The 266,564-nt window shown below is 45.3% G+C and overlaps 1 protein-coding gene across 3 annotated transcripts; it reads right to left on the reverse strand.

Moving 5' to 3' along the window:
* Positions 1–262: 262 nt before the first annotated feature.
* Positions 263–235,876, reverse strand: CAMK1D (calcium/calmodulin dependent protein kinase ID). 3 transcript variants are annotated; one of them, XM_054197734.1, is made up of 11 exons: positions 235,512–235,876; positions 134,074–134,205; positions 94,254–94,328; positions 49,682–49,820; positions 45,229–45,355; positions 36,144–36,219; positions 26,038–26,150; positions 24,177–24,255; positions 12,792–12,879; positions 12,018–12,156; positions 263–8,159 (listed from the first exon to the last, which is right to left on the reverse strand). In XM_054197734.1, the coding sequence occupies exons 1-11, from the start codon at positions 235,601–235,603 to the stop codon at positions 8,038–8,040; spliced, it is 1,182 nt and encodes a 393-aa protein (XP_054053709.1). In that variant the 5' UTR covers positions 235,604–235,876; the 3' UTR covers positions 263–8,037. The 3 variants fall into 3 exon arrangements, with proteins under 3 accessions (XP_054053709.1, XP_054053725.1, XP_054053715.1); XM_054197750.1 differs by lacking the exon at positions 235,512–235,876 and adding an exon at positions 211,510–212,139; XM_054197740.1 differs by lacking the exon at positions 235,512–235,876 and adding an exon at positions 134,616–134,782.
* Between the last annotated feature and the right edge of the window lie 30,688 nt (positions 235,877–266,564).

Below are 266,564 nucleotides of genomic sequence, written 5' to 3' on the forward strand. Positions count from 1 at the left end.
GACAGCCATGTCTCTCTATGCTGACATGGCATCTCTTCCAACAGCAGCTTTAGGAAACACCTGAAAGACAAATCGTCCCTTTAATCTGTTTCCCTATGGAGTGAATCGGGGAGGAAAAAAATCTCACTGTCCTTTGCGACATAAAAGGACATCTTTGCATAAAACACAACGGAGCAGTGAAGCAGCCATAGAAATGACTCACTCCCTTTCTTGCACGTGGGTGGGGGCTCATGCGCTCAAAAACATCAGACTTCACATCAGGGTGATTTAATTGGATTTATTGGAGGAAAACAATTAGTCATCCCTTTAAATTGTCATTATGATAGAAATCTCGATATGTATACATGATTGTCAAGGCAGAGAACCACTTGCGACGTAGCCCCATTAACAATTTGCAGTATTGCAAACTCATTATGCAGATAAAACTTTTGCAATGCCTTAATACATGCATGGAGTAAATACACATTCTCCCTTCTGTTTTGGACATGGATGCTGTTATGAATTAATTCGTATCAATCACAAGACCTGCAATATTAGGCACACTGACATTCCTTGACTAAGGTTTAAGCCTTTATAGAAAACATGCTTGCATTTTCATTAAAAGTCAACTGAGAGATGTTTTGCAGTTGGGGATATTTGGGGAGTCACTAGTCTGGGCAGACTGGGCTTTTTTTCACTGTTTGCTGACCTGAATCAAACATCTACCTAAAAAAAGGCCCAAACTGACCAAAATGCTGTTTCTCAACTAGAGGCCAATGTGCAACAGGACGCTGACGCGTTGACCAGAAAAAAGAGTCACACCGTGTCTCCCTCTGAGCTACAGCCTTCCATGCTCTTCACTTTGAGGGTCATACTACAGCTTGATCTAGCAAGACATAGTACGTGTGATGCCATGCTGGGCTCAGGGGATGCAGACGAGAGATGGAAAAGCTCGGAGTTACCCTGCACGTTCCCCTAGGAGCTCCCACACACCAGGAACCACAGCACACATCCACCTCCTCCTGGAGCCTTGCGCCACGTGCCCCCTCAGCAATCTGAATTCAGGCTGGTTTACAACCATTATTAATGATGATTTTCTATGCTGCCACGTAGTGTTTTGGCAATGACACAGCATCCTGGCTGAGCACCAGCCTTGAAGGTGGGTCAAGACTTCTTGGTGCTTTCAGCCACCACGGAGCACTCCCTTGCAGGATTTCCAAGGACCAATACTTGCACCCTACGCCACCGGCATGGTGCTTTGCCTCCAGACCCGTTGCTTGGCATGTCCTTGCCAGGAACCCAGAGCAGTTTCCCAGCCCTTTCAGATGGCTCTGCTTTGAGTACTACTTGCAACATCATCCACACTAGCACAGCAACCACTCAGGAGCTGAGACCAATGCCCTGCTGATGCCCACAAGAGGATTGGGCTGAAGCTACTACAAGTACCATGTGGCCATCCTGCATCCTGCCTCAGAAAGACCAGCACAAAGGAAAATGGGTCAATGGTTAAGGGAAGAGAAGGCAAGGGCATGATTTCCACGTGAAAGAAGGAGAAGCATCACAACAAACTCTTCCACGGATAAATGGTGGTACTACATGGAGGTTCAAGGATTAAATGCTAGTATTTAGGTGGTGGTGCTTCAGAAAGGATGGGATAATTAGCTCAGCTCTCTGCCCTATTTTGTGCAGGCAAATAATCACAGCATCTTGGTCCCCAAAATGCAGTTCATTCTGCAAGAGGTGAGAAAGAAATATCATGTAGGAAGAGAAAAATACGAAGAACTGCATGAACCAGTCTAAGATCTGACTAAGAAAAACGAACCAAAAGAAAAAAGAAAAAAACAGAGACACACCAACATGCTTCTTACTAGTCCTGAGCATTAGCAACCCAGGGAAGGAACTTTTGATGCAGATCAAATTTTTAAGCATTGTATTCAAAAAGGGATCCTCCCCTCCCCGACTCCCTGTTTCTAGACGTGTGTACGTGACCGCTGCATAGTTTTAAGCTGCTCTGGATGGTGACTCTTCCTGTACATGCTGCAGAGCATTCAACAGAAAGACAAAATACATTACCAGGCTTTGCAGTATCTTGTTTACAAAACATCAGCTTTTGCATTTACTCAAATTCAACGATGGATTTAGAGTTACAGATACATCGAGTCATTTAAAAGCAAAACGTAGAAGTAAACCCCTTCAAGAAAAGGTTGGGTTGAATGTGCATAAAGAAAAGGCTTGGGAAATACAGAAACAGTGAACAGCAGTTTAATACATGCAGTGCAGTATCATGCATTTATTGGACATTTGATGTCGTCATTAGTTCAGCAGTGTTTTTTTCACAACGCTTGCGAACGTACATGCCCTGATTCCACTCTGGAGTATGAAAAAAATGTAAGAGCCGCTCTTCTGACCTTATCATTTATGAAGAGGAGGGAAAAAATAGCTACCTGGACAGATCAGTGGCACGGTTCATGGTGGGGACGGGGTCTTGAGAACCAGAGTCTGGGCTAAAGAGCCTTTATCCTCCGTTACAAACACTATTTACACAGCTTTGACCCAACCGTGCAAAGTCGGACCAAAAAACCTGAACCAACTCCTGACCTCCCACTGGTGGGATCTGTGATCCCTGGGGACACAACATGCGCGCGCACACACACACACGCACATGTGTGTCATGGAGATGGGATCATCCCAGCAGAGAGGATGGGAAGGCAGGACCCAGCTGCAGTCATGCGGGGAAAAAAACAAAAGGAAGGGACTGCGTAAAACTTGCTGCTGGGCAAGACATCTGGAATGACGAATTTACCAGGGGAAACTCTGTTTGTGCAACGTTTGTGAGCAGGTCGCCGTTTCCTCACCCAGCCATTGCTCACAGTGATCTGCCAACTAATCCTCCACGCTTGGTTTCCATACTGTTTTCCTTGGATACCGTAGTCTTTGTGTGTGTTTCCTCTTTTTGCTTGAATGAGTGTAATTCTTAGCATCAAGTTTCTGGTGCAAACAAGCGTGATAACAAAGCTCTGGGATGCATTCAGGCCCCACTTCAGACGGATAAATACGCATGGGAGCAAGAACACAACTAATCCCATTAAATGGGAATTCACGTACACTGAACGGATGATACTCCTGTACCTCAGGGCTCAGTCTCAAAACTGTTATTTTGCCAGTAGATGAATCCCCTGACTCTTTTGAAAGAGCAGAAGCACCAGGCTACAGTCTGCATGAACTTGATGGCAAAAACAACCTGGTGTTCTTGTGCAGTGCTCACCTAGTGCTGTTCTCCTCTGGAGCTGTTGTCACGGGGGGAAATAATAGCACAGGTTCTCTATATCCAATCCAGTTAATGCCAAGTTCACATCAAAGGACAATATTCTGACTGTTCCCCAAAGGCTAAAAGGTTTCTGGCTTTCCCTGGGGACTTGTTTCCCTAAAAATAGGGTCACACTTAAGGAAGGGGCAGCCTTGGGGCCAGCTGCCACTGCATTTCTTGGGCACCCTGGAGGTCCATGTTCTGGTTTCCAGAGGGTTTGGGGAGAAAAGCCAGAGGTCAGGGGCTGTGTTGGCTCCCGGCACTGGGAAAAGCTTTGGAGAAGCCCTGAAGTCCCTCAGGGCTGGGCAGGAGCCCAGAAGAAGGAGAACTGGTTATAGAAAAAAATACTGTCAATAGCCATGGAGGAACGCAGGACACGTGCATGGTGGAAACCCCTATCTAATGCTTACTGCAGAACTACATGGAGATGCCTAACGGTGGGCTGACACCCATTTCTGTGGTTTGATTCATATCAAGAACGAACCTCTATCATTGCTTGGTTTTATTTCAGCACCACAACCGTAACAGACACACAAGGCATAGGTAAAATCCTACTTTTTTTTCTGCACCTACTGCTCTAATGGCACCTGTACAATAGCAACCAGGACAGAAGGGACATCACCAACAGAGTGACACAGTCTCCGGAAAGCATTGCTGCCAGGTTTTCCCCATACTCCTACTTCCCCACTAGCAGTGCCGCGGGGCCAATATCCACTTCGTGCTGCAGAAGGGATGATCCAGCAGAAAGTTAGGATGCACTGGGAATGAAGTCACATGCAAGGTCAGCAGCGGAAGCCCCTGCCACTGCAACACTGACTTTCAGCTCGCAGAGTTCACGGGCAGCCTGTCCTCACAACTTCTTCTGCAGGCTAAGGGGCCAGCTGGAGGTTTTCTGGATTTATTTTTTTTTTGTTTGTTTTCCCAGCAAGAGCACTGCTGTTGGCATCAGAGGTGGCCTCTGTGACTCTGGAGGTAAAAATCAACAATCAAAGCTGCAAGCAAAGAAAAAGAAGGGGAAGGAGCTGAGGAAAACAAGTTACAAAGGAAAAACACATCGGTGCCAGTAAAGTAAAGCAGAAAAGGGTAACAGACAGGTGAGTCCAGGCTGAAGTCCTCACGTGAGGAGCAAATCACCCATGGTTTAGTAGGACAGTCCATTGGGAAAGAACCCAGAGGGATTTTTCTACCTGCTCCTTCATGGCAAGGCCAGCTGGGGATTTGTTTTGAATCTTCTACTTCTGGGCTATTAGCCCTTTCCCCCCCACACACGTTATTTACTCCTGTTTTTGCATTCATTCGTGAGGGTGGCTGAGCAGAGGTGGATTGAGGCAGGGGGAGGACACGCAACGGCACTGGAGCCTCCCTGGCAAGCGATGCCCGAGTGTTTGCCGTACCAGGCTGTGCCGCCTAGGGGCAAACGGCTCCAGCCCCCTCCGTAAATTTGGCCTGGGTGCTGCTAAGTCATCCTAATTAACAGATTTATCCCGATTTAAACTGAGACATTTTAATCAAGAGATACTTCGGGTCTCAATGCCAAGAGAGAGATCTGTAAGCATGTGGTGAACCCCCGGTCAGGTCTCCAGCTGTGTTTCACTGATACAACTTCCCAGCACCCAAAATTGCAGCAGAAAGAAACAATTTTGCTTTTAAGTGCCTCTGTTTCTTGTCTGAAGATCCCAGCAGTTGATAGCAAGCCAAAGAGAATGATGACAAATTACACAACCATGGCAGAATATTACTTGCAGGAAGGAAAACAAATCACCCTAATTCGAAGCGTGGAAGGAAAGAATACCCCTCCCAACAAAAAACACAGAAAGCATCCAGCAAGGAGGAGCACACAGCATATGGGAAACCGCCCACCCCCCCAGCTGCAGGACAGTCATTGTCTGCCTTTGCTCCCATCACTGCGCTTTGTTTTGCAGATGGAAATCCGTTTGATTTATTTATTTCGGCAAGATACGTTTGGACGCTGTGTTTTGATTAGTGGCCTCAGCAACTACATCAGATTCAACCCAGACCTCAGATTTCAGAAGAGAAGGCAAAGGAGGGAACGCTTGAGCCCTAACCTTTAAAACCACTCTGCAAAGACAAAAATATTCCCTAACCAAACCCTGCACGTCTGTAAACGTGGGGAGCCCCGCTGACGCCAAGCTGGGAGACTGCCTACTCACATCCCTGAAACTGGAGCGGAATAGGGCCAGCTGGGCTTACAAAATCATGGGTGTCCAAAATAACTTCAATTTCTTGAGAAAGGAGCCTCTCCTAAACTAAACCTTCCTTGCTCAGGTTGGCAAAATAAAGTGGCCTCAGAATGAGTTTAAATTGTGTTATGCTCCTTTTCAGACACCTTTGCAGCAGGACATAAAGAGCCCCGAGGGAAAAAGCTGATAAAGCTCTTTCTACTCTTCGTCAGTGGGGCAGGATCACGCTGTGGCAGCTGCCTGGGGATGGGGGCTTGCAGCGAGGAGATCCCCCGCCCTTCGGTCTGCCCAAATTTCACAGAATCACAGAATCACAGAATGGTAGGGTTGGAAGGGACCTCTGGAGACCATCTAGTCCAACCCCCATTTCAGTCAGAAGTCCTCACCAGGGAAATTATAAGGAGTTTTGCCACCAGCCCCAAAGAGACCAATATCTGGCATCTTTCCTAAAGTGAGAAGTTGAAGTTGCAGCCTTTCTGTGTGAGCATCCATGCCGGCTACACCACCATCAGGGTAACCAGAGGCGCCCGGGGGCTCGCTCAGATGTGCCACAGCCCTCCGAAAACGGGGAGCAGCTTAATACCGAGGAAACTAGACATCTTTCAGGTGAAACAGGTTTAAGTGCCACCAAAGGAGTCGCCTCTTCAAAGAGAGCCAGCGTTCACTGCCACCTGCTTTTCCAGCTTTTAGCGCTCAAAATACGATGGATGAAATCCCAGCTCTGCTGGTCAAAGCCAGCCAACTGAAGCTGAAGCAGAATTTTGAAGTCTTAACGAAAAGTATGTACCTTATGGCTTTTCCCAGCATGGTTACTATTGCCTGATTGATACGTTCAGCTGCGTCTGCGACTGGCTTTCACAATTTCTCGTGTAGGATAAATGAGGTGAGCGTGGCAATAAGAGCACGCTGCGGGGACTGGCCTGTGCCTCTGGCTGGGGATGGACCCGTCTTGGGTGTGAGAGGCTCACAGCGGCCGGGGAAGGGTGCCTGCCTCTGCTGCCCGCCTCCCTTCTCGCCTCCTCGAAGGGAAATCACAGCTGGGAATGGCGTAGACGTAACCTGGAGCCCTTCGGCAAATCTGGGCAGATCTCCTCTCCTCTCTATTTCAAGCTGCTTTGATGCACGGCTGCACAACACTCACGGTGGCTGTTCCTAAACGGTGCACCAGCACACGGAGCCTGGGAAGTGCATGTATTTAGTAATTAAATAAAAATGGGGAAACTGAGTTTCTTTTGTGTATGAGCTTCTGGGGAGGAGGGGGAGGCAGTGCCACCACTGTCCTTGCATGTGCCCCTGCCTTTCGGCGAGGTCCTGCTTTCCCAGCTCAATGCTCCTCACCAGGCAGAGCTGAGCGTGGTAGACAAACGCTACACCTGACCCTGCAATTTTGCACCCAGGAACCTGCCAGTGCTTCGCGGAGCGATGCAAGCATCGCCCTTCTCCCCGGGGGTGAAACCCAGGCACACAGAGGTTAAGGTCCAAACTTTGCTATTTGGTTTCTGATACTTGGTTTTGGCCACTCTGGGAGATGCTGAGCATCGGCAACACAAGGCAAAAGTGCCCGGTGGAGCTGCAGGTGCTCAGCACCTCTGGCACGGAGCCCTCTGGCTGGACGGGAGGAGGCTGGTGAATTAAATGTCTTGCTCGAGGGCAGCCCAGCGAGTCAGTGGCAGAGGATGACTACGACTCCCAGCCCAACATCTTCCTTTTCTTTTGCTCTGCTCATTCGGAGGAGATAGGAGCTGCAGGATGAGACCGTGTGCTCTGCCATTTCGTTTGCTGAGCTCTGGTGGGCTCCTGACCGGCACTGTAAATCTGCCTCTCCTCTGAAAGAAGGGTGCTGCAGATCCCCAGCGCCACAGGAATGAGGTCAAGGATGAGCTGACTCCCAGCTGGGGGCAATTTAACTCTCGCCATGGCTTTCAAGGAGGAGGAGGGGAGGGAAAGCAGCAGTTTCTTAATCTGAGCAGTATCAGCTCTGCTAAAGCCAGACAGACTTGCAGTCCAATTTGAGGAGCGAGAAACGGCATGCCATTGAAATCCTCCCGTGTTGCAAAGTTAATGTCAATTCCTACCTACAGAAACAGCCTATCCTCCAGCAAACTGGAAGGAGGGACATTACTGGAAGTACTTTTTAAAAGAAAAAAAAAATAATGCTCAGAAAAGTATCTCTATTTAAATAATCCAGTTGAGATGTTTGTAGTTAATGGAAAAAAAATACAACATATACTGTTACCTACACTGAGAAAAGAGTAAATCACTGGGGAAAAGAATGAGTGTTCATTAGTTAGAACATTGCTAGACTCACATATATATATATATATTTATATATATGTATATATATGTACAGCACCAGAGACTGTTAGATCCGTTCCCCCTGGAGTCATTGCAGTTTGTGATAAATGAAACATTTCAGAATTGCAGTATAAAATATGGCCATAAAAAAATCTTCTTTCTTCTAGTCCTTCGCTGAGCGTGCACCGCAGGGTGGGATGGCGCAGAGGAGCCCTGCCAGCCCGGCCGCCTGCCCGCTCCTCGCCGCCCCGGCGCTCACTTGCTCCCTGTGTGCACTGTGGTCACTGTGGTGGGTCTGGGTCTCCGGTCCCCTCCTACCGCAGAAACGCCTGAAGAAGCAGATGAAACAAAACTACAGAGAGTGGATGGAGACATACCTAAAAGGAAAGCCAGAAACACAGTTAGAAATGTTATTTTTGGAGGCGGCAATGTGGGCAAAGCTGCGTTGCTTTCGTAGCACGCTACAGAGCAGAGGGGACCACAGACGGAGACGGTGCTCCTGCTCTTCCTGCAGTGGTGGGTTGGCTGGGTACCTCCATGGGGCATCTTCTGCCCTCCTGGCCCACCGCCGTTCGCCTACTGCCACCACCGGCAGTTGCATACGCATGTCGCAGTGAATAAATGTCCAGCTTTGGTATGTGTTCAACCAGACCGGTTCCACATTTCTGGGGCTGAAGACCAAGAGTTGCGGGATTCAAAAATCCCTCCAGCATTGCGCTCGCTCAGAATAATTTTCCTTGTGGGCACGTTAAAGATGATTAAACTTCTCATCATGGCCATCTAGCTAAACGAACAGACTGTGCACCTGGACTAAAAAAAATCCCCCAGGCATTCCGCAAAGATGCTGATAAAAAAGTATAGCGGGTCAAATTCGTTGCTGAGTTCCAGCAAACCTAGAGGGAATGTAAATTTGTGTGACTTGGACATCATTCTAGCGACAGCTTATGTCTCTCCAGGTTTCGCTGGTTTATCTCCAGGACTTCCAGCTAAGAGATGTAGGTTGACGTAGGCTGAGTATCCGGACTCAAAATTTACCCAGGTAGTTCCTTTTGAACTAATAAAAGACTTCTGACAGATATTTTGCACAAAAAAAAAAAAAAAATTAGCTAAACTGTTTATAGAAAGAGCCTGCTTCCAGTGAACCCTCCGCCACAGCTTTAAAAAACAAAACCCTCCAAAGCATAACCCCTGAAAACCCAATGCAGGCTGGGTTTTGAATGACAGATTCAAGATTTTGCTATTCCAGGACCATGTCAGCAGTTTCTATGGAAAGCATTAATGAAGAGAAATAAAATATATCCTTGCCAGAGCTTTCCGCGGATGAACTACCCATCTCCCAGCAGCTGCTGAGACCCCACAGGGGCGATCCTTAGACTTTGCTGGTACGTGCAGCTCTCCATGCGGTTCGGTAGCCTTGTAGGCACTGATGTGCAATGGCAGCTCTGGTACGGGAAAAGCTGCCGACCAGGGACCTGTCATGGTCACCTTGCCCTGACAAGATGCAGGCTCAGAGTGATTAGAAATACAGTCCATTTTTCCAGCCTGGTGAATAAAGGATGGATAAAATCTATATTAATACATTCTCAGACTGGAGTTTGATTCGGCCCCTTGACTACTTAGGATCTTTTCGATGCTTGTTAACAACTTTTACCTACTTTTCCGTCCTTCACGGTGGTATTTCAACCTCAGGGATGCCGATGCTGTACCTACACTCGGCCACATTACATTTCCCAGCAGTATCGACATTTGACATCTTGGCTTACACGCTGCAATTTATCTGTTACCTTAAAAACACAGAGACCTAGGTGCTGTACTTATCTAGGCAGTCCAATCATGTCTAAACAGAATAAACCAGGCATGGACTGAGAGTCAAGCCAACACACTTGAGAAATCCCGACTGATTCGCTTAGACTTTTCTGACAGGTCGCATAATCCAGCCTAATGCATCATCTCGGCTCTGCGCTAATAGAGGGAAGAGAATTAGGATGCAAGCCCGACATAACCTACTCTCAGGCGAAAGCTGTATTTAATTGTCTTCAATGGTGTGAAATTGCTGCATTTGAAACTATTTGGAGAGCTCATTAAATGTCCATTAATAGCATCAGGCAGTATTATATTTTGTAATGGTGGCACAGCTGTTTCGTGTAACTTGCTGCATGGGATCTTCCTTGTGCAAGAAATCTGTCCCCAGAGAAAACCGCGAGAAAGAAAGAAGCAGGAGAGAGACCTCAGAGGTTTCCCTTTTCCCAACAGGAGGTATTTGGTAGGCTGCATGTGATACGTCAGCTCCCTCTTAATATCACCCCTTGGATTTGCTTCTGGCTCTCCTCGCTGGTTCTCTGAGGCGCCAGCATCTCCTGACTCTAATTTCTTTGAGGAAGGGAAGCCCTTCTGTATTGTCTGGCAAGCTGGACTTAACCTGGGATGCTTGGAAATCTTTCGATACTTTTCTGTCTCATATTTCTGACATGAAAAAAACTTCACCTGTCTGAACACATCTGGTTCTACCCTTCGTATGCTGACTTCTCCATCACTGCAAACTATGGTTGGATTCTGTACAGGGACCTGCTGGATTCTGTCGCGGTTAGACGAACTTCGTTCTCTTCCCACCCTTCTTGATCACAGATGTTTTTCCATTACTATTCAGACTACTCAATGCTATTAATTAACACCATTTGAGATTAATCAAATGGATGGATGGAGATTAATCGCCCACCAGTTTAACAGCAAAACATGCCACCAGATGCTCCAGACCTAACTGGGGTCCAGCTTAGCCATACTGTGGCAGGAACCAAAATAAAGGCACGTTTCTGCCCTCTAAGGGGTTTTCTACGTCTTGCTGCCTTGCCAGCGCATGGTTGGAAGCGCTTTGCTGCCGGTCAGCACTGCATCACTCCTTTGCAGGTGCCAGGTGGGTGCCAGGGGCACAGAGATGCTTTTTTCAGCAGCGGCCCTGGGATTTGGCACTGGGCATTGCAGACTGGGCACAGGGCATGAATCCCCATGGGGCCTGGGATGCAGAGGGCTCTGCTCTGGCTTGGCCGCGGCACAGGCTGGGAAAAACATCTCACGCAGCGCCCAGAGGGCAGATCCCACCCCAGCCATGGGGGAAACGATGCCCAGGGCATCAGGAGAAACCACAGCTTCCACCCAGAGCCGTGGGGACTGTGGCTGGTGGCATGTCCTCATCAAGGAGCAGAGGCTGGCAGGCAGGGCTGGCAGGGCCAGATAGCAGCACCATCCAAAATCCATCCTGAATAGTAGGTGCTTTTGGTTCCAGAATAGTGCAGGGAATAGTCTAGAAATGACCACTTCAGTCCCCAGTGAAGTAAGCACTGACTTGCAATACCATAAGCTATTATGGCATTCCTTTTTGGTGCCGTACCTTAAAATAATCTCCTCTAATTATGAAGTCCACATCCCTCCATTTCGTGATATACAAATCTCTATGGATGGACAGAAGGGAATAAAAGAAATGCTCAGAAGCCAGAGATTAAATAGGCTTCATTGCAAAGGAGGCATTTCTCTCTTCCAAAGATCCCTTCACTGCCACGTCTCCTTCCCTGGCATTCGGAAAAAATATATATTCCAAGCCTCTGACTCCATTGGGCAGCTTGGAAATCTCAATTATAGCATGTACAAACAAGGCAGCGGGCCAAGTCCCGTTGTGGTGTATGAAGCCCGAGTCCTGCTCAGACAAATGAGCCTCTTCTTACAGGAGCTTAATTTGGCCCAGGGAGAGGGAAGCTGGGTCAGACTGGCAGGATCAGTCTCCCCCATGGAAAATGGAAATGGAAAGTAAGCCAATTGTTACAGAAAAATGTCTTATCATAATACTGGAAACTCAAACGTAAACAGTTTGAGTAAACTTTTTCAGCTTTCAACCAAATACAGAACTTTTCTGTTGTGGGGGTCTGGGTCTTTTTCCCAAGCGAAAGCCCTTTTTCTCCACCAGAAACAGTGTTTTTCTCTCAAAAATGCACCGAGCTGAAAACTTTTTTTTTTTTTTTTTTTTAGTGCATAAACTTTTCCAATTGAATCATTATTTTTTGGCCAGCTAAAACTGAAGGCCTCAGTCCCTTTTCAGTCCTTATTTTAAACACCTGCTCGCACAAAGCCAAACCTACTGGCAGCGAGGACTGCAGCCTGGGAGGGGGGGTCAAGGAGAAAATGGGGATCCCGCGAATTCGCCCGGTTGCTGCGGGGGGAGCTTTGCCGGGCTGTCGGCTACTCACAATCTTTCCGTGTGGCTGTGTCGGGAAGCGGCGTGGCGAGGCTGAGGGTGCTCGACACGCTGGCGCTCGCGCTGTCCAGGCTGCTGCCGAGGTGTAACCGTCTCATGTGCCGCACGACCGCTGTGGCGTTAAACGCTTGCTGGAGAAAAAAAAGAAACCCAAAAAAAAAAAACCAAACCCCAAAAGAAAGGAAGAATTAAAAAATCGGAGGTGGAAGGGTTAGTTCTGCTCCTCTCCTGGTTGCTCAGAGTTGCCAGAACTCCATGAGTCCATCATCTTTCAAACTTTTCGCAATTTCTAGTTTATAAGCTAGAAACTGCAATAACAAACAATCTGCATTGATTCCCTGGTCCTGCTCCCCATCGTTCCTTCTAGCACCCAGTTGGGATGCGGCAGCCTACAAGGAAAGTCGTATTTGACACATCCTACCCTGCACCAACACACAGGGTGTCCACATTGCTTCTTGTCACAGAATCACAGAATGACAGGGGTTGGAAGGGACCTCTGGAGATCATCTAGTCCAACCCCTCTTCTTGTTCATGTCCCCCTGCAATGGTGACCCAACTCCACATATAACCATGGGTGCTTCAGCTATGAGAAGCCCCAGCCCCATCTCTCTTTAAAAGGCCCTGCGGGGCCTGAATAGCCTGGACCAACTATTTTGACCCAAATTTCAGGCCACAAAAACACTAACACACTGAAAGGGTGGCCATATGGTTGCCACATTAGCAAAGGTACGTGTCTAAGTGTCATCCCTCAGGACAGGTCACTTACTCTCCATTTGCTTTTTGCAAAGTTCTTCCGGATCTGAGCACTGACGGACTCGTGGATGTTTTTGTTGAGCGCTGTATCACCAGCGATCCTGTAACGGACAGACAAGACAAGTTTTAAGAGATCTTTTGCTCTCCTTGAATACTTTTTCTTCTCCTGGCTGGTCCAAGGTGTGATTGCTCCGGCAGTGATCATGATTTCATTCACACGAGGGCTCAAACTTCCCACCGCTGTCTCTGCTGGCAACAGCGGTGGAAAATCTGGGGCAATAAAAGCAAGCGTAGATAAGGCTTGTAGGTCTGGCAGCTACAAAGAGGTACGACGTTATTTTGTTGGTGCACGGCTGCTTTCTGTCACCATTACAGCCCTAGATGAAAACATTCTACCTTTTTTTTTTTTTCTTTACATCTAAAGATTTAACATCAACAGCCTGAGACTACTTTTAGCCTCAACCATGCAGCAGCTTCCAGAGCCACTCCAACCTGTCTGATTTCTGTTTGCCCTGGAGATTTTCCTGCCACCCTGAAACGTACATAGCCATTCATCATGATTAATGTAGAGTTACAGTAAAGTAGATACACGGACACTCACTAAAGCAGCAAAGGCTGCACAAATAGCTTAAGCTGAACAACCTAAAAACACAACCTTAAAACTTAACTGATCTTGTTTCACAAACAGATAAAGACACATTCAAATCTCCGGTAAACACAATCATTTCAAGGGAATTTAATTGATTCTTTTAACTCCTCGAGGCATGTGATTTGTTGGAAGAGTGGGCACCATAGCGAACTGATGTTGGGCCACATGCTGGGGTAATTAGTGCTATCTGACCTAGGTGAAGCCAGGAAGCAAAGATTTCCTCTTATGTTGTATGTGATGCGTACAGAAATCAATTTTTTAGTCACAGTGTAGAAACCCAATGCCCACTAGCAATAAAAAATTATAAGAAACTGAAGAATCCATCAGGGCCAGAGCCTCACAGTCTGGGGACCTCCAATAAAATAATCAGAGGGTCTGGGGGACTCAGCGGTCATCTAGTCCTTTCCCCCACCCCAGCTCTGTCAAAGTAATTTTGACAGATAATTGGCTAACCAGTCCTTAAAGATCTCCAAAAGATGGAGACTCCTCAGGCAACCTATTCCAGTGCCCCATTATCTCCCAGAAGACATGGAAAATCATTTATTCCCTTCGTCTTTGAAGCATCCTTTCACATATTTGAAGACTGTTATCATGTCTTCTCTCCGTCTTCTCTTCTCTAGACTAAACAAACTGATTCTTTCACTGTTTCTTCATAACTCATATTTTCTAATCCTCTGATCTAGTGAGCTTCTCTGGACTTTCTCCAGCGAGTCCACATCTTCCTTAAAGGGCGGTACCCAAAGTGTTCACTGTTTTCCAACTAAGGCAGCAGAATGGCAATGTTGCTTTGTGTTTCTTAAAAGATGAAGCTCTGCTAACATACTCTAGCCTGCTGTTTCCATTTATGTGTCCCAGGAATTGGAGACATTCCTTTCATTTTGCCCAGGTTCCAAACTGTAACCCTGTTCTTCAAAGGACATGCAGCTTTTTCTACCTTCATGCCAATGGCACATCTGGAACCAGTCTCCTCCAAATCATTCCCCTCCTTCCTGCTGGCAACACTGACCCAAGATGTAAGAGAAATGAGATGAACTACTTGCTCTTGGGAGTAAGGTGAGAGACTAAACCCCCATCTCCCAAGAGTGGAGAGCCACCAATCCCATTCTGTTGCCAATGAACCAATCTATACTGAGTTATTCAAAAGTACTGGAGCCAGCAGGATTGTGGGCAGGAAGGAGCAGGGTTCCCACTCAGGGTAGCCTACCTCCAACTGGGAAGGACACTCGGGTGACTGCCACTGCCACACAACCTCTAACTCAAGTAGACGGGTACCATGAACAAAGCATGGTTCCCAAATGACACCTGACATCCTCTCTTGGGGCCCTGTGCCCTTGATGGAGAATGGGAGGTGTTTGACTGAGAACTGGAAGATCTTCAAATCTTCCTCTGAAGAGGATTCCTTCTGATCACCTCTCCCACCGACAGGAAGGCAAGTTGGTCTGGATTTCCCACTGGGGCCAGGTGGCTAAAAGTTTGGTGAGGCAGCATCTAGGTTAAGCACAATGTTCACTGCTCCATCCTCCGTCCCTCGCAGGGAATACTGCCAGGCCCAGCACAAATCCTGGTGGATCCAGTGCAGTATATGCTCCCAGATGGACACAGGACCCATCCGGCCTTGCACTCATCATAAAGTGCATTTTCTGTACTTCTCTAGTATGAAACCATCACGTGAAGTAGATCCTACAGCTTTATTATAGATGCACCTATGTGACCCAAATGACATGACCCAGAGTGTCCCTGACTGCCTCTGGGTCACTTCTATGAAGAGATGACCCAGCAGTCTGAGAAGACTCTGGTCGTATTGCCTGCCCTGCACAGACCTTTAGCTTAGGTGTACAGCTGTCTGCAGATCTGCGCACACTCTCCTTGCACCCACTCAGCCTTTTGGTGCAGACAGACGCTACAGTCACCCCAATATGTCATGAGCACTCTGCTCTGCTCAAGAACACCTCTTCGGTGAAGGCAGGTGTCTTCAACATGAGCCAGCTGGGAGCACTGACCATCATACTACAAATCTGCAGAAGAAAACTAAGCCGAACACTTAACGTGTAGACAGCTATAAGTCAAAGTATCCGTTCAGTAACGGATCGAAAAGACCAAGCTGCAAAGAGGAAATTTACTTACATTTGCAAAGAACATTTTTCCTCCAAAGCATTTTGCTTTATGAACAAGTTTGTTAACAAGCTGCATAAACGCAGATCATGTTTCCCTCTTGACAAATTTTATTTTGGAAACATGGGCAGACTAAGTTCTTGGGGTATGATACCCTTGCCACCTCTTCCAGAAGGTCTTTCCTGCCAGCCTCCACAAGGACTTGCAAATGCATTTTTGCTATATGAAACTTTTAATCGGGCATGTAACTCAAATACGAGCTATATATTTTTTTGAGTTCAGGGATCATTTTCTGAAATGTTGATGGTTTCAATAAGAAACCACTGGTTCCAATAGTTCACAAACTATCTTCTACCACTGCTAACTCTGTGTTCATTATGCAATTCCTGTAATTCTGGAAAAGTAGTCTCGGTATTTGGGTGTTTCCCAAAGAGGGAGAATAGTAGGTGTTTACTTTAGAAGGGGATAGACCCTGTGAAGCCCTCATATGCTACAGTGATGGGGATCATCCTACATCTAAGGTCTCTTCAGCAGCATTAGAACCTTGCAGATGCTAGTTTTTAATCAGAGCAAAATAAGAGGAGTGCTGGGGCTAACTTAGCGCAGCAGGATCTGTTCAAACACGTGCTGGTATGCCAAATGGTGTGGCCCAAAAAGCAGCCCTGGCTGCCAAAGCTGGGTGTGGGATCGTTCTCCAAGATGCCTCTGAAGAACTGTCCTGTTAACCATGCAATGCTGTAACATCAGGACTCTGCTTTTATACTGTATTTTGCCTTGGAGGATCTTCAAACTTTTATACAATACTCATGGCATTATGGTGTTTATAGTATAGTTTTACTTCTAGGAAAACAAAAGAAATGTTACCATCCATTTGCTGTTGGTGTTTTGCTGGAGATGTCGAGGTTTAAGAACACAGGCAAAAGAGGCGGAGATGAGCAGGTAGAAGTCATATCCTTTATATGATCAACTGTCTGAAAAATGAGATAAGCTTCTGGGCACACAAACCCACCCATGGGTATCATAAGCATCATCTATACTGAATGTATTTCATCATGAACTTTAGTTCCCGTGCTGAGAAGAAAATGCATGAAATTTAATAGAGATACTGGTTTTAGAGCATGTTATAATCACCCTTCCACCTTTCTGTATCTCTCACGGTCCACAGGCTATACACCATCTTGCTTTTCCTTTTAGGGCAAAAATAACTTACATCTTTCTTTCTTCTTCCATCCCCTGCACAACATATCCTTCTCCTACAGGAATCAACTCCATTTTCCCTGAGAAACAGCCATCGTTTGTTTCAGAGGTGATCAAACTGATGCATATCTACTCAAACCCTGAGCAATAGTTCTTGGCTTTGGAGTTAACTTTGAAGCTGACTGTGTCAGCACTGAAGCTTGTTTTTACCAACTATACCAGCTGGCCCAGTAAAAGATATTACTTCTATCCACCACACAGGTATACAAAAAGAAAATGAAACAAATCAGAATAATGCATGATCCGTTATCATGCTAAGCATCACCCAGAACCGAGCAAGGACTGATTAGCCTAACTGGAACCTGGCTTTTCTCTCAGGGTCCCTGTTTTGCAGCACCTGGAAGCAGTTACAAACTGACAATGGTCTGGGGAACTTTGTGTTGAAGCTGGTCTTACATCCAATTGTAAATATGTAAGTGTCTCAACACGCAGAATTGGATACCAAGGTCCACAATGTGACGACTCTCCACCACAAATACTTCCACCGAAGCCAAGGAGGATATTTCTCATGAATAACCATAACAAATCTGGCCCTGCACATGCGAGGAATCTAATCTAATGATCAAATATGAGTTCCTAGTATCTAATTTATTTTAGCTCTCTATCTGCGTTCAAAGCTATCACAGCAATTTATCTGGCCATACCACTTCTGAGCTTTGAGAGAAACCTCCAACAAAGACAAACCCAGTAAATTTCCTTTTGGCCGGTGCCTTGTTAGCATGCTGCAAACACATGTCTCTCACATCCTCCCTGCCCACGATGGCAGGCAGAGTCTTTAATCTACCATTATTTTCTGAACCTTCGTGCTGAAGGCAGCCAACTCAAACGCTGTGCTGGCCAAACGCTGCTTGGAAATCCTCTCGAGTACGATGACAGGGAACATGGAGTTAGCTGTAATGGATAACGCTGAAGGATCATAACTCTTCCATACATACACACACACATATATATATACGCACACATACACACATGCATGCATATAAATATACACACACTGTATCAGCGATGCTCCAAAATAAATAGAGTGAAAGGACAAACTCGATAAGAGTTTGATTTAATGTTGTAAACATCAGCAGTTCCCTTCAGGGAGCCCTTTTCACACTTCAAACAACATTGTCTGAGAACTGAGCTCTTTGTAAACCGTGTCTTTTCCCTGGGTGGAAATTATTATCTGGCTCATGCTCTCTGGCACATAATAAACACGCAGGGTCATGGTCACAATTTGCAGAGGCTCAATCCTTGCCAAAGCTTTGCGATTCTTCGGCGTAGGCAGGGATGGACGTCAGTACGTCCCAAGTATCCGCTCTCCCTCTGCACGAGCAGCGGGGAAAGGCGGGGGCCACTCTTGTACCCGTGGACACAGGTGTCTAATTTAGGTGCCACAACCTCCTTCTCCCCTATACAGTCTATACAGGGAGGTGATACATACGTTTAATTTAGATGTCCCAAGTTGCCTTCGATGCCATAACTGGCTTCAGCACACAGCTCTAAATCCCATTTAGGGTCACTTGGGAAATGTCTGACAGAGCAAATAAATTCACGGCGTGCCTTCCAGTTCCTAGACTAGCTTCCTAACCGTTGGACCTTCTCTTCGCTCTCTGAGGACTGTTTTCTTTCCCTCTGACCCAAGCCTGGAGGCTGAATTTGGGGCTGCAGGACGCGGCTTGACCTGACGGGGAGCGCTGTGTGAAGCTGTAGCTGGAAAAAACAGGTCCTCTTATTTCTGCTGCTCGCCCTCAATCACTGCAGCCCGAGCAACTGCCCTAAACAGGATGTGGGTTCTGACATGGCAATACATTTAATAAACTTAATTGCTGTCATTAATATGAGCTAGGGAAACATTAAAATGTATGAAGCTGCAGCAAAATTACCCCGCTCTTTTGTTACCTTCATTTTCCACGTCCTTTTCAAAAAGTCACAGTGGAACAACTAAGCAGAACATTGCGCCTTGGCAACACACCATAAACTTTGCAAGGCTGCAAGCCTCAGTGAAAGATAAGCTATAAAATAAATAACTTTTCCAATGGAAAGCATAACTCACCTGTATATTAAACTGGAGAAATCTGTATAAATGGACAGATTGTACAGGCTGGGGTGTAATCATTATACCAACAAGTCTTACATATTGTACTGTTTCAACTACCATACTTCACCGCAATTATTAGCCTCCTTTACTGCCAACTCCAAGTTTAACATACCGTCCCGCTGCCAAGGCCATTTGATTATAAATAGCAAAACATCACGTAAATGCAGGCATGTGGGGAGCAGATACAGCCCAGAAAAGTGGGCCATTGGGAAGAAGTATTTACTTTTTTTAGGGTCTGATCCTGTACAAACATTTAGTCATGTGAATAGCTGGCTATTCTTAAGCAGTTTCCCGAAATTCAGAGAGATTATTAACCTTAAAGGCATGAGTGTAATATCTTGCAAGATCCAGTTCTTGCAAGCCTTGTTTGGAAGTTTTTAGTAAAATCACGGTAATTAAAATAAGAGGTATATTTTGGAATCATTTTGTTCTTCAGAAATGTTATATATTGAAACAACAAAAATCTCATGGCCAGGTAGCCATCTCGTGCATGGGTAACTATTTTTATCAGAATCAGATTATAGTGTATGTGCTAAGTATTCACGAATTGATAGATTTCTTCCTAATTTGTGGCTGATCCCAATGATCTGATACTGCAGGAAAAGATTTCACAGGAGGAAGAAAAAGGGAAAACTAGAAAATGTCACTACATGGAGCCACCTCATCATGTATACTAATTCTCTACCATTTGCACAGCCCCAGGGGGTAGATGCTCTGTGTTCAGCTGTGGAGACAAGGAGCCAAATCCCGACCCTCACCGAAGTCAGTGGCAAAACTCCCATTAACTTCAGGGGCCCCAGGATTTCACTTCATGTGAACTACAGGGTTCAAAAATGGTTCTCCAGTTACATTGCTCTACAGAACCAATCACACAGACAAAAAAATACCTTTTATGGGATGCCATTAAGGCCTACTTGAAGTGTAAGCACTCTGTGAGAGCGTATCATTTATGGGACCACTTGAAATCTGCTCTGACCATCTCTTCCCACTAAGCCAGTAGTCTTATGTACCTCATTACCTTTGACCACACACAGAGAAGACAACGCTCTGCAGACACTATGGAAGGTGAGGCTGCTAACGGATGCATGCTGAAAAATACATGCTCATATGAAAAGGTGGTACAGGATGACCCTATTATAAAGGTCATGATAGCTAAACACTTGCACACTTATCTCTGACTGGTGCAACACTGAATGCAACCACAGAGTCATAGAATCACAGAATGGTTCGGGTTGGAAGGGACCTTAAAGATCATTCAGTTCCATCCCCCTGCCATGGGCAGGGACACCTCCCACTAGACCAGGCTGCTCAAAGCCCCATCCAGCCTGGCCTTGAACACCTCCAGGGATGGGGCAGCCACAGCTTCTCTGGGCAACCTGGGCCAGTGTCTCACCACCCTCACAGTAAAGAATTTCTTCCTAATATCTCATCTAAATCTCCCCTCTTTCAGTTTAAAACCTTTACCCCTCATCCTATCACTCCGCTCCCTGATCAAGAGTCCCTCCCCATCTCTCCTGGAGCCCCTTTAAGCACTGAAAGGGGCTCTAAGATCTCCCTGGAGCCTTCTCTTCTCCAGGCTAAACAACCCCAACTCTCTCAGCCTGTCCTCACAGCGGAGGCTCTCCAGCCCTCTGAGCATCTTTGTGGCCTCTTCTGGACCCGCTCCAACAGGTCCATGTCCTTCTTGTGCTGAGGACTCCAAAGCTGGACACAGTACTCCAGGTGGGGTCTCACCAGAGTGGAGCAGAGGGGCAGAATCCCCTCCCTGGCCCTCCTGGACACACTTCGTTTAATCATCATAGCCTAACTTCTTTACCTCAAAGCCCCATCCAGCCTGACCTTGAACACCTCCAGGGATGGGGCATCCACAGCTTTGCTGGGCAACCTGTTCTAATGTCTCATTACCCTCACAGTAAAGAATTTATTCCTCATATCTATCTAAATCTACGCTCTTTCATGAGAGAGAAGAACTCAAGCCTGGACTTGTTGGAAACCTAAATGTGTCCAGGCTGGGGGAAGGACACAGCTGACCATTGAGAGGAAGCACAGAGCTCTCCTCCTCCTCCACTGAAAAGGCCTTCCCCTCCTGCAAAGAGGAGGAGGGGATGCCATTGCAACAGATCTAATGGCTAGAATGAGAAAAGAAGCGGTAAAAACCTCATTATTTCCTGGCATAAGCCATCTGGGTGGAAAATGCTTCTTGAGCAATGGCTTGGCGAAAGGAGAGCCTAGCACTAACTCTGAAATAACAGATAATATCCCGGTGAGTAGCCTTGATTATCTGAAAAGGCATTTTAGTAGCATTTATCACTACAGGATCCAAACTCTCCAAAAAATCACTGCACCACTCTCCATAGAGGTCCGTAACTGCAACATTTATGTTAGAGGAAGCTTTTCAGAGCCAGGAGGAATGAGATAACGAGTTTTGCTTAGAGCTCACTGGGAAGGACAGAGGCAGATCTGAAGCCATATCTTTGGAAACCTCCATGCTTTGCTTTCACTGTCGAACTCTCCTTCTGCTCTTCAGTCCACTGGCAAATATTGTGTCTATGTCGAGGCGAGGTGGATTTGGGATGGGGTATGGAAACTTGGTGAATATTTTAACCCGCCCTACTGCGGCGCCATTTGCATGTCTGACATCTCAAAGGCTGACCCCCAGCCATGCTTTACGTGCTTGGGGGGTACCCCTGCAAATGAACCACTGCCTTGCAAAGTCAGCCTGGCAGAAGAAGACCCCCCTGTCACAGAAATGGGGGAAACCCTTTCTGGGGGGTTGTTTTTAAATGGAAGATTGGATTCTGTAGAAAATGTAAAAAATTATGGAGCAGTCTGTGAATTTCCATTGGCCCCTGGCCATGATACACAAAAGAAAAAAAAGAAAAAGAAAAAAAGAATGAAAACATTTTTTATCATTTTGTTCCTTTAGGAGGGCCCAGAAGCTGTGTGTCTTACAAGTGCCACGTTTCTTTGTTGCTCTCCAGCAACCAACACAGATGTAGCTGGGCCAAGAGCTGGATGCTTATGTTTTGTGTATCTTGGATGTAAGGCTTTGGAAAATCTGCCTCTGCGTTATACAAATGATCACCTCATTCTCTGCTGGGAGTTGCATTCCCATTGTTTGTTCCGTATTTCTAATATTGACTTCTGTAACTTGTTTAATTTCCTTAGGCTCAGGTCAGTATCATTTAGAAATGGGTGTTGGTTTTTTTCTTTTATCTCACAAAGGCTATATTTCATTTCCCAAATTTCCTTTTTTGTTACACAGACAACACAGTTATTGATGGGACATTGGAAAAAGGGCAGCTCTGGGTCTTGACTTCTCCTCACCTCTGTGTTGATGCCAGCCACTGATGCAGCTAAAAACCATCTGTAAAATGTGTCTAATTGTCATTGCCATGGAGGATGAAAAGCAAGACCATTGCTTTTCTCAATGATTTACATTGCCTTCTGCAACCCAAACCTCTCCTAAAACTTTTTAATTGTAAAGGCTGATCCTCAGTCTTATCTTCGGCCTGATTTGTAACTGCAGCGACTGACAATCTGCAGTCAGACATCAGTACTTCATTCCCACTATGAAGAAATCAATGCCATTTCACTGTATTTCTACCACTTTTGTCGTCATAACTTACTGAGTGCCTTCAGGAGTGTCAAATCATTAATTAATGATGGTGGTAATTCAGCAGCCTGCGTATTGGTAAAACTTTATCAGCAAGTAAGGCAGAATGGTAAAAGGCTCTGAAAGGATTTACTTCCCATCTAGTCCCAGGTCTGAGAGCAGCAGTGAGATGAGACAAACCAGTGAGTGTCAGAGAAAGGAGCATAAACCCCTTGAAGCCAAACTGACGAATTTCTTCTAAAGCTTTAGTTGTAAATTTTACTCTGCTTTGAAATTTAACAGGATTATAATCTGGGTACTAAGTTTTGTCCCTTCAGAGCTAGAAAGGTCAAGGAGCGGGTCCAAAACCCATGTCTGCTGAGGAAGCAGAGCTGACCAGAGCCCCACTGATAAAGCTCCCCAGCCTCAGGGGGATGCAGACTCCATCCTCGGAATGAATGTCTCCAAGTCCCGGCAGAAAGCAGTGCTACCTTAAAACTCACTGACGACTTCCATGCCTGTGCTTTTCTTACCATGCGTTTTATACTTAACTGCGCTACTCGAGGCTGATTCCTGGGCTCAAATTGCATCACCAGGATGGTTTTGCTGTCCATCAAGCTGTTGAGCTAGTTAGGACATTGGCTAAGTGGCTTTTCTGAGGGGCTGTGTTCGCTAAGGAAAACCTTCTGTTCCCCTGCAAATGCCCAGCCTAATGCTATTATCCAGCCAGTGCTCCAGAAACTGCAAACGGAAATGACATTTGTGGTAATTGTGATAGCATAAAAACACAGTCTAATGCACACCTGGGGTGAAAATGTCATGCCATTGACTCCTTTCTGTTGCAGCTATTATAATAACCAAAATAATACCTCGCTTCGTCTATAATGGTCCTTGCCCTAAAAGACTCGCATCTAAGGTCCATTTTTGGCTGCAGCTGGTAGTGCGGGGTGCTGCTCAGCCACTCAGGGTTGGCCAAAAGTCCATGAGCCACTCTTCCTTTCAGCTACATAATCCTTGGGTGACGTTGGTGAAGTCATCCGTGTGCAAAGGCATTATCTAATTTAAACCACTTAACAGAGGGCTAAATTACGAAAACAGTCAGACCAGGTAATTTTCTGTAGTCACAGCAGAGAGAGAGCGTTTCATATGCCATAGCATATAGCCAACTCAGACTCAGCTTATCCCTCTCTAGGGTTTCCTGTCTCTTCCATTCAACAAGAGAGGGCAAACCAGCTCCTTACTGCAAGCAGGAGGTGGACCATCATCAGTAAAGCACAGGTGAGGACCTCCTACTTCATGGGATGCTCTTAAGTGCTCTCATATTACTTTGGCAAGGTTCTCATGAGCAGGTTGATATCCATCTTTCTACACACCTGCAGAATTTGACCTTTTGCCCCAAAATATGATTTCTGGGTTCAGTCATTTTGACATATCCTACTGCTGCACTACAGTCAACATACGTAATTCAGCATCTCACTGAATCCTTATACAGATACTCAACAGGTTGGTGCAGGAGATTAAAGTCCATCATGGTTTTCCACGAAAATCTGGAGGACAACGGTGGGGGTTATAAGAACAAGGGCACAGAGTTACTTAGTAGAGGTTTGTATACCACGTCACGGAAAAAACACTTCCATCCATGAATGTAAAACGATGCTCTCTGTCCTAAGGGTTTCACACAGCAGTGACTGTCACTTACCAAGGGTGCCGCGCTGCTTGCTCACAGGTGTATCTTTTATTAGGGTCCTTCTCCATCAAATTCCGAATGAAGTCTTTAGCTGTAAAAAAAAAAAAAAAAAAGAGAGAGAATAATTTAGAGCAATAGGGTTGATGCCCAGTTCTGCTGTAGGATGATCAGCCAACAGCATTGATCAAGCTACCAGGCGCCATCTGACCACAGCACCAGAAAATGGCCCTGGCTCATTTGTCATTTATTGGTATAGATATAACCGAAGTGACTTGGGACTAAATCCAAGCTATTCAGTATAGCAGATAAAAGTGGAATGTGTCTACTCCTGCAGGTATATTTAGGAGTGAGACAGATAATTCAGAGTCAGCGGAGTTCAAGCCTGCCAGGTCTCAGCTCCCTGATCAGCCAAGTGCCTCCGATCATCTTAGCGGTCTGAATATGGCCCCATCTGTTGGAGATGATGGTGAACTGAGTGGGAAAGGCAAGGAGGAGGTCAGATGCCAAAGTAAGAGGAGCTTCTCATTGCTTCTCACTCCAAGCAATCGCACACATGGGCAGCTGTAAGGACATGTTGCGTATTTAAAAACAAGTTACCAAGGAAAAGGGACTCTCTTGGGCATGAGGTAGTGTGTTTTTAATCGACACTATAATGGAGGGAAGGCAGATCACAGCATGGCGTGCATCCAGTAGTTTCAGGAGGAAGTAGCTGAAGGAGCTACAGCAAAGCAAAATATGGCAGGAAAATCTTTGTGCTGATTTAGGTGATGTACTTTCCCCCCAAAATGCAAAGGGGTCTGCCAGCAGACCTTCATATTTTCTCAGAAAACCCTTATGGGCTTAAAAAAACTTCTCATCACATATATTTTTAAGCAATCCATCACAATGATATCTGGGCTGCAGATGTAAGCAGCGTGAAATGTTGTTCTATGGGGAGATAACAGGATATATAATCATCTTTAAAATAAAACACTTCTTTTTATATCTCCCCTGCCTTAATCAGTAGTACTAATGAATCAGAAAACTTCACTTCTGTCTGGCAAAATGTTCCTAGAATTCATTTCTTCTCCTGCGTGAAACAGCAGACATTCCCCTGGGCTAGACGGAGCAAGAACACCAAGCTTGCATGACCTCTTGGAGACCACACAGCACATCAGTGGCACACGCAGGGTGCAATGCTGAACATGTCCCTGCCGTCACCTGTAGGCGCTGATGCTGGCAGACCACGAGTCGTGCTGCAGCCAGAAGCCTTTAGGCACATTTACCTCCCACAACAGGGTAGTGTATCTGCCTCTCTGCCAGAATGACTAGAGCTACGGATTAAATGGCTTCGGCACTTTGGCGGGGAACTGGGTGAGCGCATGGGCAGCTACCTGGATCCAACCACGTGGACAGCACTCTCAGTTTCTCAATCTGCTTACCCGCCTTGTTTAGAAGCCATTAACTTCTTGGGTTTGTCTTTGTTGTATACACTGCAGACTTGCTTCGGACCTGCAGTACCGTTTCAGTAATGGAGCTCAACCAGTTTACCTTCTTATTAGCAATGACACAAGAAAAATCTGCATTTTATTTGGATATGATGAAGTTAAACTGATTTGTCTTCCCGGGACAGTCTTCTGCTACCTTCACCTTCTGTCGCAGCTATGTTTTCGCACTTTGCGTGTGACCAGATAAATTGGTACTTAATTTGCTCTCCTGCAGAAATAACCTCCTGTAATCATTTGAGCTGAAAAAAATGCACATTCCCAATGGTTTTCAGTTAAAGGGAGCCCCACACATGATGGAGGTGCATTCTCATGCCCATGGAAGGCTATCTGCAACAGGCATGCATGCACAAATGGCTGTTGCAATTAAATGAGCAGTAGATTCTTACCAGACTCGGAGATGTCATCCCAGTATGGAGAGTCAAACTCATACTCCGCCTTAAGGATCTGCTCGAAGAGTTTGGAGTCATTTTCGTCATAGAAAGGGGGATATCCACAGAGCCTAACAGAGAACAAGAAAAGACACACATGACCCTCGGATCCATCTCGGCCAAGAAGGTGAGAAAGAGGGAGGGAGAAGGAGAAACTCTTGTTTAAGACTCGCCCCAATAAGTTTTCAAGCAGGCAAGCACTACCATGAGAGAAGTTTGTTCAGGGACACGTAAACCCACTTCTGGAGATTTGCACCATCCTGGACAAAGAGGAATTCTGCATGGAAAGCTGGTGCTGTTGACCCTACACTGACATATGCAGAAATCCTGGCCTCCCTCTGCATGCTTTTGGGTGTTTAGCCAATAGTTTTATTACACAGCCATGAGAGTTTCCATCCTTTTCTGTACATGTGGTAAGAGGAGCTTTCATGGGCTACACCCTACATCCACAGAGCTTCAGTCCCTTTCACCCCTCCGAATAACCATTCCCCATCCATGGGTCTTCCCCATACTGGCTTCACTGCTCTGGTTGTCCTTCTGGACTGTTCTCACCCAACACCTTACAGAAGCCACCTACACCGGCTTCACTCTCTCACAGATGGCGGAGAGGCAGTGCAGTGGTTCTGCAGACACAGGGGAGCTGCAGAGCCCTGGGAACTGAGGACACACAAGAGGTGACAACACCTACCCAGCCACCTGCCTGGCATCAGGATGGGCTTTGAGCACAACTTGTGGTCTCTGTATTGTGTAAGAAATCATAGCCATATAGGAAGGTTTGCTGTACATCTGGAGAGCCATTGGCCACCTGCATGGACCTCTTCTCCAACACAATGGAGAGGAAGAGCTGGTGCAAAGCAGGACAAGGAGGCCCATGGAGCTATCAGGCAGAGGGCAGGACGCATCTGCAGGTTGTGCTGCGCTCTGCGTCCCCAGGCACAACAAGGAGGACATCTGGGAGTCACTCCACCTCTGCAGCAGGGCCTGCATGGGCTGCACATGGACCTGCCGCTGTTGGGGAGACACATGGAGAGCCTCTCCTTTTGTCACTTCTGCAAGCAATTTTGCTGCCCACATCAAATTGCCTACCTTGCCTAAGGCTAACAACAGTCCTGACCTGCTTTTCAGTATTTATAATCAGACTTCCCAGAAAACCTAGCCCCGGAACAAGCAGGACATTGGATGTTATTTGCCTAATTTGAGCTAAAACACTGAGGATGCACCCTCCCAGTGCTGCAGACAGCTGGATAGTCACTCCGCCAAGGAAGGGCTCCTCCAGCCCTGCAGACGCCGAGCAGGGGAAAAGCCGCATCTGGCCCTGTGTTACGCAAATGCAGTGATAAAACGCGTGTGTCAGAGATCTCTCGCGTCCAGCCGATGCTGCATGCAGTCCGTGGACTGTCTGTCCATCTCTGGGCAGACATGCCTGCAAAGATACCCCTTCCTCAAGGTTTCATACCAAGGTTGCAAAATGTCAGATTTACCGCTGAGGATGGTCCAAGGTTTTAGCAAACCCATCCTGCTCGCAGTTAAACAGGCCTTTCTGCCTGTATTGTCCCTCTACAAAGATGTCCCGGTTTTTAGCTCTTATCTCTAGTCTATGGTGTAAATTATTCTGTCACATACAATGCTGGTATTGAAATGATCCTTTTCCTACAGTTTTCCTAAACGCTGTGTCAGTCAACCTCAATAAAGTGTTTAAATGCAGAGAGACAGCCATTATAAAGAGGCTGAAGATCCAGCTGAAACATTACGCTGTAGCAACAACGGAGCAAGGGTGAGGGGAACTGTAAGAAATTAAGTACTCGAGTTATTTATAACCCAAAGCCAGCCGTCTGCCCTGGAGGTTATTTGAACCAACTCAACACGTGAGGGTGAAAGGAGCAATGTTTTGTTAGCTCTGAAGAGCCAGTGAGCTTAATAAATAATTTAAATGCTGAGTGAGGTGTTGATCTGTGTCCGATCCATGTTAACCTGGAAGAACTCTACTGAGACTTGCAGCATTATCATGAATCCACTGTGGTTCGACTCAACCAGAAATCTCTCTCTTTATCTTGCAAAAGCAGATGAGCCAGTCCTCATTTGTGTCCCACTGGATGACTGCCATTATCAAAAGCAAGTAAGATAACTTCATGCCAGACAAGCCTTTGCGTTGGGAGCAGAACTGCCTGCCTACTTAACGGGCACGTGCTTATGTATGGGTCTCCATGCAGCAACTCCTATGTGAAACCCAGTGGTGGAAGTGGTGTATGAGAAGGGCCACTAAAAGCAATTAAAAGCAATTTAAGCAAACACCAAAAAGCCGCTATCCACCTGGATAACGAGGGAAAAACATCTGGCAACCTAATGCAGAAACTGGATCCACAACCGGCATCCAGGTCTACAGGTATCTATGAGGAACGCTTATACAACTTGCTTTAATGTAATAAATGTCAATGCTCAGGTCCCACTGTCTTGGGGGAGGAAGCACACAAACTGATTTTCACCTTCCTCCTCTTTTGTCACAGCCCTCAAGATTTCGGGTGCTTTACTGAGGGGCTTGGCAAGGCTGGGGTTGCCAGCACCAGCACTGCAGCGGCTGGGATGGCCGCTGGCGTAGAGATGCCCAGGCTGGAGGAAAACAGCTCCTCCAAAGCCACTCGGAACCATCGCTCTGTCCCTCTTCCCTGGGGGAAGAAGGGGGCTCCGTATAAGAAGCCTGACAGCCCTTCATTAATTTCTTGCCTTCCTCAGCACTTTCCTTAAACAAAACCAAACCGCTCCGATAAAGCATTTTCAGGCAAGCAGAGGAGCTCTGCGCATGCCGAGGCGCTGGCAGGCTGCTCCGGAGAGAGAAATAACTCTCTTAAAATGTGCACTGTACTAATTACCTTGGCAAAGGTACAAGAGCACAAGTTAGGGCTGATGTGATTTATACACGCTCGCGGCAGCAAAAGGCAGGGGCGAACTGCTGAGCAGCGCAGAGCTGGAGGGCAACAACCCCACGAGGGGCAGGAGCAGAGAGACACAAACCCCAGCAAGAGCCCCAGCCTCTCCAGATCCTTTCAATCCCTTTCCTAAACACATCCAGCTCTTCCCCTGCTCCTCTGCATGGCTTGAGTATCTACACATGTTTGGGGTATCCACCTCTGTGTCTGGGAGGTCATGGCAGGAGCAGGTGGTGGGAGGGCTGATGCACAAGGAGAGCCAAAGTCATATCAGGACTGCTGGGAGCTGGGAAGAGGGCAGAAAACAGTCTTTTTTAGCACTGATTTTCCCTTGCTAGTGAGAGCTTGAGAAGTGTTAGTCGCTATTACACATCATGGGCAGGGACATCTCTCCAAACCATCCCTTTCCCTGAGAGCAGACTGAGTGCAGGGCACTGGTCCTGGCTTGGCCAGGGCTGGGGATGAACCTCCTGCAAAGGAGGACCCAAGGATGCTCCTCCAGGAGGCAAATCATTGAGGATTATAACAGAAAGCACGGGAGAAGGGAGCAAGCTCCTTAAGTCAGAGGAGGTGGCATGTGGGAGGGGAACACCAGGACATCCTGGCACAGAGAGGGGGTGGGACCCAAAATATAGGCTGTCTTGCTGTCCTTCCCCTTAAAATCAGAGCTTAGGAAGACACAGAAGTTTTAACGTTACTTACTTTAATGTTTTAAGGTTACTTACTTCAATGTTTTAAGGTTACTGGCTTTGCAGTAAGGGATGGGAAAGCCCCAGTCAATTAGCCCAACGTGCAATTTATGGCTGGAGGAAATCTTGCTGGACTTCCAGTAACTGGGCCATCATCCAAAGTCCGTAATAAGTTTTTATTTAATTCCTACAGAATCAAAATCCCACCGACTTAATTTCCATCTGCTGGGACATTTCTGTGTGAAAAAAATGACCTCACTATCAGGGGTTCTGCTGCTTTTCTTTAGATATGCAGAAATACAAAAATAACCCCTCTGTCTTCAATGTGAAAAAATCCTGCATTGTCCTGGGGGAGCTTCAGGCAGCTATTAGTTGTCATCATTTTCTTTCAGTTTCACCAAATAAAAGCTTTTTGGAATTATTTAGCAATCTTATCACATCAACAACAGGTTTTCCCTTAACGTCCTATTCCCAGTCTTGCCTTAAAAAGAATGGGAGGCAGGTAAGAAAAACACAGGTGGGTATACAAAAGAAAGATCTTGCCAGAAGTCATTTCTAGAAGCCATCGGGAGAGCACAAGAGGAATAGCAGGAACATCTTCTCCTCACCAGACAGAGAAACAAACCCCATGCAAGCTCTCATGACATATTGAGAATGATATTAAAGACTAAATAACCCATTCGCATGGTCAGTGTACAACCCGCGACACGAGGGGCACTGGGGTTAGTTTTACAAACAATTCTATAGTGAGATTAGAGCAAAGAATTCAGGAAGTGCTCAACGACTTGAGATGTATGGTGTGGGAAGTAATCCAAGTGCTATTTATAGGAAGAAACACATGTATTTCTTCTTATTTTGGGAATGGACCCTCATATTGGCTGACACTGGTGCCCTCACACAACTGTGGACAAGGACATATTAGCATGGGGAATAAAAAATAAATTAAGAAGCAAGCAATGAGGAACAATCATTTGGGGTTGTTTTCCCAGTGTTTAACTGTGTTATCCTGAGCAATCCAACACGTCCATGTACATTTTGCCTCCACTAATTCTCCTTCTAGTACCAAACAGGAACATTATTCCTCTTTTTCTGGCTTAGACTTGTGTGTGACGCAGGCAAGATGCCTGACCAGCTTTTCCTAATGCATGGCTCCAGGACGATGGTGGAAACTTCTTCGGGAATATTATACTTTGTACCGTCCCGGGTTAATCCTTCCATAAAAACGTCACGGACGAGTTCATGCACATCTAGCTGAAAATCAAAAGCAACTCAGCAGCAAAGTAGTAGATTTATCTCCAGACAATCACTGTTTATAAAGAATGGTAACAAACCAGTAGTTCTCTTGTCCTACCAACGAACAGAATCAGAAGAAAACTCAGGGCAAAATGTGTTCAGCCCAGCGCCGAAGAGACAGGAGGCGTCGCGTATGAATAACCAGGGGCTGAGGCAGAGCATTCTGTGGCCCCGGGCAGCTTTGCAGCTTTGGAACATGATTTTGTATTTTTTGCATAAATAAACTTAATCTTCTCTGTATCAGGTATGCATGCAATCAGTATTTTAGCTCCCCAAGCTGTTGTAACCCCCTCATGTGACCCAGACAGGTCCAAAATCCAGCTGCTGGGAACTCAGTCGCCTCTTGCTCTTCTTACACTTTATGTTTTTAGGCTGAACACGTATCAAAACTACCGTGTGATAAATAGAAAGCCGAGCTCAACAGCGAGGCTGTTTCAAATTGAGAAATGTTGCAACTGGAATATCAGGAAATTTCAGGCTGCTAAAATTAGTTGGTGTGAATAATGACTTCTCATGCAAAACAGGTTTTGATAAAAACTCCGCTGGTGCAGCCTCTGCAATCTGGCTGTCATTAACGAGAAACATTAGAGACTGGCACTGAAACAAAGGTATTCTTTCCTAAGACATCCTTCACCTTGCATATCACAGAAACAAATATTAGTCCAGAGCGTTGGTGCCGCCGAAACAGTTTGTTCTTCCAGTGTCATAAACTGAAGGCTCTCATGTGGGACCAAGCTTGTGTCTGGAGGCACTCAAACCACTTATAGTAATAACAGCTCAAAGCATCTTTAATTTATGCCTGGCTTCTGTGTTGGAGTCCCCAGAGTTTCCATCTTCTTAAATGACAACAGCCTGGTTCAGAGGGGCTGCGAGGATTCGTGGGAGAGGTGGGGAGGTGACGCAGGATGATGTGCTTGGATTGCCCTATGCATAAATATGTCTCCAACTGGTTTGGGCACAGGCAAGTAGCTCCAGCTGTGCTGACTGGGGAGCTGGAAATGGCATATCTAGACAGATGTGGTGATATATTGGAATTAATAACTCCTGCTCAGGGCAGGATTGACTACCAGCATCGCACTAGGGTGGCTATGCTGCTGGTGCTTGTGGCGTCTCAGCGCCATGCCGCGCAGTGAGCTCTGCCACCTCCAGTGGTGTGGCACCAGAGACAGCAAACTTAGATGTTAAACCTGTGCCCATCGTTGGTGGTATCAGACGCTCCAGCAGAGCTGCTTTCTTCCAGCTTAGGGAAGGACCCCTCCTCCTCTCCGTCTTACTGTACCCCGACATCCATCTTACGAGGCCATGTCTGCAGTTTCTGGCTATTCCTGGCAGCCAGGATGAGATCCAGTTCAAGATTAGGACACGTAAGATGTGGGCTGGGCTAGCAAGTTCCTATCACAGTCAACAGAGGTGGAGTCAGCGGAGACTGGAGATCGGCACAAATGTACCATAAAGCAAAGGGAACCGTACTGTGAAGGCAGGGGCCAAGTATGGAGCAGGGTGTGATCCAGTAGCCTCAGCGGGGGCATCTGGTGCTATTTGACACAGTCCATGGTGTCCCACTTGGCTTCCATCTGCCACTCCAGCAGGAAGGTCTTCACAGTGATTTAAACTTGCCAAATCCACGTGGCTGTCCTGGACACCCCAGCGTGGCACTAAACATGTATGTTTAGGCAACTGAACGGCACATCCTGGTGAAATGAGTGCTTGCATCGACCCATCTGGGGGTGAGGTGCCCACAAGTAGAGCCCAGTGCCACTGCAGAAGCTGTCAAGTGCTTAGGACCCTTGTCCCCAGCTGGCAGGTATGCCAGGAGGGGCTGGACCATCCTGCAGCCACAGCTTGAGGCTAGGTGGGACACTGTAGGTCACTGAACCAGCACTAAGCACCTAAGTTAGGGCAACCAGAGTGAGCCCTGGAGCGCTGCTGACTGTAACAGGAGCTGAAGGATGTAGCTCACATGCAAAAATATTCACGGAGGTGGTTTGATCTCAGACCCAATCCCACCCAAGATGTAGCAGTCTGGCAAACACATTTCTACGCTCCTTCTACAGCAACACATTATTGCTGTTCATTTTAACTGTACATAATACAAACCGTATCCTTATTACATGAAGCACAGAAACACTGGAAAGGTTTTCTTGTCCTACAACCATGAATTCCAAGGGACTTGTTCTTACTAAACTAATTGAAGACTTCAGGGTTGGGAATTCCCTATCCAACGAATGGGGAATTTAGATTTGAGGAGTGTGTACACCTTTCTTGGCAAGCCCAGCACATGTCGATTTGGAAAACAGAGCAGGAGACGACTGAGCTGAACCTTGCAGAAAGAGCACCATTGCTTGGGAATGGGTGGGGGAAGTTTATGGATGCGATTGAAACCTTCCACCTATCGAAGATATGTTCATTAACTGAGTGGTGGAGGACATATTGCTTAGCACCGCGTCATCCATATTCCTCAGCAAGACACATAAAAGCAACAAGTGAAATAACAAGTCTGCCAGCAAAAAGACCTTTGGTGCATGAGCCATGGCTGAATGGGACTGAAAACTTGGAGGAAAGCAGAGCCAAGTTTATCTCCAGGCAACCAGGATGCAGCAGTTCACCCCTCCTTTGGGCTGCCAGATGGACGCATATTTTCATAGTGGATATTTGACAATAAACTGAACCTGGGCAGTTGTCAAGTGTGGAAGCAAGGCAGCATACTGCTGTCTTCCACCTGCATCCTCCTTCCTCCTGTTCTCTGAAGCTAGTACTCAGAAAAGTACTACGAAAGCAACAGAAAAGACTCTGATTGTCCTGCCATGGCTGGCAAGGACCAAAAACATCAAAAAACTCCAACCTCTTGGCCTTCCATGCTCAGGTTTGCTTGTAGAAGATGGAAAGTTTGGGTCAGCACACACCATCCTCTTCTAAAAGAGCAGGAGGGAATGGTGTGTGATGCAGCCTCCAAGGTATTTTGGCATGTCTGCTGTCTTCCTCACTGCCGTAGCATGTCCTGCTGGGCTTTGCCACAAAGTCAGAATCAGCACTGTTAATTTTTGTTTTGTTTTGCAAAAGTTTTTTCATCCTGCTATTGATGGTTGCTCCAAGATAAATCCATCCCCCTGCAAAGTTTTGTACTCAACAAGTTTTCAAATATTCATGTAGATTGGAAAGCCAGTCATACAGCTGATGTTTTTAGGCAGGACTTTGTTTTAAATAAACAAACATACATGCAAACAAATAAAGCCTTCCTATACTATCTTAGTATAAAAAAGCTATTTTGGGTAGCATATAACATGCTCAAGACTAAATGAAAATGTAAAGAACGAACATTGCACAGAATGGATAATGCAGCGATGAGGTGTGTCCTGGTAAAAATAGTTCTATTACACCATCAAAAAGTTATTCATGTTGACAAGCCATGAAATGTTTGCATAAGGAGAATGGGAACAAAGTAGGAAAGCTTTAATGCTGCGCCCCCTTGGAGCTGCTTTTTCCTTCAGCCTTGTATAACTTTGACAGTTGTGCAAAGGGGAAAAACAAAACAAAAAAAAAGACAAATCACTGGTAATGCTGGCATGAAAAGACATTTGTTTCTGCAGCAGTCACCAGCTACACAGCAGCTCTGTGCCCTCTTGCACAAAAGCAACAGGCTTGTGCTCCGCGTGGTCACCCTGAGTCAGCCCACGGTGACAGCCTGACCTCCTCTCGGAGGCCCGCGTGAATAGCTCCTGCTTCAAAGTTTGCTGCATTCTGCAGAAGCAACCAACACGATTGTTACCTGAATGACATACATGGACTTACAAACTCGAGCCCTGAGCACAGACCACCCCATCAAGACAGGTCCCTAAGCTAGAGGGAGTCTTCCTACAGGTTCACAGACAACAAATTCTGCATTTTACTTTCAACCCAAATATTAGCAGTGATTTCGTATGCTCACACACACAGAACTGGGTACAGATGATAGTTCCCAGAAATGTTATGGATGCCCTTTTCTGGACAGCACTAATGACCCCTGGTGACCTCAGTGGCCAGGACACCTCTCCAATCCTTCCAAGTGCTGTCACTGGGACGGGAGTTGGCTTACCTACTTCCATGGCTCAAGCACTGAAGGTGTACCCACATCTAGAGTACTGGCTACCTCTTTCATGGAGACAAGCCTGGACATAAGGAACAACCTTTTCGCCATAAGGACAGTCAAGCAGTCGAACAGGTTGCCCAGAGATCTTGCGCAGTCTCCATCTTCAGAGGATTTCTAAACCCAACTGGATAAAGCCCTAGGCAACCTTGTATGACCTCAAGGACGGGACATCCTGAGGTCCCCTCTAATCTAAATTATCTTAGTAAGCCTTTGTGAAGAAGGGTAGCAAGTATTGTATGAGGACAGGCATTGAATCTGCATAAACATATGGGTTCTAAGACCTATCCACCACTTTGAAGAATGCACAGAAGTCCTGGTTCCATAGCTTTCTCAAGCAACCAACACTCACTCCTTTGAGGACCAATTAGCCTCATTAAAGGAGCAAATCTCAGCCATGAATGCAGAGGCATAATGGCTTGATGGAAGAGTGACAGAATTGACAGGGCAGAAATCAGCTCACCCTCTCCTATGGGACCTGATGGTTGGATGTATTTAGAAAAACAATCCCTCATTTTCAGTGAATTCTCAATACTTTGTATTATGTTTTGATGAGAATAATTCACTGCAGTACATGAAAAGCTCTTCCTCCTTATTTTCCTCTGTGCCCTCCTCAGGGAACAAAAAGCCATCATGGTGACATCTTGAGAGAGATGTCACTTCAGGATACACCTGTGGGCATGATGCTGAGCTCTGTGGACACGGTGAAATTTGTTTCTGGTCAAAGCTAACCTCAGCAGGGGAGGGAACAGGTTCACTAGCGTCACAACCTGAACAAGCCCATACTATTGCATACCCTGTAGCTGAGGCGGGAGCAAGGATTTTTGCTTTTAAAGGGTCCTGGTTCATTTCCTATCACTTCTGCTCAAATTTCAGCCTTTACACAACTGGGAGGTGTCCAGGGTTCACATTATCCTGGGTCCCACGTGTCAGAGATTGACTTTTTTGGCCCAGAGTAAGTGGGTAATTACATGGTGGGAGAGCATGTTGCAGGTCCCAAAGCTGCCTGTGATTGAAAACCCAACAGATACTCACAGGATGTATGCGATGACCCCGATGGACCAGCAGTCCACGGCTTTGCTGTAGGGTTTCTGGGCCAGCACTTCAGGAGCTGAAAATGAAAAAGCCGAACAAGCACATGTTACAAGACCAAATATTTACATGTGGCCAAGAGGTAGAACCCTGAAACTTGAAGCTCTCTGAGACCTTGTGTTGTTGCCCTCCACACACAGCCCTTGCATTTGGAAATATCCTGATGTTTTTGAAGCTTATATTCTCACAAAGAAGGATGACTCCTAAAGTGGGACAAATTCCCTATTTTCCGACTTCAAGGACAGAAAACAAAAGCAAGGCCTGAAATATGCATGAGAGGCAGAAGACCACCCCCTCGCTGTCAGAGGAACTTTAGGAGACTTGAAGGAAAACAAGGATGAGCTTTGCACTGGTGCTGAGATGCACATTCACCCTGACACCCTCACAGCTCCACCACGTCGTGCTGCCAAACAGGGGATTCCAAGAGGCAACTTGGAAAGTGCAGGGTGTCAGGGAGGCGATGAGTTAGGTCTGCAGGAGAGGAAGGAGAGCTGCTACCATTCCTCCCAACAGCTGCCTTCTGAATCCTGCTGGAGGTCAGGGGGAGCCATTTGTCCTTCTGCCTCTGGGAACACAGACACCTCAGAGGGAGAAACGAAACGTAGCAGGAATTGGACACACACACAAAGGAGCTGAGCCTTCTGCCTCTACAGCCTTCAGCCACCAAAGTCTGAATTTTGCTAAAAGTGAGAGCCTGGGCATTTATTGAAACTCTTTGTGGGTCTGCTTTCCTGTCTTACACCAGTGAGAGTTAAAAAGGTGCATTCTTTTGTTTGGGAGCCTGAAGTATTTTGTTTTCCCTATTGGGACCTTTCAGTGCAAATGCTTAAACCTAAATTTTAAAACCCTGTGACTCTAATCTTTTTCACATAAAGAAGCTTTTGCTTTTTTTCCAAGCAAAATGTCCATAACAATGCCAGAAATCACTGCTTGTGGCATTCCTAAAGCAGACTTGCCACACTGGGTTTTAAAAAGCACAGTATTTCCTCTGAGTACTTCGGAGTTCAAATGCTACCAAAAAATTCATGAAGGAGCAAGTTCCAGGAAAAATATTTCTTTGGGGTTGCACCTTCCTCTGCTAGGAGCCTTACCAGCATCAAAGCAGTTAGTTACTTGAAGAACAGTGAAAAAAACTGGGAAGCACATAAATGTATTAGAACTTGAGCCTCACATTTGGTTGCTACATATGCTTTGGTGTACTGATAAGGACTCTTCAAAGAGTTATCTTGTTAAGCTAGACAAGTCAACAAAACTAAGGTCAAAACTGCAAGCAAGGAAGGGAACAGGAAGCAATAATTAGAAACAGAAAAGATTTTCTGGTGCTTGGGCATGAGAGCTTATAGAAGGGACTGAAGGGAAGACAGTGCACAGGACAGATGAGGGCATCCACGTTGCATCTCCACGAGCAGCGGAATGATGGAAAGGCTCAGGTCACACTGGGAACACATTGTAAAAAGAAACAAAATCCAGGGGAATGTGGGTAAAAATATAGCTGGCAGCCAGATTATGAAGACTTCTGAATAATGGGATATGACCCAGTCTGCAGTACAGGCTAAATAGTACCCCAGTCTCCAAGTTATCCATCAAACTGGGACCACTGCATGTATAAGAAATTAAAATGATGGTTCTGTTCATATATTGTTAATCCTAATACACTGTTGTAATGTCTGAATGTTCCTATCCACTTCACGCCACAGGAAGTTTCTTCCCACCGTACCTAGCATGAACGGCTCTTAACCTGGCCCTAGGTGCTTGTCAGAAACCTGCACCCCAATTCCTGAGAAGCCGCTGGCTCTTTCCAGGACACGGGCATGCTGCTGTATCAAGATAAAGGTTAAAATGTTCTTACTACAAGAGGGGACAGAACTATGGAAATATAAAAGGCGTCTACAGCTGGCACCCAAAGGTAACTCCTTTCCCAGCGGCCGGGGCGGGGTCTGTGTCAGCTTGGTGCTAGTCACTCTGGTGGGGTCAATTTGAAGATGAACTTGGGATAAAAGAATGAAGCACTGGAGAGTCATCGTATTTGGCCTGCCACTGCCTCCCAGATAGCCTGGCAAGCTGAGACAGTCTGGCAAATTTACATTTCTCTTGTATAAAACAGCTGTTCCTCAAAGTCGCTCAAGACAACCTTCCCAGACAGCTCTTGTGTCCCTAAATCTGACTCTTTCCTTCCCAATTCATCAAAACTTGCCTCCAAGTTTTCCTCTAAAAAGAATCTTTTTTTCATAATGTGCGTCAAATAAGGTCTGTGAGACTCAATGTCCTTTTTTGTTCCACCCCTTGTGACTCAATTTTGTGACAAAATATGCAGAAGAAGGGAGTTTATTTTCCCCTGTCCTTAGGTGATTAGATGTCTTCCAACTCTCCAATCCTTCCAAATTCCCAGTATTTTCTTCGCATATCTCTTCTACCTTTGACTGTCTGCTCCCGTTTGCATCATTTTCAAGACCGGTAAACATTATACATCTTATATCCCCCAAAGAAAACATTATGCAAATGGCTCCTGAGCACTATGGATCCTAGTGAGCTCCTGACATTATACAGATATGCCGCATTAACGTAACAGAAAACAAACCTGAGAGGAGGGGATGTGAGCTATATAAAGATTCTCCCTCTTAAAACATCAAAGCTGTGCTGGGGCATCTCTCTGTTTTAAAGGAGTGAAGAGCGCTGATAACAGACAGTTGCTGCTGCGGATGGTGGGTGTGAAGCAGGTAAGAACACCACAGGATCAAGCCCAAAGCAAATGTGCGGCTACACCTCCCCCTTTGATAAACTTTAACGAAGGAATACAGGAGGTTTAAGTAATTATTTTAAGGCTCAATGACTGCTTTTGATTTTTGTTACAAATAGCAGGCATGGAACAGGAACAGGAGAACACAGCTAAGCATCATCTGTCTCTGATATATGGAAAAGACGGAAATATTTAATGAGCAGAAAAACAAGTCAGAGGAGCTCTTAGAAATTATGGTAGATCAGTGCCAAGAGGCAAAAGCAGGAGACGCAATGAAAAAAAATCCAAGAGCTGGCGGCATTAAAGGATCAACACAGATGACTGAGGAGACAAAACAGCAGTATGGAGAATGGGAAAGTCAAAGCTCCCATTTGTGGCGCTGGGGAAATGCCAGCTGAGTTGCCAGTACGGCACCTCCCCAGGGAATCACTGTGGGCTCAAATGCCACACAACAGTCGGCCAGAGACGGGGAAGTCAATGAAGCAAACCCAGACCCTTCCTCTACATCCAGGAGCTGTGTTTCAGGCCAGATCAGCACTGCTGCTGGCAATACGTGGCAGGGAAAATGTTGGGTAGTGGTCCCAGGGCCTCGTCCCACCTGCAGATACATGAAGATGCGCTTCCCAGGGCACTCCACTTTCAGGCCAGATGATCTGCTGTTTTACAGTTAGGGTTGTCTTTGTTTATTTAGGTTTTATTTTTAATAGGAGAAAAAATTAAAAGGCTTGTTTCAAATGGAGGTTTTAAGACAAGGTAGAAAACAGGAACGTTTGGAAACCTTTCAGAGCCGTATGCCATTACCCCTGGTGAGCGCAGCTATGCTAATAAGCTCCCTAAAAATGTGGCTGCTGGATGCCAAAACCAGCAAGCCATGTTCTTGCAAAGAGCTCAAGTGATGGGGATTGCTGTGATACTTTAAGCCTGTTGAACAAACTGTACAAGTCATGAGGGTGCCTGTTCTTCATACCAGCCTCGTACTTAAAAGCCGTTTTCCTTCGCTCCCATGATGGTGCTACTCCCAGCAGATTTTGCTGTCTCACAAGAACTCAGTCTAATGCTATTTTCTGTGGTTTGTATGGCTTCACACAAGCTGCACGCCAGAAGGAATGAGGCATTTGAACAAAGGGCGGTGGTTTTGAAGATTCCCACAGGACTGGCAAACCAGCAGGCTGCCGTAAATGTGGGAGGAATAAAAAGATCTAAACAGGGTTAAAATAACCAGGGACCTGCTTAAGCTGGGCAGGGACATAGCTCAACTGGCCAAGCAAATTGGCCTGGTGCAAGCCAGGACTAGTAGTTCAGCTGGTAACTATTCTGATGCCAGTTTCTATCATGTAGGCAGGTCCTGCAAGTAAAGAAGGGGAAACCTGGGCTGCACAGGTAGAAGATGGCCATGAAATCTGAGGGGGAAGGTGAGTTACGGGCAACATTTGTAAGGGACACCAAAGGGAGATGGTGCCAGCCCTGTTGCTTAGGACTTGAAGGTACCATCTCAAGAAGATGGACAGAGAGGAACGACCTTGCACCACGGAGAAGATGGTGGAATGCAGAAAGGGCCAACCCAGCCCCTCTCCTGAAGACAAAGACAGTGCAAAAGCAGCATGAGGTGCCCTGCCACCATAGAAAGCGTCTTCCTCATAGTGCAAATGGGCTGAAAGGCATATGAAGCAGCTTCACCACCAGACCGGAGTCCCTCTTCCACTGACTCCTCAGATGAAAACAACTTCTTTCCCTCTCGCACAGTCCTCCAGTGTTCATCTTGTTCCGGTTGGCCAAGACTTTGCAGTTTGGTGCTGTTTCTGAAGGACAGCAGGGTTTTGGTGCAGCTCTGCTGGCTTCTTATGTTCTTATGTTCCTATTGTCCCTATTTCATGTTGCTGGGTCAGATTTACGTAGCCGTCATGGAACATAATGCAGCCAGAACCACACGCAAGTAAACCCTGTTTCAGGATACAGCAATGGAGCTGAGCAATTGCACTGTCACGAGCTCGTGCCTGTGCAAACCCTGGTGAGAGCAGTTCCCATGCTTTATTTTTACTTTATTACTCATGTTACTGCCTAAACAACTCCTGGGGTGGCTTTTTGCTAATAAGGATATCCCAAAGGCTTATTGAATATTTTCAAACTTCTGACTCAAAAGATACTGAATAAGTCAAAATTCAGCATGGAAATCTATGGCTTACTTAAATGGTTTGGTCTTGCACAGGGCTGAGAGAATGATATGATCTGAAATTGCTGCTGGGTTTCTGATCTGAAAGATGTGAAATGACCTTTCATAAAAGCACTACGGAGAATAAAAAGTGACTGAGGTAGGGTGTACAGGGACCAACCACACATCCAGGGTCCAGTCCAATCCCTACGACAGGGGAATACAAGAAAATTTTACTTGAAGTTGGGTTGGGACTCAGAGCAAGAATTTTAAATCTCGGTAGGATTAAGATATTAGCAGCCACAAACACAGTTCGTAATTCAGCATTTCTGCAAAAGGAGATCAGATTGCCAGAGACAGGCTTTCTAACATTTTTTCCCAAACTTTTCAATGTCCATAAGTGTCTTGTGAGTATAAGTTCCATCTGCAGAAGTAACCGAAGCTTTTGAGAGATGAGCTCTCATGGAAAGTAAGTCAGTGAGACCTAGTTCCCAAACAGCCAAAATCTCTTTAGAAGAATCTGCTGAATGACTGGAGTCACCTCCTCATGGGTGCCCAACTTGACATACCTCAAGGGTAACTCATTTTCGGGCAGTTTTGAACACCTTCTTCATCAAAATCAAGTTCTTTTAAACAGTCTCAAGCCGAGCAGCCCATGACAGATCACTGATGATTTATACAGATCTTGCCCATAATCACAGAGATCATGCAGGGTTTTGAAAACACTGCTTCTTCTCCAGTCTAGAAGATGGAATGGGATCCATGCAAGCTAGTCCACCCACCTAACCTACAATGAAATGAGGCGCACAAGCTCCCTCATGTTACCCAATTTAGATGCTACCAAAAAGTTGGCCACCTAGTCCCAACTAGACTCCCTCTGTAAGAAATGGAGAGAGAGATAAGAGTCTTAAGCAGATAAGAAAATGGAAGACCTTTTCATTAGAAGAGGTGGCATTATCCGACCCCCTCTTCAGTAAGTAAATATTTAGATTTACATCTTAACAAAAGTGCCCCAACTAAGCCTAATTGTGTTAAATTATCCCAATTGTTACCTTTTCGCCATAGGACCAAAATCTCTGACAAAACTGAAAGGATGAGCTCTCTCAGCTCTTGCCAGTAATTGAATCTGTAAGGCAGAGCCTTAAAAGCTAACGTGCTAATGCACTACCGGTTATGCACACTTTAGATAGAACCTAATTTGATAAGTAATGCTCCGATTTTCAGAAAGAAAAGTGATATTTTTTAAAAGTTCAATTATAATTACACCCTCCCTTATTCGACGAATTTCTGAACCACATAAACAGGAATTTAGTGTCTTGGGTACCACTGTCCTTGGAGCTGAAACTAAGAAAATCTGAGATAAAAATTGAAGCACATGGAGTTGAAAGTATATCCTGATCAGGGAAATTAGGTAGAAATGACAGGGGCCTTGCATACTTGCAAATACTCGCAAAGGGCAGCAGATATGAGTTAAGATCAGGTCTGCTACCACGTCAGAAGCTTGTCCAGCACCTTGCACAGTGGGCTCCGACTTGGTCCGCTTCCGGAGATAAGGAAGAATAAATAGTAGCAGATTTCAATGACTTCTTAACCGCACCCTGGGTGCCTTTGGCATGTGATGCATGCCTAACTTTTTTCTAGGAATTTAAAAGGAAAGTGCTATTTTGGAGAGGAAGGTCTCGGAGCATGTGACATGAATTGTAGTGCTTCGAGCTGATGGCTGATGGCTTCACCGTGGGGAAACCAAAGAAATCTGTTCCTTTTCCTGATGTTATCAGGATAGAGGGTGCCTTTGCAGCGTGAAGATAATGCCCAGAAAAAAATGGTATTCCTGGGACAAATCTGGATCACTGTGTCATAACAACATAACTGACAAAAGTCATGAATTCCTCATAAAGTCTTGGAAAATGGGATGTTCCACATATCTTTAAAGAAAAGTGCCATGAATTACGTTGTAAGTGATGGATTCCCGAGTGTTACTTAAACGCTAGGTAAAACGGCTTGAAAAAACCCCAAAAAGAGTTGGCAGAGAGGACACTTCATGAGCCAGCACTGTGGCCTGTGTCTGCCCCAGTCGAGACGAGGACACGTATTCATGTGGTGCTGTTAAGAGGACGGACTCTTACGTTTATTTGAGGGCATTTTAAGCAGGTGCTGCAAATTGAGAGTGACGCTGGCAGGCATGAAAGCTTTTGGACGCAGAAAAAAATTGCAGATCAGGTATGCAGAAGCCATGTCATCAGGTGTAACACTCACGGAGGCCCATTTGCGGGCATCGCCACAGTGACTGACAACAACAATCTTCTGCACTTGGAAAATGTTGTCTGGGCAACCAATTATACTTAAAAAAAAAAAAAAAGAAAAAGGCTGCACTAAAGAGGAGCCGTCTCCCATGCAAAAAAGAAATAGAACAAATATTTAAAGAGGTTTTCTTTGTGAGAGAGGGGAAAAACTCCTGTCAGCACTTCAGAAATAAGCGGCCGTGACCTCTTGAACCGCGATGAGTAAATCCCGCGCTCAGCAAGGTAACAACGGGGCCTGGAGGCACTTGTGTAGCTATCAGTGCCCAGACCATGAGTAATGAGAGCTCTCAAACATCTCTCAAAGCACTACAATTCATGTCACATGCTCCGAGACCTTCCTCTCCAAAATAGCAAGTTTTCTTATGTAAATGGCACGCTGAGAGGCCGTATGAGATCACTCAGTGCCCCAGCACCATCGCGCTCCCTCATTTTCATCAACGCTTGGGCAAACATCATCTGAGCTTCCCTGCCTCTCGCAGACATATTCTAGTCAGCGCCCATTTCAGAACAAAATAAAACATGTTAATTAAGGACAGAAGAGCTGACAGCAAAAATGATGAAAATTGCTGTCTCAGCTCAATTCCTGCTAGTGCTTTGGAAGAAGATTTCCAGTCTGGTGTGATTACACAAGACAGCTATTCAGGCTGCACAGAGGGCATCCTGACTCATATGTCTTAAAATAAAAAAATGATGGGCTGATGGCTTCACTGTGGGCAAACCAAAGAAATCTGTTCCTTTTCCTGATGTTATCAGGATAGAGGGTGCCTTTGCAGCGTGAAGATAATGCCCAGAAAAAAAGGTATTCCTGGGACAAATCTGGATCACTGTGTCATAACAACGTCATCTCTGTGAGTTCTTGTACCGTGGTATCATCGGAGCTGTGAAAACACAGGTGAGGTCGCAGCTGCAAAGCAAAAGCAGCCTCTGTGTCTGACTGCTGGAAAACATCAGGTGTTTCCTACTGGAAAGAAGTGAGACAAATCTACCCCTGGGGAAGCCACTGTCATTTTAGTTTCACGGATTTCATGGGTACCCCAGAGATTAATTTTAGTGCCTCAGCTGACTAGCTTGGTATCGTAGGAGGCACAGCCTTGCTGGATGTCTCATGCATGAATCGAGCTTTTTAAACAGTGTTTGCTCAAACAGACCCTGTCATCACCTGCCATATAATTCTCTTATTCAGTTACTTTAACTTTTTTAAAAGGATGCTGGTAAACACAACGGTAATCAGTGGCCGGGTGCAATCACTCCCGAATGGACAAAATACCAAGGAATAAATGATAGTAAGCAATTTGATACTGTCCAGGAAGGCTTGGGGATCTAAAGAGCTTCTGGATACTGACATCTAGGAGTCAGTAACTTAACGTGGTTGTAACAGAGGATGACTGAACATGTCTGAATAAATGTAGCTCTTTCGTTCTACTGTCTTCTATCAGGGGAATCTGGCAAGTACTGTCCTTTATGATTAAAATAACGTTACATTAGGTAAAGCTTCTTGGTTTTATAGGTGCTTGAAGAAGCGATGCATTTGAGGATATTCTTCACATGCTCCTAATTTAGCTTTAGGCAGTGTCTTTGAGAAGACGTATTTTGCAAAAGATTAAAATGATGAAAGTGAAACCCACGGTCCCTGAGCTGGCTGGCAGCATGCGGACCCAACGTAGAAGAGCACACAAGACAGAGCACCAGCAACTTCTGAAATGTCTAGTTCTAACGAACACCTGTAAAATCTCACGTGTTCTATGAAATGGCGCTGGAAAATAAGTATTATTCCCTTTTCACTATGTGTCCGTATTGCGGATGGGAAGAGTGGACAGACAGCATAATCAAATCTCTTACCAACATAGCCAGGAGTCCCGCAGGCTGTGGACATCACATCTCCTTTACCCTCCATCTTTGACAATCCAAAGTCACTGATCATGATTTTTGATTCTTCATCCTGGCTGTAGTAAAGCAGGTTCTCGGGCTAGAAAGGAGAATAAGCGTTTTGAATATGTAAATCCGGTAACAAGGTCTGTTGGCTGATGCTTTGCATTTAATACAATCCTTAGTTACATCATATGCCAATATAGTTTGGTTCCCCTAAATCCTAACGAGTTGCTCTTAAAACCTGTCTGGAGATGCTCTCCAGACTCCTGTATGCCAACTAACAGAAGAGGCTGACACCTTGAGCTTTGAGTAACTTTCCTGGGATAATGAACCTCTCCTTTGGCAAGCCAAATAAGAATGAAGGCTCGTCCCTTACTTGTGAGATGTGTCTGACATATTATCACCTCAGAGTGATAAAACAGGAGGATTAATTTGAAGGCAGGTAAATTTAGTAAATCCAGGTAGTGTAATGAAAAAAAATTATACAGCACTTACTTAAAAAAAGAAAAAGGAAAACAGTAGGTATTAGAGAATTTTTGTACCTTCTGCACTGGAAATAAACTATTATGAGACAGGAAATGCCTTTTCAGTTAACAGAGTTACAGTAAGGATGTTTTAGCTAGAGCTGATTAGGAAAAAATGCTACCGCACTAAGTGCAGAGACTTGTTTCTGCTGAGAGGAAACAAGAGTCACTCCACAAAGCCCTGTGACATCAGGCGGGTTGGAGGGCCCAACCAAACTCCATCTGCTACAGGGCAGTCCTCCATCCATGTGTTTTGAATGTGCCACTGCTACACAGCAAAGCTCTCACCACGTGCTGTGAGAGCAAACTTCTTCCCCTACTTAATATCTGCGCTCACGACAAAGGTCCAGCATCTGCTGGCACTCTGACAGCCTGGTGGTAACAGGGTACCATTGCACCACCTGGACCTTGGGGTCTTCATGGATAAAAGTGGTGGCTACCCAACATTGTGACATAACTCCGGTGTAGACTTTTGCCCAGAAGCTGGTACAAACGCCCACCCGCATGCGACACATTTTGTCTCTCAGCCCGCTGTGTGCTCCAGGAAACGGGGAGAAGCAGCTGGGGCCACACAACATCATCAGACTCCCTGGGACACATCCAAGCTTGGATTTGTAAGGAGGAGCAATTGCACTGCAGCAGCACCTCCTGGCTTCCCTCCTCCATTGCCATAACCTCCTGCCCTGGGGAAAGGGGGGGACAAAGATGCGCTGAGGGGTGATGTTGCCTCCGCTCTACTCTGAGGTTCCTGTTCAGCTTCAAGAGGAAGTTAAAGCACTTTTTGGCCCCCCAGCTCCACTATGAAGCCACGCAGTGATGGCTTTATCCATGGGACGTGATGGCCGTGAGAGAATCCACAAGCTGCATCCCCAGCCGTGAGCAGCTGGGACTGAGGCAAAAAGGGAAACGATTCTATTTGTAAAAATCATTATGAAGTACCGTTTATGTTTTTTCTCATGATATCTTGTAAGTCCAGTGCTTTAACTGGCCTTTACAATGCTGACGCTGCTTTCAGGGACCACAGGGGTCAGTTCTATGCCATGGTCTGCCTTTTGTTGGAGTTACTCCTGATTTTCACTGGTGCGCTTCTGGTCTGCTGAGGGGTTATTAGAGCTGGTACTCAGGGAAAGACAATTATTTCTCAAAGATTTCTGCAAACTCACCTCAGGCCCTCACTGAAGGCCAAGAGTCCCATTCATTTAAAACTTAAACTCATTTAAAACCTAAACTCATTTAAAACCTGTCTAAAAGGAAGAACTCTGTACAAAGTGGAGCTGCTCGAGCCTTTCAGTCCTTTTGACTTCCTTGGACTTCATCTGCTGCCATCTCTTGTTATCTGCTGCTGCGTTATTTAGATTAGAGACTTGGAGCACAGATCTGCTTTTCCCAACTACGGCATGTGCTATTTTGGAAACTGAATAACACATAATTACAATAAATAATTGTTATAGATGTTTCAAGGGTTGTATTTTTGTAGAGTGGATTCTTTCCCAGAGTTTCATTTTGGGGATCACAATTCAAAACTTGCACTTATCATGATATTTTGGGATCATAAAAAGCCTTATTATATCCGTATTTTTGCCATCATGGTATGTTTGTGCTAACAGAAATTCACAGTAGGTGTTCCTCATACACCATATTTTATGAGTCATTTTAACAACTGATACGGTACTGACGAAGACTTTCAAACAAAAAGAAAGAAAGAGAAAAAGAGCCAGTCTTTGCCCCAAAATACCACTGGAAAAGGTTGGTAAATTCAGTGTGTTGTTACATAAACTCTGAAAGTAATTTGTAGATGAATCCACTTCCCAATTACCAGATCTCACATTTTATTATAGGAACTTTTAAATAAGATTAATCTGCTTTAAAGTGAGAGCTACAGCCTTCCTTTAAATTATAAAGGCAGGAATATTAAGAGCTCATACAATGGAGTATCTGAATTAAGAGGACTCAGACCTCCCTCCAAAACCTCGGGTTGCAGAAAGAAGCCTGAAATTATTTCCTACAAACTGAACTTGAGAGAAAGCTGGTCATGTTAAAATACTAAACAATGCTTCCATACGGAAGTGCAACGGAACTCTAATAAATATGAGAATATTTTTATGTACTTCAGGAAATGAGTGGGAACTGAGGGCAGCACATGAAGACCACGGGAGACAGAAGACTAACCCATGCCTTGTTACAAAAAAACCCATTATTTAGGACTGTTAGGGCTAAATTGCATAACGATGAGGAGGAAATACTGTTTGTGGACATTGGTATATATTTTCCTTCAGCATATTCAAGGTTTTGCCTTAAAAATGTGCCAAACGAACACTTTAAAAAATATATTTCTACTTTCTATTCTTCTACTGTATATTTCGAAGTGAAGCTCATAGGATGACCACTTCTGGCAGAAGTGTCCAGGGCTGAGGCAAGTCCCTTGCAGCAGTAAGGTGTGAAAAAGCTCGCAATCCTGCAGGATCCGCCCCTGCACAGCAAAAAGATTCACATCTGGAGTCAAAGAGTGGCAGAAGGAAATGACTGTGTTGAGGTTTTCACAAAACGAGGCCATGACTGCCTGTCCTGGGCACAGCTCCACCTTGGAGAACTGTGCTGCTGGTGGTTACGTGGGTAACAGGCTCTGTTTTGGCCCCCCCCCACCATCACATCTTGGAATAATCCTTTTACTCCATGCAGCATTTCACATCAGCACTACTTTTGGAGGAGATAAAAAGCAAATAAATAGTATCTCTCATCACTACAATTTTTCATCCATCTTAAGGCAAAGCAGTGAAGTCATGTTCTCAGCACTACGACCTTCGCTAAGAGGACTTGCCAAGAATTGCAAACATGCAGTTTAATATTAGACCATATTAAAAATACAATTGATCTAAAAATACATTTAATTAAAAATTGTATTTAAGAAGTAAAAACAAAAATAAGTAATAGGACTTCTTTGTGGCTTTTGTGGTTCTTGACTCTATTAATGATCATTAAGCCTTTACATAATTTGACCTGTTTTGTCAAGTGCTATTATCTTTACATGGGTACAATTCAAGGCCACAGCATCAACATCCGAGGCAACTCCTGTTTAGAGCATCCCTCCAAAACACAACAAGTGGTGTTATTTCATTTGCGGAATTCCTAATTTCTGGCAGTACGTTTTGGTAGAATTAACTAGCTCAGGAACTGACCCCACACTTTTCTTTTGACATTTGTATCTTTTTGTAATGCCTTCTGCTGATTTAAGATACTAAAAATGGGGAGGTTTGGCTGTGTGTTATGAAATACAAGCCTTTCTGCTTATCTTAATGATAGTTTAAGATACAGGAAGGAAACAATGCAGAAATAATGTTTTGCATTTTATTTTTGCCAGAAAAGCTGAGAGTTTTTGATGTGATAACACAGTAGAGCTGAAAGGAAAATTATCTAAAAATCACATTGGCACACAATGTTCCTTAGAAGAACCTTTGCTTTTAAAAGTGTCTCCAAAAACACTGGTCAAAATAGCACGATAGGAAACCATTCAACTTTCCAACACTATTTATTGTTAAGTAAAAAGTAAGTATAGCATTTACTGCAAGATACTTTACAGCAGTAAACACTTACATCCCAGCTGACATGAGTTTCATGCCTTAATGTAATATTTCGGGTCTTAATGAATGACTTTTGTGCCACATGATATGTGCAAAACTGCCATTGTAACAGCATTGATTGCAAAGTCCTCATTAAAACCAGTTACAATGGGAGGATACGGAGCCTTCAGAGCATCTCTTTTACAGTAAAACCTCACTGAAACAGCCAGCCCCAGAGGAGGCTGGACTAAACATTAACTAACACATGTAAATGTGTTAGACTCATAATTATGCAACCTTCATCAACACTGCCTGGAGGACCAAGTCACGCTGCGGTCGTACCTTGAGGTCCCTGTGCACGATGCCCATTCGGTGCAGGTAGTAGACAGCATCCAGGACCTGCCGGATCAGGGTGCTGGCATCCTTCTCGGTGTAGAACCCTTTCTCGACAATGCGGTCGAAAAGTTCTCCCCCAGACACTCTGGAAAATACAACAGGACACAAAGGTGTGAGGACATACTTTGTAATGTGCTTTCTACCTCACTAAAGGATGGCCAGGGCCAGGCACTAGCCATGGGCAGTCCAAGCACACGTCCCTCTGGAGCTCTGGGGGCTCTCCCACTGTTCCAACAAGCATTTGGGTTTGGTTTCTTCATACTCCAAGGACTGGTCTCTGCCGCAGACACCAGAAGAGTAGCAAGGGGCAAAGAAAAGAAATAACAGAACTAAACCAGAAACAGCCATGGACAATAAAATCCATTACACATCAGAGAGTCGTCAAAGTACCTGGAGTACTGTGTCCAGCTCTGGAGCCCTCAGCACAAGAAGGACACGGACCTGTTGGAGGGGGTCCAGAGGAGGGCCACGAAGATGATCAAAGGGCTGGAGCACTTCTCTTGTGAGGACAGGCTGAGGGAGTTGGGGTTGTTCAGCCTGGAGAAGAAAAGACTGCGGGGAGACCTTATCGCAGCCTTCCAGTTCCTGAAGTGGGGCTACAAGAAAGGTGGGGAGGGGCTGTTTGCAAGGGCATGTAGTGATAGGACGAGGGGCAATGGTTTCAAACTAGAGCAGGGCAGGTTTAGATTAGACATTAGGAAGAAGTTCTTTACAATGAGGGTGGTGAGACACTGGCACAGGTCGCCCAGAGGTGGTGGAGGCCCCAACCCTGGAGACATTCAAGGCCAGGCTTGATGAGGCTCCGAGCAACCTGATCTAGCTAAAGATGTCCCTGCTCACTGCAGGGGGGTTGGACTAGATGACCTTTAAAGGTCCCTTCCAACCCAACACATTCTATAATTCTATGATTCTACGATTCTATGATTCTATGAAAGGCTCATTAGAACTTGCAGATGGAAGAGACAAATCTACCCCAGCAAGAGACAGGGGAGCAGACACCAGTTTCCGCACTGTCCCACCCTAGTGAACTTCCTATAGGTGAATTCGGTCTGCCCTTCCCGCTGGTGCTGGCCCATCGGGACTGTAAGGCCCCCTACTTGTATGAGTTCCTGGGGTTCACTTTTCACTCCACCAACCAAAGCTTGGGTTTCACCCTGGAGGAATGGTCCCATTCTCCCTTCCCCCCCAGCAAGTGAAATGCATACAGTAGTTACTGCCAGTGCCTATAGAGTGTTAGTTCATTAAAGGATTCTGGGTCTCTGGCAATTTTAAAAGCTCTCAGGGGTCATCCCCTTCCTTTAGTCGTACATGTATGTTCATTTATCAGCAGCCACAAACCCTTTAGGCAGAGCATGGCCTCTGCCCGGCACTGGCAGCAGACAGTTATTGATGAAGGTGTGCAGATTATCAGCGCAATTAATCACTGGATGACACAGATGGGGAAAGGATTCCACAATTCAAAGAGGAAAGAAAATAAAACCTTGACATCCCGCCATTTAATGTCTGCTATATTATGCTTTTCCTCTGCCCTGCTAGAAATAACGCATTCTGAACCCAATCTTAAATAAAGAATGGACACATTAAAACTCCCTGGAGGAATATCTAGGGAAACAAAAGAGGAAAGAAACATCTGAGTAATTGAAATAATAAAACTGTCAGCAAAAAACTACCCTACTAGGGTAAATAAAAGATTTCCATTTTAACAAGCAAAACCTATTAAAAAATAAAATGTACGCGATATGTTTTTTCAGCAAGTTGCACCACTTAGCATATCATAAATAGTGCAGTAAAACTTTCTTTAAAAACAAAACCTAATAAAGGGAAAATAATAAATGATTACAGTCATTAAATACATATGGACGGGGAGCTTGCCATTATATGAACACTAGGTAATTCAGCCGCAGCCACTCCAAGCAATAATCTGCTTGAATAATGCCATGAAGTCACTTCCTTGGGAATTTTGGAGCCTGAATGGAAGAGAAGGCTACTGCTAAAAATGAACACATTCAACTTCAAAACTGAAAAGCGATCTGGTAAGAAAAAAAAATAAACCGGATAATCCCCCCATTAAGTGCTAGGCAAACAAACCAAACAGCTTGCTAAAATATTGGCATTAAACTGAAACTCTGCAGTAAAGGTGAAGTTCACCCAGCGTCTGAAGTCCACCCAGGAGACCCCTGGCCACACCAGCAGCTCTGGGGCTCGGTGCTGGCTGCTGGCAGAGAGCGACCGGAGCAGCAGTGCCTGCGTGACAGAGGAAGATGCCCTGGTATCGTACCGAATCGGAGCGCCCGTGACTCAGGGCACAGCGGGGACGGAGGGATGGCAGGCAGAGGCTGCACTGGCAGAAGTGCCATCACACGACAACCTGCTCTGAGATGTCACCCTGAGCACCGCACAGAAAAACTTGAATTAAAACCCTTCCTTTCCTAGTTTCTCACAATAGGAGCTGCATTCCTCATATATGTATAAGTATATATACATAAGTATACACACACCGGGTGTTGCTCCAAGCCCCTCTCAGCCCTACACCCTTTGCCCGATCCGTCGTGTGCCTTGCCAAGGGAGAATGGACGCAGCTCTGCCTCGCCGTTCACTGAAGGCAGATATAGTTTTATTGAATCTGGCTCCTATTAGCTGACTGTCTTTTTCTATTTCCCCTGCAGCCCTTTTATTTCCTGTGGATTGATTGCACTGAAAATTGAGCCCACGCAGTAATTAATATGACTGAATAGGGCACATTTCCCCATGAAAATGCAATGCATGCTGTTTTGCTATTTCATACAGTCACTTTTGTTGTGTTCAAGAGATGGACTGCTTTAGTGGATACTAATTTACATCACGTGCTTTCCTGCACAAGGACTCTCTCCTTCGATGTTTGCAGAGAGTGTACTTCCACAACTATTTTTTCATTAAAATGACAAAATTTCCCTCCATGCCAGCTCACTCCCCATCCCCCTTAAGCCTCATTCTTTAATCGAAAGCTTTTCTTTGTCAAATTTAGTCCAGTGGATCTACTGTACTCAGGCTCAATCTGTTTATAATTTGCTTTCAACACACGGAAAATATCTGCAACCTCTTAAGTGATGCATTGCAAACCAGAGCTTAAACCAAGGACTCAGGAGCCACAGCTGGTAAGTTTGCAGCCACTGGCTTATCTGGAGCATCAACTGCAACACAGGTACACGCAGAGAGTCGAGGGACCTATGCTGCTATTCATTCATGCGGTGACTCCGTGTCGTGGTACATGGGATTTGCATTACGTGCTTACACTCACCTATAGCGTGTCCCTGCTGTGGGGAAGTGTCACAGCTGGGGTTGACCTCCCAGGGATGCTCTGCAACTCAGCACCCAAGGCCATGGCTACTTTCCATATGGACCTTATGTCCACATGGCTTTTCTCCTCTGAAATAGGGTTAACTCAACCGTAACGTCATTGGGAATGCTGCTCCCTGTATGACAGAAGTCGATGCTGTTCCAGGAGCAAACCAGCAAGGGCAGCTGTGGGAGAGCATTTGAGCGCTAAGCTCATGGTGGAGACGTTGCTTGTTTGTCTAAAGCTGGTCTTGATCCCAACCCCCTCCACCCTGCTGAGACAGGACTTGGCATCCTGCTCTGAACAGACCTGGGCACTCACAAAGCGCTGCTGCAATTTGTTCCAGCCTTCATTATTCTGAGATACTTTTTTTTTTTTTTTTTTAATTTAATGGCAGCACCAGCTTTGCCCTCTCTACGGCAATTTTGAGCAGGGCGCAGGAGGCAGAGTTGAAACTGCAGGCAGTAAGAGCAGAATTAGGTCTTTGTCTAAAAAAAATTTAAGACAAAAATTTTCTGACCGGAAAGAAAAGGTAAGAGGAATTTCTTATTAGTGGAAGAGGAGTGCTCCTGTCTTGCAGCTGGCACTGGCTCGTGGGGCTGGATGCACTGTCCCGAACATCAGCACAAGGAACCTTTTTCCCCTGCTGATTTCGATCTTGGTTCCCTCCAAAGAAAAGCTGAAAGGAGGAGTAGCCAAGCGCAGCTACCTGAAGAGCATTTAACCCTGGGAACAGCTCAAGCGTCATCCTGTGATCCAGAGTAGCGTTAGCCCCGCCCAGGGTCTCAGAGCTGGGCAAAAACCAGCAGAGCAGCTGCATCTTCTGCGTGGATGCCTGCTGGGACCGCCTGCAAAGTATGTGTAGGTCCACCCCTTGGTCCTTCCTCAGCCACCAAAGGGTGACTCTCTCCTGGTTCACCAAGGGGTGTGGGGAAAGCCCAGTGCTTGGAGAAGGAGCCACATCACACATGGACGCCTCCAGCACGAGCCCTGCCTGGCTCCAGGAATACGGGAATCACTTTCAAAACAATGCCCGGAAGATTAAATTAGTTTAAAATGAAAAAAAAATAAAGCCACCCAACCATAAATACAAACACTTTTCACTTCAACTACATCTTTTACCTGAGGCTATGCACCTTTAGCTCATATCGCTGACTACCAAAATGAGCAAGGCCAGAACAAACATTATTTCCATTTTCTCATTGAAGGAAAGAGAGAACCAGACTTGCCCCAGCGAAACAACCGGGACATACAGCAATGTCCTGTTCCACAAGCCCTACCCGTGTGGGAAAGCTGCATTGCCATCAAACCCCAGTTTGAAGAGGTGCAGCAGGACACAGCTTGACCATATGAAAAAAAGAGGCATTATCTGCAGTTCCAATGGGGAGACACAGATTTCACTCTGGTTCCAGGGTTTCCTGAGATAGAACCTTATGGATCTAGTGTTTCACTATGGAGAATTAGTGTATCAACCATGCAGAACATCTTTCAAAGGATCTAACTTGGTACTGGAGTTTGCAATAAACTCCTATAGTCCTCTGGTCTGGGGTCAGCTATAGAAAGTTGGCCCAGAGACAGATTTTAAAAACAGAATCAGTGCCCATTGTTATATTTTTAATCTTTTTTTTTCTTTTTTTTTCTTTTTGGCCAGATGGATTTGGGGATTTCGTCTCTCATTTCTTCCCAATTGGGCATTTAAATGTAGATACAAACCTCCAGCACAGGCTGCCACACTCAGTGTCTCAGTTTAGGACTGATTTAAAAAAAAAACTTTGAAAATGCCAGTGGTTTTGTGCATACGGACGAGCTACCTTGTTATTTGGGCTGTGTGTGCACACTGTTGACTGAACACCCTGCACAGATGGTGAAAAAAGGTTGTTGAAAAACCTCACGATCCTCATTAGAGGCAAAGGAGAAGTCACTCTAACAGTGTCCTAATAATTGTAAAGACTCTGTTCGAGGGTTGGTGTCGGTCCTTGTCACTACACAGTGTCTATATTTTTGCATTTTCTAATTTACAGACGTAACTTGGGAGAGATGAGGAAAACATTTCAGAAATCAGTATCACACCTTTATATTAACCCGTTTCACCAAGTTCATCAGGAAAGAGCCAAACTGACAAACTGCAGGGAAGAAGAAAGGATGGGATCAACCTTTATCCGAAGCAACCGATCCCTTTGCAGTACCAGCAGGAAAGCAGAATGTGCCAAGTTTCAAAGAAATGCTTTTCATCAAAGATGAGCACCAAACAAAAACTCGCTCGTAATTTAAGACTCCTCAACTCATAAACAAAGAGCCAGTCTCTCTGGATTGCTGATGTCTTTGCCAGCAGTGTGAAACCTGCACTCATGCGTTGCAGGTCACTCTATCAGGTACCTGCCAGACCAACACGGCAGCGGGGGACATCCCTACGTATATTTGCCTTCAGGTAAAAAAAAACATGAACAAAAGAACAAATAAATGCTGGAATTAAAAAGATGTTAGCCTTTTATTGATATTAATGTATTCAACTTACCTTTTCTTTCTCTTGCTGGTACCATCTGCGTGTACAGATAAATCCTCTCATTTATTCACCCCTGCATTCCCTACCGTTATCAAGTGTAGGAACCTTTCTGCTCTATTTTAGGAGCTTGAAAAATAACACCCTTTGAAATATCACTTTGACTTCTTTGCCATTTGGCAAAAAAATTGATGGTTTTTTTTTTCCATCTCTTTTGGAGTACTGGCTGGAATTGCTCTGGATTGTTTACTGCTTGATACTTTAATTGTTTTTTATCAAAAGTCTTATTGATAAAAGTCAGCAGCGGTGGATTTACGCAAAGAATCCCATCAAAGCTATTCAGAGCTGGTAGGCTTTTCCCCCCAGAAGCGCATGAAGTTCACCTGATTCTTCACTGCAGTTTAAGCCATGATCTGGCCTCCGTTGGAGAAGTCATCAAAGCACCACCACGCTGGGTAAGAAGAATCCGTGCAGAAAGGCAGAGACGTCCCTAGGGACTCACTAACCTTCAGCCTAGGGATGCCTAACTGAAAGAGGGCTGATTTCAGAAATTTGGAGCAGGAAGCATCCCAGGCCAATATGAAAAATGGTAAAATATGAGCATCACCCTACAACTGTGAACAGCTCACCGATCAGAAGTTACGCATTCATGATTTCCTACAATATAAATCAGAAAAAGCACATAAGTCAGCCCCCCAGGCATGAAGCTGGAAGTGTGAGGTGAGATAAGAAAGACCAAAGGGACCATGCCTGGGAAGTTCTGGCTTTGAGTATTACTTCTCTCTAATCAAGGAATTCTTATTAATACAAATATTTCCATTTTTAAAATTTGTTTTGGTTTTAACAGAGGACTTTTCTGTTTGGTTTTAAACTTCCTCTGCATTGTGAAAACGCTTGAGAACCAGAAAGCAAACCTGGCCAGCTCGCTGTTCGAAAGGAAAGAAAAATTGGCTGCCCTCGTCTCATTGTTCAAACAACATAACACATAAAAAGAAACCTAGTAAACAGATTAATAGATTTTAGACCCAGAATGGAACATTATGATTATTCAGTCTGACCTTTTGTAAATATAAGTATGTGATTAAAATTCTCCTTGTGCCAATAATGCAAGGTGTTAATCAGGCAGGGACAGATATTGCTATAGAAATACTGTACGTCCTGCAGAGACTTGCCTTGTGCAGTACACACCTCAGAAAGCTACACTGGCTTTCTCATTTGCAGCACATCATAAAATATTCAGCCTGAACAAGGCAAGGACTTTCCTCGTTATTGTAGCTTTAAATCACTCACCTTAAAATCTGATGGTAACATAAATATATGCTCCAAGGCCACCAAGGAAAGGACATGGGATTAATTTTGGCTTATTTTTCCAGAACACAGGTGTGTGCATGTGGTAGAGAAGGATGGATGGGTGTCAGCACCCTCTCCTTTGACAGTGCTGTTCAAAGCAACGTTGCTGCGAGATTTATTCTGGAGGGCTGATTGTTCCTTCAGCTCTTCATCACCACTGCGATGGTGGCTGCACCAGAGGGCTGCCCCCCATCCTGAGGGGTTGTTTTGGAACAGTTTGGGCAAAAATGATGCGGTCACCTCGCAGAACCAAACTGAGCAAACTAAACCACTTTTTTTCCCTGCATTAAAAGTTTCAAAAGACATTTGCCAAGCAGTTGTAATGAGGTTGTGCTTTGGAGAACAGACTTCTGTTTCCACTGGGACAAGACCGTTAAGTCTCTAGAAAGCTCAGTTTGTAGTTTGGCAGTTAAAATCTTTGGAGACAACATTTTCCTTCACTGAATCCCTACTGTGGAGCTCTTTTGAGGTCCGTGATTTTTCAAGGTCGATGCCGTCCTGTTTTATTCCAAATTTTATTCCATATTCAAATATTCAACATCGTATTCAAAATTTCCCCTGGTTCCATCAGCGGTAAAAACTGTGACAGCACTGGTAGCAACCAAATGACAAAGGACCTCAGGTTTTTAAGTCTCTTATGACTAAACCTTACTGACTGACAGCTTATGACAGCCCTTCAAATGCCAGCAGCCCACTTGGCTCCATCTATGCTTGTCCCCCCAGGCAGCGGTGCGTGGAGGAGACCCAGGGCCTTCCAGCTACAGCAACACTCCCCCAGTGCTGCTATCACTATTTATGAGGCACGTATCTGCAGTAAAGCAACCTGCGCTGATAACCCCACCGTGCAAGCAAATCAAACATTGTCGCAAACTTTCACGTCTCCAGCACTCCGCTGAGGTCTACAAACACCATGATGGGCAGAAGGTGGGCACACCTTTTTTTCAGCTTGATTGGCACCTCCACAGGAGCCAAGGAATCATCTAGTGTTACCAGACTGATCACACAAGTGTGTTCCTTGCCGTTTTAAAAAAGGCCTATGGATACATAAGTTGGCCATTCAGCCTGTTTTTCTTCACGGCTTTGCATTAAATGAAAATGCAAAGCCGAAGCTCAGCAACGCTGACTTTCACCTGTGACCACCATGTCAGTCAACGGTTTGATGTCGCCGCATATGAATCCATACACACAATGGATTCACCACAGGTTTCACTGAGAAAAAAACCCCAGCATTTTAGAAAATGTCATTAAAGTACAGACGGTATGCATTAAATAACTCAAACACTCAATTTTAAAGAAGCAATTACTTCCTGATTTATTCATTTTCTCATATGAGTTGTCAGTAAATCAACCCAAGCGCAATCACTCTTGCTCGTTGTATGTATATATGATTTTGTTGCCTGAACCTTTCTCACTTTGCTTCTAGAAAACAGAAAAGTCGAGTTCTGTAGACAAACCACCACACAAAATATGTTTTCCAGCGTCTGAGGGCTGGAACAATGTATTTCCTAACTGCTGTCATATTCCTCCAGCTCTCCATAAAATAAGCGGATAGTTAAAATCTGGAGGAGATTCCTCACCTGACAGCAATTTAAAAGTAGGTCATGTTTCAGCACTAATAGGTTTGGGTTGTTTTCCTTTTGACTTGTTTTCCAATGGAAACCAACCTCGATGTCCTGCCAGCATTAACTAGGAAGAACAGACCTAAAAATAATGAGAACTGATGTAACTGAAAACGGATACTGTAAATTACGCAATGTATAGTAAACAATTAGGAAATATAAGATGAATGCGGCACTAGCAATTGTCATAAATATCAAAAAGGACCACAGAAAAGTACAGTAAAGTCACTCTCAGTTAAAGCTTAAACAGCCAAGCTTTTCTGTGAATAACACTTAATAGAAATTCACTTTCATGTGTATGCTTCTTTTTCTGAGTCTGATTTCCACACACTTTCTTACAAGAAAGTTTGCAGGCAGACGTCGTTGTGGAAAGAGCTGACTTTAAGATAACATCGGGTGATACACGTCTCGGTGCAGAAAGAACTCTGGGGCTCCTTGTATCACCTGTATCTCACATAAATTCTGCTCTTTTTTTGTAGCTTTTCTATAGGATGTATAATACCTACAGACTTTGAGTTGTCCCTCTGTCCTGAACAAACACAACCAAGGAAAACTTAGCTTGAACCAAAAGAAAAAAGAAATGCAGTCAACTGGTCAAGACATGTTGTTGCAAAAATCGACTTGTCCAAACAGTAGTTAGAAATAATACCTCAGGAGCTAAATATTAAGACCAAACAAACCAACTGTAAATGATATAGGTATCTTGTTTTATCGAACTGTTACAGCAACTATATACATTTAAAAAGTCATTAATGTGCTCTTCAACTTTTGAGAAAGTGTGAAGAAACTTGCAGAGAATTGATAAACACAGAATTCTGCTCGCTTATAATGAAGTATTTCTTAAGAAATCTGCAAGTAACTAAAGTAAATACAAGGAAAAACCCATTCTGTGGTACATGCACAATTTTACAACATACAAAATCTATAAAAATCAGGAAATAAATGTTGGACTTACACGGGACAGTTTGCTGAAATGCTCTGTGGCCATGCAAAAGCAAGCAGAAGGTTTGGGACAAAAGCGAGTGCAAAGGAAAAAATAATTTATCCCCCTAAACGTCCATGGTACACTCGCAGCTTCATCATTTTGACAAAGTTCATCTCACCCAATCTCATCTCTTTCAGCCAACATGAGGAAAGAGGCATTTCCAGGGTGTGATGCTGCTAAGGGCACACTTCAGGGTGTGAGGAACAGAAATGTCCATTTCTGTGTTCATTCGCACAAATCGCACCATGATGACCTTTATGGAAAAGGGTCATGAAAACTCTGGCCAAAAGTATAGTCAAGCTTGGGAAAGGGTAGAGAAGAAAAACAAGCAGGACCAGAGAGTTTCTCCATGAAAAGTGAGATCAAATTTGCAAAGGAAAGAGATGACAGAGATAGCACTCTACTAAATCATGAAAAGGATGGAGCATGGAAAAGGGAAATACAAGGAATTATTTCACACCATAGATGAGAAATGGGGAATCCAATGGACTTAGCAGGTGGTGGATTTAAGACAAAAGCCTTTGTCATCTGAGGAGCAATCCTGGAACAGATGAATCTTTGGTATGACCCAATAAAACGGCGCTCATGTTCTTATGTTTGTGCTCATCAAATTAATTATTGAATTATTCACTCAACTCTGGGCTGAATGTGCATACCTACATTAAAGGAGTCTTTTGATTCACTCACTTAAAATCAATATGACAGATTCATAGATTTTAAAGCCATTATGATAATCTAATCTGACCCCAGACAAAACAAAGACTGTACAATTTTTGCCTCAGATCCATAGCTCCTGGCTGGACAAAAGACTAACGTTTAGCAGTGTAGCCAGGCTTGACTTAGAAGATACCACTAATCCCTTGTCTGCTTTGTCGAGTGGTTAATTACACACACTGACTAATTACATTGAGTTTTTTTCTGATGGTAATTTCTGATGTTCTGTCATTGGATCCCTTTTTACACAGACTGCAGACTCTCTAGCAATATTAAAGCAACCTTACTCTTTTTAGGCTTTGGTAATTTAATTTTTCCTGCTTCTATCTGATGTTTCATTCAGAAAAAACAATGCTATTCAACAGCTACTTTCACAGCCTTTGTGAAGAGCTAACTAGAAGCTGAGTGCATATACAGGGATGCACGCATTTCCAGTCCTCCATTTGGAAACTTAAATTACCATGTTGGGTATCTTCACTTACATCTGCATCAATAAAGATCTAGCCATTCCTGGACAGGATATGGACCAGTACTTAGCATCTGTATTTCAATATTGAATCAATTGTAATCTAAGTAGAATATAGAGTTTCCAATTACCACTCTCTTCTGAACACCATTTGTTGACTCTACGACATCTCATGATGTTTATCTCGCCACTGTTCAATCAGAATATCCCCGTTTTCCAAGTGGAGAGTGAATTTCTCCAAATTTGAGCCGTGTAGAGAGACATCAAACTGAATTCTTACTGCTTGGATGCAGTCTCAGCTAAATAAAACTTATGTGAGTGTTTAGAGCAATATTATATCTTAAGCCAGAAAATTCAGTTTCAACTGGAGCTGCAAGGGCACTTGTAATGTCATTGAAAGAACCAGGAGGAACAGGAATTGAATTTGGAGGCCTCAGGATTGTATGCAAGTTGATGAATCTCTTGCCCAGTCACCTCTGAAGAGGGGACAGTGGACGCAGGCCATGGTGAGAGAGGAGGAATGGCGCACACAACCAGATTAAAGCTGTTAAAAGCAGTTTATGGCAAGCACACTGGTGTAAATCCCACTGCCCCAACCCCACTGCAATCCATGATGCCAAGCATACCCTGCTGTGTCCCACCTGAGACTTTCACCTACCCTATTAGTTGCAATTTTTCACATTACCCATTCTTTTCCAGCTTCGTGCAGGACGTCTGTGAGTGGACGTGATTTGTGATGCTGCTCGCGAATTGCTGACGGGCCAGGAACAGCACTCGCGACTAAAGCTTCATGTTTATTTGCAGATTGCCAGCTGCCTTCTCCCATTAGCAACAACTAATTACAACTAATTTCCAAGCTGCGCCCTTTGCACAGATAAGGCACGGCAGGGGCCGGGAAGACCGACTGATTTATTGTGGTTTGGCTGGAGGGTGGGCAGCACAGATATTCTCTCACGGCCTCAAGGGAAGATTTATGATGTACAAAAGAGGCACTTTCTTAAAAAAAAAAGAAAAAAGGGGGGAAAAAAAAAGCATCTGGTCCTAATTCCTGATACACTCAAACAAAACCCAAAAGTCAGGCATGTGAACCACAAACACTCATGTGATTTCTGCTCTTTAACTACTGTGGGATGAGCTCCTCAAGGAGATGCTGCCTATGGAATCCCTGTGAGAGATGGAAAGAATGAGGTGCCACCAGCAGCCTGTGAAGCAACGAAGCAAAGCCGGCCAGCAGAAAGGACAGCCTCCAAAAATGCTGGGAAACCGCGAGTGAAACCAGCTGGGCACGGAGAGGACAGAAAGGATGATCCTGCCAACACCCTGTGCTTGCTCAGTCCCTGTTGGCTGCCCGGCACTACAACCAGGCGCCACAGCCACAGATTTACTGGGTTTATCCTGTGCAACAGCAAATTTACTGCCTTTTGAAAGAAAAAAAGCCAACCCACCCTTGCTGGAGGGAAAGTATTTGTTGAAAGATATAGCAGGAGCATAGTACACAAAAGAGAAAGTTTCCAGAATGTCCTACCTAAAACAAATGTTCCCCAGGGCTTATTTTAATAATTCTTCAATTATTGCCTTACTGGTAGCTGATTTAGTCCAGGCCATTGAGATGTTTCTAATGGAAATCATCAATTCATCATGGAGACGACTTCCAAGAGTCTAATCACCCAGATGAAAACAGACACATGTTCATGCTAATAATGAGGACTCCAGCGAAAGAGGGAAGGTTTTATGTATCTGTTATTTTTAAAGGTTTATTTGCTCCTGTGTCTTAACAAACCAGGCTGGCTGACTGCCAGACATTCTGTTTTCACTGGGACTGTCCCATGGCCTTGGGAGAGATTTTAAATATCCACTTATACATTATTGCTCCAAGGCTGCTGTCTATTCTGACACTTTACACAGTTCCCCTGACACAGAAAATGAAAGTCTCCAGCTAATTCTTCATTAATCAACACGAGTAGCTCCACAGTAATTTTATTTTCAAGACAGAAGAGCAAATCAATGGCAACAAGCAAATCCTTATAGTTCATGCTCAGTGTTTTAGGAGTTTGTGTTACCATCGCTCTCTTTTTCTGTACTATTTTTCAACAGGTGAGTTTGCGATAAACTGCAAATACTGATGTTTGAAAAAAGCAAAGCCATAACTGATGCAACAAATGATCAAACTCATCTGGAAAAAATGAGAAAAGCTCAACCAGATCCTCTCCAATGCAGTAATCTGTGGGAGCTACGTTCACCAACAGAAGCCCAATACAGCACAGTTCGAAGACTCTTCTCTATCTCACAGCAAACACCTGGGTCATCTTCTCCAGGTCAGACCATCAGTGTGAGGATGGCACCGATGCTGGGGCAGAGCACAGTGACACTCCGGTCCCTCCCACACAACAGCACCGTAAAAATCCCCCTCCCAGGAGCAGCACCCCAAAGGCAGCTCCTGGGAAGCAGCACCCCGAAGCAGAGTGGGCAAAGAGTAAGGACACGGTCCTCATTTCTCCCCAGGCCCCTCAGCCTCCAAAGCATCTAAAAGGGCTACCCCAAAGCCTCAAAGAGAACTTGCTGCCTCCTACTATTTGCCAGGCACTGCGCACAGCTCATCTTCGAGCTCTACCTCCTGGGGACCGTAAAGGGTATAATTCCCCCATGTTTCGCATTTCATATTTAATCTGCCCTATAAAATCCCATTCATGAGCAAGCCAGCAAAAAAATACAAGCTGTAAAACTGCACCAGCTTCAGGTTACAGCCATGGAACTGCCTCTCCCAGCTCAGCCTTGCTGCTCCCGGGGAGGCCCACGGCAGGAGATGACCCCAAGAGCATGCTTTCTGCCAGGCACGCTGGCCACAGGTGAGGTATAAGGCAACACACATGATTCGGGACCTTATCCCACTTCGGGGGGATGCAAAGGGTTGTGCTGATGGGCAGGATGCTGAGCTGGTCTGAGCTGCCACCGTAACAGCCCACCACACCCCTTAGGGAATCCTTGGCATTACCACTTAATTGCTATTAACTTAATTTGGACAGTATAGGATCTGGTAAAATCCTGGGCATTCCCGCTGACAAAACAACATGACTTCATAATTTCACAGATTCAGCTGTGACTTAAAAAATTAAGTTTTTTATCTTCCTTTCACGTTTTATAAGGATACTCCTAAGTGCCAATCTTGGCTCCGTAGCATCTGTTGCCTATGTTACAGTCAGGTAAAAATTAAAATCAAAAGCTCCTCTTCCAGCCCAAATCAAAACTAACGATTACATCAAACCCAAACAATGATCTAGCAAATACAGCCCTCACCGTGTTCCTGGGCTGTGTGATTTATACACCAACTAAGAACGCCGGCGAGTTTAGAAAACAGATGGATACTTAGGGTATTTTTGCTAGTCAGAGCACATTGCAAAAACTCATGGACAAAAATGAAATACAGACTTTGGCTGCAGGGCTCACAAGCCCAGCACCATGATCCCGAGTGTCCTGCATTTGGTGACAGCATCTGGCAAGCGATGGGCAAACCCTGAGTGGGACAGACCCAGGCGTGCCAGTGGGGTTGCACTGATTACAGCAGTGGAGGATTTCACCCAAATGAAGTTAATCTGGGGCTTCACAAGGAAGCAAGTCCACAGCCAGTACAACCAGCAATCAGCCTAAGATTATGAAGAAGGACATGGCCAGGCAGTGATGCTCTTTATATAGCAGAGCAATTAGTTTGAAGTGAGTTTTATTCTGGCACAAACCATATCTATAGGAAACTTATCTATGGTAGCTACTCCAGTCACTGTCCAAGTACAGACGAGATCTGAGCATCACGGAACCTGCCCAACACACTCAGCTGAAGAATGCCGCTATTTTAGCTTTTAAAAAGTCTGTGCCTGGTATGTGCACATAACGCAAGAGAGCTTTTGCAGGATACCTGCTTTTGTCAAGCAGTCGCCTCCCAGCCCCTCAGAGCCTGCACACTGATGCACAAGTATTAGGGCAAAAATATCTGTGCAACTGGTTGCCTTGCAGGAGAGTGATTCGGAGGTTGAAAACAGAGGAAACAGTATTAAAAATCAGTGCACTCAGTCCAGGCGCTGCCAGGGAGGCACTGACTCTCCCTAAGCCAATGCGTGCAAATTAGCAAACTGCTGTTATGCTGGTCCTAAGGAAGAGATCAAAGAAAAGTGCTAAGAGTTTAAATACCCACAGCTAGATGGTCTGACCTCTCTGCTGATCAGGCAATTTTTTGTTGCCTGCATGCCAAGCAGGGTCTCACTAACACCAGATATGGCAAATAAATAAATCTTACTGCAGTAATTACAGCTGATACTCACAATTTGAGTGCTGCACCACAGCCCCACAATTCTTCTCCCCAGGTCCCTTGTGCCAGTGGGCAAGGAGGTGAGACCTGTGGGACCATTGCACTCCCCTGCAAAGATGAAAGCATGACCAAGGCAAGAGCTTCAAGTCAGGGCAGCGGCATTTAACCTTTGCTCTGCCACCAATTTCCTCTGCAACCTTGGGCAAGTCACCAAAGGATGAACCTAAAAAGGCACTTAGGTGCCTTCAGGGGAAATGAGGCATCTGTGATCAAATGCATGCTTTGGATAACTTGGGTACCACCACTGCCAACAGCTCAAGACCCACCATGCAGCCAACTGTGAGCAGCAAAGCTCTCAGGAACATGGAGCACAAACTCCACTCCCCACTCCAGCTGGAAGAGAGGAGAGGGACATTCAAGCCAACAGCTCCAACTCTTGGAAAGTGCCCTAAACCACAGGGTGTTCTCCATACCTCCTTCTGAAAATGTTCCACCTCGCAGAAAATAACTCAAGACTCCCTCAGCACCGTAACACTTACTCAGCACCATGACTGCCTTATTGATGCTAATGTCACGGAGCAATAACGGTGTCCATTAAAATGAATGTCAATTGTTCCCTTAACCTTTGCAGGGAGCCAAATTCATCCCTGTAAGAAATATGTTCATCCTGTCCCGCTTTTAGTAGATGGTAATCTAAGCCCATGTCTTTCATAACTAACTGAAAAATCGCCAAGCCAAGTTTGGTCTTGCAGATGGAGAGCACGTCCGTCTCTCCGGCAGGCAAACCAGGTGTATTTACGCAGTGGAAGAAGCCCATTCACTTTAGCCATTTGTTACAGACCAGTATGGAAAACAGATTTCACGCTGATGATGATTTATAAAGTGCTTTCAGACAGCCCTTAAATAATAAGTTATAACCAGGTACGAACATCCAAAGCCACCGCTCTCCTGCCCTTGCCGTGTGTTATTTATGCTGCTCTGGTTGCAAGAACTCAGCTCCCTGGTCCGGCTCCTCGGCCCAGCACCAGGATTGACCCATCTCAGCGCCACAGATGTCTGTTTTCTATTTGGCTGCGGTATTCCCTGTGCAATATTAAAATGTCATCAATTCAGTTTAACAGGCCAAGTAAAGGCCTTAGTCAACCATTTAACAGCTAAGTAAAACATATGGCAAATGCATATCAGTCCAGGGACTGCATTAAAAGTTTAAGGGTTCAATTAAGAGGAATCTTGCTGGTGTGTTCTCAGGGGGTTAGGAAAACAGAAATGCCAAATGTTTCCCCCACTTGTAGCTGTTAAGCACCAGGCTGAAACCCCCTTGTTAAAGTGCTTTTTGTTACAGTGCTATTCCAGTACGTTAAAAGCACCTCTGTATAACACTCAGTTAAAATAAGCTATTTATGGGGGAAAATGGAGCTGATATTTTTATGATTTTCTGGGTTTTTATAGTTGTTGTGCTGTAACGTCCTACCTCAAGCACCTACGTTCAGCGTCGCCACCTGAATGCTGAGGCTGGAAGTGCCCAACCCTCCCGCAAGGCAATGCCAGAAATCCCAGTGCTCCCGAGGCTGAAGGCTTAGCCCCAAACCCAGCCAAACTTGACTTTCAGAGCTGAGCGAAGCCCTGTTTGAAGCTGCAAAAACAAGCTGCATTATTACAATTTTTTTTTATGGTTCGGCTTCCTTAAGGACATGGTCACCTAGCAGAAAGAACATGTTAATTAAGTAACACATCTCCCCCAGAGCAGCGTCTCCAGATTCAAGCAGGTATTGACAATATAGCAGACTGACAATATTGTTGTAGAATAATAAACATATCCCAAAACTCCCCTGCTTGCAAAAACAGACCTCCCAGCTCCCTAGGGTCTAGTCAAGAGGCTCCAGGTGTTGGGTCTCAGTCTGACGTGTCCATCGCACAACCATGGTGTGCATGTCCCATATAGACAATGCGGACACCACCACAAACCAGGCCCAGTGATGTGGACAGGGCAATGGCATTGCAGCTGCAATCGGGTTGTCCCTGCAGTGTAGGACCCCCCCAGGACCCACAACTTTCTGCAGCATCCCCCTTGGTCACCTTGACACCAAGACCCCCTGGCAGCACAGGCAGGAGATCAGGTTGAGGTGCAATATATAGAGAGCGTGCAAAAATGCTGAGGACAGGCTGAGAGTTGGGGTTGTTCAGCCTGGAGAAGAGAAGGCTCCGGGGAGACCTCATAGCAGCTTTCCAGTATCTAAAGGGGCTACAGGAAGGATGGGGAGGGACTCTTCATCAGGGAGTGTAATGATAGGACACGGGGTAAACGCTTCAAACTGAAGGAGATTTAGATTTAGATTCGATATTAGGAAGAAATTCTTTACTCTGAGGGTGGTGAGGCGCTGGCACAGCTGGCCCAAGGAGGTTGTGGCTGCCCCATTCCTGGAGGTGTTCATGGGGCTGGATGGGGCTTTGCGCAGCCTGGTCTAGTGGGAGGTGTCCCTGCCCATGGCAGGGGGGTGGAACTAGATATCTTTAGGGTCCCTTCCAACCTGAACCATTCTATGATTTTATAAAAAAAGCAGTAGCTCCTTGGTGGAACAGTTAGATCGCAAGACTGGGCTTGCTCCAGAGACAGACGGCGCAACAATAGTCACGATTTTTGCTGCCGTCGTTATTTATAGGCACAAAAATGTAGATCATTTAGAAACTCAGAGTGAGCTGCCAAACCAGATATGGCAGCTGAACCCACTGCCTAGCAGTGTTTTAGGATATTCTCTCCTGCAGCAGCAGATGCAAACCCTGCAGGGCAGCAGCTCTGGAGCGGGAGGATGCAGCTCTGCTGGCACCTGGTCCACACCGGCACAGGAGCCACCAGCCCAAGGCAAGATGGCACATTTCAATATTCGTACTGAAAAGAGCGGTGAGACGCTGAGGTCTGAATCACTGCAGTCAATGGGCATTTCCGCCCCTGACTACAAAGAGGTTTTGAATTTGGCCCTAAGGTCTTCAAGCAACAGATGGGACATGGGAGGAAGATGTGATCCCACATCTTCCATCCCATCCTCTGTGAAGGACTCCAGCTACAGGGAAAGACAACTGCAGCTACCTAGAAAAAAATACACACAAGTGATTTCAGCAGGTCTCAATACAGTGAGTCAGGTATTACAGGCTCCCCAGGTCTCCTCTCTGCCGTGTTGCTCTCCCCTTTCACTCTCACGAAGGTTTCCTCCTTCTGGTCTCTCCTGGTTGAAGGTACTGATGATGCTCTGAGTTTATCTCACGACCCTGCTTCTGTACCATGCTCACTGGTTTTGGGAGATCACTGTCCCCCTGCCCTCATCACCCCACCTGGGAAATATCCATCCCACCTCCACCAGCGCTGGGGGGGGGTCAGACCACAAATGGCCCCCGCTCCCATAGGGGCACAACACTGAAACTGAGGATTGTGAAGAATTAATTTATGTTTTGTTTATTTTCTGTAATCTGGTACAACTAAACCCAACATTAAAAATATTTTTAAACAAAAGCCATACTGAGAACAGATCACGGGGCACACTGCTAAAGCAACCAGTGATTCAGACGTTAATGCTTTTTATTAAACAAATAAAACACTCCGACGAATGCCTCAGAGTCTACAAATTATTCTCACAACTATGCAAAACTACTTTATGTTTCAGCTTTGGGGCGTTGTTTAAAATTTACTCTAGCACTGTTTTCAAGAAAAGTCAATTTATTTCACCCAAGTGGAGATTTAAGACATCAGGGAGCCATCTGGTGGTTTGATTGCCTTCTAATTAAAATTCGTCTCTTGGGCTCTTGACTTCCTCTGATGCTGAGCTAAATTGGCTGGCCCAGAGCATAAATGCAGAGAAATTAAGTATCGTAAGATGTGTGAAAGTAAAATGCAAGTATATGGAATTTCAGACAAGATTCTGCCATTGCTTTGTAAATGTGAGTTGTCCACAAAGCACAGATGATGCACTTTTACTCTCGGATTTTTTATATCTTTTTTACAAGTTTAGAAGTGGAATAAAGTTTCACAAAAATGCCCCCTATGACAGAAGAAGAAAAGTAAAGTATTAAGTAATTTTATGTTGCATTTCTATGGTATTAACATTTTGTTTCTTAGAAAGCTTAACCATTTCCCCCCATGACTTTCATATGTTTTGAAAGAGAAATGTATCTGTGGCTTTGGAAATACAGAAAACAAAAAGAAAAAAAGGAAGAAAAAAGCAGATACGGAAACCAAGCATTACTGCTGGTTCAGGCATTCCCCTGGCATTTTTTCCAGCAGGGAATCAAGGCCCCATCACCAGTTTCTAGAAGGGTACCCAGCCTTGAAGCCGCTATGGAAAAGGGTGGAGGTCACAGCCTGGCACCATCTCCTGGGGCAGGGGGCTGAGGAGAGCAGAGGCTGCAGCTCCATTTGCTGTTGGACCTCGCCATGTTGGTGCATGTTAAATGTGTTGGAGTCTGGCTGCCAAACCGAGCTCCTCCAGGGCTCGGCAGAGGAAGGACTTGATAATTTGGCTAATTGAATTAGTGCCGAATTGCTCATTACTGTTTGGAGACTGGAGCAAATAACAACAGGCAAATTAGGAAGCTCTTCCCACCCTCAAGGGTGGCAGCAGCTGGGTGAAAGTCTTCATGATGACAGCTTTGGATGTCAATATTTATATTCCAGTTGTCATTTGGGATGCCCAAGTCCCTCTTAGCATTTGGCCCTTATCTCTCCATCCCTGCACAGTTATGCCTCTGCAAGTTTTATTCCTGGCTCTGAACCTCCTAAACAGAAGCTCAGGCAGGGCCAGATCAGATGTGCCTGCTCAGGCCCACCTCCAGCACATCACATCACCGTCACCACAGGGTCCCCAGCGGGGCTGACATTGGCCTGAAGCAGAAAAGCCCCCCGAAACATTTTGTTGGGCTATAGCGGACATTTAATTCCACTCTCATGACAAATCCCAATCTGGAACAGGGTCACCACTGTCATTACCGGGTTTATCTGAAAAACAAACCCATGTGCTTTGGTTTTTTGAGCGTACCGAGAAGAGACAACTCTGCAGAGCTTCATTGCACGCGTCTCATTGGTAACTGTGCAAACCTCCCCTTGGACTATGGAGAGGTGTTAACTAAGAGTGGGGAAAGATGGTTACAAGGCTGTATATCCTCTCCAGGAGGACAGAGCGGGTGTCATTCCCAGAAAAGGTGGCAGGAGTTACATACAAGCCTCAGCAGAACGATGCCGTGCTGCTCTCCGGAAAGGAGCGATGCCTGAACCCTGGGATGCCAGGGCTTTCCTAGAGCTCCAACGCCATCATGAACCTGCCTGGGTTTCCCTGAAAAAAAAACCCAAATCCTGATTTCAGCCTGAATTGGTGCCACCACGTCAAAAAAAAAAATAAATACAGAGGAGGAAAGTTACTCAGAAACAAACCAGCAATTTCTGAGCTTTGTAGCAAGGGGAGGCCAGACACTGGTTCTGTTTGATGCATTTGGCAGGGATGTCGCATGATTCATCGCTAAGACTTTCATCCTTCGCTGGTCGGTTGGTGTTCCTCCTCCTGCTCCTCAGCCACTTTTTCTACTCGCTTCCAGTATTTTCATCATTTGTATTTCTCTGCGATCCCCACAGGAGGAGCCTCAGCACCACTCTAGCAGGCAGAATCCCAGACTGCCAACGAGCTTTTGCACTTTCCCCCTATACACACGGCTGTCCTTTCAGTCATTAGCCAGGAAATATTTTTTCTTAAATTACTCTGAAAGAACATATTGATCAACCTGGAAAGAGTTCCTGGGGATATTTTCCACAGTCTGAGATCTCTTTAGTCAGCGGCACTTGGTGCATCAGGAACTGTAATTTGAGAAGGTGATTCTCAATTCCCTGTGTAGGGGATTATTTATGGGGGGAAAGTTACATCCAAAAGCGTTTGCAGGATCATGAGATGAAATATACTGTTATGTTAACAACTTCTCTGCCAGCAAACCCCAGGAGATTTCTGAAGTGTTGGAGTGTGGCTGGTAAAACGGCTTCATCTTAGAAACAGGCAAAACTAGGTTTGGAAAATAGTGCGTTTCTTTTTTGACACTACCACAGGCTCCTTCTGTGCCCTAAAGCACATTTCCCCCCTCCGGATGCCTTCATGTCCCCTTCTGCTGTTTGTCTCACCTATGAGTTCCAGGGCTTGTGAGATCTCCAAGGCTAGAGCAATTTATCCATGCCATCACTAACCCCCTGGCACAGAGCATCGCAGCATCCCCCATAGCCAGGCCGGGAGCACAGACGGATCCCTCCCTGTCCATGCTCTCAGGTTTTCCAGCCAGCAGAGGATGGGATGCATCGCCCCACAAACCAGGATCCACTCAGAGCACATACCTGGGCCCAGGATGCTGGGAGATGCTCCCACCTTAGATGTGCCCTTAGATGTGTGCTAAGAAAAAATCTCAGTCGGCCTCTGGTCTCCATTCTGGCACAGAAAAACAGTCAAACTACATTTCTGTGACTAAAATTTGCTGGTAGTAGCAACAGTTGCTGGAGGAACTGCCTCTCCATGCTCTAAGGCTGGTTAATTAGAAATCTATAGATTGACGTTACATAAGAAATAACAGATCTTTTATTTTTCAGGTGTTTAATTATTAATAAATTAATGAGATGGAAACTGAAGTGCAAGGAAAAATGGTTCTCAGTCTGAAGGCAGTTAATATAAAATCTAAAATGCATTTTCTTCCAGCTTATTAACTTTGAGATTGATGTAATAACCTCAAGAGGTTTTTTTTACTTTGTCTCTTAAGTTTATATTCAGATTTGCACAAAAGTAGTTTCTATATTCAGACTAGATCTTGAAAGAATTTTCTTTTACAGGGTGAATTTTCCTATTTGGCAAAACAGAACAAAGCCATTTATAAAATGTGGTAAAACCTGAAGATAAATGTTACTCAAAAAATTCTTACTCTCCAGAGAAGAATCAACCTGAGCCCAGTTTTCCATCACTAAAATACAAAATGTACTCTGCAAAATTGCAGGAGGAAATTCATTATATGGCCTGTTATTGCTCATGCATCACCATACCCAATGCACCTGCAATATTGGCCAGTTTCTGTCCTAATTTTCTTGGCTTTGGAGGCAATTTCAAATTGCAGAAGGCACAAGTGGGGGGAAAAACTCCTGCACCGTTTTTTCCAGCAATGTTTTGATTGTTTCCTCCGAAGTTGCAGGATCGCTCCCTACTTCTCTGTCTTGTTCAGCCTTGAGTGACAGATCTGTTCACACTTCATTGGTAGGATACTTCAACTATTAGGAAAGAGAGTCCCAATACCCATCATAAGAATTTCCTTTTCTTTCATTCTTTTCTCACTTTCTCACCGTTGCCACCCTCTCTGAGGCAGATGTCTCAAAACAAATACCATCATGGAAACCTCCGCTTCGATGTCCTTTTGGTGAGTGGCTGTTTCCCAAGGTCTTGCAGCCAATGGGACCCTTCCCAAATTCTCCTGCACTTCCTCTGTGAGCTACCATGGGAGTCACCACTGCTGCTATAACATAAACCCCATCAGGATCTCCTCCTCCTCCTTCTGCAGGTGTATGGAAACCCCATCACTCGTACCAAAACCACCACAAACTCCTCTCTTCTCTGACACCGAGAAACGCTGAGCTGTTTATGGAGCACGTTACTCTCTTCTAAAATTCAAAGGAATATGTTAAAATTACCATAACTGAATGTCACAGGAGAGATGAGCTCCAAAGTTTTCTTTGGATTTTCTTGCTCAACAGAAGTTTTCTGCAGACGGTATTTGCTTTTCCCTGAAAAAATGGACACGTCCTTCTCCCTACCTCAGCAAGAGCCTGAATCACAGCTCACCCAGCATATGGAAAAACTCACGGTGACTTCAATGGTTTTGAGCAACGTCCCACATGCACACGTAAGCTGTTAACCTAAGTGCCCTTCCAGACCATAGTTTATCCTAGCCTGGGTGCTTGCTGATGTTCCTTCTCCAGAGTGAGAGAGGCTTACAGAGCCGCACTTGCCGCAGCAGGTTACCAGAGCTGCAGAAACTGTTCTCCTGGCTTTTTTAACACCTGCAGTTAGAGCGAGTAATCAGAAAAGGTCTGTCACAGTTTTCCAACAGCAGCCAATTTCTCTTCCCCTAGCAGTCCGCATCCACCAGATACCGTGCATAACATAGCCCGTATTAATCATCGCTTGGTCAAACTAACCTCTTGAGCTCTTTTAAACTCTTCCCAGGTATTTCTGCCAGGCTCTTCTATCATTTCTGGACTTCTTGTCACGGATAGTCTCAATATCCTAATGCTTTTTCAAACATTGTGGGTGATGCATGAAACGCTACATTCCCCTGTCAAGCCCTCAAAATAACCGCTCTATACTTAGAAAAGGAAACACCTCTCTGTTTCAGCCACTGGGAAACGCTGAGCTGTTTGTAGGGCACATGATACAGCTTTCAAAACTCACGAGAATATGTATTTCCTTCTGCTGCGGGCACTTGTAGGCTCCCTCTTTATCAGGGAGATATCTTCACAAAACTCACAGGGATGCATTTACATCCGAGCACTTTGCTCCTCCATCAAATACCTCACAAATTACCGAATGTTTCAAAAATTATTAGGAAAGATGTAAGGAAGGAACAAAAAGACCCATGTTTCTCTCTGGGAAATCAGCTTGAAATGGATGCTGTAAGTAACATATGCAAATATCTGTTTTTGCCCGTGACAATTCAGTTTAGACCTTAATTGCTTAACTGAATCACTTTCAAAGTGCATAGTAAAATAAATGACTGCAGAAGCCTAAATGTACGAGTATAAATACCTTTTTAAACATCTTGAATTTTTAGACAGTGAATCAAAGAGAAACAGAAGGATGCAGTCTTATTTTTAATCACTTTCCTACCACTCAAATTATAAGAAACAATGAAATACATCATAAGAGACATCTTGAGATATTTTGGCATGCTGCTAAACTGAAATTCAATGGCTTGACATGCTATCTTGGGTAGTTTAACTTTGAAGTCTCTGCTAATTCTTCTCTGGATTATTGCCGAACATAAGCTTGATTTCAAAGCTCACCCTGTTTGGCTTTGCACATCTGAACTGAGAACGACATAAAACATTGTAAGTAGCTCCTGGGGAACTTTTTAAAAGTGTTATTGACGAGAACAGTGTTTGTGCACCGGGACGGCCATGTGAGCACTGGAGAGCCCACGACACGCCGGCAGAAGGGCAGCAACGAAGGGAAGCCCGTTGGGTGCTGCGGTGGAGATTACGCCATCTTGCCTCTTTGGTCTCAGCAGCTCAAACGCCGTGGCTTGGCCCATGCTGAAGGCTGAGCCTCCTGACAGCCAGCCATGCTGACAAATTCACAGTTCCTGGGGGTGTGAGACAGCACACCGACACCTGCCCACCACAGCCTTCCAGCACAGTCTTCCTCACCCTCGTCCACTCTGTAACAGCGGGCACAGCCCGTTGGGTTTGCAGCCCTTAGAGCGGGAGTCCTGTTGGTTCTCTCTTCCTCACAAACCTGTTTTTGAGTGTGGACTTTCCCCAGAGACCACCTGCGTGTCTCGCCTTTCCCGCCAGCTCTGACTCAGCCAGCGTAGGACTGCGAGCAGCAATGAGAGGCAGATCCGTGACAGCTTCCTCCCAACGTACTCCCTCCTCCCCTCCCTCGCCGCCAAGCAGCTCTTCACACCGCCAGGGAAGCACAGGATGCTGCTTTAGCACCAACTCCTACCTACCAGCTGCTACGTTTAACTTGGGACCAGCAATGGTCTCTCCGCCCCGGTAGGGTAGCAACCAGCACAGCCTCCAGGACCAGAGACAGCAAGACCAGCCCTAAGACTCCCCCTCTCCGATCCTGAAATTGTCCAGGATGGAAGACACGCCGGTCATCTCAAAGAGGTTCTGGATTTGCTGAAGGATCTGACCACGCAGATCCAGTTTCAGGATTTGGGGGTCTCCTGCTGCTGGGAGGAAGATGTAGGACACATCTACCAATGCCAACTAAATGAAGGCCAGGAAATGAGCTTAAGCCCTCACTTAAGCACCTAATGCCTATAGTCCATGGATCCTCTCCTAGCTCACACCCTGGCTCGGTTTTGGGTCACTACAATGATATCTCTCTCCAACACTTCCTAGCTTCCCACACTGGTCACCAAGTCACGCAATTCACGCCCTCAGTGTAATGCTATAAAAGTGCTGTTGTGGTGGACTGCAACGTGGTCCTTCACGTCCTGTGAGACACTCCAAACTGAGAAATGCCAAGTAGCATATTGATCATGTGTGAGGGTCATCATGGCACTATCTGGGGTCTTGAGGAGACCAAGGGCCAAATGTTCCATGGTGTGGATGTACCTGAGATGCAGAGCGGACTGGTCATAAGCAGGGTAGGTGCAAGTCCGTCCTAGACGCTTGACCTAGGGATCATGAACGAGCCCTTCACCCTGTTTATTTATCAGACCCGATTCAGCCAGGACTGGGAAGAATTCTTTGTTGTGAAAATCAGGTTTGGTTCGTTCCTGCCCTTTCTCTAGATATTTTACCTGGGAATTTTGTTTGCCAAACTATTTTTTACTTCCCTGGTTTACCCCAAGCACTCCACCATCCCATGCAATGCAGAAATAGTTCCAATAATTACAGTCCTACCCAGAGGCAAAACCTAATCTTTCACCTATGGGACTGATCCTATCAAAGTTATCAGAAAAATTCTAGCCAAATTCAGGAAAAGCATGTTGTGCCCCTAGATGTGAGCACGGACACCCAGGGAGTGATAGAGCCAACACCTACTCCCCGGTGGGCACAGAAGGCAGATCACTGCTGCTTGCCCCTATCCTCATCCCGCTAGTCCTGTTTGTTCCCCGTCTTGCTTCCAGTCTCCCCACGCAGTCCTTGAAGATCCCTTTGAGGCATTTGGTTTGTATAGTAAAAGGAGCAGGGCATTCCTTATTCATGTGAAATAAGATTATATAACGGTCCCAGATGGTTTGATGGTTGTTAATTTTCATCAGTCCATTGCTTAACGCAGTCTTGACAGGAGAGGAAAACCTTGCTCGATGCAGTTGAGCGCAGGAGACAGATCAGGGCAGAAATCACTGGTCCAATAGGGTTTCTAGACACATCTGTAACCCCTTCGCAAACTGGTGGTAAGCACTGGATCACTATAGCCACAGAATTGCCATAAAAAACAACCATTCCCTAGTTTTTGAGGGCAAAATTTGTCATTATGCAGACATGGTGCTTCCTCTGCATCGCACAACACGTGTGGTCGCTTGTGCTGGTCATTTGAGAGACGATCTTCCTAGGTGTACTACAGCCTTTAAACCTTTAAGCAATTAGTATCAGTCTGAAGTTATCTACCTAGGGCTTTCAGCCAACCTATCTGACCACACGTAATTCATTCACCAAATTGCTTGTAACCCAACTGAGAAGGAGCAGATTTCAGGGGAAATAAAGCAAGTGCAGCTCAAAATAGTAATCAAACCAGCCAAAGCTGGAATTCACCGTCCTCCAGATCAGTTTTTGGGCATAATTGTTAGGTCTGGTGGGTCTGTAGTCTCTGTCCTGTATGTACTCTACAACTGCACCAATGTGAGGTAGCACCAATGTGCAGTACCACTTCTCAATGTCACCTGAATTTATTTTCGTTCCTATGACAACTTCCTATAAACAACTTCCCTGCAAAAAACATATCCAGGGTATTACAAACCTTGATAATCTAGGATTAATGAGATTGTGGGAGTGGGTCTTTTTTTCCTGGACAGTTACATTTTTACACGTTCCTTTGACTTAATAACGCACACAGTAGAAAACGAGTCTATTCACTATGCCTCAGATTCGTAAAGGACTCATTGAAATGATAAGTGAAATGTTTAGAAAACTGCTGAAAAAACCAAAGCCATCAAAATCTCAGTTAATTAACATTAGCTAAGTAACTGCAGGGATAACTGAATTAGCTTATTTTCTTGCTGTAGGTAAAGATTAAAAAGTATTCAATTTATAGCAGTTTTCAATTTGGTAAGGATTATGAGAACAATGCACACTATTTTCAGCTCGCCAAGGAGAGTGAATCAAATGCAAGGGTCCAATCTTTCAAAAACAGACCTTCAGATGATTCATCGGCAGAAGCCTGGCTGAAACGCCCTGCGTGGCTTGACACCATCGCATCGCCTCTCTGTGGGAGCCAAGGCAAAGTCCCCACCACACACCCAGACAAGTAATTAAGAGACTGGGCTTAAAAGGGAAATCTTGTATATGTCATGTATGTCAGAGGAATTCCGAGAACAGGCAGATCCCGTGGCCCAGCCAGGGTGCAAAGGTTTTGCTCCAGTAAAGGAAATAACTGGTGAAGGAACCTTGGACAAGTCTCATTATGTTAAATTTAGCTGCTGATGCTGGTTAAACTTTGGTTCTTTGTGTCTGAAGTGGGATCTTTCTGTTACAAACTTTATAATCCACCATTTATATAGGTAGACAGGCAAGGAAGGAGAGGTAGTGGGGTTGCCCTCTATGTAAAAAAAAATAATGGAGCGATTGCGCAGAGCCGTCTTTGAAAAACAGTGATGGACAGGCCAAGCCAACAAAGGAAACCTGTTGGCTTGGTTTGTTTACTGCAGACAGCCTGATCAAGAGGAGGATGTTGATGAAGGGTCCTTACTTCAACTACAGGATGCACCACGCTCGCAGGCTCTGATCCTGCTGGGGGACTTCAACCACCCTGACATCCGCTGCAAAGGCAGCCAGAAAGCTGTAAGCAGTCCAGAAGACTCTTGGAGCGCATTGAGGATAATTTTTTAATCCAGGTCCAACCAGAGGAGAAGTATTGCTCACCAACACAGATGGACTTGGGAATACTGGTGGATGAAAAGCCGGACATGAGCCAGCAATGTGCGCTCACAGCCCAGAAAGCCAACCGTAACCTGGGCTACATCAAAAGAAGCGTGGCCAGCAGATCGAGGGAGGTGATTCTGCCCTTCTATTCTGCTGTGGTGAGACCTCACCTGGAGTACTGCATCCAGCTCTGGGGACCCCAACATAGGAAAGACACGGACCTGTTAGAGTGGTTCCAGAGGAGGGTCACAAAAGTGATCAGAGGGCTGGAGCAGCTCTCCTGTGAGGACAGGCTGAGAGAGTTGGGGTTGTTCAGCCTGGAGAAGAGAAGGCTCTGGGGAGACCTTATTGAGGCCTTTCAATATATAAAGAGGGCTTATAAGAAAGATAGAGAGAGACTTTTTACCAGAGCCTGTGGTGACAGGACAGTGGCCAACAGTTTTAAGCTGAAAGAGGGGAGACTTAGATTGGATATCAGGAAGAAATTCTTTACTGTGAGGGTGGTGAGACACTGGCCCAGGTTGCCCAGAGAAGCTGTGGCTGCCCCATCCCTGGAGGTGTTCAAGGCCAGGCTGGATGGGGCTTTGAGCAGCCTGGTCTAGTGGGAGGTGTCCCTGCCCAGGGCAGGGGGTTGGAACTAGATGAGCTTTAAAAGGTTCCTTCTGACCCAAACCCTTCTGTGATTCTATGATTTATCAGAAAATAAAGTTTTGGAATTTTTAGAAGAAATTTAGAATGTATCACTAGCAGCAAAACCTTACAAGCAATTGTGTTTGCTTTCCACCTCTCTGGACCAACGAGTTTTACAAAGCAAAGGCTGCACGGGTTAATTGTACAAGACAGAGCTGCCCTGGAATCTGATGCTATCTACTAAGTCCAAATTCAACATGAAGGAAAGTAGGATACCTTTTGTTTTAGGAATTTCTCTGAAAAACATAAATAACACTGAATTCTCCAAAATGGGTCATTACACAAGAAGGAACGCATTGGAAAGAAAATATGTTTTCTGAAAGCAATGTTAACATTCACATTCTAAAGGGCACTTACGTGTTCAGACTGAAAAAGGACTAATTTATGCATTCAAAGTCCAAACAGAATAAAAACAGTACGTGTTTCCTTGGCCTTGCAAATAACTATTCAACAGGCCCAGGACCCAGAGGCCATGAACATAATTTACTACCAGGAGGCTATAGATTAAGTAAACAGCAAGAAAGTAAATCATGTGCTAACAGCCACGTGGCAGGGTATGTGCATGACCGAGGGTACACAAGAGAGTGCCTTGAAGACAGAGTGAATTCTCCTGCCGTAGAGTCAATTCTCCTGCTGCTAGTTTAGGTTCCCTCTTCCGTTTCTTCTTTTCCTCGTCCCGCATTTGGGACAGACTTAATCACCTGTGGCCAAATAAGGGCTGACATCCCCAGGCGGGAATTAGGTTGCAGGATATAACTCTGCAAACCACTTTTAAAACCCTCGTGTTCATGCCAGTGGTGGGACTGTGGACAGACTGAAGTTTGAATTGTGTCAGAAAGCTCTGGAAAAAAGAGTGGCAGGGAGCAGCTCTTGCCGCAGTGATTTGTGCTGCAGGGCGATGGGCAGCGGTACCAGCGCCAGAACAACGATTCTTAATGGATGAACTGACACGTCCCGCTCTGAAACCTAAAAAGCCAAACCAGGAGAAATCTTTTAGCTGCTTTGCTTTTCTATTTTAATGGCTTTTTGGTGACAATGCGCAGGGGTTTTTTTTGCACAGAGGGAGCAGGATTCAGACTAGTTATTTTGAGAAACCCTTTTAAATCAAACTAAACTGGCCTTTAAGCAACAGCAGTGTGCCAAAAGTTGTACTTTAAACCACTTGGCATTTGCACAATGTATTTGTCTGAGGCACTGACATGCCCAAACTGATATTATTATCTCAAAACTTCATAGAGTTTAACACGTTTATCCTCACAACATTCACATATGGCAGAAAGGGCTGTTGTTTCCACTTCCACTTCCCAAAGGAGGAGCAGAGGCACGGAGGCACGTTCTGTCCCTGAACAGGAACAAGGCACTGCCCCGCAATCGCCCACACTGTCGGGGCTGCTGGCACACTCCCTCGGGCCGGTTCACCCAGAGCCAGCCATCCTCCTGGCCAGTGCCAGCTCAAGGGACAGCACCGATACAGAGTTTTTTATGTAGTAATAGAGATGCAGTCAAAAAGGTCATTCATAGCCACCTCCCAGAGCGGGAGTAAGATGCCCAAGCACATCCAGACAACGTTTCCAGCAGGGTCAGTGGGTCTGAAGGCTTGCATAGGAAGTCTAAGGCTCTCATGCCCCCAAAAATCCTTCTCCAAAGGCTCTTTTTTGGTGTTTCTTACTCAGGACAATAAGTATTTCAAACACAGAGACGATTACTAGTTATCTTGTTATTGCAATGCATCCTGGGGCATCCATCACTTTGAGCTCACTTCTTTGAGACATGGGGAAGACCCAGCCCGTCTGTCTTTCTGACCTGGAAGGAGCCTGGTCCCACTGGGGGCTCCCGCATCACCCACCCCACCTCGACCCCCTGGAGATCCAGGCACACTGCACTCTCGCTGGGCAGGGGGAGCATGAGTCGTGGTCCCCAAAATCGAGGGAGGCGATGGGGCCAGCCCACTGTGTCGTGCGCTTGGGCAGAGTGCTCCTTCATCCCCTTATTTGCAAAAACCGTTTCTAGCTACCTGCAGCATAAAGAAACAGATATGCAAATTCTGGATACTGCTGCTCAGTTTCTATCCAGCCTGGGTTCAAACCGCTGCTTTATAGTTCTCCCTTATCAAGTTTTAATTGCTGCCTTTTTGTTCCCCTCCATCATTGGTATGATGCATTTGGCTGCATCCTCTTCTGCGCACAGTAGGTGAAAGCCTGGCTCTACGCAAGTGGGTTTTTAACTTTGGATGTTATACCTCTGCTGCTTTAGGTTTCCGCACATCTGCGCCATAAGGATAAATAAGTCTATTAAATGATGATGCCTATCACTGGCCGTGCTGTTACAGCGGGTCACCAGGCAGCCTGGGCTATGTTCTGTGTAGGTCTCTGCACAGGCGTGCATAGGGTGGAGGGATAAAGCCACTGCACAGAGACTGTACAGCATGGAGTACCTAGGGAGACATCGGAGGGGATCAAGGCATACCTGAATATGTTTTTCAAACTAGTCAATAGGTTCCAGCAAATCAACCCGTTCACTTCTGCTCATTCCCAGATGAACCACAGTGCTCCCTGGTAGACAACGCCAGAGGCCAGATTCCAGTACTCTCTCTTTTTTTTTTTTTTTAACAACTTACTGCATGAAGCATTGACTCGAGGAAAAAAAAAAAACAACCAAACAATTAATCGTACCCAGAATTAATTAGGAAAGTATTCCCTTTCCGTGGGCAGGGAAATTACAAGACACCACAGTGTAAATCAATGACAGAGTAAGTCAAGAGCTCAAGACTTTTAGACCTGTGTGCTCTAACCACAAAACCACCTTTGCAGGACTCTGGAGGGCAGCAGCCTCTGGTCCCTGTTACACATTGCTGGTAAACAGGCTAGAATATTTTTCCACAGATAAAGAGACCTGTCCCTTACTCATTCTGCACCGCTACATTTTTGAGCTTCTGAGAAAGGCATCGCAATTCCTCCAGCAGAATACACTCTGTCTTCCCGGCACATCAGAGACAGTCTAATGAGCACCTACCACTGAGATACTGTGTCTGCTTCTACTTTTTCCACCATATGGCTCAGCTTCTGCTTTTCCCTCCTCCTCTTTCGAGCCGTGAGCTGTCTCCTCTGCCACTGTCCCTGCGGTGGCAGCAGGAGCCCCTGCTCCAGGGGCTGTGCCGGCAGCGCACACAGACAGGGACTGAAATTTAAGGCCAGACTGACTCATTAACAGCCAGCAGGTATTTGCAGTGATCCTTCATGACATTAGAGGCACGCCATTATGTCATTTCATAGAATCATAGAATCACAGAATGGTTTGGATTGGAAGACACCCTAAAGTCCACCTAGTTCCAACCCCCCTGCCATGGGCAGGGACACCTCCCACTAGACCAGGCTGCTCAAAGCCCCATCCAGAGGCTTTTTTGCCTTGCCAGAGGCTGTCACACAACAGGAAAAGCAACCAAGCAATAAAATATACCTGTCTCTGCCTCCCACAGCATCCAAGGGGTTGTGACCTACAGACCAGCTTTAGGTGACCTACAGGAGTATCACGTACAGTCCCCTCTGGGATGTCTCTGGCACATCTCCGGCACAACATCCTGCTGCAGTTCTGGAGAGCGGTACACCCACCTGTGTGACAAGGGAAATCTGCAGCAAAACTCCTTGTGCAGGAGAACACTTTGGATGAAGATACGCGCAAGGGGAGTGGGCTGAGAGCAGACGCGAGGTCAGGAAAGAAGCTCTGCCTCACGTCGTAACCTATTAAGTGACTGTCACCTGGTCACATTTAACAGCATACTCCAAGGAAAAGGATACTCAGGCCAGAAAGCAGCTCTAGACCTTCAGCTAAATGCCCAGACAGCAGCTACGACAGTTATTTTATTTTTTTTTCCTTTTCCTCCCGCTTTGCTTTTTGCCTGTGCTGTTGTGCAAACAGTTGCCTTTCTACGCCGAACTTCTGAACATGTACAGCCATAAATGCACCAGCAAATTTCTCGAGTTAATTCAGCTCAGGTAGGGGCAGCATTAAAGGAGAGACTGTTCGGCAGCGTCTCTCTCCAGCTCAGTGGGAAGCGCTGCCGGCAGCAGCCCTGCCTGCTCCTGCCTGCTCCTGCCTGTAGGCAGCACTACTCGCTCCCACTCCAGGATAAAGTAAATCCCCCCACACAGCAGAAAAATGATCTCTCCCCAAAATGTCCCCATATGCTCTTTCTAGGAGCTGCCGTGGCTCTCTTGAAAGTGGCCACATCTCAATGGCAAGGGAAGGGACTCCAACTACAACCACGTTGAGTTCCTGGGGGAAAGAGGGTGCAACATGAAATGCCTTTCCCTAGGGAACTTGCTTTTTAAAATATATTTTATCTGGTGTAGAGTATGACCCCATCTTCAATGACAGAAATCTCACCTGCATTTCCCTCACCACCCTTCAAACTAGGCAAGACAGCACCAAAGTGAAGCAAAGCCTTTATACAGCAAATCCAGCCGTGAAACCATCTGAAAAGAGCAGATTTAAAAGCTCCTGGCAGAGCGTTTGCAGCATTTTCAGAAGCACTTTCTGCAAACGGTCCTGCCCCGTGCTTACAGGGATACAAGCCTTAATCAATGGAAAAGACTCTGGGCTGCGATGAGATAAATATCCCTGCAGATAAGCCTGGTGAGCATTCGAAGCCAGGTAATTTCCCTCTTCTCTGCTCAGTATCGCTTAATTATGTTTACACATCTCCTGTCCAGTGGCGCTGGGTAGTATTTTGCAACAGGGTGACCGTGAACTTTAGGGCTGAGCATATGAAACACCACCATCATGAGCAGAGGCTTCATAACGATGGCAGGATGGACGCTTGGCTCTGTTTTCTCCTGAAGGAATAACCCTTTTCTGGAGCTGTAAGAGACTCAAGGCAGAGTTTTAATGGTAAAATCCCTAAGGCAGAGATGAACAGTTGGATGAGTTGTATTTTGCTAACTGGCTTTTAACGTTAAGAACGCAAACCCCAGTTTTTAGTAATGCTGTCTCTTTGTATGCTTACGTAGGTCTTAAAATCTCAGCTCTCTTTCAGTGGATTTCAAATGGCCTTTCTGACTTCCTTTTTTATTACAATGCATTTTGGGGAGGGGTATCTTCTTCCCTCGGGGATACACGGACATTTAAAGGCTCCAATTCCTCTCACCCAAGGATGTCAGTGCTCCTTAGAGTGCCATCAATGAGGGGTGAAGAAAATAGAATTACAGAGTGGTTAAATGCTACGAACGAACAGAATAACCAGACAGAATAAACACCAAACTCCTCCAAAGCATTTTCAGGACTTTAGCACAGAAAGTTTTTCACGGCTAAGCCAGGATCACACAGCCCCAAATGGGAATTTGGACTTGGAGAAGAAGGGAAAAGACGACATAAGTATTTGGGTCTTTGAACACACTTTTCCTCCAATTTAAGGGAAAAAATGGCCTTTACAGGCAAAGACATAACCATGTGGCATGAATCAGAATAAAATGAGCACATGTTCTATAAATGCATCAAAGAAAGGCTTCACCAGCAGCAGTATTTTCTTTTTCTATAAAATGCTTAAAAAAGTAAAAGTTTGGCTAGAGCAGACCTAACCACTGTTTCAGAAAAAAGAAAAACCCCAAACTGTCTAGATTTATTTTCCATTGAATAATTTTCCAGGGAGAATGTTTAAAGCAGAAAACTATGGCAAGAACTTCTGCAGTCCTATGAAAATAGTGTCTGTAAGAAGAGGTAACCACAGCACTACAAAAGGAAGTCAAAACAGGATTTCAAACAGCGACTTGTATTTCGATTAAAAATTCTAGGTTTTACATAATCCTTTTCAGAGCCTTGGCCCCCAGACCAGTCACAGATATCTATATGAATCTCCCTGGCTTTAAAAATATGCCCTATGTAGAGTTTTTGGGGCAAGTACCAGCCAAAATGCAAAGTAAGAGATCTTTTCTTTCAGCATGGATATGAATGGGCTGATAATGCTTCATCATCACCTTGATTAATGGGTTCTTCTTCTAGAAGTTGTACACAGAGTCTCTTGATAATACAATAAAAATACAACTGCAAGTTAGTGTAACACTGACTCTGGAATCGCATGCAGACTCTTGAGCAGAGTAACCTACCTGTCTATGCTACCTCGAAGACAGGTCGGAGCTGAGATATGAGCATGGTTGGGAAATTGAGCCTATTTTTTTCCCCGCAAAATCATTAAATGTCTTCTGGGATGCACTGATCTGCATCCCACAACACTTCTGATCCTACTACTGTCCCCTTCGCCACAGTCTGTACAACTTTCCTCCAGAAGAAAACTCAAGAGGGAAATCCAACTTTTAATAATGGTTTCAGCATGTAAAAGAACGGACTTGTGAACACCAACGTTAATTTTGCCTGTTGCTTCAATGCTGTGTTATTTCACTTCGAAGCTTTCCAGGTTGTTATGAAAGTCCTTTTCTGTTTGAATGAGTGTAACCATTTAATCAGAGTGCCTCCACGTCATGTTTGAGAGGGATCCGACTGTATCATAATGAATTCTCATACTGTGGCATATATGGATTTAACATTTATTACCCACCTTGCTGCAAAGCCCCTTCCTCCTGAAGCAAACACCAGCTATTTAATTGATTTTAGTGCACCACGGCGTAAATTACTAGGTACTGAGAGATGCAGAACTAAATGTAAAAGACTCATTCAGTGACTACGCGAACATCAAGTAAGCGGCAATGAAACTTCTGGGCAAGGCATGAAAGGAAGGAGATGGTTATCCAAAGCCAACAAAATGGGGAGAAAATTGCTAGAGCTCTAAATAGCCACCTGCCTGCTGTTTGGAGAGAAAGGCCCCGCTCCTGCTCTCGGGGAAGCAGTGATATTATACAGGATTACGGGCAGATATATATTGCTGCCCTGTGAATTGCCTACACCAGACCAAGCTACTCAACATGGGCACATACGCCCCCGTGCCCACCTGCAACAGGGAGCCTTAACTGGGGATTTAGCGAGGGAACTGCTGGTGGGCTGAAGGAAGAAACTCAAGCTGATGATGCCAAAATTTGCTGTAAAAAACCAATCAAGGCACCTACTCTCATCCCAAGGATTTGGTACTGGCCCTTGCTGGGGAACAGACGTTACAGCAAATAACCCTCAGAAAGTCCTTGTTTACTGCACTCACCAGTATAGGAAAATAATCAGATACTCTTGTCTGATTTATGAGCCCTTCGAATCTTTCTGTAACTTCAAAGAATAATAACATTAGAAGAAGGTTTATTTGGAATTTTGGCCAAACCTCTTGTTTCCCTTATTGACAATAGCAGCTTTGCAACAATCAATATCTTAAAGAAAAAAATCCATTTTCATCTGAACTGTTCACATCTCTGTAAAAACAAACAACATTATAATGCTGTCTATTCATTGAAAATGTGGAAATGTTTCTCAATTATCTCTTTATTCCCAAGGCTACAGGGGGGAAAAAAACCACTTTCCATCACACGTAGCACAGCACTTTGATTAAAAAAAAACAACCCTCAGTGCTCCCTTGCTAATGAGTCCATTATGGGACAATTCAGACTAAGCTAACAACAAGTGCAAACTTAGGAGCAAAGATGTTCACAATCGTCTACACCTGTTGAAGGTTACTGCCTATAAGTGCTTTTAGAAATCTTCATGAGAAAGTCTTTTATACTTCCCAGGATGCAGAAGATTCTCACCATTCCTGTGCTGCTGTAGGAAGGGTAGACTGATGCCCGCAGGCTGTAAAATGCCTGCTCCTAGCCATGGCTGAAGCCTTTACCCAGAAAACAGCACAAGGAAACAACAGGGCTGCTGTTCAGGGCCGTTCCTAGGAGAAGGTGCTGTGTTTGGAGGGGGCATGGGGATAGGAGCTACTGGAAGTCCTTCCATGGCCAGAAAAAAAAAGCAGAAGAAAACCCAAGGTGCTAAGGGCAGCTAGTACCATCCAACGAGCACATATCAACACTTTGGGGGTCATACACAATCCTCACAATTACAGGTATCTAAAAATCATCCTGAAGAATCACTCTGTGGTCTATTAATCTGTTACCAACAAATGTGCCCATGCCCTGATCTCTACCCTGACATTAATAATTTCTAGTCTACTTATAACCTGTCAGCCACTGGAAAAGGGGAGATACTCCTTCCTATTGAACACTCACCGGCACAACCCAACTGATGCAATAACCTTTTTTCTCCAAAGAAAAAGATGTGAAATTGATGCTAGATTAATAGCTACTACCCAGTTCCCAGGGGCATGATGCCAGGGGTCAGTTTATTATGTGGTCAGCAGCTTGCAAAGCTTTAGTGGGAAAGTACCAAAGTACAGTGAGATTAACTCCTTTAGTCTTTAACAGGGTGACCTGCATTGTTCAGTCAATACACTTTCGAAGATTTTGATAAGGCATGATTTTTTCTTAAGATATCTTTTTTTTTGAGCTATACTGATAAACCATGCCCTGACTGCGTTAAGCACTGGAAACAGGCTGGAACCAAAACCTGTATCGCACATGCCCAAATGATAAGGGTGATTTCAAAATCTAACATGCCAGCTCTGCAGTTTGGGCCCACGTCTGCAATATGTCCATACTGAAGGCTGTGATAGGCCCAGGATTCATTTTCCTGAGCGCTTCTCCCACGATCGCGGTCTGATGCTCCCAGTCGTGTCGCACATACTCAACCCTGTTGCTGCTGTCCCACTTTGCTTTCCACGTTCACCAGCTGGATCCAACCCTGGAGAGCTGTGCATTCTACGGCACCCTCCCCCCAGTTCAAAAAACTCTTGTCCATAGAAGCAGAAAAAGGCTTTTTTCAACCACAAGGCGCAGTTACTGCTGTTTCTTGTTCCGCTGCAGACTCCTGAAGGCTGCTTTGCCCACATCACTGATGCTTCAACCCACAAATTGTGAGGAAATTAAGTCCTGCCTAACTACAGCCCCTAGGTCTCTGCTCAGCTGCGCCAAAGTTGAAGCGAAGCTCCCTTGGCACCTCGCAGGCTCCTTCCTGGCATGCCTAGATATGTATCAGCCTTCCTGGCGCTGTAATTCTTAAGTAGCATTTGCGCCAAAAAACCCCACAAAACAACAAACAAATGAACACTTTATCCAATAACTGATTAATCTAAAATTCATGTATATTTGCTTGACCAGGAACTGGGAACAGGTCTTTCCCTGGCCCATCCATTAAGTATCCTATCCAATAAACCCCATGAGATCCATCTGCCACACACATCTGCCACACACATCTACCACACATCTTATTCCTGTGCAGCACGAGGAGGTGCTGGAAGGATGGGATCCAAGGCTTTCGACATAGAGCCAGGGTATTTTCAAAGGGTGCCGGGCGCTACTTTGGGCTGGCCCTTTTGAGATCCCTCATCCAAGCCATGAGTATTGGAAATAAAGAAGAGCAGAGTTATGGGCGCGATCTCCCATCCCGTACCATGAACCAAACTGAATCCCCCGTCCCGCAGTCATCAGTTCCAGTGCTCTTCATTACTGGTGTTGTTTCTCCTGTTACCATTACTGTTATTACTAATAATGATAAACAACACCATCCGTAGAAAAAGGTGATGCTGAGGGGCTTCTCTCAGGTGCTTGGACATTTTCCACTTCTGAAGAATGCATCTTGCTTTTATCATTCGTATAAATCCCATTGTGAATGCAGAGATATTTCCTTCTGTCTTCGGCACAATGCTTTACAGGCATAAAAAAACAAGTATGGGAATAAATCTCATCGAAGGAATGCGGTGCGGCAGATCTATGTTTTGCTTTAATTAGCATCCTGATGTGATAGCGGCTTGGCGTGCGTATCGCTGTTTTGTAACACAGCGCGTCCTTGCTAGGCTCCTTAAGGAACCTGGCAAACACGGCACTTCCCTCCATTGTCTGTTGTTTTTCTTGGAGCCTGAATATTTTCATTGAAATGTCACTTGCGCACCCCGTCCATGCTCGGCTGCTCTCAGAGTGCGCTCAGGCATTGGGCTTTGAAAAAACAACGGGAATTCAGCACTTAATCACGACTTGGCGCTTTGCTTACTTATTTGCAAAACATACAGGTGAAAGGCAAAATCACAATTAAATAATAATAAAAACTTCTGCAGATTTTACGGCAGGTAGGTACCTGCCTGTTGGAGCTGCCCACCAAGCCATCACAGGGCTATAAGGCGCTTGCGTGTGGCAAGGGAGAGGTGATATCAAGTGCAGAGGAGGGCAACGAAGCTGGTGAAGGGCCTGGAGAATAAATCTTATGAGGAGCGATTGAAGGAGCTGGGACTGTTTAGTTTGAGGAAGAGGAGGCTGAGGGGAGACCTCATCACTCTCTACAACTACTTGAAAGGACGTTGTAGAGAGGTTGGTGCTGGTCTCTTCTCACAGGTAATTAGAGATAGAACAAGAGGGAATGGGTTCAAGATGCAGCAGGGTAGGTTTAGGCTGGACATTAGGAAAAAATTCTTCACAGAAAGAGTGGTTAGACACTGGAATAGGCTGCCCAGGGAGGTGGTGGAGTCACCATCCCTGGATGTGTTTAAGACTCGTTTAGATGTGGTGTTGGGGGATATGGTGTAAGGGAGAACTTTGTAGAGTGGGGTTGGTGGTTGGACTTGATGATCCCAAGGGTCTTTTCCAACCTAAATGATTCTGTGATTCTATGATTCTATGATGAACAGCAGGGATGGGGACATGGGGACTCTGAGCCTCTAAACTTCTGGGCAGAGCTCTCCTTGGTGGGTGACTTGCACGCAGCAGGAATGAGCGCCTGTCATCTTGGCTTTTCTGTGATGGAAATCATCTGAATAATTCAGCAGAGTTAAGATGCCAAGATGGAAAAACCACAAAGTCAGGGGTTTTAGGCTCAGTTTGGACTGACCTTTTTGCAAAGGTAGGGAGAAGATTTTCGGGGTTGGCCAAACCGGGCTGCTCACCCTAAAAGCTTGTTCTCAGCAGAGATGTCAAAGCCTCGAAAGACCTCACACAGAGGGAATACTCCAGTTTCTGTGGAGAATCAGTAACACCAGCTGATGGGATGCGGGTAAAGCAGCCCTCCTACTGAGAGGATCAGACCTGCTCTTCAGGAGCACAGCCCCCCAAGGAGGTGGAAAGCTATATCAGCCTGGAAGTAGGGTTTTCACTCTCTCTAACTAGATCCTGGTATTAATAGGAATTCCTCTGGATTTGGCACTACTCTTGACCGCGAAAAAAAAATGCAGAGAAACTCAGAGGTGGGTATTCATGTTCGATCATTACGTACCTAGCTACATGCTTTCCACAGCCTGCTTCTGAAACCTTTCCCCATCTGAACAGTCTCGTTACCTTCAGGAGGAATTAGAGGTATAAAACTTCCAGCATAGCAGGTTAAAATTGCAGCCTGGAAGACTTAGTTATTAGGACATAGTCCATACCCGTAAGGACGTTAAGCAATGGTGTTGATTCCCTGGGGAGCATGTGACTGGGGATTTTTAAGAACAGGTTAGAAAAATATCTGCTAAAGCTGATCAGACAGTACAGGCAGCATATCCTGCCCTGGGACAGAGAGATGAATTCCATAAGTTTTGGAGGTGCCTTTTAGACCTATTTTTAGCCTGTTTTCCAAAGGCAGTGAGGCAATGGCTCTCCATCCCAGTTTGCCAGCCCTTGGTAATTTCTGACCCACCAGGTGGACTTCAACCAACTTTGGCAGAAGAGTAGAGATATCAAAAATATTAAGTTCCTATATATTTTAAGCAAATATGGATGAATAAAGGAGAACGTGAAAATTAATGTCTTCATTGATTTTCAACATGGCCCCATATCCTTTCAGAGAGGCAATGGCCCCAGCTCCTGTGGCTGTGAGTAGTGCGTGGTGCACACAAATCTTCAGGGAATCAAACTTTGCTGCTTCACGCTTCAGTGCAGGAGAACAATATAGATGAAGCTGGAGCTGAGCTTTGGGAATCTGCTCTGACCGGCCCAGGCAGCACATTCAGAAACAGCGTTTGCCAACGGCCCCGTAACACTCAGACGGCAAAGACTTGTTTATGTAAATCCATTTTTACGCATGATTTTCCAGCATGCAGAAAATGAATCATCGATATCCAAGGAGGCCGATTATGCCAAGGAGATATAAGTATCTGACAGTACTAACAACGACAGGTTATCTGGATATTTCCCTATCCCGATGAGATGAAGCAAGGCAGATAGCTTAGAAGATACCGAAGGGTAATTGCTGCCACGTGGCCCCAGTACCAACCAAAAGTCCTGTACTTGCTCATTAACAAAGTTTACGAACATACCAAGACATAGTTCAATAAAACTTCTATTTCTGAAAGTACTTTATTTCTCCCTGTCTTTTACAATCCTCTGGGGAAATCTCACCCTGCATCCATAAGGAAGGAAACTTTCAGAATATTTTAGTGTTTATCTTTGTTGCCTGTGCAGCTCTTAACAGTACTATAGGAAATCCAAGTTTGGAAAGGAGCAGGTGTTTTCTTGGTTTGAAAGCACATCATCCTAAGGGAAATACGACAAAATCTAAATGCTGTACAGTACTTTTCTCTACTGCCTGCAAAATTTTAGCAGAATCGTCATAGGAGAGGCAGCAATCATCCTACATCTGTATTCTGCTTTGCAGCTGCACCGGTAACTCCAAAGCTGAGCAATACTGCTTGGAGCAAAAGTCAGCCTGGAGTTGCCCATGACCTTGCCAAACTAAGAGTCACTGGGTTGGAATATCCTGTATTTTGGGAAAATAAATAAAGAAAAAATGGCCCCGTCATTTCTAAGGAACAAGTTAATGCTTTGAGACAGCACATGAAAGTCTGAGCTGTCAAACCTGGGGTTCTCCAAGCCGGACTTCTGGTCTACCTTGCACTAAGAGTATTGTGACAGTTTGAAGTTTTACGATGGCTTGTACACAATGTATGTAAAAACAAGGTGGTGAAACCAAAGCCAAAGATCAGATTTCCCCATGAACGTGCCAGGAAACACACAGGACAGGTTCACCAACAGCTACATAATCCTGGGAAGAGGTCCCAGAGGGACTGGCAGGAATTAAGTGTCAAGCAGACATGAACAGCCACCCCTTCACCTCCCTTCCTACCAACTCCAGTACGGACACTGCCACCTGTGCTTCCCCACATCTTTGACAGAATAAACAAGGTGCAATATTTATCCTTTAAGTTGTCCTGCTAACAAGCATGGCTTTCAAGTAAAGTAGATGTACCAGAGGGCAAACATAAACAGGGAGGCTCAGTCTAACTCCAGAAGCCTCCTTCTGCAGAGGTGCTGTGAGATGCCCAGGGGCTCTAATGTGGACTGTCCACAACATTGCAAGGAATGGCAATGAAAATACCATCCATGCCACATAAAATCTCCCTTGGGAAACATTAGGTAGTGCCCACTTAGCAAGTAATGAGCCAGGGAGAAGGGCATATGGATTTGAGATTTGTTGTGCCCATGATACTGATCTTTAAGTGGCCCTAATCTTACACACACATCTCTTTTTTCTTTTTTTTTTTTTTTTATCTAAATGCTGCTTCCTGAAAGCTGCTTGACCAGAACTCCTTCTACTTCATATCAAACCCCAGTTTTAGATGTAGACAACTATTGTCATGTTTAGGAGAAATACTCAAAAATCAGAAGCCAAAAAGCCCACAAGGAATCTAATAATAAATAGGGCAGAGACGTAAACAAACAGATACCTCGTGCCGTGCAATGGTTCACAGCTATTGTATCAACAAGTTGGTGTTACCCTGGAAACAAGAGATTATCTGTGCATGCCTTCTCCCAGACGGGAGCCGGGAAAGGAGGCATGCAGAATTAATTCTGAATCTTCTGTACTTTGCAGAGTTGCCGCCCAACTATTGATGCCAATTGATCCCAATCCCAACTACTGATGAAAATTCGGAGGCAGCGCAGAGGTTGCACCATCCTTAACACAAGGTCCTCAGCGCTGAGGGTGAGTACCTGGCCACCTTGTACTCTCCACCTTGGGGTAACACAACCCATTTCCAAGAAAGCTCAGAAAGGTTATTCCCTGGAAAAAGCCTGTGCAGAGCAGAGGACAACACGGCTTTGTCTGATTCACAGCAGCCAGGAGGGCCAACAGCAACGGCTTGGCACAACATCAAAAGACTTTAATAAAATTAAGCTTAAGCTAACGTGTTGTATCCTACAGCTGAGGCCGATTAAGAGCACACACGCACACAAGGTTCGTCACACGGGCTCTCTGCGTGAGCGGGAGTTTGTTATGGTGCTGTCCCTTGACTGCACTCAAGCATGTGCCCATATTCAAATAAAATGATCCCGTAGTTTTTGAGGATTTTTCCTGCTTTTTATCAGTAGGAATGATAAAAAACATCAATCCTGCTCCTCAGCGGGGCTGGGGAGCGCGCAGAGCTGCTGCCCCGAACGCTGTGGATGGGTTCCCAGCTGCTGACTTCAGCCAGGCGTCTCACCCTGGCGGGCATCAGCAAAGCTGTGTCCTTCTGGAACAGCTAAATGCTTGGCCCTTGAAAAATTAGTTGGCTGGGTTTACAGATACATCTACAACAAAAAGGATAATTTCCTACTAAGCGTTGAATTGTGAGCAAGTAGAAATTTATACTATATATTCAGTGTCACCTATGATTACAGACCAAGATTTCAGATAACCCAGTGATCCAGATGTAAGAAATTTAGAAAAGTGAGGGTTACACTACATTAGCCAAGCTAGTAATAAGTAGGAGTAATATCGATTTATTATTTTCTAAAGAGATTAAACAAAAACACGGATTTGTAAATCAACCGGTCACAAAATTGGTCCTTCCCACAACCTAGGTGGTTTCTTGGAATTTGTACGACACTGATGCTCCTGTGCAAGTCCTTTTGCAGCACTCTGGGCTGAAACGTAATGCTACAAAACCAGATTAAAAATGTACAGGGCGCTATTCTTCCCACACTGCCAGCAGAACAACTTCTAATGACACCTCCATGCCTGGACATTACCAACAGGCAAGGGACCGACATGGTCTCCCAGGGCTTCCCATGGGGTATTTAATCCCAGAGCTGCCTCTTTCAGATCCTCCAAGCTTGCCTATGGCACATCTGGCTCTTCATAGCTGTGTTTTGTCCCTCTGCCCTGTCTGCTCTGCTCTTGTTTGAAAAAGAAAGAGACTAGAGATGGTAAGAAGACAATGTCAAATAATGTTTTTTAATTGATTTCAGAAAGAGAGGGAGAGGGGAAAAGTAGCATGAGCATCATTTCCCCCCTCCCTGCCAGGTGCATGGGATGGGAGGACCAGGTCAGCCACAGTGTACCATGTACCTGATGGGATCCTGATCTTCTCAGGCTCAGAGGGAGAAAACGTGGAAGAAAGGGGGCTCTTGTGAGAGAGACATGTCAAGAATGATACGAGCTACCACTGCTGCTGAGACAAGGATGATGCTTTCTTGCAAATCCAGCACCCTTGCACATGGTGGCATCTCAGGTCACCTCTCACTCGGTACAGACCAGGTATCTGTTGAGTCACAGAGGACTAAGCCGTGGCAGCTCCTTATGTATGGAGACAGTTCTGATCCCTTTAACGTCTCCATTTCACTCTGGTTTGATTTGGGTGAGACTATTCACAAAATACCTTCGTTCCCAACTACACAACAGCCCATCCCATCACGCCTGGAGATGCATTTTTAACCACCTGCCGAGGATTTTGCAGACTGCAGCACACAAGACAAATACCTCCCACGTATCCCATCTTTTAGCTTAAAGAACAAAAGCAGAACAAGAAGAGTTGACAATTTTGACACAGAAACGTCATTGTGTTCAATACTTACAATTGCATGACCAGGTATAAATGGTTCGGACTCTCATAGATGTCTTCCAGGGCAACTATATTTTCATGCTTGATTCTGAAAAACCATAAGATAAGATGAGATGAAATACTGGGTTTTATTTTTTGACGTGGCTGCCACACAGATAGCTATTTTTAGTTAGACGCTACTTGTCAGTCTTTATTCAACATCACAAAATACAATATTGATCAAAGTAAACAGTCAGGAGCGCTTCGCAGACCAGAAGACTGTTAATACTCATAGAAAATTCCTTCAGTCCTCTCTGAAGTCAAAATATTTAAGGGTTAAGTATCTGGGGCATTAGAGGTTTACAGCTCCCATGTCAGGTGCATGAAGATGGTCGGTTGGAGGTTCAAGCCTCAGGACAGCAGCAAAGCAGGGTGCGAGGGGGTGATGGAGGCAGGGTGCGGGCTGGCAGGGGGAAGGCAGGGACTTGCCCCTGTGCGGAGGCTGGCACAGGTGGGCAGCTGCTGTACGACAGCCCCACTCTCCTTCCCACCAAATTCGCCCCCCTCCTGTGTCACACCTGGTCTGGACACCCGAATTTCCCTGCAGCGTTGTTAAGCACCGCGCGCTTTCTGCGCACCAGCTCCAAGCATCTTCACGGGTTTGCTACGCCTTCACCATTCCCACCGATCATTCCCACGACGCCTCTTGTCAAAATGGTAGCTTTACAGAGAAAAATTGTCTCTACAAGCATACATCTAATTAACTAGTAAAGCAATGCCTCTCTGGGCTTGCTCCTTAAATGCTTACAAATAATTTCCAAAGGATACATTTAACTTGTGCAAACCCTAAAGAGACTACCCGTACAACTCCGGGGGCAGAATATTAATTACATCAATTGCAGACAATCATTTTAAGAGCAAGAGAAAGCAGAGACCACTCATTAACCAGCAGACGGACACATTCAGAAAGAAAGTAAAAGTGCATCATCAGCAAATGCAAAACTCTCTACGTATTTCAAGGTTCAAGTAGCTTAATTAAGATGCTTAATCATACGTCAGGTCGTCATCCTCAACGGTCTCAAGCACCCTAACGTCTGCGTGAAGATGCTGAGAGCAGAAGGTCCCCTGCGCCCGGCAGGATCTTTCCCGTAAGAACGCAGACTAATCCAATTTCCTCTGAATTCACTGGAAAGGTTATGACTGATCTGGATTTACGCCCATAATCAGTCATCAAAAGCTGCATTCATATAAGGACCTTCATGCACAGGAAATTTAACATCAACAATAAGTGAACTCAAACATAACGCGCTACAGGATGTCAGAGAAACAAATACTTGAGTAGGCTCCTCACTCTACATAAATATCTGGAAAATCCCATGATATTTCAGCAAGATTTCCAGGTAGACTGCATCACAAATTAAGTTCTTAATAGTGGCAACAGGAAACCAATACACCACCCACTTGGCTTTACACAGCACATGTTTGGAAACCTTCGTTTTGCTGTGCAGGTCTAGTGCCTGGTCCCTTAAGGGTTACAGTTAGGGCAAGGGCAGCTTTGCCTCATTAGTTGCTAGTTGAAGGTACACTAGGATCCCAAATGACATTTCAAGCAAATAGTCACTTTTAATGGAAATTATTAGATGCATTTATACATTTTGCATTTCCACAGGCACATTCACATGACCACTTCTTTACCTCATACCATCATGATCAAGAAGGCGGCTTTAGCACAAATAGTCTGCCATAAGGTTATCTGTTTAAAGCCTCCAACTTAGTCTGCCGGTATGGTTTTTACCATGCACATATTAATGCTTTGCATTTCTATTTTTGAGAACCTCAGAGGTTCTCCAAACCCACCTAACCCCCTGAGACAGCTGCCAGCACACCTGACTGTCGCCCACGCCGCTAACGGGGGGGTTACCCACAAAGACCATCAGCCGGGGAGGCAGAGCCCAGAAAAGAGCTCATCAGCCACGCAATGCCGCACCCCGAGGGCTGCCGCGGGATCCTCTCCCCTTTCTGATTTGCAAACCAAATGGGCACCGCGCCGCTGCACTCTCTGAAGGCAGATAAACTTGCTCGGTTTTAAAGCGAAGTGGGGAGAAAGAGTTTAGTCCTACCACTGTGAGGTCCAATCTGCCCCTCTCTGAAACCAGATGCAGGACGTGAGCACGTGGGATTCAGGGAGACGGTGAATATAAAGGGAAACCTGGAAAAAGGCAGCAGCAGAAGCTGAATCACTCCCAAAGTACAAAGGGAGCCATCCCCATAGGGATGAGGGTACTTGGAAGGACATGTCCCTTTGGGAGGTGATACCTGTGCACACTGGCCACCCCAACTGCTGGTGGCCGCTGCACTCAAGGGGCTTGCTGAGATGGGAAGGAGGCATTTTTTTTCACTTTGCCTCAGCCTCCCCAAGACTTGCAGGGCCTTAATCGTGGAGTTACGCAGTGCTTCATATTCCTAGTGAAGCCCACGTCGCATACATGTGAATCAAGCAGCTTGACCTGCACAGCATTTCTCTACTCAGATGGACTCTCGAACGACAAGCTATTTAAAGGAAAATGGAAATCAAAACAAAAAAAAACCAAACCAAACAAATCGATGGAGATCACTTGGGGAGAAACCTATGGTTTAGATCAAGCTGCAGATTGCGTTCCTGAAGCTGGACGAGAGCAGCCATGGGCTTCCCAGCAGAGGTCACTGCAGCCAGCAGCAATTCCTGCACTCCTTTCTTCACTTTAAAGCATGGCCGAGAAATCACCTGCAGCCCTGATGCACAGTAATTAACCTTTCAAGGCTGAACATTACAGTAACACCCTGGGAATGTGGTATCCTCACAGCACTTTATCGGTACCACAAAGATCAACCGGGGTACCACAAAGGGTACCGCAAAGATGAGCAGGCAAGAAGATTGGGGGTGCCAGACACGCAGGTAACAGCCAAAGAGACACTTCTGGCTTGCACAGATGCTCGGGTACATCAAGAGCCAAGGAAAGCACCTGTAGCGGCAGATACTTGATGGTCATGGATCAGGAGGGATTTGGGAATGGCTTAATTAACTCCGCTTTTATCCCCCTCTAGAAGCACCGAGTGAATCTCAAAGGTTCAGAGGATTCATTCTGCTAAGCCTCCAAATGCCTCCACGCTGCCCCACCGGTGATCTCGCTTAGGAGAAATGCCCACCGGACTATCTGATCTCCTCAAGACCTGCCAGGATTTATTTTTTTAAAAGGCGTTGCTCTCATTTTACAAAAGGGGAGGCGGCGTGCAGAAAAGCTAGAAGTTTTTCTGTAATCACAGGAGAGAAGGGAGAAGAGTGGGCTGAGAAACCAGGTCCCCCCACCCCAGAGTATTATCTTAATCAACGGGCCATATTATTGCAATCCCTTCTCCTTCCCATCTCGGTGACAGTATCTCAACCCCATTTTTCTGCAGCCTTTTTTTCCCTCTTTCCTCCCTTTTCCAGACTTCCCCCTTCTCAACGTGTGGCTCCCACGCTGCAATAGATAAACCTGCCCTGGGTTAAGTCTGCACAACGCAATGCATTGATGTTGTTGTGGTACGTGACGGTGCAACGCTATGACTGTAGCAGGGGGACATGGACTGGGATGACAGCAATTCCTATGAATTATTTCCCACAAAAAGAAGAAAAGGCCCAAAAGTGAGCATCAAAACATGAGCTTGGTTAAAGCAAATTAGATCAGATTATATAAATCGTTATAAACAAGGAAACATCCAGCTAGGGAAATCTCCTTTACCACCCTTTTAACCTTCCCTTCATCACACTTGCTGTTCTCCCTGATGCTCTCCCTCCTTCCTGGCAAACCCTGGGTGATGCTCGCATCTCCCACACCCTGACGTGTCCCCACGAATCCCCCCATCTGTGACACGAAGGTCAGGTGCCACCTCCAGCCGCTGCTGCTTTGTTCATTTTCAGGGATATCCTGAGACTATTCGACAGAAAGATGTCCAGAAATAAAAATACAAACAAAGAGAGGCTAACACTTTAACCAATTCACTCAAGACTCTTCACCTTTAACAAGTTCCATGAGACGCTGGGATCCAGGGGACAAAAAAGAGGAAAATAAATCCAGGAGTGAGAATCGGGGTAATTTAAGTATACAAAAAATCATGAAGAGTGATTAATCCTGGTGAGAAACTATGAAGAGAAAGGATAGATTCACCATTTTCAGGGCAATGCTGGTTTGGATGCCGTGCTGCAGGCAGACACAAGCCACAAGGGTCAATACAACCATGAAAAATTATTAAGTTTTCCATTCAGCCTTTCAGGTCTACAATTCTGCCCTATTGACAACACAAAGCTGTCAACACCACTATTGAATGGAGGCAACGTTGCACCTGAGTGATATTTTAACAAAAGAGCAAATTGCCGGCCAAAACTTAAAGAAGCAAACTGAACTGGGCAACCAACGACTTCGGGTGACTTTTCCAAGCATGGCAGCTGTGCAAACAAGGGCTGACGGGAGAGCGTTTGATCTGCTGCAGAGCCCCAAGCACAGACTGGTCTCCCCTTTGCTCACTGTGGAGTCGTTGCACAAGAGCGTTGATAAGGGAATTGCCATTTTTCCCAGGCTGCTGCAGCATTCAGTGCTGCGGAAACACAGAAAAGTCTGCCCCTGAAGGAGCTGAAACCCTTTCCCCAAACAAGCTCTGACTTGACCAGGAGTGGCATTTGGCCCTGCATGACACTTTCCTTCACGCCAAACGGGGTGTGCTGCGGCGTTGGAGTAGTGACGAGTATGTGGCATGGCACTCCAGTGATGCTAAAATCCACCCCCACCATGGGCCAGAACACAGCCACCACGTCCTACTCACTGCCACCAGAAGGGCACAAGTCCCACAGGATCAAAACTAGACCAAATGGGCAAAACTCACTTCAACATACACCCCCCAAAAAATAATAATTAAAAATCAATATATTCCATGGGCTTTGCCTGGAGACTGCTTTTAAGAAGCAAAGGATTAAAATATGGCAGTTGATGTACAGTAGGGGAAACTAAATCCTTTAATGACTGAGCTTCCTGTACATCTCTGCTGGCTCCTGACTATCCCAGAGGCCAAAGAGCTGAAAGAAAACCAGTTGCATATTGCCATAAATCGTTAATTAGAGGGGTAGCACTCAACGTGGATAAAAGCAGAGGACCCGGATTTTGCTGTTGCTTTGGCTGCCAAGCTGCCAGGACAGCATGTTAAATATCCCAGCTGCAAAAGCATGCTATAAACTATGATTGAATCACTTACGTTAACACTTATCATATTTAACAATGAAAACTAGGATCAGCTAGAATAATACTGTGCAAAAACCTTGGGCAAACACAAGAGCCTTTTAAGTAGGGCAGGTTCCCTCCCTAACAACTCTTTCTGAGTCAGTGTTACATTTGCAAGACATGACATTTAATGCTGCACCTCCATGAACAGCACGTGGCGTGCATAAAATGCCACAAGAGCGCACAAATAATTTTGTGAAAGCCAGAACTAACAAAGCCCGAGTCTGTAAGGATTTGTAGCTTTGAGTAACCAAACGTCTTTGTGAATAAATGTTCCACTGTTTCCACATATAGAGAGTTTTGCCAGCAGCATGGGGGTTACTGGGCTTGATGAATTCACTAGTTGGCCAAGGTAAGCGTTTAAATCACAGCTTCTGCTCTGGAGGACCCTAGAAACCTATCTCTGCTCAGCTGTCTTATTCACTGGAAACGAGTCTATAATTTCAACAGATATTAGGATAGTCTCACACGTATTCACACAGAGTGATCATATGAGATTGCTTTCCACATGAAAGAAAAGTACCAGAAAATCTTCAGGATGGCTTGTAATGATGTGACAATGCATGGGAACAAACCAGCCCAAGGGGAAAACGTGACAAGTCTGCTAAGAGGGGAACAGGGTAAGCGAGATGGCAAGGGTCGGTACAGGGAAGGAAACAGGTGGCTGTCCTGGAAATGGCTGGCTGACCGCAGCACAGCTCTGCTCACCGACCCTGGTCTGGAAAAACCTTCAAATACTGATGCTGTCCATGGGACTTGCAGTGCCTTTCCTTGATGCAAGGCATCTTCGAATTCGGACCTTTGAAAATCAACAGGACATGTATGATGTGAAGTGCCATAACTGTAACTCTGCTCCCTCCCTTTCTTATCCCGTAGCCCCCATACATCCTCTGGGAGGGGTATTTTACAGATGGATATTCCCCATATAGCTTCACTGATATTTGTGTGAGCGGAGTTCAGCGTGACATTTCTCCCATTGTCCAGGTTTCCCTCCCACGTGGACTTTCTGGTGTGAAGAGAAGAAATGTAAGCTCCAATTCAAGCCTTTTTTTTTTGCCCAGTTGGGATTTATCAGGTCTCTCTCATCCAACAACTCTCTGGTATCTTCTACCTTGTAAAAGGTGACTTATAGCAGACCTTTCCCCTTCAACCCGGGCACAAACTATCTTGTGGGATTTTATATCTCAGACTGAAACCTTTTGTCTCCTTGATGATTTCAGACCGCTCAACAGGCCTTTTATATCACCATCGCATAGTCAGCAAATAGTCTACTGACAGCACTGTGCAATGACTCCAAGCAGCCAGGAGAGGTGGCCCCAGGCAGTTCCCAAGAAGCAAGCAGGAACTGCACAGGTTGGGGCTGCGCGCAGTAAAGTTTGCAGAGGGAAAACAAGGGGGTTGATTGATTTTATTTACTTTTGCATACAAAAGTGAAGTTCCAGGTTGGAAGATCATCAAATTAAAAATGCTCATGCCAACATGGGGACAGTACCCTTGGGTTAGTATCATCTGAGGGTTCAGCAGCCCATGGTAAATAAAAGGCAAGTGGTAAATGGTAAATATCACCAAGTCAACCACCCTCCCCTGAAACGGACATCTTTGGAGACAGCTTTAGAAGAAAGGTGCAAGGTTTAATGGTACTGAGATTAATTTCTGCTACTTCATATCCAACGCACTGTTCCTCCCCCCAGCAGACAACAAGTACATGGTCTTTGTGGCAGTGGTGACGGCTTCTGTGGCTGAGAATGGGCTTTGGTCTCCACCACCTCAGATCAGCAGCCTCCCTCTCTTTCACTCACAAACACACATGCAAATAATGTGAAAGTTAGTGACACCTCAACTACGCACAGAGCAGAGATGTGAACAAAACCAGGCAGATGTCGGTTTTTCTTAGCAAAGGTGGATCTACAGAGCTTACAAAGCCAAAACATCTGTTTTTTCTCTCTTACTGCATTTAGATTGCTGGTTTCCTGAAGTTATATCCTTAATTTGCTTATTGCAAAGAGCTAGAGGAGGTTTGCAGGATTCAGTATTGAATGTTCCCTTGCATTAAAAATGAAAGAGAACTCGTATTTATGAGCAGAAAAACAGAAATGGTGCTACGTCTCACAGCCAGACGGTGTTTTTGACCTCCTCTGATCTCCTACCACCATGACAGCTTTTGTCCCCACCCACGTTGCCCATCTTACCTTGCTTGATCTAACGACTAGGCAAGGGAGAGCTAATTCCAGCTCGAAGCCAGATGGTTCAGTGCCCATATGTTGATTGTCTGGACAGATTAGCTAAATCTCTGCGGCTGGAAGGCCAAGGAGTTGAATTTTGGGGTCACGTGTGGTCTCCAAACCACAAACTGCTCTCAACACTTGAACGAAATTAGTATATTTACTAGTATCTTTAAGACCTCTATGCTTCTGTCAGCTTAATTGGAGGGGGTAGGAAATATCATCACACAGTCCTGTCTGCTTTGGAAAACCAGCTAGGAGAGAGAGACCCTCAATGGCCTAGAAGATGGGACACACAGGCAAACGTGGAGATTTCACAGTGATGATGTCAAGTTGGAGACATTTTGCATCTGGAAACCTCAGCTGTGTAGTTAAGCAGCTGAAAGACTAACTGGCTGTGACAAAACCTACCCACATACACGTCTCAACTTCTGATCCATGCCCTACCTCGTGTTATACTACCTAGCAGTGTAATCCTTCTCTTCATTTCTAATTTCTCCAGATCCTGTGAGATCCTACAGATCCTCGAGATCCTGGGCTGGCTCCTTCACTGCCGGGGGCATTTGCAGTCTGCGTGGTGGCACGTCTTCCTGCACCACCCTGCACAGCAATGCGGCTTGAAGAAGGGGTAACTGTTTGCTCACCTTAAAAAATAGTTTGGTTCCCTCCTGGGAAGGGGAAAGAGATGTACGAACCCCCTCAGACCCAGATCACATCTATTTTCCTCCTGGAAGTACTTTCTAGCCATCGGGCATGGTGCAAAGGGGATGCTGGAGGCAGCATCCTGACCGTTTCTGAAACAATAGCTAGCTCCAGCTGTTGTGCCATTCATGCTGCTGGGTCCATCAAGCACACAACGAGTGATCCCACAGGGTCATTCCCCCCCTAGGACACAGGCTGAGGTTATGCCCTGTTTTGCCTCGCATCTGGATCGCAACAGAGCTCAGACAAAGGCTGAGCATCTCCCGCACAGATGCATGGGGTTTTGCTAGGCACCGGTGGAACTTTATAATCCCACACAGATGTAGCAAAAATTAATATAGGCACTTAGAGAATAAAAATGAGGGATTCCCAGATTGCACACCTGGAGATAGGCGCCGACCTTGTGTCCACTTGTCTCAAGTATTTTCGCATGAAGGCTGCTCAGTAGCCTTTAAAGAAAAAGAAATTCAAGTTCTGGGTCTTCTCTTACAGTAACTCATAGCTTCAGCAGGAAGACTAGGATCAAATAACCTTCTGAAATCCTTGGATTCCTACAGTAGGACCTGCAGCCCATTTAAGGCAACAGGAATATCCCCATGTCAGTGACATCCCTGATTTCAGGAGCTCCCCTGATTTCCACGGGAAGCAGACCAAGCCATCAGAACAATGGTTTCCAAGCAGTGGATCCCAATTGGCAGCGTTCAAAAAGGCTTGCAAAGCTTAAGCAAAAACCTCCAGACTGTTTAATTTGAAACACATCAAAACAAATATTAATGATGAATTAATCATTAAAGGTGAAAAAGATAAAAGTAGTGGCTGCAAGGATTTATCTCAGCCAAAAACAGCGAACCATCTTTTAGTCGTTGGCAGCAGCCCTGTTTTTCCAGTGTGGAGGAGTGTGGATTTACATGTGCAGCCAGTAATTATAGCTGATTCCCACTCCCTTGCCTGGGACACATGAGGAGCTACGTGCAATTAAAGGTGGTGAGCAGCTCCTGAGATGAGGTGGGCTGCTCTGAAGGGGTTTCGTGCAACGACAGATGAACAAAAAAAGGAGGTTCTATTTGCAAACCCCTTGAGAAACGTTGCCTTAAAGAGGCAGACTGACACTCTTGAAAGGGTGATCTGGCTGCAGGCAGAACAGCTATCCCTGTACCTTGTCTCACAAAATGAGAAGCTCTTATTAGTTTATAGGGAATGGCGAGCTGGATAACTAGTATGATGCTCTCCTCTTAGCCTCCTGGTTCTCAGACGAGTGCAGTATGTACACATACGTTCAGTTATATCTGAAACCTGGCAGCGGATACCACACTTCTGAAAAGAAAGCTCTGCTATCCGTGAAATATCCATTTGACACAGACACAGGGACGCTTTTGTCTACTATTGTCTCCTTTGTTGATTTGAGTACATACTAATGAAGGGTGAATGTTACACCACCCACAGAACTGTACAGGTAAGCTACACAAAAACATGGATAACTGGCTATTTGGATGAGTGTGCGACTGAAAAATATAAAAAAAGCTAACTATTTCATCCCACCATACGGGAAATAAATGTAGCTATCACCCAGGAGATGTGACAGAGCTGGGACTCCCAGCTGTGGCTTGTACAGGATCTTTAGCTATGGGGTTACCCTAATATCTAGTGCATATGGGTGAGGTGGACCCATACGGCTGATGATAAGGACAAATAACAGTGCAGAGGTGGAGACCATTTACAAACTCAGAGGACAGAGATGGAACCAAAAGAACACTGTGCCTCACGGCATGAAGCAGGGCTATGCTCTACAGTCATATCCAAAGAGGTTTATGCCTCAAAACCGCATTTTCTCCACAAGAAAAGCAGAAAAGCAAATGGGCAACCAGGCACAAATGACCCCCTGAGCGTAAACTTTTTGCCCCTGATGAACCTGATGAGTCCTTCACATGCTCATGGTAGCTCAGACTACCATGTATTGTTGCTGGGCAGCCTAAAAAATCACAAGCCTCGATTGGGTCCTGCCAGCTTGAGTGTGCATGTAGTAATTAAAGGCCATTACAGTTCCTCAGTGCCATGCTAGAGGCCAACACTGTCAGATTTGCCCTGTTGAAGTTGTCTCCGACTGTGAGGAACAGCAAGTGCTCTCCCAAAGTGGTGGGAGACCCCATGGGTGCAAGGGGGTATAATAAGAATCTCCTCGCCTATCCTAGCACGTGTGGTTTTGAGTCTTGATCAAATCTTGATGCATCTGTGTCATTAGGACCACTGTGCCTCAGCCGTGCTTGCCTGCCCCCTGCCCACCTGGCTGGTCCCAGGGCCACGTGCCCAGGGAGCGGTGAAGCCAACAGAGCAGGATGCCGGAGCACAGCTCTCTCGGGGCTCCTGGGCAATCCTTAGCTGGCATCACATCAGCGGTCTGACTCAAACGCTCGGTCTGCGGGGATGAGCCGCATGACAAACTCAGCAGCAGCAACCTGCCAGAAAAACCCCTCCTTCCCATCAAGACACCGGGAAGCCAATTTATTTTATTTATTGAGAAAGACAGAAGGATAAGTAAGAGGCTAGGCAGGTTTCCACGTTTCATCATCACTGTATTAGGACACTCCTACACAGAAGACTGCTCCCCCAGTTGCCTGTGGGAAGTGCCAATAGCCCTCGGGTGAGTCATATACACCCTATACCATAAGAGAGTAAGTGGGAAAGCTCTGCACGGCGGGGGATTGATCTCGGAGGATGATCTGTGTTCGTTATGAGTTACTGTCCTCAATCACAGCATAGAGAAAGCCAAACTCAGAGGCAGATTCACTTCTCCTGACACCTGTGTGAAAGCAGTAGGACTGTCCTGGAGCCACTCCTCTGCACAGCTGGTAATGACAGAGGAAAACACGGCTTTGGTCCTCTGTAACTGAACCTGCCATTTTAAAACTTAAGTGAAGGCTACTAATGTTCTAGCTTGTTTTATTTTGAGTCTTCCCAGATACTGGAGACAAAAATATGCCTTCTGCTTCCACTGCTATTGGGCTTGCTTTGCACGTGGTCTTCAGGAAAGAAGCAGAGGGTCAGAAGAGAAGGAAAACTCCCAGCAACGGGCAGAATTAACCGTGCCATAATTCAGCTAGACCAAATCTTGAAATCTTTAATCAGGCAAGACCACTGGGGGTCTCACTTGGCTGGATTCAAATCTTGGCAGCGTCACTGTAGAGTCCAAAGTAGGCCTGAACTTGACACACCAAGAGGCAGAAAAGTCACTTAACCAGAACAACATAATTAGCAGAAACCCTTGCTAATAAGGATGCATTTGGCTTGTGTATAACAGCTAATTGGTTTTTAACCAGGTGAGAATAGGTCTGAGAAAGTTAATCTCCCCAGTTTTACAAAGGATATGATAAAGGGGGTCTAATTAAAAATTAAATAGTGTTGAACTTCATTTATTCTTGCTACTTGTATTACGGTGGTGTACAGGGACCCTATGTATAGATTTCTATTTTTAGGAGAGAGAAACCTGGATTCACAAATGTCCCCAAAGTGCCTTTGGGGAGGTAACAGAGAAGTTTAAACCAGAAGCCAGGTCTGTACCTGCAGTCACTTGCCCAGTAAGGAGTACTTCAGATTGCAGTTCCCTCTTTTCCCATGGCACGGAAGTAAAATTTTTAAAAACACCCACTCAGTAGTCACGGACCAGACTTCTAAAGATTATTAGGTACCTTATGATGCAAGTAACTTCCTACAGTAACTAAGCATCAAAGCACTTTCAAACATCTTCCGGGGGATCTTCAGATAGCTAAATATCTTAAAAATATATCACCGGATGATTTCTAAAGGTGATATACCCACTAAAGAGCTGGAAGCCTGGAATTTTTCCATAGTTTTAAACCCCTAATATCCACTGCAGATGGAATTTTTTTAAATATGTCACTGCGGCACTGTCCTGCTCCAGAGGATGGACGTTAACACCACCAATACTTCAGGCAGTAACAGGCAGAAAATTAATGTCATAAACAGTAATTAACTTTAAAAGACCACAAAACCTTCATGTAGATTAAATGCATGTCTAACTGTAGGAACAGTAGGGCTAAAGAGCAATATCGCAACGACATATGGGTTATTTTTCCATTATTCTAGGTTTTACGACTGCTCATTGACTTTCTGCATGTCATGATGAAGCAGAAACGGGAATAAAAATAGTTTGAAAATAAGAGCTTATAAATGTATTTCAAATGACGATGATAGCAGATCTATCTTTTTCAATTTCTTGGTTTTGTTGACTCTACTAAGAAGAAATCAGTATGAAAAAATGGGTTGTTCCATGGCGTTCAAGAGAACATTTTCTAACCAACTGACTTACAAACTCCAGTGCTATAGATTTCTAATATTTTATGCAGCCAAGTCACACATACAAGTCACACACAGTGACTCATTTTTTCCTAAGCAATACATCTAATTAATTCAAGGTATTTAGAATGAAAGGTAGCTATTAGATGAAGTCTAAAATAAACGGTACTAAATGCAGCCTTTGGAGCTGATGGACACAGGGCATCCTGGTAATGTCGCCCTCTCCTCTGCCATGCTAAAAGCTGCGTTGCTCACCACAAATAACACTGAATTAATGCATTTAAACTGTATCCTTTTTAAAGAGTATCTGCCAATAGAGCTTGCCGGGATGATGCTGGAGGACCCCTAATACAACAAATTTTGCTTCACAAGGGATGCATCAATTTTGAGCTGGGGGGAGCACGTGTTTGGGAAGAGGGTGTTCTCCAGCTCAGGCTTTGAGGCTACTCAATGCTTGGCATCTCCCACAAGCAAAAAGGAGCTACAAAGCAAGGAGTGTGATTTTATAGTATTCGCTCCCACCTATTGTATTCTTAATTGGGACAACGCACTCGTTTATGACACCTCATGAAGCAGTCATCAAACCTACCTCTTTTTCATCATTACCTCAGCTTTTTGTGGCTTCAATAAATTCAATGTCTTGTCACAAATTGCAAGTGTATTAGCACTTCATAGATGCTGAGCACAATAAGTAAAAACTGCTGGGAAAGTAATCGGTGATGTGATTAGCATCACAAACTTGAGGTTAGAAGTTCACTTCTAGATGAATGTACACATTCTCACGGGGCTTATCATCTGTGATCTGGTGATCTCTCAAGAGCTGGGTTTGGAATAAAATTTACAGAACATCTCAATTCCAAATGCAACACAAATACAGGCGCAGATGTTCCTATACAATTCCTAATTTGTGCCTGAGCTTAAAACCTAGAATCGCACAGGTCCATGACAATTATGTGTCCTCTCACATTTCACACTCTCCCATGCAATGCCCCTGACAAGCATCCTATCCTAGTCTTTTTGCCCTGTTTTATCGCTATATCCGCCTAATTATACTTCAACTTGTATATTACTGCATTACCATGTCACTCTGTGCTCTGGTGGGATTTTAAAATAACAACATAGTTGATGCAAATAATTATTTCCTCCAGCCAGGAGGACATTTGTGTGTTCTCAATAGGGCCATAAGAGAGAGGAAGCTACCTGCTGAGTTAATGCTTCAGCTCTGAGTTTCCATTAACCTCCTAACTTCAACCATTTTTTATTATGAAATCATGACCTTCAAACCAAGCATACGGAAAAAAAAGTACATTTCTCCCCACTCACACAGCTCTGAGGTGTGAATGGAAACACTGTTCTCACACTTTTAAAAAAATCTACCTTTGAGCAAGGACCAAAAACGAAAGTTTGCAAAGCCAATGCCATTTGTGTAAGAAGTTATGAGCATTTCAAAAGGAGATGGAGTTAGCATGGAAACCTGCTCAGGCTTCAGGCTGGCACAAGCTACCAGCAAACATTATGAAAAATACTTTGGAAATATTTAGGAAAGAAAAAAATCATGAATCCACGTTTGGGCTTCGATGTGTGACTTGACGCCAACTAAGAGGCGCATCAAGAGGCACGAACAGTAGTCAAGAAACCAGGCAGAAACCCTCAGAGATACCAGACGACAAGGAATGTGTCTCTGCCACCTTATATATCTTTCTGAAAGATGGAACGGACAGGAATCAGTCAGTTGGAATGGGCAGAAGAATGACAGTTCTTACTCCAAGGACACACACTTGTAGATATCTGACGGTAGACGATAGGATAACCAAACCTTGTGTCCTTATTCACACTAGAGCTGGTCCACACCACGCTGGTGTGGTACCACTGAGCTGGCTCTGATGACACCATAATGCACGAGGTGCATTATGCAGATTCTCCAAGGGGCAGACGGGTTTCGGCAACTTGAAACCAGTTCTATAATACCAGTAAAGCCGCATATTCATAATCCCATGTACAAAATCTGCTGAGCAATTAATATTGCATCAGTCATGCGTGTGCTTAATGCAGAGACAATTTACTGTTATCATTCTGATTAATACAGACTGTTGAATTATGCTTTACAAACTCCATACCAGATAGAGGTGGGGAAGGTGAGGCTCTGTTTCTAACATGTCATTTTGCTTTTGACAAGCATAAATACACTTCTGAGTAGATAATCAGAGTCGTCAAACCTCACAGCACTTAATCACTCAGCACGAATGGTTAAAACATTTAAAATTAATCTCACATTAGTCTAATTGTTACTCAGTGCCTCCTGGTCTGTTTGCATTTTTGGTTTTGTTTTTACATCTTATTTCCTCCTCTGGTTTCAGATGCCTCCTCCCCATCCATTTACGCTTTGTCAGAAGCCCACCTGAAGGTGCAAAGCTCTTTTCTTCTCCGTGGCAGGCTGTCTCGCATATACAAGTCATCTCTAGAGCTGCTATTTGTGTTGCTGGCACATATAGCATGCCAGCAGCATGGCGTGTCATTCATGCCATGAAATGACAGCGGGTCACATCCAGTTTCCAAAGGCTTGTGCTTCCATTTGTGCTGCCTGTGAGACCCTGCTCAGGGAAGCAGTCAGGAATAAGAGAAATGGAAGGGTCCCAAATGTGCACATTTCGGTTACCGCAATCTCCTCCTCTCTGGCCTTTTTCATTCACTCACGCTGTAGCAAAGCACATTTCCTAGTCCATGTTTTCAACTGTGCACTTCTACACACTATCCATTTTTGCTGTCATTTATCTCCACACATTTATCTCCATCTTTAAGGACCTTCTTAGCCTGTCCCCATCTTACCTATCTCACTGAACATTCAGTTCTCACCTCGAACAAGGTGGTGATGCCCATCAAGAAGAGAACCAGATTTTCAAACAAGTACCTTTATGCTGCCTGTTATACTCGCTGGACGCCCCCACCTTTTGGAGCTGCTCCATATCATCAAGGTGACCATCACCACAGCCCTCCTCACAACTCTTCCAGGCTCCTAAAAGCCTGCATGTCCCTGCCCATTGCAGGGGGGTTGGACTAGATGATCTTAAACGTCCCTTCCAATCCAAACCATGTTACGATTCTAATAATCTTCCTGATTCCTTGTGCTCTCTCATCTGCCTGCATCTCTCTCTCGTACCACATGTTTCCCCATGGTGTGAACTCTTTTTGTACCACATTCAAACAGCTTTCAGCCATCAGGAATCTTTCTGCTGCTAATTCAATGTCTATAAGGCAGAGGACATAGCCATGGAGCAGAGCAAAACAAAGATCTCCCAGCTCCAGGTCCCAACTAAGTGATCACACTGTGGTGTGGTCTCCTTCTGACCCTTGAATCCTGCACTCCCGGTGCCGCTTTCATCAGGAAGGGGTGAAAACACCTAAACCCAGGAGGTTCATTAGCCTTGTGGCAGGTGGCAAAGTCACCCAGGAGATGGGACTTGTGAGCTGCTGGGTGTCTCATCACCTGGTCACGCATCCCCACCAGGAAGGGAGTGCACAACCACAAGCGGTAAGCCCCTCTCAGCTGGATACCCGCCTCCAGAAGGGACTCCAGGGTCTGGCTCCAGGATGAACAAAGGCAGCTAGTGTACTACCCGGAGGTAGGTGTCCAAGTTCTAGAGAGGGACAGGAGCTCAGGCACTGCCTTTGCCTCCTTCTAGTCAAATCTCCATCCAACATTTTGGCTTTCTGGAGGGCTGCTCTCAGGCTCACAGCTCTCTCCACGGATCATTTCTGCAGGCCTTGGACCATATTAAAGCAATCTGCATCTTACCCTGGCTCTCAGGGTTTCCTTTTCCTTCCAAATAACAATGCTACAGTTTAAAGGTGGGACTTGGCCAAAGAGCTCTGCAGATAAACAGCTTCCATCTCTTTTCTGCCAGAATAACAGTCCTCTTGGGAGGAAGAGCACAGATGTCTAATGGTCCAAAGGAGCTCAACTTTCAGTTGATTAGAGTAGAAGTGGCCCTTGAAAGTGGAAAAATTCACCAAGGGAGGGAACTGCAGGCCTGGAAACGAACTGAGACCTGTCTCGGCACCCATTGAGAGGGATATGCTAGCTGGGAACAGGGCCTGAGCAGAGCAGCCTGAGGATATGCTGACTCGGCAGACTGCGAGCGCAGCTCCTTTTGAAAACTTCCCCTCCCTTGCAGAAACCCCAAGGAAGGAGTTTGCCGTCTGAAAATAACTGTCAGCTGCCTCCCAGAATTCCTTGTTCCAGAGTTCACCCGTCTACGTGTCTGCTGAGGACATCAGCTATGAAAAGCATTTCTAAAGGTGGTTAGAAAAAGCTAGGACATGACTCTGGCAAATGCTGCTAACCTCTTCCAAAACTAAAATGTCTCCTTGCTTTCTTGCTTACCCAGGTCACCCACAAAAAGCATCAAAAAGAACTTCCAAATATAGAAATCTAAAATTAGCTACCAAGCATCAAGCAGGTATGTGTATGAACTGTGTTTTATAACCCCAAAAGCAAGGTGATTAACACCCCCATTAAGTTTGACAGAGACCTGGCAATTTCTAATCTACCTGATGCATTACTTGGACACCGTGGCGATGGCTTGCAGTATAAAACAAGAGGGCAGATGGGTGTACACCCTCTCTGTTCACGGCAGCCCCTCGACTACGTTAATCCTCCGTTTCAGACAGGATTTACTTTTCATCATTTTGTAAACAGGCTGAGTGGTGCTGTGGATGAAGTGTCCATCCATAGCAGGGAGTGGGGCCAACGGCTGAAATCAAGAGGCCGTTTTCTTTGCTGAGCTGCAAATCACGGTCTGGAGTTGAAGCAGAAGTGCCTGCCTCCCCGTCCCTCAGCATGACCACCCACTCCCAGCTACCTCCAGAAATCTCACCTACAGCCTCATTTTTTTTTAGTCAAATAGTCACAGATTTCTAACACAGAGACTCGCGATTTCCAGCTGACTGCCCTTGAAATCAGTGCTGTTACACATTTTACAACATCAATTCATTTTTGTAAGACTAAGACACGTTTTAAACTTTAAAAACTTCTAAGGATTCAGTGTGGGGTTACAAAGGGCTACAAAGATGATTAAGGGCTACCAAGATGATTAAGGGCTACCAAGATGATTAGGTGTTTGGAACACCTCTCTTATGAAGAAAGGCTGAGGGATTTGGGTCTCTTCAGTCTGGAAAAAAGAAGACAGAGGGGGGATCTTATCAACACTTATAAATACTTAAAAGGTGGGTGTCAGGAGGATGGGGCCAGGCTCTTTTCAGTGGTGCCCAGTGACAGGACAAGAGGTGACGGGCACAAGCTGGAACACAGGAAGTTCCACCTAAACATGAGGAGGAACTTCTTTACCCTGAGGGTGGCAGAGCCCTGGCACAGGCTGCCCAGAGAGGTGGTGGAGTCTCCTTCTCTGGAGACATTCAAACCCCGCCTGGACGCGTTCCTGTGCAACCTGCTCTGGGTGACCCTGCTGTGGCAGGGGGTTGGACTAGATGACCTCCAGAGGTCCCTTCCAACCCCGACCATTCTGTGATTGTGTGATTAAATATGCTGTTTGATAAAGAGGATCCTTCCCATGCATAGTGCCAACCCAAATGTCAAAATGGAAGAACAAACAATATCCATTCAGGGATCTGTGGCTCACGTGGACCTGTTAAGATGGTACGAAAGCTACTTTCAGGCATTTGAACAGAAAATACGCCTTTGCTTCTCACAGTCATGAGTTTCCAGATGCTCTGGCTGATCCACATAAAAAGCCTTCAGCATCCCACTGGCACTGTTTGCAAGCTGCTCACGCTAATAGCTGATTACATCCAGTTAGGTTTTAATTCAGAAACAACCTCATTGAAGTAAAAAGAAAAATTAAACAAGTGTAAAAGTAAGGTAACAAGGAAGAGATTTAGAGCCTGATTCTCCAAAAAAACGAGTTATGCTATTAGATAATTTAAAAGGAAGGTGAACCAGTGTTTCCTTGTGGCAGCATTTACTATTTGTTTAACTAAAGGTCAGGTGAAATAATAATAAAAAATCTGTTGTCTCAGTCACTACAGAGGCAGATTTCAGGGCTGGGAATTTGCTCAATTTTAGAAGAAATAAATTCATGTCAACAGACAGCACGCTTTGCCAAGCACTTCTTTCACCTCTCCCACCTCTCTCTGTTGGCCAAACCCTCTTGCTCCACGATTCTAATGTGCAGACTCTTTGTTTTCCAGGCACCTCTTCACACAGATGGTCCCTCTACTTTTGGCACCTCTCAGCCTTTTTTTCTGCAACCACTGACTGTAGGAGGTAATCTCTTTAAACCAACTCACTGTTCACTTCCCAAAAGATCTGTGTTAAGCAAGATGAAATGCTGAAGCCTGGATCTAACCAACCTTACAGACCTTCCTCCCAGCACCTCTCTCTGATGGAGATCTCTTGACAACAGCACTCCCCAACCCACCTGTCCCTTCTCTCTCCAAAGCCACGATCATCAAATCTGTAGCAGCCCCTTTGGTTATTGTTTTATCTTTGCTAATCTATTGAGAGCTAAAGAAATCTGTATTTCTCCACGAAGAGCTCCCTCCTCTCCCTGTTTACTCAAGAACATTTTCTCCCATAGTGCCTTATCTTTGCCATTGTTTCATGGTCTAATTACTTCCCTTCTGAGAGCTTAATTTCATTTACCTCCTTGGAGTCAGACAGGATGGTATCAAATATGTAAACTCAGCTGTGCATGATATTCATACAAACAATGGCTGCGTCCCTCGGTCTGCATACAATCCTTGCTGTATCACAAGCAAACCCACTTAGAAAAGGGAACGTGCATTTGTTGAGATCATCGTCTATTGCCATCAGAGAGGCTGCAACATTTTATTGTGCAAACTCAAGTTATTGCTAGCTGAAGCATGCTACAGTTCACCCTGATGAAATTAAAATATTTTTGGATGAAGAATAAATAACCATCTCGGAAGAGTCTGAATGAAGAAGCCTGTGACTGAATTCGAACAGGTGTCTGTTTTCTGAAATTTAAACAGGTTTCTGGTGGTGAACTGTACTGATCCACACAGTGTAGCACAGCTAAAAAAAATCTTTTTTCCCCTTCTCTGTTCTTTATATTCCTGTACTCTTTGCTTGGTATCTCAAGTGTTGGTACGTGCCCCATTCCTGCACGCATTGCCATGACATGCTGTGGCTGCAGTCAGTGGTTACGTTACACGTGTTTCATTGAAACGTGGAACAACTATCAGATGACAGGGACTCCTGATGAAATCTTTTTTCTCTCTCTGTTACTAATATGGACTGCAGAGATCTTGAATGTTGGGATGTTTTATAACACGTTGCTCTTTCCAGGCATGTTGCTTTCTTCCAAGTGTGAGGAAGAGGGTTTTATAATACCTACAATGCATAACACAAATGACAGAAAATGTTCCTACAAATAAAAGGGAAACAACCTCAACCTAGAAAACTAGATGGCAATTTCATTTAATAACGTCACTGATTTTTGATTAAATAATTTCAGATATATTTTTTTTTTAAGTGAAAGCATAAAGAGCATTTGGGAAATTCTTAGAGACAGTTAATAAATAACATAAAGTAATTATACAGCTATCATCTCCAACTTGCTGTATGTGAGATCTTCTAATTCTGCTAGTCAACACACAGAATGATAAAAGTAAGCTCAAATTGAAGTTGCTGTGATTATTATCCCGCATAGAGGAGAGCAGAGAATGATGTTGCCCAGGGCCCATAACCCGCCCAGAATCGCTGCCGGTGGCACAGTAAAGGTAGGGGATGACAACTTCAGAAGAACACACAGAAGTGTTCAACAAATGCCAACTTGTCTAGTGGTCTGTCACTAAAACCAAATTGGATTAATTTCCTTTTCACTCTGCAGAAATCAAAGCAGCCTATTTCAAAATAAATATGTCATCTTTGAGGCCAATTAAATTTTGCAAGACGTGACCAGGGGGAGAAGAGAGGATCAAAAGTTGGGTTTCATAATGAAAGTTGACTGCAATCTTAATTACTAAGAGATTTTGGCTTGTCTTGATTGCTCATTCCTCAAGAAACAACTCTTTGATGACTGCCTGTTCTGGATCCCCTTCTGCACCCCACGTGTGGTTGGTAAGAGCCTATTACAACCCTTCCTACAGAAAAGGGCTCTTCTAACTTAGGCTACAGCATCTTCTGTTTTTACCACAGGAGAGCCCTGTTCAGTCCCTAGTTGATGTTACAAGCACTCACCTGTTAAAATATGCATGGGAAAAAGCAATTAATAAAAGCAAAAAAATAGAAGGCAGAGACAAACTGATGAGAAAAAGACCTTTTTTGCAATTTGGACAGACACTGATCCCTAAGATAACAATCTTTCCTAGGAAATATCACACCCAAGATCTTACTAAATTTGGGGCAAGTAAAGCGGCACGCCGAGTATAAAGACAAGTCGTTACAACTTCAAGACATTTTTTTCACTCCAGTGCCAGTTTGACGTGTGTCCCACCCTATACAATTATTTGCTATTGCTTCTTTCTATGTGAGATCACCTTTAAAACAGCAATTAGAGGATGTATTTGTTTAGAGGAACGCAAATGACTGCTTTGCTTCAGGGCCTGCTTAGCATGTCAAGTTAGCCTGGAACCACACCTGGCTACCAGAATAAAATCATCAGTGAAAAATAAATAGTTTGTGTACAATCTCATACAGAATGTAACACTTCCCTCCAACAGGAGTCATGCATCATTTAATGCTTAACACATTCCCCAGAAGAGGGAAATATCTCAGATAAGAATCAGCACTGAACTGTTTGAGGGAAGGCATCCTACTGCAATGATGTCTTGGGTGAGGTGGGACCGTTTCCAGTTCCCAGAAAGGAAACAAAAAGACTTGATTACCACCTTGACACCCGGTGAGCATATTTGCCTTGCCCGTCTCTGACCAAAGAGGTCACAAAGAAACTGGGCACGCTGCCTGGTTTCATTCTCACCATGGGTCGATCAAACATCCGTGTGCTGCATCACACCACAATACTTCAGCCTGTGCCGGTCTCCTGCTCTGTAGGGCATCCAACAACAGGTTTTAGTACTAATTTAAAAAACTCTTGCACTGAGTTAAGCTTATGGGCAAGCTTAAGGGCACGTAGCGATAGGACGAGGGGCAATGGTTTGAAACTAGAGCAGGGCAGGTTTAGATTAGACATTAGGAAGAAATTCTTTACAATGAGAGTGGTGAAACACTGGCCCAGGTTGCCCAGAGAGGTGGTGGAGGCCCCATCCCTGGAGACACTCAAGGCCAGGCTTGATGAGGCTCTGAGCAATCCGATTTAGTTAAAGATGTCCCTGCTCACTGCAGGGGGGTTGGTCTAGATGACCTTTAACGGTTCCTTCCAACCCAACACATTCTATGATGCTATGCTATCCCGAGGAGCATCCACCTTTCTACCACTCTTGGTTATTTCAGCAATGGCTGTCAGACACAACAGGTTTAACAGGTCCAAGGGGACAGGAGAAAAGATATCTCAATGGTTGACTCAATGCTCTTGAAGAGCTTCCTGAAGGAGAGCAGGAGGGGACACAGTATGTGTCCTGGCAAAGTTATGTCTTATTTTTCTACAGAAATTACTATTAAAGGATTTTAGTCCAGGAATGGCCCTCAAGAACCTCCACAATCCAAATGGTGACTTCTACTAATACCTGTGTCCTTGCCACTATCAAATCTGATGAAAGACCTGTTATTTCATGAACTCTTTTCCCTCCGACCTTAAGAAAATGTTTCCACCTCTCCACAGGCAAAGAAGGATTTTTTTATACTTCATTGTTCGCAGTGCTGCAAACACAGTGCCAAAATACCACGGTGAGAGACAGCTACGAACCATGTTCCTTTGGGGCTAAGGGACACACACACAAATGGGTTTATAATATCGTCCACACCTCAACGCATGTCACAGCAATGACAGCTTGCATATGGCCTTCCTGCTCATAGCAGACAAGTCAGCTGTGTGAAGAACCCCATTAACTCTAAGCAAAGGAAACAGCAAAAATACTGGAGTTCTTTGTGGGACAACTATGCTCTACACGTCCATCCCTACCACAACGATTCGGCTTAGAGCAGTAATACTAGCCAGAGCCTAGACAAGAAGGTGTTAAGGTATCTGGTGGGGAGTGACAGCACTGAAATGGCTTAGCCTTTCCTAAGTCAGAAATACCACATGCAAATTACAGAAATCACAGTGTTGTCTCCTCGGTGGAGTGTGTCTCCTCAGGGCATTCTTTTCAAGCAGACCGTACCATGGTAAAGGTCAGCATCATTTACAGACAAATCTATTTTGTAATACATGGTGCACACTGTGCTCTGTACGAGACAACTTGCACACAAAGCTAGCTTTCTCAGATCGATACAAAAATACTGGTGGGCATCTCACTGCAGAACACGGAAGAACGGGAAGTGCTGGACCAAGCAGCAGATTGCCATGCCCACATGATGCACATCAGGCAAAACAGATGTGGGTTAACCCAGGAACACCTGAACCTCCATTCCTTGGCAGCCCTGAGTCCTTATTGATGCCTGTTTGATTTTGTTTTGACTCAGGCAATAAGCGCTGGGGAGGTTCAAGCCCTCGTCCACACATATTCCAGCCATGACTGTGGCCAACATCTGGCCTTGAGTCTCAACCGTAGGGATGCACCTCTGGTGACATCTGGAAACTGCTTCCTCGAGTGCAAGAATGATCTGGCACATAATTTCACTTGGCTTTTTATAGCTTTTAGAGCTTACCTGTAGAATTCCACTATCTATAAAATACTAAAAGCAAATTCAAACAAGCAGCAGGTTTGCAAGGGGGTTCACAGTTCCCGTTTGCATCCTGAGCATTTGACAACACTTTCAGGTTTTTTTCTATTCTAAGTGAGGAGAACCAAAAAAATGCAGCAAGAATTAACTGTTTGAGAACCTCTTTCGGCATCCAAGTTGGTGAAACATTTTTCTCGAATCTTTTTGTCTTGGTCCCAATACCTCCTCCATCCTCCCTTTCTCCCGGATTACTCAATCATAAAAGCATCCATGTGGCCATGTGTCATGTTTAAATATATTTTCTATTTAGAGTAATGTGCGTGTGTTGTGCCTCCTAGGGCAGGGTGGATTACTACAAGTGTAATGATCCCAAGCGAGGAGCGTTTTTGCTGTGCTAGAGGACAAATAAGTCATATTGACAGAGCTATGGAAAAGCTTCTGGTCCTACCATAGCAGACTCTATGCAGCTTCTTTGATCAACACCATAATTATCAATAATCAACATTATCAAAAGAAAAGAGGAGAAAGCGTGGGGAAAACTGTTTACAAAACAGCAAGACCAACTGCTCACGATGCTCCGCTTTATTTTTAATACGAGGAAAAGCACAGCACTGCAAAGCAGTTTTTAATTAACTGCTTTCTCCCAGCGATACTTTTTTCTCTGTATAACAGTGCCAAGTACCGATATTTATATAACTTGGCAATGGTTATGATTTTGCTTCAAAAATGTTATTTCAGTGGGGCTTTGCCACCACCCGACGCACGTGTGGCTGCCGGAGGAGGTTCGGGGAAGAGATGCTCTTTTAGGACCCTCAAATGAAAACTTTAGGCTGGAATAGGCTCTGAAAAATCTTATTTTCTGAACTTGTTTCTCCACATTGGAGAAGGGAAATGGTGGCCAGGACCAAGAATAAAAAGACAGACACCAACACTCTCAGTGACACCAATGTCCCTTAACACCATCTTCTCCCTCGTCGAGCAGCCACACCACAGCAACGGGAGAGGACTGGCTGAGAGTCCTGCGAGGCTGATTAAAAATGCTGTGAGCTCAAGTACTTACTTGGAGGTGGGGTGAGGGAGAAGTGAATATACAGGGATTTCCCGAAAACTGTATCCGTTACTAACTCCTTCGCAACTGTACTGCTACTGAAAGCATCCAGCATGGCTCCTCTGTACGAGTTTTAATCTGCCACAGTTAGCTTCTGCTTTCTCCTGTGTTTTGGGTTTTTTTTTTAAAGTTTCTTTTCATTCCTCCATGCTTCAGACGGGTGTTTTCCACCCTGGGGAGTGCAGACCCTTGGGGATTTGTGAGCTTCACAGGGTCCGTAAAGGATAACTAAAAAACTAAAGCCGTCATCCGCGAGTTTCAAATTAAATTGCTGCGCAGGAGCTGGCCCTGCTACTGGAAAAATTTAAAAGTACCTGCCTATTCAAACGGCTGAAAACCATTATTATAAAACCATTTCCAGAATAAGCTCCTGGGCTTATGCTCTTTCATTTTCCTAAAAACAAGAAACTAATTGGCCACTGTACTCAGGAAGTTGATTCCCCTACCAAAACCCCTCCTTTTGCCCCATTTCTAGATATTTCATGTCCTTGGCTACGGGTCCCTGCTGTGTCTCTCCCCCACGGCCTCGGTGTGCTCCTAAAATCAGCTCTTCCTACCTCTCACTTAAAAAATCTCACAGGGGCACTTATTTAATAAACGAGGATAAGAACTGGATTGTCATCAGGATTTTTACCAAATCAAGCGTTCTTTTCAGGATTACCCCACTCTAAAATTTATTTTTTTTTTGTCCCACTACTCTCCCCACAAATCACTATGTGCCATGAGAACACTCCTAGCTACAGAGTACACATGACCAAATGACACAATGACCAAAACATTCTCCAAGTGCCAAAGGGCATCTATAAAGAAGAACCCTACTCAATTCTGCTTATTGAAGACAGACAGATTACACAAAACAAGTACCTATATCGGCAGAAAATGAAAGAAACACCAGATTTTTTATTACATCAAGAAACACACACACGAGTCAGTAAATAGAAGTTAAACCCAGACAAATTCCCAGACAAATGGGAATAATAGAGTGTTTTTTGGAAGGATTATAGGGCATGCTTTCGCAGTTCTAGTGAATAAGCAGGAGACTCCTACGAAGCCTGGCTACGTTTCTAACCACTATGCATTGGTCAAATCCAGTTATCAGGCTCTATGTAGAATAAACAGACAAAGTAACACAGCCTACTTGATGCAAAAGGTCAGACCAGGTGACTTTGTCTTTCTAGAATTAAACACAGTTTAGAGCGCCTGCGTAAACCCAAAGTCTAGTCCAAAATGAGACCAAACTTTTGGGCAGTTTGGGTCCAGTTTTTTTTCTTGAAAAAGGTGTATTTCTTTTTAACAACGGAGTCTTTAAGAGGTTTCCAAAATGGTGCAAGACCAAGACCAGCAGCATAGTGAGTTGAGTGCTCCCTCTCACACCAGACACGTCTCTCGAAAGGATGGGAGAGGCACGATGGAAGGCAGGCTGGCCACCCTCATGCTGAAGATACTTTCTTCACCTTGCCCCCTGGAAATAAACTGCTCCATTGGGTGAAGACCACCCAACACGTGGAGGCTCCTAGAGTGCTCATGGCCACGTGCTGACTTAAGGCACCTGTGCGTGTCGTTAACTAAGCCAGACTTTCTACCATTATTTTTTCAGTTTACCCTTTGCATGCCACAATCCAAACTCTCCTGACGCGTAAGTTGGATTGAAAAAATGCAATCTATACTAAAGAGAGTGTAAACCCTGTATCATGCGGTGCTCCAGGGCATGCATTATTTCTAACCTGCTGCCTTCAGGCAAGCAGAACGCTGGGGCTGATGTTGAGAAGGATCATAGTCCTCACAAAGGCAGAGCCAGCAACTGGGTCCTGGGTGACAGGACCGACATTTCTTGGTTTGTAGTCCAAGACAGCGAAGGACTAGAAGGGCAGTGATGGACTACATATGACCAGCCCCCAGGAGCAGAAGGCAGTCATCTCCCACGTGGATGCTGTAGGCATAATTGCAACACAGGAAATTTTATATCTGACAGTACCAAAACTCACGAGGTCTCCTAACCTCCCCTAATTCCCTGGATAGGGAATTTCATCAGGATCCAGATCCCTCTCCTGTGCAGATGCTTTTAAAAATGTCACTCAAATCTACCTGAGACACAGACGTGACAGAGTCAACACAGGAATAGGTCTCTAAATCTTATAAGATTTCCCTGTGTGTAAATTGATCAAAACACAATCCTCTACGTTCATTGACATATCCTTTCTGTTATTCACTAAATCCTCCACAAATCATCCTGCTAATATATTTACCTATATCAGTTACCCCAAGAGTATATACAGCACTAAAATAAAACAAATCAAATTGTGTTAAAATAAAGTGGTATAGGTGTTCCCAGCTTGAATAGTTATTTAACACTCAACTATGGGGAAAGAAAAACAGTGAAAAATTGCCAGAAATACTGACATCAATCTTCCATTTCAAGAGCAATTCAGAGTGATTCCAAATATAGTTGGTCCTATTAAGAAAACAGTTCTCGGGTAAGAGTGCAAGCTATGTCATCATAAGAGAAAATCAGAAACATGTGCTTCTAATGAAAGACGGAATTTTAAACCAAGTCAGCAATTCAGGGCCCTAATCGTAAATCAGAGCCAAGAGGGGAGAAAGTCTCTACGTGCCAACCCCATCCTTTGGGGGTGAAGTTTGGGGGTGAACTCTGTGCCTGGTCTTTCCATTTCTAGAAAGAAAACAACTTCATGCCAGCAGCAAGACCTAGGAGGAGAAAACCCCACTTTGTAAGATGCAGACCACATTCCCCATCCTCTCACAGAAGTGGCCTTTTGGGTTCCCTTGTTCCAGCTCTACAGCTACATGGAGGGAGGAGAGGGGACATGGCCAGTCCCTGGCAGATTCCCTCTCCGCAGGGTGAATTCTGGCCTCAGCCACGGCAGCCTAAATAGGCAGGAACACCATAAAACACCCACTGTTCCCACCCATTATCCAGAGAGAGCAGAGAGCTATCCCTACGGGAAAGCCAGGATCCTGTCTTGGCTTAGCTGTGCCTGAGTTACTAGGGCATGAAGATGGAGTAACTGCCGTTAGAAGAGTAAAGTCATATATATGGCCTATGGCCTTTTTTTTTTTTTGATATAGCAATTCAGGAGGCACTGGAAACCAGGAAAGAAGGTTGTGCAGCTCGTCTGCTGTGTATAAAGCCCTGAGTCCACACTGCATGACTGCACAAGGCAAAGCCCGCAACCCTCATGGGCGACCTCAGTTTAGGCTTTCTTTCCACTTTTGCTTTGGGCTGAGATTCTCAAGGGAGCCTCGAAGAGTCACGTAACCAAGTTCAACGAGTTTGAATTTTCCTATTGACCAGAATAGCATTAGATCATATTACCCATGTCTATTTGTTAACGACAAGCACTCGTTTACCCATGCTGATGCCACATGGTTTGGATGCGTGTTTTGTACACCATAAATGGCAAGGATGATGCCTTCAAGACACAAACACTGCGGGACATGCAGCAGCTCCACTCAACGGCAATTTTCTCATGCACCCAAAAAACACAGAAGGAAAAGTTTCAAACTTCACCAAAGTTTTCAACTTCCCTCCCACTAACCCACTCGTAGGAAATACAAAAGCAGACAGCCACGGCTATTACAGTAACATTTTATCTTTAGGAAGGGAAGAACTGACATTTCTATATATAAATGCCAATAAAAGCTACATCTTCGTGGATCGTGCCATATCCACATATTTGTTGTGACTCACATAAGAGAGCATTTAAAAAATAACGAAAAAGCCCTTTCCTCTTTGTTTTCAGTTAGAAAACCCCTGTTATCCCTTTTAAGAGCAGAGTTGTGAACAGCTGCTGTTTTCCGTTCTGATTACCAAGTTTACAGCCAACACAGGAGTGACCAGATTGCTTTGCTCTGGAGAGATGTTTCTTGACAAAATGTATTTTGCCAAATACTGCTGCTGCATGTGGACTCTTCTGCTTTTGGTGGAGGGGGAAAAAAATTCTTAAACAGCTGAAAACCAACCCCACGCTGATATGCATTTTTCAAACAAGTATTTTGGCATGAGTTAACTGTTGTGCCAGGTCCTGGGTCCACCAAGGTCTGAACCCGCTCCAGTTGCCTGCCGGGAACGGCTGCTTAGCTGAGGCTGTAAAGATATATATGTGTAAATCCAAAAAGGTCCCAGTTTAATCCCTGCTGCGTCAGTCAAGACAGGAGATATCACAAAGGTATGAAGATATTTGAAGCAGGCTGTTATTCTATTTGGTGGGAACCAAACAGATTATATATAGAAATTTTGGACTAATCTCAGGAGGAGTCAGTGCTGGTGTGCAAAAACATATCTGGCACACTTCACCGCTATGCATGTCAGTTGGTTTTGATTCAGTATGGAGCTACAGTATCTATTAGATTATTTGCTAATGCTTCCGACTAATGCCCCTTCTCAAAGCTATTGAACAAACTTGCAAGAAAAAGAAATCAATTCCGCTCTTTATATTTTTAAATGCCTTCAAAAAAGAGCGTATTGTCTCTAAGAAAGCTTGAATCCACCTGTGTCTCCTGGAAAAAAAAATTTAATGGGGAAGTAAAGGAGGCAATAACATCTCTGTTTAATGTAATGCTCTATAATTTTAATTTGATAAAATATCTGGCAAAGTAAAAGCTAGCTGTCACATATCCTTAGGGAAATAATTTCATAGTCCGCTTACTAATACAGATTGTCAGTATTAAAACTAACCCACAGATTTCTGCACTTACAGAGGTTTAAGAACTGGGCAATATAGCCACATGTCTCTGATAGAGATATAGAAACGTGGATGCAGTCAAGGAAAATATTGGGCTTTACTTTGAAAACTGGCTTGATTAATAGGTGTAAAGTCCTACAGTTGCAGAAGCACAAATCCCTAGTATGGCCACACTTAATTCAGAATAAAACCAATCTATTCTGATTAAACCAATGTCTTATGAATATAAGGCACAGTTAAAAAAATTAGAATTTCTAATTATTTTTTTTTAAAAATCAATGTTTATTTTGGAAAAGCATTGTCAGCACCATTTCCTTGGTCAAACTGGGCACTAGGGCAGCCCACAGACTAAATGAGTGTCTTACATTTCTTTCTTTATTAAAAGACAAAGGCCGTACCTACAGATTTATTTATTTCTTACCTTTTTTTCTTCAAAACTCCTACTGAACACGAACGCAGTGTTGTATGAGTAAGCAATAAAAGAGTGAATCAATATGTATTACAGATGACAACTGCAGACTTAGTTGGCCAAATACCAATTAATTCCTGCAGCTGTCAATTCAGGATATATCGGATATATTCCAAACCAACAGAGGTTGCTGGTAGGTTTAACCTGGTGCAATTAGAAGTGGGATGGACGGCAAATATTTTCCCATTTTCTTATGGTCGGAGCCAGCCCCCCTCTGCCAAACTCTGGTTCAAGGCACCTAGAGTCATGACCTTAATGAGACATAAAATGTAATAGTGATTCATCTTCTATAAATGCAAACAGGAGGTAGAAGTTGCCAAGAGAATTGGTTTAAATTCGCACTGGGGTCACACATCACAAAAAACACCGATAACATTACTGGTCTAATTTCATATAACAGAGGCCGAAAATACAGCAACTTGTATTCATAAAGCACGCAGCTAAGAGCAAACAACTGCTTTGGACAAGGAGTGCTCACGAAAACTGTCACTTCTGATAAGATTTGTGTTTCTACCTTCTTGGACTGACATTTTTGGAATACTTGTTTTTCCTCCCTGTACATTCTGATCCACTTAGAAAATGCATATTTGATGATTTCCCCAGCAAATGAGAGTTGAGCTCAGATCAGCTGTGTACCTTGAGAGGATGCTTCCAGCTGGCCAGATGAATCCTACCTTGCATTTACTTGTTTTCCTTTATGCTGTGCTTCACAAATTATAACTCTAATTCACCTCTCAGATACTCCAGTGTTTTATGAGTTAGTGGCATGGATTTTAATAGCATGAAAGTAAGATAAAAGAATTTACATTGACGTGCATGGACTGTTCATGTAAATAACTTGCCAGTCACCAAAAGATGGTGATTTTGTAGTTACAAGCTAGCTGGTTCCCAACAGTACATCACAGTAACTTGATACAAGACACTGAATTCCTCCAGCTAATATTTCAAGATTAAGTTACAGAAGACGGGCAAAATGCAATAGGTTGATTATATTTTGACAAGGGCATCTTCCCTTTGCTAATGCCATGAGACCTTTAAATAGCCTTTTATACTTTTTTCAAATAAAGAAATTCCTTTCACGGAAAAAAACTTAGTTTTGTAGAAGGTATTCTAGATTACCTATGAAGAATCTTATGAGAAAAAACATAAGAGGAAGTATTTCGCCTAACGAAGCCACCTAGGACTCCATCTTCAGCAGCTTTTAGGCACCAACACATCCTTGAAGACCTGGGCTGCAAGCACTTGTGAGAATGCTTTCCCTACTACTACTGCACCACCCAAATCCTTGCATCCTCCAAACACTGCGTTGTAGCACTGCTTCAAACAGAGCTGTTGCAATTTTTAACTCCCCACGTCTACTGTGGTTTGGCATAGTCTCATAGCTGCGTGTCCTCCCATACAAAGATGAACTGTAGCTTCTGTGAGCTCCATAATCCCGAACCGAAGGCATGTGCTTGCAAATTAGGTAACCCCTAGCCTTACACATGGGTGTAACATAGACAGACCTAATGCATCCAGATGTAAAGCTGAGTCATTTATCAAAGTCTTAGATCTTATTAAAGAGTCTTTATGCGTCTTAACAATTCTTTCCTTTTAGGTAACAGACAACAGCACATAGATACTTGTACCACTGAAACGCAATTGTAACCATCTTCCTGATTAATCAATACTGGAAAACAGGGTATGTATTCTCATTCTTCAGCTAGGAGCCCTGAAAGGACCTCAGCTTTGTTATTCCAGCTATGGACAGGATGGGGTCCACATAAAACACACATCTGGCGGAGAAGCAGACTCCAGCTAAGGCTGAAAAACCCATTCTGCTAATTTGAAAGCATCTTAGCGCAACTATTTCAGAAAGCAGCTGTTTCTTCCATAATGCACCGAATTACTTTCCACGCCGGAGCTCTGAGCAATGATGTATTTCCATCCCCTCTGACCTGTGCCCTTCTCCCAGCATGAATGGGCCATTTTTTGAGTTGACTCAGGGCATGGGGTGACCTTGAAGAGGAACAGTTATGCAAAGGAGATTTGGCAAACCATCACCACGCAGGAGAGAGGACAGCTGCATTGTCCCCCAGCAATTACAGTGAAATGACTTCTCACGCTATAACCTACGTGAAGGAACACGACCGTCTGCGTATGCACAGTGCCAAGGCAGGCTGAAACACAGAAATGCCACGCACCATCGCTAAAGCAGTTACGGAGCCCACTGCATGTAAATGAAACTATGTAAATCCAGAGAAGACACACGGGATTTTGTTTGTGTTTACTTTTTCAGAGGGGATTTTTCTCTCTCATTTAATGTATTTTAGGATTTTTAAGATGCCTTGATCTGCTTCCCTACATCTGCTTACATCTAATCTAGCATGAAATACAATCCAGGCAGTCCTGGCTGCAAAGTCTTCCCCTGCAAAGTTTCCAGCATCTTAGTGCTCAAAAATGGTGTCAGCTTTGTTTCAGGTTTCACATTTTTTTCACTCGTGTGAATTCTTTGCAGCAAAATGAGTTGCTTAACAAAAAGTCAACTACTGGTGCCAAGGCAGAGCTATCCTGTGCCATACCCACATATATGGGGTCAGGTTCACTTTTGCCTGAAACCCGAGAAGGGCAATTCATCCAGTCTACATCTCCTTGATTCAGAAGATGAGCTCATGGCCTAAAGCTGATGTCAGCCTGCAGGCATGCCCAACTGTCCCCCTACCCTCCAGCGTTTTGTAGATCCTGGCTCCTCTCCACGCCCAACCTACCTCCCTAACAGGGATGTTGGCCACAGTGCCCAGCGGTGAGGGTGGCTCCAAGGGTAGGCAACTGGCACCCAGGTGTGTCCATGTGAGATGCCAACAACTATATTCTTAGTTACTCTTACATTCTTCCACCACTGACATCAGCATCATTGATGGTACCACTGGGTATCACCCCCTAACTAGTAGCCACAGGCCTGGGCACCCCGAGCCATCCTCGGGCCATCCGGCTTTTGGGATGCCCTGGATTTGCAGTTGGCAGAGCTTTGAGCCTGGCCACGCGGGGAGGGCAGAGTCAGCCTTCTGCCACCCCAGCGCAACTGCAACGGCATGAGCAAGCCAGGTTTTAACAAGTAAATCTACATAAAAGCTTTCTCTGAAAGTGATTACTTAATATAACAACCAGCTGTCTCTTCAATTCTTGCTGAGGCAGCCTATCTTCTCACCATTATTCACAGAGGGGAAATAAAAAAAAAAGCAGGAAGCCTGTTTTGTCTGTAGGGTAAGCAAAGCTTCAGAGAAATAATGGTACCTGACAGACAGAGACGCCAAGTGTTTTTTTGTTTTTTTTTTTTTATTTTCCTAGCCATCCCATTCAATTCTTCACAAGAAAAAAGCTCTTAGTGCTCGGGTGTAAAGAGGTAATTAGTCATTAACCCCTTAAAACCCAATCCCACAGCTTTTTGTACGCCAGCTACACAATCTAATTACCATCATTTTTATGATACCGCTTATCAACACAGGATCAGAGTGTCTCCTCTTCAATTTGGCTGGCCCTGTACTTTGGTTGCGTGACCTCGCACAGAAAAATAATGACCATAGGAGAGAAGGCACCAGCAGAGCCTCCGGACTGGGAAATTGGAGTATGGGATTATCCAGGCCTGCAAGGGCTGTATTTTTTGACCCAAAGACAGCAACGGCTTCGATAGGTGGCTCTGTCCCACAAAGTCACTCAGGAACGTTCATCTGAATTAATTAAATGCATGAATTTATGTTAGGGCACATTAAACTTCTGCATGGCCAGTTTTATTCAGAATTAATGTAGCCTTCGAAACCGAGTTAAATCACACAGAAGAGTTTAATAAGAGGTAACTAATGGGTTTCAAAACTAAATTTGGATTCATCTTCCTCGAGGCTACGGGGTTAGCCCCAGAGGCGTGAGCCCTTACAGAGACAAGAATCAGGGACAGAAAGGTTTTAAGGGAAGTCTGTCAATGGGCTACCTAAAAGGAGCAAAAAGGTACAATTTTTCAAATTACCCTTTTTGTCTTCATGTAAATTTTGAGAAGGGGTGATTTTTTTCCACCTTAACAAATCAAGGGTGTTCTCTTTAATGTGTCAGGAACGGCGCTACCTCCTGGAATGATGCGAGGGGCCCTTTTGACCATCACCTGCTGTATGGGAGAGCAGGAAGACCCACAGTTTCACCCACTTCTGGAAAACTTTTTGTTGCTGCTTTTCGCTTAGTTTTGAGATGGGCACAGCCCTGACCTCCCAGACTTAGCAGAGGATGCTTCCCTGCTTCTCTCCCTGCTCCTTATCATAGCAGCAGCTCCTGGCCGTAGGTGCAGGCATATAAGGAGCGAGGCAGCCGCCTGGGCATGAATCACTGCCTGAGCGCTCAGTTCCCCCTCATCTTCGAAGGAAACGGGAGTAGAAGGAACCAGCAGAATTTCAGCTGACCTGCTAGAAACAGTTCGATCGTGCTGTTTATGAGGAAAAAAAAAAGGCTTCAGTCTGCAATTAGGCATGGCTCTGGTTTGTTATAAGGAATTTAATGGTGCCTCTCCCAGAGGATCTAGGAGAGTAAAGAGGAGGGGGTGAGTGAAGAGATATCTAAATAGTTTAGAAATTATTTTTAAAATCCCCGTTCAGCAGAAACTAGCTAAAGCAGAGTATGATTTGCTAGCTAACCAGTATTTGCTTAACAAGACACTTATTTGTGCACATTGCTGCTCTTAAGCAATCAATACAGCCGGGTGCAGGGCTACACACAGTTTCTTGTTCCTCCCCTTGCTTTGCTCTGACTCAGCACCGAATCTGTGTGATTGTGCAGGTATTACCCAGGCAGCTAGAACGTTTCTTGTGATAAATAGTGGTGAAGCCAAGGAAAAAAAAATAAAAAAAAATCAGGCATATTTTTCTCTGTCTGGCTCTTACAAGGTGGTTTTTGTTTTTTTTTTAAGTAGAGCCTCAAAGCCTGCTTCTCTGCAGTCCAACTCTTCACACCACCCACTGTCTTCAGGAACCCGTCTAACAGACAACTCATCTTTCAGCGTGTTCACACCTGCACAATTACCATAAGTGGAAGAATTTTCCTCTATTCTACAGCAAACAATGGAAAGGACTGCATTTGCCTTTCTACTCTAAACAAGAAAACAGTTGCTTTCAGAGCAGGTTATGAAACTCCCCACATCTCAGGTCAGGAGAAGTCTGTGTCACATGAAGGTGACCACGTGCTGTCAGTCCCCACGGCCAGTTAGTTAACCGAGCTGTGATAGTCCTGTCTAAGACATCCAGTGTTCCTCGAACACATTCCAAACCACAGCACGTCTTCCTTTGCAAAAGAAATAAATTTCAAAGCCTAAAAATGATGCAGGCCAGCTTCTCACCTGACTTTGTGAGGAGATGTAATATTTTGCCCCGCGTCCAGCTACAGGCAGCCAGCACACTGTTAGAAGGAACAGCAATCCTTGTGCACCAGCACATCGGCCGGGCACTAATCAAAGACTCCCCTCCTGATGTGGTACCAAACACTGGTGACTTTCACCCTGCTCTGAAGCATCCCTTTAGGCCGGAGTTCAGCAAGGTGAGCTCGACCTGCTCCCTGATATTGCCGGTACGAATAACCACCTAAAATTAGGCACATGCTTAAATGCTTTGCTGGGCTCTGGCTCCCAGATGAACTGCAGACTTCGTGTTTCCCGGCACCGCACTTGACAGCGAACTCCTTCCCACTCCATCCCCACCCATCCGAGTCTTCGGGGAATGTTGCCATGGATTTCCACGGGACACAAAAGAGTCCATATTGGAAGAACCCTGTTAAGGTTGCTAGGCGTAAATATTGACTTAACGGCTCTTCCGCCTTTTTTCTTTTTTAAGAACAGATTTGTTGGCCATGGCTGGAAAAATAAAATGATGGAGTATGCATGATTCACTCTGGCACTCGCACAAACATGCAGATCAGTTGGCTGGCAGCTCGCTCCTCTGTTAGCAGAACATCGCTTCTAAAATGTGTCATTTTGTTTTGGCAGCAAGAGCGTCCAAGCCCGCAGACAGAGAGATAAAATCTCCTACCTTCCATGTACTTCACATGAGGACCACTGACCTTCCCCAGCACAGAATGTTTGATTAATACTTCTAACAGCTTTTTAGATGAGATACGCAGAAGGACTGATGGGATGCTGCAATCGTTTCACACTAAAAGCCCAGCCCAGAGACCTCCCTTTTTGACCCACTCTCCTGGGTCTGCTGACATGAGAAAGGACTGCAAAACTAACCGCAGGTAAAACTTTTTATTCAAAAGTGTTTTGAATAAAGGCTGTTTCACAGACAATAAATACTGAGACATATGGAACAGGTTGCCCAGAGAGGCGGTGGAGGCCCCATCCCTGGAGACATTCAAGGCCAGGCTTGAGGAGGCTCTGAGCAACCTGATCTAGTTAAAGATGTCCCTGCTTACTGCAGGGGGGTTGGACTAGATGACCTTTAAAGGTCCCTTCCAACCCAACACATTCTGTGATTCTATAAGATACTTAAGGTCACATGGGAAGTCAGCAGCAGAGGTGAGGGTGGACCCAAGGGTTTTGGTCATTGGATTCATGCTCTCATCACCAGGTTCTGCTTCCTATAGTACTCCATGCACAGACTTTTAATCCTAAATTTAAAAAATGTTATTTAAAATATGACTTCAACACATGACATCATCCAAACCCTTTTCCATATTGATTCTGACAGATCTGGATTATTTGGCAAAACCGGCAGGGGGACAAACCTCCTCCAGGGCAGCCTGAGGGTACAAAGGACGTGATATTCTTTTGTACCAGTCCTGGACACGGACAGCACAATCTCTGACTGTCCCTAAAAACTTGCTCACCACACACAGGGGCAAGAGCAGCTCACATGAGGGACAGCAGAAGCCGCAGCGAGTATATTCAGGAATCCTCAGTAGAACCCCGTTTGACATTCAACCAGAGGAGCTCAAGAGTTGCATTTCACAGCGCTCGGCAGATGTCTGCCAGGAAGCAAGTACCTTGTCAGGAGGAAGACAATAATCTAATGATTGAATATAGGAGGAGGAAGTCCAACATCAGACAAGAGATCCTTCTTTAGAGGATCACAAGGAGTTTGCCTGCATTTCAGGTGGGCAGGGTGTCCTTTGGGACTTTCATTCCACTGGATTTTAAGCACTCCCAAAGGCATAACGCAAAACCAGAAAGGCAGACCAGGATCAACAGACGTGCAGCTTTACATTTGCTTTGCCTCCATCCCCTGTGGCTCTACACCTTCCTCTCAGGGAAGGGAGACCCATTCCTCCTGCCAGGCACCCTCTGTGCACAGCCCCTTCAGAAGCGGTGGTTGGGTGCGTGGCACGGTAAGGCGCCGGCGCCTCAGAGCCACGCAGGGCAGCCCAGGGCTCTGGCATCCTACTCACTAATTAGACAACACACAAACTAGCCATCCCCACTCAGTATTAAGCTACCAGAAACAAAAGCAAGGACACTCAGATACCTTTGGAGCTTAGCAACAGCTAAGGATCCTCTCCACCTCTCTCAAATCTATTCTTACTGACAGCTTTTGAAGCAGAGAATTCACTGAACACAGAAACAGATTGATAACCCCTCTCCTCAACTGTAGGCAGATCCAGTTTGTTATTTTCTAAGCGTTTCCTTGGTGGCACACACAAATTCAATACTGTGTCTGCTAGCAAAGAAGTCTATTTTCACAATAAATACAATGACATGCAAAGTTTGGGTTAGCAACAGCTAAGTAGAAGACATCAGGAGATTAAAAAAGGAAAAATCTCTCTTAAGGTTCTAACGTGCATTGGACAAGAGACCAAGTAGACCTAATTGTATGAAATTAAGGAATTTTCCACCCACTCACTCTCCTGCCCTTGCAGCTGGAATAGCAGAGCCCGGGTGCTGCCTCCTGGTTTCTCAGGAAATTGTTTGCAGAGAACAGAAACATTTCACAACACAGAAGCAAGAAATAACCTCACTGATTTCTCTGCTCTACTAGCCTAGGGTCAAGGCTGATGCATGGCAAGCCTTACTGCATGCCAATATTGCTGCTCTTGTACCCACACACGAGTATCAGGGGACAGAAGCATACACAGAAAGGCTGTTTCAAGCTGTCAGTTACTGGCCGTTATTACTTGATTATGGAGATGGCAATGGTTGAGCTTTATGACAGGTTCTCAATTACACTTTACCACAAGCCAACATGCTGCATTTATCACCGGGCTTATATTGCACCGACCTGATATGGGTCCAGCAATAGGAAGGCAACCGCAAGAAATGTTTGTAGCTGTTTGGAGACCCACTTACATCCCTCCACTCAAAAGGTTCCCTTCTGCCTACTGGGTTGACTGAGTTTGCCCTTGAACCTTCTTTGCCTTAGGCTGTCTGAGCATTTAGTTCAGAAGTATCTAGTTAGTTTTAAAGATTCAGGATCAGTTTTGTCACATGGTGCCCAGATGATCAGCCTGATATCAGCTTCTACATGACCAAGAGCTAGGGCAAGAAGTCCCACTAGGGACAGCAGTGCAGCAGGAATCAGATTGCCCCAGTCCAACATAGACTTCTATATAATTGTACTACCTTTAATTCAATGGGAAGAGAAAGTACTTTTAAAAGTTTAAAACAAGTCACATGGATCCATCCTAAAGTGACTAATCTCTTTCCATTACCCAGAAAGAAAGTCAAGGGTGATGAGTTCGGGTCCAAGTGCCGCAAGTCAGGTGAGATCATTCCCACCTTCAGGACATAAGATGAGGAAGAGGTAAGGATCAAGCCTCTAACAACTACACTGACTTCATGGCAGTCATGAGGTAACCTTTTCTTATCCATTTCTTCCAGCCACAGTCAGAAAAATATACACACAGTGGACAACCCTGATAAAATAGAAGTTAGACTGCAAAGTGACTTCCGCAAGTGGCAGAGCTACCTCTCCATGGTATAGGTTACCACCATCTCCTTTAACGAACAAGTAGCATGCCGTAATTCTAGAGCAATTAATATACAGACTGTTTTAAGCACTTTGAAATAATAACCCTGGTCCTGGTCTCCTCAAAGCCAACGACCCAACTGCTGACATTATTAGTGGATAATGTCTTTTTAGGGCATCACAGGCCTTACTCCAGCCTAACTCCACTTCTTTCCCACTCTGTGGTCATCTGGCTCTATTAATACAAAAGAAAGTGGAGTGGCGTTCCTCAGGGATCAGTGTTGGGACCGTCGCTGTTTAACATCTTTGTTGGTGACACAGACAGTGGAATTGAGTGCACGCTCAGCAAGCTTGCCGAATATCAAACTGTGTGGAGCAGCTGACACACTGGAGGGAAGGGACGCCATCCAGAGGGACCTGGACAGGCTTGAGAGGTGGGCCTGTGCAAACCTCATGAAGTTCAGTAAGGCCGAGTGCATGGTCCCGTACCTGGGTTGGGACAATCCCAAGCACAAACACAGGCTGGGGGGAGAATGGATTGAGAGTAGCCCTGAAGAGAAGGATTTGGGGGGTTAGTTGACAAGAAGCTCAACATGAGCCAGCAATGTGAGCTCTCAGCCCAGAAAGCCAACCGCATCCTGGGCTGCATCAAAAGACGCGTGGCCAGCAGGGCGAGGGAGGTGATTCTACCCCTCTGCTCCGGTCTGGTGAGACCCCACCTGCAGTGCTGCATCCAAGCTCTTGGGCCCTCAGCATGGGAAAGACATGGACCTGTTGGAGCGGGTCCAGAGGAGGCCACGAAGGTGATCAGGGAGCTGGAGAACCTCTGCTATGAGGACAGGCTGAGAGAGTTGGGGTTGTTCAGCCTGGAGAAGAGAACGCTCCGGAGAAACCTTATTGAGGCCTTTCAATATATAAAGAGGGCTTATAAGAAAGATAGAGAGAGACTTTTTACCAGAGTCTGTAGAGACAGGACAAGGGGCAACAGTTTTAGACTGAAGGAGAGGAGATTTAGATTAGATATGAGGAAGAAATTCTTTACTGTGAGGGTGGTGAGACACTGCCCCATCCCCGGAGGTGTTCAAGGCCAGGCTGGATGGGGCTTTGAGCAGCCTGGTCTAGTGAGAGGTGTCCCTGCCCATGGCAGGGGGGTGGAACTAGATGAGCTTTAAAGTCCCTTCCAACCCAAACCATTCTATGATTCTACAAAACCCAGAGCATTTCTCAGAGCATTTTCAGCATCATTTAAATTGAGGTGATCTTGTCTGCCTGTGACAGGCTGAACAACCTGTCAGTCACACTTGTCAATTACTGTTCCTGCTCCTTAAAAGCAGGAGTCTAAATGAAGCAAAGAAGCAGAAAGGAAGGACTGGTACTTACTTTCTCAGGACTGCAATTTCATTTTCTATGCTGCTTTCCTTTCCCTTCAGTGCCTTCTTGGGGATGCACTTGACTGCAAAGAGTTTCCCACTCGCTCTCTCTTCAGCCAAAACAACTTCAGAGAACGCACCCCTGAAAAAAGAAAAGAAAAATCCTGATTTCAAGTGGTGCCTTTTCTTTGGAAGCTATTAACTGAAACATAGCCATTGAATATAGTTCTTCTGGTGTCTTTTGACAGCAGCTCTTGTTAATCACAGCAACAGCATTATAAGCATCTTTCTTTGCCTTTACAAACATACACAGACATTCACACACATGTGAAACATTAAAGGCTTACCAAATACAACAGTTTTAATAAAGAACTATAGTCCAGCAGAGGTACAAGCAAAGCTTGAAAATCAGAAAGTGCCATTTCCACGCGCAGGGGGCATGGCCTGTTGTCCGGCTACTGATTTGATGGATGATGTACTTTTTCCCTTCTTGAAGTTTTAGGATGTTTAATTCACATAGCAGCACGGAGTCCCTAGGACTAAATGACGTACCAGTGCCAAGAGTGCTCCCAGTTCCTCAGCGACCACAAGAGGTCAGGGCCTCCGCTTTGGTCCTCCCTGGCAGCCCAGATCATCTCCTCACCGTTGACTCAACCCTGACTCAGATGGGGAAGCAGCGTCAGGATTTCTCTGTGTACACAGAGCTATTCCACAACACAAACCGCTGCATGTGTAATCACTAAAGCCAAAGAATCGGATTAAATCACAAGTCCAAACGTCGGCCTTAACAGAAACCTCCCTACCGTTACCCCAGAGAGGATTACACAAATAAAGAAACTTCATCACAGCAGCCAGCCACTAATTGCCAAGAGTGGGCAGTGCTTCTCCTTCATTAGGTTATTCCATAACAGTGTATTATTTCTTGCGCTCTCATCGCTTCCTCCAAAGCATCTGGACCTTACTGGGGACAAGCCAGGAAAATGTTACAGTCGGTGCTTATACACTTTTTTTCTGTTCTCACACTGTTTTCTGAGTATTTGAGCATCGTTCAGACACTGCTGCTCTGGATGGACCTTTGCCGTCGCACAGCGGGGCTGCTCATATTCCAGTGCTCGTTACTGGTTTAGCAGCGAGGTACTGGGCAAGACAGAGCATTGGCCTGATGAGGAACAGCAAATCTTTGCTCAGATTCACCAAAACCTCCTCCTGAAGCACCCGCTTGCACAGAACCCAGTGCTTGTCTAACCAGATCACAACCGGGGGATTCACCAGCCAAAGGATCATATTTTATTTAGACAAAATAAAAAGAGGCACTTTCCTTCATTTCCGCCCCCCCCCATCAGTAGATTATTCTGCTCTTCTACATAGCTGTCTGTGAACAGAGCTCGGCATCAGGCTGAGCAAACCCAACCACGCTCCAGCCTGCTCTTAAAACGTTAATGTTTGATCACAGCCTCATTTGATACCACCAACTTTCTCTGACTTTCACTCCCCACAAACGCTGCTTATCTAGATGTTTGTGGATAAACAGAAGCGTTTCCTTTCCTGGTCAGACTCTTCCTTTTTAAGTCATGCGCTTTGATGACACAACCAAACGGCTGTGACCTCACCAACGGCTCCCGAGTTGCGAAATGACCAAATGAATCATTAAGCCAGGGGATAAGCGGATAAGCAAAAGGAAGAAGCTGCTGCTCTGGAAAGAAAGCGCCTGTTTACCCAGAAAGGCTTTTGTAGCCAGCAGGGACAGGGAAACGGCGACGGGAAGTTTAGTAACGGATTAAAAGAGACAGTCGCAAGCTGTTACGGCAGATGTTCGACAGCCTGTCTACAAGTGGTAGTGACCCTCTGAACCAAGAATGTGCCTCCATTTGGACAGTGGTCCAGACTCTGACCATGTTTATGCCACTCTAAGTACAGGAACAATTTGTTGTTTCCTGCTTTGTGTTTAATCTACCACCCCACATCAGAGCATCACGGGCTCCAATTTAGGGCCTGCACAACTGGCCCTAATGGCTTGCGCAATGAAGAAATCAAGCAACCCAAAGAGTTTTTAAGGACCTATTCTTTGCTTTCCTATTATCTACAGACCCAGTCATTTGATTCACCAAGCGGGGTTTTCACCCTGACCCTCATGCTCGGGACAGCCAGACCAGAACTGCAATAAAATCCTTTTAATGGAAAGCCCTAAGACCTCTCGGTGCTTATCAGCTTTGGTTGCAGACCAGGGTGCTCAGAAACTCACAGAACTTCTCCCAGATATATTTCATGAACCCTTAAGTCCCATCTGCTTAAGCTTTCAACACTGCGCTTCACTCCAGCTGTGTCTTGAACAAGCTTTTTGCCTTCAGTTAAATGCCTTTAAAAGCAGCATATTCGTACCGCCCGTTTCCTGATCGCACAGCTCGCCCAATGTTTATGACATTATAAAAACACAGAGAGCTCCCATCCCGATCTGGATTTCACTGCCATTCTCAGACAACAACATAAAGGAAATCCCTTTATATCCCTCTATGCAATAAAGCCAGCTTTGGGAAATGCCTCTATTTCAGCTGGCTTCACCATTTTGCTGGATTTCTTTCTCCACTTAGCAGGACAGCCATGAGATCCAATGGTTGGAAACAGCCTCTGTGAATTTAAATGGAATTTTTTTGGGAGCTCCAAAATACTTATAAAAACCGATTCCATATCTCCTTAACAACCTTTCTCATTAAAGCATGAAATAAGCTGAACCTCTGCTAAAGCGTTGGCTCAGATGTCAGCCCTGGGCACTGACAGGGCGCTTTTCTACACCGAGTTTTATATGAGGCCATGGCATGAAATTGCTGGTGCTGGGAAGAGCCCTTGGGTAACGCCGGGGGGGAGCACTGGGGTGGATCTGCCGGGAAGGCAGGAGGGAGATGCGAGGGAGTCTGAAATATCCTGGGCACTATATATGCTCCTGCATTAAAGAGCAAGGAGAGGAGGGGGAAGGCAACAAGGCAATGGACAAAAGCAAGATTAGTGAAGTGCTAGAAGGAAAGAGTAGGGAGGGCAGAGATGCAGATAGGGATCAAAGAGTTAACCACAGACTGGGAGGAATGAATGGTACAGGACAAGAAGAAAGAAATGGTAGCAGGGAGCACCAGCGAGGAGAAGGTAGCAAAGACACTCCTGGAGTCTGCTGGAGTCAGGGGAGAGTCAGAAATAATAGTGTGTAGATTGGCAAGCAGTTATCATAATTTCAAACACACAGATGAATTCATCCGCCCTTAACAATCCAGTCCAGCCCCTCACTAAAGCCCCCGTGATTCATGCATGAATAGATAAATACCAGAGGGAAAGTCGGGAAGACAAGGCTGCTCATTTTCTTGCTAACAGCAATATATCCTACAGCAAATTCTCCTCCTCCTCAAAAAAGTTCCCCAGAACTACCAACCTGGCAGGCTTGCTAAAGATTTTTTTTGCCCCCCAAAGAATTAACGTGCCCTTTAAAATCAAGACATTAAGGAAGGAAGCAATTTCTCTCTAAGAATTTATTGTGATTCTTTATTGAGGGTTAAAAATTAATTGCGTACAAAGTTCTATAAAAATGTTTGGGTTTGGAAAATGTTGCATTTTACACCATCAAAGTGACAGGACATGGTTTCCTCGTCCTGTCTGGGGATTATAGCAAACAAATAAAAAAGCATCATGGTTTTGAGGAAGTAGGACAGTGGTGGAAAGGGGTAAGCAAGAAACGTCTGCAAAATTAAACTACCTTTAGCTGTCAAAATACATTTGTGGCAACTGAACCTATTTTTGAAAGTTTTGACCATGTTACCGTTTACCCTAGAGGGTCAACTCTTTTCAAACTTCTAATTAAGGCATGGAATAATTTTATGATCTAGATCATTTTTATATGAATTAGAAACAATGTAAGCGGAAAAAAAGAGAGGTGACCTGACGTGTCACATTGAGATAATGGCAAATTCTAGAAGGTGATTGAGACGTTCTGACTCCTCACCCCGTTGCACACATCTGGACCTTGCAGGACCCTATAAGAAGTCAATCTTTTATAGTTTTAATTTGTTTATATTATTTCTCATCCAGTTCTTTTCTCTAAACTAGATTTAAAGATTAGGATTTCAAGATTATCATTGGAATAAAAATGGCATTCACATCCAAACAGACTGGATTTCCTATTAGAAAAGAAGGGCTGCAAGGCTAGGCTAGCCTGCAAATCAAAGCAAAATAAAGGCCAACTAACTTTTTCCTTTATCTGTTTGAACTATAACTTAATATGAACACTTAATTTCTGAAATACAATGAACAACATATACTGTGACAGTAAATCTGCTCTCATTCATCAAAAAAATTGCTGTCACAAAAATACTGACAAAATGAAGACGAAGAGTTGATGGAGGGATAAAACTTAATTTTTTCCATTTGCAGAGACCTCCATGTTGAGCAGTTTTCCACTGCATTAGCAGGTGCTCTGTCATACTAAATCAACAGACATAGTCAGGAAACAGATTTCACATCTTCAGGCTGTGTATAGCTAATGATCTTAATTATGATACAGTTGGCTTTCTGTGTGTACTTTGCCCCAGACAAACCATGGGAAAAAATGGTTTGAAAAATATACCATGTCCACGGTGACGATCACTGAGATGGGAGACCAACCAAATCAACATGAGACCAACCAAATCAACATAAGACTGACCAAATCAAAGAAGGTAATTTCCGTAGCGTGGCTTCATCAGCTACACACAAATTCTGCTCCTTGACTCCCCAAAGAAAGGCAACTTTGAACTGCACTACAAACAGAGGCAGGTGTGTAAGAAAAAGTCTTCTCTGGCATTTTCATGGCTTTTCCCATTGTCCTCAAGGAGTTAACTGTGGGATGAGCTCAGGCTCTGTGTAACCAGCACATCCCAGGGAGATTCTCACCCTGCAGACTATTTTTCTACTAAGCCATTTTTCTGTACGAGTCATGTTCTATTTTTTTTTTTTATTAAATTTTTCTACTCAGTCATTTCTGTACACACCTCCTCACTCTCACAAATTCCAGGTGCATCCCAATATAAACCCAAACTAAGGCTGGAAATGAAGTTTTTCACCGCAAAGTCATGTCCATGAATGTCCTGACATCTGTGTGAAAATGAATTTACAATGAAATTTCCAATTGTTCAGGGATGTCCAAATGCAAAGTTAACAAAACCAAAGTGTGGAGAGTGTTTTTACCCAGTCAAGGGGAAAGGAGAAGGATTTCAGGACTGTGTTACATGTGGTACAGGAGTCAAATATCCCTACACATTCTCAAGAACTGACTATAAATTTATAGGAAAAGAAACACTCTGCCTAATCTGGTTGCAGCCATCTATTCTTTAGAGGACAAGTTTTTCTAGCTATTTTCATTCATCAAACACACCGTGCCAACCCTGCAGCCCCTTCTATGGCAATGCTTCCTCCGCCTGGGCAAGAGCAGAACAACCAGGATCGCTGTATTAACAGCGGTATTTTTAGCCTCACTACTCATTTAACGTCCACTAAACCACCCAGCCACAACTGAAAATGTTCTTTACTACCCTGGGATCTCGTGAGTATTTGCTGTAACACCAGACACAGCCCTGGTTCCCCTCCCAAGGGCTGATCCCGATTCCCACCCGCAGTGATGTCTCCCATCCCCATGATGGGGGGATGTCTGGGTCTGGGGACTTGCCGATGCCTGGGGTTGTGGCTGCTATAACTCATTACGGATGATGGACAGCACTTGCAACAGTACCAAAAATGCTGCTGCTGTTGCCTGATGGACACTCAAACAACAACAACAAGGGGCAATACTCTTTGCTGGGTTTTTCTGCAGCAAGCAGATCCTTTCTGGACATAGAATCATAGAATCTTCATGGTTGGAAAGGACCTTTGAGATCATTGAGTCCAACCATACACACAGAATAAATAAATAAATAAATAACAACCAACAGCCTACAACCTCTGCCCTGAAGTGCCACATCTAGACGTTTCTTAAGTACCTCTAGGGATAGTGACTCAACCACCTCCCTGGGCAGGCTGTTCCAGTGCCTGACCACTCTGTCAGTAAAGTCATTCTTCCTAATATCTAATCTAAACCTACCCTGCCACAACTTCAGACCATTTCCTCTGGTCCTGTCATTATTCACCTGGGAGAAGAGGCCAACACCCACCTCTCTACAACCTCCTTTCAGGTAGTTGTAGAGGGCAATGCTGTCTCCCCTCAGCCTCCTCTTCTCCAAGCTAAACATGCCCAGCTCCCTCAGCCTCTCTGTGTCTCTCTGTGTCCTGAACTGTTGCCCCATGTCAATACCCCTAACATGTTGTCTAAGCTAGAAGGTACGTTAAGACCATCGGAGTCTTCTGATGAGCAGCCTCTTCCCCACAGTGCGAGAGGAGCACGGGAATCACCATGCCCAGGGATGGGCAGCACATCCCCAGCTCCAGACTTCACCTTTCCAGTCACCTTGCTGCTCCCCCTTTAACATAATACTTGGGAGAGAGGAACCACATAAATACACAGATCTCTGACGGGACTTATAGCCATGACAACAGAGGCATCCGATGATATAATACAGCAGGTAAAGCTTCTCCTTTCCCCTCCTTATATACCAGTTTGTTTTTCTCCCACCATCACGGGGCGACTCGCTGTGATAGAATGAGCAGCACAAAGCTGTCATCTTGCGTAGTCATCAAAAGTGTTTGAATTTGTTTGGATTTAACTTCCGTTTTTTTGGGGTACTATTATCTACAATTACAACAACAGCTTAGTGTTTTGACAGTTTTTGTCACCAGCGTCGGCTGCAAGAATTTTAATGCCAATTTGAGGTTTACAGGTTTTTTTCTGGTTTAGCTACTCAATATTTTATACTTTCGAGAGAAAAATAAAAAAATTAAAAAAAAACAACCCCCAAAAACCCCACCAAACCCCGTAGAATTAAGATTGAAAATCCACGTCAGCTACTTAAAGGAAAGCTACTTAGAGAAGAGAGACTTCTATGAAGCCAGAAAACACCAATTTAAAGTTGCAGTTGCACATTATAAAGCACAAAATTATGACAATGTGGTCATGTTGGTTTCCTTCATACCCTTGCCTCTTCCCCTAGACCACCTTCACCAGAACACAGCCACCTCCTTAATGGGGCAACGAACATTTTCACCAAGGGAAAAATTGCTGGGAACGATTTAAACCATTCTGTAGTTGAAATCAGTTCTTTATTCCAGGATGAATTTCAATTTCACAGTGGGGCATGGCACACAGCACTATCACTCCGTGTCACTGAGGAACTCCCTTCCCTTCCTTCAAACATGATACGTGAGGCATCAGCAAAGGTGCCGCCCTGTTCCCTTGCATCCTGAGCGCTTCTCCCTGGCCACCACCACCAACAAGCCACCTCAGGTCCAACTTTGGGGGCCAACAGGGAAACACCAAGTTCGAGACCTATGTTGCAATGCAGGCAGGAGAGCAGAGCGCCTCTGGGATGGCTTCCAGCCATGCCAACGGGAAATCCTCCAGTGCTTGGGGCACTCCAACTCATACACCTGCGGGGTGAAGGCACCGAAGCACACGGACAAGGAGACTCCTGGGCAAAAAGAAGTCATTACGTGCAGAGCAGAGCAAGGAATGTGGGCTTCAGTACCACAGAACTTAGATTCAAAGATGAATAAACCTCATAAAACACAGAAATTAAGGCAAAAAGGAAAGTTTCTGCAGAATCTCTTCCCTTTCTGAGATGAACTAATTTGTTTTAGCTGCCTGGTGTATGCTAATTTAATAGGATGCTATGCAGTCTGTTCCGAGACAGTGATGCATGGATGCTAAAAAGGGAAACTGGCCCGGTGCAGATCCCCAGTCATGTTTGTTTTCACAGTCGTCTTCTTTCCTGAACTGTTTGCTCCTTTCTTATTAATCCTGACCCCTATTAGAAAGGAAAGTATTGTCTTTAAAGGCCTATTACATTTACATTACATCCTCTGTGGCAATCACAGTAAAACTATCCAGAATCAAAAGCAAAACATACAGCTTTCTGTGTTGAGCTCTTCCTTCCATTATACACTTCACAAATGAGCTGTTAAGCAGTTTATTTTCGCCACTGATGATCACTTTCTTTCCAATGTGAATATTTAAGTACCTTTTTTCCACTTTCATCTTATAAGACAAAAGGAGCTCATTGTCTCCCAGGGTTTATCTGATGGCAGCATTCTCATGAGGAAATAACCTTTCTTTTTCTAATAATGACCTCAAACCTTTCTTGAGGTGTAAGTCATCTCCATAATTTTTTTCAAAGCGTTTCCCTGTTCTGACACTGATATATGCAGGGTCTATTACAACACATCTGATTTCTGGAGATCTTATCTGGCCATATAAAGCAAATTACACCAACTTGAAAAAGAAGGTTTCTTCTTCCTCCACATGGAAACTTCATAAATTATCTGGCACACCATGGCACTTTCCAAGAGGTTGGTTCAATTAAGGAAAAACTGGATGACATCGCATCTTTTAAAGCAAAGGAAAGATAGTGCAGACATTCTAATTTTGCTTGTAGTAATTCCTATGTTCCTTCTAAAAATAAGGTCTTTAGTTAAGATGAAAGTAGCAACCGCCTAAAGATCAAATAACTTTGCAGTTCCGTCTCAAACATGGGAAACTCCCATTTAGCCAGGAGTTTTGCCTAAAGGTGTCTGGACCTTCACAAATACAGGTTGCAAAAGCCTACACAGCATCTTATTCCTTCAGGTAGCATTTATCTAGCTATAGAGCAAAACCCCAGTATCAGTTCTTACGGCCTTCCTTGGTGATCACACAATCATAGAATGGTTTGGCTTAGAAGGGACCTTTAAAGATAATCTAGTCCAGACCCCATCATAAGCAAATGATTTTATTACTTGACCTGTGGTTTTCAAACACCAACCCAGTCTTTCATGAACTTTGTGGCCTATTCTAGAGGAGCAGCAACCACATGGACCGATTCTTCTTGCTTAACTTTAATTATTTATAAACAAGGAACTTTGCATAATCTAGAAGTGCACAATCCTTTTGTACTCAACAGAGAAGCTTCTCCACAGATAATTACATCCCATCCTAAAATATATTGAGGGCAGCACACCATGACCCTGTAGGAATCCTTAACTTCTGTCAACCAAAAATCCCCTGCTCTATTTACTGTGTGGCTCTGGTCAAAGAGATCATCTGAGATGCCCAGACATTAATGCCAAGATGCCCGTCAGGCAGCTGCAATTAAGTCAGATGACTTCCAGCCTTAGGTTCTGGTTCTGCTTCAAGAGAAAGCAGAGTCTGACCACCCAGAATGAAACTCCTCTGACCACATCTACATGGATGTTCTTGACATCTAAGCTATTCCCTCCTGTTATAGGCAGGAGATGGCAAATTCAGCAGTGCCATCAGCTTGTGCTGGGGTAACTATCTAACATTGGTCAGATGAGTCACATCCTACACACATCTCTTGGTCTTCATTGAAAGCGAAAGGAGCCTAGGGGGAAAGATGGAGATTTCCATGGTGTGGACAGTTTGAAGGCTAAGGCAGACAAATCTCCTCCCAAACTCATAGGACCTGAGTATGCAGAATAACCACATATCCAAAAGAAAAGGATTATGACTTGTGAGGCTTCTACACCCATGATCACAGCACAGTTCCTGCTTATTTAAAGAACAAATTTAGATTAGTTAATCAGACCATGAAACCAAGGCTCATCTCCTAGGATCTGCCTTTTCCGGTTTAATCCTTTAGACCCAATCTACAGCCCCTCGTCAGGAAGCACTCCCCATCAATGTGATGAGCTGCCACTGAAAGAGGAGGCCACAGGGTTTAGAGATGTCACAAACACAGCTGAACAATTCCCATTGTGTAAGAACCCTTCTGTGCCGCTATGAAGCTCTAATTGGCCTGTTCTCATCCTGTTGTTACCCATCCAGCCACTCCTGCGTATCTGTTTTAAATATTTGGACTAAAAATGATGTGTATTTTGTATCCTCGCCCACTCTAAATCATAGCTTAGAATTTAAAAAAAAAATAAATTATAGAGAGACACAACTCAGTACAATGGAATACAAATTGTTTCGTAGCTCAGAATTGAGCTTTGATAGGAAAAGCCACCACAGGATACCCAGAGCTCCATCTTCAGCCTGATTTCCAATGGCCACCTCTTAGAACACTAGAAGTGTGTTTGCTTTCCTACTCCCCAGCCTCTTGACTCATCTATCCACATGCGGTTTCATGTCTGAGCTGAGGTACATTAAGAAACCTTAGCAAACTGGTTTGCCTAGTAACCGCCAAGCTTGAAAATAAACATTTTGGCAAAGATTATTTCGGTGTAACTACACAGAAGTTATCAGGCACTTCTGAAACTCACAGATACCTCTGTAAAAAGAACTGCCACGCAGTCTCCACGTGTGCAAGCCTCAGTACTCTTCTCACTCAAACCTCAGTGCAAAAAGGGCTTTCCTTTCAGCTTCAGTTGAATAGGAATCTCTCCACAGCTCCATGTTTAAGGTGCTGTGTTGAGACTCCTGAGGTTACTCACAAAATAGATGCAGCACCAGTACAACCTTCCTCCCATAAACTCAATGTTATGAGCCTCCATGCTGTTCTGAAGGAACATTTTTTGATGTCCTGGAGTTATACTGGGATTGGCCAAAAGGAGATTCCCCGGGAGATATAAGGAACCAGAAGGTGCACCAGCTTCCACCCAAACTATGCCCAGCCCGCATGTTGATCCAGATGAAGCAGGAAGCATACGAGGCCTGGCAACTGAGGGCCTCTGGGTTTATCCTATGCTTTTAACAGCAGAGAAGGCCAGTGACAAATGCAGCAATCCCATCCTCTGAAGATGGGAACCATCCCTGCCTTCTACCACCTTGCCCATATGATGGCAGAAGACAGCATCAGGAGGGAAGGAGTCCCTCCAGCATGGCAGACCCACACCTAAGCAGCTGAGCCCATTAGAGAATCACAGCAGGGAACAGGTGTTGGTATTTCCCACACTTCATCTGAAAGGAGGACAGACCTCTGCACTCAAAGAGTTGAGTCTGGTCCATGGAAGCCATGAGTGATTGATATGGCCTATGGAAGCCATCAGCAGTGAGACAGACATTGACATTTCTGTCATATCACCCATAAAAGGCTTTAGATTCCTGGTTTAATAACAACCGGTTTAGTCTTCATAGAAAACAATCGCTCACCTATTTACCGACCCGGCTGGTAAGGAGATGAAGGCTGAAGACCTCCAGATCTGCCTATGCAAGCTGTGGCTACTGAGCCTCACCTGACTCACCAGAACCCTGATTGACAGACTCTGACTGCCCGCAGCTTCAGCACACCTTACAAACACATGGCAGTGCTGGGCTACTCATACCTCAATCTTCACCTCCCTTTCTCCAGTGAGCAACAGCGCAAGAGGAATTATCTCAGTGCCCCAACCAGCTCACAGACACCAACCAAAGTCAGCTGCTGCATAGGGATGACCTTCTGTGTTGGAAAACTTCAGCAGAAACAATCTGACAGCAATGCTGATTCTCTTTATCTGAAATGTAATCATAGCACGTTATAGTCTCATAATACAATGACGAGTTTCCTAGGAGATGACTGCCACGCGCCCTGCCTATTTTTAAAAATGAAATTTCTCAGAACTCATTTCCATCTCAGGTTGACATGCTACACACACATCGACAATCGCCACCACCGTGCTTCTCAGCCATTATGCGCGTCCAGATAACCCAGCTCAGCCCTCGGACGCCAGGCCTGAGCAGTGCCGTAACATGCCCGACGAGACGGATGAGGGCGGGGAGAGGGAACACAGCTCTGCAAACCTGACACTGATCACTTCTGTGTTTCTTTCGAAGCTGCTGCATAATTTCAAACATGAATAAAAAAGGAAGCAGCATATTATATGTCAGCATAGCCGTTCTATGATTACCCTCTCAGATGACGTGCACCCTAGAAGAAGAAAGTTCCCCAGAATGTTTGCATGAGAGCACTGGCAGAGTGATGAGGAACAGGCAGGAATGTCTCTCCCAAAGTACTGTAAAGGTTATTTGTGAGCCAATTCCCAAAAATACTGCAAGCAGCAGGCCGCTGGCATTGAGTTGAGGAGCTAAGATGAGCCTGGTAAAAGCTGCCACAAGTTGTATGTGGTACAGATGTGCTGTGGTGAGTACACCAGCCTGTGGTCTACAGGGATGGGCTGCAGTGTACTCAAAACAGGTTGAAATTTGATTTAAAAAAAAAAGAAAAGCCAGACAGATTCAGCAATTTGTCCTTCTGGGGAACTTCTGTTTATTGTTAATTGAAAGGGCTTGGAGAAGACGAAAGGTTGGACACTTAATCCTGACAGCAAGTGCACAAGTTGATCCCTGGGGTCATTTCAGGAATGGATCAAAATGGGACAGTGTCTGTCCCCAACATGATCAGACAGCATGAAGAAATAATGATCAGACACTATGAAGAAATAAGCTTTGAGTCCTTTAAAACATGGCAGGTCAAAAGGATGTCCAGAGGAGGCCACAAAGATGATGAAAGGGCTGGAGCACCTCTGCTATGAAGACAGACTGAGAGAGTTGGGGTTGTTCAGCCTGGAGAAGAGAACGCTCCGGGGAGACCTTATAGCCCCTTCCAGTACCTAAAGGGGCTACGGGAGAGATGGGGGGGGACTCTTTATCAGGAAGCGTAATGATAGAACGTGGAGTAATGGTTTCAAACTGAAGGAGGGTTGATTTAGATTGGATATTAGGAAGAAATTCTTTACTGTGAGGGTGGTGAGACACTGGCCCAGGTTGCCCAGAGAAGCTGTGGCTGCCCCATCCCTGGAGGTGTTCAAGGCCAGGCTGGATGGGGCTTTGAGCAGCCTGGTCTAGTGGGAGGTGTCCCTGCCCATGGCAGAGGGGTGGAACTAGGTGATCTTTAAGGTCCCTTCCAACCCAAACCATTCTATGATTCTCTGATGTATGTGAAAATGCTACAATAGCAGAAAAAGCATGACACTTCCTCAGGGAAAACATTTTTGCTTTCTGCTATAAGTAAGAGCTGAATTTGATTAGAACTTCATGCTCTCTTTGAAACAAAGGCCTTTCCCCATTAAAATATTTCCATTTCTAAGTGAATGAGAACTCATTCCAAGCGAATGGACACTTGAGGATCCTGAAAGGTAAACTCATTTGGCTTCCTCATGAAAATTATCCTTTTTACCTGGTTAAAAGCAGACATCTTCATGCAGGCAAAAAATGCTCAACAGGGCTAAATGACAGGGTCTCCCCAGTCCAGGGTCCTTTATTTAGAGCCATTAACAGTTATTTAAAGAAAGAATGTAAGAAATGGAGATCGTGCAGCATAAGACTGCAGTTCCTCTTACTTGTTCATTTTGCATTCGTTGCTCAATAATTTCTTTCCGTAACTCTCTATTAAAACACATTTTGTTTGTAACCAACTGCTTTCCCATGTCATATAGTGTGTTTTCATCACAAATACACTGAACAGCTTTTAAACCAGGACTAGAGAGTTGTGCTAGAAACAATCAGCAAAAGGAGTCTGCAGAGCTGGATTCCCTTTCACTCTTCATGGCAAGAAACTCTCAATCTATAGTAGGATATACATGAGAGAAGCCCAAAATTCTTAGGACAGAATGTATACCCTCTTAAACCGTGCTAAGTCTTCACTGTCATGTTTAATTTTGAAAGAAGAACTATAAAAATGAGGAAACTCGTTAAACAAGAAGTGAGAAGGTCCTAGGAGACAGAACCAGGAGAGTTAAAACTCGCAGGAGGCACAAGGACTGTTTAAAAACATCAACACTTGAAACTCAGAACAAATATATACCCCATGTAAAGAAACCTGAGAAACAGAGAAGTCTGGCCAAATAGCTGGGTGAGAGAAATCATGAGAAGTAAGCCAGCATCCTCAAAATCAGAAGTTGTGTGTCCAAATGAGGAAACAAAAATGGATTTTAAGTTCTAGTGGGTAAAATATAAAAACTTCAGAAGGCAGGAAAAAGCATCTGAAGAACAAGTTGCACCCGGCAGAAAATTCAATAAAGACTGTTTTGCACGTATCAGAAGCCAGAAGTGTGCCAGATTGCTGACGAACCAGGAAGCAGTCAAGTATAGAAGCAGCATGAATAAACCCACATGGCTATAGCAAAAAAATTACTTTTTTGACATTCGTGCTCACCGCAAAGAGGTTTGGGATGGTTCTCGCACTGGACTAACAACTTTCTTTACAAGGTTGGTAGAAAGGCTTATAGACGGGACTGACCCAACCATTCTAGGGGAAGTTAGCAGTGAAACTACTGGAGCTCTAAACACAGACGGAAGTCTCTCCCTTAAAGCTTTCTGGGTACCCCAAAAATTAGAAGGCAGTTTACACGACACAGTTTTTAAAAAGGGGTTCAAAGGAACAATTCAGGAATTACAGGGAACTCCAGATTAGTAAATCTGACATTATCAGGCCAGTATATATATATAATGAAAAACATCCCTCTGGCAAAAGACAGAATTATTGAAGACATGGAAGAACATGATAGACTGAGGAAAAGCTAATATGGCTTTTGAGAAGGGAAGCCAGGCCTCCTAAATGTACTGGAGTACTCTGGAGGGGCCCATGTGTATGTAGATGAGGAGATCCCCTTGACGTAGTTTACTTAGATTTCAATGGGATGCCTCAACACAGGATGCCTGAGCAACTGAGCTCTTTGGGGATAAAAGAAGCTTCTTGCACAGATAAAGAACTGGTTAAAAGATAGAAGACATCAAGGAATAAATGTTAAATTGATTGACTATCCAGTGTTAGGGATTACTAAGGAAGCAGTTTGTCACACCCTGAACTGCTTCATGCTGTTGAGTTCCTCCTCCTTGCCTGCAGGATATGGCAGAGGCAGGGAGGGCGACAGGGGTGATCAAAAGTATAAAACAGCCCCGTTATGAAGAATTAATGAATCAGGTGGTACTCTTCAGCCCAGAAGGGACAACTGATGGGGACAGAAGAAAGCCCAGAGTGGAGCAGGGCAGGTGGTCACTCTCCCTTCCGGCACAAGGATGAGGTGACAGCACATGAAGGCAGCAAGGACCCACTTCAAAACAAACTTCATCCAGCATCTTTCCACAGGACACTGTGGACGCTAACAAGGATTCAGAAAACAACTTGAAAAATACCAGTCACAAATTCCATCCCAGACCACTAAAGACACCATTTGTGTCTCAGAAAATGCACGCACACATCTCACTGACTGGCAAGGGAGTACTCAGGGTATTATAATAATCACATTATTTTTGACCACTGTCCTATACTTTCCTCCCCAGGCATCTGGCATTGGCTGCAGGAATGGGGCACTGGATGAGCTGCATTTTTGGTCTGACCAAACAGCTGTTCTTATGATTGATTCATGTGGTGGAGCCAACAGCAGCTCATGGAAAAAAATGGGCATGTAAAATGCAAGGAGAGTCAAGCCCATCGCTAAGACAAATGGGAACTTCCTTAGGTTAACCCACGACAAAAAGCAAGGAAAAGTGCATGTAAAATACTGCCCAATTCCAATGAGATCCTTTTCACCTAAACAGCCCAGTCGGGACATCTAGTAGTAAAGACAACTTCAGAGGATTAAACCAGCAGAGAATTATCGCGAGGTGTCCAGGAGAAACACAGCTTTGAAAGGTACATCACATAGGGGTGGAGGAAACAGCCTTTGTGATCTTCTTGGACTGATTTCTCTGGAATAAATAAAACCCCCGACTTCCTTTATTCTTGCTTTAAGTGAATCACATGATGGGCCTTTTATTGGCCCTGCAGACAACACTCGTCTCTTCCTTGTGGGATTAGAAGGTAGCTACTGCTAATTAACTAAAACTCACATCCCAAGACTTAGTTATAACATCTTAAATGGCATGCAACTAATTTCCTTTGCATCCCTTCAGCTAGAATAGCCCAAACCCTCAAAATTTCTCATGCGTTTATCCTTACAACATCCTTATGGGATTAGGCAGTGCCGTCACAGGTATGAAATACGTGGGAACCGGGACAGGGAGGGCACAAAGCAGACAAACCCCAGGTCCCCCCAGTCCAAAGCATTCCTGAACTGGAAGAGCATCTTCAGGTGCTGCCAGATCACACAGCAGACACAGGCTGCTTTCACCCCAGACATTTTGTTTTAGCCCTCCCCTCCTCCTGTATCAGAGGCTGCTGTCCCCACATGCATAGCATCCACGACAAGGGCGAAAGCTTAGTTCTTCCCCGGAAAAGCAATTCACTAAAAAGCTGGCACCATTCCCTGCCATCTTGCCACGAAAATTTTAAATTTCAGAAGTGTTTCTTGCTTTCTACATCACATGCTCCTACATCTGGAGTAAACCAGCAGCATCGTCAGCCCACCGAATCCGACAGCTAAGCAAACTCGTTTAGGGGACCCCCATGTTTGACAGTGAATCCATTTTCCTAACTTTAGCAGTGTAAATACACTTTGGTTGAGCTGCCATCAGAGTCTTTATAAGGAAGCAAATCTTTTCTCTTTGTTGACAAAAGCTTGGGAGTAGCATTTATTATACGCAAATGTTAGCAGGTGTTCATATTTAACTTGTTTTTGTGGATTTTTTAAGCCTGAGATGCATACAGTGATTGAGAATTACTGTTTATTCATTTCCGTGTAATAGGAGAAGCAGCATTTCATCTGTCTCATCCATATTTAATAGCTCCAGGCACAACAACCATGAAAGGTCTATTTTTCTCCCACTAGGGAAAATATTATTATTATTACTACTACCATGACTACATCTATATTCTGAAATTATTCATCCCTGGCTTTCTATATTATTTCTATGTTATCTGTGGGCCAGGTCCTTTCCTGGTACTTACCCGAGTTACCGCGCTGATGGTACTGATTTATGGTACGCTGAGTCACATCAGCTTAGGACAGAATCAATTCAAAGCTTCTTGGCCATATCAGCCAGATTGAATTTTGCTGCCCCAAGGAGGGGCAGGGACCCTTGGAAAGCTACCCATTTCCTGCCTTTTGGAGGTCCACTCCTGTTCCTCAGGACCAGCTCCACCACGTCCGTTTTCAAGCTTTCGAGTATTGGCACACACACAAGGTCAATGGTGGGGCCAGGGATGGTCTCTAGCTGCTGCTCCATGTGACACCTACACCTAGAGCAGACTCCTGCCCCCAAGATGGCATGTAAATATGAAGGACGGCACCAAATTTCCCGCCAGCATAGTAAGGCAGCCCAAGGTCTGTTCCGAAGGCTCAAGCAAAGCTCAGGCTGTGGACTGTCCTGTCAATCCCAACCCCAAAATGGGGTGCAACCCCAGTGAACTAGAGGCATCCCTCCACCCATCATCCAGTAAATCACAACAGCCTGAACTAATAAATGGTCCAGAGTGTCATTTATCTAGTTAAGCAGAAAACAGAGGAGGTATAATCATACAAGCAGGGTTTTCCCTTCCTGGCAATAAAGAAGCTCCAAGGAAACCTCCTCTTCCTCACCCGAGCCTGGACAGCCTCCAGCACACCTATCAAACACGCAACGACAACTCCAACCATAGCAGCAGTTAAGACACATTTTTTTCCGTGTGTTTGCTCCTGGGAAAAAAGTTCCCTGATAGCATGCCATTAAAATGTTAATCATAAAACTGCCAAGGGCCCCTTTCCCCAGGAGGTCACTCGTTCAAACGCAGCCAGGGTCAGCAGTCCCTGGCACGTTACCACGAGGCAGTGTTTACCCAGCGAGAAGCAAATTTGATAGATTCGACCCAGTCACATGCTGTAAAACCCACAAGCAGGAGTTGAAACCCCCTTCTTGCAACAGCAGCGCTGCCAGGGAACCACAAACACCCAGGTGGTTTCACACGGGAGGTTTCCCTGTCCCGGGGCAGGGCTGACGGACTGACGGCAGCCCAAGGGACAGACCTGGAGCAGTCACCAGTAGGAAGCTTTATGCCTCCAGAGTGGCCTGTTTAGTCTTAACATCAGTTCAGGAAGGGAAAAATAACCCCCCAAATCCCCTGTAAAGTTGGTTTTTTTCAGACTCATATGCCTAAAGAAGCTAAAAAATCCCATGTTAAACACATTCAGGGTCTGAGAGTCATGACGAGAGCAACTGTGATGCAAAGGATATATAGATATACATATAGATATATTAAAAAAAATAAAAGATATGCATCTTTTTCCCCATTACTTGTAATTTGGAGATAGAACAAGATTGGGGGGAGGAACACATGTTATCCCCTTTCCTCTGCATGCATAGTTCTCATTAGGGCCAATTAGGATGATAATCACATCTGAAAGGAGGCTACAAGCCAACCTGTGCGATAAGCTCAGATCTGACTTGATTCGACCTGGAAAGCTCAGCCCTTTGTGACATTATCTGGGAGAGCATCCCACCTGGGAGGGGGCAAAGTGGTAGCATGGGTCTTCAGGGACCCACAAACCTGTCCCCTCCAAGGATTCGCCCAAGTAATAGGTCTCAGCACGCAGGAGGGGAGAAATTAATTGCTCTTTCCAGTGTTTTCTCCATACTTCGCATAAGGCATTGAAGATTGCTACATTAAGGATCGATACGTTGCTCGGGGCGAAGTCAAAGAGAAAATCTCCACTGAGCCCAACGAAAGCAGGGCCTGCACTCAGCTCTCTAAGGCCTTTTCCATCCTCCCTCCCCAGAGCAAACTGGCAAGTGCAGTCCTTATGGGATCGTCTGGGTGAGTTTTCCGCACGTTGGCATTACCGTTGTCATCCCCGTCTCTAATATCCGCGATGCCTTCCCCGTCCCAGCTGCCTCCCAGGTGACTCCGTGCAATTACATTTCTAATTGCACCACAATGGTGCTCTCTCTGGGATCGTACACCGCTGTTTAATTTATAAATGTCAATTTGGAAGCACAATACAATGAAAAATTACCCACATCAGACACAGAGCCGTTCCCACTTATGAATAGGTAAGAAGGCAACAAAAATAATTATGTACTTAACAAAGAGAGAGGATGAGGGAATGCAGGCAACCCTTTAATGCAACCCTTCCAAATTTTACACATGCTTGATTTTGAGCCATTTAAATGGAAAGAGACAGGTAGCTGAGTGGCAGGCTTAATATCGGACATGACATTGCACAGTCTGCCTGTTTGGGAACATATTTAATATTTAAATCTCAATTAACCAGTAAGATTGAGTTGACATTTAAACACTTCAAGTGTAGCTCTTTAAAAAGCATCTGTGAAAGCACCTTTGTATTCCATGAACCTGCTTATTCTTTGCATCCTGAATACCACCTCCGGGGGGGGGGGGGGGGGGAATAAAAAAAATGGGATTTGTTGATTTTTACCCCCATTTTCTTTGCACAGTCAGTCCAACTAAGCAAAAGTGGGCTGAATTCTCTCGCTTTTGTATATCACTGGCAGAGCAACTGCAGAGATATCTGAGCTAGTTCTGAACTAGAAAAATTTGGTTTTGCAAGAGGGAAAATCAGCTCATACCAAGCTCTGAATCACTAATGCTGCTGCTTTCAAACTGTTTTGTCCTTTTGTAGAGCTGATCCCAAGTGACATAAAACACGGGAAGCGGGCGGATGCCCAGAGCACCAGTTGGGGAAATGGGGAAGGAGGAGCTGCATGCAGCATCCTCGGTTCAGGCCATAGACACAAACCAACAGGACTTGCCCATCAGCCATCCGGATCTGCTGCAGGCAGAGTCACAGCACTGGCTGCAGCTGGAGCTGGATCGGGGAGTCGTGTTTTCCTGGGCTGACAATGGTTCTCCCGTATCAACCCTGCAGGTGGGGAAGAATGTGAAGAGCACCAAGGAAAAGCACCAGGCATGAAGCAGATGGCTTTTGGTACCAACATCTTCTCTATGGCCACAACATTATGGACATTCCTGCAGCATGGATGGCCTTTCACTTCCACCCAGTCAGGCCAGCGCACCCCACGCTACCTGCACTGACCCACACAGGTTTCAGCAGGGGCTTCAAAGCTGCAAACCAGGGACGAACACAAGAGCCTCTGCTCCAAGTGGGCAATAAAAACCAGCCCCTTTCTCAAACTTTCCTAGTGAATAGTTCTCAATAGCATCACATCAAATATGCCCGTGGCTGCTGATCCAGCTCTGCATGCCTAGGGCAGGGCTCCTGACACCGTGGCCAGGTGACCACAGCCAGGCTTGGAACCAGCCCCATGAGATGTCACTGCTCCTCAGCCACGAAAATCTCAGCCTGCTGTCCAATAATTTTACAGCACAAACACAACCATCAAGAAATGAATACTCTGCAGATTTCAACCCCTTCTTTTTTTCAAGTTTAGCTCTGAACGCTACAACGCAAAGAGTAACTCTGCAAGGGGTCTACCCTCTTGCCCATACACTGAAAAGCGCTAATGGGGACCACCCCAATGTGCATTTGCCCTGCAACAGGGGTGCTATAGTGGTTATACACACTCAGCCAGAGAAGTTATATGAAGCAGAGCAAGAGAGACAAAGTGGGTTGTAGTGTCTTCCCTTTTGTCCATCTACTGTGGGGTCTACAGACCCGCACAACAACCTGCTTGTGTGGAAGAAGAGAAGACCCACCATGCTGGGTCAGACCAAAGGGCGCTCTAGCAAAATATCTCCCAGCTTGTAACAAAAGTTTGCATAAAAAGCATAATAAAGAGAGAAAATATGGAGAGATCCTTCACTTGATTTGCCCTTCTGGCCTCCCAGGATCAGTGGTTCTGGGGCTTCCTGGGTGCAAGGGTGCATTGGGACCATTGTGTGCCCGCCCATGCAGTGACACACTGGACATAGGCAAGACCTTGTCCCACACACACAACATGACAGCTATTACCATGTCCTGCCAGCTCTCAGCCAAGCAACCCACTGCAGCTCTGCAGAGAAAAGCCATACGAGCGAGTGCCTCAGCTGGCGCCAGCTGCGTGCCATTGATGTTAATGGATTTGTTCTGCTTTATACCAGATGATGATCCCCCTCTTCTCCCTCTCTGCCCTCCCAACAGATTTTCTGATGCCCAATATGCAACATATCCACCAAGACGGTGGATTCACTCCAGCAAGTGCTATGCAATGCCTGTGACACTGGTTTACGTCCACTCTCTTAGAGGAAGGCATAAGAGTATTGCCATAGGGTTGTAACAGAGTACCCTGGCCCTGGCAAAGCTTTGTGCTAATCCTCATTACTTGGCTTGTTCTCTCAAGATGGGTCTTTCCATCCTTTGAAATCCCTTGAGATGTTCTAATTCCTGCTAACGTAATGCTTTATGTTATACCAGGTGAAATAGGGTGGGACACATTATTGCCCTTCACCCCCATGAGCACTGCCAACACCGCTCTTGACACTGTGTCTCTCTATCCTGCTTTAAAGAAAGCACCTCCGATTACTCCCAGAAAAAAAGTTCGTTTTAGAGCTCTGATGGTGTCAGCGTGCTCTATTCCAACCACCCTTTCTAACAAATCACTGACATCTGTGAGAGGTCAAGAGAAAATCTGAACTCATTCAGAGACATTACTCCAAATTTCTGCTTCCACCAGTTCGTTACTCTGGTTGACTTTAGCCCCCATGTGCCTCCTGCTGCCCATATTGCCATGTCCTGGTGATAGCAGTGGGTGCAAAGCATGCAAGAGCGTTCCTCAAAACAAAACGCTGGTGGCACCCCTAGCTGGCAGGCGGATTTCATCAGTGCGGCGGGATTTCACTTGTGCGGTGAACCATTGCCTTGGCTGAAGCTGTTGTTTCAAGTCCTTCCAGGTTTTGTTTGTGTGCAAGCAATGCTAATGTGCTCACTGGAAAGCGTGTCCTCCACCACAGATTAAGGCAGAGAAACACACTCTCTGTCACATAACAGCTGTCTTCACGTTTACCAGAGAATTATAGAATGTTTTGGGTTGGAAGGGACCTTAAAGCTCATCTAGTTCCACCCCCCTGCCATGGGCAGGGACACCTCCCACTAGACCAGGCTGCTCAAAGCCCCATCCAGCCTGGCCTTGAACACCTCCAGGGATGGGGCAGCCACAGCTTCTCTGGGCAACCTGGGCCAGTGTCTCACCACCCTCACAGTAAAGAATTTCTTCCTGATATCTCATCTAAATCTCCCCTCCTTCAGTTTAAAGCCGTTATCCCTCATCCCGTTGCTACACTCCCTGCTAGAGAGTCCCCATTATGTCACCTTATGATCAGGGAAGCCAGTTGCAGTCCCCAGCTCCGATGTGTAACGTCAGCAGGAGAGATATTAAATATTTAGAATGGGAAGCTCCAGCATTAACCAAAAATACTTCCACGTCAGCAGGACTTACAGGATCAGCCAATATCTGACAGCCCTCTAAACCTGCCCTGGAGCGGGATGTCACAGCAAACCAAAGGGTTTTCCCCGAATCAAAGATTCAGGGCAAAGTTCGTATTTTTGACAGCTTGCTGGGAAGCCGAGTTCATGTTCCCACACTGATCCGTGCTGGGCGAGAGGAGAGAAGCAGCTTCTTATTTTTTTCCACCCTCTTTCTGCGTGTGATTAGAGATGGGCCCAGGAGACGCGGATTTGCTGGTGAAAACCTCCTCTTTGATCAGTTTAGTGAATTGTGAGAGTCTGTGGTTAAAACCTCGCAGTCCAGTACATCCCAATTAAAGATAATCCTAAAATACACAGCTTGCATAAAGATACGAGCTTTTTCTGGTGCCTGGAAGGAGAAAAGGGGGAGTTCCTTGTTTTAGTACTATTGCTTACCCTGTCATATTTCATCCCAACAACTGAGGTCACGTGCTGCTTTCCCTTCCCTTATTTTCTGAAGAAGAAAGCAAAAAGGACACTTTTAGAACAGAAAAAAAACCCAAGTAGAACATGGGTCATATGAAGTTTGGTGCCTATTTTTCCCACAGGAAAATTTGCCAAAGAAAAATTAAAGTAAATCCAAGAGGCAAACGTAACGCTTTACATGATGGAATTTTTTCCAGCTACTTTCAAGGCATAATTTCCTCATGCAAAAGGAGAGAGAGAATACATCTCTCTCTGCTCCATAGGTCTGTCACTAAGGAACGTTTCAGCGATTTTATTCATTTTCAGGCTCTCTCCCCTGCTCTTTCTTTCTCGCTTTTATTATCCGTGGTGAGGCTGCAGTGCCACTCACTCATCGCGGAGCTGCAAAGTTGACTCACTACAGCTCCTTTTCTCTGCTCTCCGATCTCATCAAGTTATTGAAAAGGGTGCTGTCAAGTTGGAAAGAATATATCTTCAAAAATAAAATATATTTCCTTTCCTAAGTTCCAAATGGGGCCTTAAACTACATATTTAAGGAAAAAAAAAAAAAAAAGAATTTGTAAGAGTCTCATTTTCTTGCCATTAATAATGCCCTCGGTTTTCTTCTTGCACATTTCAGTCCGGATAACCTAAGTTCGCCATCTATTTCTAGATAACTTCACTCTGCTTTTTCTGGACTTACGGTAATGATATTGCCAAGTCTCATAAGTTTGTCCTCAGTCTTTGGGTATTTGTGGGATTTTTTTGTAAAGTCTGAGCTTGTAAAGACGTGAGTAATGCTGTGGCTCAGCTTTCGTTTTTATTTTGTTTTGTTTTGGCATCTGTTAGCCTTCAGGGTTACAGGGAACAGTGTGACTGCACGGCTCAAGTACACCCTAAAGGCTCGAAACCAAGAACCCAACTGAAATTTTTACATAATCTCACTATTTTTAGGGAGATTTTTGTGATTCTGGGAAGACTGGATGATGACTTTTTTTTTTTTTTTAACTCTAAGACTTGACTTGCCTACAGTGTTAGATTTAGCATGTGAATTTCTTTTACGCTGCAGTACACGTAAGCGCAAAACGTCCTCAGCTCAAGATGTGTTTCCTTTTCCTTCCCTTTTCCATCCCGGGGCCTGACACCTCCCTGGTTCCTCCTACTACCTACTGGTCTACTTCTGCTCTACTTCTCTGTCCCTACTGACAACAGCCTCAGTTGGAGTGTGCCTGTTACCAGAACACCTCGGCACTATCAAATCAGGAAAAAATTGACAAAACCTAATACCGCATGTAAAGCCATCATTTCTCTGCAATTCTACAGGTATGAAATGAGCAAAACCACAGTGCTGGTGTCCAATCTGTAATCAATATTTGAAGAGCCCGCTGAAATTCAGGATCTGTGGAAGAAGGTGGGAGTTTGCCACCAACACTCAACCCACTGGTGACAATGGTAAGAAAGCTGCTGGGCATTGGCAAAGAGAGATTCCTAAAAGCTAACATGAATTGGTCATGAATCTTTATGTAAGACTCTCATAAGAAAGTGTGTAGTTAAAAGACTTATTTCTGTGTTAGAATTTCTGTTGGAACCTTGTTATAAAATCCAGCAGTGCATCACCTCGCCAACAAAGACTTTTCTCACAAGACACCGGGAATAAAAAAAAAAATATACGGTTCAATCAACCTACCTCCAGGGCATATTTACACAAAGGTTTTTATTTGCCTTTCAACTTGACATATTGTTTTCAATACCTCGCTGAAAGGTAAAGGTATTAAATATACATTGCAGTGCATTTTATTCCAGAAGAGCTCCACGGCGCATCTCGGGCAGCGCCCATGAAGACATCCAATTACTGCTTGTGCCAAACCTGGCCCTGGCTGTGTAAGCAGGGCTAAAATTTCAAGCACACAGGGCAGGAATTAATGTCTTCATTTCTCCTGCAAAACTGATGCAGCAGAGAGCATTCAAAGCAAATGAAAAATCCTTCATTCAGGCTCACTTTGCCCTGCTTTGAGAAACTTTGCACCAGGCTGTCTCTTGAAGCCCCTTATGTGAATTGGGAGTATGAGGCATATATGAAGGTGATTGCAGACAGAAAATAAATAAAAACTGCACTGTTTTCCAGCAGGTGTGGGTCAGGGGCTGTACTTCCATGAGCAGCGATACATGCTGCATGCTTTGAGGAGTATTCAGAAATTCAGAAATCTCAAGATCTTGTTTTACCTATGAATAATAGGGGCTTCAGAGGGAAAAATAAAATAAAATAAAATAAAATAAAATAAAATAAAATAAAATAAAATAAAATAAAATAAAATAAAATAAAATAAAATAAAACGAAATAAAAAAGAAACCTTACTTTCTTAAAAATCTGGATTTCAGATTTAGTTGAAGGGCGAATTGAAAGCTCACTGAAATCATCAGTGAAAAGCTGATGCCATCTCTGCCCAATTCGCCTTTGCAAGCAGCAGACACAGCTCCACCAAGGCTCTCCCGCGAAGCCCAGAGCAGGTTAGGGTGTGTCAACACACCTTCAATGGGGATTAATCACCCTACGATCACACTCGGGGGGCTCAGCCAACACCAGAGCTCGAGCACTTCAGGCCCCACAGAAACCCACAGTGCCTCCATGAGATGTTTGAAATCTCAACAGTATGGCAAAAAGGATGAAGATACACAATGAGGTTATTTCTCCCAAGGGGTGGTTCACGGACCAAACTCCATATATGACTGTTACTGAATTAAGGCAATTAATCCCTGGAACAAATGCAATGCAATCGCTGGGCTTGGGAGATGTTTGCCCCTCTAAATCAGGAGGTAGCAGCCCTCCAGAAGAGCCCCAGAATACACATCTATCCCTATCCTCCTGGCCACGAGGACTAGACTGGCATGGACAAAATCATCTTTTCCTTAAAGTGGCAGAGTAAATAAAGACTGCGCTGAAGTCAGGTACGAAATATCTATTGAATTTGAAGGACCAAGATTTTCACCCAGTTCGTATGTCTTATTAATATACATGTTAATATGCACTTGGCCCACTTGATCCCATCACTGGTTGCGATTAGATGCTCCTAATCCAGACTTTGGCATAACACAAATTGTATTATTTGCCAAAGAAGTGCTCTCTCAAGAATGGATATCTGCCTCTTCTTGTGCTGTCTCTCAACATAACCCTCCACAGTCTGTTGCCAGCTCTCATTATGTCTGGTCCTCTCATTTTAATTGCAAGCACTGAATGATAAGGACCTCCAATTTGATTTTTCTGTAGTGCAGAACGTGCAATAAAGTTACTCACAAATGACAGAGGAAAACAAGCAAACATTAAGCGTTTGAAAAATGGGTAGACATCCAAAATGAAATGATTCTCTGTAGAGAATGGCTGGCTGCTGACTGGATAAACCCTGCCACTATTCAAGTTAATAAAACAAATCTCTTGACGAGCGTTAGGTAATTTTTAGCAAAGTTACAAAGGCGTCACTGTAGCTAGTGTTATTGAAAGCTTTGATTAGTTATGAGAGCACAGGTCTAAATCAAAGCTGCTAACTGAAGCTGGTGGGATAACTGATGTTCGCAACTAGAAAAAAAAGCCTCTAATTCCAAGAAAATTCTATAAAAGGAAGAGGGCACATACAGTAGAAGCTGAGAGAATATATGTGACTTTTTACATGCTTTCTGGTCCATTTCAAACTGTGACCCCACCCAAGCAGAGAGGGCCCCTCGGCGTATGCTCGGGCTGCAAAGAGGTGGCACGAGTGCTGCTCACCCAGGTGACGGCACCTGGTGGGTCCTCGGTCCTGCCTCATCACAAATGGCACCCCCTTTAATGCATTTACTCTGGAGGAGAAAAAGCCATGTTTTCTAGGTGCTACGGCAGGAGAAATAACGTAGCACATAACAACAGAAAACAATAACAATAAAGAAATACATATGAAATGGGCACCGCCTGAACCACCGTCAGCGCAGAGGACTTGGCGCAGCATTTGGATGAGGCTGATTCTCTTTGCTGTATTTATGCATGAACATCGTTTCCTTCTTTTCAGACATTTGCATTTCTCCCCTTGGAGAATCTCCTTGAAATACAGAAACAAAGTCTCTCCTTTCTTAGGAACAGCCCCCGCTGTGAACCTGCACACTGAGCCCACGGTGGCTGCCAAACCCAAACCAGGTCCTGGGCATGTCTTGGTCCAAGGCTGGTGCTACAGAGGATTATCCTTGTTCAGCTCCTGACCTATCCTTCCTTGCTGCACAGCTCGCACATTGGAAGCAAAGAAACCAAATTCTTATGGAAAAGGGGGTTAACACTGGCCTGTATTCTCAAAAATCACTTACAGACCCACAGCCAAGTGCGCAGCTCTGTGACCTGCCTGAGCCTGAGGTCCCCCTGCCTGCACCGCAGGCAGGGATGCTGATTAAGACACTGAGATGCTGATTAAGACTCCACACATCATCATCCAGAAACATTTCTGCCTACCCCAACTAGCCTACCAGCCATTCACAGCTGCAGAAACATGAACTTTTCCCATAGAGGTGCATGTCACAGAATCACAGAATGGTAGGGAGTGGAAGGGACCTCTGGAGATCATCTAGTCCAACCCCCTGCCAGAGCAGGGTCACCCAGAGCAGGTGGCACAGGAACGCGTCCAGGCAGGGTTTGAATGTCTCCAGAGAAGGAGACTCCACCACCTCTCTGGGCAGCCTGTGCCAGGGCTCTGCCACCCTCAGGGTAAAGAAGTTCCTCCTCATGCTTAAGCAGAACTTCCTATGTTCAAGTTTGTGCCCGTCACCTCTTGTCCTGTCCCCGGGCACCACTGAAAAGCGCCTGGCCCCATCCTCCTGACACCCCCCCTTTCAGTATCTGAAAGATGAACACATCGTGGAAAGAGCGGGGAAAACCTGATTCTGGGAATCATTCATCCTGTGAGCGCAATTAGTTCTCAGCCAAACTGTCCGACAGCCCCCAGCTTTGTTCTCTTCTGAAGGAGCTGCGATTAGGTTTGAGCATCAGCACTTAGGTCTATTTGCCCCACTCCAGACGGATGGGGAGATCTGCAATATTTGGTTCAGAAAAAATTACAAAGTGATGATTTCAGAGGTGCCTTCTACTCTACCAGACTCCATCTGAAGCTCCCTAGTAGGTACAAGCCCGTGAGCTCACACCTATGTGCTGAAGTGGAACCTGCTGGATCAATTAGCCGTACATCTGTACAGCTAAGGGACAAATTTGGTCCCAGTTAATTTTATAAGCCATTTTTAGGCTAAACAAGTTTCATTAAACTTCAAGCAAGGAGCGTTCAACCAAAGACAAATTCACGTCAGTATACTTGCTTATCCTTAATTACATTATTCCCTTCTTTCTGTAAAGAAGAATTACTCTCAAATACAGATGGATAAACGTGATGATGTAATATTAATTTGTACTGAGCGATGTAATTAGTTACTTCTCAGTAAATGTGAAAAGATTAGGAGAAACACATTGGTTTGTTCAGTTGGCAGATGGAAACTACTGCTTCCTTTTACATCTCCAAAAAATTACGGCAGCTAGCACAGCTTCCTAAACCCATTTGCTTTGATTCAAATAGACAGATTAAATAATTAACCAGAATTAGAAATAACATCAAATAGGAGCAGAATAAGGAACTACAGGTGTTCTCTGCAGGCCACGTCTGCTCTGATTTTAGGATGCCCATGACATCCAAAAGCCAAATACATATGTGAGAGCGCACACGGTGTATTTTGAGATGCGTTCTAGTACATGGGAACAAAACTGTAGAGAAAGAAAGCGAGTGACTGTAAGTGACAGGCTGAAGAAGAGAGACAGGCAAACACTGCACGTTTGTGAGGCTTCCGCAACATGGTGATGCACACGTGCTGTAGGAACAGGATTTCAGAAATTAAATTGCCATATCCCCAGGCTGACTGGACCAACTGTAGAAAGTAACCACTAAATAAGCAAGCAATATGCATGCCAAGCCCAAAATGAACAGACAAGGAATTGAAATTATCAACCCTGCTGTTTTTGTGTGCATCCCATTTCATAAACGGTTATTTAAAGAAGAGAGAGCTGTATTTAAGTTTTTCCATACTAGTGAAAAATCATATGGATTATTTCTCCAGAATAACAAAAGCCCATCCTTCATATGAAAGATACCATAAGGTCCATAATTCACCTGTATGGAGGTGATTAGGAAGGAAGAAACATGAGCATGAACGCATTTACAAAGGACAGAATGAAGGAAGAGGAAAGGAAAACCAGGCAAGGAATGGCAGATAGGGCAAACACACCCAGAAAGGGGGACTCGTTCTTGGGAACACCATCTACATGAACGAACAGGCTATAAACCAGAAAACCAGAAAAAAAATCCCAAAACACTTGATCTTCCAACGTGCAGGATCATCTGAGCGGAGCTAAACAAAGATCATTCATTAATATAGATATAAAGACCATGAAGATGGCCCATACAGCTGGACATCAGACCACCTCCTTGAGTTAATCCCACATTGAAGGAATATATGTCTCTCAGGGCATGTCTGATCCAACACTTTATTTATTTATTTAGTGTCAAGTGATGAATGACCATGTCAAAATCTGTATTTTTTTTCCGGATATGTCTAGCTTCAGCACCACGAAAAATTGTCTGGAAGACACATCTGATAGACAAAAGAATCCTCTATTATTCCTTGCACACCTTTGAAAAACTCTCAGCAACCCCTCCAGGTCTAGTCTTTGGTTAGACAAACAAAGAGCTCCATCAACTTTTAAAGCATATTTTTAAATTCTTTATTGGAATCATTTTCACTCTGCCCACATAGGTCTTCTATGCCAGATCCTCCAAACAGGGCACAAAGGCACAAGTAACATCATCCTCCCACCCTACTCTTATTTCTTCCTGCCTTAAGACTGACAAGGTCTCAGGACCAGACCAAGCACTCAGATAAGGTCTACCAGCCCATCACAGCACTGGTGAGAGGCAGCAACAGCTTCCTGCTGTCCCTGCAGTGAATCTCAAACCTCTTTTGGCAGCTGTAAAAATCAGTTTTCTCTGCCTGCTTAATCCTTAGTCCCTTTGCAGAAACCTCCTACAGAGATGGCAACTTGTCCTCCTGGAGATGGTAGCTCTGCCCTGTGGACATTCCTGTCCTGAAACAAATTCGGCTGACTGTGACATGGTGAGCACTTCTCCAGCCACACAATACTAATAGAAATTGATGTCCTACAACAAGACAGCCAAGGACACCAGTAATTTAGAAGACTTCGAAGACGTATATCAAAGGCAAAGGGAAAACAATGTGTCTAAGTACTTGACCGAGCTGCAGACGAGTTTATGCGCTCTATCTTTAACTCCAGTATTACACAATCTTAAAATTGAAAAAAAAACCCAACTGCTAGAAGCAGTCAGATTTGGAATAAAATTGATTCTGTTGTTCTCCCATCCTGCGTACACAGTCAGTGCAATCAAACTATAAGTCCAGAAAAACCCTAAAGCCATCACTGTAATGAGATGATTTCAGCGGGTCATTCAAATAATGGCTTATCAAATCAACAGAATAGAGAAATATTTGCACAGGACATTTACTTTCAAAGAACCTCATTTTTTAAAAGGATAGTGAGGGAAATACTCCTAGCAAGAATCATTTCTTGTGTCAAAATCCATGGAAGTCTAATTTCAGAAGCCAAGCGTCTCTTAATGTGACTTGAAATGTCAGAAATAGAGGCTGTTGCTTGGCCACAAGAGCAGAAAGGCATTTTGCAAATTATTTTTTTTTTCTCAAATGTGTAAGCGTACACATATATACTGATATATGCATATGTAACAGCGGGGCTAATATTTGCAAAATTCAGACATGTTCACGCTTCCTTCATTTGGTTACAATGAAAAATTCAATGCATCTTATTTCACAGAGGAGTTGTAACTGCCTACATTTGTCAAAATTATGTTTACTTTAATAAGTAAAACTCAATCACGTCTGAATCACAAAAGGATAAACCTAAAGGCTGGCATCAAATAGAATCACTCTTCACCAATTTGACAATATCCTTGATACCAGCTGATACCAGTTGGTGAGGGACGTTAGCATGATTCATATCTTAGCACCTCCTCTCTTCCAAACCCTAGAAAAGAGCCCAAGTCACACTCATCCTATGCAGACACCAGCGTGGATATAGATGAAAGCCACAACTTCTTTCACTCTTTCCTCAGTTCTTCCATCTGTAAAATGGGACTCCCAATGAAGACTGTCTCATCTGGAGTCAAGTAGAAATGGAGACTATTATTACTCTTCATTTACTTCAAGCACTTTCTCCTTCTCATCGCTCATCTTCATCATTTATCTGGTTTTGGACCGAGTGCTTTCGTTAAAGGGCTGATTAATTGAAACAAGTATATTAATCTCACATTATGCCTAATTGCATTAGCTTCAGATGTGTCCCCTAAGCATGATTTACATTTTGAAAGATGTATAAGACTCTTCTCTATCATCTCCTTTAATAAGATCCAATCTCAGAGACCTTTTTCTTTTTCTTAGTACTTAGTCATCTGTGAATTTTCTTCCTCTTGGAGATACTGAATTTCTAGGAACTCTCCCTGGGAATCTTTGAAGATGGCATTGAATCAATAAAACACTAAATAAACAAGCCATAATTTATAGTATTTTGATTTTCTCTCGTGCTTTTTTCTCCTCAACGTCCTTTGCAAAAGAAGGCAAATATTATTCCATTTAACTGATGAAAAAACAGGGGCACAGGCAGAATAAACACCCCATATTAGTACCAGAGCCTAAACTAAATCCCAAATACCACAGGGCCACCGAGTCCATGAGGAGGGAAGATAGGTCCATGCCTGAGGCAATGGGGCTGCACCCTAAAGATAATAATAGACCCCAATTCCACCTTTTTAGCCTCTAGCTTTCTCAGCACATTATTTCTTTAAGCAATTCAATAACTGTTAATAGGTGACAGACTCTTCAAACCATTAAAATTACGTAACTTTCATATCTGTCAGGTTGAAGTATTGTTCTTCCCACCACCCCATTACTTTCAGTAACTACTTCCAAACCAGCTGCCTATGTGGGAGCGATCGAGGAGTCACTGCAGTTAAACAACTCTTCCGATACACTCCTTCAGAAAGATTAAGTCAGCAACACCTATTGGGTGACCATTTTTTAGTGGTGAATTTGCGAGATCCTGGCTGGATTTATCCTATGGAAGCCGCAAACCCGTGAGGTCTTCTCATAGTGCTCGTGCAGAGAAATTCACAGATCATATTCAGAACAATCAGACCTCAATCATTTCCAATAAAAGGGCAACTGGAGAAAATATTCACAGTATGGCACAGAAATACCAGCTCTCAATGTCCTCAAGTAGACTAAGATTTCTCTACACCCTAAGTAGATCATATAGATCATAAAGTGGCTTTAATAACCGGGAATGCTGCCGGCATCCACAAAAAGCAACACAACCATTGAACAAACGCGAGGGAGACACTGACAGCTCTGAGAGGAACAGCTCTATTTCACAACTCTTATCTCACCGTAATTAATTTTGAAGCAAGCTATTGTTCCCTGTGACACTTCCGCACAACTCTTAGCTCAGAGAATGCAACCTCGCGAGCCTACCAAAGAAAGACATAAAATAAGCTCTCCTAGCTCAAATTCCTCATAACACGTGGTATGATTACATAGGAAGGACACCCTAGTCTGCCTACCACGAGTTGTTTTAGATGTTCAACCAATTTTCATTGCTGGGTTGATGCTGCCAAATCAACCTAAATGCAAATCTGATCAAAATTAGTAAATGGACTAATAGCAAAGCAAACCGTACTCACAGAGCTCATTCCAACCCTGCCGTAACACCAATTGCCACATCGATTCTGCGACAGCCTGCTTTTGAAATTAATTTGAATTAGCTTGGATAATGCTGTGTTCTGAAAAAGCTAGAAGGAAAATCTGAAGTCCCACTGCAACTTGCTGATGACACAAAGTCCCACATCCCACTTGCTGATGACACAAAACTGGGAGGAGTGGCTGACATACCAGAAGGCTGTGCCGCCATACAGCAAGACCTGGACAGGCTGGAGAGCTGGGCAAAGAGGAACCCAATGAAGTTCAACAAGGGCAAGTGTAGGGTCCTGCACCTGGGGAGGACTAACCCCATACACCGTACAGGTTAGGGGTTGACCTGAGCACTGGAACAGGCTGCCCAGAGAGGTTGCGGATTCTCCTTCTCTGGAGATGTTCAAAACCCGCCTAGATGTGTTCGTGTCCAACCCGCTCTAGGTGAACCCGCTTCGACAGAGGAGTTGGACTAGGTGATCTCCAAAGGTCCCTTTCAACCCCTACTATTGTGATTCTGTGATTCTGCAAGCCTTAGACCTTACTAACATGTTTTCCAATTTACCGTAACTTTCCGATGAGCTGAGCAGCTATGTCTACCTCTAGGGCCACAACTCCTGTGAATCGTCTGTTGAGCATGAAAATGAGCTTTTACCTACTATGTTATTATAATTTCACTTCCTTCCTCTCTTCATTTGGCATGTTTTGAGCCCTGGCAGTGATCAGCGTGTTCCAGGAGATCCAAAATGTCTTAAGTAAAAGTCAGGTTTTGGTTTTCTTTTTCTTTCTTTCTTTGCATGCTGTAAGAAAAACTATTTCAAAGCATGCAATACTGAAAGTTGGTGGAGGGAAGATAAAAACAAGAAGAAAGATAACAGCACAACCCTAAATGCTCACATGCTACATGAGATATGCACAAAGAAGCCCTGTGCCACCACAGCCCCAACCATCCATCCTCCCAAGCAAGACTCCATTAAAGACCTGGGTGCCCAAAACTGGAATCACTCAATGCTACCAATTTCCTCCGAGAATTCAGGTGGTCAATTTAATCCTGGTTTTCCTTTCACACACATAGACAAACAGTAGCACAAATTAGGAGAAACCCCTTCAATCAATGAATATTCGTGGCTGAAGAAGACACCAATGTTTCTCTATTACCAGTGATACAAACATGATGAAAACATGAAGAATGACTGCAGAAGCTGAGGCAAAGGTGTCTCTTTTCCTTCCTTTCCTACCAAGCAGTAGCTTGTATGGGATTGAACAGGGTTTACAAGGCAATAAGCAACGATCTAGAGCCCAAAAAAAAAAAGTTAAGACCTGTTTTAAAAGCAGCATCTCCGGGTACACAGGCTGTGTATCAGTAAGCCTGTCTTGGCCATGGAGAAGCAAGAGAACCCAATGTTAACCTGGCAGCTGATGACCCTTTTTATCTTCTACAATCCTACACAGCAAACAAGCGCAAGTATGAGCATCCAGCTTCCTTAACTCGTTATCTCAAACAGATTGTGCTCTGTCAGAATTAGCAAAGCACTCAGGGCTGCGTGCAGTCAAGCCCCCAGAAATACCAAGCAAACCAGATACAAGGGACATCTGGGGCAATGCCTTCTCTTCTGCAGATAAATGAGTACAGAAAAAAAAAAAAAAGCATGTTTTACACCCTCTTTCTCCTGTTTTCTTTAAATAAACATGGGCCAGAGAACAGAATTCAGATTTTATATACATCCTCCTGTAAATAGATGAAAAGCCAATGTGTTCTTATGCAATATCCATAGCATGAAATAGCTTTCCTGACCAACTTTCAGGCCTTATCAGTTTGGCAGAACCGTTTGATATACTTGGGACATGTGTTCCGGCTGAAGTATGCCATGGGATGCCGATACTTCACTCTGTCCCAATGTGTAAAATATTCGCCCTACCTCTGACACTCCAGCAATGACATTGTCTTGATGACAGGTATTTGTACAGTTGCCCTGGTTAAAAAAAGTCCCATCTTCCAACACATCTCTTTGGTAAACTCACTGGGAAAAGTAAATGATCAAAACCTACAGTGTTCACTCAGGAAAAAAAAAAACAAACAAAAAACAAACACCAAAAATAACCATGTAAACTTCTGTCAGATAATAATAATTTTGGAAAATGGCATGATAAGCGACTAGCCAGGAGATTTGAGACCTATAACCAAGTTCTGATTCACTCCTGTTTTGATGAGCGATTCTGGAACTTCTGTGTGTTTCCCCATCTGCAGAATATGCGTCAATGACCAGTTTCCTTCGCAAATCCCTTGGAGATCAGGGAATGAAGAGAACTGGATAAGAGCTGTGCTATTATTTTTTTGCACTGAACTTTCCTGTGTTCCTTGATCTGAACTACCTTTGGTTCACAAGTCATTATGTGCTATGACTTGGAGGGGAGCACTGCCTGAGCCTGTCTGCAGGATATAGCCCAATATCAGAGAGCAGCTTGGAAAAGAAAAAGCAGCTTCTAAGGGCATATAAGTACAATATTTTTGTAATTATCAAAAAAACACATACTTGTAGCTGAAAAAGTCGGCTGGAAATAATCACAGTATCACCAGGACGTTTGTATTCAGTGTGGACCGTTTTTTCCCCCCTTTTAAAAAAACGAATGACCATGTCGAGCCTCTTCTTGTTGGGAACTGGTGGATGCTCAGCACTTAGGAAAAACTGGCCTAAAGTTTTAAATCACCGCGTTGGGAAGTGAGGGGTGGCCTTGTGGTTGGAAGACTGAACTCAAGAGACCTGGCTCCAAATCCCATCGGCTACTGGCTGTCGACAGGGCCTCAGCATTTTATCCTTGGTCTAGCACTGAAAGCTCTTTGGGACACAGATTCTCCTTTCACAGGTATTTACAGCAATGGGCTTTCATTTATGTGGCTCTCCATGCACCACTTTGATTTAAATTAAACTTGCAAGCAATACAAACAGACCTATGTGAGCACTGATATTCTTGAAGAAAAAAATCTATCATCTGCTAAGTTTCCATCACGGACATCAAAATATCCTCCACAAATTTCTCTATTTCCGTCATCGCTGGAAATAAGAAGAGTAATAGTAAGATATTGAATAATATGATTCATAATGCTGTTATTAAAAATAATTAAATATAGGGCTAGCCAAGAAGGGAAATGAGCGCAACTATGAAATTAATCAATGAAGCTTCTGAAGTAAATGGATAGGTTATTGCAGAACAGCACTGAAGCAGGCTTAGGAGTGTCTTCCACAAACCTTTATATGAAAAAAATGGATACTTCTTGATAATATTTTATTTTCTAAACATTTTGACAATATAGAGAGAACAAAAACACACCAGACTTTTAACCAACTTTTCTGAGAAAAATTCGTATTCATTTTCATTTCCAGCAAAAACACACCTGAAAACTGAGGTTTAGGAAAACATTCTCTGTTCTTACTACCAAGTAGTTAAAAGAGTTTTCCATCGTAAAGGGTTTATGGCACGGGGACAAAATTATCCTTCATATAACCCCAAGAAACTCAGTATATTCATGGATAAATTTGTCTTCACCTTCCTACAATGCTTCTGCTTGCCAAGGAAGCCTGGTTTCCCTAAAAGTTGCTGAACAGCTTCTCCCCTGGGACTGCCCTATTTTTACTCGGCACAGTCACAAATGCCCATTTCTTCCTCTCTGTACGACTTTTCTTCCCCTCGCGTGGCCTGACATGCTGGCTGCCATCGCTCATCCCCAGCAGCCTCCACACATCATTTTCTACCCAGGACGCTACGCCGAGGCCGATGAGAAACCCAGCTCTGCAGAAACGCATAGTGCTAAATTCTTCCCCCTGCACAAGCCCAAGTAAGTAGGTTTCCCATCAGGAATCACGCTGGGACACGGGCACGGGCTCCTCTCCTTGACCCCGGGGTGGTGGCTGCTACGAGAGCAGCACACGCAAGTCCCATCACCACCCCACGGCATGCAAAACGAGTGCCTGCTTTATTGTACGTGGCTATGGAGGTCTGATACGGCTGTGGTTATTAGACACCAGCTTGCAGCCTTTGCAGAAAATGCCACTTTGGGGCACCCACCTCTACAGAAGTGTCAGTTCAAGAGGGACCCAAAGCACGAAGCAGAGAAATGCCAGAGCACAGGGCTCCCGAGCGCAGAGCTGCATCTTATCATTACGCTGCCAAACTGCAGCAATTCCAGCCATCCCTGGGCTTGCGACATCCATGCGAGGGAGACAAGATTCGCTATTCAAAGTACAGGTCTCCAAGTCCACTGCTGGCCATTTATCACAAAAAATTGTAGCTAGGGGAGACCAGGGCTCTGCTTCCTTCTTGAAAGCCGCATCTCAGGGCTCATAAGGGTGGTGAGACACTGGAACAGGTTGCCCAGAGAGGCGGTGGAGGCCCCATCCCTGGAGACATTCAAGGCCAGGCTTGATTAGGCTCTGAGCAACCTGATCTAGTTAAAGATCTCCCTGCTCACTGCAGGGGGGTTGGACTAGATGACCTTTAAAGGTCCCTTCCAACCCAACACATTCTGCGATTCTATGATTCTATGATGGTCCCCACATTCGGGGCTCTCGCATCCGCCTCCCACGGCAAAGCGCTCACTGTGGTTTTAGCGATGTTTTTAGCTCCCATCAGTCTTCCCCTTTAAAGGCATCGTTTCCCATCGCCGCGATATCTCAGTCCTGAAACAAAATTACAATAACCCTCACAGAAAGGCCTGTGTGTGGGCTGCTTTCTTCATTCCTCCTTCTGAGGAAGGAAGTTCAGCTGGAGCCAAAAGCACGGTCCCAAGCAAAACCCTCGCACGCCACTAAGCCACACAGCGAAAACACACAGGCTGACTGCAGAGCTGCATCCAGCAAAGGATGTGACGGTCAAAAGGGAGGCTTTTCCATGGACTCCACACGAGACATCTATTCAGAGCCAGTGCAGACATTCAGGTAAGCCAAAGGAGAACTGAGTCTTGCTTTGAGGCTATTACTGCAAAAAGAGGCATGTCTGCATCACTGTAGCTGGGTAGATATGGGCCCTGCGAGGAGCAAAATTATGGGAGGGCTTGTGAACCAGGGGATGAGACCTGGTCTGCCTCGCCTACAGTACGAGTAGCGAAAAAGCTAGTCACTATAAAGGCAGTTCAGGAGCATCCAAACCAGCCCTGATCCCACCAGCGTGACTGACGGGTGGCCTGCAAGGAGAGCTTGCAATGGCTCTGATGATGGGTGTCTGGTAGTCGGGAACTGCAGGTCCATCCCTGTTCCTGACTGCTCCTTCCAGAAAGCACGAGCCTGTCCCTAAAGCTACTGGAAGCATTCAGGCTCAAAATGTGTCAATAGCTGAACCAAAGGACACTTCACTGCATTAGCCAAATGCAGACTTGATAGGCGCAATTGGAGCCACAGGAAGTTTAGGTCTGAAGCCAAACATTTTTCCAGGTCCCCCAACTGTTGGGGGCTGACCCAATACCTCCAAACGCACCTGGAAATATGGGCCTTTCACAGAACAGCCCAAATCGGGAACCAGAGTATAGGACACTCCTTGGTCCTGGTCAGGTCTCAACTGTCTCAGCCAGGAAGAGCCACGCTCCCAGAGCCCAGGCACTCCCCATTGCAAAACCAGTGAAATAAAACATACAGGGCAAGAAAGGGACAACAATCTGGTGTGACAGTGCACTCCAACAGCTAACACTGTCTTATGTTTTCCAATATTGGATTACATATATACAGACTATATACATATGGACATACAACATACATGGATTTATAGAGTTGTATAATAACCTGTTGTGTTTCAAAATACTCATCAGCAGCAAAGCAATGATATAAAATGTATATATGGAAGATAATTTAAGTAATTTCAAAAGTTACAAAGCTGCTGTAGGCTGAGGGACTTGGGTCTTTTCAGTCTGGAAAAAAGACGACTGAGGGGGGATCTTATCAACACTTATAAATACTTAAAGGGTGGGTGTCAGGAGGATGGGGCCAGGCGCTTTTCAGTGGTGCCCAGGGACAGGACAAGAAGTAACAGGCACAAACTTGAACATAGGAAGTTCTGCTTAAGCATGAGGAGGAACTTCTTTACCCTGAGGGTGGCAGAGCACTGGGCACAGGCTGCCCAGAGAGGTGGTGGAGTCTCCATCTCTGAGACATTCAAAACCCGCCTGGACGCGTTCCTGTGCCACCTGCTCTGGGTGACCCTGCTCTGGCAGGGGGTTGGACTAGATGATCTCCAGAGGTCCCTTCCAACCCCGACCATTCTGTGATTCTGTGATTCTGTAATTCATTTGGCCCTTGATCACTTCAGCCCTTGTGGATGGCCTCATCTGTTGCATAATGGACAGGTAGATGGCAAGAGATCTTCATCAGAGATGAGCCCGGTCCTCTGTGTAGTGCCAAAACCTCCAGCAATCATTCCTCTCTCTGTCCTGATACACACACTGCCTTCTTGTGTGGGGCTTTTTGGCTACTCCAGACTCATGTCCCACACAGTCAACTCCAAAGCTCATTTCTCAAAGAAGATTTGCAGGTTGAAAGTGGTTCCTTGAACAATCCCAGCCCAAGCAGCATCCCTCCTTTGCTGTCTCTCTCCCTGAAGAAGGTAACGCTGAGACTGGTGCCGATTACTCTACACCCAGCTGAGATTTGGCACAGCGATAAATCTCTGCAGCCATGGAGCTTTCTCTGGGCAGCAAGATCAAAAATGCCACCACGGGAGCACGTCAATCTCAAGAATAACACCCATAGGCTCCCACATCACTCCTAAATTATAATATCTTGCTGGGAGAGACAGAAGCAACAGACAGATGCAAGTGGACAGTTTACAACTGCTAATACTCAGGGATAAGCTGCAGATGAGGCTATGAGGGATTCCTCATCATTGTAAACTAGCAGGACTGGGGCTTAGGTTAAGGCTCGGGAGAGAGGAATTTATCTCCATACCATCCTGCTACGCTACTGCTTCAAGAAGGCAGGAAAGAAAGCAGAAATTCTCAATTACTCATTTGAATGTGGAAGAAGCTTTGAAATCCTGAATCTTAAAAGCTCAGAAGTCAAGCAGTGAACAGAAAGAATCCAAACAGTATTTCTTTGCCCAGACTCTTGATTTTAAGTTTCCTGATGAGTTCTCTGTGAACTGAAATTCATTATTTCATTCCTTTTTTCTTCCTATGCAGAGAATCCCTAAAGCAGGAAGGGAGGGCTCCAAAGTTTGCACTCATTGACACTTTGCAGTGAGGCTGCACACGCAGAATATGCATGAGAAGAGACATTTAGAGGTGATCCTTACCAAGCATTGAAATCCCTTTTTAAAAGAACCCAAAAAGACTCTTTTCTGGAATGCTTTCCCTGGACAAAACCCAATTCTTCTGGCATCAGCATGAAAAAATGCAAAGTCTCTCAAAGCAGTCCATGCTGCAAGGCTTTGTAGGGCTGGCACGTACAAGTCCACTCTGAAGCTGTGCACTTAAAAATCACCGTTCACCCAAAACACTTCCCAAACTACACACTTAACGCATAAAGTGCAACGCAAACAGAACAGCGGTGACTAAGTAGCAGAGTAGCACAGATCCAAGAAACACGGTCTAACCTCTTTTACCACCTGAAATGCCACCTGAACTTAACGTTTCCTGGCAAGAACTTTGTCACCTTGGTTCTGCCACTGGGCACACCTAGAGGAGCCAAAACTGAGTCCCCTGACCTGTGCCTATAAATCTGTGGGATTCATGTACGAGATGGCCTCGAGATAAGTGTTCTGAGAAGCTGCAGACCATTGCAAAGGTTCAGATGAAGTACAGGTTCAGATGGAGCAGGCTGTCCAGAGAGGTTGGGCGGCCCTCCAGCCATTAAGACCCAATTGGACCAAGCCCTGAGCAGCCTGGACTGATCTCAGAATTGTCCCTCGTGTGAGCAGAAGGTTGGATGAGACCTCCTGAGGTCCCTTCCCACCTGTTTTACCCATGATACTAATATGGAGGTTGGGATTCAGTTCTCAAGTGCAAATGTCTATAGTTGGGCATCTAGTCTATGCCATAGAAAAAAAAGATACTCCACCCTATTTTAAGGAAGGATAGAGAAATTAACCATGGGGGGTACCTGTCTCTCCCCATTGACCACATAAACACCATCTGCTTAGTCTCGGACAACTAACCGAGATGTCTGCAGCAGGGCAGTGAATGCCACCAGACCACTCACACCACCAGTGGAAGACCAATATCCAGTTCCCCAGGTTGAGGGATTCACACCCAAACCTCTCTGGGGAGCTTCCTAATCACCGTAAAGGCAGTGCTATGGCAGCAGATCTCCTCATCCCTCTTCCCAAAACCCACGTGCTGAGCATTGGAGACAGAGCCCACCTGGCAACTTGGGAGGAATGGATGCTCGTCCCAGCCGTTGATCCACGGATTATCTTTTTTTGTTGGGTTTGACTTGAACCCAGTCAATTCAGTTTATGCAAAATGCATAAACTGAATTGCTCTTGCTGCATTATACTTGGCTCATTATTTATGGGAGGACTTTGCCTTTCCTCACATCAATAACTGCCATTCACATGACCAGCTCCTTTGAAGGAAGGATTTACATAAGAATCAGCCTAGCAGGGCCAGGAGCCTAAATAACCCATCTGCCAGCCCAGGGGCAGTCTCTGCTCAGGTGCTTCGTGAAGTACCAAAAGTGCTACAGAAAGAAATGGATAATTATAATACGTGGTAGCTTCTGGGACAGAGGGTGGTGGAGAGGAGACTAGGACACCCAGCTTCTCCATTTGCCTTTGCTATTCAATTACTGTGCGACTTAGCATTCAATTATCCACCTTCTGTCTATTTAGACCACAAACTCCTCAGGGTGGGGATTGTCTCCTACTATGAGGCTGAAGAAAGAAATAAAGGTAAATAAAGCAGGATTCCAGAATGAAATATAAAAACAAAGCAAACGATGTCCTCGGCAAGGCTCTGCTCAGCCGCTGGTGACTGACAGCATCGCAAAACGAGTTGGCAAGATAAGAAACCAAGTTTTACTTTTTAAAGTCCCACATTTCTGCATCAACAGTATTTTCTAAACAACTGACACTACCGATTACTGCATTACCGATAACAACTGCAAGCTGAAAATCATCTGCCCATGCAAATGCTATGGCTCTTTTCTTCTTCCTTCTCTCCCCCTTCTCTGTTCAAATATTTGTTCATCAGACTTCAGCACTGAAAGCTGGAAGCATGCCATGCTGCTCTTCTAATATTTTACAGAGTACTGCATTTATTTGCAATTATATTCCCCCAGTAAAAAACACGCTGCTTCAATAAATCTTCCCCCAGTGAAATTTTATGTATTCTGGCTAGCTGTTTACTGCAGAATTTTTGTAATAAATTCTTCTCAATTGCAGTCTGACCTTTGTAATTTTCATAACACCCCCCAAAAAAACCCTCACATACTCCTTCTGCAGAAGTACCTTTGCAATCTGCTCACCTTTCCTTTCCTCTGGACTTTGCACCAAACAGATGTCAGTGAGGACAGCTGCTCTCCAACCTCCTCGGTTCGCCGGCCTGGCATCTTGAATGGTGGCACCTGAGCCTCAGGTCTGAGGGCAATCTTTTATGCTTTTTTACAGAAAACACATTTCTTTTGGACACCAACAAGATATCTACATTGCCAGCCTCAGTCCGAAGATGTCTCCTGATCTACCACTAGGTCCATATTAAAGCTTCAGGCTCACTAAAGCCACGAAGATGATCAAAGGGCTGGAGGACCTATGCTATGAGTTGGGGTTGTTCAGCCTGGAGAAGAAAAGGCTCCAAGGAGACCTTATAACAGCCTTCCAGTATCTAAAGGGGGCCTACAGGAAGGATGAGGAGGGACTCTTTATCAGGGAGGGTAATGGCCTCAAACTGAAAGAGGGGAGATTTAGATTGGACATCAGGAAGAAATTCTTTACTGTGAGGGTGGTGAGACACTGGCCCAGGTTGCCCAGAGAACCTGTGGCTGCCCCATCCCTGGAGGTGTTCAAGGCCAGGCTGGATGGGGCTTTGAGCAGCCTGGTCTAGTGGGAGGTGTCCCTGCCCATGGCAGGGGGGTGGAACTAGATGATCTTTAAGGTCCCTTCCAACCCAAACCATTCTGTGATTCTGTGAAAAGGTGTAACTCACAGGATGTTTAAGATTCTTTTTATAGCCCATCAGTCACTGAGGCTCTATGTACCGTCCCAGGTACCACCCAGGCTGGGACACACAAGTCAACCCATTTCCTGTCATTTCCAGATAGAAATTTGCAGAGAAGAAGGGGAGAGGAGGGAAGGACAGAGAGCTGGAAGCTCTAGCAGTAAAGATATTTGGATTTTGGGGTCTGAAGATCAAGTACACTGATAGTATGTGCACATGCCCCTCGATTTGCACTCAGAGTCCATTTTTAAAATTATTCATCTAGGCATCGGTAAATATTGCATTTGCACCACCAAAAGCTATAGGTGGGCAAATGGAGGGCAACCACGAGGGCTTGTTTGTCTCAGCCTCAGTAATTTCCTGGGTCTTTTGGCAAACTGGAGGAGGAGATGTGATTTTAAAACTGTCCTGTGGAGGCAAGTTTTCAAAACTGTAATAATTTATTTAACTGTAGAATAATAACAAATACTTTCTATAACTGTTTAATAATTTATTTGTGCACCCCCCAGAAAAAGCATTTGCTTTTAGCCAGCTGATTGGAGTTAGGAAATTAAACATGTTTGCTGACCAGTGTTTTTTCAGTCAGACCCGCTGAAATTACGGAGCAGACCAAGACACTTTTGCTGTCTGGGTTTGCCCCCAGGAAAAATGTTTTTTCTTCCTTGCAAAGTTTAAGAAAATTGGAAGTGTCTGTGTTAAAACCATGAAAAGTGGTGACTGCAACATTTTCATATCTCCTTTCTTATTTCCTTCCTTCAGTGTTTCCCTCATTTCTGTCTCGAATTTAAATAACAGCCAACTTGAAGAAAACTCAAGCCTTTCTAGTACTAATTATTTTCTCCACTTTCAGTGTCCAGTTGTTCTTCTTGGACCTTCCTACATGGGAGCAGTCTCTGCCTCTGAAGTAATGCATTGTTAATTGACTCTCTTTGTGCCTAAAATCGTGCCTCGGCAGTAAGAAAAGCCAGACCCTGGTATGCTACGAAAACCAACCAAGATAAAAGGTATTGCTTAGCTATACGGACTGCGGAAGGAATGTGTTCACTGTCCAAGAAGAGACAAAAGGCTGAAGCATGGCTCAAATCATGCTACCAACACAAATGTTCTGATTTTGGCTCTTCTAGAGCCAAATTCTCTTCTAGGCCCATTTTATAACAAAAAGATCAGTTTTAGATGTAAGAGGCTTAGAAAATTGAAATCACTTAATAGAGGACATTTAAGATCAATTCTGGGAACAACATTCAGGGTTTACTAATGCTGCCTTAGATCATACTGCCTTCCAAAAAGTACAGTGACTCCCTCAAAAACAAAATAATAAGCTTAATCATTAGGTTGTTCCACATTTGTTATTTCTGATAAAGGAAAGGGCATTTCTCAGAGAAACCTTGGGGTTAATTTGTTATATGGATCTTCTATGTCATGTTTTCTTTGGCAAAAGATCAGTGAGCTCATTAATTGCTATATCTAACTTAGTTTCCGTTTCAAAGTACTATAAAACAGAAACAACCAGATGCTCATGCCAAAAAGTAAACATTAAAGAGAATGATAATATAAATGGTCCCTTTTTAAATTGATTCAGATACAACAGATCACAAAAGGCCATCTTAAAACCAAACGCTCTTAAAACAAAAGATGAAGACCTCCTTACCCTCTGCTTCGAGTAAGTATTTAAGCTAATGAGAGCTAGGAAATCAATGAGTGCATATTGAATTGCCATCTAGCCAGGCTTCAGACAGACTCTGGTAAACAAACAGAGGCCCAAAAATAAATGTACACAGGAAATTTTTTTCAGGAAATTACACATTTTTAAGCACATAGGGGAAAAAAAGGGTGGAAAGAGATACTGTAAAGGTAATTCACATGGAAGAGATGGCCCTTAAAATTTTTTCATCTATTGGAAAATCAGCTGTGCTTAGATCAGTATCCAATTTAATAACTGAGACACATAATTGTCCATGCTGAATCTATGGGCTACATGCCATGCCCTCGGCTCACATTCGCACCCTCATCTGCAGATGGTATTTAGGACACCAGAGAAGGGAACACAATTCTCAAGAAAAGCCAACATCGATGAAACTTACTGCAAGATAAAAGTTCTTAATATCACTAACGCTTCTTGCTCTGAGACTTGCTCAAAGTTTCCTTTTGCTTTATTTTACATAACTGGTGTTTCCACTGAGGGGCTTTGGTGGTTTAGAAAGGAACCTGCATATATGCTATTACAAGAGAAAATCTAGATGTTGTAACAACACCTACTATCACTATTCTCAAATTTTGCAAGATTTTTCATTATGCTGAGAGTTTAGACCCCGCAGAACTGCGTCACACATTGATAATATAACTAGTGCCATAGTAAAGTGCTGTTTTCCTGGGTTTGTGAGCATACATCTGCAACAGAGCAAACCAGTTACTCTTGGTGTTTCCAGATATCGTCATATGCAATGCTCAGCCACGCACTTTTGGTACACACAAAGACACACAACAGAATTTATCTCATGATCCCTGTGGCAAACAGCAGCCCCCCTCCTCCCCTCCAGACTGCGGGGAATGCAGGAGGTTTACCGCTCCCAGCCCTGTTTCTTCGCCCACCATTGTATATATTTCAATGGCAGCACGATCACATCGATCACATTGCCGAAAAGAGCTAAGCCAAAGCACGAAGCTTTTCATTTCATTTGGAAAGAGGTGAGGTCTGATAACTTGCAGCAATAAATTGCATACTTTTAATTCAAAGCCCAGGAAAATCCTATATGCAATGGTCATGATCATAGAATAGTTTAGGTTGGAAGAGGCCTTTAAAGGTCATCTACTCTGACCCTCCTGCAATAAGCAGGGGCATCTTCAACTAGATCAGGTTGCTCAGAGCCCCGTCCAACCTGATCTTGAATGTGTCCAGGGATGGGGCATCTACCACCTCTCTGGGCAACCTGGGCCAGTGTTTCACCACCCTCATTGTAAAAAATTTCTTCCTTAATCTTCCTAATTCTTCCTAATTAACCTTCTTAATTCTTCCTAATCTAAATCTACCATCTTTTAGTTCAAAGCCATTACCCCTTGTCCTATCGCTACAGGCCCTCCTAAAAAGTCTGTCCCCATCTTTCTTATATGCCTTCTTTGAGTACTGAAAGGCCACAACAAGGTCTCCCCGGAGCCTTCTCTTCTCCAGGCTGAACAACCCCAACTCTCAGCCTGTCCTCACAGCAGAGGGGCTCCAGCCCTCTGAGCATCTTCGTGGCCTCCTCTGGACTCGCTCTAACAGGTCCATGTCCTTCCTGTGCTGAGGGCTCCAGAGCTGGACGCAGTACTGCAGGTGGGGAAATGATCTCCAGGAAAGATTTTTCTGCAGCAGACACAGGGCATGAACTGGATGCTGCATTCGACGGGGAGTCAGTGCAAAGGGCAGAAGCAGAGGCAAAATGTTCTCAGGCTCACATTGCCAAGTAGGAAACCTGATGGTCAGTGTTGCTAATGCACACAAAATTAGGTCCTTTTTCAGCAAAAATCGTGCAAAGAGGTGTCCTAAAGTTGCTAAATGACTTCTCATCGTGAATTTTGCCAGAGGCTCCCAAACTGCAGCCGCAGTTTATAGCTGAGAGTGCCAAGCTTTGTACCAGGTTTCCCATGTCTGACACTATTGGGTGCACGTGACTCTCAGTTCACCATATGCACAAGCAAGTCACACACGTCCATCCTGGCACTGCTGCCAGGGCACAGGAAAGAACCATCAGACTATTTTTTTTTAGCAACCAAAGGGGAGCTGCGCTAGGAGTGGCCCCAGTTCCCACATCAGCCTTTCAGAGGGCACCGGTCATGGTAGCAAAGTCTCTTTGGTGCCCTTCATCTTCTTCTCCAAGCACAAGTAACATCTTGTCTATTTGTTATTTGATGGCAGAGATCAGCTTCTATCTCCACACTCCTTGACTGCTGCCAAACTCGCAGCTCTGGTCTTTAATAAACTACTATTCTGCAGGCAATTTCAGAGAATCAGATAGAGAACAAAGAGGCTACCAATCCAACAATAAAAAAATGCAGATGGAGAAAACATTATAATGAATAATATCAGATTGGCCCTAAATTCAGAATTGGTGTCTCCTCAGCCTATAAAAAGTCCATTACCATGTGCTTCTCTCTGAGATGCGAGGCATGCAGTGTAACCCTTTCCATGGCAAAATAAACAAAGCAATAGGCTTCAGAAAACATCTGCTTTAAATCCAAGCATTTCCACAAAGTATATTTTCTTAAAAGTTGAAAAGGAGTATTGTTATGGTTTTAAGCTATCTATACCCTATTACAAACAAGTTACGTAGGCCTTGAAACAGTAGCAGTGGATAAAGGGTTTTTTTCAAATAAAAAGCGTGACCCTGTGTAAGCAGACATTTATTTTGCTCGTGTGTGAGATGGGCAGACGATTATATGATGCCTAAACGCAGACTAACGTAACTTAGAAAGGGAATCAGATGGTTTTACAAGGAGATGGAAGTCGACTAATTCAGAAGTTTCTCAACTTCCTTTTAGTAACCACGCAGACAGATACTGGAAACGCAATAAGCTTGTGCTGTCATTGCCAAGTTTTCTTCCAGCTTTGCTTTTTCACAGAACTTAATGCAATTTAATTGCATGAGCCCAAATGCACCCTTCATATTGCACCATTTCCCCAAAAGGTATCAGCGCAACTGTGAGAGAGAACCAGGATAAGACACCAACAAATACAAAACCAACTTATACCTCAGCTGACAGTCCCATGGAGGCCCAAGTTCCCAGTGATCCCTGCAGCTGGAGCATTTACCCAGGGCAGGGCATGGGGAAGCTCACACAGGCGCTGCCAGAAACCGTGATCTGGTATACAGAAGTGGCTCCAGTCTCCCAAAGAGTGAGGGCGAAACATTGGCCAGACATGGTATTGCTTAAAAAAAGTGTCAGGAAAACCAAATGGAAGGGATTAAAATAAAAGAAAAAAAGAGAGCAGGATAAACTGTTTGCAGGACTCAAGCCCAGTTTTGTTGCCTGATTTTTGTTTTGGCAGCTGCACATCCTAGGGATGCCTATTTAGGGACAGATTTTACTTAAAGCTTCCGTGATGTTGTGTATAGAAGAAACAGGAACAAAAACATGTCTCATGGACACGTACTTGTTTGGAAACCCAGAGGAAGTGAGCCATTTGTGCAGCTCCCAAGCTCATGTTGTTTGGTTCTGATTTCTTTCTAAGATTGGACTCGTGACTTGGTTCTTTTAACTAAAGAAACATGATAAACACAACTTCGCTTTCTTTTTCTCAAGCAAGCAGTAAAAACAAAGGGCAAAACCATAAAAGTAAGCAAAGCTTACAAAATTGTAAGCAAAGAGATTTTAGTCCAGGAGGAGATAGCTACAGGTGAAAGCCACGCCCCCGTCATCGGCTCTGTCTCAGTGCCTCATATCCTCAGCTTCCTCACAGGGACTGTCAGGGACAGCACCAGCCATGGGTAGGTGACACCATCCAATGAGAAGGGCACCAAGGCCATGCAGTAAACATCTTTGAGATATGCTCTGAAGTTGCCATCCCTTCTAAATTGATGTGCCACCTGCTTCAAGACCTGTAGTTGCTGGGGTCAAGGACAGTTGAAGACAGGCATGCTGCATGCTTCTCTCCATCCAGTTCGGTCCCCGTGAAAAGGTCTACTAACCTGCCACGGCCACGCTCTAACACTGCAGTTATACTCCTGGTCTTCCTAGGAACTTCTTTTATACTGAAAGAGGGTAGATTCAGACTAGACGCAAAGAAGAAATTTTTACATTGAAGGTGGTGAAACACTGGCCCAGGTTGCCCAGAGAGGTGGTGTATGCCCCATCCCTGAAGACATTCAAAGTCAAGTTGGATAGGACATCTTCAACCTGATCTAGTTGAAGATGCCCCTGCTTATTGCAGGAGTGTTGGAGTAGATGACCTTTAAAGGTCCCTTCCAACCCAAAGCGTTCTATGATTCCCCCCCACAATGTCTATTTATATTTCTGGTCCCTCACCGGGCTGACTCTAAAGTCCTCCCTTCTTTGAGGACACCAATCCCACCAGCTACTGGGCTATGATAAGTCACCAAACCACCAACAGCCTCCACGAACTTGAAAGCATCATAGCCAGTGATTTAAGCCCAGATCCTTCAATTAGTTGCAAACATGAGTGGCCTTATCACACTTGGTTGAAGTGCTTCTGGGCAGAAAACAGGTTTTCCAAGCTAGACGCACCCAGACTCATGATGTGGAGTTTGCACTCCCAGAGACCGTTTTGAAGATCAAAGTGGCAGCGAGGCAGAGGAAGTCTGAGCCATACATTGTTTGCTTCACATGCTCTTACGTAGAATTATGTAATGTCATTAAGTGGTGTAATTACGGAGTCTAACCATGCGTTTATGTGGTTGAAGTGAAAGTATACTTAATGGTGTAATTACATCTAAAAAAGAGATCCCATGACTAATTACATCCGTAGAGAGGCAAGCAGCAAAAATCTTCGTAGCCTAATAGTAGGAATGAATTATGCGTCTGGTAGGTTTCCTCCTTATTCAAAGAACAGCCGTGTAAAATACTACTGGCAGACCCTATATCTCCCTATGCTTTCCACAGTGCCAAGACTGTCACCACCAACAAGCCCATAAACAGTAAAATCTTATGAATAACAACCAAGGCCAACTCACCTTCATGCTGCACAGGAATGATCCCATTTCACCCCAAATGAGTAGGGATACAACACTGTCGGTGTGTGAAGACTGTAAGCAACCATCACGGTGCCACACAAGCAAGTTAATGGGTGACTGATGGGGCCTTCAGCCATGCCTCACGTGTCTCCTACCTGTTCAACTTTCCTGTTTGCCTTGTATCTGTCTGAAGTTGATGGAAGGCTCACAGGGTGAATCCAAGGTGAAGACCTTGGCAAATGCTTGCCCAGGGCGCAGTGCCACCTGGACTAGCCAGTGTTGTACTGGCTACCAGTCCCTCCAGATAACAGCTATGGGAGGATGATCTTGGCTGGTCAACTAGAGTCACATCACAAACCACGTTACCTAAATCCAACTTCTGCCAAGCGTTCAGACTACCCTCACATCACTTAAGAATGACCAACAGGGGAAACTGGCTCCAATCCACCTCTCCCTGCCAACATTTCCCATCCCACGCCACTCATTAACCCAGGGCAGATGGGGATTTGGCCTCAGCCTACCCAGAAGCCGCCACCTCCTCCAGTCCCATCGGTGAAACACTGGAAAACACAGAACTACCCAAAACATTGGTCTGAAGCCAAGGAAGTGTTAAAGCATTCTTCAAATCCATTTGTCTTACTGCCTGAGATGGCGTTTATTACTAGAGTGCTGTGGCACCCTGAGATTTATGGGCAAGGCACTCAGTCCCAGACAGAGGGAAAACGATTAACACCACCCTATTCCCTGATGTTACTCCCCTCTGCTTTTGGCTCACTCTTCTCCACTTTCCTTCTTTATCCCCCTATTATAGCAATAGTGAAGTACTTGTCTTTTTTTCCAGACAGCCTTTAAGAAAGCAGAAAGCCTCTCTAAGACGACACTTGCTGTCCCCAGCTCCAGCCCCAGGCTCCAACGTTCACCTCTGCAGGCAGAGATCTGCTGCAGCCGTCAAACTGAAATGTGCTGGGTTATACCGGGAATTGCACTTCGCTTTGCTAGCACAGCTCCAGCAAAATTCATAAAACTGGTAATCTTTAATGCCTAGCAGAAAGCCTGAGTGGTTTCCTACTAGAACTTCTGCTCACCAGCCCCATCTCTCCATCAAATTGCTTTTATGAGCTCCGCTTAACGTCCACAGCCTCCACTCCTCTCCGTGCTACGCAGCTCAAATAAACCCCCTGTCCATTTGTTTCAGGAATGATATTGAACTGCCCATGGTCAGGCACAGAAAAGTTTTGCTCTTGCATTTTGGGGAGACACAGCACATTTCCAGCTGATCTGTCTGAATCACAGAATCATAGAATGTGTGGGGTTCGAAGGGACTTTTAAAGGTCATCTAGTCCAACCCTGAACAGGTGGGTTCCGTAAGTTGAGGAAAGCATTTCGAAGAAACGAGGGTTATGTGAAAACCGAGAGCTTCTCTACTGATGACTTCAGATCAGGGCTTTTCTGCTGCATAGCATTTTAACTAGTAAGTAATATGAATACTGAGTTTATATTTATTTTTTTCTCTCAATAAGAGCAATGGGTGCTCCTCTTCAGGGCTCCAGGGAATTAGTTGGGAAATGTGAAACAAATTCCCCTGGGGATATGAAGAAACCTGTCCAAGGTGAGGACACTCTGCTGCTCACTCTGCTGGAGCTTCGTTATGTTCATACTGGGCCAGGCAGCCGTCACAAGCACAGGACAGCCCAGGTGGGACGACGGGCCACGTACACTTGGGGGAGCAAGGCAAGACTGGGTTTGGGATTCAAAAGCAAGAGGCAAAAAATACAGGTGCAATAGAAAGAGAGGAAAAAATTTCAAAACGTTTTTTTTTTTTCCCCAACGTTTTCCCTGCTGTTCTAGATCACAAGGAAATGCACAACTATGATCTGAAGGTACTTCAATAAATCCAATCCCAAATGAATTTGCAGGGGGTTAACTCTTTGGTGCCCACACTGTATTTTGAGGTTTTTAAATAAAGCAAGTTTCAAAACTCCAGAATGAAAGCATCACGGTAAATATTTTTGCTTTTGAAAACAGTAGCTGCTCATTTCTTCACACCATCTATGAAGCAGCAAGAGGAGATAACAAAAGTAGACATAAAGCAGGTAGACAAGAACATACATGCCGAATATTTTGGAGCACTCAGCTGAGGATGAGTGGATGGTTAAGCACCCAAATGAACTGACTGTATTTCCAAAATGTGAAAATTCAGCTTCTGGATATTGATTTCCAGGCAAGCCTGGCTCACTCCCTTCCCTGGTGCTTAAGCTGCCTTTGATGGTCTTTAAGAGCCTGTCCAGAAAAAAGCTGTTTACTTCAGTGCTGTTTTAACCACAGGTTATTTCTTTAGTCTAAGAGCAAATTAGCAACACGCTGACTCCAAAGAAATACTCCAGGCTTCGCTCAGAGCCTCCCACATTTTGCCTCCACTATTGCTTTCCCGGGAATAGTTCACAGCAGGGCGCAGAAGGCGGCATTTCCAGCAACGAGGAAACTTCCACCTTTTTGGTATAGGAAGCTCTGAACTCACTAAAAAAAAAACTGGGGTAAATTTAGCTCGTGTCTCTCCTCCACGCCAAGCCCCAAGGTCTCTGTTTGCACCGAGCTACATCCATAACAGGCAGGAGCCCCGGAGCGGCTGAGGCGGGCAGGAGTGTTGGGGGAGCAGCTGACAGGTCCTGGCAGGCTCGGCGCTGGGGGCTGGAAAGCCCGTGTGGCTCCGCTGATGGGGTGTCAATAAAACGCTGTGACATTAAGCAGCACGCTGGTGTGCAGGGTGGCAGTTGGAGGCCAGCTCAAGGGCTAGGGCTCGAGGAGCGGGGATCAAAACAAGGCAGAAAACGCAGCATCTTTCAGCTACGTGAAGTTTCCAAGGAAGCACGAAACACCAGGCTTGTTGAACAGCCAATAAAAACCCATCAGCTGTGGCCCCACAGGAGTCAGGGTCCCCCTCAGCTCACAGGATGGCTCCTTCACCTCTTCCCAGCCCATCCAGCATCAATCAGGAGGTCCTGCTCCATAGCAGATATGGTGCCATGATGCGAGTCGTTTACTCCTCACCCCATCTGTGACTCCCACCTCTGAGACACCCACAACATACCCTAACCCAGACAGCACTCTCCACATCATGAGCCCAGCTCCACAACACAAGGTGGGGGAACCAACAAAAGATAAAATTTATTCACTTCCTGGGTTTTGAGTCTTCAGTGGGACTCGTTACTAATCACGGAGTAATTTTGGCTGAGAGGAACCCCTGGAGGTCTCTAATCTACCCCACCATGCAAAGCATATCCAACTAGATCATGCAGCTCAGGGCCTTGTCCGGCCAAATTCTCATCATTGCCAAGGTGGAGATTCCCCAGACACTCTGGGCAATCATCTCCATCAGCGTTTGGTTATATTCGTAGTAAAAAAGTTTTTCCTACATCTAGCCGGTATTTCCCATGTCGCAACTTGTGCCTGTTGGTTCTAGTCCTGTCACTGCACACCTCTGAGGAGAGCTGAACCCCATCTTCTCTACAGCCTCCCATTAGATGCTTACAGACAGCAAAAAGTTCTTAATTGAGTCATCTCCCCTTGTGGCTGAACAAATGTAGTGTTCTCAACTGCTCCTGGTCCACCACATGCTTCAGCCCCACAAGGCCTTCGTGGTCTCTGAGTTAATCAATGTTTTAAGGGGACATAGACATCTGGGGAGGCAAAAACTGATGAGTTTTTTTCCCTATGGCAATCCCAAGGCACAGACGTACACCCAGAAGTGAGGGACTTGCTACCTGAGGAGCTGTGGCTGAGCTGCAGTAACCAGCCATGTGCGCTCACTTCTCCCACAATGGGAAGTGAAACCAGCCAGATAAACCCTGAAACCACCATACAGCAGACAACGGCGAGCCACTGACCTACGGTAACACAGCCACTTCTGGTCACAAGCCAGAAGCTGCACCATTTTTTCGTCTTAAACCAAACACAGCACCAGATCTCTTAAACAAAGACCAATCCGGACAAAACTTCCCCCAGAAGCCTTTTTTTTCTTTCCTGCAACCTTCAATCTATCAGCTATCGAAGTGAATTATTTTTCTGCCCCTTCTCTGGGGTTTATGTTTGGGTGGTGAATGTTGAAAACTAACACCCAGAAATGGTGACTGCGTGCCAGGCAACTGTGAAAATACAGTCAGATAAAAAGTTTTCTCCGCTCAGAAAGGAAGGCTTTGGAGAGAGCAACCTGTGGCTGAGGAGCCTTCTTCACTCACTGAAATTCAGAACAGCTGCGGCACCTCTTTAAAGCCTGCTCAGGCTTTCAATGGAAGTTCACGTGGCGCATTAAGGATGTCAGGACTCGCTTTGTCAGGAGGACATGATGAAAGTTGATGGTGCTGCTCTCCAGAAACTACTGCGTCTTCATTTGCAGCACAAATGATAAAGGGAGGCCATTATTTGGAATGAATATTTTTTAAGGGCATGATTAGCACCAAGTAAATTATTTGGAGGAATTACCAGTTTTAATACAGCGAGCATGACAGAGCGGTTGTTGTTCATATAAGGAGAAAGAAGGGTGAGACAACTGTGCTATGCATCATGTAATTACAGCAGCACGGCTAGGCCTTTTCTCTTGAAAAGCTCCACAGTAATTCCAAAATGTGCTCAGTTGGTTTTTATTTATGACTGGCATCAGTGCAGTCTTTCCTAACGATTAGAAAAAAAAATGTGAGAATAATTCACAACATCCGCTTACTCTTTTATGTGTGACCATTAATGTGTCTGAGCACTGACTTCTTTTTTCTTCCCTCTATTTTTTATATATAAGCATAGCCAAACACGCTGAATGGAGGCATTGCGAACGCTAGGGGATTACCTGGCTCGAAAAGTTATACTAGATTAATAGAACTCCTTTTCCTAGTCTTGGAAACATTTAGAAAATGAAAGATAGTATTCATTCTGGGAATAAATTTAACTTATCTTGCCACATTCAGGCACATAACTCAAGTCCTTGACTCTGGGACCATATATACAGATTGATGCAAAGCTGAACCTAGGACTTCTTGCACACGCAAAGGCAGGAGGAATAGGTACTTTATTTTTCATTTTGCTGTTATTTTCTTTGGCGAACTGTCTGCACAGGCTTCACTGGGCTGCTTATTAACATTCAGTTTCCTTGCTAAAGGCATTCCACCCGGCCCAGATCTCCTCCAAGCTACTATAAATGGATTTAATTCAGACCATGATATTGAGCCCGGCATAATGAGCCAAAGATTTTAGTAGAGAGAAGTTTTAAAAATCTCGGGGGGTTTAGTTCAATGGCACACTGGCTCCTAGAGCAAGGCTGGCTTAAAAAATACACTTTTCTCAAGCACTTGTTTCCATCCCCTTGCTCTCTCTTCCACGCTGGCCCAGCAATGGTGCAAACTGCTCTTGCTCTCTGCTACAAAGATTTGGCTCTTTTTCAGGAGGCAGAGTTTACAGTGTTAGTTCTGCCTTCTGTCAAGCGGGACAGTGGTCATCAAACGCACGTTTGCTGATTTCTCTGTCCATCCTGTGTAATCTACGTAGTTGATCTTTTTTTTCTTGGCCTGGGATTCCTTTGGTCCTTTTCTTGTTTTGGTTTTGCATCATTTCCTAAGAAAGAACAACCAGCTGCTGTTTATTTTCCTGCTGTAATTTTCAGTCTGTTGGAAATGACTGACACAGGGCTAATCCATTGCTAAATTCCCATTTAAAAGCCTAAGGATGCTCTGAGTTTGTATAACCCTCTGAGCAGGAGTAAATTTTACTGTTCTAAAACCACCCTGGTTTGCAAAAGTCCTGTCTCCATTGTGCCTACTGAAAAGCTACCGAGGTTCGCTCTGTGCTTCTTTCTTTTTTACAAGATACGTCATCATCAAGCCCTATACAATTAATAAACCCCCAGTTATCATCAAGCCCTATACAATTAATAAACCCCCAGTTAATAAAAGCTAAGAGCACACAGATTAATAGGTGGCTGGGTGTACGCTCCACTAGTTCTGGCTTTGGCAATCAGTTTGCCTCCGCAAGCTGCGATCTCTGCGATGCCGTCACAGCTCATAAACACAAGAGGCGCGACTCCTTGTTGACCCACGCGTTGTGACATGCCGCCAGTGCTCCGTGCCATTGCTTCTCCCCATTGCTTTGATGTATATTTCTCATTGTTTCATAAGTAACACAAAAATTAAACTGAATCTGAGGCAGCAGGGACATCAATCTTCTCCAGAGAATCATTCCAGTTAAAAAATTCAACAAATTTTTAATCCATTCAGACACCGTATCAAAAAAAATTGTAGCAAGAATGCACTTAAAGAGAAGGCAGAAAAAATATATTCCAAATGGCCAACATCTATGCTGCAATAATATTCTTAATACATTCAGACAAGTGTTTTTAGGAAGACAGATGATGTCTAAATGTTCTTTCTTGATAATTTCTTGTGTGCTTTCAATTTTCTGGAGATAATTAGTCATTGTAACAGGAGCATTTAGGCTTTTAAACACACATTTTTTCACTAAAAAATAATTCAGTCAGGCTGGTAGTGTGATAGCCCTTCCCTGATTAATTAAATTTTCAGCGTGAGGTATTCTATAAAAGTACATCCAGAGACACAGGGTAACACCAAGCTGTCTTGTAGCTAATGCTGGCTCTTTGCAGATTTAAACGCTACTCTTGAGACTGCCTCTCTTTGTTTGTGATCCTTGAGCTAAAATGTTCGACTTCGTATAATGAGAAACCCACACTCAGCCCTACATACCCACACAAACACTGGTTATCGACGTACCTCGCTCCAGGAATGCAGGTTTGACAATCCCAATCCATTTTAAAGAGCCAGGAGGGAAACAAAGACAGCCTCTAACCTGATCAATGATAGGCACCATATCAGACCGTATTCCTCTCCTTAATTTGAAAGTTAATTCAGGAACCCCTGAGGATTCAGCTGGAGCGAGGGCTTTCAGCAACTCGTTAGCTGACAGCAGAACGTGGGGTAATTCATTTATATCTACCAAAAGAAGCTGAAGTATCCATGGGATTAAGTGGTACTTGAGCAGTGATTTTTAGGACAGCCATCATGCTCTGAAGATGAAGAACCCTGAGTGTGTTGACCCAATGGCAGCTGCAAGACATGTCTACAGTATGCAAAGCCTCGTCCTACCTCGCTCCCTGAGCTCACGTTGTATTCAACAGAGAAAAAGGCACCTATCTGACCCATCCCAACCACCTGTTAGGGTGGAAAATCCCACCCATGAGGGACCCGTTGTCTCTGACCTTCCCAAAAGGGAACCCAAGGCAACAAGTTCTCACGTAGGTATCTACCCACGCTTGGGCAGATGAACTTATCCAAAGTCTCTACAGGTTCCCAGGCCATTGCAGTAGGGCCAGAGCTAACACACAACTCTCCAGTTAAGGAGCTGTAACATCCCCTTTTGCAGCTTCACATCACTCAGAGCAGGAATCAGTCATTTGTACAAGCAAGTTGTATTTACACTGTCGTTGTTGTATGCAAGGAGGAAAATAGCAATATCTAGAAACACACTTCTTGCCTTAGAGCCCTGAATATCCACAGTCACATAACCTCAGCTTTTCTGTGCACGTCTTCATGATTGCTACCAGCCCAGCACCAAAGCATCCCAAAGGACATAGGGATGCATTTTTATCACTGTTTTTCAGAGGGAACTGAGGCTGCCGGCTGATGCCTGTGTCAGTAAGACTGAGGAGTACCAGTGGCATGAAGCAGCGGTGGCACAGGCTGGGGACCATTCCCAAGGCGCAGACTGAATGACCATTTTTCCATCTTTTGCAGCATTTACAGTATCTTTCATGGAAACTTTGCAGCTCTAGAGAGACCCTTATCTTTCCTGGCAAAGCTAGCACATTTTTAAGAGCCTGCCTAGTGCAGTATGTGGGCATTTTCTCTCTTTTCACCTTGACAGCTGCAAACTATCGCCCTCATTCCTGTTCCGTTTATCCCACTGGGAACTCTTAGATTAAGTAACTCTTAGATAAGAGTGGGAAATTAGTCATCATAAACACGTGGGCCCTGTGAAGAACTCCAATTTTCAAACAGCAAAAAAGCTTTTGCTGCAGTGCTAACACTGTGACAAACTCCACATCCACAACACCTGACAGGATTGCTATTTTTTGTAGGGTAAAAAGCTTCCAATCAGCAAATAAGAGGCCCTCCCAGAAAAAGAGTTCCTGCTCATAAAGCCTGAAGAATTATTTTTGTCTTTCAAGACATCTGGGAGGTGCATAAAAAAATCATCCACAGAACACACATCTACCATGAGTTTTGATCAGTATTGTATTATTATGCGCACAGTCCCATTGCTTTCAGCAAGTGCCTGGCAGAGTCTGATCCTAAATAACCACTCAGCATCAAGGACCTGAATTCGCAGATTATCAGGTGTTGCATCAAGGCTGGGAGCATTTGGAAGCTAAATTGGCTTCACACCTTCCTAACCTCGGCATTCACCGCACAAAACTGTTTTCTAGCTGGAATTGTGAGCTCTTATGAAAAGACTTTGCACCTACCATCAGAGTGCTTCAGAGATATTAATTCATTCAAGCTCGTAATAGTCCTGTGAGATAAGTGATGTTGTGATCCCCATTTTATTGGCACTGAAATAGAGGTGATGAACAGTCATATTTTTTGGACAAGGGAATGCAAAGAATCATTGTGAGAAAGGGCAATAAAGCTAACACCTTCTAGCACCCAATCCATGCATTCCATTTTAATAAAGTCTATCCCCTTTAAACGATGCAGCCAAAAGAAAGAAGACGGGTTGCACTCTGATGACCCTCCTGACTCTTTCACACGCTGGAGCTACAGAACCAAATCTTGATTTTGTACCCACACAATATGCAAAACTCCCGATTGCTCAGCTCTCAGTACATATGTGCCAACGCTGAAGAGCATCTCCTGCCAACTGGAACTGGCGTGTTATAGTTATTAATCATCTGTATATGCCACCAGTTCACAGGAACTATCTGGAGTATTTTGTTTATACAAAGCATCACACTGCAAATGCCCCCTCTTCTCTGTGGCTGACCATCTCCTCTGCCTAGACTTATACTCTACTTTTTTCCATTAAACAATCAGATTATACCTCTAATTCCCCCGTTCATTAAAAGTAGGTGGCAAACAGACAGCAGTTTCTTGCTTCTGAAAAAAAAAATAATGCTTCTGTTAGAGAGCCTGCACAAAAAAAGACCAGGTTGTGCAAGAGCACCGCAAAGTAATCCACTGCTGAGGTCATGTCTTATGGCCCCTATCCGTGCTCAGACAATGGGATACGGCAACGCTGTACAGAGAGTTTGGCTGTTTAGCTCAAATGATAAGAAACCGCACAGGTTTATCTTTGAATTGCTACTACAATAGTTGTAGCAACCCTGGGGTCAACCAATCCTTATGCCAACGCCTCAGTCACCTCGCTGCTGTGGAAAAACACCCACCTGCTTTGAGGCTAAAGGCCAAATTTTGACTTCGTTTGCTCAGGTGAGCTACTGGATATGACCTGTCCTGCAGGAGACCCGATCCAGGGCCAGTGTAGGATCCAGCCATGCAGGACACAGAGCTACACCAAATTAGTTTCCTCCAGATGCAATTTAGCTACATCCCCTTGAGTAGGTGCCCAACCTTGCAAGCCCTTCTGGAGGCAAACCAGCAAACCAGTCTGGGGGTGCTGGTGAGACTGGTGGCCCTGAGACACACAAGTCTGTGGCATGGACCCTTAAAGCCTATGAATTATCAAGTCTTGAAGCGATAATCTTACAATCAAGACCCTGCTCCCAAAGGTCCCCCAAATGCTGGTGTTGCCTCTACAGCACCAGAGCCCCCAGGGAAATCAACATTGCCAAAAGTGTGAAACCCTCAGTAATTATTGGGGTAATAATTAGGGTCTGCACGGAAATTTTCAGACCAGAAATATTCCTCGTCAACCTCCAAAGCAAACCTTGCATTCATGGTGTAGACTTAACAGCATGAGGATTTGGTCCTCTTTCAGTATGGTTATGTTATGCCAAAAGGGATGTTTGCTGACAGAAAGCAGCTCATGGAAACTCAGAAAGAGAATAAAAAGAGGAATTCTGGTGCGTGCACCCCAGCGAAGATATGTGCATAATGAACAGCCTGTTGTCCTCAGGTGTTGATGGGTTTGTGGTCGACTCCTTCCTCCATTATACACAAATGGATATAACTAATGGCCTTGGGACAGCGTCCAGGTCTTCCCCACACGCTGTTGACCTTGTTCAAGCCATAATCACCCCGGATTGCACCGTTGTAGGGCACCTCCACCAACAGAGCAAAGTATCAGCTGAGTCTACGGTACTGCCAATAATTAACAGCAATGTATCTGTGAGTCCATTATATCATATTCTCTTATTTACTGTAAATTGATAATTGCAGAAGTGGAAAGCAGTTTTAGAGCTGAGGCTGCACTGAGGCTTCCACTTAAAGCAAGGGCTCAGCCTCTGGGTTGTTTAGTAGTTTTATAATAAAACTCAAGAGATTTCGTGGTTCCACTGTTAGTTGGAAACGAATGCAAGGCAGGAAATGAGGAAGGGCTTTGCTCCGGCAGTCAATTTCTCTGAATTTTGCATGAGTGAAGCAAGAATAATTGGTCCAGAATTCATAATGCCATCGCAAAAGACTGTACTGCAGGCAGTGAGCCTGTCCGCAGGGCAGAGGAAAGAGGACCAGCCCCATTTTTCCCACAGACACATGCTGCTGCTAGCCTGGAGAGCAAGGTCCCGAGGCTGACAGTGGTAAAGCACTTTCCATGTGGCCTTCTGCTAACAGCTCTGGCGGTGAGTTTTCTGCAGCACAGATATCTGACTGCTACCAGCGCAGCTGTGACCTCCAAATCATTGCACAAAGGCCATCAGCTTGGGATGGCTGCTGTCCCCTGCCAACCCAGTGCACGGTGCAATGATTCGAGAGACGAAACGTTCGATACCCCAACCCCGGGCTCCCTTCGACTCAGCCCTCTGTCCCGTGGATGTATCAATAAAACAAATGATTTGCGCGTCAGTGAATCGGCACAAATGCGCTACGCAAAGAAGCAGCTTGAAGCTCAAAGAGCAAAATTTGCAGCTAAGGACACTAATGACTCAGCCTGGTTACTCTGAGAGCAGCTTTTGTGGGTGGTAAAAAATGGATGCAGGCACCATAGAGCCTGGCAATGATGAAAAATAACCCAATACGGTCCAAGTGTTTGTGCTTGATATGAAGAAGAACAGAATTTTTGCACATTTTTCCCACATTTCTGCAAGATTGAGTTACTATTGAGCCGAACTCTGATGGGAACTGAGGTTTATATTCTTTTTTAAAAGTTGGGTCGAGTCAAATGGGGAGCAACTTGTAAAAGCAGCCTATAGGGTTGAAGTTACCATTTTTTTTTTATGTATTCTGAAAAAAACTATGTACTGAAATTCTACTATTTGCTTTATACAGACAGCCCCTGGCCTGAGGAATTTGCAGAGTAAATAAAGGCAAACAGATCAAAATAAATGAGACAAGAGAAGTCAGATGAATATGGGAAGATTAACGGGAGTGAGATGAGGGGAGTGTTGCTCGTAGGAGGCAGCTGTATGGGAGGAAGGTAGAGCTAAATCCTGGGCGTTGGAGGCAAGACAAGCAGATTTCAGTAAAAATACTGGAACCACAGGAGAAGCAAGAGATGGTTTTCTGAAAGATGCTTTTCACTCTTCCCCCCAGCATGTGCTCAAAATGAACCAGACTTGTCCACGGACATGAGGACCTTCTCCTTCCTCCTAGTACTTGCGCATCAGCATCCTGGAATGGTTGAGAGGGGCTGCACCAGCCCTGCACAAAGCTCCGGGATTTCAGTTTACCTAGGATCTGCCATCAGGCAAAAGATTCCCTCGGTCTGCACGTGGCGACCTGGCACATCCCTTGTGTGCAGCCTGGAGCAGTCCCGGGCATCTTGGACGGGTCCCACAGAGCATCCCTTTAGCCACTGTAGCCCCTCAAAGGTGGTAACCGTGGCCTCTACGGAAAGCTTGCCCAAAGAAGATCACAGAGCAAGGCCTCTTTTTGTGATCCTTGGCTGTAAGTTTACACTTTCCAAATATGTTCAGATCCCATTGAAAACATAAAGGAGAGAGAGATGAAAATTGCTGGCTGCTGAGTGATTGCAATTGGAAGACTCCTCTATGTACAAAGGAGGGAAAATATTGTTCACCGCAAGTTTATGGATCTCACCAACCCAGGGATGAGCTTTGGGGTCAGGCAATTTCATGTTTCACAGATGAGTGCTCCAAAACCTAGCAAGAAAATGACCCCTGTGCAAAAAAAACCAAAAAAAAACCCCAACCACCACCCACAAATACCTATGCAGTCAGTGCCAGGAGGGCTGTACAGGCTCGGTGCACTGATGTGTTTAACTGCTGCAATGAAGAAAGAGCTGGCTCCTGCTAAGAACTGGCAAAAAAACTTTCCCTGGTATCCACTTGTCCTGCCAGAGCTCAGCACAGAGGTTTCCATTTCCACTCCCGAGGGACGCAAGGGCGAGATGGGGCGTACAGCTGGGCTGAAGCGGGGAGCTGGCACACAAAAGTCCCCGCCTTGCAGACAGAGACTATTTTCTTTTCCAACTTATCTATAAAATCAGTTATGTGGGGACTTTTTTTTTTTTTCTTTCTTGCACTTGCATTTTATATTTAAAATAGGCCTCTTGATGATGTTACAGTCCTCATTAGCAGAGACTGTTAATAGCTTGCAGCATCTCAGACATGGCAAGGTTTGATGGAAGGGTTGGTGTCCCCAGTGTCCCCAGCACCTCTGAGCATATGGACACATTGAGACGGTCTAATCCAGGTCTTGTCCACCAGGTAGCTACCACTCACTTACTGCAGCCAGTTCCCATTCCGTGGTAATTTTGCCTTTTTTTCTTTGATAGGAAACACCACCAGGCTACCAATCTGGGTCTTCACGTCCCATGAAGAAGCAAGTGAGATATTTCCACAAATAAAAAAAATAAATGCATTGTAGGAGGTGTGTGCCTCAGAGGGGTACAGGAGATGCAGCCCTGGGATATGAGGCTTGCTATCCCGTACCACCCTCGTGACAGTGGTTCAGCAGGGGAGCCCCCCAGGCGACTATTTGAGGTCTGATGGCAAATTCATCCCATTACAGACGGCTGAGCAGCCTGCGCTCAACTCATGGGGTGTCATCTCATTCTTGTGCCGTGCTGGGTATGAACAGCAGGAAGAGCAGGAACAGTCTCGGGGATTTGAACTTGGGCAGGCAGGTTTAAACTGAGTAAAATTAACTTTGGGCTGTAGATTAGGGATGAATGAGTCCTCCCTGGCACGCTGCAAGATGGCAGAGTCCCCCTGGGGAAGCATTAGGATCCCCCTCACTTGAGCGAATTTTGACTGCTTTGGACAACCTGATGGAGAATATTTTGCAGGGAACAATCCTGTGGGTGGAAGGGATGATCTCATAGGTCTTTTCCATCAGCGATTTCCAGGATTTTTGTGCCTCTGACATAAAACCCTAAAATAGCAACATTAGTCTAGGTCAAGATAACACTAAAAGCGCGTGGTCAGTTTTACATCTGGCCAGGAGCAGATGTGCTATACAGAGGTTTATGAGTCATTCCCAGACACTATGTACCGCCCTCAGAGTAAGCCCCGGGACAAGGGCTTTATGTTGGGCTGATGGGAACCTGGGGCGCACAACACGGTGATCATAGGTATAAATACCAGCACAGACGCCGCACAAGCAGGAAAACTCCTTGACAAAATGAGAGCTCAGCAAAGACTTCACGCTGCCATGCTCTCCCTCGATAACTGCTCCTACCTTTTCTGATGGTTTTGGGAAAGCACAGGCACGTGCATGGGCTTGAGCTCCAACCTCATGGGCTCGAGCCCCAACCTCATGGGCCTGAGCGTGCCACCAGCCCAGTTCCTGCATCCAACACCGGAGGCTTAGAAACACTCATGTTACAAATAACCTCATAAGCAAAGTCATGGGAAATGTGCGTGCACTTAACCTCACCTATCCCAGATTAATCACCTCTCCTCTCTGGCTAAGCTCATTTCCCAGCAACTGTCCCCCATTACGAGGACACCCCTGGCCCCTACGAGAGCATGGCTGAGGTAAGGTGACTTACTGAGCCACAGGACCCCGACCATATGCACAATAAATCATTTTATTTGGCAACACCGCACGTTATTTACCCACCAAACGGGGAACGACTCAGTTTTCCCATCTTTAAATAAGGGCGGGGATACTTGTCGTTACTACGCGCCGAAACTTAACGAAGGCACGTCTGCAAAGCACTCAAGAAATCACCGCAGCACATCACAGAAGGGTAGTCACTGGAGAGCCGTGCCCCGGTGCACTGTGCATCACAGGTCATTAACTAATCCCCTCCATATGTACAAATAACTCTCATTATTATGAAAGGAGTTACAGACGCATCAAGGGAAAATCAGACCCCTCAGGGATCGGCAACCGCTGTCTCACTGCAGTCTTGTGGCTAATACAAATGACAAACATTAGAGGGGACTGAGGCAGATCAAACAAACTTAGTCTTCGCGTGCAGCCACCGAGAAAGCCAGAGAAAGCTCAGTGAGTTTTCTTAGACGTCGTGCAAATGCTGCCACGAACGTGTACAGATGAGAAAAATGTTTACTGAAATCATTAATCCACGTAAAACATGATAAAAATGCACTTTCACCATCTGCCTTCGGTTGGTGTGTTTATTACCGGGGGGTTTGAGGCAGCGCCAGCACTGCCCACTCCTGTGATTCCTGGTCCTCTTCCAAACGCCCTGGCTCCCAGAGCCAGCCACCCCGCAAGGCTTTTCGAAAGGCAGGGGGGGAAGTGGGATGGGTTGTTGCTTTATTTTTTGTTTTTCAAATAAGCTTCTGACCTCCACTGAAAAAAAATAAAAATTAAAGTATGGAAATCTAAGTTCTATAACCTAGAGAGCTAATTTGAATATTAAAAATTTAGATTCTTTTTTTCTTTTTACATTTTGCAATTTTGAAGGCACGAGTCTGAATACTGAGGATCTGATTCCCAGAAAAAACTTTAATTATTTCATTAATTTTCTTTTTTTTTTTTTTTTGATAGAGAGAAGCCTTACCAGCAAAATCTTTCTCAGTGGTCCAAAGTGTTTTGCTCTAGGCTTTTGGGCTGGATTCTCCCCTTGAGGGGGCTCACAGCTGAGTTCTGCTTGTAGCTCATCCTTTGTCATTACATCTAAACACGATCTCACCTCCTATGGGCAGTGGCGGCCTCACCACCATAGAGATACAGGGCTCATTTTCCTATCAGCTGTTTTGCATTTCAACAGCCCGCATATACAATATTGCGTTTCCACCTAACGCCGGCTCACTAGTTGACTTGTTTGCAGCCCCAGAGGCTCAGTACTAAACCCTCCCTGCTCCTTGATGCCCCGATGCGGGAGAAGCCACCACCCCCAGCACCCACGGCAGACGAAGAGGGCACCCAACGAAACCCAATACCAAGCCAGCAGCTTTGTCGGTCGCTGACAGCCGGCAGATTTTACGTGCCACTGCAGCTCCTGCCTTTGAGTCATCCCTGTGCTTTACATACAACGTACAGGCTGATGCAAATTTATGTAACTGCCCACCCGTCGGGTTTAGTCACCCTCTCATCACGGCATACCCACACACACTACACAAACCCTTCTACGTGCTCCGGAAAATCAACGTGGCTTGGGAAGTCAGGGTTGGGGTCCAGTTCGCCCCACCGCAGGCACGAGGGGAGCGCACAGACTATTTTTTGCTGGGGATGAGAGGGTTAAATTCCAAAACGGGCTGACTCCAAACACATTCCCCAGATTGTTTTGAGGACTGAGAGGAAAACAAGTATTCCTTAGAGAAGTGCCAATTCGTCTCACTGTTTGCTAAATGACCTCTGCAAGAGATCATAATCTGGTTTTTAATAGGTTAGGCAAAGAAATCTCATCTGTGGAGGCCAAGGCCAAGTTGGAGGGGGGATTAAAACCCACCTCATACAGATGGGCAGATGGGTCCCTGGAGATCATCCCGCCTTTGAAGATACCACAGTCATTTCATTTATGAAATACATCCATCCTCGGGGACCTAAGCTTATCAACTACCATTCAGGTGAAGGTTTGCCAGACTTGAGGTTGCAATTCAGCAAGGGAAACACTCAGCAAAGCCAAATACTGAGTGATGGAGACTCCATGACTTTTCTGTGTGCCCGTCTCCCGCCACAGGCTTCAGGGCTTGGGAGACACCAGCCCCAGCTCTGCTCAGCAAAGCTCGGGCTTGGTACAGCACAACTTGTGTTGCACAAAACAGCACGGTTGAGTTTCTTTTTCTAAAAAGGGCGGAAAATATTTTTCTTCCAAGATTCTGTGTAACATTTCCTCTGCTGAATGCACATTTCAAGCTCTTGGCTTAGTGTAAGTCTGTTCAGCTCCACAGGGAACGTGAGCTCTATGCTGGCTGGCACCAGCCTCTTCTGTCTTGGGGAAACCAAGTCTGGGCAGCTATAATTTGCCTAATTAAACTCTCCTTGTCCTTCCATTGGAAGATGAAGTTTTTCACCTCTTGCCACAACCTAGAGATAAGCAGGGCAGTGTTAAACATCTGCCTCCAGCGCACTGGGCTGAATTCCTGTGCTGGACAAAGCGAGTCTTGTACATAGTCTGGGATAAGTGTAGCCATCAGATTCAATTCTAGATCCTATGATTGCATTCCCAACTCCGTGTCGCTACATGTGGTTCCTCTGTAGCCTTAAAAGACTAACAGTTGATTTAACAGTCCCCCCACTCTATCCCTGCCCACTGCACCTGGGACAGAGGTACCGTTTCATTTTACAGTCTGGGCACCAAGGCGTAGAGAACCGGAGATTTGCTGTATCCCTGACACAATTTCAGAGTATAAATCCTATGGACTTGTGTTGGTGGTCCCACCTCAGGTGAAATACTCAGTCCCACAAGGCTTTTTCTCAGTGTGCCCAACTGAATTCATAGCAGAGCCAGTACCAACATCCAAGTCAGCTAAAACCTGGACCTAAGAAGTAGTGACAGAACCGCCTCCAAAAGTGAAGATAGATGAGTAAGGAGCATCCACAGCGGAAGGCTCTGTATAAATAGATACTGTGACACGTTGCTTTCTGGAGGGTGACAATCCTTCTCCATGGTTAGGACATGGTTAGAAGATGAGGGGGGTTGAACCGTTTGCTGCATCCCCTGCCTTTGAGGCAGAGCCTCACAGAGGCTCCCACCTCCACAGAGACACAGTGGGGTGGCCTCTGCAGACATGGGGGGGGGGCTTTACATAGGAACAGCTCCTGGGCTGAGTAGAGGACCTCATCCCCACAGCGAAAAGCAAACAGGTTTCCCCCTCCCTGCCAGAGCTGAACACGTGTCCTAGATTTGATGCACGCTGCGCTCTTCAAACTCTCATTTGTACGGCTGTTTCCCAAAATAGAGCCACCGTGATGCATTCTTGAGAGCACGGCCCTGGTGTTATTTCCATCACAGGATGAGAGGCACCCACCACAGGGTTCATCCACCTGCAACACACAGATTGACCCACAGAGGCTACATGGGGGCGAGCTACAACGCAGAATCGCTGCCCTGCGTTGTATGGAGAAGACAGGTCCAGGCATGGCCACGCGGGAGCCACCAGCAGCAGACCGGGAATTCCCCTCTGCCCCCATGGAAGACATATTTTTGTGTGCATTTCTCAGGGCAGCTCAGAAAAGCACACAAAAACTAAGGTCCCCATGGGAGAAGAGATGCCAGAGCAAACCAGAGCCTCATCGGGTCAAAGTTGCGGAGTTTGCTTATGTGGCAATCTGATCCTAAGGTAAAGCAGAAAGAAATGCCATGCTTGCATGACTCATTAGTTTATTATAAGCAAGCTGACTTTTATAGGAGGGCTTCCACCAAAAACCAGACAGCTGACGAAGGTCTACAGGCAGCCAGATACCACAGACTCAGCGGTCTGGGTCAGAAACACCACACAGGTTACAGGGAGTCAGGAGGCCTCCCACCCCCTCAACGGAGCTGGGAGCATCAAATTTGGACACGTACAGCCTCTAAGGATATCCCCAACCTCAGCACCTCAGCCCTCGCAGGGAGCGAGGGTTGCCAATACAAATGGCTGCAAACTGAGGGGAGGAAAGTAAAAACAACAGGGAAAGCCAAGGGAAAATGCTGAGTTTCCTGGCGGCTTTCCATCCCTATCTGCTTGGCCTGGTGGACTCCAAGTCCTCTGATCGAACCCAGACACAGAGAAGTGGGAAATTAGATGCCTCTCACCTGGAAAGACACGTCAGAACACTGTAATGCTAATAAAAACATACCCATACCCACACCTAGTCTTTCTCTCTGCACTTGTTGGCCAAGCTGACTCTAGCATCACACCAGCACTGGCCAGGAGTGCTGCTATTCTCCTGCTCTATCCGACAAGCAACCACCAAGGCCATTCACCACCTCCACAGCCACAAAGCAAAGGGGTGTCTTCCATAGCTTGGTCTTTGTCATCCCAAAATGCCGTCCCTGCCCTAGCCACTGTGGACAACCCTTCAAAATGTTGATCTCCTCCTGCTTCCCGGCATGGTTGCTAAGCTGCACCAGAGCCCATGATCCCCTCCTTGCTGTTCGCTATTAGCACACTCTATTAAGAGCTTTCTCGTCAGGAAATTGCTTTCCTATCTGTATTAAAATTAGTTTTGGGGTGGGCGGATTTCTAATGGCTTCGGCATTAGGCAGGATTCATATGTTTGCTTTTCAAATTTGACTGAGCATCAAAATAGTTTGTTTTAGGAGCCTCTAGAGCACCCAGTCATGCATGATACCAAAATCCTGATTTATTAAGGAATCAGCTAATGCCCCTTTACTACACAACCACACGTACGGTATGTATGCACTATAGTCTAGTGTGGGGGTGAATGGACCTAAATGCATATCATACTGGATTCTACAAATGTGGTAGAATTACCCCTGTAATACTCACCTCTTGCATTCCCCCAGTCAACCCCACACCAGGGCTCTGTGAGTTTCTCCCCATGAACTTCTTTCTCACTCTATCTCCACCGTACCTGGGGCATTGCATTTACCTCCACACAATCCTAGATGCCCTATCCTTCTCGTATCGATAAATAGTGCTCTTTTCACAGCCTTTCTCCTACCACCTCCATCCTCATTTCCTTTCTGTCCTTTAGGGAAATAAGGGCAGGAATATTTTAATTTGCATGGGACCATTGTGGAAAGTAAAGCTGATGAGAAGGCAAATTATGCTGCAAGGCATCAACAGCTGCCATCATCTAGTAGTTTGATTTTTAGATAAAGACTGGCCACTGGCCGGTCACAGATTACAGAAGCTCCATGCACCTCCTCATTTACCCCTTTTGATTGTTTTCCTTTACAGTCAGTAGATTTCTACATACTAAAAAGATGTCCCTGGCTTGGAACAAAACAACTTCAGAAGTTACGAGAGCAGAAGATAGTACATAGACCCATCAAGGGGAGGGTTTACGTTACGGAAATAAAAAATGTCATATTGGGTGAGATCGGTGGTTCATGCAGCTCAGGACTGTCCCAGCAGAGATGCTCTTCAGGGAGAGCAAGTGAACCTGGTGTCTACCTTCAGTCTCTTCCACTCTTCCTAGCCTCATAGACAGTTGTCAATGAATTAGTCTAATTCCCTGTTGAACCCGCTGATATGAGCAGGTTCACCACCTCCTGAAGCTCAATGCCTGCCAAGTACAAAAAAATACCTCCTTTCAGCCGGGTTTCTTTCTCTCCTTTCTTACTTCCAGCTGGATACTTTCTTTTCATTTAGGTTAAAATTGCTGGATATTAATCCAACCACCTGCTAGTTTCAACATACCCCCCAACCTGCCCTCTCCTTGCTTAAGTCCCAGCCCGTGCAATGTCCTCAATAAGGAGGTGCTCCATCCCTTTGCTCATATTAGCTGCTCTTTTCTGGACCTCCTCTACCTCCATCCTGAACTGCACACAGCATTGCCCTGGCACAGGTGCACCAAACCTTCTTACAATGGCAACATGGGACAGCACATCTTGTTCTCAGCACCCTCCCTGACCACACTCAGGGGTTTGGTTGCTTTTTTGGATGTCACAGCACATGGAGCGGACAACTGCAAATGGCTGCCAACCATGACTCCAAGATCTCTCCTCCAAGATGTAACTCCCAGTTCTTGAGTTCAACATCATGAAGGCATGGTTTAATTTTCTCTTGATGGATTATCTTACATTTATCAACAATGACAATTTTGTGCCCCTGTTTTGTTTTTTTTTAAAACAGTCATTTTTTAAAAACAGCCATTTTTATGAGGTCTTTCTGGAGTTTCTCACCATCTGCATGGCATCTGACTATCCAAAGGAGCTTGCCTTCATCTGCAAACCCAATTCTCTGTTTACATTTGACCTGCCATATTCTACAGCCCTTCCCATTCTTTTCATTTGAACAAGCTTTCCATTTCTCAGATGCCAACCATCTCCCGTGATACGCTGTTTAACTTTCCTACTGAGTCTGCAGGGGATTTAGGGAACAACTTTGTTTTCTTTCTGGACGCGTTCCTGTGCAACCTGCTTTAGGTGACCCTGCTCGGGCAGTGGGGTTGGGCTAGATGATCTTCAGAGGTCCCTTCCAACCCTACCATTCTGTGAGTCTGTGATTCTTTTCGAATTGCAGCACGTGTTTTATCATAACTTCTTATACACTATTAACAGCCTCCAGGCTGCATGCAGGTTTCTTGCTTTTTTGAACTGTGTCTTTTAAGGTCTCCCTCTTATTTACCTTGTCCTCCTCTTGAAACCAAATATCCACATACGGGATTTATGTGCCCTGCTTTTTCCTTCTATGATGTTAAATCTACTTGTATTGCCCTCGCTACTAGTGAGCTCTCCTGCTAATGCCTCTTGGACCAGGTCCTGCGCGCAGCTTCCGGCCAAATCCAGAATAGGATCTTTTCTTACAGGATCTAGGATTAATCGTTTTAGGAAGCAATTATTCAGTCCATCTAAAACTTTCTCGCTACATCTCATCCTGATGAGGCCTTGACCCAACTTATGTATGGGTAGTTGAAATCTCCTGCTATTAATACCTGTCCTAAATTTGCTGCTTCTTTAATCTCACTTGATATTTCCTGGTTTGGAGGGGGAATGGAGGGAGTCAGTAGTACAATCCTAGTACTACACATATTATTAGCCAGGATTTCCACCCACAAGGATACTATAGTGCTTCTCTTTTCCCGTAACACTTCTATGCTGCTGTACTTTGTATTACCCTTCCTTGCACTGTCACTCCTCCGTCTATACGTCCTACTCCAGCACTCCTACAAAGCTGGTAGCTTGGCAACACTGCATCCCTCTAATTATCTCCTTTGCACCAGGTCCCCAGAGTACTTGCTATGCCACAGTTGTCACTTGACACCAAGCCCTCTGGTTCCCCTATCTTATTTTTTCAAGCTTCTAGCACTGGGGTACGAGCACTTGTACGTTTTGTCTTCACTCCAGCACCTAAAACTGTGCACGTGACTCAACTGCCTTTGTAGGCAAACTGACTTGCCTTTCCTGATTTACTCTAGTGTTGCTCTGCACAGTCCTCCTGGAATTTCTGAATGTGCACTGAGCATCAACCACATCCAGCTCACAGGGTGCACCAGTCCAAGCCAGCTGCTTCTCTGCACCTTCTTCCAGCTCCCAGTTTGAACGTTCCTGTATGACCCTTTTATTTCTCAGTCGCAGAAGTCATCTTCTTAATCCTAATCTGTTGACAAAGACAGGGTCCATGTTCAGGTTCTTCCTGTCCCCAGAAGTTCTCTAGTTCCTGAAGACCCAAAGCATACCTCTGACTGTCTGTGCCATCTTGTCCAAGTGCTGAGACTACAGCTTTTTTCCCACCTCTCAGCCTCACCTGTGGTATTGGTGGTATCTCAGTGAGTGCTACCATGGAGATCCTGGACTTCAGTTTCCCACATAGCAACCTGAATTTATCCTGCAGAACATCCCTCCCACACTCCCCTATGTCCCCAAGACCAGCACGGACTATCTGCTCCTCCCCTGCCTCAAGCAGGAACTCACCTAGACACCCCTGATATTTACCTTTGTGCCCCACAGGCATGTCCCCATGGCAATCTTCTCAGGTGTCACAAATCCAGCTCCCTCTATATCTGATAGCTACATCTGCCACTGCCACCACTTGCTTCTTCCAACCCCGGGAGATCCCCTCTGCTATCGGAGCATTGTTGGTATGAGAAGACACTCACATGGAGGAGAGGTGACACCTGAGAGGTGATGTCCCTCCACACCAGCAGAGCATCCCGCTGTCCTGAACGCTTCTGCACTGAGGCAAAATACCATACCAGCATCCCCTTTTCACCTCTCTGGCCCTGTAATTACAACACTCTGGGTTTTTCATGCCGTTATTTCTTCTATTATTATATTTTGTCATCTCTTTATCAACCACTATGGTTATATACAGGACTAAAGTCCCAAGGCTTCGATCTGGATTCATATCTAGACCCAACAGAAAAGCTACACTGTCTAAATTAAAGTCAGTTCTGGATTCATATTCAAATTTCCCCAAAGGTCAGGCAGATTTGAAACCATTATTGCTACTTTCTTCCAAGAAGGAAGACAATTTCGAGTGGGTATATTATTCTACATTTTCTGGATATCTACAGCTGCCGAATGCAGTGTAAGGCAATAGCTCTGTACTCCACTTTTACCAATCATATATCAGTTCAACTTTTTTTTTTTTCTACTGTCTTTCCAGAAGGACAGGAAAAATTGGCCTCGTGTGTGACGGAAATTAGCTACATGATTTGTACTAACAGGAGACATCCAGCTACAACTTGAGCAGACGCCATAGAATATACAGAATAGTTGAACCATACGTGGGGTCACTTAATCTGGGTATCGGAGACAGGGGGCAGAGAGCTGGTTTTGCTATAGGTTCATAAAGTTGTAAAATGCAGCACAGTTACGACCCACAGGCTGAGTACCCACTGGCTGTGTTGGGTGGTAGGGGAAGCTCTTGTCAACATTCTCCCAGTTTCAGCCCATAAGCACAGCTGAAAGTCTCTCCTTGAAGGCCTGGTCTTTGCAAGCAAATTAAGCAGTGTTAAGTGGGCAGCAGGACCATAAGTTACTGTGGCAACGGAAACCAAAAACAGACTCTAGGTAGTAGTCTGTTCACCCATGACAATTTTGTGCAGCATCTGCCAGGTGCCTGAGTTCCTCCCAATGCGAAGGAAACCTCTCTGACAGACACCCATGACTCCTTCATTAAAGAAAAACCACACACACACAAACAAAAAAAAAAACACACAACAAAATCAGCATTATCCATTCAGAAAATCCAGCAAGTTTAAGGGTGAGTGAGTTACATCATCCCTCAGCTCTTCCCAAGATGCTCTCCCAAATGGCATGTTGTGATGGTTAATGTAAAAGGAAAACCTGACTGAAGGGAAATCATCCAAAACTCTGGGCATCATTGACAGACCCTTTAAGAGAAATGCAGTAACACAGGAGCTACAAGACTTACATCATCCAAACTGTCAGCACCTCTCCTCCTCACAATGTTTTTGTCACCTACCATATAATCCATAGAGACTTAAATCCCCTCAATGCAAGACACGCCTGGTTCTCTCCTAACAGAGTCCTTGGATACCAGAGGAGCAAGTTTTGTTAATTCTGCTCAACAAGTGGCTCTACAAAGCATGTGTGAGGAGGTAAAGAAACGCTCTCCCCAGCTATGCAGAGTACACCGTGTTTCATGAAGTGCACCTGCAACTAAAATCTCTACAGCAATCCCAATGAGACAAGAGAGGGAGGCTCAGATAAAGGATCTTGAAGCGCTCTGGGCAGAAAAACAACAACCTGACTACATAAGTCACCAGCAAGTGACAGACCTCAACAGACAAGTCATTAGCGTCCCCAGTGACTGTCTCTGCCTATTAGTATAAGCTGCATTAGGGGGAACAGAGCTGTAAGGAAGTCACAGAGATTAACTAAAAATAGGCAAAGAGCCACAGAGGAACAGTCTTGTTCTAAACTCTTTATGCAACTTAAGATAAAACCGACCCAGATGACCAGGCGACCCGTGTGTGAAGTAATTCGGCAGCTTCCCATCACTGGGGAGGATGAACTCAACTGCTGGTAAACACGCACTAACTTTCACATGCCACCGAGGTCCAGCCATGGTCCGGAGGGAGCCAGCTGGGGGCAAGACTCTTGTCATGTTCCAGCCCAACGTATACAAGAGAAAATCTGTTTATTTAGCAAATCATTCATTGGTTTCAGTGGAGAGGGAGGTTAAAGCATTATTTGTGATTCTCTAAAACCACTTGCTTTTAATTCACTGCCTAATCCTCAGGAGGCATGTAAACCAGACATTTTTTTACATAGAAATAAAAGAGGCCATTCAATTACATGCAGGCTGTGTTGAAAACAAATTGGAATGGTACGAAAGAGCAGACATTGCCAAATAAAGGAAATCTCTTCCAAGTGCAAGGCCACCAGTTAAACACAGCCCAGGGAGCAGCCAAGGCCCACTCTTACAGGTGCCTCCCCGTGTTCTCCATGTGCCGTGCACCCAAAAAGCACATCCACGTTGTACACGTACACGTGGATTACAATATGTTCAGTGAGTATAAACACATTATATTTGCAGTAAGAGAGGGAGACCACGTCCAAGTCAAAAACACTGATCAGCTAAAAGCATCTGCTGGATTAAAGTTCATCAGCTCAAATATAAAGCATAAACTAATTAAATATATGTCCAACTTGACGGTACTGTATGATACTACTGGGTATCCATGCAGATAACAAGACTAAGCAGAGTTGCGGATAATGATTAGACATCTTTTTTGAACGCCTATTAAGGGTCATATTCAGGGCTTAAGCCAGTCTTTGAAGCATAAAAATCAAAAAGGACCTGCAGTAGGGTATGGGGATGGAAGGATCATACCCCACACATCTGCTTTGTGTGCCTTGCTCCACAGCACTTGGTGGAAGCCGCTGCCAGGAGCAAGGAAAGAGGAGAGACAATGCTACTGGGGCTGCACTGGCAATGAAATTAATACATAAACATCAACAGAAATCATTAGAAAATTCTGTGCATGGTCAGGTCCTCACCTTCCTCTCCTCTCTCACTTGCTCACGCATACATGTACAAGTTCCTTCCTACTACCGCCTCAAGTACAGCTTCATACTTCATCACACCTTTAAACCTGCTGGAGTCAGAACGTGTCACCAGGGGCCAGTGGTCACACACTGGCTTTCTGCACAGGAACCACAGCTTTGCCCGGTCCTTCTTATTTGGTCTTTATCATCCCGGACAGACTTAAGCATGTGCCTCATCAAGAAGCGCTTGACAATGCAACGTATCTTATCAACTGGGCGTGCACAGCTCAGGGCGGCAAAGCACTCGGTATGAAAGCAAGGCCAAGATTTGGGAATAAGGCCCCAGACTGTTTCTACGGGTGGCTGAGTCCATAGTGGGGACAGATGGCTCCCTTCTAGCGATCGTGGAAAATCAGAAACCTGGACCTGTAACCGTGAGTTTGGGTATCGCAAAACTTGAAACCGCCCAGCGACGGGTTTGCTTCTGCACGTTTCACCCACCCTGTCTGCCAATGCAGCGCTACGGTGGCTACTGGCCAAATTCTGCTCTCACTTACACCATTGCTAAAATTATAAGAATAAACTCCGTTAAAGTCAATAAGCCACAGTGAGATTAGATGCCTGTGTTTCGGAAACCAGCCAAAGTTGTGCTTTTGCAATTGAGAGCAGAATTTGTCCCTCGTGCAGCAGCAAGCCCAGGGGCACACAGCTCACAGCGCTCCTCAGAAGTGTCTCCCAGCCGACCCCAAACTCAACACTCCTTTATCATCTCCTTGGCCACCCCTACCCAACCCGAAACACAGCCATGCTCCGGCACGGGGAGCACCGGGACCCCAACGCGCACTCCGAGTAGCGTGCGCAGGTTTTTAGGCTCACAAAATCCCTGCTGAATCAAATGGCAGATTAAAATTCTGTGGGATCCATGCAGGTCTGGCACTTTAAAAGTGCCAGGGCGAACCCTACTTTTGCATTTCTGATAAAAAGTACTTCCCACCAAGATTTACAGATAGTTATATCAATTCTAATTATTCCCTCAGCATAAAGCTCCTGCGCTGATATTTTTGTCTGCATCCCACAAAAACAGGAAAATATTACATGGATAAATTGTATTCTTAATATGTGGCTTCCAAAACATGCTAAAATCCCTAAAACTGAGCTCAAATTACACAGGCTATGATGAGGGTTTCAGATAAACATAGCCACATGCTTTAATCAACACAAGGAAAGAAAACACACTGATGTCACGGTCCCGGCTCCAGTTCCTACATTCCCCCTTGTCTCCTCTGCTGTCTCTGCCCCAGATTAGCCCACCCTCCATTCATCACGGTAGAAAACTGGAGGCAACAGACAGCCCTTAGTCATGCGGGAAGTCCTTTTTCCACTGTGAACTTTTGCGCTTTTATCTTTAATTCTCACAAGCCTCAGGCTGACTCCTGGGCACATTTCTTTCCCCGGGGGATGTTCGCATGGGGGTACCCCCCGGGGGTACCTGAGCGCAGCCAGCGGCACCGCTGACCTCCACGGGGAAGAATTAACCGTCACATCGGGGTCTTGGTGCTCAGGGGAAGAGCCACGTGCTAGGTTGGGGGACGCTTGTGCAAGGCCTGCATGTCCTGGGTGAAGGAAACATCACCAGACGGGGAAAAAAAGCACTTTGGAGCACCCCAAGGTCCTTCATGCCTCTTTCTTTCATCTCGTCCCAAAAAGCTGGTCTTGCCCAGCCTTCAAAAGCAAGGTGTGAATGCAATCCTGTCTGACAGCTCCCTAATGCTTCCTCTCAGGCTGTAACGGAGGATTTACATGGAGCGCAGGCACAGCTCAACGGCTGCTGAACGAGGACATGGGCCACCAGCGCCACTGCGAAAGGAGATGGTCAGCTACAAACCGCCGTCTGGATTTCAAACTTGACTGTGTGCAGCATCTCTAGTTATAGACAGGAGAGTAAATTCATCCCTTTATGTCTGGTCACATCAATAGGGAAGCACCTGGTAACGCCCTGGGCCATTTACGTTAGCTGAGGGTGGCGTGAACCCCGGAGCGCAGGGACCCACACTGCCGTGCTCACACGTGCTGCAGGAGATCAAGCGGCCTTGCAGGGAAAATGTTGCCAACTTCTTGGAGATCTCCCCTGGTAACTTCTGCAGTCTACCCACGGCGCAGGAGGATGGAGGTGGAACACACCCCCTCAGCCAGCGCAGGGGTGAACACGTCTTTCAGACTCAAACTCCACTTAAAAAGCCGAGGCGGGGGAGTATGGCATGAAAAAGCAGATCTCTGAATAGCCCGGGCTGGAAGAGCAGGGCAGCGGATTAGCTGAAGACATGGATGAAGGCCAAACTCTGATTCCCGCAATTAAATGGCCGAGAGGAACCGGGAGAGTTGGCCCATGCCCATTATTAATGGCCACGCATGCATCTATAGGAGGGATTACAGGTGGTTGTAGCCAGCCACTGCTAGCACAGCGTTGACATAATTTCTGCCTGGCTATTTTATTTATTATTCAAAAGATCCGCTAATCATCTATCGATCCTTTGCAAGTTACCTGGAAATGGAAACTTAACACAAATTGCAATCAAATTTTCAAAGCAAGCAGCTCTCCTGCTGAATCCTTCCTTGCAGCGAACAACAGCAGACAGCACTTGCGCAGGATGGTTTAAAGTGGATTTCAAAGCAGTTTTGAAAAGAGGAACATCCTGTTCTTTATCCTCAGCTATCAGAGGGGAAAAAAATGAAATTCAAAACAGTTGAAGGGTGAAAAAAAATTAATGAACATTTACATTCATTAGACCATACAGTTTGGAGGCCATCAGAACTAGTTTCAGTTTGGGAAAAAAAGATCTCCCTTTTTTAAAAAAACAACTAAATTCTCCCTTTTCAAAGCAACATTCTCATTTTGCAGCACTCAAAAAGGTTTAAAAAAAAAAAAAAGATTTAACAAACCAGGTGAAACATTTCGCTTCAAAACCAGCTTTTACCCAGACCAAAACTTAACAAAAAAAATCCACCCTACCCGAATTCATTGATCCCCGCTCCATTTTTAGGTTATTTTCCCCCTGAGTTTCCCCACAGAGATCCTCTTTTCTGTCTGGAAATTCTGTCGAAGTGCAAGAAGAGAGAGCTGTCAACTTGCGCAAGACTTCTGGGACATCCAAAATCTCAGACGTCCTGGTCAGTATGAACTCCACACGTAGAGCTCACGTGCATCCATAAAAAAACACCAACCAATGGACAACTTCACCCAGCACGTGAAACCCCAGCTCCAGACAAGTGTAGTAAATCCATCACATCCCCGGTGCGGAGGATATTCTCGGCTCAGCAGACAGACCGCATGCACAAACGTCCCAAATGGAAATAGCTTTAACTCGTTATACACGGTCTGTCTGGGGCCTTCCAGGGAGAGGATGGAGTGGTTCTGAGCTATAGTCGTCTCTCTTCATTTACTGGCTTGTAAAACAAAGTTTTATTTCCATTCTTGCATCTCCTTTTGCCGGGCATGTCACGCTAGGGTCATTAAAAATGAGGGGACAGTCTCTACTACAGCCTCTTAATTCATACCCCATGGACTGGAGCTTTTCGAATAAAATTGAAAGTGAAAACCTTCTGAATCCACCTAATTTCTCTTTTTTCCCAGCTGGTTCCTGAACAAAAAAAAAAAAAAAAAAATGCAAAGGGATATATTTTTTTCTTTTTTCCTGCAAAGCAATAAATTTAATCTGCTTTGAAGAAAAGATTAATTAAACTGAGCCTACGACCAGATCCAGATGAACCAGCTCCGACTCCCCAGCACAGGCAGGGGAGCGGAGCTGTCTCGGGGTCAGGCAGCCGCAGCTGCCCCCAGCGCCGCGGCCGGTGCACGCGGCCGCCTCCTCCCCGAGAAGATAATTCAATCCCCGCTGTTGCCGGTCAGGTTAAAAATCAAAACCTCAGAAAACCAGCGTGTTTCTGGCTCTCGCGCAGCCGAGCGAGGCCATCGCCCTCCTGATGGACCGTGAAAATTACCCGGCATTTTTTTTAAAGGCTGCCACGCAGGAGATACCCGTAGATCCCCATCCTCTTCCCAGGTGGCTCACTAACTTCAGGAGACTCAGGAGCAGGCTGGATTTTGCAGCCTGTAATCCCATCATGTCTGCAAAAGCAGTCCGTCTCTTCACGTCTGCCTCGTTCAATGTTACAGAACGCTTCGCTTCACCAACAGCCTCTTCTTTGGATTTAATCACCGCAAATTCCCCCGGGTACACAGTCTGACACTTGCGCTATGCAAGTTTCCCAGACTCAAAGGAAATTTTCCTACTTGGACAGGGGAGCAGAAGGTATGAAAAGTGCTCAGCAATTACTGCTGAATCTGGAAAATAACTTTATTTCTTTGTTTCAGCTGCTACTGCTTAAAAGGTGCACGTGTTTGAGCTGTCTGCGCTCCCCGGCCCCACATTATGGGAATTAAACCTTCCCAAGAAACGCCTCAAGGGTGGCTGAGCTCCGGCTATGGAGAGAAGGACCCATGGGTCCGCGACCTCTGCTACAGACTTCAAGCACCATGTTTTGGCAGAGCTTTTCCTCTCATCTTTCAGGATGATATTTTTTTCCCTGTTTAAAGAGCAGGCTTTGCTGCAAAGCGAGGAGTTTGTGCCCCACCGGCGTGCGGTGCATCTACGGGGCGTTTCGCAGACAGACGGGAGATGTTTCGGCCGCGCTCCCCGCCAGCTGGACATCGGCCAGCCCTGAACTGGAAACCATCTAACAGCACGGTCAGAGCTCACGCAGCCCTGGAAATGAGGATGCTGATCAGTGCTTCTCACTTTTCTGCAATCCAAGAAAGATCAAATGGAATTTTTCCCTTTTATCTTTTTTTTCCTTTTTCCCTTTTTTCTTTTTAGCTTTTTTCCTTGTTTTTTTTTCTTTTTTCCTTTTTTTTTCTTTTTTTCTTTTTTTTTTTTCCAGGCCACAAAACCATTTTGTGCAGTGATTTTCCTTTAAAGCCACCTAAGAAACAACTTAAACTCAGCACATCCCGCTATGACTCACATTCCCCCCCCACTCTCCTAACTCCCTCCCTTTTTATTTGGTTCGACTTGAGGGTTTGGAGAGCTTTTTTTTCCAATTCTTGTGTCTTCTCACCCTCTGACCCCCAACCATCCACAAACCCCAGGCAGCGTAATAGCAATGCAAGGCTGAAGCAAGGCTTCGGTGCAAAAGAGGGACAACAGCAACACAACTTCAAAGCCAACGGGGCACCAGGCAACCCAAACCATCCATCGCTCCTGCACTTGACCATCCCCCGGCTGCAGAGGGAGGGAGATTTTGCCAGCTGGAGGATGGTTCAGAGAAAATGGGGCTGAAGAACACCTTGCTGTGGAGCTGGAGTTTCCACTTCCCACCTACCCGCACCTCTGCCAACCCTCCTCTGCCAAAACCCACATTTCCCTAAAGAAACACCCAGCCGAAGCTGTGCTCAGCTGGCTGAGTCTCCCTTCTTGCTGATTTTACCATGCGAAGGCAGAAAACAAGCTCTTCCATCAACCACTAAACCAGGGGCAAAAAATTCCTGGTTTTCCGAGTAATGACCCAGAAATAATTTCAAGCAGATTGGCCGTGTTGACATGAAATCGCAGGATCCAAATCACCTTTCAGCGTAAACACCAACTGAGATAAAGAGTAGGCATGTGCTCTAAAAGCTTATAATCAGTATGCACACAAAAAAAGTTATCTCACAACTGCAAAGAATAATGATGGCAGCTATTTTCAACCAAAGCTAGAGTTAATGTTTAATTACTGTGGATGCTGCTTTTGCAGGGCAGAAGTGGCGGATCGCACAATTTCCCCACCGGATTACAAATCCAGTATGAAATTCTCACAACGGAGGTTTTTCAGGAAAACAGCCCAAGCGGTATGAGTGGGGATGTGTGTGGCTTTACTTTTTCTTTGCAAGAGCTTATTTGTAAATGACCAACATTAAAGGAACGTCTTATTTGTGCCAAAACCAGGGAGAGAGACCGGTGTTACTGCCACCCTCGGAGGACTGAAAAAGGTCGTCTTAAGTTTCCAGAGAAAATTGGAAATCTGGCAAGTGAAGCAAAAAAAAAAAAAGCGAAGAGAATAAAATTAGACGCAACTGAAATAATTTTTACTTTTGCCGGCATTATTTTGTGGAAGATTTTACATACAATAAAAGGACTGGATCCAACCAAGAAAGAAGAAGCTGCTATACCCATCCCTTCCCTGGGACCCAATCCCGCACGAGCTAAAGTGCCATGAATTTAATTGCCTAGCAATAGTCCCAGCAACGTGCTGCAAGATCAGAAACATGAAACACAACCAGTTTTCTCATGCGAGAGCATAGATAAAACACATACCTACATTTTCAAGCTGCCTGTTGATTGAGGTAGCCCAGCTTGAGATACCTTTGGCCTAATTTCAGCTTAATTAATCACCTGCAGCTGAGCACCAGAGCTATTAAATGTTTGCTCTCACCTGCAAGACCGTGAACCAGCAGGAAAAAACCCTTATGGCATTCTTTATATTATGAACAACGTTCACCCAGCCCAGCTCTCCTCAAACCAGTAGATCAGCTCCCCCACGCCGATGCAACAACTCTTGGTCTATGTCAATCTTGGACCGGTTTCAGCTGAGGAGGTGTTTCCACCAGCCCCCACAGTCATGAGGGACTCTGCTCATCCATTCATCTCAGGACACAAATGTCAGTGTCCAAGGATGCTACTGAGCTGCCTACAGGTAATACCATACCTATATGTCATTTAATGCCATTTAAGACCCTCACTGCTATTCCACCGAAATTTCAGGTCCCACAGGGTGCTCAACTCCAGCACATCCAGGAGCACCCAGCTTGATGTGGCTTTTTTAGATACCCCAGGATGTCCTAAATGACACCGAATGCCTAAATTTAGGCAAACGCAGCCAACCCTTGTAGCTGCAGTGAATCCCACCCAGCATCTTTACTGTCTTCAAAAAAACAGTAATTCCTGGGAAAGAGCAGATTTGTCTGGAAAAGCAGTAGTTTTCATTATCTCTGCAGATCCTGCAACGCACAAGGTGAAGAGATAATGTGTCCTTTCTTGTACTTCCTCAAGATTTTGAAAGACCACCAAGTTATATACAGTCCACCTAAAGCACAGCCTCAGATGAGAATAAACCCAAATTACATGCAAGAAATTGTTTTCGTTCAAGGCCCAATTTATCGCCTTGGGTTATACTTTCTGCTACAGTCCTTTTCCAAGAAAAGCTAAAGCTATCCAAAAATAAAAAAACAACACATTTCCTTTGCCTGTGATGGAGGGAAGTTATTTTTCTGAGCACTCAGAGTTTATTTTGTTTTTAAAGGATTGCTTGATTAAACAGGAACCTATTAATATATTGAGTTTTCTTACTACATTTTAGAGGGCATTTCATGGTGTTGCCTTATTGCAGATTTTATAGAATCGAGAAAAATATTTATGGTGCATCAACAGAGCGCTAAGCTAAATAAGTTTTTTCCCTCTCACCCTGCCAAGATACTTCTGCGGTGATGTTTTACACATGACTTACCAGGGCTCTGATTCACACTCATTGAGTCTCAGTGCCGGGTGGGTGCAGGACACCGAGGGCCAGGTGTCCCCACCAGATGCAGGGCTGCCTCATTTGGGCAAATCGGAGGTGATACCTGTTGGCATCGGTGTCCCAGCAGGGATGAGGTCTGATCCACAGCTCCCATCCTACTCAGCTGCAGTGGCTAGAGAGGTCTCCCACCCAAACCCATGGGCTTTTACAGCTGCTGCCGTGAACTCCGGGTGGGATTGTAAACCTGGTCCCTCACATTATGTAGAAATGTACAGAAATACAGAGGGCAACCACTCAGGAAGACTGCTCGTGGTCACCCTTCAGCAGTCCATACCTACTGAAAAAGCAATTAAGTGCTTAATATTTTGGCTCCTGCTGAAGTCCCTTTGACTTCACGCCTCTAATAGGACTTTAGCGTGCGCTTGGGGGTAAGCCCACATGGCAGTACGCATAAGCAAATTAATGACGCACTAAACAGAGCGAAGCTTTAATAAATGTTTTAGTGAACTGTGATTTTCCTTAAATCATTAAGGAAAATTCACTCCAGGAAAATCTCTACGCTCATGTAAAAGTGCAGTCGTCGTGTACTTTGCTAGTGGAGCAGTGGAAGCGTCTTGTAAGAAGTAAAAAGCTGGGCTAATAAAATCTGAATGGAAAGATCCAAATATTGGGACCCTAATTCAGGAAGACGCCGGTGGTTTGCTAAATCACACCTCCTGCAACACATTATTTGAGAATACCCACACGGTTTCTTGAGCAGGGCTGCTCTCCTACCCGCCGCCCGGCTGAGCACCCTTTTCCCCCAGGGCTCCTCGCTGATAGCAGCCGTAGGTTGAAGAGTGAGACCAACAGCTCTTCACCTTCCCTGCAAGCTCCCGAGAAATATGACAGGACATCCATCAGCTGGTGCTTGTTCTTCAAAGTGGAAAAAGACAGGGTGTTTTACCTTCCAACTATATAACTTTGCATAATAAAACTGTTTAGACTTGGAGATTTTTCTGATGCATGCCAAATGCTCTACAGCAGCAGCCTTCCCCAGCAGATCTAAATCACGCAGCTGAAATGAATGCCTGCTTCCCAATTTATGCATTAGCTTTACTTTTTTTCCAGAATCAGAGAAAAAAAACTGAATGCGTTCTGCCTACAAAAAGGCTTTTTAACACAGTAACTCTGCAGTGACTGGAAACACAACTCTATTCCTGTTGCATCTCACAGGTACCACTTGTTTTCCCACGAGGACAAGGAACTGAAGACATTCCTCCAATTGCTTTAATTATTTTTTGAAGGTGTTTCAAAAAGCTTATCGCTTCAGGATCACCATAGCTACTCGCCATGCCGACTGCAGTTACTGAACTGATTTTCAAGAGGCATAAACATTGTTAGACATTAAAAAAATGTAATTAACAGATAACTAACACATCACTAGTGCTACAGATGTATCTTTGAGGCAAGACCACATTGTCTCATCACCGGAGGGCTCTTCAGGGCAGTACAAATCCTTATCCGCTGCTCTGCAAATCCCACTTTGTTGGCAGCATGATGCTAAAACCGGTGTTATTTTCTGAATCCCACTTATAACCTGGATTGCACAGGAGGGGAAAACTGCCCCACAGCTTTACAGTTCCTTCCAGTCGTCTCCCTGATGTCCATCCGCCAGCGAACCAATACTAGATAACAGGCTGGAGTGGAGAGCTCAGAGACATTTCTGGAAAGCCTTTCTGCCCTGTCGGGATTCCCAGCACACTGGAAGAAACACAACAGTTTCGGAAAACAAAATGCATTTCAGTTGGGTTTACTCTGTTGTCCCACTTCTAGTGTTTTTGCAGTGGTGCAGTCCACCTCTTTTTGGAGCCAGTGGTATTTTTAGGAAAGGGAGCGTGTTCTTGCAGAAGCATCATCTGCAAAACACCAGCATTGCAGCCAAATTCCCAGCATACTTAGATACAACAGGGGAGATTCTTACCATATTACCATGACAAAAACACCACCTTACATAGTACATTTTTAACATCTCGCATACCAAGCTTTAATTAGTTAGGTCTCAAAGTAAGTTATAAACTGGGTCGGTGACTGTTTCACAGATGGGGAAACCAGGACAGCAAGATGCTGCAAATTTCCAAGGTCATAAAAAAGGCCAGTGGCACAGTCAGAAATGAAATCCAAGTCTCCTGAATCGTTATCTAGTGCTCTTCCACCCAATAAATGCCTCTACCGCTAGCCCACATCATCTCCAAAGCTCGGGACTTTCCAAAGTCTGACTTCTGACCTTTGACCAGCTGCAGGTACCAGTACGGGGGTACCAATACCGGGGTACCAATACTGGGAGAACAGCAACAGCAAGGACACTGGGCCAAAGACACTGGTTGGCAAAGTAAAAGGAGAATCTGTGCTTTGGCAATGACCCTCATCTGAGCTCTAATACTCATGCACGGCCAGTAAGACGCTCCATATTTAAATTTTCTGCTGAATCCTCCCCGTATGAAGTACCACAAAGACAACTCCAGCTCAAGGACAATCCAGCCCTGCTGGGACACCATGTATTTCAGACTGGTGACCCACTGCTATTAAAACACTAAGCGCGCCCATCTCCACGTCTTCAATGGTATTTGGAGGACTCTCATTTCCCTGCATGACCCCCCTTCTCCTCCCTGTCGCCGCCGCATGTGAGCAGTGGGGAGAGAGGAAAAGACTTCATAAGTGTCTCAAAATTGGTTCATCAACATCAAAGGCCAACTCTCACTATTTTTATTGGGAGCAGAGTTAGGCCACTACAGATAAATCCCGACCTAGATACTTTTTGACGCTTGCCTGCACTTGTCATGACCAGAGACAGAAAATGCTGGAAAATGGAATTTCTATTGCATTTCACAGTTCAGACATGGACACGGCAACTGCCATAAAATTTACCATAAATGCTGATGCTATCTAATAAAAAGGACTGAGCTGAGGATGGAGAGATAAAGCCAACATGACAGTGAGCTACACAAAAAGGAGGATTTTTGTTCTGGACTCTCAGGAGACAGCACGCATTCTCCTACGTCCATCCCTAGCAGACATCTCATCCAGCGCCTGTCCAGTATTGCTTTTGCCACCAAAAAGCTTCATATCAGAACACACTTGGCTATGTTAAAAGCTGACAAGAAGCCCATCAATGTTAGAGATACAGTAAGTGATGTTCGAAAGATGACTTATCTTGACTGTGTGTTAGACAGAGTTTCACGTCAAAGCTTCAGGCAGATCTAAGTTTATTCTGCATCTCTCCATGATCAAGGGCAGTCACATATAAAGCCAAAGGCTGCTTTTCCCCCAGTCTGGGAGCTCCGATACATTTGCTGACCCGCCAACAATAAATTATGAGAGATCGACAGGGACACAGGGCCCAATTCTTGCCTGAAACATGCCCTTTGGAATAAACTGTATTAATCCAGATATTAAATTATGTAATTATAAGGTCATCCAATACTCAAATTCTGCTCGCATTTATTGCAGAAAAAAAATCAACATAATGCCTCGCTGAAACTCTGTAATTTGTCCTTATAGACCACAATACACACAAGTATTCAGCAAGAGCCACAGCAGAAACAGATGCCAGCAGATGGTATTATCCTGAACAAAATCAATTAAGGACATTTACAATATGTCAAAAGTGCAGCTACAAAAACAAAGTGTAGACCTGTACATCTGTTTCTTAATGAAGCCATGAGTATCTGACAGTTAGCCAACAAACCACAAGATAAAGGCTGCAGCCACACCAATAATAGATAAGGAAACACCGTATGTACTCAGATTCTTCAGCAGTCACCAGAAAATACAAGACGTTGAGCAGAAACTGAGTAACCAGATACTGGAAGTCCATATGTCATGCATAAACGTAGCAAAAATATAAGCATGTGAGTTTATTGTATCGCAGATTTTGTAAGGAGAGTGATTTGCTAGAAATTTTAGTAATGGGAGTCATATGGCAACAATAAGTTAAGAAATACTGTTCTCCTCCATGACACAATCCCCTGGCATATTTAAAAGGCTGCTGGGAACCCTGTCGCCTTGTCTGAAATAAAAAGAAAAGTGCTCACGGTTCCCTAAAAGCTGTTTGCGACATCTCTGTTGAGAACCCAGTGACATACAACATTACAGGCATAGTGACATACGCAGCCAGGTACATCGACGGCATCTTGTAGACTATATAAAACACAAATGGACTGAGGGAATCCCAGAGTTATTTGTACGGGGATTTTTTTCAACCAAAATCTTACAATCTTGAGTTCCCCACAGAGATGAGAGGTGCAAAATTCCCTCTTGTGTGCCACAGCTTCATTACACCATGCCACTCGAGCACATTCAAAGGATGGGGACTCATTTATGGAAGAAAAGGGGAAGACCAGTGAAGTCCTGCTGCTGAAGAAGGCATTTATTGTGCACTGCGATGGTCCCTGTAACCTGTTGTTATGGGTGGTTTGCTGCAGACGATACCCATCGCTACAAACAGGGACGGGACCATCCCAGTCACAGTCCATTGCAGCATGATGAAAGGTCTGCTATTAAAACAGATGATCGTATCACCCCCGTGGACGACACTTGCTATTTAGCTCCTAGGGAACTCATACCAAATTCCTCCTGCATTTGCTGCCAAACAAATAAAATATTCAGAAAGATGTACATTAGGCGTTAATAAGGGCTGAGGGCCAGGCTTCCTAGAGGACCCTGGACAAATACAGCTTTAGCACTAAGTGAAAAACATACTTACACTGTATATTGGAGGAATGCATCATTCATTTTTACCAAGGCCCAGACGACAGTCTCATTAGGCCAGAGATGGATAAATGACAAATGATCTGGTGACTAATGTCACTGTGGGCCATGTAGGACTTCATCCAAGCAGTACCACTGAAAACAGACGACTGGGTAGGGATTGTAAGGATAAAAAACATAAGGCTTTACGAATGACATTCCTGGGGAAAAAAGCACTGCATATTTATATTTAATCTGCTTTGTAAATTGATTTTGTCATGTTACCTTGTCAAACCATTGAACAAACTGAATAATTACTTAAGCAGCATTGATAGAGATGTGACAGATTATTCAAGCATTGTGATTCTTCGTTCTCATATATCTCATTAAGAAATGATGATTGGTTCCATTTACAGCTCTTAAGTTGAATTCAGCAACCGCTGACACATGAATTCAGCCTGGCATCTACCGATTTTTTATTGTTCTCAGTCAGAAATTGTTCCTGGCGAAGTGGCTCTAGCAAACCATTTCAGCATAGTGGCTGATGATTTTTTAATGACGCAAGACAGAAGGGAAAAAAAATGCAACTGACTTCCCTGCTGATTTATAGCCTCTATGGAATGAAAAGAAATAAAACTTCTTGTACTTTGTATTTCTCCCCTTCCCCCACCTCCTTTTTGGAGGACTATTTTTAACCTCTATCGTTTCATTAAATAAATTCACAGCACATCCCTGCACACAACTGGGCTGGCAGAAGACACGAACCACCCCGCGGGACACGCGCAGACCCTTCCTCTTCCATCCTGGAACCACAGCCTGTTCCTCCGCAGCCTTGTAACTTTATATTGCCGTCTGAAACCTGAGCGTAAGGAGCAGAAAATGCTGCTGCTCCAGCATGCTGCTGGGGAACATAAGCTTTTCTTGACTCCCAAAGGAAAACCTCCAAGCTGTGCACATCAAAGGCAGAATTTTACATTCACTTTGCGCTGCTACAAATGATTTAAGAGAAAATCAGAAGAGAAACAGGCCTGGTGTGCTTTTGTGTGCTACCCTCTGACTTCAGGAAGATCTATTCACAGTGCTAAGCCAACACAAAAGGAGACCTCTAGGAAGACATTTTGCAGACACCTTCCAAAAGCAAACCTTTTTTATATAAATATTTTTACTACCAATTTCCCTATCTTCCATATTTTGCCTTAGTGTTAAAGCACCAGAATATCTAAGCCACCGTTACGACCCTAGGGGTATTGCTTAAATAATAGCAGAAAAGGGAGTTGATTACGGAAACTAATGTACCCACCGCCACAACGATGTTAGCAGGGTGGGATTTGAATCGACATGACTTTGCAAGCCATAACCATACAGCAGCAGAAGGCAATAAGAAGTTCCCATCACCCTGCAGGCAGTGGTGCAGACCAGAGCTAAACGTGGTCAGTGAAGATACTTCAAGAACCCCTTCTACGGCTGGGAATCCTCCAGGCTATCCCAGACAGACCTCCTGACCCCAGCACAATGTTAGCTGATTCACCTTCTACCTGCTGCAGTCAAGTTCGCACCCAAAAAGTTCTAACAGGCTCCATCTGCTCCCCAAAGCCTTCATTTACCCCCCTGAAGGGTGCTTTATCTAAACAAATAAAGCCCTTAACTGACCCCAAGGAAGACGCATTGCTGCCTTCCAGCTGTGCTTCCAGCTGTGCACACCTGCGGGATGTGACCACAGCACTGCACCCACCTGAGGGCTTTGTGCAGGACTAAGACAGGAGCTGGAAAGCAGTGACTCAGCATCGCAGAGGTAACGTGGAGGTGGAGGAGGAGAGGAGAGGGAAGAACCACCACTCTCCTACTTATTTGACTGCGTTCACTCCCATTAGCTAAATGAACGAGGGGGCACCACACAGTTCCTGTTGAAATCTTAGGCAAAGTGAGCATTTTCCTTCTGATACTTAAGAGGACCTACGAGAAGTGTCTCAGAAATGGAGTTGGAGGGCCACGGGGGACACCACAGAGCCAAGACCACCTCTGAGGGCTTTCCATGGTCTCCGGTCACAAACTGAGCAAGGTCAAACACTACGTATTTCAGCAGCTGTGGAGCACGACCAGAGTCACTTCTGTTAAAGGTGACAGAGCAGGAAAAAGCCACCATCCCCCTTCCATCACTGAAAGCAACTGACTGGTGAGCAAGAGCAGAAACACAGAGCCATTGGTCGGACCCAAATCTTATCTCAGTAGATGGAAGGATGCAACAAGGCATCAGAAAAACATCTGTCAAGAAGTCACTGCACAGACAAAGGCATTTAGAAATCAGCTAAAACCAGTCTGCATCCAAGGACAAACACCAAAGATATCTTCAGATATCCTCATACTGCATTTTGGATTAGATCCTTTATTAGGGATAATGAAACTCAGCTGATGTAAGCAGGCGTGACTTTCCTTATTTCATCTAAATGTAACCCCAACGAGACGAGAAATTCAAACTACAGCACAAATTAACAATGTTCACAATGCTTTTAAACAGTTTTTACCAAATGGCACAGGTTATTCTCTATGCATGTTTTAATGATGCCAAACAACATACTCTGTGGCAAGAAACTAGCACTATATATCACTATATATCGCTATATATCACTATATATCACTATATATCACTACATATCACTATATAAATAGTATTTTTAATGTGTGTGTATATATAGACTATATATATATACATACACATATACACTATATCTATTTATATGTATGTAAAGGGCTCCTACACCTTCATCATAACCACACGGCAATGCAAGATAAAGGTGTCAAAGCATCACACCGTCTCCAGAGCAAACTCTGGCACTGAACCTGCCGGTCATTTCAGTGGCCCTTGACTGACGATGATGAAGAGTTGCCTGGTGCAGGGCACGAGCTGTCCTGTCCAAAGGACCCATGTCTGTGAATTTTTGCGGTTGTGTCTCTCATGAACGAGGAGGGGGACGCAGCTGCCTCTGGAGTCAATTAAGCTAAAAGCACCCCACTTAGACGAGTCTTTCTTGGCATTTACCTGTAGCTGAATCCCATTGCTCTGCTTTGCCCCAGACCTCTCCCTCTTGGCTTTCCCCCAGGGCAGCTCCACTCACCTGCGGGCGGATCATTCTCTCAGCTTTACTGCTCATTATGTTCTCCTTCAGCAGTGCCAGAAGGGCACATGGTTGCTTTCTGGACACAAATCGTCTCAGCTGTCACTCGGGAATCCTAGAATCACTTTATTTTCTTTCCATTCAAAATATAAGAAACTCATTCAATGGACTCGCCTACAAAGCTCTGCAAGATTTTTTTTTTTTCAGGGGCTCTCTCTTAAGAGCCTAGGATTTACGTCCATGACATAAATTACATGGCTATGGCCAGGAAAATTAGTCAGTAAAATTACTCCAGACACACCTCGAAGTACCCAAGAGCAGAAGCCTCCCTGCAGCCTGCCCTACCTGTATGTCCAGTATTTATGTGCTTTTGAGAACCCTGGTTTTTCCAGCTCATTTCTTGGTACATTCTCCCCTGACGTCTAAATATATAGCCTACTGCTTCCTAAAAAGCATAAGCCGTAAGTCAAATCTGTGACATGAGACATTTCCCTTCTTTTTAACTTATTCCTCTTGTACCCCTGGGTCATCTGGCCAACAGGAGTCACAAAATTATTCTGCTCCATAAACGTTTTTATCTAAGCATCTTCTCATGGTGCAAGCAATTTGGCTAACAAGCCACATGTTGTCTGACTCCCTCTGCTCTCCCTAAAGAATGGCACACATGTGCAGCAGTCTTCTAGGAGGGGGTTTTGTGGTGTTTTTGGGGGCGGGGGTGCGGTTTATGTTTGGGAGCACTTTATGTTGGGAAGGAGAGCTTGTTTGCTTTGCAGTGTTCAGGTTGCTATGTAATTATGCTAGGGAAGGCGTCTCAAAACACCGTGGCTTGGACTCAGAGAAGGAGGTGGTGTTTTTACGATGATCATCGTCAGGCCATGGAGAAGCTCAACAGTGTCAGATTTTCCCCTCAAAAAATGCTGGATCTCTTGAACAAATTAATTACACCCCTATGGCAAGAAATCCCATTAATGCAGAGGTGTGAGGCTGATGATGATCCCAGAGCTTTAGACAGTCTTTTAGATATCTCAGGAGCCAGCTACAAAATGTCCCGAAGTAAAAGACGAAGCCTTTGAAATTGTTCAGGTACCGTGCAAGAAAACAGGGTCAGGAGCACGAGACAAGTTTAATGTGTTCACAGCATCTTCTGCCATCGACAGCACACACCAAGCACTCTGCTGTGCCTGAAATTTCCAAAACGCTGCAGGCTTCACAGCTGGGCATATTGTACTGATTTACTTACGCTGAGAGGCAGCAGAAGACAAGAGCGAGCAGGGGGGAGGAAATCTCCAAGCCAACTCAACATAACAGAAAAGGATTATCCAGGGATGCTCGGCAGTCTCTCTCAAACTATGGCTGAATTTGATCAGCAACCTGTGCCTTCCCCAGAGGAATTTTCCACGTGGAGGCAAATCCTCTAAGTGCTCTTCACCCCCCAGCCTGGCTCCCTTCTATGTTGTTTGGGTTCTTCTATGTGCTTTCGTTTTTTTCCAGTTTTTCCTCCAATGGTTTCCCTCATTTCAGTCCTTGCCCGTCACAGGGGGAACGGCAGGGCCACAGCTGATGAGTTTGGTTGGGAAGTTGAAGCCTGGTTGAAGCCCGGTCCCTTGAATTATTTAAGCCGGGATGGGAGGATGGGATCCCGCTAGGAATGATCCCACATCACCCCGAGAACCACCTGGTCTGCTCCAGCTCTTTATAGTTCTGGGAAGACCTCGATTCCTCTGAGCATCTGTGAAACAACGCAGCAATAAAGCGCCCGCGCTGTTCCCAACAGCATACAGACACACGTTGCGTTTTCAAGCCTTAACTAGTAAAAACTAATTATATGTGATGACCCTGGGTGAATCATATATAAATAAACACATTTTGAAGACATCGGTGCTGACACAGTGCCCGCTATTAAAAGAAGCACGACGGTCCACTGCATGGGGCTGAAGTTAAGATTCAGGCTCAGCTCTGGGTTTACAAGTGACACATTTTCTCGTCTTTAACAAAACAGTGTTAGCATTTTTGTCTTACTTATTTAGATTATAAATTCTTCTGGGTACGAACAGTCTTTTACTCTGGTGTTTGTAATATTCCTAGCTCAACAGTGCCTGGCCTCATTTGAGGCCAATAAAAGGCATAGTAATAAAACCCCAAAATATTTTAGACCCTTGATATTTCACTTGCCAATGTCCAACCCTCAAACACACACCGGCTTTTCTGCCTTTGCAAATCTTTACATTTAACCACAAGTGGCTATGCTGTTTTATTTTGTTCTACCCTCAAAAGGCCATTGTCCTGGTTTGAGGTAAAACAGAACCAACTTTCTGTTCAGTAATTTTACTTCTTAGCTGGGCCTCTTCTAACTCTCTGGAATTAACAGCATGTTGTGTCTAAAACGGTTCATTCTCAGAGTGATAAGACCAATGTTTACAGTTTGTGCCAAGTAATGGTACGCAGAGAGGCTCTTGCTTATACTCATTGCTATAACAACCAAGGTCAGCTAATTTCGTTATTTGCCCCATTGGAGGGTCAGAAGCAGAGGGCCGTAGAGGGGTCCCACCCGCAGGGAGGAGCAGAAAGGACAGGGGACCCAAAATTGACCAACAGGGGTATTCCATCCCATCTGCCCCATGCTCAGTATAAAAGCTGAGGGATCAAAGGGTCAATGCTCTCCCTTCAATGGCTGATGTCCAAGGAGGACCCTGTCTGTTCATCTGCCTTTGATCCCGATCCATGTGTTCCTGACTCCATCTGTTGAATCCAGTTCCCACCCGTCGCTGAGTCCAGTCTGGGACTTCCCCAGTGCCTGCCGGTGACGTCATCCTGGGAGCTTAATATGGTTTTGTATATGCTGTATCTATTTCCTTATTTTCCTTTTTATTATTAATATTTTATTAAAGTAGTTTAGTTTCTTCTAAACTCATAAGTTTCTCTTTATCTCTCCTCCTTCTCTCCATGTACGAGAGGTTGGGGGGGAGCATCTGTCCCTGGCCCTTGGCCCATTTGGCCAAAACCATGACAGCCATCCATTTCTGCAATCAGTAACATAGCTGGTGGGAGAAGGGTGGCCACATTTCTCAAATGCACGTGTCATCAGGGCAGCAGGCAGGCTTTAAACCCACTGCTGAGCTAAAACACACCAACATCACAGGATGACTCCGCAGCACCAAGTGGTACCCTCTTAAGGGAGATACCTGCCACTGCCACGTCTGAGGAACCCTTCCTTTGGAACTCCTAGGGAGACCGGTAAACCTTCACACCCCACCACTGATGAACAAGGAATTTCCATCCTTGTGGAACTAGGGGGTTGGAACTAGATGGTCTTTAAGATCCCTTCCAACCTGAACCGTTCTATGATTCTATGATTCCTTACTCTACAAACTGCCACACCAACCCTCACCAAAACAAATATGGAGGTTAAAGGCTCCCAGACCTCAGACTTCCCACGGGTCCTCACCTCGCTCCACTCCCATCAGCCACAGATGCGATTTCTAGGTCCTCTGTACTCTGACAACAGAGCATCAGATGTAATTCCCAAATTTTGGGTGCTCAGGCTTGAAAGAACACACCTTTAAATATTCAACCTAAATCAGGGAAAGGGTTAAGAGCAGGACAATGAGAAGAATCCACGGTGAGCAGAAAGCCAAAGGGTCTAGGGGAGAGAGGCCACAGGTGCTGCACCCTATTGCTGCTGATGGCAAATGCTCGCGTTTGTTTACATCGTTAAAAACACCTCCCTTTTGTCCCTCCTGGAAACTGTAAGTAGACTGAAACTGTAATGTTTATCTCCAATTAAGAAATATAAGAATATAAGAAAATTAAAACAAAAATCGAAATAAATCCTCAATACATCTAAGCCAGCATGTTTTCCCTCACGTCCTTCTTCCCCTTTCGACCCTTGAAAAAGGTATTTTAAGAACTATCTTCGTGGTGATGTAGTACACTTGTCCAAAACTGTTGATGTTTTAAAGGTGACTTATGATATTGCCCGGGAAAAGAGCAAGCAAAATCAGTCATCTATTGTTACAGAGGATCTCCAGCCCTGCGCTCAGCTGTTCTACACACAGATCAGATCCAGAAGAGAGCTTCCCAATAGCTTTTCCTCAGCACACCCAGTGTTAAAAAAAAATAATGAAAAAAAAGCTTTTTCACTCAGCCAAAAAATTCTGCTTAAAGAGTATTATTTTAATTTAACCTCATACAATCTGTTTGGTGAGTAATTCTGGCGCAAAACTCAATACACAGCTTTCAACATGAAAACATCACTGAAAGGCCTTGAAAAGTTTATTAACAATCTGTTATTTATAGTTTTCTTTTTAAAAAATGATTGACACAACATTCAGAGGAAAATTATAGGAACCGCCAAGTCAGATAACAAAAAAAAACGTATCAGTGTTAAGATTTGACAGAAAGGTTTTAAGGAACAGTATGATTTCTAGAAAGGAGAAATATTCTGATTGCTAAGCTATTTGTCATTCAAGAGCAGCCCAATCACACACATATGTTTGCAAATTATTGTTATTGTTGTTAATTATTATTTACAGAAAAGCGCTGAAATGCAAGGTGGTTTGAATTCCAACGAAAATGACAGATCGCTGCCCCAAGGAACTTTTTATCCCTCCTTTCACTCATTACCTGTTTACTAACAGTACCCGTTTAGTTCCAACTTGTTTTCATGCTATCTAAAATGACTAGAAAATTAGGTCCTATTAAGTAATCATGAATATAAACTGTGACTCACCGGTTAAGTGAATACCATTACTGGCAACAAATTCAGAATCCTATTATAAATGCTTGTTATTGTCAAGCAAACCAAAACAATACAACTTTATTCAATATTAATTGTATCCTTGGATGCTTGAAAGGATTAAATAACTCCGACCGACATTCTGCACGTAGTCAGGAGAATCACGTGCGAGGGGCAACAAAAATAACTCAGGTCAACCACAGAGGTAGAGAGAAAAAGAGACAAAAAGGAAAGAAAAAATACATAAAGAGGTTTTTCGGCTCCTATGTGAAAGCAGATGGAGGGTGAAGGAAGCCGCCAGGCTGCTCCAGATGGCAGGAGCGGCGGCGAAGAAGGCTCTCACACCCACTGTGTTGTGGCTGTGATGGGAAGAATAGACTTTTGGTTAAAGGATTACTATAGGACTCCAAAGAGTTGGGTTCAGCTCCACCCATTACCTCTCCACCAGGTCTTCAGACCCGCTGCGTTTTGCTTGTTGTGAGGTGTCGGGTGTCACCTACCTCTGTGGCTGGCAAAAAAATACCAATATTTTTAGGCATGCTTTGCCCTCAGCTCACATCCGCACAAAGAGCAGTTGTGGAGTTGATATTGGTTATACAGAGGTCCTCGCTAGTAGTTATACTGAGCTTTGGGTTAGGCGAGGATCACATTGTGCTAAGCACTGTGCAAAAAAGGGCGAAAAAAGCTCAAATACCCTATTCCGACCCTGCCCAAATGGGTTGTTGTCACCTTGCAGGTCAAGCACACTCCTTGGTTGCACAAGCAGGAGGCTCAGCAGGTGTCCTCCGGCAGCGGGCAGCTCAAGCAGCACAAAGATGCACATGAAAGGGAGCAGAGATGGAAAAAGAGGCACGGCAGGGCAAAAAGAGGTGAGGCGTCAAAACTTGCAGAAAAAAAAGGCTCACGAAAGAAGCACGAGCGCATATGTGAGCTGGCAATACAGCAAACTGGGTGTCCCCAGAATGATTTATTTCCCAGAAAGCCTTTGATTATTGAGTATTTTGGAATCTAGTTTTTAGACGATGAAAGAAAATTAACCTTTATGCTACACTGTTGCCCCAAATGAGCACTGTCCATAACACACCCACGAAATGTCAAAACCATGGCGAGCTGTCAAAAATCCCTTCTCACCAATGGCTGCAGATTTTTTCCCAATCCTCTCCATCGGTCTATTAAATCCATTGGCCACCTTGCTTTTCTTCCCATTTTAATTCCAGCTGAATGCTCAAACCTCTTATTTTCTGTAACTGTTCAAGGGAGACCAATAATCTACATTACAAGACAGTACAATTCACCTCGCAAATAGCAGGGACTCATTATTTTTAAGCCTCCGAGAACACACGGGATAGTAAACTATGCCACATGAGAGCAAAGAGGATTACTTATTTTAAAACAAATGTGTCACCTTAAAGGAGTCCTTATGGTATTTTTTTCTGCTTGCCCTATAGGGAGTACACAAACTAAAACGTCTGAGTTGTTTCACAGCGTTAAGTTAAACATTAATACCCAAACCTCAGCTTTCACTCCTCCTCCCACAGATGCTAGAGAGGTGCTGTAGATACCAGGTACCTCTTAGCATGAATTATCCCTGGGTTTGATGGTAAGATTCCCAGAGTGACTGATTTTAAGGTCAGAAATGACCACAAAACATCTTCCTCTGTAAACATGGGCAAGAAGGTCTTCCCTGGTGACTCCTACACAAAGCCTGAGAGCTTTCAGATGGAAAATGGATTTCTCCCAGCAAGTCATCCCAGATGGAATGGGAGAGATGGGAACCACTTGCCTTCGTAGTTTGCCTCAGTCATTCATCAGCCTTCCTCCTGAAAACGTGTGTCTCAACTTCAGCCCTTTGGGACCCTGTATTTTCTCCCCTGAAGATATTTTTTACCGTGAAATGTTTCTTCAATGTAATTTAAAAAAATTAAAAAAAAAAAAGGAAAATACTGAACTAAGAAAAAGATGAAGCATTCTAACAGAGCCACTGCTGCCTCACTGGGGTGTCGTAAGAGAGAGGCAGAAATTGCTGGTAATGTCCGCAGAAACAGGAAAATCAGACAAACTCTTCAGTCTTCACAGGGGGTATGGAGCCAGAGGAAGCACAAATATCAACATGTTTCTTTACTTCTTGAGAATTTCCAAAATCAGAAGGGAAAAACAATTGAGTAACTTTCATGATGCCTCCAGTTAAATGGCTAAACAGTGACAATTCATTGTGTTGAATCCAACACAAGTGGTTTTGGCACACAGTTGATGAGAAGGGAAGATCTTTGACCAGAAACAACTAGAACTTGAGCCTATTGGCACCTCCCAGCACCTCCTCTCTACAGGGCAACTCAAATACATGGGGCACCTCCACCAGAACCTATCCTTACCGCCGGAGCCTTCTTGACAATGGAAGTCAAGGCTGAATGCCTGGCCTGAGGCACATCACCTCCCTTAGCCTTGTTCCCCATGAAGGTCTAAGCAACCAAGAACAGATGAGAGCATGAGGTGGACCAGCTCATGAAAAGCCTGAGTGTCTGCCTGCAGGGGAGGATACCGTGAAGGACGTGAGGGGACAAAAACACAGGAGACGGCACGTAAGAGTTTGTGACAATGTGTGTGTATGTGTGTGAGAAAGAAAACAGATGTGAGAGCAGGACGTGGAGTGACTCCATTTCACAGCACGAAGGAGCACGTATGGGTGCACAGAAGAGTCATGAAGAGCACCAGGAGCCCATCATCTGACCTAAGAGTACAGAAGAGACGCAGGACACAGATGAACCAAAAATTACTGTAAAGTCCCTGAGAAAAACAGAACCACCTCTAAGTTTTCTCTATACTGTATTTTAGGGAAGTACTGGATGCATCACTGAAGCGTATTTGTCTTCCCACCCGACTCTTACTATGTTATGGCTATATCCATGCAACTCCCTATGTTATCATTACTAAGCTTTAGGGAATCTAACACATCATTTTTAAGGACAGCACCGGTATTTCCATAGTTACTAAGCTTGAGCCTTTCTAACTATGATAACTTCAGCATAACTCTAACGTTAATAAGGCCCAATGACAGATACCTTAGAAACACGGGGCTGTGTTGGCAGACCAAATGATTGGAGGCTTTCCTTTTTGGCTAGTGAAAGACATGGTGTATCGTATTACTTCTTGGAATACCAAAAATCTGTGTTTTAAAATGCCTTAAACATAGTATCAATTAAATATGAAGAAAAAAATTATATTTCAGTGTATTTCAGTGATCACTCCTATTCTTATCAGATTCCTGCTGTTGTGAAATTTTACATCCCCCGAGGGCTGGGGCAGAAATCCCCCTCCCTGGTGAAGCCTGCAAATTGAGTAGAGCTACCACAGGTGAATTTGTGGAAATTTTAAAAGACAACCGGTAAATCAGATGCTCTTCTTTCCTCAAGCCTACCTGTCTTGACTTGGAAGGGACTCTCTATCAGCTGAGGATCTGGCCTGCTGCTATGATCTTATTTCATCCTTGACTGACTTTGTGTATTTCTTCCTAGCTCCTTTTTCGGGGTCCGTAACTTCTCTTTCAATGGCTCGGTAGTGAACAGGCCAGTCCCAAGAAGAGGCGGCCACTGAACCTCCGTGTTCAGAGCGTGGTTTACTGCCGTCTTACTGCAGCCCTACATGGACAGGCACCCCCAAACTGAAGCAGCCCAAGAATGGATCAGGACCATTTTATATATTTTATATATAGTAATATTTATATTTTTTATAGAACGTGTTATATTTTCCTGATTAATAGTACCAAAATACTTAGTTGATGCTCTGGTACCCGAGAGGTTGCAGCCACCAACTTTAGGGAATGCGTAAATACAGAACGGAGTAAATAATAGAGGTTTGAGTGCCATCCGAGGCAGCCACTGCATTGCTGGTAATTTCTTTAGGAAAACACTATTGCTCAACAGCATCGAGCAGACAACAGACTTCATCCACTGAAGAAAACAATTCTTTGGGTGGAAAAAGCTGCTTTCTTACATCAGGAGGCGACGTCCGATTCAGAATGCCTATTTCAGTATCAGCACGGCTGGACATGATTTACAGGGACATGTAAATAATTAATTCCAGCTCTGGAAGAGAGAGCTGGGTACTCATTAGAGGTTCCTTGAAGCCCAAATGGTGTAATGATTAACCGAGTTAGGATCTTTTTAATAATTCCAGCAATTTCAGCTCTCCCATGTTCAAGATCTGATGAAAAGCTTTTATTCGGATGAAAGACTCCTTTCAGAGAACAAATCATTAATAGAGTATACACATAGATTCAACATTCACAAATCAATGCACTTGAAATAAAATATGTTTTTAAAGTTTCTCTTTCACTTTCTTCCCTGATTTGGGGGTTTAGTGCCTTTCTTTCTTTAACCAATTTTACCACAGGCAGTTAAGACTGAAAAATGAAAAAGGGCTGCTCTTCGGTTAAAAGTCCTTTCAGCACTTCAGCATCCTGAGATGGAAGGTGGCAGAGAAATGCAAAATTGCGCTACTACACTAATCCAGTGCACCTCATCCGAGACACCAAGTTTTTCGCTCCAGGCCCACCCATGCTGGAGAAAAAACTATTAGATGATGAGATCAACCGACGGATGTTCAACACGGTTCAGCGTTACAGTGCAGAAGGGATGGAAGCAGATTTTATCCCCGCTCCTAAATAATGCCAACGAAAACATTTTGGTCCAGATGCTTTAAAGGTATTCAGACTTTTGCTTAATTCCTATTTAAGTACTTTCCTATCAATAACTAAGAATGTGTCCCATCATTTGGACTCCTGCACCCTGTACACCTGCTGCTCGACTCCGTGAACAGACAGACCGTCACGGCCTCCAGTGGGAATGGAACAGGTACGTTAATGCTTTGCACAGCGATGGCCTCAATTTTTTAGAAGTTTCACGCCCTGGTAAGTCACAGCAGAGCTGGCAGGAACTGCAGGTGCTGCGCTGGTGGGCGGGCAAGGACAGAACCAAAACTCAGATTCAAATCTCCTAATTATCAGCCTGCTCTCCGAAACGAAGGAATGCGCAACCAGAAGGCAACCGATGTGTAGGCTGTTAAATGCACATACATTCGTAATTAATATACCTAGGTCTGGAAAAGAGAACAGCTCTATTTTCTTTATACAGGACCATGTTTGTAATCCAGTTATTTTAATTTTCTGAAACTTTCTTGATTGACTGTTAAGTTTCAAAACTTTACAGCTTCCACTCTTATCAGGATTTACTAACCCAACTGTGAGGCTCAGACAATGGTTAATAATTTGAGACACTAATTGGCTATATTTAATGAATTTAATTTGCAACAGCCATCCTAATATGCATAACTATTAACTCTGACCAACTTTGCCTTCCTTGGGACTTACACCTGCTCCCATTAACGGAGCAGTGGGATCCGGATCAAGGCCACAACATTAATTCTTTCTGGACCTCTTCAGTGGCACAAATTAACCCTTGCAGATGGCTCCATACACAACAATCGGGAAGGCAACAGAGAGTGTTGTATAATGGAAACCACGGCAAACTATCCTGCTGCTCTAACGAACCTCTTCGCATTAAGACTTTCCTCCCCAACACCCTCAGGACGGGAACTGCACGCCTAAAGTGACAAGCAGGGACGCATCTCTGCCAGCATGAAATTCTGGCAGCAAAAAACTCCATGAAGGTGATGAGAATACACCATAACACTTAGCTCTTATGCTGCACTTTGCTTCTTCAGAGACCTGGACGGACATTAAATTTGATTTGCTAAGTCAGTGTTTTTCTGAGGGCTACGCTATCTGCTTGTCACAGCGGAGTTTCGTGACCCACCTCCATATTAAATGACCAGCCTGATTCTTACTCGCGGGTTGTTCATAGGAAAACAGTGAGCCCGTGCACCAGAAATACTCTGTTTATAGAGAGCCCTCGCTTGGAAGCAGAAAGAAACTGAAATATTACAGTCGAAACTTGCTCAACTGTATTTTGGAAGTGGCAGGCAGATTATGAAAAGCACTACTTGGGGTTAACGACGCTTCGTTCAGAGACATGCTTAAAGTTGTAATTAAAGCAGGGGGGACACAGGGGCGAGGAGCACTCCCAATACAACTGAAGTTTAATTACAACGTATATACATACAGCAGCTCACACGCCTTCAGCACTCCCGGCTCTCTACCTCTACAATTTTCCTACAAGGGAAAATTTGTTTTAACAGAAATAAAACTCCCCGCTCAGCCAAAAAAGCACCAGCCTGCACCCCGCTCCTTTGCACCATCTGCACATGTTTATTCTCAGCCTTCTGGGGGGGGGGGGGGGGAAGAAAAAAAACAAAAAACACAACCAAACCTCTAACGTTTTACTAATCTTTATGCCCCGCCACTATAAATAACAGAAATAAACCCCAACCACAGTTAAGCATCGTAGCTAAAACACATCCAATCCACTCCGATTATTTCTGCTCGCCTGTCCACGAATAGCTGCAGCCATCGGCTTTAGGGGGAAGCGTGTCGAGTCAGACCGCATTTATTTACAGCTGCACTCCCAAGAAAAAGCCTTTCCCCGTCTCCTCATTCTATGAATATTTTAAAAGACTTTTTTTTCCCCTTTTTTCCTTTTTTTTTTTTTTTTTCGGGCGGGGGGGGGGGGGTGGTTGTTAGCCCAGCTCCTGCCCCACGGTTCTATTTTTCTCCCCGTTTCCAGATCGCCCCGACTTCTCGCTCGGATGGATGAGCGGGGCGCGGAGCGGCGCCCATGGGTGCACACGCGAAAATACACACGCGCACACACACACACCCCCCGCACAGACCCGCGCCCACCCGCGGGGGGACCCGCGCATCCCCCGCGGGGAAGGGACAGCGCCGCCCGCCCCGCTCCGCGCCCCCCCGCGCAGCCGCTCCCCGCCACCTACGTCCCCAGCGTCTCCTTGAACTCGAAGATCTTCTTGATGTCCTCCGCCTGCTTCTTCCAGGAGCCGCCACCGTCCCCGTTCTCCCGGGCCATGGCCGCGCCGCGCAGCCCCGCGCAGCCCCGCGGATGCCGGGCCCGGCAGCACCGAGCCGGCGGTGCGGCTTTTGCTTTCTCTTCTGTCGCGGCAGCAGCGGCTGCGGCTGCTGTTTCTTCTTCTTCTTCTTCCTCTTCTTCCTCCTCCTCCTTCTTCTTCTTCTTCTCCCCTTCCTCCTCCTCCTCCTCCTCCTCCTCCTCAGACTTCCTGCTCGCCGCCGCTTTTATTTCCTCCGCGCTCTGGCGGGCTCCGCGAGTGTCACTTTTCCTGGGCTATTTCCTCCCAACTTTCTCTGCTCCCCCCCCCCCCCACTTTCCTCCTTTCCCTCCTCTTCCCTCCTCCGCGCCCCCCCGCGGAGTCACTCGCGGGGCTGCCCCGTCCCTCCCTCCTTCCGCGCCCCGCGCAGCAGCTGCGCGCACCCCCGTCTCGGGGTCACTTTGGTCCCTGATAGACCCACCCCGCGGAAAAGTCCCTTTTTGGGGGGGTTTTGGGGTTTTTTTTCTATTTTTGGCGATTCTTTTTTTTTGGAGGGAGGTCACTGTTTCTCCTCCCCCCCCCGCCCCCCCAACCCCACCCGTGCGGGATGCTCAGCCTCCCGGGCGCGGTGCGGTGCGGAGCGGTGCGGCCCCGCCGGCACCGGGCGCAGCGGCTGTGCGCTGTTGTTATGGCAATGGGAGGAGGAGGAGGAAGAGGAGGAGGAGGAGGAGGAGGAGGCAGCCCCGCCGCTGCTCTGCTGCCTGGCGCTGCCCCTCCTGACTGAATGACTGGAGATAATTCGCATTGCACCAAAACCGCGCACGTCAAACGGGAGGGGAGGGAAAGCAAAGAGGGGGGGAAAAAAAAAAAAAAAAAAGGAAAAGCAGCAAAAAAAAAAAAAATTAAAAGCCATACCACAAGCGGCCGGGCTGCCTGGCCGGGCGCTGCGCGGGGATGCGCGGGGGCGGTGGTACCCACCTGCCCCCCCCCACTCCCCACACACACACATATACACACACACTTCTGGGGTGCAAAAATTCGCCCCTTGGCAAGGAGTGCCCTTAGCCAGCACAGCCCTGGGGGCACTCAGCCAAGCAAGGGGCCCCCCAACACCAGGGTCACCCCCTCAAGCAGCAGCGATGCCAGAGGCAGGTGGATGGGCCACCGCGCAGCCTCGGCAAGAGGCCCAAGCCCCGGCACCGTGCCCATCCCGCCGGCACAGCGGTCTGAGCTGGGCACGACACCAGCCTGGCACGCACACACGTGTGGTCCTGCTGAGATTATTGCTAAAAGCAGCTTTTTCTTGGCGACGCTGAGACCTCTAGCGTCGTCGCATCAGGCATCGGCTGAGCTCTGATGCAGGGCAATGGGCAGGATTCATCAGAGACATCAGGGAAAATCATAGTCTAGACTAACTGAGAGATGTTTATAGGTAACATCTCTGAGCTTCCGTTTCAGAATGTGTAAGACACTAAAAAAGTGCAATTCTTTTGGGACACCCAAGTTAGGTGACAAAATCAGTGGCCTCACTACTGGCAAGTACAGGCAATCCCGCGCCTTGAGTGCAGCTCCAAACCTGATCATCAAATTAGGTACCCAAAAATAAATCCAATACAAGCAGCTAAATAACATTTACTTAAAAATAGATGTGATTGTATGCACATAACTGTTTAACATGCATTGTGTCCTTTAACAAATTCCTTAAAATTCTACTTTTGCAGCCAATTTTCCAGATTTCTCATCATTTGTGAGCAGAATTTATAAGGTCTCAGGCTGTGAGGCTTTCCCTGGGTCTGGGCTCCCAGTTCAGAGGGGATGTGGTGGGGGTAGGAGTTCAGAGGTGTGTGAAGGTGTAAATTTGGAAAACAGGCTGGGGTGTTTGGGCGATGCTACCCTCTGCTGGGCAGAGCCACTCAGCTATGTCTGTGCCAGCTCCCACGATTTATTACTGTACCCCTCTAACTCGATCTTTGGTGGCCATCCCACCACATGGGCAGCCCGAACAGCCTGGGATTTCCTACCATGGGTGCTTACGTGCTGTCACGGTGTGCACTTCGAACAGCGTTCCTTCAGCCCCTGACTTATTCCCATCGTCTTGCTACCCTCAGGATTTCCTTCGTTGCATGATCCTTACGACCTGCTCCATGGTAGCGTCACCAGGAGTCCGCAAGCAGGCTCTCCATGTCACTGCATAGCTAGGAAATGGAAGATGTGGCCGACCTAAAGAGATGCAGTTGACAGCCAAATCCAAGTTCCCCTTTAACCCCCACCACCATGATATTGTCTCTCTTTTTCACACGAAAAAATCACTCGGTATCAGAAATGCCACGCTGTGATTTGGGTTTGCTGAATGGGGCTACTGAACGTAACCTCCTGTCTCTGGGAGAAGATTGAGAGTGTTTGAGGCCAGAAAGGGCAAGTGTGATCCTCTGCCCAGACCTCAAGCTTGACCGAGGCCAAAGAGCTTCATCCATCCGGAAGTTATCTTGGAGTTATGACATACCGAAACCATCCACCGCTATTATTTATGAAGTCACATTGGTCCCTACAGCGTCACGTTAAAATCTCACTGCACAGACAGTATCGCCCACTTTTCCATTCCCACTTTCAGCGGGCAAAAATTTTACTGGAAATTGCTCAAATCCTCGCAAATGCTGCAATTTCTCAGCATCAAAATTGCATAAGGTAAAGGTACATGTGAGCCTGTAAATCTAACTTCCCTTTTCCTTATTTAACCTGCACCTTTAGCATCACATCTGTGTGATTTTTTCTGTGATAAAATAACTCGTATTTGAAGTTACTGGTAATATAGAAATCTCTGGAGCCATTACAAGATTAATGAGAAATGTACGAGATGCTCCTCTTAGGCAGAGACCACTGGCACAATAGACCGTAACAGCCCCTTCAGAGTCATTACAGTCTGTTATGTCAGGCTGAATTTAAGGAGTCTGTAATCTTGCTTGACTGACAAGCTCCTGCCGAGCTATTGTAGCTGTTGGAAGAACAGGTATTTTTGAAACATGAAAGTCTTACATGAAAAGTTCTCTCTGGAGTGGCTGCGTAGAGCAGGGCACGCTGCAGCTATGAGGCTCTGTGCGGCTGTATTCAACGTTTAATTACATGCGACTAAATTACAAGAGCATTAATAGAGTGGTAAAATGAAGCTCGCAGAAATGCCAGAATTAAAACTGCCAATGAAACATCAAATCCAGCCTTTTTTGTGGCGGCACGGTGGCAATCTCCCATTACCTGGGCACGCTCCGCCGCTCTGCCAAGGGCTCATATCAGAAAATGGCTAATGAGCCGATGCGGCTGATGTGCGTTTGAAACGGCTCCACACGCTGCACGTGCACCCAGGCACTCCATGCCACAACACCCCAAACCCTTACATTGGAGAAGTGCAAATTCCCAATTTTTTATAAAGCCTCCTATGGAAATTTAGAGGAGAAGTCAAAAACCAACTTCGAGGTGAGACACTTTATTTCAGAATAAAGTGATCCGATTTTCGGAATACTATTTAAAACAGTATTTTTACCACTTCGGTCCTTCCAAATGATGTTGGGGTTGTGTATATATTTTCACCACTTTGGTCCTTCCAAACGATGTTGGGGTTGCATACATACGGTACGGCGATGCTCGGCCACGCTTACTGCTCGCGTTAATACGGGCACTGTGGGAACTACGTTATAATGAGCATAAATAAAGGAGTCACGTCTGCTTTCCAAGCTCTTCCACTTGCAACCTGGCTTTCTTCTGCTTAAATACGATCATATTGGATCTCTTTCCCCACATTGTTTCTGAGATTACAATATAATGTCCCTTTTCAATGACAAACCAGCATTTTTGATGCTTTTCTGCAAGAATGGCAGAAACGTGCCTGTTGCTCCGCCGCCCGGGTCCCAGCCTGGCAGACGAGCGCCCGCAGGCCCGTGCCCGTGCTTGGCGTGGAAACCCCCCGTCCAAGCTGCCCTTTGCAAGGCAGCCACCTCCAGCATCTGAGCCGGGGGCAGCTTCAATGGAAAGCAAACCAACGCTCGAGCAGGCAGCTGTCCTCTGCTGCCTTTACCACCAGGCAGCAACCTCAGATGGTGGCTTTTCTGCTCATGACAGAAAATGTTTGGGTCAATCCTACCGAAAAGGTGGGTTTTCACACGCAAACTGCGGTACGGCAGGAGCAAGGGGGATTTCATGCCGGTCTGAGCCCGTGGGTGCTGATACCAACGCTGCCATGCGTGAGTGTAGACCTCTGCAAGCAATTCCAAGCAAAACGACATCTCGGATGCTTCGTAGCCTCTAGGACAAGCCTAAGATGACATAAAATCCTGGAGCAAGGTATCTTCAAATTTGGCAGCATGGGTTACCCTCTTAATTTTATTAGATGCCAGGTCTGACTTACATGATAAACATTCCCCCCCAAAACACCTTTTTTTTATGCATTCACAGCATTTCTTGGCATTTTCAAGGGTGGGAATGTTGTAGCTCCAGCCTCTGATCCAAGGTGACCCGTTTGGAAATTTGGAGGAAATCTGAGTATTATGCTGAGTCAGAAGAAAATTAACTTAACGACAAGGACTGCTTACTTAAAAAACAGAGAGAAGATTGCTTATTTTAAATAAGAAATTTAAATGCTTATTGAAATGAGAAAATTGCTTATTTTTAAAAAAAACGGTTCACTGCTGTTTCTTTCATTGGATAGTAATTAAAGAGAACCGCAGTGTGAAAGGGGCACTTTGGTAGGGGACCGTGGGGCTTGGGGTTTTCACCACGGGTGAAACTAGTGCTTACGGTTGGGTTTCAACGTTTTCCAGGTCAGTTTGGACGCTGCAAGTTCAGTACAGAAAAGAACAAACTTGGCTCTAAGGATGTCCACAACGGCAGGCTGAGTCTGCTGCAGCTGGTGCCAACGGCAAGGCTCCTTTGAGCTAATTGAAGACTTTTCAGTGACTTTTCAGGGGACTTTGACTAGGTCCGTACATCAGGAGGATGCATGTGAAGTAAAAAAAAAATCCCCCCCCTCAACAAGACACTTCTGAAGGTCTTACACGTTGGTTTGTTTTCTTTTTAGAGTTAATTATAATCAACGTCCTTACACCACCCTTAAGCACCTTAAAGCCTTAGATCAGTTTAAGCTCTTTAAGATGACCTCAGGCCCTGGCTCATCTTAGATAGCTAAAACACTGTCCGAAAACAAACAAAAGCAAGGGAGAGATGATAGATGGTTGGTGCCTGCGCTGCTCTTCGGGGAGGAGGGAATTTAAATTGCTGTAGGGTTTTTAACCATGTCTGGAAAGTGGAATAAGCAAGTGCTGATATAGACGTGGATCCTCAGCCTGCAATTAATTCCCTGAAGACCATCTGGTGCTTGGTTAAGCCCCCAGGTGCTTATATTACTTGTGAGGTTCGTAGCTGCCAGCTAACCTCTTCACGGTGTGACTTTTCTTCCCTGCTTTTATTCTCATCCGAATAAACCTAGGAAGTTAGAGTACCAAAGTCTTGACAATGCGATGCAGAGGCGGCTTGGTTTACTATGGAAAAATTGGGATTTAAGAGCGTGATAACCAAGCTGAACACATCACTTAGAGTCTGCCATGCCGTGTAGGCATTGCAATAAATCTTTAAACTCAGGGTCGTAAATCACAGTCATAAAAGTGTAGGGGGGGGAGGAGGGGGGAAAGAACTATCACTGCCAAAGCAGAAGAGAGAGGAGTAACATGGTGGTAAAGATGGATGTGAGCAATGGGAGAGACGACAGGAGCCAGACAGGAGAGCAGGGAATAGACGAGAGATGGGCAGGCAAGAGGGATGAGGGACAGGAGTTGCTTGCGGGGGCAAAAACCACACACCCCACTCAGTTCCTGGTGTTGAGCTCCAGAGACCCAAACCTTGGTGTTTCCACGGTGCCAAGCACCCGGTGTGAAATCACCACCAAAACGCAGCTCGTGAGAGAGCTGCGTGACTGACACAAACCCTGCTCGTACCTCTCCTCTCCCGCTCCCTGGGCTGCCGAGGTGGAGGTCTGGGCTTGGGATCCAACGGGCTGAGCCTCGCCAACGAGCCAAGTTTGGGTCAAAATGAGAACTGGATCTTTCTCTGGTTGATTTGGCTTGATTAGGCTTTGCACGCTTGGTTTTTTTTTGGGGGGGGAGCAATGAGTTGCGACATTAGGGAGGTTTAGACTGGATATTAGGAAACATTTTTACACTGAAAGGGTTATTAAGCATTGGAATAGGCTGCCCAGGGAAGTGGTTGAGGCACCATCCCTGGAGCTATTTAAAAGACAGGTAGACATAGTGCTTAGAGATACGGTTTGGTGATGGGTTTTGTCAGAGTTAGGTTGATGGTTGGACTAGAAGATCTGAAAGGTCCCTTTCAACCTAGGCAGTTCTGTGATTACATCTACAAAGTTTACATTGAAAGAATATTAGGTGACAAGGTAAGGACTCAAAAGCTGCAAAAATATCAAAAAAAGAAGACGCCCAAAGACTCCCAATTCGACATTGTAATAGAGATTTACTTGGGTTTGGAGTTGGTTTTTTCCCCCAGAATTTCTCCCTTTCTATGAACAGTGGCATGGGGACTTCAGCAGTACGGAGAAGCTGTCCATGAGGATCTCCTTCCTCTTCCTGCTGTCCCGTGTAGGACACCTGGAGCTGGATTTGTACCGGGAGACGGAACCAAGTTAACGGGAGCTGTGCTTCAGGCACACGAAGTGCGGTGAAATGCCGAGTGCTTTGGAAGATCAGATCCCCGGTGGTGCAAATGGAGCACCCAAAATTAGCAAGCGCGTTTGATCATTTTGGCCTTAATCTCTTTGTGCCTCGGTTCACCAGCTGGTGATATCGCAGGAGCACTGTGAAGATAAACACATTAATATCGATCAGATGCTGAAGCATTACAGAGGCGCTCGCAAGGAAATTAATGTTGAATTCAGTGTGTGGTTTGAACAGCGTGTGTTAATGTGGCCTAGAGCAATTCACTGGATTAAAATAACCCCAAATGATAGGTGATCAGATAATTAGAGGATGTATCACATTCAATGTGCACAAAGGCCCAAATTGTGGCTGTGCAGGCTGTTTAATTCTGGAGTTTCCCAACTCCTGAGAGCTTGACTTTACAACTTTACAGTCTCCACGTGGGGTTTATAGCCCCGTACCCTGAGGAAGCAAGGTTTATCTGATCACACCCTATCTCTGCACCACCTCCCTGCATGTGCCTGTTGGTCTCCTCCACCTCCAATTCCAACCACATATAACACTACTGTAGGAAAGCCCAAAAATAGAAGTTTTCTGTGAATAAGGAGGCAGAGTAGAGAGAAGAGATCCAGTTTTCCCTCCCCGGAGGGACAGGTCGCTTTGCTGGACATGGGGGAGCCTGCAGAGGATGCAAGTGGAGACACAAGTCCGTAGGACATGAGACTCCACTGGTTTAGTTGCCCAACATACTGCTCTTTCATCCGATGGATATATCCATCAGGGAACTGGGCTTGTGAACCTCAAAATAACATGTAGAGGCCAGTTCCTACAGGCCACAAAGTAGGCAGTGGTCACAGCTATGCTGACTGACACCATGGAAAAGCCTCTCTTCCCTCTCCAGCCCAGCCCGTGCTTGCACAGGGTCCATGTTCACCCTGAGGATGGATCACGTCTCCTTCCCTTCATGCAATATTACTGTTAAGGCTGTACATCTACTGTGAATGAGTTTTCATCTTCCTGAGCTTGACGTGCTCATCTGAGACACGAGAATGTTGCATCGACACAACTCACTTCCAGGGGTGACAGGCCAGAGTCGTCCCTTCCAAAGGAGGTGACTTACTCTGGATATCTCCTCCGCTTGCACCCAGGAGAAACACTGACAGTCTCCAGCACCATCTCACCACACTGATGGAGTCAAATAATGAGTGAAGAGTGGAGGAAAAAAAAAATTAAATGACACGGGCCGAGGAGGAATATACGGAAAACCATTCACTTGCCTGTGAAGTAATCACTTTTTTCATTTAAGCAGAACACTCAGCTATCTTTTATATTGTTATTGGTAAAGGCCTCTTAGAAGCTGGAAATTAATTTTTTTTTTATCTCCTCGTTTTCTCTCTTTCCTATTTGGCGAACATTGCCGTTTTCCTGTGTTTCTCACAAAACTGAAATGAACTTGGCTCATTTTGTTCTTTCCTTCCACAGACATTAACATCCCTGAATAACGAAGAGAGAAGGAGCTTTGCTAATTAACTGCAGCCACCGCATTAAGTCCAGGCTGACGATACACTCACGTGCGAGAGGCAGCGCTGTGCCATCAGCAGGGGATGAGCACGGGAGGCAGCAGCCAGAGCTGAGTCTTGTCGCCCAAACCGACCCAGATGAGTGATGAGGGGGTTTAATCTTTATCGATGGGCAGATTCCCCATCCCAATACATTATTTAGCCCTGCTTTCAGTGGTTTCCCACTACTTATTTTTAAGCATCAGAGAATTACAGGTTAAAATGATTATATTTATTTTCAATCATGATACGACACAGAAATACGCATTTGGAGCAGTCTCTCCATTCTGGTTTTCTACATAAACTTGCTGCCTTTAGGAGAGGAAGGCTGAGATTGTCCCCTTGGCCTTTCACTCCAGGTGCTGGCTACCAGAAAAAAAGCAAACGCCTCAGAGCAGGCAGTGGAAAAATCAAGTTGGCAGCACTTTTATCTCCCACAAAGAGATCTCCATGTGTTGAGGGAAGCCTGATTGCCAACAGGGAGATCTGCTGGGGACTGCATTCCTCCCCCCTGCAAAAGCCCCAGGTGAGGACCAGCATCCCCGGCTAACTGGACAGCAAGCCGGGAAGCAGCTGACACAGCCTGATCTCACATTTATTCACCCCATTTCCCTCTCCATCATGTCACTCATGCCCTGAGGGCCCGCATGAGGCAAGCTCGGGCCATTAGCACCAGCTCCTTGGCAACAGGGTTGCATTGAAGAGACAGTGGTGGGAAGGAGAAAGAAATGTTGGTGGGCATATCCTGGCCTCTTCCAGCCCTGAAATAGCTGGGTGGACCTTAGCAGCCAATGGGAAGCTGGAGACCCCCAAATCCAGGGTGGGACGCATTAAAAGCTTGGGGTTCCGTGGGCTGGAAAAAAAGCTAATGGGTGAAGAGAACCTGCAGGAGAAAGGGGTCCCACCTGCTTGGAAGGGAAACGTAGAATTTCACATAAGCATGAGCTTGCTCAAATCTGAACTTTTGTTTACATAAAACATGCCTTTGCAATGGATTCAGGCCATGCCTTAGAGGCCCCTGGCAGGCAAACCCAAATTCAGTGGGTGCTTTAGAAAAAGCACAAGAGCTTCGTTCCTTCAGAACAGGGACATCAAAATTGCCCCTGGCTGTGCCCCGAGCTCAACTCTTCCTATGCAGAGGGTAAATATCTGAACCTAAAGCTACCAGCTGTGTTGGTAGAGGGCAACTGATGCAGGTGATAATCCTGTTCACAGCTACTCATGGAGTAAACGTGGTGCGGGGCACTGGGATGATCTTTTGGATCTAGGCTTAAACACTGCCTCTCTCTGCCCAGACCTCATCAGCAAACAAATGACGGAGTTGAGCCAAAGTTGCCGAAGGACTAAATCAGTGCCCTCCATTCTTTGCAAGCCATGCTTCGTTTACACAACAAAATTACCAGGTGAGTTGCCAAGCAAAGAAAGGGTCCGATTTTGCAATTTTATCCAAAAGCATCATTCACGGCCAGAGCTGAAAACAGAAGTTGCCGGTGTTTAGCAAAAGCAGGTATTTTTTTGGAAAGTTTTACTGGAATTCCGGACTTTCAGGCCACCAGGCAACCAGCGTAATTCTTCCGGCTGTCCAAATTCACGTCTGCTGGGATGTGAGCAGACTGTGAAAGATCTCCAGAAGGTGAGTTATGCAGAGTTTGGTGGAGAGGTGAAGGATTTTAGTAGAAGGTTGAATCTCATTTTTCAGAGCTCTATAACTCAGCTGGAAAAATGTGCTTTCATCTAATTGATATGAAAGCTACAGCCCCACAAAGGTTGTTACACGGTGTTTAATCAAACCGGTGTCTCTAAGCCTTCTGCCACAATGCAGGTAGCTTTCTCTGATGGAACTGAAGTTCGCTTTGTGCTCTTTGAAAACTCATTTAATTGAATGTCATATTTTAGGTACTCTCCCTTAATTACACTTGCACAGGCATAGAAAGCGAGGAAAGCCAGGGTGCTTTACTGAACTCCGCTCCTTAAATTTAGCGATACTCATTTTTCCCTCCACCATCAAGCTGCCAAACCCTCTCGCAGGCCAACTATGGGCAGAATCATGCCTTCGTGGGCTCTTGTTGGCTTGCCTTCCCTCGCCTCCCACAAATGCACGGTTCTATGAGCAGTGACTGCTGTGGACAGTCTGCTCCGTGGCCACATCAAACCCCAGCAGCTGTCAAAAAGAGACTCCTCACCTCAACTTTGCAGTAACTTCTGCTGGAATCTGATGATCTCGGTCCTATCTGTCATCAAGGCTCTTGTCTTGATTTGCCCCCACTGAGTGCCGTTTGATAAGCGTCATCATCATCCTCATTATAGAGGGGGAACCTGAGGTGCAGAGAAGTGTTGGCCTGATCATCCACGTCACTGGTGTGTTTTAATTGGGTTGAGTCTCACTGAAATTCATGCACCTTAAAACAACCCTTCACGGAGACCTACACTTCAGCCCCCAAATGTAGGTTCATGTCTCCAACTAAAACAAAAGTCTGGTGTGAGAAACAGCTCAGGAGCTGTGCATCTCTCACCCGCTGCTCCCCCAGTCTCACTCCATTTTGATAATAGCTTGAGCCAAAGAGACTAATGAAATAGCGGTGCCCCACATCTCTCCATGGTTTCTGTGATGTGCCTGTGAGGTTGCACTGTTGGGCTGGGACCTGGCTCTGTGCGAGGTCACAGAGAGAGACGAGCCAGAGCTCATGGAAAGTGAGCAAAAAAAGCAACTATTTGGAAAAAGCCAGGTATGATGGGGCAGGAGTAACCTCCTGCCAGCTCCCCACAACCCCCAGGCTGCCATGGCCCCAAAAGTATCTACCAGACAAAGCATTCAACCTGTGTTCCCAAAACCTTGCTACACCCGTGAGTGACACCTTCTGGCTACACCTTCATTCCTTCTTCTCCCAAACCCAGTCATGGCTTTTGGCTTGTCTCCACACACTGCATCTCCCAGCACAGCTGCTGATCCTCCTCCCACCAGAGGGGAATTTGGCCACTTTTTCTTCCCATGAGTCACTTTTTGAGTGGGACCACGCTGTTTTGCTGTGTCCACGTGTTTCCAGGGCCCACTGGCTGTGCCGGTTGTGCTCAGATAAGATCTAATCAGGGCTCTGCAGGCAGGAAAACACGAGCTTGTGTGAGGTTTTACATTGTGTACCACCATCTTCCTCGCTGAGCATTTCCACGTAAATTCATTCCTCGAACAAAAATGTTTTCTGCGCTACGTGGCCTTTGCTTTATCCCAGTTCAACCACAATTTAGAGCTCGGCAGCTCCAGAGAAAGTCTCGTCCTGGTCCCATCTCCATGGTAAGACTTCAAGCAGGTGAGTGATAGCGTCCCTTCTGAAATGGACTTTGGCAGATGTTCCATACTAAAACCAGAGCATGAGCCTCATCTGTCCGGCTTCTTAAAGTGTCAGAGCCCGTCAGCTTCTGTTTCATTTGCGAGAATGGTTTGAGTTGATTCATTCCCATGCTCAGAAGTCAACGAGCAGGTTGAGCCTTGGATGTTAACAATCCAGTAGTCCTAAAAATCCTAATAACTATTAGGGCAAACTTGCCAGGGCTACCTGTGCAGACCCAATGCCATTTTAATGATTTGTATATTTAAAAAAAAATAGAGAAAAGTGATGGTGTCCACCAGTGTAACTCCCATGTAAGCTGCTGTGCTCAAATTCTTTTTATTTCAAGACTAATGATGCACCAGACTGCAGTGTGCAGACCCTTGGAAACGTTACACCTCTGTATGCAGCTGGACTATGTGCGCCACAGGCATGTATACAATTGTTTTTCACAGTCTTAATTAGCCTTAACTAAGGACGCTGGGCCAGGGTCAAATGGCAAGAAGGTGACAGAAGGGTTTATTGATCTGGCAGAGGTACCGTAACACAGATAGTCACAGGTTTGTGGACAGACGACTTCACTAGCGCGAGCAAAGCCTTGGAATTTAGCTGAACTCATCCTGTCCTTCCACAGCTGCTTCCACCCTTCTGCTAACTTGGGAAAACAGACAAACATCACTAAGTATTGCAGGGACTGTCCAGAAAGATTCAGACTTCTTGGAGACTGTGCATCCACCATCCATGCTTAGGTTTCGGGTGCATCCACTGTGCAGACAAGGCCGTTGGTCCTTTCCAATGTGGTTCAACAGAGCAGTCACGCTGTGGATGAAGGCCTGGAAAAACCACAATGCACCTGCAATTCTCCCTAGAAGCCCACGACAAAGACCTGAGTTCGTCTCACCTACCTTCAGCCTTCAAATGCACACACCATGTCTGAGCTTTCTGTCTTGCTTAGGTTCATCCAATCCACCTCAGACACCTACCAAGGGGATGGAGGTGTTCATTGCTCAGCATTCCCAGAGAAGCAAAGCTGAGCAGCTGGCTTGGCACCTCACCTCTCCATGGTAACGGAGGTGACCCATCCAAAAGCCTCCCTTGGTTTCCATCTTACTGCACACCTAAAAGGCCAACTGCATTCTTGTCCCCTTGCCCACCATCGTCAGGGCAGGTTAGACGGGTGGATGGTTTCCGGTAGTGCCAATGCTCAGGCAGTTTAGACTGTTAAAGCAACAAAGGCAATGAACGGAAAATCATAGCACAAATGAGAACAAATCTAACCCAGACCCTGTGCTAACACCTGAGCAGTACTGCCTTTTCCTTAAAGCCTTGGTTATTTGCATCAGGAGGTGGGTGGGAAGAGTCTCTCTGACCCAGCCTATTTGGTTCTTAATTTATGCACCAAATGGGAAAATTAAGATTTCAGCAGGGATTGTTTTTTTTTTCAACAAGAGTTTCTTTAGTTTGTGAAAAGGGCTGTTCCAGAAATGCCTGCCGTTCTCCTGGAAGGGGTAATACTGCTCTTGATGCCACGTCTTATTATAGCAGCGTGACATGGGTCTTCTTGTACCCTGGGTTACTCTGTGTTCGTCACGGGCTGGAGCGTGCAGGACGGCTGTTCCGACAAACAGCTCTCTTCCAGGAACCACCACACCAGCAAGCCTGTAATAGCCACGTCTGTGATGTTTTCGACCCAGCACAGGCTCATTTATTTTTCCCGTTACCTCCCAGCACAACAACCCCATCCGCTCCGCCGCTGCTTCCCGTCCCCCAGCTCCAGGCCGCTTCTTCCTCCACTGACACACACGATGCCCTGCTCTCCTTAAAAATCACCTCCAGCCTGTTTGCCTCGGAATGGCTGTCTTCAGAGTATATCCTATGGGGGGGCGGGGAAAGGACTGTTTCCTCTGCTTTCCTCTCTTTTCCTTATTTCTCTTATTATTCCTCCCCTTTCCACCTGCCATAAGAAAAACTGCAGCAAGGTCTCCTTGCCTTCTCCCTTGAGGGGAGTCTGGACTAATTTGGAAAAGCCATGCTGATAGCCATGCGGGCATGGATGTATACGAACAGTGGGAATATTTTCCTTTTAGGAAGTAGTTTTTATTAAAAAAAAAACATATAGGGTTGCTGTGGTCAGGGAAGAACAGGTGTACGAGCTGCTGATGCAGGGGTAGATCTTGTAGGTATCCCTTTGGAAACACTTCTCCTTACAATATTATATATATAATACAGTAATTGCGACAGATATTGGGTTACTGGTAAGGAAAAGAAGCTGAGAATGAAAAATAGAGGAAGATTCATTTGCTCTTTATGTTCTTTTTTTTACTTCTGTACTGTCAACTTCTCTTTAAGCGCATCCACAAGGTTTATTTGTGGCAAGCGCAGGGCATTTGCTTCTCCAAAGCCAAGGCAGCGACCAGAGCAGATAGACTGGTGGCCAAGGCAGTTTTCATGCCAGTTTAATACTGGGCAACTTCACATCAAAAATCCCTGATCTCATCCAGCTGTACCTGATGGTTCCCAACTTTGGCGTTCAAAATGCCAAGCAGCGACTGACAAGTGCGAAGGTGGCACATCACCGTCATCGTCCCTTCTCCAACGTCAGTTTGAAGCCAACGCAGGGTGATCCCGGTAAAACTTCAGTGGAGAATTCAACTGTCAGTGGAAGTACAGCTTTTTCCAGTTTGGCATGGGGGAATTTCTAGACGCGCAAAGACCTAAATAAAGGGAAATTATAGGCATATTCAGAATTGACACTACTTTTTACCTACTGGCATTGTACAGGAACAAGTGACACTTTGTGAAAGAAGCACATTAGTAAGAAAATACTATTCTTAGGAACGAATCCAGCATTTCTTCCGTTGCTGACCGTTGACTGGTGAAGCACAGCTCCACAGGCACCCGAAGGGCTTTCACCTTTGCAGTCCCACCGTTCAGCCCTTTGGGAGCAGGAGTCACACTGCAGCAAGCAGCTTTAACAGAAAGACTTTTCTACCCGTCTTCCCCCTTCTCTAATAATGCACTTTTTCACCGTTACGAGTTTCTTTGGTCAGGCTGTTTCCAGCCTTCGCAAAACGAAGCTGGAACCAAGGAAGCACCTTTGCTGCTTAACGGCTGGGCAGCGTGGCCTGGCTGGGGTTGCTCTCCCACCCCGCTACTTACTGATGCTAAATCAATATTAACCACAGGAGGTCACAGCAAAGGGCTCTCACGCAGCCTGGTTTTCCATCTGATGGTCCCTCCGCTGATTTGAGAAACCAAGCCCTTGCTTTCCCTCACCCTGCCCGTCCTGCGGGAGGGATGCTCCCAAAAACCATTCCCCACGCAGGACCCGCCCTCAAATCCTGCCTCCAGGCCCCCTGTGCTGCAATCGCTACAAGAAACGTCACTCTCATTTCTCAGCTGAGATGAAGCTGGCCTCTCCGACAGGGATTGCTACAGGGGCCTACAGGAAGGATGGGGAGGGACTCTTTATCAGGGAGGGTAATGATAGGACACGGGGTAATGGCCTCAAACTGAAAGAGGGGAGACTTAGATTGGATATCAGGAAGAAATCCTTTACTGTGAGGGTGGTGAGACACTGGCCCAGGTTGCCCAGAGAAGCTGTGGCTGCCCCATCCCTGGAGGTGTTCAAGGCCAGGCTGGATGGGGCTTTGAGCAGCCTGGTCTAGTGGGAGGTGTCCCTGCCCATGGCAGGGGGGTGGAACGAGATGAGCTTTAAGCTCCATTCTATGATTCTGGGTGATTCTGGGATATGTCCTGCTGTCCCCTGTCTCAGCCTGCAAATGCCTTGGGAGAAAAAACATCACCTTTTTGATGATAAAAGAAGGAGGAAAGTCAGGGACCATGGGCTTTTTCTAGAGGGCAGGTGGCATTGCATATAAATAATAAAAAGGGATTTTTTTTCATTTTTTTTTCAACTTTACATAGGTAAATTGAAAGCATGAGCAACCAGCTATGGTCCCAGTGTCACCCTGAGCGTGCCTTGGCGCCAAAAGACAAGCAGTGAGGCGCCAGCATCAGCAGAGGGGATGCCGGGGCCAGGTGGGGAAGGATGGATCCTAAGCAGGTTGTTTGAATGCAGCACAGAGTTTGCTTTGCATTGCTTCAGATTGCTTAGCAGCTCGGGGAGGGGGCGGTTAAGGCATCCCTAAGGTACATCTTTTGATGCAAGAGCCCCGGTTTGCATGGAGAGCTGCCCCAGGCAGCACAGAGATAAACGTGAGTTGTTTCCCAAAACCGCGGCTCCCGGCACCTTCCCCGCTCCTCACCCGCCTCCAGCTAACGGCAAAAGAGCCGCAGTGCTAGTCTTCGAGCCCCTTCTGCCTGTAAAGCTGTGGTCAGCATCTCGGGTGGCATAAGTTTGGAGCTGTGATGATTTCTATCAGCAGAGAACGTGGTTCTTTGGGGTTGGTTGGGGTTTTTTTGAATGAGAGAAGATATGTGCTAAAAGACGCGCATTTGTCTCCACTCCTCTGAAATGAAAGGACAGCTATTCCTGTTTGGGCAGGAAGTCTGAAGGCCTGCTGGCAGCTATCTCCCAATGCATAAAATAACAATTTATTCCTCTAACCATAAGAAAACATTGTTTTTTCCCCTCTTTCTCAGCACAACCGAAAATGGGAATTAATGACTCGTTTCTTACATTCTCGACTGAAAAGTCAAAAAGCTGATTTTTCCCTTTATCCTGGGTGCCCAGCTCTCACAGCAGGGTCAAGAAAATGACGAAACCCCACGGCCTGCTCCCTGACGGCCGCAGGGCTGCCAGCGTCGCCCGCGCACTCATCAAGATGTGCTGCAGGAAAAAAAGTCTCGCTGCTGCTGCTGCTGCTGCATTCCCAGAGCTCTGGAACTAACGAACGTGCCTGCGGCCCCACGAAAGTGTGATGGGTTTTTGCCCAACAGAGAACAATATTTCTTTCTGGCTCCCATCAAGTTTTCCAGCTGCGTTAGAAACTAAGGAATGATGATGCGTTAGTAGCTCAAGGACTGTAACCGAGGCAGACTCCAGCAGGACCGATGCAGGAATAGCTGTTATATTAGAAGCTGCTTAACGAACAGCCTTTATTAAAAAGGTTATTGGATTCTGAGCATCTAAAACCTGTCACCGCTTTAGTGATTTAGTCCTTATTCAGAGAGAGAAGCAGTACAACTGGTGCAATGGTACAGCGTCATTATATTCCTGTTAATCTCCACCACAAAGACAGAAAACCCACACACCCATCTGAAAACGCTCACACTGCTATAAAAGCTGAGAGCGAGTTTGTGAACCAAAACTGAAATCTCCGTTTTCACAGCCTGCTGATGGGCCCTTTCTGCTGTGAGTGCCGAGCTGTGATTCCTCCCCGCGGTGAGGATGCGCTGCCAGACCAGGGACACGCAAACTGAGACCCCTCCCATCCTGCACGGGACTGCACACACCAGGAGACCACAGTATGGGCTGTCCACATGCAATGCCCAAGCTGGAGACCTTAAACTAAAGGGGTCACGGAGGGGGGAAAGAGGGAGACGGAGGCAGAATTGCCCTGGTAGGATGTCTGGGAGTGCAAACCCGTCTTTTGATACCAAGATTTAAGTTTGAGGGAAAAACTCAGTAAGACCCCATAAGCCATTGCATCCCAAGCTGAGCCCTTGGTCCAGGTTCCTGGGCACCTTCTGCTGTCCCAAACCTGGTTTTCTAGCAAGACACTCTGCTGTCATCCCCCTCAGTGTTTTGGACTGTCAGATCCCTTAAAAGCAAGCGAGGACTTGGCTTTGCAAGGTGCTTCAAGGAGTTCCGCACATGAGTGGTGCTCAGGACCCATCCGGATGAAGCCCTATGCATTCAGCACAGCTTGCTGGAGCAAAGCTTTGCTAAATGAAGGTCTCTCAGGTTCAGGCGGGTTTCTCTTCTGCAGCCCATCACAAAGCCTATGAGCGGGCCTGTGGGTACCTTTCTTCTTCAGCATTCCGGCTTTAATGGCTTTTCACAAGGAATATTGGCTTTTGTGCTCCCTTAGATGAATCGGCAGGCCCTAATGAGTTATGAATGCAATTTAATAAAGCTCACATTTGGAGGACGGAAATCGTTCTGTGGAAGGAAATGAATGAAGGCGGGAAGGGGGGGAAGGAGGGCAGAGAGATGTGTGGCCTCGGAGTGTGAAAAAGCCGAAGATGAAATTGTAAGGACTTGCAGAGCCTTCAAACAAACCTTAGAAACAGCCAGAAGGGAATATCTGCTTCGTCCGGTTTGTTTTTGGGAATAGCTTATATCTATGCTAAGTTATTGGTTCCCAAACACGTTCCAGGAGCTGGGACAGGAACGGTAAAAGTGAAAAGCTGGTCTGATACACCTGAGACCTTCACAAACAGGCTTGATGCTGAAGAGGAAGCCACAGAGCAGTAGACTGTGCCAAGCGTGCGGCTTTGCTCCAGAATGATGTGGTTTGCCTTGCCCTGAGGTGAGCAGCCACGCTGCGACGCCCCGGATCGAGGGGCTCAGCCCACGCCTGACCCTGTAGCAACGACAAACCTATGCGGGATGTCCAAAATGCTGGAGTCATCCCGCCACAGAGCAAGCTCGGACCCAGACTCTGATGTCCTCCCAAAAAAACTACCCTGCAGGCAGGCCCCGGGCCAGTCCAAGCCAGGGGCTTCGACACTGACCATTAAAAGCTGCAGAAAGAGGTCCAAAACACATCCCCCTAGTGTATTTTCTTTGGCAGCCTCTTCCAGCACAGGACAGACTGATGGGATGCAGCTAATTGCTTAGCTGGCCTTCATTACTGTAACCTGAGCATCGGGTTTTCTGGCTCCTTCTCCTTCCCTTCTCATCACCGCCCAGAGCAGGAGTTGGCTCCACACACACCTAATTCACTTGATCAAGCACAGATGATGTTCTGAGAGCCAAATCGATCCCTTGGTCTCATCCTATCAATTTAGACTGAAAGTATATTTTGCTTGCTCACTTTTCTTGCCTTTTTTGGTGTGGTTTTGACTTTTGGGGTTTTTTTTGCCTTATATATACAATAAAATAACCTACACTCTTAAAAACAAGTTTCAAGGACCAGTCTGTTGGGGGGGGGCTCCATCATGCTGTGTTCTGCTTGATCACTGCACCAGGAACCACCTTCGTAGCATCTCTTCCCTCAACTTCAAGGACAGGTCAGTTCCCGGAGTCTTTGACGACGGCATGTCACAGATGGCCCCTCCAAGCTGTTGGAAATAAATTGGATTATTGCAATTTTCATTACGACCACGGAGGATGGTACCGTGTACATCTGCTCCTTTCTCCTCGTTCTCCCTCTGGGCTGAATCTTGGAGAAGGTGTGAGGTTTCTGCAGAGCTTTTGGGTGCTCCAGGGCAGCTGCAATCTCTCTGTGTTTCCTGGTATTCCTCTGCTTAAGAAACATGCTCTTGCATAACTGTGCGTGAAGCTAAACACACATTCATAAAGCATCTCCACCCACATACCCAAAGAGCTGCTAAAACACTCAAGCTGGAACAAAGAGTCACCTTACACTACCCTAGAGATACATGATTACAAGTATATAGGCAATAAGGCATATTTTGTGCTTCCTTTTTAAATTTTTTTTATGTCAAAGTACCAGACCTGCAATGCTTAAGTTTGTGTTTGACTTGCAAGGAGCCTCGCTGTTGGAAAGGCTCAGCTCAAAAACTACAAATTCATCTCCGCAAAGGGCATGGTGTCATTTTCTACAACAGGATCCAGTTCAATGGAAATCCTGACCAAGGCCAACCTACGTGCAAATACTGGTTGGATCAAGGCAATCATCTCTCTCCTGTTCCCCTCTCCATTTTTACCCCTACAATCCATGCTAGTAATTTTCTGCCCCTTATTTTCTATTTCTCCCATATATTCTCTCCCAAACCTAATACACAGCATTGAATTTCAAACATCTGAAATCTGACACGAGAAAAAACTCAGCATTAAGTCACTAGGAATCCATAATCATTGTCTTAATTTTCCCCAAAATCATTATATTCACTTTTGCCAAAAGATGCTCTTAGGTAAATATTTACCAAAAAATGATTATTTTTTTTCTTTCTAGATAGACCTGAATGATATTGTAAGAAAAATCATCAAACAGGAAGAAAAAAAGTATAGGCTAGGAGCTAAATTTTATAAATTGTGCATTAATTAGAGTGGGAAAACCATTTTGTAAAGTTATCAAGTGTATTATTATCTCCTGTTAATAGTCTTTTGTGTTTCTTATTAATTAGTTTAATTTAGAGATGCCTTTCCCTTTATTGATGACAAAACTGGGAGTATTGCCGTTAATTAGGAGAAGCAAGTGCTGGATCTATGAATGGAAACATCTGTAGGAAGTACGTAGCCAGGATTATCTTGTTTAACAAGCTGTTGGAGGCTGATGGAAAACGTTGTGAAATATTATGGGCTGAGCACAGCCCACGTGCGGGCAGGACCGTGGGCAGCACAATGGATGCGAAGCCAGCAGGAGCCAAGGATGGAAGGAAGATGTGTGCGGCTGTTGGGACGCAAAACACACCCCATGTTTTAGCCTGGTTTCCTTAAGGTGCAGGGCTTTCGTGGTTGCTCTGTCTCTCCATCTGTCCCCACAAGTGGTCCAGTGGCCAGTTTCTACCCACTTTGACAGCTCAAAATCAAGGATATGAAAAAGCTGCATGTTTGGGGAAAAACAACGGTTGAGTAGGGGAAAAGGAGAGTCTGAAATTAGTGCCTTCCCTAATAAGTAACAATATCAGGGCAACAGTTATCTGTTCTGTTTGTCCTTCTGGCAGACCAGGTGGCCCATGAGACCAGGCACAGCTCAAAATTAGCCCTGAGAGGTTGTGTCTTGCCTTGCCCGTGGCTGAGGAACACAAGACAGGATGAAAACACATCTGAGGATGAAAAGGGCACATGGGAGGGACGCAAGCTTAATGCAAGGGAGCCTGTGTAGACACAGGGGATGTGAATCCTTTGGAAACCAGCCTAGTTTCCTACTGTTTGCAGAACAATTTGCTGTGTTTATTTGTTTTAGCCTCTGCTTCAGCTCCTTCTGGTCGTTTTTCCACAGGGGATGCTCAGTCCTGCTGTTCTTCCCTCAGCGATCCTCTCTCTGCCCAGCCTGGGGTGGGTGCTGTGGGTGCAAGGCATGTGCTGGAAGTCCTGACTCCCATAATGGGTTATCGCCGGAGAAAAGAGAGAGCATTTTATAGTCGTGGTTTTCAGCGCATCACCATGGAGTCCCTGGAGGTCATGGATGTACACTTAGGTGCCTGTAAGAAGCCATGAAGGCAAGCAGCACAGATTTCCCATCCAAGCTTCTGCACTTCTGCTGGAGAAGCTTCTGCATACTGAGAAAGGCTGAAAGCTGCTGTTTTCCCTTGTTTTACAGCAGCCTCTTTAGGCCTGGAGACCTGAATCTCAGTGTAACACACTCACCCTGCCAACATGCCTCCTTCCAGCCCCAGGATGGATGGGAGGAGACCACTTGGGGAGGACTCTGCTGCTGAAGGACATCCCTGCAATGGGCACAGGGCACAATGGAGAACTTCGTGCCCAGGGAGGACCTTTTGCAGCCAGAAGTCCTTGCTGAAGAAACCTCAGAAGGAAATGCATCACCGGCAGCAGCACACAACGCTTCCCAGGCTTCAGAGGTTCCCAGTAGCTAGTTAATGCCATTCCAAACAGAAACCTGTTTCTCCAGCTATAAATGTCAGCCGCAAGACTGATGGTTACACGTGGCAGTTGCAGGTGTCTGGAATGGCTCCAGTTAATTTATTTCAGGGCTGGGTCCTATTTTTCCCCTACGTTAATTTTAAAGAGGGCTTTGCAACCATGAAGTCACTACAGCCCTTATCTCCTGACACGTGAAAGCTGGAGGCTGAGTAACTTATTAGCACCCTCGATAATGAAAAACACTTCAATATTTAGGACTAATGCAGATTTCCTGCTGAAAAAAAATATAATATGTAAACAGCATCTGCAGCCATGTGCTCAAGGTAATAATTAAGGAGAATTATCTTTGCTATATGTATTAAAACAACATAATTGAAGTTAAGAAATTATATGTCCGTATTAAAGAGAAGCAGATAATTTTTTTGCCCAGGAAATTAACATCAAGTGGAGTAACTGTTTCCATACCTAGAAGAATCCCAGGCTGAATCAGAAAAATGAGAACGAGATGCCCAAACGTTACATCCCAGTTTCTGCGCTGCACCCCGAGCGCCCAGCGTGGAGCAGCCACCAGCGTGGGCAGAGCTCCGCTTCCCCCCTTCAGCGCACATGGGGTGTGCAGGGAGGTCTCGGGTCTTCACGGGTTTATGGAGAAGGTCCTTCTCCCCAAAGCAGAGGGAAGCATGCTGAGCATGATCTGGGGAGAGAGAAGTAAAAGGTGGCTCTTTTACTGATTGCCCAGGTATTTTAAGATGTCGGGTATTCTATTTAGAAATCCACGCCACTTCCCTAATGGCTAATCCAACAAATCACAACTCTGGAATGGAAGATGGAGTCATCAATCACTGCTTAGAGCCATGCGGGTCTGAATGGTGAAAAAGCAGCAATTAGCACTCACTAGCACTTTTTTCCAAGTCTTTTTTTATGGAAAAAGGTCATCGAAAGCAAGTTGAAAGTGTCCAGATTAACCAAAGTTCTTTGATAGTCTAGCATTTCTGACTCACACTCAGTCCAAGTCTACCTGCTAGGTAACAGAACAAAGGCAAGCCTTGCCCAGATTGGGTTCTTGGGGTTTAATTCTTCAGCGACTGATAAAAGAAACTCACGCTGAAGGTTTTCCTGCCCTTGGGATGTTCGCAAGAGATTTTTCTCATGGATTTTTCTCACTACTGACTGTCAGAGAAACCCCGACTGCAGCCTTTCTTTCGGGAGGGGGATTTCAGAGCACCTCGCTCTCGCCCTTCTCTCCAACGAGCTGCCTATTTTCATGGTATTTTATATTTTTTAAGAAAGCTCTTGATCAAATTAGGTGAAAAATAGAGAGAGGTTGAGCAATAAACCCGCACACAGAGCATCATCACACGTGATTTTCTGTAATTAAAAATTACCAGCAAATAATATTAATGCACTTTCTTGTTGTTGTTCCTTACTAAGGGTATTCACCAAAGAGCAACAAATCCCGCAAAGTAAGCCCTTTGAGACAGAGGACTCCCAACACTACTCTTCCTTCCCTTTTACATGCCTGATCCCATCCTGCATCTCCTCTTCAAAAGATCTGCTATCCCTTTCCCAGATGCATGCGAGTACAAAAGATGCCATACGAGTTTTCTTCCCTTTGCTGTGAGATTAGAGAGAAAAACCGATCTCCAGGAACTCAAAAATCTATCATCAAGCCCACCAGGTCTTTTTGCAGCTCAGTGATGCCAGTCAAACGGCGTCTATGAGAGACTCGCTGCTGTTCCTGGATTCTGGCTGACTGCACTACTTGGTGTGGATCATCGCCTCCTGGGAAAGGGCAAAACCCCAAATCCCACCCCTGTGCTGGGGTTCCCCCTCCTCTTCATCCCTGTGTGCTGAGAAGGGCTGGACCACCGCGTCCCCAAAGGAGATGGTGGCAGCCACGTGCACATAGGAAAACACCGAGGGCTTCCATCTGCAATCCGTGAACTCAAGCACGGACACAACTTTGACAGGGCACGTGGCACCCACAGGTGAGATCTGAAGTTTGAGCGGGGTTGGCTGACTGGGTAAGGCAGAAATTTTCACTGCATCTCGAGGAAGCAGGGGGAGGCAGGGTCCCAAGTAAGACGGAGCATAAACAATATTATTCCTGCGGGTTCCCCAGACTCCCCTTGTAGCTTGCCTTAGGGCTGGGATTAGAGTATCTTTTTCCTCTGAGATCTCTCCCTGCTCATCTTCGCTACGTACTAGTGGATTTCTTGTAGAAACAACACAGAGCTCAGCACCGATTCCCACACTGAAGGATTCAGATTTTGCCTTTTCTAATGAATCACATTTTCCTGTGGCAACAACGAACTATCCCAGAAATTATTCATTTAAAGGCAGCTCTTAGCGCATCCCTGAGGCTGAGCTCGAGTGGCCAGGAGGCAGCAGCTGAACATGCCTTTCACTTGGACCCAGGCTGGGCTTGGGCAACCAACCTGAACACAAGGACAGCTGAAAAGTGTCATCTCCAGGGGATTGAGGGGACCCATGGTGTCTTCGTGCTGCAAGAACAGCCCTGCCCTTGGTGGCCATGCACTGGGCACAGCTGGGACATCCTGCTGGGCTCCGTCCTTGTGGCCCTGTGCAGCAAGCTCCCAGCATCACCACGGCAGGGCCAAGAGTCAGGTCACAGCCTGGCCTTGGCCAGGGGCTTCTCCTGCTGTGCCACAAGTGGACAGGTAGCTCATTAGCTACGGGCAACGTTGCTGGTGGTCTCAGCCTGGAGGAGTCCAGTGTAGCCCTTCCCCCCAGGACCTAGGGAGACCCTCTTCAGCACAGAGCTTGGGCATTCCTTCTGCAAGACATGGTCCTTCCCCGGGGCTCCTGTAAGCAGAGGATGTCATCCAAAGTCTTGCTGTGACAAGAAGTCCTTGAAGCCACCTCCTGCTCTGCTCATCCAGTTTATAAAGCTCAGTGGCTGGACCAGAGAGTGTGGGGAACACCCTGTCCTGCCTCACACATCTGCGGAGTCACCTTCCTGAGCAATGGCCATGGCCTGGGCTTCTGCGGGAGAGGGCAGCCAGTGCCTCTGGCATGGGGAGAGCTGCTACACTTCAATGCAACACTTCGAGCAACACATCACAGCATGTGCCGCTGCATTGAAGCTTCATGCTGTGGACCCAGAGACCTTGGTCCTTGGGAAGAAAAGCTGGCATAAGAAAAAGGCCAGCCCCTTTGACAACTGCCACCTTGCGCTGAGAGGCAAAGATGGCAGCAGGCTCATTCTCTGATGGAGGCTCCCTGTTGTCTACATTGCATAAACACCATCTTGTGTTCTCCAGGACACAGAAGTTGTGGGGACGCCTCCTTCTTGTTACCCTCTCTACTCCCCCGCAAGATGACAGCGGTACAGGAGGGGAGCGTCTCAGGGCAGAGCTGGCAGCACGGAGGAGAAAGGGAGATGAGTATGCGATGAGCACCAGAGCTTTGCCCACCCCCGTGGTGCACCACGCAAGTGCATGCACCGACCTGGATGGGAAGAAATGTGGGCCTGAGGAGCACCAGGTGCTGGAGGCAGCTTTTAGTGCGTTCCCGACCCCAGACCCAGGGCACAAGTGGCATCTTGCTGCTGCAAGCGCAGCAGGCAACTTCCCTGGTGCAACCTGAGGCCATTTCCTCTTGTCCTATCGCCTGTTACTTGGGAGAAGACTGGACAGAGGAGAGAAAACATAACGAAAGGCTCGTAGGTCGAGATAAGGCCAGGGAGATCATTCACCCATTACTGTCACCGGCAAAACAGGCTCAGCTTGGGGAAATTAGTTTAATTTATTACCAAAGTAGAGTAGGATAATGAGAAATAAACCCAAATCTTAAAAAAATCCTTCCCCTGACACCTCCCTGTTTCCTGGGTTTAACTTCATTCCCAATTTCTCCACCTCCTCCCTGCACAAGCGGCACAGGGGGATGGGGAAAGAAGGTTGTGGTCAGTTCATCACACCTTGTCTCTGCTGTTCCTTCCTCCTCAGGGGAGGACTCCTCACACTCTTCCCCTGCTCCAGCGCGGGGTCCCTCCCATGGGAGACAGTCCTCCACAAACTTTTCCAACAGCAGTCCTTCCCACAAGTGCAGTTCTTCATGAACTGTGCCAGTGTGGGTCCCCCACAGGGTCACAAGTCCTGCCAGCAAACCTGCTCCAGCGTGGGCTCCTCTCTCCACACGGCCACAGGTCCTGCCAGGAGCCTGATCCAGTGTGGGCTCTCTACAGGGTCTCACAGCCTTCTTCAGGCATCCACCTGCTCCAGCAGGTGCTGGAGGTCCTCCATGGGCTGCAGGTGGATATCTGCTCCACTGTTAACCTCCATGGGCTGCAGGTGGATATCTGCTCCACCGTTAACCTCCATGGGCTGCAGGTGGACAGCCTGCCTCACCACAGTCTTCACCACAAGCTGCAGGGGAATCTTTCCTCCGGTGCCTGGAGCACCTCCTCCCCTTCTTCACCGACCTTGATGTCTGCAGAATTGTTTGTATCCTCTCACATAATCTCACTTCTTTGTTCTCCGGATGCAGTTGCTGTTGTGCAGGGGTTTTTTTCCACCCTTCTTAAATATGTTATCCCAGAGGTGCTACCACCACCGCTGATGGGCTCTGCCTTGGCCAGCGGTGGGAGCTGGCTGGCATTGGCTCTATTGGACATGGGGGAAGCTTTTAACAGCTTCTCACAGAAGCCATTCCTGTAGTTCCCCTGCTACCAAAACCTTGCCACGCAAACCCAATATGCCTTGTTGAATTTCACACCATTGGCCCATCAATCCGGCCTGTCCAGATCCCTCTGTAGAGCCTTCCTACCCTTAGCCATATCCTACAATTCTATGATTCAGTCTTCGGCTGCTCTCCAATGACCAAGGTATTTCTTGCAATACTGTGCCTAAAATGACACATCGCAGTACACCATCCCCTCATCAAACAAAATAATCTCGCTCAGTTCTTCCACCCCTCTCCTGCTCGCCCAGAATGACATCTGCCTTTTCCCTCCCCCGACAGCTAATTATCGCCTTGCATTTAATGGTCTCTACTGTAACTTATCCACTCCCACTGTACTGCTGCTCTGCCAGCTCCTTCCCCATTTTGTACTCGAATGTCTGATTTCTCCTTCTAACTACAGCACTTTGCGCTCGCCTTTTATCAGATTTCTTCCTGTTATTTTAGGCCATTTTCCCTGCATATTACGGCCATTTGAAATTCCAATACAACCCTGGAAAGTGCCTGCCTGTATTCTCAAGTCGGTGACAACCGCAGATTTTTATACGGGCTATTTATTTCACCGCTCCAGTCATTAATGGAGTTGTGGAAAAATACAGGCCCCACAACAAAATGTATAGCGGTCCCACTCAAAATACCCTCTCTGGCTACATACCAATAACTATTCCGAGCGCAATTTTTCTGCTGCATTGTGATAATTTAGTTCTTTTCTTTCTCTTGCTTGTAAAAAGGATATAGTGAGGCAAAGAAAACATTAAATACATCAGTTTTCTCTGAATCATCCATCATTTTTTCTCCATCTCCTCATCTTTTCACACTTAATCATGTTGCTTTCCTTCCAGTTTCTGCAGTTCCATTTTGACTGATCCTTACAAGTCCTCGCTATGCCATTTTTTCCTTCACATTAGGAGATTGCTACTGGCCCATTAATAGAAGCACCTCTCTTCATTTATCCCACCCATCATCTCCCAAAAGGACCCAGGCACCAACACCCACACCTACTGAAACTGCCTTTTGAGGTCCTTATTCTGCTTCTCTCATCCCCCTGCTTTCTCAAGAGCACCAAACGCAAGTTCCACAGCCGCTTTCACCTGAATTACCCCCGACTTCAAGGTTTTGAACCACTTCTAATAAGCCTGACTGTAATCCAGAACAGCCAACTTTAGAACACCGCCCTGTACCTTCTGAAACACAACCTCTGCCTCTAGGGAAAAAAACCTAATCCATTAACTCCTCATCTTTTCAAGTCTTCCCATGTTGGGTACTTTCCCAACGGATACTCAAGTAGTGAATACTTCCCTTTTCCACCAGACTTCATTGTTTGGGGATACAGGCGGATGAAAAATTGGGCACGAGCCGGCAATGTGTGCTTGCAGCCCAGAAAGCCAACCGCATCCTGGGCTGCATCACAAGAAGCGTGGCCAGCAGGGCGAGGGAGGGGATTCTGCCCCTCTGCTCCACTCTGGTGAGACCCCACCTGGAGTACTGTGTCCAGCTCTGGAGCCCCCAGTATCAGAAGGACATGGTCCTGTTGGAGCAAGTCCAGAGGAGGGCCACAAAAATGCTCAGAGGGCTGGAGCCCCTCTGCTGTGAGGACAGGCTGAGAGAGTTGGGGTTGTTCAGCCTAGAGGGGAGACCTTATTGTGGCCTTCCAGTCCCTAAAGGGAGCTTAAAGAAAGACAGAGAGGGACTTTTTCACCAAGGCCTGTAGCAACAGGACAAGGGGCACAGTTTTAAACTGAAAGAGGGTAGGTTTAGATCGACATTAAAGAAGAAATTTTTCATTATGAAGTTGGCGAGACACTGGCACAGGCTGCCCGGAGAAGCTGTGGCTGCCCCATCCCTGGAGGTGTTCAAGGCCAGGCTGGATGGGGCTTTGAGCAGCCTGGTCTAGTGGGAGGTGTCCCTGCCCATGGCAGGGGGGTTGGAACTAGATGACCTTTAAAGGTCCCTTCCAACCCAAACCATTCTAGGATTCCCAAGCTTTAGAAACAGAGACCTGCTAACGTTCAGCATCATGTCTCCAGCCCTTTCAGAATCACAGGTCTTTCTTTCAGTGCTGCAGATTAATTCCCAAAGTCTCTGCAATACTCATCAAGTATTTTTGACATATATTGACATTGAGTTCCTCCAGTGTATTCCTCATACCAGTGTACAGACGTTTTAGCTTAACATGTTGCTTCATTGTCTCTCCTGCCTCTTACAGTCCCAGCTCCACTGAATAATTCATTTACATCAATGAAGTGCAACAGTCTGTCAGGACATAGAGCTTCACAGCAGAAGCTAAGACAAAAACCAGAACTTCAACCCTCTCCACCATCTGGATTTGAGCCCTACAGACTAGAAATAACAAGTATTGATTGTTTTCTTGCTCTTGGCTAGCAATGCTGTTTAGGAGTCACAAATCTCTCCTGAAAGTTTATTTGTAACTAGCACGCTTCCACGGAGAAAGGTTCTGAGAAGTCGGTATCTTTGACTGACCAGCCAACCAAGCTTTCCCTACCACCTGCCAAAACACTTCATTGGAAGAAGCCTGGTCAGCTATTAAGAGGACCATACAGCAGTCAAAACGCTCTCGGTACCCAAGGGAGTACATTGCTATAATCATTACCACACAGAAATATAGCAGGTCCCCTCCACCCCCCCAAATAACCACTGTTACTACAGTGCCAATGTCTTTATTACTATAAAAATATATAATCACGCATTACTGCTTAAGGACTCGGTACCTTTGAGAAAGCTCTAGGTCTGCACAAAATAGCCCAGTTACGGCAACAAGTCTTATTTTCGTACTATATAATTTCAGGATGACCACAAGTTGGAGAATTTCTCTTTACAGTGGTCACCGAATTCAAACAGAAATAAAGACAGTGTTAATTCAACATTCAGGCAAACTTCTGTTGTTAAGACGGATTTATTAAGCCTCTAGATACCAGCATTACCATATCCATCATGAATCAAAAGCACTATGGTCTGTCTCGGTATTACACTTTAAGGCTCATCTTCTCTTAGCCAAAAGTAGGTATTTTAGTTCAATATTATTTACTGAAGAGATAGATTTGCTACCCAGACATAACCTGAATTGTATAACCTCGGCCTCTCAGGTTGAAATTATTTACCAGTTGCCAGGTTGGTTCGCCCATTTATACTCACTGACAGACCCCCCCGGTCTTCTCCAGCTACTTGACACTTCAGATTTGGGACAGTTTGTGAAAGCTAAACTAATTCACTCGTGCACAAAGGTACCAGAGGTATTTTTACACAGGTCTGTCTCCACTGATTTATTTTGGAATCCTTTCATCTGGCAACGCTCTCTCGAAAACCTGAAACCATGACAGTTTAGTCTAATAGTCTATGTTGCTTAAATGGGCATCTGAACAGCATCTCACTGGGTACCTTTCTTCTGGCCAGCACTGCATCCTGAACATCAGCAACAAGAGATACGTGAAATTCCTAGCTAAGAACATCAGATGCAGTTACGAGGATTTTACAAGCCATACACGGTGACAAAAATCCAACAAGTGCTGTTCATTTTACTGAGACTCAGAGCTGGCTATCATTCCAGTACTTTTAGGGTTTCTTTTCAGATATTATAGAGCACCACTCAGAAAATCTCTTTCTTAACATCCGCCCAAAAATTAGAGTGGTGAGTCAAGAAAAACCAAGACAACACTGGAAAAAGAGGAGCCAAAGGAGTACAAACAGAACAGTCAGTCTGCAGCCCAGAAGTACAGGAGCATTATTCCAAATCCCAAACTAAGCCAGTACATGTTAATAACTACTGCTTACGGGGTTACTGGAATCCTGACCTCCAGTATGCATCTGGGAGATTAAATATCGCAAGCATTGGCTGGGAAACAACAAAGGCTCTTCTTTGGCGCTCCTGGCAGAGCTGCCGTCCAAGAACTGAGCTTGGACTACACTCCAGCCATTAGACACAGCCAGACTTAAGAGTCTGGCAAGCGTATGATCCATATAATGCTGCATGCTGCATCCCTCCGAAACCTCTCATGTTTGTTATCTAGGTGACAAGTACCTTTATATGATGTTTTAAGCATATAACTAAGAATACATAGTGTATAGCTAGCCCTTACTCAGCAAGTCGTGATCATATCATTGAATCACATGAATAAGGACCTGAACAACTGGAATTTTGTATCTTCAAATTTCTGTATGATGTCTAGAGGCAGAAACTGATTTTATGATGACCTGAAATAGAATTAAAACAGTCATATACTATTCAGTTTAAAACTGATCTGAAGCATTTTTAATGTATCAACGTTAGCTTCCTCACCTTCCCAAGAGGAATAAGTTTGTTAATTATCCTCACAGATGAAAAGGTCATATGGCATGAAAATTCATTTTGAAGGGGAATCTTTAATCTAGCAGACAAAAAAAAAAATCAACATCTGGTAACCTGAAGTTGGAGAAAGCAGCAAAGTAAACATAAAATATGTATTTAAACTGTAAGGATATGATATTTTTGTGAATCTGATTATGTAGAACAGATTTTTATAGTGGGGACTCTTTCTGTATCAGAACCTGAACTAGTATTTTTGCTCTGCTACCTTTTATGGTCTTCATTAAGACTAAGCCCAGATTAAGTGGCATTAAATTCCTGCAACTCTGAAATAAAGTTAGTTATCAGTGTTTGATAGCTTGGCTGAGCAGTCCATTAATTCAGATTGCTCATCTGTTAGCAAATCATAGGGGAGAAAAACAAACTTTGAATTCCCCTATCACTAGCATATGACTATAAAGACAACTCTTTGAGTACGTTAAAGAGCTGGTGAAACTGATGGGGGATGGAGGTGTAGGCTGTGACAGAGGGTGCTGGGTAGGAGACAGGAGCAGCACGGCATGCTATTATGGAGGTCCTTTAACTAAAGGCCAGCAGAGGCTAGCAACAAGCAAAGCCATTTAGGGAGCCAGGTGCTTGGCCAGTGTCTGATTCCACCGCAATCTGTCCTAGAAGAGCTCAACTACAAGTGCAGAGCACCCACAGAAGACTGCAGCTCTTGCAAACATATGAAAGCTGCCAGCAAGTCTAAGGGCTCTGCACTGAT

The sequence above is a fragment of the Rissa tridactyla genome, chromosome 1 (genome assembly GCF_028500815.1).
Source record: "Rissa tridactyla isolate bRisTri1 chromosome 1, bRisTri1.patW.cur.20221130, whole genome shotgun sequence".
NCBI lineage: Eukaryota > Metazoa > Chordata > Aves > Charadriiformes > Laridae > Rissa > Rissa tridactyla.

Coding starts and splice junctions, on each gene's coding strand:
- CAMK1D (XM_054197734.1), bottom strand. CDS start 235,603: ATGGCCCGGGAGAACGGGGACGGTGGCGGCTCCTGGAAGAAGCAGGCG. Junction 134,206..235,511: donor TTCAAGGAGACGCTGGGGAC/GTAGGTGGCGGG, acceptor TTCTTTTTTCAG/GGGTGCGTTCTCTGAAGTTG. Junction 26,151..36,143: donor GGGGTCATCGCATACATCCT/GTGAGTATCTGT, acceptor GTTCTCTGTTAG/GCTCTGTGGATATCCCCCTT.